The 288,358-nt window shown below is 35.3% G+C and overlaps 25 protein-coding genes and 2 non-coding genes across 40 annotated transcripts in view; 14 read left to right on the top strand and 13 right to left on the bottom strand.

Moving 5' to 3' along the window:
• LOC106143591 (uncharacterized) overlaps positions 1-16,111 on the bottom strand; it is a 38,390-nt gene extending 22,279 nt beyond the window's left edge. The window contains exons 1-2 of the mRNA XM_060946569.1: positions 16,058-16,111; positions 11,684-11,813 (exon numbers count right to left, since the gene is read on the bottom strand). Coding sequence (XP_060802552.1) covers positions 11,684-11,813; positions 16,058-16,111 — 184 coding nt within the window. The remainder of the gene's footprint in view (positions 1-11,683; positions 11,814-16,057) is intronic.
• Positions 16,112-23,653: 7,542 nt separating this feature from the next.
• Positions 23,654-24,466, top strand: LOC132904348 (trypsin Tyr p 3.0101-like). Its single transcript, XM_060954401.1, has 2 exons — positions 23,654-23,892; positions 24,361-24,466. Exons 1-2 carry the CDS (start codon positions 23,654-23,656, stop codon positions 24,464-24,466), a joined length of 345 nt encoding a protein of 114 aa, XP_060810384.1.
• Positions 23,654-27,139, top strand: LOC106143590 (trypsin-5-like). Its single transcript, XM_013345718.2, has 6 exons — positions 23,654-23,892; positions 24,361-24,451; positions 24,647-24,751; positions 25,753-25,881; positions 26,678-26,823; positions 26,986-27,139. The coding sequence occupies exons 1-6, from the start codon at positions 23,654-23,656 to the stop codon at positions 27,137-27,139; spliced, it is 864 nt and encodes a 287-aa protein (XP_013201172.2).
• Positions 27,140-36,186: 9,047 nt separating this feature from the next.
• On the bottom strand, positions 36,187-40,649 carry LOC106143589 (plasma kallikrein). Its single transcript, XM_060954397.1, has 8 exons — positions 40,439-40,649; positions 40,004-40,233; positions 39,205-39,380; positions 38,766-38,884; positions 37,788-37,988; positions 37,311-37,540; positions 36,828-37,000; positions 36,187-36,334 (listed from the first exon to the last, which is right to left on the bottom strand). Exons 1-8 carry the CDS (start codon positions 40,647-40,649, stop codon positions 36,187-36,189), a joined length of 1,488 nt encoding a protein of 495 aa, XP_060810380.1.
• An 8,557-nt stretch (positions 40,650-49,206) lies between these two features.
• LOC106129051 (monocarboxylate transporter 12) lies at positions 49,207-78,730 on the top strand. Its single transcript, XM_013327488.2, has 7 exons — positions 49,207-49,363; positions 53,958-54,534; positions 74,340-74,459; positions 75,363-75,587; positions 76,008-76,796; positions 76,886-77,086; positions 77,313-78,730. Exons 2-7 carry the CDS (start codon positions 54,387-54,389, stop codon positions 77,465-77,467), a joined length of 1,638 nt encoding a protein of 545 aa, XP_013182942.2. The 5' UTR covers positions 49,207-49,363; positions 53,958-54,386; the 3' UTR covers positions 77,468-78,730.
• Positions 78,731-80,104: 1,374 nt separating this feature from the next.
• LOC106143588 (uncharacterized) lies at positions 80,105-83,461 on the bottom strand. Its single transcript, XM_060954389.1, has 7 exons — positions 83,290-83,461; positions 82,790-82,955; positions 82,244-82,374; positions 81,759-81,978; positions 81,281-81,365; positions 80,693-80,854; positions 80,105-80,332 (listed from the first exon to the last, which is right to left on the bottom strand). Exons 1-7 carry the CDS (start codon positions 83,411-83,413, stop codon positions 80,153-80,155), a joined length of 1,068 nt encoding a protein of 355 aa, XP_060810372.1. The 5' UTR covers positions 83,414-83,461; the 3' UTR covers positions 80,105-80,152.
• An 844-nt stretch (positions 83,462-84,305) lies between these two features.
• LOC106129017 (visual pigment-like receptor peropsin) lies at positions 84,306-86,858 on the bottom strand. Its single transcript, XM_013327443.2, has 7 exons — positions 86,426-86,858; positions 86,003-86,165; positions 85,685-85,812; positions 85,385-85,607; positions 85,225-85,309; positions 84,828-84,974; positions 84,306-84,476 (listed from the first exon to the last, which is right to left on the bottom strand). The coding sequence occupies exons 1-7, from the start codon at positions 86,544-86,546 to the stop codon at positions 84,345-84,347; spliced, it is 999 nt and encodes a 332-aa protein (XP_013182897.2). The 5' UTR covers positions 86,547-86,858; the 3' UTR covers positions 84,306-84,344.
• A 1,110-nt stretch (positions 86,859-87,968) lies between these two features.
• On the top strand, positions 87,969-100,341 carry LOC106129016 (SET domain-containing protein SmydA-8). Of its 2 annotated transcripts, none has more exons than XM_013327441.2 (3): positions 87,969-89,495; positions 98,556-98,719; positions 100,090-100,341. In XM_013327441.2, the coding sequence occupies exons 1-3, from the start codon at positions 88,322-88,324 to the stop codon at positions 100,243-100,245; spliced, it is 1,494 nt and encodes a 497-aa protein (XP_013182895.2). In that variant the 5' UTR covers positions 87,969-88,321; the 3' UTR covers positions 100,246-100,341. The 2 variants fall into 2 exon arrangements, with proteins under 2 accessions (XP_013182895.2, XP_013182896.2); XM_013327442.2 differs by lacking the exon at positions 87,969-89,495 and adding an exon at positions 90,937-93,552.
• A 2,568-nt stretch (positions 100,342-102,909) lies between these two features.
• On the top strand, positions 102,910-104,791 carry LOC106129038 (probable alpha-aspartyl dipeptidase). The gene is made up of 3 exons (XM_013327473.2): positions 102,910-103,085; positions 103,176-103,739; positions 104,575-104,791. The coding sequence occupies exons 1-3, from the start codon at positions 102,985-102,987 to the stop codon at positions 104,630-104,632; spliced, it is 723 nt and encodes a 240-aa protein (XP_013182927.2). The 5' UTR covers positions 102,910-102,984; the 3' UTR covers positions 104,633-104,791.
• Positions 103,374-116,647, bottom strand: LOC106129037 (zinc finger CCCH domain-containing protein 13). Its single transcript, XM_013327472.2, has 9 exons — positions 115,987-116,647; positions 113,349-114,565; positions 113,099-113,259; positions 112,066-112,156; positions 111,495-111,712; positions 106,405-106,500; positions 106,106-106,223; positions 105,537-105,871; positions 103,374-105,437 (listed from the first exon to the last, which is right to left on the bottom strand). Exons 1-9 carry the CDS (start codon positions 116,550-116,552, stop codon positions 105,222-105,224), a joined length of 3,018 nt encoding a protein of 1,005 aa, XP_013182926.2. The 5' UTR covers positions 116,553-116,647; the 3' UTR covers positions 103,374-105,221.
• A 198-nt stretch (positions 116,648-116,845) lies between these two features.
• Positions 116,846-120,292, top strand: LOC106129046 (pre-mRNA-splicing factor syf1 homolog). The gene is made up of 2 exons (XM_013327481.2): positions 116,846-117,129; positions 117,765-120,292. Exons 1-2 carry the CDS (start codon positions 117,091-117,093, stop codon positions 120,255-120,257), a joined length of 2,532 nt encoding a protein of 843 aa, XP_013182935.2. The 5' UTR covers positions 116,846-117,090; the 3' UTR covers positions 120,258-120,292.
• A 202-nt stretch (positions 120,293-120,494) lies between these two features.
• LOC106129047 (F-box only protein 42) lies at positions 120,495-123,086 on the bottom strand. Its single transcript, XM_013327482.2, has 3 exons — positions 122,734-123,086; positions 121,414-122,630; positions 120,495-121,047 (listed from the first exon to the last, which is right to left on the bottom strand). The coding sequence occupies exons 1-3, from the start codon at positions 122,891-122,893 to the stop codon at positions 120,562-120,564; spliced, it is 1,863 nt and encodes a 620-aa protein (XP_013182936.1). The 5' UTR covers positions 122,894-123,086; the 3' UTR covers positions 120,495-120,561.
• Positions 123,087-123,402: 316 nt separating this feature from the next.
• On the top strand, positions 123,403-170,309 carry LOC106128997 (mitoguardin). Of its 2 annotated transcripts, none has more exons than XM_013327414.2 (10): positions 123,403-123,755; positions 123,838-123,994; positions 124,746-124,883; positions 165,654-165,820; positions 166,285-166,467; positions 166,768-166,877; positions 167,401-167,536; positions 167,883-167,987; positions 168,443-168,571; positions 169,411-170,309. In XM_013327414.2, the coding sequence occupies exons 1-10, from the start codon at positions 123,657-123,659 to the stop codon at positions 169,723-169,725; spliced, it is 1,539 nt and encodes a 512-aa protein (XP_013182868.2). In that variant the 5' UTR covers positions 123,403-123,656; the 3' UTR covers positions 169,726-170,309. The 2 variants fall into 2 exon arrangements, with proteins under 2 accessions (XP_013182868.2, XP_013182867.2); XM_013327413.2 differs by having other exon boundaries at positions 167,401-167,569.
• Positions 126,494-126,565, top strand: Trnap-ugg (transfer RNA proline (anticodon UGG)). Its single transcript has one exon. It is a non-coding gene; the product is annotated as a tRNA-Pro (tRNA).
• On the top strand, positions 127,663-127,734 carry Trnap-agg (transfer RNA proline (anticodon AGG)). Its single transcript has one exon. It is a non-coding gene; the product is annotated as a tRNA-Pro (tRNA).
• Positions 133,489-161,311, bottom strand: LOC106128998 (protein unzipped). Its single transcript, XM_013327415.2, has 4 exons — positions 161,106-161,311; positions 145,288-145,333; positions 136,468-136,677; positions 133,489-136,354 (listed from the first exon to the last, which is right to left on the bottom strand). Exons 3-4 carry the CDS (start codon positions 136,667-136,669, stop codon positions 135,195-135,197), a joined length of 1,362 nt encoding a protein of 453 aa, XP_013182869.1. The 5' UTR covers positions 136,670-136,677; positions 145,288-145,333; positions 161,106-161,311; the 3' UTR covers positions 133,489-135,194.
• On the top strand, positions 163,701-165,315 carry LOC106129000 (uncharacterized). The gene is made up of 4 exons (XM_013327416.2): positions 163,701-163,942; positions 164,047-164,244; positions 164,361-164,673; positions 164,853-165,315. Exons 2-4 carry the CDS (start codon positions 164,047-164,049, stop codon positions 165,143-165,145), a joined length of 804 nt encoding a protein of 267 aa, XP_013182870.2. The 5' UTR covers positions 163,701-163,942; the 3' UTR covers positions 165,146-165,315.
• Positions 170,310-170,415: 106 nt separating the features above from the next.
• Positions 170,416-182,392, bottom strand: LOC106129006 (eukaryotic translation initiation factor 4E-binding protein Mextli). Of its 4 annotated transcripts, none has more exons than XM_060944529.1 (13): positions 182,312-182,392; positions 181,725-181,849; positions 181,210-181,363; positions 179,998-180,151; positions 179,604-179,805; positions 179,163-179,234; positions 178,533-178,593; positions 178,006-178,141; positions 176,982-177,116; positions 176,112-176,289; positions 174,384-174,449; positions 173,144-173,262; positions 170,416-171,841 (listed from the first exon to the last, which is right to left on the bottom strand). In XM_060944529.1, exons 2-13 carry the CDS (start codon positions 181,843-181,845, stop codon positions 171,737-171,739), a joined length of 1,503 nt encoding a protein of 500 aa, XP_060800512.1. In that variant the 5' UTR covers positions 181,846-181,849; positions 182,312-182,392; the 3' UTR covers positions 170,416-171,736. The 4 variants fall into 4 exon arrangements, with proteins under 4 accessions (XP_060800512.1, XP_060800508.1, XP_060800515.1 ...); XM_060944525.1 differs by lacking the exon at positions 182,312-182,392 and adding an exon at positions 182,026-182,245; XM_060944532.1 differs by lacking the exons at positions 179,163-179,234; positions 182,312-182,392 and adding an exon at positions 182,026-182,246.
• A 1,557-nt stretch (positions 182,393-183,949) lies between these two features.
• LOC106143684 (piezo-type mechanosensitive ion channel component) lies at positions 183,950-233,801 on the top strand. Of its 8 annotated transcripts, XM_060946359.1 has the most exons (54): positions 183,950-184,114; positions 184,440-184,511; positions 196,757-196,855; positions 198,154-198,365; positions 199,021-199,144; positions 199,465-199,711; positions 200,061-200,226; positions 200,539-200,687; positions 202,242-202,330; positions 204,286-204,370; positions 204,511-204,742; positions 204,985-205,183; positions 206,405-206,604; positions 206,761-206,909; positions 207,177-207,317; positions 207,413-207,479; positions 207,683-207,957; positions 208,220-208,445; positions 208,739-208,918; positions 209,101-209,270; positions 209,512-209,638; positions 209,838-210,065; positions 210,335-210,573; positions 210,832-211,017; positions 211,373-211,562; positions 212,069-212,220; positions 212,612-212,775; positions 213,841-213,898; positions 214,265-214,299; positions 215,247-215,365; positions 216,321-216,449; positions 217,724-217,847; positions 218,207-218,364; positions 218,829-218,914; positions 219,550-219,747; positions 220,641-220,785; positions 221,135-221,251; positions 221,507-221,673; positions 222,008-222,172; positions 223,526-223,702; positions 223,948-224,034; positions 224,206-224,353; positions 224,677-224,891; positions 225,205-225,363; positions 225,473-225,599; positions 225,708-225,854; positions 226,387-226,487; positions 226,610-226,791; positions 227,305-227,485; positions 231,415-231,512; positions 231,840-231,940; positions 232,358-232,461; positions 232,782-232,923; positions 233,056-233,801. In XM_060946359.1, the coding sequence occupies exons 2-54, from the start codon at positions 184,448-184,450 to the stop codon at positions 233,197-233,199; spliced, it is 7,974 nt and encodes a 2,657-aa protein (XP_060802342.1). In that variant the 5' UTR covers positions 183,950-184,114; positions 184,440-184,447; the 3' UTR covers positions 233,200-233,801. The 8 variants fall into 8 exon arrangements, with proteins under 8 accessions (XP_060802342.1, XP_060802318.1, XP_060802314.1 ...); XM_060946335.1 differs by lacking the exons at positions 183,950-184,114; positions 184,440-184,511; positions 196,757-196,855; ... (2 more) ...; positions 200,539-200,687; positions 213,841-213,898 and adding an exon at positions 201,288-201,347 and having other exon boundaries at positions 199,470-199,711; positions 202,222-202,330; positions 214,261-214,299; XM_060946331.1 differs by lacking the exons at positions 183,950-184,114; positions 184,440-184,511; positions 196,757-196,855; ... (2 more) ...; positions 200,539-200,687; positions 214,265-214,299 and adding an exon at positions 201,288-201,347 and having other exon boundaries at positions 199,470-199,711; positions 202,222-202,330; positions 213,841-213,888.
• An 881-nt stretch (positions 233,802-234,682) lies between these two features.
• Positions 234,683-238,450, bottom strand: LOC106143685 (DNA-directed RNA polymerase II subunit RPB2). Its single transcript, XM_013345822.2, has one exon. It carries the CDS (start codon positions 238,293-238,295, stop codon positions 234,765-234,767), a length of 3,531 nt encoding a protein of 1,176 aa, XP_013201276.1. The 5' UTR covers positions 238,296-238,450; the 3' UTR covers positions 234,683-234,764.
• A 2,336-nt stretch (positions 238,451-240,786) lies between these two features.
• LOC106129061 (LIM domain-containing protein jub) lies at positions 240,787-246,400 on the top strand. The gene is made up of 6 exons (XM_013327501.2): positions 240,787-242,476; positions 242,686-242,855; positions 243,115-243,177; positions 243,343-243,508; positions 243,948-244,088; positions 244,694-246,400. Exons 1-6 carry the CDS (start codon positions 240,976-240,978, stop codon positions 244,801-244,803), a joined length of 2,151 nt encoding a protein of 716 aa, XP_013182955.1. The 5' UTR covers positions 240,787-240,975; the 3' UTR covers positions 244,804-246,400.
• Positions 246,401-247,744: 1,344 nt separating this feature from the next.
• LOC106143645 (uncharacterized protein C18orf19 homolog A) lies at positions 247,745-249,302 on the bottom strand. The gene is made up of 3 exons (XM_013345776.2): positions 248,771-249,302; positions 248,539-248,684; positions 247,745-248,107 (listed from the first exon to the last, which is right to left on the bottom strand). The coding sequence occupies exons 1-3, from the start codon at positions 249,166-249,168 to the stop codon at positions 247,869-247,871; spliced, it is 783 nt and encodes a 260-aa protein (XP_013201230.1). The 5' UTR covers positions 249,169-249,302; the 3' UTR covers positions 247,745-247,868.
• A 2,663-nt stretch (positions 249,303-251,965) lies between these two features.
• Positions 251,966-253,951, bottom strand: LOC106143586 (uncharacterized). The gene has a single exon (XM_013345715.2). The coding sequence runs from the start codon at positions 253,949-253,951 to the stop codon at positions 251,966-251,968; it is 1,986 nt and encodes a 661-aa protein (XP_013201169.2).
• A 3,376-nt stretch (positions 253,952-257,327) lies between these two features.
• LOC106143672 (uncharacterized) lies at positions 257,328-264,035 on the top strand. Its single transcript, XM_013345806.2, has 9 exons — positions 257,328-257,354; positions 258,068-258,205; positions 258,726-258,905; positions 259,186-259,293; positions 259,610-259,763; positions 260,110-260,364; positions 260,840-261,002; positions 261,493-261,666; positions 262,500-264,035. The coding sequence occupies exons 1-9, from the start codon at positions 257,328-257,330 to the stop codon at positions 262,525-262,527; spliced, it is 1,227 nt and encodes a 408-aa protein (XP_013201260.2). The 3' UTR covers positions 262,528-264,035.
• A 68-nt stretch (positions 264,036-264,103) lies between these two features.
• Positions 264,104-271,252, bottom strand: LOC106143629 (GATOR complex protein WDR59). 2 transcript variants are annotated; one of them, XM_013345758.2, is made up of 12 exons: positions 270,838-271,252; positions 270,468-270,675; positions 269,799-270,392; positions 269,376-269,449; positions 268,730-269,068; positions 267,381-267,752; positions 266,800-266,953; positions 266,383-266,566; positions 265,918-266,038; positions 265,449-265,703; positions 265,014-265,237; positions 264,104-264,755 (listed from the first exon to the last, which is right to left on the bottom strand). In XM_013345758.2, the coding sequence occupies exons 1-12, from the start codon at positions 271,084-271,086 to the stop codon at positions 264,665-264,667; spliced, it is 2,865 nt and encodes a 954-aa protein (XP_013201212.2). In that variant the 5' UTR covers positions 271,087-271,252; the 3' UTR covers positions 264,104-264,664. The 2 variants fall into 2 exon arrangements, with proteins under 2 accessions (XP_013201212.2, XP_013201213.2); XM_013345759.2 differs by having other exon boundaries at positions 269,811-270,392.
• Positions 271,253-271,405: 153 nt separating this feature from the next.
• LOC106143655 (metallophosphoesterase 1) lies at positions 271,406-275,937 on the top strand. The gene is made up of 8 exons (XM_013345788.2): positions 271,406-271,657; positions 271,740-271,932; positions 272,088-272,229; positions 273,587-273,753; positions 273,886-273,968; positions 274,102-274,389; positions 274,627-274,778; positions 275,825-275,937. The coding sequence occupies exons 1-8, from the start codon at positions 271,532-271,534 to the stop codon at positions 275,841-275,843; spliced, it is 1,170 nt and encodes a 389-aa protein (XP_013201242.2). The 5' UTR covers positions 271,406-271,531; the 3' UTR covers positions 275,844-275,937.
• Positions 275,938-278,826: 2,889 nt separating this feature from the next.
• Positions 278,827-281,264, bottom strand: LOC106143647 (uncharacterized). The gene is made up of 3 exons (XM_013345778.2): positions 281,051-281,264; positions 279,852-280,324; positions 278,827-279,646 (listed from the first exon to the last, which is right to left on the bottom strand). Exons 2-3 carry the CDS (start codon positions 280,131-280,133, stop codon positions 279,461-279,463), a joined length of 468 nt encoding a protein of 155 aa, XP_013201232.2. The 5' UTR covers positions 280,134-280,324; positions 281,051-281,264; the 3' UTR covers positions 278,827-279,460.
• Between the last annotated feature and the right edge of the window lie 7,094 nt (positions 281,265-288,358).

Below are 288,358 nucleotides of genomic sequence, written 5' to 3'. Positions count from 1 at the left end.
ACCCAGCGGTAAAAGCTGTGCGGTGATATGTCAGTTAATCAATCATTTAGTGTCCCCTTTAACTTTTACAGTTAAGCACCCAATTAACATATGAGAAACAAAATAATTGTATTAATATGAATATAAGTTACGTCACCACCTGGCATGTGCCATAATTCTGACATAATCGTTTCTAGTGTTACGATTTATAAAATGCATTTTCATTTCCTGTTTTCCATACAAGGTCATAACCTTGACTTTTCTGCTTTAATGCCAACTAGAGTCGAGTGCCAAAATGCAAATCATGAAACTAATGGATAGGAGTCTTGTAAATCAATAAGAGTCAGTTTTTGTCAAAGATGTGCTGTTCGGTTCCCCGCACTTTAGGATAGGAGCATGCTATCCTTTTCTATTTTCTTTTAATTTAAAAAGCGACATAGGAAATCACATTGAAGGGTTTGGTAGCTTCGTGTTTAAACCTCCTAATCCAATGTAGGATCGGGGTCTAAGGATGTAATCGGGATTAACGCCAAAAGATTTTTTTTTGTCAAAGATATTGTTCTATAAAGGTCACATTAGGAACGACACTTGGCCTACTTTTAAATGTATCGCACACAACCATCCTCTTGGCCTATTTTGGAAACACAAAGCTGGTACAAGCTGTTGTTTTCAATTGCAAACACATTAAGTACTTTGAAGTATCCTCTACATCTCTTCATAACAACTTTGATTTAATTACTCATGTTTTTGTTGTTTTTTATCAAATATAAAATACAATATCTATAAATATCTACGTGAATATGTAGTGTTCCAGCTTTAATTATTGGTGTTGTTGAGAAATGAAGTAAATAACCATATTTTCCTATTATTGGTATTTGTAGCTTTTAAATACTTTCTAATTAAATCACTTAAGTTCCGATGAGGTTGACAGAAAATTATGGTTTATGTTTCTTAATGACTTGACTTTTCCATTGCCCTATAGCATGAATTTAAGCTATGACAATTCCCAAAGCCAGCCGGAGATCAGGTGGGATTCCCCCACTACCAAGCGTATTAGCATTAATTTACATAAACGGATCCAATTCTAAGTCCGTCCAGATTTAAATAATGAATGGTTGCTATTCCAAGTTTGTGGCGAGTTCAGAAGTTTATACAAAGGACCATTGGGGATACCATTTATTAACATCCGACTTGCTATACGAACGCTATTTACGCGAAGATTAATAGATTATGACCCCAATCAGCCACAGTAAGCAATTATACTAAACAAATAAGATTGTGTACAGATAACCCGACCTGTTAATCAAATCGCTAGAATAGGGAAACAGGGAAATTGAGTTATGTCAGATTATACACTGCATTTTCCATTTGGTGGCCACGTAACTAACGGTTTATAGTGTAGTAACTACACTATAAACCGTTAGTCTGCCATGGCATGGCAGACTACTTGGGGAACAGATGTCTGGCCATGCCGCTACCGCCCAGGTAGAACGGGCAGGTCAAAAAGATCATGGCTGGACGTCGCAAAAGATGATATGCGAGCCATTGAACTGATATCCGAGGACGCCGAGAACCGGACCAAGTAACCGGAACCACTTCTATGTAGGGTACAACTGGGAACACGCTGCGATTAGAGAGAGTAACTAATGGTTAATACTGAAATTGACTTAGTGACTTCCGAGTTAATATAGCATGTAGAAGTTACGATTCGCGAACAATATTAGCAATATGAAATACATTACCTTGTATGTGCCATGTTGATCTGGTTTTCTACTTATAAGGATCACCCCAGATCGTATTTCAAATAATGTAGGATGCAACTAAATGAAAACAGTAACATGTGAAAGGTCAAAATAAGCTGGTAAGCAAATAATTCAACAGTACGGTGAATTAAACTACTGCTTATAATATTATAACGTTGTTTATTTGTTACATTATTGGAATAAACCGAATAATAACAATATATTTAAAAAGGAATATCATTTTGTTAGTCAGTTTTGCCGTGGTTTACATTCTGTCAGATATTCTCATAAAATAATACTCCAAATGAAACGGAAACATAACTTGTTCCGCTCCTAATTATATTTGATTGTTTGCACGAGTGGCAACAATATTGTGAAGGAAGAGGCTTAATTGAAACAAACGAACTCGATTCATCAAGTTACTTGTTACGAACTTAAGAAGATTGGCAGCTAATAAGCTGTATTATTCCATTCTGTCCGAACTTAGGAAATAATGAATCCTCAGGAGAAATTACCTGTACATGGAATTAGATCATGTTGTGTGTTTTCCGACAGAGTTAAACAAGAATACAACATTGGGATGTTGTAAAGAAAGCAATTAATAGTTAAGGATTACTTGCCTTATTCTAAATTTATATCATTAAATATTAAATTTCATTACAAACTTGAAAAGAACGAATTCATCCATCCAATAAATGATAAAAAATTAAATTTTTGGAGCACAAGATATTAATATATTTGAGTCTTTACAGCCTCCTAAAGAGACTGACTGAAAAAAATAAGTAACTAACTTCAGGTCAGGAAATTTAAAGGCAATAATTTATACTGATACATTATGCTATTCGTTAGCATGCCTTAAACTTGCAGAGTAAAAGCTGATGAAGAAAAAATATGATTAATGATGAAGAAATATAGGGTACATTGCGCAGCGTGACTGAGTATTTTGAGACGTAAGTAATATATCTTCGCTTTTTGTTCACCACATCTGAACTTGGTTAGTAGCTTTTATAAAAATACTTATAAAAGCTACTAACTAAACTCAGATGTGGTATATAATATAGCCTTATACTATAATATAGCTTATTGTTAAGCATATTGAACAATAATATATTATTAACACTTATTGCCTTTTTATTAGCCTATGAAATTATTTATACATAAATGTACAGAAACTTCTTCTAATTATCACTATAATATACATACATACATACATAAAATCACGCCTCTTTCCCGGAGGGGTAGGCAGAGACTACCTCTTTCCACTTGCCACGATCTCTGCATACTTCTTTCGCTTCGTCCACATTCATAACTCTCTTCATACAAGCTCGGCGGTTTCGGGTACTTTTGATAATAATATAATATAATATAATCAGAATAAATCTCAATTAATTAAAAATATAAAAAATTGGGTAGTCAATCTAATCACCAAGCGATTATTTTTGTTAATAAATCCTTTAAACTCAAACAGTCATTCCCGATTGTCTTAGAAATTGTTTCAGTTCGACGGGTTCAAACAATTTCGTATTGAAATCAAACGAGCAGCTCATATTTATTTTGAATGCGATTAGAATTGGAAATGTACAAAGAAAATGTAACTTATAACTTCCATCTGAATGAATTAGATAAAGTTATAATTTATTTCGCAAGATAGGTAGCGATAAAGTACCAATATTTCAAGAGTAATACAGAATTTTAATATTAATGTAATATTGTAATTTAAAAATTATCTCTTGAGGAAAAATAAAGGAAGTTAGAAAGAAGACAACCGGATTTCACAAGTTTTTCTATAAGAACGTGGTCATCATCAATATTATGCCACAAACTTAAAGTAGAAAATAATTTTTTTTTTATTTACGTCGTTTCATTAATATTTTTCATTAAATAAAATAAATACTTATAACTAGGTATAAATTTTCCATTTTAGTAAGCTACCTGTCACAATCTCAATTCCATCATTCCATGACCATGTCTCTCAAATATTTTCGAGACTACTAGCTCTGTCTATCCCCTAAAGACGAGATATATATATGTATGTATTTATCATTTTCACAAATGCCATCTAAAGCATTAATAGGCTCTCGAGAAGTTGTCTTACTGTTCTTATCTTTCACATACATATGTATGTATCTATGTGTGGCGTTGCTGAGTCAGCAGTAACTCCTACTCAAATATGACCTAAGCCACAAATCACTTGCCACCGCACGTGGCGTTTGGCAATTAGCGTGTATATCATACTTTATATTATAAATGAGAAATTTTGGGAATGTGTATGTGTGTTATGTTGTAACTTTTACGAAAAACATACAGAAGCTAGAAGTACGCTTGCTCCTCCCGCGAAAACAAAAATTCCCATTTATTTCAGAAAATCCTCTCTTTTTGTGCACTAGCCTATGTACACACAAACTTGCACGGCAAATTACAATCTCTAGATACAGCGGTTTGGGGTGTGCGTTGATATGTTTAGTATTCTGCACTTTTATTATCTTATAACTCATACGTCTCTGTTATTTTAACAGTCCATCAACAATACACGTGTTCGGGAAAGTAAAACATTTATGGTCATATTGGAAAAGAGTGTAAGGCACGTCCGTGTAGAGTTAAAGTATTAGGTATAATATCGCATAAAGTTTATGGAAAGGGTTATACTCGTATATTACTTTGCCTATAAAAAGCCTTTACTTATTATAAATACTCAAGAATACTATCTTAACTGTACCAATGAGAAAAACATTTGAACATTAAATGAAAGTCTATATTAATTCAGTTTTGTTTGACGTTGCTTCAAGCATTCCACCCACTAATAATACTCTTCAATTCATAATTCTACAGAGACTAAATTTTTCAACTTGCCACGATACCTGCATACTTATTTCGCTTCATCATTCACAACTCTCTCCGTGCAAGGTTCTCGACAGTTCTGATATATATCAATCAATATGCAGCTAAAACAACTAAACAGATCTTACAAAAATCTGGCACACAGACGAGATTTGGCGCGCATATGCATGCGCATATTTTTGGAAATCCCCAAAGGAGTAACTCCCGGAACAAAACCTTTATACCTTCAAATACCTAACAAATCTTTTCTGTAAAAATAAAAATATTTGAATACCATTTTCATGTATTTGTTATTGGACATGGCAACCCTTTACCCTCTCGATAACCTTTCATAACACGTCCGAATTAGAAAAACGCAAAAATCGTCAAGGGCCAAAATCTGCGAGATCCACGATATTCGGTGATATATGGTTGGGTCAGCTGTCCCTCTTCGATATGTAATGATACCACATCGAACCTTAAAAAATACCCTCTAGTTTTATTCGGTTTGGCAAATATTACACGAACTAGGTATCATAATGATATTCGACAGTCGCTCAAAGAGTTTAGGTCGACGCTCTACCATTGATTTTTTCATGGAATTATTCATTTAACTTTACATTTATATTTATTAACAAAAGAAGATACTGACTAATACGATAATGTTCCTTAAACTAAGTTAAACTAAGACTGGCTGACTGATATATCAACGCACAGCCCGCCGCTGGGTCTAGTTGAATTAGATAGGTTTCTTATGTGGTCTATCAGTGTACTAAGAGAGGATGCTTTGAAATTAGCGGGATTTTATGTTTCACAAAGACGGAGCCGCGGATCTACATAACCTATAATAAAGAATAGGACCACTCCATCTCTTTCCCATGGATGTCGTAAAAGCCGACTAAGGGGTAGGCTTATAAAACTTGGGATTCTTCTTTTAGGCGATGGGCTAGCAACCTGTCACTATTTGAATCTCAATTCTATCTTAAAGCCAAATAGCTGAACGTGGCCTATCCGTCTTTACAAGACTGTAGGCTCTGTCTACCCCGAAAGGGATATAGACGTGATTATATGTATGTATGTATGTATATAATGTTTAAATGTGCCGCATTGGGCGAGTCATATGATGCCAGATTTAATTGGCATTCAGGTCAGGATGGAAAATAACATTTTCGAATTGGCCTGGTTTTTGATAAATCTTTATTAGGGGAAATTTAGTTTCTGCCTACCCCTCCAAGAAACATATTTGAGTTAGTATCCAATAAAATTAGCCTCAATCTTATTTAGGAGCTAACTCAATATGTGCAATTTCTCGGAAAAATACTCAACATTTGTAATAACATTCTATAAACTTTTAATTTGGATAACATTTATATAGTTGATTAAAATTCCTAAATACACTTTGGACATCAAAGTGAGACCTTTGGTCAGCAATGAACCGTTATAACACGTTAATGTAGTTAAGAGACCGAAATAGGGCCCTTGAGAATTTGCTAAATAATAATATAGCATTTCTAGTCTAGACGTTTCTATACATATTATATTATGCCTATATTTATAAGAGTCTAATTTATATAGAGAGAGCTAGGTGTGACGTCTAAGTTAAAAGGTACTTTTTTTCCTACTTAAAATTTGTGTGTGCGTATTTATAATAATATGCCTAATATTATTATAAAGAGCCACGGTGTTTAGTTTATTTAAAAATAAATTATTGCCCGTTGCTGTGTTTCATAAAAGTACCTAACTCAAGTTTTAATCCAAGAAAATTAATTGAATCTCAAACCAAATTCACAGTGAAATCAACTTTGAAGCTTCAAGTCCTTGCTTTATAAAAGGTTTCCGTAACCAAAAGAATTCAGCATAACTTTGAGGAACCTCGCAGTCAAGTTGATTTTAAAAGTTAATATTCCAAGTTCGAGTGGCAATTTACACAAGAATTCCATCTGAGGCTGAACTGTTAAGTAGATGCCTGAATAATGTAAGCAGAATGCCTTCCCAAAGAGTTTTTAAGAAGGAATTTTTTTTACGGGAAATATCACATAGATTGAGCTACCAAAGTAATTCAAGATTTGTGATAAGAAACTAAGAATAATATAAATTGGTAAAATTGTTATAACAATATACATATATACAAAAAGTTAGTTTTTCATTATGATCTGACCGGGGATCGAACCCGGATCTTTTGGTTCAGAGACGAGAATCTGACAACTGCGCCAAACAGGCTGTCAAAGAAGATATCGATTGCATTATTATGCATTCCGCTACTTCATTAATCTTATTTGATGCGCTCCTCTCTCGACTTTCATTAGCAATGCAGTAAAGAATAATAAAAATAGCTATCTTTTGATTGAAAACTAATTAGGTTCTTGATGGGTTTTCTATTTTATTTCAAATCAAAATCAAATCAAAAATTATTTATTGTCTTGTACACTGTAAGTACTTATGGCAGTTCATGCTATGAACTAAGGAGAGAACTTAGAGAACGAGCGGCGCACCGAGTTGGAGCATGTGCTTACAATGCACCCATTTAAAGGATTCCTAAACTTATGTTTCGCTTATTTACTTAAATGTTGATGTCCAGCTTATATATAATTTAATTTGGAAAAATTCAAAATACCTACATACGATTCGAAGACTCGAGATAAGAGAAGAGAAGACTGAAAGGTTACCACGTTCAGCTGTCTAGCTTAATGAAATGATAGAATGGATATAATAATTGGGGTGGAAAACAAAAAACAAATTTAAACACTTAAATTTTCGAATACAATAACAAACAATCATTCATTCGCTACGTTCATTATTAGCATAACATGGCCAAGCTAGTAAGAGATAAGACAAGTTTATTACTTTCATATCATGAATTAAGTATCTGCCCGTCATTTGTGTTCTACGTTGGTACATAATATTGAAATTTTAAATAACAGAAGCCAAAAATACAACACGGAAATGAAACAAGCCCATTTATAATTCTCCCGTTTCGTATTGAGACAGGCCGGTATTGCGAGCTGGCATTATATTATTTTCAGTGAAACATGTTCGAACTACCCCTGCAGTGAAATTACAAAAACCGTGACTTGTTAGTATCCGCGTACAGTGGGCAACATATAAAAGTATGCCGACTTCGATACGCTGCGTAGGAAGTTTACTTTTCTCTATGGCCTGCTGTACACTTCCTTCGTGTTTTTCCCTCGCAATGCTGTATTTTATGATAATTGAGTTGACGCGAGCCGGGGTTATTGTTTCAATGCGGAATTTTGCTAGAAACCTCATTCTTTTTGTTTTACTCAGTATAACGTACACTCAAAGGATTTCGTATATAAATGAAATAAATTTGTAAAGTCCTTTCTGTTTCTAAAAGATTTACTTTTAATGCCCTAACATAATTACTGAAATTCAAATCATTGTAGATTAGCTTTATACTAGCTTAAAATGATTGCATAACTTTCATGTTGGTCACATAAAGAAAACAAACCATTCCAAGCCGGTTTTTGAAGTTAATCAGCAGAAGCTTCTTTTAGATGTTAGCCAGAAACTTATCTCTAAATTTCAATTTGATCATTCCGCTAAACTAGGCATTCAAATCTATCTATTAAGAGATAAAGAATGTGTCAAAAAATATTGTTAATTTAATCTACTCATGTAAAGGTAAATAATATTGAAAATACTAAAAATATTTTGATCCACGTCAAATTTATAACATAGAAATATATTACCAAAAATGTAACTCGCCCAAACATTTTCAATAAAGCAAAATTTTTTGATGAAAATTCCACCAGTGTCGGATTCTTCCGGCTTTCCCTACTAATTTAAGTTTTCATTATCAGGAGAGTAGCGTTTTGTATTACAAAGGGATTGTTAGACAATTTTGGACGAAATATACTTAGTTCGAGTCCAAACACTCAGAACATTTGCTTTGAGAATCAAATTATAATGACTTACCTTAATTAAGTTGTATCATTTTTATTCATTTATTCATATAATAACGTCTATATCCCTTGCAAGATAGACAGAGCCAGTAGTTTTCAAAGACTGATAGGCCACGTTCAGCTGTTAGGCTTAGACAAGTTATTGCCTAAAAGTATAATCCCAACTCTATAAGCATATCCCTTAGTCGCTTTTTACGACACCCATTAGAACGATGGAGTGATCCTATTCTTTTTTATATTGGTAATAATATAATAAAATAAATTTTATTTTATTTATTTAAAAATCGACAAATAAAAGGAAATATCAAGTAGGCACCACATACTCGTTATACCACATACGCAATTTTACTGCACATTATTGACTGAAGACTGATTGATTGACTGACTGAAGAACTGTTGACATACAAACATGATCAAGAGCTTCAGTAATCCAGTTCTCGTTGTAATTTCAATAACTTATATTCATTTTGTGAATATCGGCGTCAGACCGAAGAGGGTCAAAGGTTATCGATACAGGAATCAGGAGCGGCCGATACCAAGGGTCCGTCGTTATGGTTGAGGGCCAAATGGACCCTTTTCCTGTACTTATGGCCCTATAATGACTGATGGGCCGCTTATATCGCCGTATCGCCTTATTGCGCCGTGCCCTGCACATTTTAATAACGGTGAAATTTTTATTTAATAATTGTACCTATTTTGGATTAAATAATATTTTCATAATTGATTGTTTATACTTCAAAATATTTTCTTTTGTTAAAGTAAAAAAAACGGGAGGTAAAAGTCAATTTCCTTAACAACATCATTTAGCATTGAATGAATATACATACCTTGCGGGGTAGACAGATCCAACAGTACCGAAAAGACTAAAACGTGTATGGCTCAACTGTATGGCTCAATGATGAAATTAAGATTGATAGCCTATCGCCTACAAGAGGAATCCCAAGTTTATTAGCCTTTCCCTTAGTCGCCTTTCAGGACATATAGATATAGAAACTCTGTTACCTTATTTACAAAAGATTATCAGTGGTATTTCAACAAACTTATAAGTTAACCCTCTTAAAGTGTTATAAGAGGGAGGTAACGGCACTGTGGCTTCATTTAACTCGCATCGGGTCACTTTGAATAATTTGTTCTAATACAGTTTTACGTAAAGTTTTGTTTAGATACGTAATTTTACTACTAGAAGTTCGTTTGATCATCAATTGGGAATGTAAATAATCAAGGTTAATCGCATATCACAATCACATACATATGTATATAAAAAAACCATTTGCTTCCAAATGTCTATATACAAAACACAGTGTTATCAGGAGACATTTTACTTGTGATAGCGCTATCTTCGGCGCGGGCCGGGAGTGCCATCTACGGTAATGGAGGTTGCCCGGGTTGCTGTCGATTAGACCTAACGGCCCCGGGGAATATTGAAATGTGCCCATGCCTCAGATGGTAGAATGAATGGATATGTCATTGCAGATTGTTTAAAACTACCACAAGAGTTTAAAGAAAGGATAAAAATATTCTGTAGATTGTGTCGAAAGATATAATGTTTTGTAAATTATTTTTGCTTAAAGGCCTCTCCGTTCTAATAGGTCTAGTCTTCAGTTTAATATTATTTTATAGATATTGCTCTTTTAAGTTTTACCTATGACATCCGCCCTGATTCTTCTTGTCGACTTAAAATAGTAACTTAGATTATTAATGATTATTAATGTCGCCTGAAACGACTAAGGGTAGGGCTTATAAACTTGGGATTATTTTTTTGGGCGATTGGCTAGCAACCTGACACTATTTGAATCTCGATTTCATCATAGAGCCATATAGTTGAACGCGGCCTATCAGCCTTTTTGAGTCTGTACGATCTGTCTACCCCTCAAGAGATATAGACGTGATTACACGTTTGTATGTATGCTTAAGAAAATTTTGGAATGTTTATTCCAGTCGGTATCACGGGTATATCTATTTTTATAAGTATCACGAGAAATTTAATATCTAGTATGCTTTTCCAACGCACGGTAAAAACATTCAATTAATCGAATAAGGCTGAAACTTTGCACGCAAATAGCTGTTCTGAGTTTGCTTTAACTCCAACGTGAAGAAAACCTTGCCGAACAATATGTATATTAGTGCAAAACCTCAAGAAACGAAAAAACCTTCTTATGTTCTGAAAGCCACTTAACAATTTTACGTTGAAGTGATAAATTTTTATATCGACGGCTTTCCATTTCCATTTTCATAGGGCAAAAAGTGATGACATTTTGTCCAAATATTATCATACTTACACCTCTAAAATCTCTTCATATCCGTCCACTCCCACAAACTTCTGATGCGCCCTCCCCTTAATTTTTCGCTACACTGGTCTCACTCGTTTGGGAAATTGGCGGAAAATAAAACGGAAAAATAACAATTCTTCAGTTTCTGCACATGTATTATTTTTGTTTACTTCTGTATTTATAATATTTAAAGGGTATTATTCAAATAAACATAATCTTGTTACTTCGATGCAAACCGTATTCCTTTCGAAGATTACTTCTTCAACAATAGCGCGGAATGCTGAGAGACATCTTCAAAGCGTCTTTCAATATAAAGCGCTATTTCTATGAGTTTCGCTTTAATATAAATTCCAGCCAGTGCCGTTATTAAATTTACTATAATGTTGTTAGTAATTTACCTCTTTGGCAATGAATTTGGTTTAACCAAAAATTACCTTGAATAGAAACATTATCAGAAGCTTCTTTAGATAACTTAGTTGAAAAAGCCATTTAAACTTCCTGTAATCTCAGTCCAAGCGGTGTAACAGAATTGTTTATAATGATAAATAACTTTTAAGCAAAAAGTACTGCTTAAGATACTCCTGTAATTTCCAACGATGAAAAGCCTTATCTTGTAACTTTGCAGTTAATATTTAAAACAAGTTCAAACTTTGAAACATTTGTGTCAGACAAACAACTGAATAACCACTTTATGGTTTTATTTTGACTAGTTTACCCTTACGATTTATCTTAAAAGAAAAAGCACAATGGATCGAAATTGTGTCGATATTTGAGCGTAACCGAATATTTCTACACCATGTAAAAAGAAACGCTGGAAGAAATAAGATGCACCAAACGGCAGAGATTTAAAATTTGGTTTTTGACTGGGAATCCGTCCTATAGGCAGCACCCATGCCCATGAGTTGCTTATGTTCACCTTCTAACGCTGCTGAGCTAAGGTACTCTTACTCACCAGTGACGAGGTTTGCATGGTGGAACTGGCAAACAGCGTCGGCCTCGTACCAGGAGATGCGGTCCCTGAAGTAGCGGTAGAAGACCGGGAACCCTTCCTCAGGCAGCACCCATGTGTTGCTTATGTTCACCTGCCAATTTATTTTTATTAATTCTTAGACTTTATAAAAAAAATATAACCTACGAGGCGTATACGTAAAGATACACTTAAAAACACATGTTTTTCATATTTTATGTTGTTTGTCATAGAATAGTATTCTTAATAGTTACTTCCACCAACCACAGGTACAATAAGGAACATATCCCAGATTTTTTAATGAAAGTGGGAATCGTATTCGACATTCGATTTTCAGCAAAGAGAACTACTTTATTCTTAAACTGATTTTATAATTAAAACGCGCCTACGTACGGATTTTTTTGTATAAAGCTATCACATAAAACTCGCAATGATTTTGAGAACAATTAAAAAAAAAAGTTATGGTCACAACCCATGACCGACAGTTGGTGATTGCCATTAACCAATATTTAAATCTTCTATAGTCTTATTTATTCCGAATTATATGGATTTAACGTTTTATTTGAATTCTAAACATCTCTGATCTAAACAATTAATCCATACAAAACAAAGTTCCTTTGAAGTTGGCTTGTCTTTGTTTATCATTAGCAAGAAACGTCAGAAGTCTCGCGGAACTCTTCACAAAGACTTTAAGAAGTCGGAGAGACCCTTCACAATTCCTATCTGAAATTGCATGCATAAATTGGAAGACTTAAAAAACAATATCTTTCAACTCTGAATCTTGAAACTTATATAATTTTTTCGAATGGATTATGGGACCAGCGGATGTAAATCAACGAGTCCAATAAAAAGTTTGAACAAAATAAACGAAAAATGGGATACTTCACACAAAAAAGCAGAAATGTATAATTTTATACATTATATCGATAGTATCGAAAGATTTATATCACATCACACATGAAGTTTTCGGTCGTAAAGGCCTGACTGTATATTGTGTCATAAAAGTTTAGTATAAATCATAGATTTGATGCCATTTCTAAGTGTTTCTTTGCAAGTTCACAAACAATAATATTTATAGAAAAATCCCTCAGCCAAATCCTTATTCGTATAAAAAGAAATTAATAAAAAGTGAAAACTGGCACTCGGGTCCGATTTTCCCGTTTGAAGGGTTAAAACTAATTTCCTCTAGCCAGACGGCACCTCTCTTTTCCTGTTTGATTGAGATTTTCGATCTGTTAGGGTTCAAACATATTCACATTCTACTGCTATAGGTATGACAACACACGAACCTCTCCTCCGAAAAATTAAAAAAAAACAAATATATTATTGAAAAAATGCTCATACTACGAACAGAATATGCTCGACAATGTATAAAAAGCTATGAAATAATTTCAAAAACATATAGTCTACAGTCTAGACACTTATAAAGTTTTATTTTCTTTTATAATGACTTATTGCGATATTTACCCATGTTACCTTCATTTTGTATATCCATACTTTTCACCTATTTCAATTTCAATAACACTAAGTATATCATATAATTTATTGTACCTCGAGAGAGAAAATTGAGTTTTCTTTCAAGCTTCGATGTTTTTCACGTTACGTCTGTATAATTTTATTGAGAGGCTTCCAAGAACTCATGTTTATGTCTCGAAAGCGAATTATATTCTGGGGAGAAATTAAATCATTTTAAGTTCTTCCAATTCAATCACGTCCAATTTTTTTTACAGACGTCTCAGGTGACGGAAATATTCAAGATTCTATTCTATTTTATTTCTTTAGATGAGGGTGAGTAGTTACTTTTCTTTTATAAGTGCATGTTAAATTATAACGAAAACATGACTTTAAATAGAATTTAACATTTAAATCTACGAATTATCTGAATGTATAAACCTATTGGAAAAAATCTCACAATACATTTTTTTATCCCTCCCTAAGGTGAATCGTTAAGATTAAGGACAACCCTTCCAAAAACAATGGCTCTTTATCTAAGGCCCCATCACGACACAAAATAAACAATGAAATCAATCTGGACTCTCAAGGGATGCAATCTTAATTACTCTGACTTATTATGCTTAACTTTTGATTTATTTACATTTTAAGTGTTTCCGAGCGTTAATTACTGATAATTTGTGTTTTATTATATAGAATTTTACAATGTCGTATGGTTCCAGGCAGTGCCGTGTGGTTCCCGGCACCAGTAGAAAAAAGAATAGGACCACTCAGTCTCTTTTTCATGGAAGTCGTAAAAGGCGACTAAGGGTTAGGCTTATAAATAAAACAGCTGGCCTATCAAACTTTCAATACTGTTGGCTCTGTCTACCCCGCAAGGGATATAAACGAGATTATATGTATGTAATTTAACAATCGTTGTGATATATTTGTAATTTTAATCAAATATATGGTACCAATGACAGACTACGTTTGGAACTATGTGAGGAATATTTTAATTATGGTTAAACTTGAAAGTAAAGTTTATATTATAAAGGAACGTTCAAATATATGTACTATATGGTTTATATGGAGAAATTATGCTCATAATATTGCCAATATCTGTGTATTAATACAACGATAACATTAACTTCGTACGTGATCCAGTGGTTAATGCGTTTGCTTAATGACCCGTAGGTCGTAGAGTCATGCCCTGCGGGAACCATACTCCTTTATATTGTAATTTCCAACGACTTTGTACACCAAGAGGATCCTGATGAGACGTAACGATTCCCACAGCCTCGTGTTAGGTAAAATTAATTCAATTAGCCAAACGACTCGAAAAGGACTAAATGAGCGTGGATCTTGTTTCTAGAAAAATAGCCTTTGCATGTGTGTTGTGCCGTGTAGTTTAGGCATTTGAGTATCCACTCCATTTTTTTCAAGGATGATGTTAAACCCGAGTAAAGTAATAAGCACTTTCGGCTAGGAGACAACAACAATGGCATTAGCCTGATTAGGGGAACCTACCTAACCTGTTAGTTGGTCACGACTGGCACACGAGAGTACACGTACCCATTCGCAACATCGTGATCTTAGACGGAACCCTTGCCTATCCTCAAAGAGATGATCGCTTACCATAATATAATGACTTTCCTGTGTCAATTATTGGACAGCATTAAATTTCGTAACGACCGTGTAGGGTGAGATTTCAAACTTTCTAGAATGATTCTGTACCTGTCGTTGATTTTTTAAAATACAGTTTGTTTTCAATTGAATATCTTTTTTTGACTCATGGTCAAATATATGTCTACTTTTATGTATGAGATTAGTTATTTCTTCAAATTAGTATTCAGCCGAAGTCCCGGCGGGCTCGCAAAGTAGCAGGCTGTCCCAGAGACTTAATTAACAAGTACAAGTCTCGTCTGTTACCGCCGATTGTGTTCTCTAAGTACCTATTCTTTCCAGTTAATTAACTCAGGATTTAGAGAACAAAGTATTTTGACGTGTGTTATTTTTACTTGCTAATCTTATCAGGTGCCCGGCATTAGTTCAAAGATTCAATAAATTAGAAATAGTACAGTCAACAGCGTAAATAAATAATTACGATTTATTTATAATTTTTCACCAACTAAAAGGAATGTTTACATAACAAGCAACTTCTCAAAAAATAACACCAAGAGCTATTATTTTCTCAAATTTCATTATTATGTCGTTATATTGTTTAAATGTTAAATTTCATTGTTGAATGTTCGGATCTCATTTAATATAAAATGAAAACAAATTTTAACTTTAATAACTTATTTACAATCGAACAAATACAAGTATTAAGTTTACATTTTTTTAAGAAAAATATAAATATTGTATAGTATACAGGTACAGATTTTTAATACTCTAGGAAAAAAGAGATTTTTTGTTTAGATATTTCAAGTAACTACCTACTCATGTTTCTGCAATATTATGATTAATATTTGAAATGTTGGTGAATACAAATTCTAATATTTGCATAATATGCAAATTAATGAAAAGACTAATGGTAAAGGTATTATAGCGAATTGATATATACTGCAAATTCTTTTTAAACTTAAAATCTAATCACCTCGATAGTAACATGTCTTTCCCAAAAAGTATTGAGCATTTGCATATCTAATAAATTCGTAGAACACGGAAACAGTTATGACAAAACGAACTTTTTTTACATACCACTTTTTAGACAATCTTTATATTTGGTTACCCAAATGAATATAAATACAGTTAATTCAAATACTTTATAGATCATTTCAACAGAAACTACGACTACAATTCTGTGTCTAAGACGTTAAGGACATAAATGCTGCATGCGACACTCTAAGCCACTAACTTTCTAAGTAAGTCAGCTTAACATCACGACAAAGACTTAAGCAGTTGCAAACTAAAAGTCATTCTTACCGCTCGTCCTTGGGCCGAGGCGAACAGTGCGAAAAGCACGAATGTATGCCACATTACGATATCGTAGCGTGGCCGTCGTAGCGCGTAGCAGTCGTAGCGCGCACCAATTGTAGCGGCCGCGCTTGTCTGCTACGATAGCGTGACTGCCGCGCGACGTCGCGTGCCGCCCGCCATCGCCTCCGACCCCGAAGCTTGGACCTCCGCGCTTTTATGTAAACAAAGTATTTGACAATAACATGGAAATTACGATCGACCTTTTTGTCTCAATTTATTTATTGGAGGTCAAGGCTAATTTATGACCTCACTCAGTAAACCTTTTAATTTTCTTTTGTAAATTAGTTTTAAATTACTTTATCGCGTTTCAATTTTGTAAAGTGATTCTTTGAACTAGACAAAATTCACTGAAAGGACTATATCTATATCTATCTTTATATCTTATTAACAGCCCCTTATTGTAAACAATTGATAGAATTTCGTAAGGGTCGTTCTCTACTCCGAAATAGTCGAAACCGAAACTTCAAAAGTAGCCAGAACACTCTTGGTTGAGTTACGAAACCTAAACTAGTTTTAATGGGGATCTGTGGCCGTAACTGTGGAAACAGAAGGAAATTTTAATGCAATTCCAATTAATGACTACTTTGTATAGGCCAATAAATTCTTCATAAGTTGGAACTCGGGTTCACAGGAATAGCTGAAGAACACTGATAGACTCTTTGACCCATATTATTAGAGAGAGCTATTATGCCGCGCGCGCCGTCATAAATTATTTCGGAATCGAAATTGGTTAAAATTATCGCAATTTGATTTTGAGTTTTAACGTCGTCGTCTACATATATGTTAAAGATTGATTATTTCCTAAAAACTTTGATTTCGCATCATATTCATTAGGTACTTTCAGTCTTTTCAAGACTGTTGGCTTTGCCTACCCTACTTGACTATACCTGGTGAGCCCAGCAACGCGAGAGTTTTTTATATATTGATGAAGATGATTTACATAAAATTATTTACTATACGGCGTTCAGTAAACTCTCTGCTTACGAAAAAATTACTTTAATTGAAACTTAATTTCAAGAAATTTTTAATGTAAAAAACAAAATTCTGGGATCTGCCATGTTAGATAAGGCAAAAAGAATAGGCTACTTGTTTTCATGTCAGCTACATTCAACAGTCTTTCATAACAAACACGTTTCTAGTATGGACACTGAACCGTCCAGTCTAGAAAAGTTATGTTGCAAACGAAAATAAAAAATGGAACAAATTTCATTGGCTTTTATTTCCAATTCATTTTATTCCAAAAGCAAAACCGTAAAGAACGTAGGTGAAAATCCGTAATACGGACAAAGCTACATCCGTGGCGTGGCGTCACACGTCGGTGTCCGCTGATTAAAGGCTGGCGGATCAAAGAGACAAAAATACGACCAACTCAAACTCAGTAGTAACATGTCGTTTGATCAACATATATAGCCAAGCTTATATGCAAATTTAATTAGAATCCTTTAAACTTTCTGGATCTATTTCGATTTTAATTAAGTTCAGAGCTTTAGAGAGAGAGTTGTATATATAAATGATGATACATATTATTTTGTAGATTTTACCATTTCTAAAATATTTTTTTCGTGATTCTATAAATTTCTAGCTTATTGAAGCATTCAAGTCTTATAACTTACCTTACTTATAAGGGTCTGTATATATGCTACGTAAGGGATAAAGACGTGATCTGTGAGTATGTAATATTTAAAACAAGAATACGATGCTAACTCTACTTACATAGTAGATATTACTTTTATACGTGTTTATAATATGCATTAGTCTTATTTCTAGGCAAAGTTCAAATGTTGTATGATTTCATAAAACTTTGGGGGTGTCGGGAGCACTAAGAGGATTTTCGCAGAATTTTCACGGGAACTGGAAACAGGTGAAACAAGCGAACTTGCGGTAGAAAAGCTAGAATACTACAATGAATTATGTAAGTGTATCCTTTTTTTAAGTTTCCAGCTTTGTTATACACCCACTTGAGTTGTATGTTAACCCTTGAGCTACTTAGATAATCTTTTTAGCATCAAGTCTGCCCACTGTATTTTACAAATTGTTTTTGTACATACTAGAAACATATATCGGTCATCATAAAGTCTTCTGTGTCGAAGATTGAAAGGCCACGTTTAGCTGGAGGACAAGATCATGAAAGTATCTTTTTCAGCATATATTCGCTCACTGCTGGGATATGCCCCTCCAATATCTTTCCACCTAGGTCTCTAAAAGTTTATTCTGTCCCAGATTATCCCGGCATGGTTTTTCATGTCGTCGGACCAGCAAGTTAATGGCCTGCCAGAATTCCAGCTCTTGGTCGCCATTCCAGGACGGATTTGCTTCATTGACCGTCTCCACGTCTGCACACATGGCATGAAATTACATTTGTACATAATATAAATATTTTTTTTTGTTATAAATGATATCATTTACTTGATAAGCTACCGAGGTAGGAATTCAAGTCAAATGGCGCTCGAAATCCATGCTTAGCACGTTTCCGCCGATATTCTGTTTACCACGCAATATTATCTCTGTACTAAATTACAATTGGTTGAACAATGGGTTGAATACCAAATTGTGCGTTTAACTGTTAACAAATATCTGTATACTATATAGAAGTTCGCTCGATAGAATTTTGTATACGAGTTAGAAGCCTAAGGGCTTCGCTTTTGTAAGAATACGAAACAACTTACAGATAAGTGTATACTGGTAATTTATACTTAAACGTCTACGAAGTTTCAAAGTAGTTTTTGTACACGTATAATTGTACTTTTTATGTTCTGTTTATTTTGTTCTCTTCGTAACACATTATGAAGTACATCTACATGGCATTTCGAACATTTTGTAATGTAATTTTTGTATACCTGAGTAAATTATTTAGACATATTGCTAAAAATCTTCCGTTATCATTCTTTAGTAGAATGTTTTTTTTTTTAATATATAAAAATGTTATACTTAAGCTGCACAACATATTGGCGCGTGCGGTATGCTATCACGGCGACGACAAGAAATTTGTTCATGTCCGACCAGTTGACACCGTCGTTATACAGCGGTCAACTTGAAATCTAGAACCTTCTGCAGATGACATACCAACTTCTACAACATCTGATATTAACTTAAATATTTATTCAGAAGTAAATAAATATAACGAATGATAGATATAAGATGAATACCATAGTCGCAGAGAGAGAGAGTCCTATCCTAAAATGCCCAAAACTGCACGGCATTTATTTATTACAATAGCTTTTTGTAAAATAATTTTATAAATAATAATACAATTCTACTTTTACGTTTATATGGCATCACAGGAGCAAATTCTGCGGAACCGACTCTTCTACTAAATTAAACATAAAATAGCGTTCTCTGAGAACATAAAAAAATATGTGTACAAATATCGAGAAATAACACATTCGGCGAGTTCAATTTACATGAGATTTTCTTTTTATATTTTTTTCTCACCAGACAATAAACGGTGACCAAATTAATATAAAAAAATCTCAAGTCTCTTCGATATTCCTGTTAATTATATCAGTGCCACTCACAGGAAAATCGCATTGACCAAACCATGGTTTATTGCAACCAGATGTTGCACCCGGATACACAAAGTAGACGTTTTGAGATTTCTCAATAAATTTTGGAAATATTTCTCAATAAACCTTGCAAAATCTATGAAGCACTTTCAACTGCAGAACGCTAGCTATACCCACGCAAAAACAGCTGGCCTTTTTAATTATCACATGCATATCAACAGAACTAAATATGGTTATTTTGAAAACATGGGAGTTCGGTATACATGATTCGGTATGACCTACTCGAAACTATACACGTACATATATAACCGAAAAAACTAATCCTCCTGGCAACGGGAAAGAAGTGCCACTCTAAAATGGCTCAAAGCAAATATTATTCGAGGTTCCACTACCGATGTAATGTTTAATATTCACCACGCCGCCCGTGAAAAAAGGAAGGGTCTCGTTACAGAGATTTGCTGACAAGTGTAACACGCTGAATGATGGAGATAATACAGAAAAGACCGACGTAGGTAAGGGCAGATCTTGAAATGAATTGGTGTTTTTTTTTAAACTAAGTATATAAAACCTCTAAATGTGTATGTAAGTAGATTTAATCCTTTTGGTAAGGTTCCTTTCCTAAATGAAGGAGAGGAAAAAAAGATAGCAGGATAGCAGACAGCAACTGGACCTCCAAAACTCAAAACAGTGATAACTGGTTTTAGAAGGGATTCCCGGCACCAATATAAAAAGGAATAGGACAACTGCATCTCTTTCCCGTGGATATCGTAAAAGACGACTAAGGGATAGACTGATTAACTTGGGATTCTTCTTTTAGGCGACAGGCTAGCAACCTGTCACTATTTCAATCTCAATTTTATATCATTAAGCCAAACAGCTGTATTTTAAGACTGTCTGCTCTGTCTACCCCGCAAGCGATATAGACGTGATTATATGTATGTATGTTAGAAAAAATTAAGAATTAATTTTTATAAAAATTGTATCTTAAACTCATGCGTAGGTCTTCAAAGTTCGATGTCCGCTAAGATATAGTGTCATATATGATACCTTTTAGGCCGTAAAATAGCATTTTCTTTTTGCCTTAACGATAATAATTAATGGCTTATAAATTGGGATGGGTGATATCAGCAAAAAACATTATGCTCTATTGCAAATTAAGAAACACAACGAAAATAAGTAGAAATATTTTTATACACTTTTTTGTGAATCTAACCACCCAGCGCGTGTTAAATAATCTTAAGAAATATCTATCTATAAAACCTTAGTAATAATTTGGTATCTAAGAAATAAGTTCAGCAATAAATTCTGTTATTCCAACACATTTTTTCAGCTTCCCACCGGCCGCTACTAACCACAGAGCCATGTCATTGACAAAGTGATGAAAGATGGCCACCTCTCCATTCTCTGAGATATAATAAAAGTTAAAAAATGTGAGGAAATTTATGTCTTGCACAACGGCTCGGGGTCGTTGATAAAAAATGAATTCTCTCCAGACTAGTGATTAAGGGACCAAAATTAACGATCCCTCAAAACTTTGTGAGGAACCTCAATTTTTTAATCTTTGTTTTAAAAATTATAGGACGAAATAATGAGCATGCTTAGTAATGAAATTTAATATCGAAATAATGTGAACAAAGGTAAATGATATTAATAATGAAAGCTATTTCTTCAGAACCACAATTCAAATCCTTTGATCACAACCTACCTAATTACACCTTAGTCTTGTCGTCAATAAATATAAGATGTTGTTAAGAAATGTAAGTTACATCTATAGCCGAGACCTAATATTCCAGCGACGTAGTTACTAAAAATACGAGCTTTTTGTACCTTAATATTTTTCGTCCGTGACTCTTGAATTCTTAGAGTCTATCCTCGAAAAACTCTCTCATTTTTCCATGTGTTTGGTGGCATCCTACATAGCAGTGCTTCGGGGCCTGGGGTTTACCTACCAACTGACTGCTGGTGGCTAGTTGGCGAATAAAGTTTTACTATAGAATTACACATTTGAATTAGTTTTTTAGCTATAAATCTTGATGCTTTTATAACTGTGAGGTCAATAACTAGAGGTTCACTATCAGAAAATTCATCTTAACATAGTGCCTATAGCAATACTCCGGCGGGCGCGTGACAAGTGGAGCCCAATACGTGACACGCGTTCCGTTCCACGCTGATGCGCTTCAGATTAGTTCAGTTCTTTGTCATCAGCAATAGGGGTCGTAAGTAGTTGCGTTGTATGAGATGTTTTTATTTTCCTTTACTGTAGAAAAAATATCCCTTGAATTGAGTTGAAATAACTTTGACCTGATTATGATCCAATTGAGTTACCTTCATTTGCTTTTAATTAAATACCTATGTACTATTTCAAACCAATCGAAACTTTATGAAGAAACAATCCAATATCAACAATAATTATATTCAATAATTAAAATCTTTATATTGTCCATTATTAATATGATTTTTTTGGGTACAAATAATAAATTAAGTTTGACTCACTCTAGAACACAGCCATTAGCGGACTCAAGGTCATCTACAGCAGTACTAAACCAGAATAAAATAATGTCAACTATCTATAACCCAAAATCTAAAACGGGCTTCAATAACGAGATTTCGTAAACTATAAATTTTGGGGACGTCCCTGTCCGCACATGAGATTAATGCTAGACTAGTAATATATATGCAAAGTATACCTACGTGCAACAGGACTGTAGTCGATCGATCGAATTGCAGTGGAAATAGACGTTTGTAGAGTAAATACGCAAATGAACTCACTAATAAATTAAATAGTTTCAGAATATCATGTACATTTTCATCCCTTATGGAATATAAAGCCAACAGTCTCAATAAGACTGAAAGGCTACGTTCAGCTGTATTGCTTGGGATGATATTGGAATTGAGATTCAAATGTTTTTACTAACATATAAATATTATTGTTTTTTTTTTCCTTGATATTATGTTCATTTCTAGAAACCCTTCTTTTGAAGAATTCGTCATAAACTTTCTTATCTTACTAGGTATTTTAATATTGCTGGCCTACGGCAGACATATAACATTATTAAATGGCGCCATAAAAATATTATTAACAATATATTTCGTAAATCTTTTTAGTTTAGTACCTACTTGCAATTTAACCAGTTTGTTTTTATTAAATTAATGCTTTTAATTTTTTTTCTCTATTTCACCTATCAATCCTTTTTTCTGCATTTGCAAATTTTTCTTACTGTATCAATTTGTTTATTATATTTTTCCGTAAAGTAAGATATTAAATTACTTTAATACCTTTCTTCGAAAAATAACAAATATTTTCAGCAGGTCAACCCTGAGAGATTGTTAAAAAAATAGGCTAATTTGATTTGAAGGATGTTCCGCACTAGCAAAACAACTAAATTCGTCGCATTCTTTCTCTGCTTTAAAATGCAGGATCAATACAAAGCGGGTTCTGTTTCAAACAAAATGTTAATGATTCTCAACAGCGACGACTAGTGGAGTGCAATTCGAATTGTACTAACAAATACGTTTTATCGTTTGACGGACTGTTTATCGTACTTGACTTTATTATTCTCCGCAATCGCCACTAACAAGCGACGCTCTTGTGTTTTCTGATGCGACAGAATTAACCTTTTTATCAAAAATTCATATTGAAAACATTACCGTAGGAGGTTTTATGATGCGTTTTTTATTTTTGTGGTTAACGTGTTTGTAGTTTTATGAATTCGAACGTGTTTCGCAATTCGTGTCAATAACTCGTATGTTACTCTTACTTCTACTAGTGAAAACTTTAAACATACGTCTTCAGAAAATCAAAGAAGTGTTTCCTTCAATGTAAAACTGCTGCATTTTGAAATACAACTTCAGTCAATAGGCAAACTTTCAATGGGACCATATTGAGACCTCATGCCATTGTATAATGAAACTTTAGTGAGATTTTAATACCTCTTATTTCTATGAAAACATTACATGCCAATAATTTCTGCAGCATGGTATGTAAAAGTGTTATTTTATTTAAATTTTCAGTTTGCTTCTACTCCTTCGCATTACATCGATGACTTCCTACAAATATCTTCCTCAATCCAAAGAATTATACTCTTACATGGGCCCACGAAATAAGTACGCGGTGAAGATATCCGATGTTCCTCATCAAGTTCTGGTGATCTACGACAGCGTGTATTGTTCTGGAAGCCTCATATTCAGCAGGATAGTTCTGACCGTAGCCAGCTGCTTCCGGAAAAGAAGCACGAAAGTAACCGTAAAAGTTGGCGCGAATACTATCACTAGTATGGGGTAAAGTATTGGAAACTAAGACACATATATTATACATAGACACATATATACATACATATAAACGCGTCTGTATCCCTTGCGGATAGACAGAGCCAACAGTCTCGAAAAGATTAAAAGGCCCCGTTCAGCTGTTTGGCGGAAGTGATGAAATCTGGATTCAAATACAAAAGGAATCCCCAGTTTATTAGCCTTTCTCTTAGAGTTGCCTTTTACGACATAAATGGAAAAGATATCAAGTGGTCTTTTTCAAATATCAGGAACCACACGGATAAGATACTGATTTCAGTTGTCATTAAAAAATACTAGTGATCTTTTACATTTAAACAATTATTTTCAATGATGATGTGATTTTTTTATTAATATCTTTAGTAGATTTCCTTACAAACACTCTTTTGTTAGTACACATAAATATTAACGCATTAATTTAAGAGTACAATCTTATTAATAATATTTTTTTTAATTTTCCAGGCAAGTTATCCCAGTCCTTGAAAAAAAATTTCATGAATATTATAACCATGAAGTGCCTCTTAACAACGACATTGCCTTATTATTTTTGGAGGTTAAATTGCAATAATATTATATCTAGGTAGTTCTTAATTAATGCCGAGTCTAAACAACAGGAATCCGTTATTAGTTATGTCCTTTTATTGTCAGTGTCCAATACAGACTTGAAAAAAAATTAGCCACAACATCCGGCATCAGGTGAGTATTCATATTCCAAAAAATCAAATAAATTAATTTCAACGATTTCCAGCGGAATGTTAATTTTGGACCAAATACTAAAAAGGTAGTTATAGTTGAACCAGAAGTTGCCATTCGTGTTGGCACTTCCTTGGATGTGACTGGATGGGCTGGGAACGTAAGTTAACTAATAACCTTAAATAATATATCCTATCCTACTAATATTATAAATGCGAAAGTTTGTGATGTCAGTATGGATGTTTGTTACTCTTTCATGCAAAAACTACTGAACCGATTACGATGAAATTTGGTATGTAGGTAGCTAAAGACCCAGAATAACATATAGGCTACTTTTTATTCCAGACTTCCCGCGGGATTGATAGGGTTTTCATGCGGACGAAGTCGCGGGCGGCCTCTACTTTAAAATAGTTATGACTGCGATATTTTTTACCTTTGAAATTTTTTCTAGATGGCCTAAGTTTTAATAAGAGTGACATCTCTCAAACATCAAACAAGCCATAACATGAATATAAACGAACAAAACCTTGCTTATTAACAAGCAGATATTTTCAGCGTCTTAAAACCTTAACTAGGAAGTTAGTACGGCAGCTCTTCAGTAGATGGCGCTAAACAAATACAGATTGGAGATGTTTCGGTCTGGAATAGAAAGCAATTCAGTTTCCACAGAAACCTTAATTTATTTATAATTATACATACATATGATCACGTCTATATCCCTAGCGGGGTAGACAGAGCCACCAGTCTTGAAAAGACTGATAGGCCACGCTCAGCTGTTTGGCTTAGTGATAGAATTGAGATTCAAATAGTGACAGGTTGCTAGCCCATCGCCTAAAAGAGGAATCCCAAGTTTATTAGCCTATCCCTTAGTCGCCTTTTACGACATCCGTGGGAAAGAGATGGAGTGGTCCTATTCTTTTTTGTAATGGTGCCGGGAACCACACGGCACAATAATTATAAGTACTTCGTATATTATCAATATATAAACTACACATGTTTATGCTGTACCCAGAGTTGTTTCAGAGCTAAATCTCCCGATATCAACTACTTTATAATATCATATTTCAAAGATTTCATTTTTTTTTTATTTCCTTACATACATGGCTCTAGTTGAATATAAACCATGACAACCTGTTTATTCTGAACTTATCGACTTGACAGAATCTATCTAGTATGAAGAACATACACCGTATATTGGTATCCGAAATGAAAGTAACTAGTGATGAAGTATGCCATCAAAAGTACGGAGATTTGAAAACTGAATCAAAATACTGTGCCAAATATCAACCGGTAAGTGAAATTTGTATAGTAAGTTTGTAATAAATTTTACTACATCTATTATTTGTGTGACTCTTGGGAATTTACACCTTTGTGAAGAATTATTCGAAAATTGGCACAGACCAGTATAAAAAGATATATCATATATAAGCTTATTTACCATCTATTTAGTAAAAACAATATAATTAAATATAATCACGTCTTTAGGCAGACCTAAATAACTATTAATACTAATAAGAGCATGGGTGGTCGAATCGGTAAAGTGCGCGGTTAAAACGCGTGTTGCGCATAAAGGCACCGGTTCGAATCCCTTCGCATCTATGTACCAATGACTATTTTCGGAGTTATGTACATTAGTTTGATTACTAACCGCTGCTCTTACGTTGAGGGTAAAGGTCAGACGGGAATCGCTTCGTGTAAAATCCAGACTTGCCCAATCCAGAATTGATTATCAAAGGCCAACCCCTGGCTCCTCTCCGGAATGGTTACGATGAACCATGAAGAAGAAGATGTCTTTATACCTTACGAGGTAGACAGAGCCAACAAATTTCGAAAAGACTAGAAGGCCACATCCTAGTCATAGCTTGATAGCCCATCGCCTAAAAGACTCCCAAGTTTGTGAGCCTTTTCCTTGATTGACTTTTACAATCTATAGGGAAAAAAATGCAGCTTTGTTATTTCGGCAATGGAAGCTAGATGGATGAGCGCTTAATCCCGCGGTAATTTTTACATCATTAATGGGAAGGAGTAGTCCTATTCCAAAGTACAGGGTAGCACACGGCTAGTCAACACCCAGATTTTCTTTCAGGAATATCGCCTTAGCGATAATGGTGGTTCTGCATTATATAAAGACAATGGCATTGATGTGTTGGTGGGTATTTTATCATACGGAGCCACCAGCAACGAGGAAGCGGAGTGCATAGCTTTGTTCACCAACATCTCATACTTTCACAGGTATTTTCTAAGCTAAAGAATTAACTTATAAGAGATAGACTATGAGAGAGCGACTGCCGTGTGGACCATTTCCTGTGTCTACCTCGTTAGGGACAAAAGACGACATTGTCGGTGAAGATGATTATATAAATACGAATAAATACACAGATTTATTTTTTACAGGTGGATAATTTTCAACAGCCAAAAACTCTTGAACAAACACTGTATTGATGAACCACTAAGCGATTATGCCTCGTATGAGTCCAACGGAACTTCTGAAACGTATGAGCTTGAGGTTGAGCGTCACCTTGAACCAGAGCATCGGCAATATATCTAACAAAACGTAGAATCTTAATAAATATATAAATAAACATAAATAATGCTCAATAACTGTAAGAAAGATAAACCCTCTGCCTGCCCCTCTGGTATGTAACTCTTGTATTGAAACTTATTATCTAAGGTTTGGTTAATTATTAGAGTAAATTTATATTCCATTGCATGGCTAGGGGCGAGCCTAGTCTCGAGCGTGCCACTTCCGCCATGGGGTTGGGCGACCCCCAGGTAATGGCTAGCCTTACCCTGGCATGCGGGGCTCTGCTGGGGCGGACAAAATTTTTCCCTAGCGTCTCGTGGGAATCGCATGGATGCAAATTTTTTTTTTTTTTTGAAAGAGCACCTAGATGGCGGCGATGGTGTCCGCACCCCATCACGTCTCGTTCCCGGCGGGAGCGGTATGCGGTCTGCTGAAAGCCGCTTTGCGACGATGAATGTAAGAGGAGGAATGAAGGATAAGATTGAGGAAGTATGCCAGATGATGGATGAAAGACGTTGGATGTGTTGTGCGTGAATGAAACGAAGCGGAAAGGATGCGACGCGACGCAGCACGGCCCTTACACGGCGTATTGGTCTGGAATTTCCAGTACCAGCCGAGGCTGTCAAGGGGTCGGTCTAATTCTTTCTGCACGAATGGCTGAGTGCGTGAATGAGTATGAGTGTGTCAGCCCTCGTCTTCTATGGATTAGGCTGAAAGTTGGAATCACTCGGATCTTCGGATCTCGGACTCGGATCTTTTTTTGGCCTCTGGCAACACTGGAGCTCACTTGTCATTTTTATAGCTCCGCAATAAATTTAATGAAATAAATGTTTAAAAGCACTAAAACTTACTATAATTTAAATGTTAAATAAGAAAATATAATAATAAATGTGTTATAGTGTTTTTTTGTTAAGAAATATATAGTTTTGTATGGGTAATTTGTGGTGAAAGTTGTAGTCAAGAAGTTGCCGGTTTATAACGTAAACAAAGGTTAGTTCGTCTGTTTTTGTAGTTAATCCTATCGTTTATCGTAGTGTACACCATCAGGTATACTTTATAGACTCTTCTGTTGCCACACATCCAGACGGTAGCCATAATTAATAATTAATATTTATTAAGTAGGTAGATCTTGAAAGGTTAGGTAAGTTGGTTTATAAACTTAACAAGCACTTTTAAATCAAAAACTATATTCGTCCTGTTCCCTGTATTGTACATAAGTCCCATATTTGTTAAATATGTCTACCTCAAGCCGTGCTGTAACTGTTCGCCAAGTTGAACTCAAGCTGAAGACAGCACTTCTCAACCTCAAAACGGAGAGAGAAGAAAAGGAAAGATTACTTTTGGAAAGGGAACAGAACGAACAGGAATTTCAATGTTTACTTGATCGTAACACAAAATTAAATTTAAGTTTAACAGAAAGTAAATTACAATGTGATGACTTAGTTGAGCAGTTAAACCAGCTTAAGTTAGAGTTAGGATATTTCCAGCAATGTAGTGATTCTTATGAAGATGTCCTTAGACATAATATTAAATTAGAAAAAGAGCTAGGAGAGGCACGAAGACGAATAGAGCTTTATGAACAATCACGGCAGTCCTTAGAGGTCAATAATATGTTTGACCAGATTATTTCAGTTACCTCCGCTCCTCTCTTAGACTCAGTAATTGATCTCACAAGTGAGACCTCACTATGTGAAATTAATAAACAATCTACAGCTATTCGGTTAAGTCACAACAAATGCAGAAAAATCAGAAAATTAAATAAAATTATTAAAAAGAATAAAATCCAAATGAACATTAATAAGAAAAAGTCCCATATAATAAAATCTGGGATCAAAATATATACAAATATGTGTTCTTGTTTGGAATTAACTGAAAGTAAATTGCTGGAAAGTCAGGAGTTATATAGTGTTGACACCAAGACCTTAACGGAACAAATCTCACAGCTTGAGGAAAATGTATCCAATCTTTTGGAAAAAAATACTGAATCTCTCAGACAAATCTCCGATCATGTCATGGCTACAGAATCATTAATTAAAGATGCTAATTACATTGAGGAAATGATTAAATCCGCAGGAGACTTATGTACCTGTGGAATATTTAACGGGTCAAGTATCAGTAGTACCGTAGTTCCCTCCCCATGTCTTGGGGGCTTGTCTGATAGTATGCCGGAGAGTGTCGGTGTTGATATGTGTAGCCCCCAGAACACAGTCATTTTTTCAGACAGCATAGGACGCAACATGGGTAAACTGTTTAGTGAGAATTTATCAAATATAATAAATTATTGTCTACCCAATTCCAACTACTCACAAATTATTAATTGTATAAAAAACACACAATTGAGCAACACATCTACAATTGTTATAATGGTTGGAAACAGTTTAAATATTAGTAAACAAGACCTTATTCAGGGTCTAGGAACTCTGAATAATTTAAATGTAGGTAAAATAATTTTTTGTGCTTTTCCCTATATAAGTTGTCAGACGCCAAAGAAGAATAAATTTATTCATTTGATGAACAATATTGTTCATAATATGTCATGTCGTCATGACAAGTTTGTATTTTTTGATACAAATTTGTTTATAAAAAATTGTTTTTTGACTAAAGATAATATTTATCTTTCTCGACTTTATAAAAAAAGAATTGCTACTTTGATAGCAAATAACATAAAAGAATGGACGAGTTTACATTGTGGTAAACTACATTGTTTACAAAATCTGACAAAATCTACAGAATCATTAAATTTTTGTAATGATGATTCTGTGGACGCTACATGTGGTTTAAACTAAACCACAGGACAAAAGGAAGGACAAATGAATTAAAAATTGTACACCAAAATATACAGGGCCTTCCTGGCAAAGAACTTATTATTGATCTATTTAATGAAAAAATGGATGTTAATATGGTGTGTTTGACTGAGCATTGGATCTTGGAGGGTGAGCTGATGCCCAGTCTTAACAATTTTAATGCGGTGAGCTGCTTCAGGAGAGGGTCTGCAATCAGAGGCGGTTCTGTAATATATGTTAAAAATGGTCATCGCTGTAAGGAGCGCCATGACATAGTCAGACTTTCTCTTGAGCGCTGTGTTGAGGTATCTTGTGCCGAGCTTGAGGAACACATTGTTATTTGTATTTATAGTCCACCCAACAGTAGTATTATGGATTTCCTGAATGTAATGGAGGAAGTTCTAATAGTAGCTACAAAAAGTAATAAGAAAGTAATTGTTTGCGGTGATTTTAACATTGACATATTAGTTAGCTCCACAGTGACAATACAGTTTCTTAACCTATTTAAATGTTTTAACTTAGATAATGCCTTCTTGGAACCAACCCGCTTCACTGCCACATCTGCTAAATGTATTGATAATGTTTTTAGTGAACAAAAACCAAATAATAAAAATGTATTTAGTAAATTACCCTCTGATCACTGCGGTCAATTAGTTACCTTTTCCACTAAACGTAGTACACGTGATGGATTAATTATGTGCAGACCTATCACAGCCCATAAAATCAATAAATTTACAAGTTCTTTAGAGAATAAAATTTGCGCAGTAACTTACACGGGCAGCGATCCTAATGGTCATTATAATAAGTTATTTACTACCATTTCAGACGCGTACTCTAAAACATTTATACAAAAGAAACGGAAATGTAATAATAACTTTAAATTCAATGAATGGGCTACTGTTGGCATCTACAAAAGTAGAAAGACTTTGTACGATTTATATGCCCAAAAACAGTATCGATTTGAAAGCGGCTTCGTAGACCATGTTAGGAATTATTCAAAAATTTTCAAAAAAGTATGTCTACATGCAAAATCTTTGTTCATTAAAAACAAAATAAGTAATGCTCCTAACAAAACAAAGGAAACCTGGAGTGTTATAAACAAGGAAACTGGTAGAAGTAATTTTAAAGAAAATATTAATGAAATTATATTTAATGATAGGAAAATTACCTCTACAACAGAAATAGTAAATTTATTTGAACATTTTTTTACAAATATACCGTTGGAATTAACTTCTAATATTGACTCATGCCCTAATGAAGCTGAAATACTACTTAAAAATAATGTCAGCATTTGCAGTTCCAAATTTAAATTCTTAAATATTGACCCTACTGACATTATTAATACCTTTAAAGAACTTAATCTGAAAAAGTCTGAGGATTATTGGGGTATGTCGGCTGTTGTGATATGTCATATTATAAATATTATAGCTGGGGACTTAGCTTATATATTCAATAATTGTGTTGACCAAGGGATATTTCCAAATTTAATGAAGTATAGTAAACTAATTCCATTATTCAAGAAAGGTGAAAAATCAGATCCTGGTAATTATAGACCAATCTCAATTTTACCAATTTTGAGCAAGGTGTTCGAGAGAATCATGCTTAATCAAATGCAGCGTTACTTTAAGTCTAATAAATTATTTCATAGTCAGCAATACGGCTTTACTGAGGGGAAATGTACAACAGATGCAGGTGTGGCTCTTGTCACTCATATTCTCAATGCATGGGAAGACTCACAGGATGCCATCGGAGTGTTTTGCGATCTGACCAAAGCATTTGATTGCGTAGATCATAGAACTCTTCTGCTCAAGCTCGCTCATTACGGGTTCGATACTGCTGCCGTTGAACTAATTAAATCATATCTTAGTGATAGATTACAGACGGTAGATTTAAATAACACAAAATCGAAAGGAGCGACGGTAAAAATTGGGGTGCCGCAAGGTTCCATTTTGGGACCTTTTCTCTTTCTGATATATATCAACGACCTGCCTTGCATGATTGAGAAACAGACTGGCATCGTGTTGTTTGCAGATGATACGTCACTAATTTTTAAAATGAACCGCCGTAGCGAAATCTGTGATGATGTGAATAGCACTTTAGCCGCCATCTCTAACTGGTTTACAATCAACAACTTACTGTTAAATGCAAATAAGACCCAATGCATTAAGTTTACACTTCCCAATGTGCGGCAGGCAAATGTGGATATTAGTATAAGTAGTAAAAGATTAGATTTTGTTGATAGTACTACTTTCTTAGGAATAACATTAGATTCAAATTTGAAATGGCATGCTCACATTTTAAAACTTTCTAAAAGGCTTAGTTCTGCAGCATACGCTATTCGTCGTATTAGGCATTTGACGGATGTGGCAACTGCTAAGCTAGTATATTTTAGTTATTTTCATAGTTTAATGTCATATGGTCTACTGCTTTGGGGATCAGCAGCAGACATACAAACTATTTTTATTTTACAAAAAAGGGCAATTCGATATATCTACGGTCTTAAACAAAGAGATTCCCTTAGAGATTTTTTCAAAAACCTAAATATTTTAACTTTGCCCTCCCAATACATATTCGATAACATCATGCATGTTAGGAAAAACTTAGACTCTTTCAAAAAAGTAGGTGAATGTACTAGTAGATCACTGCGGAACAATTACAAGTTGTCGATCCCAGCACATCGGCTGGCTAAGGTAGGGAAATCTTTTCTGATTAATTGTATAAGATTTTATAATAAATTACCAAAAAGTGTTCTTGAAATGAATGATAGAAAATTCAAACAGTATATTAAAGTTGAGCTTTGTAGGAAAGCCTATTACAGCACCGATGATTATATTAATGATAAACATGTGTGGCCCGAGCTGGACATAATGGCCTCTTAAATGCTTGTGTATTTTTGACATGATCTTGACATAATTTGTACAGTATGTACATATTTTATTTTATATTTATTTTATTTGACGAAATATTCGTATTGACATAATCAGTTCTGCATTCATACATGTTTTTTAATGTAGACAATGTGCATTCGTCCACGATTTAGATTTAAGAGATCTATATTTGTAAATTGACGTCCTATGAAAATGCTGCAGTGTAGTTTGTTCCGCCGCTTCTTCTACACATGCGCTTTGGAAGCGGTAGTAGTTATAATTAGATTTAAGTTATGTGACGTCAATAAGTGATACCTTGTATCCAATTTTGAAAATAAATCTATTCTATTCTATTCTATTCTATTCTTCGTTCTAGGTGTTTATGCACCTTGGGATGTGGGTTCGAGGGGTACAACATCAGCAAAAAGCGAAAACGAGGAGTTCTGGAATAGTGTAAGAGAAGTATTGAAAGTTACCAAGCCAAATGAGAAGATTATTATGTTAGGTGATTTTAATGGATGGGTGGGTGTAAAGCGTGATGGATATGAAAAGGTGCTTGGTGCGTTTGGTGACGAAAAGGTGAATGATAATGGAAGAAGTGTATTAGAAATTTGTCTAGAGTGGGATCTTTTTGTGTCGAACTCAATGTTTCAACATAAAGAGATCCACACCTACACAAGAGTGGAAGGTATTTTAAAAAGTATGATAGACTTTGTGATTGTAGATGAAAGATTGAAGAACAAAGTGCTGGATACCCGTGCATATCGCGGTGCTGGCATTGACTCGGACCATTTACTGGTGATATCCCGGATAAGGGGTATCTTCAATCGCTGGCGGCACAGGGTAAGGGAGCAAACCAGCGCTTTGGAAAGAGTAAAAGTAGAAAATTTGCAAGATATGGATGTAGGTAAGAAGTATATTAATAGACTGAAGGATGAATTTGAAGATTTAGAGGAAATGAGCGATATTGAAGATGGATGGAAGGAATTTAAAGAAAGAATTGTGAAAGTAGCTGTTGAAGTGTGTGGTGTAAGTAGAAGAAGGAAAGGAAAAAATCACAAAAATGCGTGGATGAGTAAAGATGTGCAAGAACTTGTGCGATTAAAGAAGAAAGCATGGCTGGATTTGTTAGCAGCAAAAGCTAACTTAAGAATGCAAGAGGTTATAGATGAAGATGTGAATGAAGCACGTAAGGAATATAAGAAAATGAAAGATTTGGTTAAGAAAGCTGTGATTAGAAAGAAAGAAGAGTATAAAGAGGATTTTGATAAAAGGCTATCAGAAGACTTTCAGTCAAATCTGAAAGTATTCTGGAAATCCGTAAGGTCAGCCCGAGGAAATACTATAACCAGAGAGCTGACTAGGATCAGATGCCAGGATGGTAGCGTTGTGAAAGGAGAAGAATGTGTACTAAAGATATGGAAGGACTATTTTGAAAGTTTATTTGAAAAAAAGGAAGGAAATAAGAAAGATTTCTGCTATAGCGAAGAAAAAGAGAATGAGATGGAAGGCGAAATTGAAATGTTCGAAATTGTGGAAGCACTTAAGAGTATGAAAGCGGGAAAGGCTGCTGGGTGTGATAGAGTGTCGGTCGAGATGCTTAAAGCAGGAAAAGGCGTAGTAGCTAGTCAGTTGTACTGCCTTTTCAATTTGTGTTGGAGAAGCGGCCGAGTACCAAAAGATTGGTGTAAGGCTGTTATCGTGCCACTTTACAAAGGAAAAGGGTCACAGCTGGACTGCAAAAATTATCGTGGTATAAGCCTGCTTAGCGTCGTCGGCAAATTGTATGCTAAGATTGATTGATTGATTAATAGAGTCAGGAATGAAACTGATGACAAAATATGGGATGCTCAAGCGGGATTTCGAAAGGGAATGGGATGTACTGATCAGGTCTTTTCCTTGCGGTGCATAGCCGAAAAGTTTTTGGCCAAGAGTCAAAAAGTCTATTGCACATTCGTAGATCTGGAAAAGGCCTATGACAGAGTTGAGAGGAATGAATTGTGGTCAGCACTTTCTATGCATGGGGTGAGCAGTCTCTTAATACGAGCACTGAAATCCTTATATGAGGATTCGAGTGCTTGTGTCAGGATAAACGGAGCGCACACTGAGTGGTTTAAGATTGAGAAAGGCGTTAGGCAAGGATGTGTTGCGTCACCGTGGCTGTTCAACCTATTTATGGATAGCTGTCTGACAGATTTGAAAGAGTCTAAAAGTGGATTAAGGATGAATGAGTTACTCGTCAAATGTCTGCTCTATGCCGACGATCAGGTTATACTGGCGTCATCAGCGGAGGAGTTACAGGAGATGGTAAACTGTATGCATGAAGCTTTAAAAGAGAAAGGAATGAAAGTGAACGTAAGTAAAACTAAAACACTGGTTTTTGAAATGGAGAAAGAAATGACAGCATGTAATATTTTGATTGGAGGAGAAAAAGTGGAGCAAGTGAAAGAGTTTGTATATCTAGGATCAAAGTTTACATCAGATGGCAAGTATGATAGTGATATTGAAAGGAGAGTGAACGCGGGGAACATGGTGAATGGAGCTTTGCATGCCTTTATGAGCAGTCAGAAACTATCCAAAAAGGCTCGACTGGCTGTGCACAGGGGCGTGTTGGTCCCGACATTAATGTATGGGAGTGAAAGTTGGGTATGGCAAAAGAAGCATGAAAGCAGAATAAATGCAGTGGAAATGAGAGCGTTAAGGAGTATGATGGGTGTGAAATTGAGTGACAGGATAAGGAACAGCGTGATAAGGGAATGTTGTGATGTGAAAGAAGATGTAGTTACAGGAATAGAAAAGGGTATGTTAAGATGGTTCGGTCATGTGGAGAGGATGAATGAAAGCAGGTTGACTAAGCAGATATACAAGGAGAGTGTGGAGGGAAAGGTCGGAGTGGGAAGACCTAGACGAACGTATCTTGATCAAATTAAGGACGTCCTGGTAAAGGGTCAGGTCAAAAGTACCCGAAACCGCCGAGCTTGTATGAAGAGAGTTATGAATGTGGACGAAGCGAAAGAAGTATGCAGAGATCGTGGCAAGTGGAAAGAGGTAGTCTCTGCCTACCCCTCCGGGAAAGAGGCGTGATTTTATGTATGTATGTATGTATATAATGACATGAACAGGCGACTTAGGGACTAATCACATTTATTTAGTACAGCTTTAACCATAGTTTAATATTGTTTAGGTTCCCCTTAAAAGTTCGAGGTCAAACGTCAGTCGCTTCATGTAAAAACCTGGCTAACCTGATCCAGGATCCAGGTCAAAGGGCACACCACGGGGTCCTCCAGAGAGGTGATCATTTAATCAGAACTAACATAAAAATGATGAAGAATAAACTATAATTATTTATATTACGTTTTAATATAATATCTACTCGTATTCTACTTTTCTTACTCCACAGAGCGCATGCCCTTCAGTTATTCTAACTGGTACTGGTGCAGCTCTTCCGTACAAATGTGTTAACTTTTTTTTTGATCCAGTTTCTGAGATACCACATGTTTGCAAACATAGTTGGTTTATTGATTTGTGAGCACCCGCCGTTGCCATGGGAGGTAATGCCCACTAACATCCTGTAAAAAGATTAAATTAACTTTGAGAGTTAATATGAGTGTATATTGTATTGTAGATGCGAGTACTTTTATTCTTAATAGTAAAAATCATGGGCATGCGTTATATATTGTCAAATATATAATTAATTTTATATCGTCACAAAACTCAATTATATTATTAAGCCAGCGAGTTAAATATGTCGGCTCTTAAATGTATGAATACTACCAACTTATATATACATAATCGTAAGTACGCCACGGTACCCAAAATCAACGATACTTTTTGCCTAAAGCAGCAAAACCGAACCCACATTAAGAGTTTGGTTCACTCGAAAATTGTAACATTATAAATATTACTTACTTACATACATATGTGCCTTTGACACATAGTTCTCCCTTACCTTACTATTATCCTTACATTCACTCATATTTATAATTAGGGCTCTCTCTAGAGCCAACAGTCTCGAAAATACTGTAAGGCCACGTTCAGCTGGAAAAATTGGAAATAAATTACCCTTTCCAGATGACACCGCCTCCAGAGTCTCCCTTGCAAGCGTCGCTTTCTCCAGAGCCATATAAACAAAACATGTCTGGCGTTAACTTAATCGCATTCAGTTTCTCGCATTTGGCGCGGTCAATGAAGTGTAATGTAGTCATAAGTAGCTCGGGTGACACTTTACCATGGTACTGAAAGATTTTGTGTGTTTTAATAACCAACTCTTGTGGGTATCAAACCTTGTCATAATTCATTCAGTCAAGCCCTTCATGTCAATGCGATCAAGCAAGTCGAGACTAAAGTATTAACAGTTAGATGTTGTTAGCGTAAGGTAAATAATTGTTCAGTTTACGAAGCTGCTTTAATTGATCATCTGAACGCTTTGTCAAAACAAAACTACCTATATACCTAAGAAATTAAGCTGAAATTTTTCTAAACTTTAATGTCGTGGGAATCACGGGAGCGAAGCCTCAATTAGAGGAATTTAAATAAAATACATACCGATGTGCGACCCCAACCAGAAACATGAAATCCTCCTTCATGAGGCTTCATCCACTGATCGTCCTGCGCTAAAATAACCCTCTGAACGGTATCTCCGAACCTAAACTTTTCGTCCACAAACAAAATGGCCAAGTCACAGGAAAACTGGGCTGAGATGTTATAATTCTCATGCACGACTGCCTTAGTGACTGCCACCCACTGTCCTTCAAAATCCGCCAAAGATTGGGAGCCTGACAAAAGAATATAAAACAATAGATCCAGTTTCAATTCCTTGATTTCCTATCACTGGATCCAAGAAACAGTATTATTAACGTCAAAAAAATAACTAACTGCATATTTTTATTTATCTTATGACTACTGGACAATAAATTATCGCATATCACAAGGTCAAACGAAGAAATAAGAAGATTAAATAGAACCGTCCTTATGCCTCAGATTTTGATTGGCCATCAAATCACCACATCACTTTGCACTTACCAACTACTACAGCCATAAACGAAACATCGTCGTTGTGATCCAAACAGTGGGCAGAAGTCAAAACACTCCAACTGCTAAAGATAACTCCAGCGCACATAGCTTCATCATTATAGAATCTGGCCGAATGAGGATATCTTTTTAAATCTGCCGGTTTACCTCCTACGACTTTTGGGTGTTTTTTATCAACATCATCGTCTAATACTGTGAAATAAATTGTATTTTCTATGAAATTTACTATTAAACAAAATTTTAAAAAATGTTTCATAATCCCACTGATCCTAAGCGTATATCGACAATACCTAATGTGATTAGACGACGTTGCCTTTAGTCGTAATGAGCGATAACAAATTATGTACTTGCAATCAACTAGCTCTAAAATATATTGCTTTATGATGCTTTGAAAATACTGAAACCATTATTAGGTCCTAGGTGTTGAGCGTCAACTCGGCTTACGAGAATTTCGTTAAATGATACTACTTAATAAACATAAGATGTCAAAATTATAACATCTCATTTTGGTCAGAGTTTTTAATTAATATCATGAAAACGAACTACATAAAAACTTAAATCTGATTATATAATTAACAAAAAATAACCATAACATCATCATGTGATTTGAAAATGAAAATATTTTATGTAATATAAATTTTATTATTCGGAAACTAAGTAGAAAAAAGTATGAAATAAATTATATACAGTGACTTAGTTATGCTTTAAGGATACATCAAATAATGTAATTCGTTCTGGAACCGTTCCTGCCTTATTAGTTAATGCTAATCCTGGATGTTTAAATCAAATTTGATTTTATTGGGCGAAGCTATTATTTTTCAGACAACATATAATTTGGTATTACCATAAAAAAGAAATTATAAACAATTCTCCAAAATTTAAGGTCTCCAAACGATCACAGCTTCTGCAGGGTTTTTAAATAGACACGATTTTTATGATGATTTGTAGAATTAATATGGTGGAATCGACAGAATTTTTTGTGCAATGACATTGTAGCATTTTCTATCCAGGGCAAGAAGTAGAACACGTTCGCGTACATGCCTGGTACATTAATACTCTTCCCATGTGATGTGATCCCAACAATTTGGCTGAAATTAGATAAAACTTTAAAAAAGACCAGTAGGGCTACCCAATATCAAATATAAAATATAGTCAAATATATAATCAAATATTAATATCAAATATAGTATCGGTGGAGATATGCAAAATTGACAAAAAAAGGTTTAAACCTATCGTGGATATGTACCAATGAATCTGTTAGAGTTATGCTTTTATTCATTTCATTACATAGCCTAATTGCTAATGGATACTCTTACAGAAAGGAAAATATCCTCAAGAAATCTCCCTATTCAACTGTATGTGTAGCGATGGAAATTCTAATCTCTAATCGTATTTGCTAAAAGCATACTCATTCCAAAGAACACCGCCTCCGGAGTCGCCTCGCATCGTGTCTCTCTTTCCGTCTCCAAACAAACAGAACACGTCAGGAGATAACACCGACTGGCTCATAGCCGAGCAATTTTTCGGAGAGATGAACCTTAGTTCAGTCTCCCTCATGGTCTGGTAATTACTTTCACCATCATTCTGTGGTAAAACAAAAATCATATATCAGTTAACTTTGTTTCGCCTCCGCTGGGTATAGTGGTTCCAGGTAGAGAAGGCAAACTGGCAGATCAGGTTGACGTACACTGATTGGCTCATAGCCTAACAGTTCTCCGGAAATATGAACCTATTTTATTGAGACTATAAAGTTAAAGAGTCAGATAAGAAATAACATCCTCTAATAAAAAAATACAATTTTTATGAAAAAGTATGTAATTTGAAAACAAAATTATTGTTACTAAAGTAAATTTAATCTTATCTATATCTAAAACTTCTTTAAAATTATTTTTTGTTTGTTTGTTTGTAAACTCTTTATTGCACATAAAAATAAATATAACAAAATCAGAACAGTCATTGAATATAAAAGAATATGTACAATGGCGGACTTATCCCAATCGGGATTTCTTCCAGTCAACCAAAATAAAAAGGAAAATCAAAGTCAAAGAGGCAGCGCAGTTAAAAGCATTGAGGATGCGTTACAATAATCAATAAATTACAAACTAATATTATTATATTATTATTTGGGCTTGTTTTGTTTTTTCTATATCATCGACAGTTCATCAGGCTTGAGAATAAAAATCATATCTAAGATAAAAATAATGTACCTCAGTATCACCCCAACCAGCTACTATAAAATTTGTTTCATTTTCAGACATCCAATTATTATGATGAACCAATATAGCTTTTTGGACTCTTGCACCATATTTGAACTGATCATGAATTATTATAACCGCAATATCATTTGCAAAAGTATCTCCAACACCGTATTGTTCGTGTATCATAAAATGCCAAACGTCATGAAATACTGCTGAAAAACTATAAGTGCTTTCGGAATCTGAAAAAGATATTTTCATCCAAATTCGAAATGTAGCAATTACTATTTGGTTCTATTTTGGGAAGATACAGAGATGAAATGAGAGTTATAAACAATACACCGTGTTTATATCAATTCATTATATTGCTTTATTCATATCTTTTTGCTTTTATTATTTTTCACAACCCTTTATTGCGTATTTACAGTTCAAAAGTGTTCTACTTACTTGATATTACTTGCATTTCATTGATTTCTTCGCTAGAATCGAAGCAATGTGCAGCAGTGAGTACATGTTTTGTCGCAATTATTATGCCTCCACACAAGCTTAAGGAATTCAAAAACTTTACGTTAAAAGGGTATTGAGCTAAATTAGTTCTTTTACCACCTGCTACTAGATTAAAAATGACTATATCATCATCAGTCTTATTTTTATACATTTCTCCCATATCCTTTAAATGTAGATACGCAGTATTGAATTTAGTAATTATGAACATAACTAAAAGAATAATCATTTGGCCGAGGCAATAATTCTCTGATTGATTTGGAACTGCTATTGGTCATGCAATTATGACTGGTAGTACTTAGATAACAGAAGTATTGAAATACAAGTAGATTCAAATAGTTTAAACGCTAGAATTGAACACTACTGTGACAAACACAAAGTTATGATAAACTTTATTAAGATTAATGTTTTGTGGTCGTAAAATTATTGAATCACTTTTTTTTTGTCGTTACCTTTTCCCACTTTTTATGTGGGGTCGGCACAGTATGTTAGTTTTTTTTTCCAATTACTTCTGTCAATTGCCATCTCACTGGTTACTTACTCCCTTTTTCCTCTACCTATCTGAAATAAATTAAGCTATAAGCTATTACTGTAGTCTTCTCTCATAAAACATTTTAAAAATGGGATAAAGAGAAAAAATATAATGACTTTCGATAAAACTTAACAGAAAATTCATAACAATAAAAAAAATAAGGAAATATAATACTGCAATCACAACTTGTAAGTGACCTGTTAATTCAAACGGCGTTCTCGGTTGAATCGACAACGTCGAGTTAAGCCGTCTCATTTACTCTTACAGATTTCTTCATGCGAGGGTGAAAAGGTAAATTTGGGAATGTTCTTAGAGTACACTTTTGAATGAGCTGAAACCCGCTTTCACGAATTCAGTCACCCACTGCCGGCCGATGGAAGCGCCGCGCGTGGCCGCCCCACGCAACTAAACATAACCTTATTGCTTTACACCTCCCTTATCAAATTAACCCCTTTCTTACCCCCTTGTTCTATATTTTAACATAATAATTCAATATCCATTCATTACGAAATTATACAAAATTATGGCGTGAAATTTTTGAATTCAAATGACCAAAACAAAGGTGTCTATTGATTTGTTGGTGGATGTTCAAAAGCGATCAAGAATTGTGTTGACTAAATGAATTTTAATGACATCAAGTCGGGGTAAGTTGCAGATAATCAATCATTTGTAATTGTTATGGGAAACACTAATGATTATGGAGCATACGGCGCCTATACATACAGGTATACTTACTTCTGACATAATATTATACTTCTGATGGGTACCAATAAAAGCAGCCTCTTTTCATGAAATCATATTTCATATGAATGCTGAACTATACCTTATCATTCGGTGAAAACTAAATGTAATAATGAAATAAAGTGATAATTACGATCATCTATCTATAGAAAACAAAATATCCAACTTTTATATCATAAGTCAACGAGATAAAAATAATTCTCAAACAAAAGAAAGAAAATATAAATAAATAAACTTTTTGGAAATTGTGTCAAAAAATATTCAGTAGTTTTAATTTGGTATGGAATGAAGCCGCAAAATAAATATAAACAGCCAATGTTAAAGACGTTGCCGCTTTTTAAATTTAGCTGCGCCTTGGCCGAGTAGCAATCTCGAAATATGTAGGAAGACGTACAGATTAGCCGCCAAAATAGATCTACATTCTACTAGTGCACAAAGAAGTTATAATGAAAACTTCATGAAATATGTAATGTTTCCTCAATACTTATTGATTTCAGAGCTTCGTCATCAAAACCCAAACAACTTGTCGCGTAATGTGCCAAAAAGACTTTCCAAATAGTAACATATATTTATCCACGCCTCTTTTACGGAGTGAAAGGCAAAGGCAAAAATAATAACGAGAGAAAATTGCAATAAGTCTCAAAGACTATTTTTATTTACATAGGAATAATAAATCAGAAAGTAAATGATATATATAGGATAATGCGTGTTATTTTTAATTAGAGTCAAAATAAAGGACATTATGACAAACAATGTGTATTATTCAGAAGAGGAAGAACCTCGGAAGGGATTATGAACGCAACGCGAGTGCATTACATCTACCTATACTACATGACCGCGAAGCGTGGCTAAATTTCAGTCCGCATCGTTAAACTATCATACATATTTACAATTGTATACAGTTAGGTTTATATGAAATACATAATAAAATATACGCAAAGTTAGTAACTTTAGGATGCATAATCCCATGGGAATCCCTCTTAGTGATTCTTTACGATTCCTAAAGATCATTATACATATGAATATGGTTCGGCTGTATGTTGTAATTTTCCGCCGCCTCAGTATTTTGATTTATCTACTTTAGACTTGGACGAACATAATTTAATTTGCCCAGAGTTGACTTTAGATGCAGAAAAATACGAGTAAAAAGACTAGTAATGCAGTTGAAATCGATGATGGAAGACTCAATTTATAATCACCTTGTATAGGCAAGTTTTGTATTTAAATAATAAATTATTTGTTTAAAGTTATAAAAGCTTCAAATAAACAGGTGCATTATCACCTTATTACATTGATAATAACAATGCATTTTAAAACATCATTATTGAAATTTAGAGTCATCTTGTTAAATTACCTAATAACAACTATTTCAAAACATCAATGTTAAGCTATTTTAACACGTACTACGTAAGTGTACTGTTATTACTTAGACTTACATCAAAATATCCATTAATGTTCAACAATATGCAGTCGAATCTCAGCTGAAACAGTCTAGACGTAATTTATTTCCGTAGAAAGCAGACTGGGCATCTCCCCCGACATTCAAAGGATAGTTACCTATGTACCTAACATGAAGGGGGAGAAAGGAGAAATCTTATGAATGTTGAAATAGCGTGCTGCGTAATATAATGGGAATTTTTATATGTTTGTGTATTTTTTGGCAATAAAAACCTTTATTTTATCCGTCCTGATAGTAGGTAAGTGTTTTGGAAACGAATTCTCATTTCAAGTAAGTAAATTCAATGTGCAATATCGGTACAAGAGATTTAAAATAGAACATTTAAAATTAAAGCATTATGAATGTTTAAAATTTCATGATGAAATTCACCAAAAAGTTTTTATAATCATTAACTAATAATTAAAAGAAACACGAAACGTATTTCCCCTGTGCAGCCGACACGCGTCTGCACTGCGTCATACAAACAGCTTTGCGCCTTTGTGTCGGCCCTCGAGGACAACAAATATTAATGCATCACTTGTACAGCTTCCTTTCTTTGTAAGCAGATGCTCTACACGATGTACTGTTAACCTTTCTTAATTGGAAAACGTATACGGTGTGCTTTGTTTGAAACATCTCATTAGAAAAGTTTTTTCCTGGATCTGTTGTTGGTGACAACAATTTATTACACGTTTTTTACACTCCCTAAAATTGTTTGAATTTTGGTTTCCAATTACTAACATTTTAGGTGACCAAACTTCGACGTTACTTGCAGTGTTAAAGAAGAAAATGTGACTAGCCATCCCCTTATAATCCTATTTCATGCCAAGCCACCTCTTTATTTGTCAGGGATGAACACAATCTTTTTGAATTAAGAATATCTAGTATTGTTAAGATGTGCGTTGTTATTATCAGTGCTATGTAAAGCACCATATCATTGATTCATAACAGGCATATTAAAAAAGTTACCTAACAATATCTCTTTTTTGAGAAACAATCACATAAAATAAGGAATACTTAAATGTACGTACGAGTAATGTAACTATTCTGTTGGTGGTAACGACGTAAGTAATTTGTTTCTATTAGAGGGAACGCAAGAAATCGTTGTTTATGGAACTGTCCCTTGGTATATTACGAGTACAATCCTGTAACAAGAGTATTATTTCAAAGACCACACAAAAGGCAGTAAAACATCAAGTTGTTTTGTTCGTATTTATTCAAGTTGTTTATTTATTTATTTATGTATACATAAGCAATATTTCGTGAATTTCACAGTTCGGCGATACTTTTACAGTTTTATGACAATTTTGTTCACGAAGCGATAATTTAAACAGTCCGTAAATAATTTACAAGCGGAGCCGTGGTTGGTAACCCTGTAAAATAAAGAGGTAAGGGAACCCGTATAAATGAAGATGCGATGTTTAATACGCTCAATTGGCTGAAAATTGGTCCGATGAATATCAGGCTTTCTCTGCTTTATTGCCGGGCCGATTCAATTGCTTTATTTGAACACAAGTCAAGCAACCGTGATTCTTAAGGCAGCCTTATACTGATTATTCACTAATAAAAATATTATTATTTTCAATAATGTAGCAAGGTGTATAGATGTTGAAAAGTAATGTAGAGACAAAATAACAACATTAGGAAAATAAATTATAGTAGCGAATCGACGTTTTAATAGTCGGTCAGTAATACTCATTTACCCAAGTACTGGTAAACGTATCATAAAATATTCACCTAGAACTATGCTGTTGTTCTTTTATACAAAAATAAGGTTCTTAATCACTATTATCATAAATTTCTTTGTCGCTAAGTTTTCTATTTGTTATATTTACCTTCCTTAAATCCGCCGGTATAATAAGATATTTTAATATCATTCTGGTGTTCAGATCAATGACTGCTGCTCATACTATGTACAATACCATCCAAAGTCCACAAATCGAGACGCGCATGAATCAGAGAGCAGATTGCTATGCTGGTATTGATAAAAGTTAATTGCATACTCTTTGTTAAACAAAATATTTGTATTCTACTTATCTCGACGTCATCCTCAGCACGTTATAATCTTTTTAAAACTCTTCTTCTCTTTGATCTTCTTTAATTTATTTATTTCATCACCCTCCGAATTAAGTCTCGAATGCGTCCTATTTATTTAAGTCCCTTTGCGATACTTATTTGGCGATACTCTATATTTTTTCATTATAAATCTAATAATACCTTTATATCTAAATAGAATAAAAGTGAGCTGTACCAAACTAATTAATATAAGTACCGTTAAAGATAACCAAAGTCGAACAGTCAACACAAATAGATAATTAATGCCTGCTTAAATATAAATTGTATAAATCTAAATTTACGAGCAAAAAAATCAAAAGTCCGACCTTGAGTGCTCTCGAAATATTGGAAAAACTTTTCACAAACACCGACCGACCGAGTTTAATCTGGAATGGCACCAAATGCACTCATAAAAGAAATTGAAGATGTTTCGGTACAACGACATTTCTGCTGATAAAGAACGGAAAGAAAATCTAAAAGTCAATATTATTTTATTGACAAATATTTCGTTTCTTATAGTTAAAATTTGCCGATCGACGAATATTGAAACAAAATATCCTTTCAAAACAGAACTTTCTGTAACTACTCCACACCTAATTCTACCTCACACAATGTTAAGGTTGCCTGGAATAGATTGCATAATGCGATAAAGCCTCCTATTGTTGCATTATCTTGGCTTAAGTATAAGGTATAATTTTTGTATAATCTTTTGCTGGATATTGGAAAGTAGAAAAGAATACCCTTTTTTATTCTATTTTTAAATATCAAAAGAATTAAAGGAATAATAAGCAAATAATATAAGAAGCAAAGGAAGTATGCAGGGATCGTGGCAAGTGGAAAGAGGTAGTCTCTGCCTACCCCTCCGGGAAAGAGGCGTGAGTTTATGTATGTATGTATGTATGTTTAAATATCCTGCAAAAGTTCAATTACACTAAAATGTTTTATTCACGTACACGTTCATGCCTTGTCTAATAAGTAAAGCAGATTAGTTTACAAAACTCTTGACAGCCTCGATCACTGTGTACCAGTCGACCTAGGCTCCGACAGTAATCGACCGGACTGGCGGAATGGGGGCACTCTTCACATCGTATTTACATGTGAATCATACACACATATCATGTCTTCATGGGAAAGACAGAGGATGGTCACCAGAGTCAAACGCCAGTTGTTGTTAAGCTGAGTTACTTAATAGTGAAATTGAGATGTATTAAGTGGACAAGGTGCTTTAAATAAGAATCCCAAGTTTTTAAACATTTCTCAAGACTATTACAATCAGCGTAAAAAGAGAAGCACACTTAATTTTATTTTGACATAGCAAAAAGGCCGAAAAGAAATATTATACAAATTTCATATGGTTCTTAAGCTTTAGTGGACTTAACAGTATATGCGTAGCCTTATATGTAAAGTATCCTTAACCACTACCAAAACGTTGGTGATAACCGTGATTAAACGAATCGAATTATATTTCAGGAAATGGGTAATTTGATACATGATCATTAGACGATTTTTTTCTTGTCATGTGAATTTAATAGTAAATTAAGATTTCGTAAGTTTACAAATCTATATAAGGCACCTAGGAAACTAGCAACATTATAGCACAAACACGTATTCGTACAACCTACTTAAATGCGCATACACGTTGTGTGCATTCCCTGCAAAGTGACTTTGAATCAGCTGTACAACAGGTGTTAACGATTTTTTATGGTAGAAACACAAGCAACGTTTTATTTCGGAATTTCTCAGCTTTATTTTGTTCATTTTATTTTACAACCTTGTTTGTTTCACACAAAAGAAAAAACATAGCCGATCATCTAACCAATAATTCTATTATTGTAAAACCAAACATTTAAGTACTTTTAATTGCGGCATGGAAACAAAACTTATCTTGTAATTATACATTATTTGAGCAAAACGTTTCTGAAACTTGACATGTACAGTGCCGCTCTCTCTCAGTGAAGTGTCTACACGTCAAATCATATCACAATGTAATTAATTATAGTGTCCGACCGAAGGTCTATTTTTGGCCGAAGCCGAAGCCGAAGCCGATTAATCGGCTATCGCCACAACCTTCGGCCGAAGCCGAAGCCGAAGGTTTATATTCTCTCAGCACTCAGTAATTAATTTTGTTCAATATTGTCTACAAGCTACAATTAATATTAAAATCATTTCAAAACCTCAATATTGAAGGTTTATATATTGACTGTCTCATATAGAAGTTGATGATATATCATAGAGGTGGTTGGTTTAGAGATAAACTAGCTGTTGCCCGCGACTTCGTCCGCGTAAATTTCGAGTTGAATTTTAATCATACAGTCAGATACAGACAGACAAAAAATGTAAAAAAAAAGTTCTCTATCCGTTTCAGTCAAAATATTAAATGTACAGAAAAAATATTTTTACCGTTTTATTATTATATGTAGTATTTTGATTTTCAGTTTTTTTACATAAAATACTCAAACAATACAAAAAAAAATATATTTTTAATAATAAAAAATATCTTGTAATTGTTGGGATTCGAACTTGGACCGCCAACTTCACAGTCTCACGGGCTAACCACTGGACCATGGAAGCCGTTGCGTTGGTGTCGAAATTAAAGTAGACTACATACATATGGTCACGTCTTTATCCCTTGCGGGGTAGACAGAGCCAACAGACTTGAAAAGACTGAATGGCCACGTTCAGCTATTTGATTTAATGATAGAATTGAGATTCAAAAAGTGATAGGTTGCTCGCCCATCGCCTAAAAAAGAATCCCAAGTTTGTAAGCCCATCCCTTAGTCGCCTTTCACTTATATTTATATGTTATAGGTATAATGCCGTCGTATAATGATAAATGACTTTGAATTTTTAATTTCGTAACTTATTTGCAGGCATACTGATGCCTTGAGTTCATTCAAATGTCGATAACTTTTTTTTTTGTGAACCGATTTTGATGAAACAAACTTTAAATGTTATTCTGAGTTAAAACAAAGCAATTGGTGAAAGTTTGAAGTAAATCGGTTTAGTACTTTCGGAGATAATCGTGATCATACATACAGACAGACAGACAAGAAATTAAAAAAAAATATTTTTGCTTTCTATTATTCATTCTAAGTGTCTCTCTATCCATTTCAGTCGAAAATACTAAATGTACAGACAAAATATTTTTACTGTTTTATTATATGTACCTACTGGTAAAAAATAATGATTTGATTTCTTACAAAAACACTCGTTTAAATACACGTACGGACTTGTTTTGATGCATGCAATCAGCAATGTGATATTTTGGCAGTGACTCCCCGCCGCCTCATGACTTTCGTAACAGTTCGTTCAATCTCGACGGTCGCTCGGACCTTCGGCGAAACCTTCGGCTTCGGCCGGATTTTGGGCCGAAGCCGAATGTTTCGCCGAAGGTGGATTTTTTGGCCGAAGGTGGCCGAAGCCGAAGCCGAAGCCGAAGCTTCGGTCGGACACTATTAATGTATAATAGTTTCAGTTGGAACATTAGGTATGCCTTAATGAATTAAATAATAGAAACTTGATTTTCTTGTTTCCATGCTTAATTAACTGTATATTTTATCCACTAATGACTAATAAATTATTACATGCATTACCTAGCTACTAACTGGTATTGTATCGTTTCTTAGTTCGTAAAATACAACAATACATTTGTAACGATTGTCTTGTCCTTCCACTTGCGATCAATAGGACAAAAAAGCTGGTTTTTAACATGAATCCCATCATTCATTTTTAGATGTTCATTATCAGCACTGATTTTGATATAAGTAATTAAGCAGATAGATTTAATACGACTTATTAACCTCTATACATGTAACCAATGGCCTGAAAAACTCTCAAAAGTTTGTTTTAACAAAATTTCATCATCCTGATACATGTGCCGTGTCAAGTTTATCATTAAAATGATGATTTTGTTTAGTTTCTGGATGTTCGTATCGGCAGTGTTTCCGATATCAGTTATTCTGGTAGTCAGTGACGGGGCAACAACGCGCGCGACCGGTCGCCCTTGCTCTCTTGCCATTTTTTCGCCATTTTCTTTATTTACGAATACGCGTTTAGTGATAATTTTAATGGACTATTTCTAGAAAATAAAAATATCTATAAGGTAATACTATAATTTTACTTGTTTTTCGCTATTATCTCGTTTCCTTTAGTTTGCGAATTTTTGTTTTGTTTGTGAAAACATATCTATGGTTGGATATTTTTGAACTTTTTATCCTTTATTATTTAAAATACCGTTTAAATACATATAATACTTAATTAAAATACAAATTAAAAACTAGTGAAAAAGTGGTTATAAAACTTGTTTACTTTTGAAATATGTTGACCGTTTTCAAGCCAGTGACACTGAAAGTTATTTTTGGCGCGAGATCTTTGACATGCATTTTTGTAAACAAAGGCGCATTATTTACGATCACCCCGATGGATCACCATTGTGTACAATATATTTTTATGATATCTTAAGGATAGTTAAGTATATACTGGCCATGTTCTTTTATATCATAAGAACAACATACATCTTCTATTATTTCAATCAATATTTTCATATTAATAAAGCAAACTTTTTAAAATATTAAAACAGATTAGCGTCATCTAAAACTCTGGATATCTTTGTCCAACCGCTCTATGAATTAACAGTATTTCGGATTTTTTTACTCGTGCAGGTCAAATGCATGCAAATGAATGACCATTATTAGTCGTTTTCATCAATTACCAGCTCAAGAAAATATTGCACCTACTCATTTTTTCACAGAGCGCACCGTCTTCTCAACAACACATTTTTTCCGAGTGTATATTGGTATTTAAGTATTTTAGTCACTTACGGTATAAGGATAAAATTTAATCGAATCTGTGGGTTGGTGCTGCCCATCAATTTATTATCTACTAGCGACAATTATTATCTATTATCTACTAGTGCAATTTATTATCTATTATCTACTAGTGCAAAATTATAAATGTTATTATTCATAAAAACCTTCCTCTTGAATCACTCTACCTGTTACAAAAAACCGCATCAAAATCCGTTGCGTAATTTTAAAGATTTAAGCATACAGACAAAAAAACTAAAATAGCGACTTTGTTTTATACTATGTAGTGATATGGATTAAAAAAACCTTGTGTATGCAAAAAACGTGTTTGCAACAAAATTGGGTAGACATCATGGAAAATAAATTCCTTATGTAATTGTATACATTGTCGTCATAATTGGATACAATGAGGGCATTGTGACTGACGCTGCATTGTTCTCTTGTTTCTTTACATTTGACACGCAAAAATCGTAGTGTAATTTTAGAAGTTTCAATTTATTATACAGAGAATCGAATATCTTCTCTCTCTAAAGCAAAATTTGAGCTTTATCTTCCATCCTATAAATGAACATTTGCAAAGAGAAGAAATTGTTGAGCTACTTGAGTTATTTTCAACCATATTTAATTACCTATATACAATGGTACAGCTAGAAGAGAAACGCGAGAAATCAGGGCGATAAACAATATAGGTATTTATAGTTATTACGTTTAATTCCATGCAAGTCTAGAAAAAACAAACTAAAAATAAAACCATTCGCGCTGATAAACTCTCTGACACCAAACACTCCAGAAACAATAATGCCGACTCCACACTGTCACTGATACTCGGATACGATAATACTAAACAAATACGTTCGGTTTCCATTATACCACGTGACATTTTTTTACCCGACAACGCCAAAAGAGAATTTTGTTATTATAATTTGTTTATGTACAGAAAGAGTCCATGTTTTTTAATGTTTTTTTTTTTTATTATTCAATTTTACCAGTAGTAAACAGCTTTGCAATGTTAATCCATCAATTATATTAAGAATGTCATAAATTATATTTTTCATTTTCAGTTTACATAATTTTAACTAAAAGATGCCAAACATTTTTTATTTGTACCAAAACATAACCACTGAGCCACACTGCTTTTGTCTCAAAAACCGTCGAAAATTATATTATCTAAATGACCTGAGTCTTAGATGTTCCTCTACTTCAAATTATGCTTTGATTGAGCTTAGTAGGGCACTTTTCGTGATTGTGCGTATGCGCACCAGATTGATACGTTGTCCAAAAATTGGTTTTTCAACAATGCCCCTATATTTCTGCCGGTCACTTTATGAACAGACAGAATACAGAATTTTGATGGACTCAATAATTCATTTTATTTTTTTATTAATATATACAAGTTATACTCACTGCAATAGAACCAAATGTAAATTAACGAAAATAGTTACAATTTATACCTTTTGGAATGTTAATGGGATATTACTTAAATGTGTAATGAGTTAGCATCTCATTACAGTCGACCGCATATCTTACCAATGTAGTTGTATTGTATCGGGTCGTAAATGAGGGCAATGCACACTAAATTCTTTTTAATAGAGCGCAGATAGTGTGTGTACTTCATAGTGTGAATCATAATCAAAGTCCAAAGCTCGTTTATTTATTGTGGAAATAATGGTACCTAGTTTACTTAAACCTATGATAGAAATCAAAAATTAAAACCTTCGCCGACACTAAGTAATGGTAAAGAGATTTTATAGTTTTGGTCGTAATGAATAAAACATTTAAGACTTGAAAAATGACCACGGGAGTGTAGCCCCGGTATACTTATTTCGCATTATACTTCATAGAAATCTAAATAATCTAGTCCTAACTATATTACTCGTATTTCGATTACTGTGGCAACAGACTTCTCCATTATTGAAGATGGTATAGGTACTTACACTTTTTACCAAATTTCTGTCATAATGCAATGATAGCGATAACATTCACTTGACTCATGTTTATCTGAAAACAAGATGTAGGAAAATCAGTTATTATATGAGGTAAGGGATTTTTTTTATTTTTACATCGTGTCAATGCTGCCAGTATTATGGGAACCTTTGGAACAGATGTGAGGTCGGGAGAAGGCTAAATGTGTAATATTTCCTTTTTTTTACTTTATTGTCAATTAAGCCATATAGCTGAAAGGACTGTGATCAAACAGAAGCAATGTGCTAATTTCCACTACGTCTAATTTCTTTTTTTTTAAACTTAGCGCATCTAAAATACATAATAAAATCTACAAGTAGAACCAAAATGCTTAGTTAAAACCGTTATCATTTTTATTTTATTCACATTATGGCCACATCAAAATCAACTAATAGCTTTCGCCGTCAAATGTTTTACAACTTCACGATTTTAATACACAATAAAATAAAAGTGATAGATTACTTATTAAGAGGAAATGCGCAATAATGCACATCTGCGATCGAAAAGTACTTAAGTATATAAAGAACAATCTCGCAATGACTAAAAAACCACGTTCAGCTATATAGCTTAATGGTGGAATTTAGATTCAAATAGGGACAGGACAGCTAGCCCATCGTCTAAAAGGAGAATTCCAAGTTTATCAGCCTGTCCCTTAATCGCCTTATTCGACATCCATGAGAAAGAGAAGGAGTCGTGGTTAGAATAGACTATTAATGAATCTCCAACTGTTATAGTAAGCTTCTATACAACGGATTTCTGCCGGCTTTACTGATCTCTCTCATTTTCTCTTCACTTCATGATTATGGATGCCTTTTTTTCTACTGAAAATTTACATAACAACTTTTCATAAATTCATTGTCTGATATTTTTCTCTATTTTCTTTCTTGACCGCTACCAACCTTATGAAATGGAAATGACATATCTTGTCATCGTTGAGATAAAATCACCTCTGAAAATCACCGACAGTATTGTACATCTGGAGAAGAGATAAAGGATATTTTTTGTTACATGGTAATACAGCTGGTTTCATTATTATTAGCATCATATCTGAAGATATTGATAACCCAAAAATCATACTGGTCCTTATCAATAAATCACTTGTCCCTATATGTAAGGCTTATCAAAGTTATTGACACGTTCCCATATCGATCGATCATTCTATTCCACTTGCCTGATAGTGCTTCATGAATATTGGGGAACGAATACATGCGGTATTTCCGATCACATAGACTTGTTACTTGGCCGTCGTTGCCAAGTGATTTTAAGCTTGAAGATTATGTTCTCGTAGGTTACAGCTTAAGATATATTTTAAGTTTAGCAGTCAGTAACCTGAATGTGCAGCAAAGGATTGAAATATTCAATTGATTTAAGTTTTACGCTATTTAATTTTTTTTTTTATTATTTTTTTTTGTGTTTTTCTACCCTATATATTATAATGTATGTTAATTTTTATACGATTTGAGGAGAGACTACACTTTTATAAGCGCCATAATTATGTTGTAACTGTAAAACTGCCATAAATTTACCGACGAGAAATAATGAAACCTACTGCGAGTTTTATTGACAAACAAAGTAACACAATAAAATCTAAATAGAAATCAAAAGTACATGATGTTTCCAACCTATTATTTCCAGGCACACATTTTATATCTATGCTAAGAGTTAAATTTTATCACTGAGGCTTGATATGTCTTTACTTTTTGTATTAAGACTGGCTTTGGGTTTGTAGTTTATAATGAGTTCATGCCTCCCAAAGTTCTCCTTGAAAATCACTAGCATTAACCTCTGAAGCACGCGCGTTCCTATTATATAGCGTATAAATTCTCTCCCTCTATAATTACCTATTTTTCTTTTCGGATTATACGTCATTGTATCTAACAAAGCAACGTTTTCTTCAGTAGTGCTTTAATTCTAATTTGTTTGTTTCAGAACTGAATTCTGGGGCACAAAAATGTCTGCAATCAACTTCAAAGCCGTGATCGCGAGAGCAAAAGTGGTGTTAAACCGCAGATAGGTGTAAAAATAATGGTCAACCATAATACATAGAAACTCACGGTTATTCATCATTTTACAAATAGCCGTTCTTATAACCCTTGTAACGTTACTTTGCTCTTCCGCTTGTCCTTCCATAGCAATACCAATAGTGCAATTATAATTGATATATTTACAAATAGATAAGCTGCAATAACGTCGTATAAGCAAGTATCGACAATATTAAACAGGAATTTGTACAAAGTAGTGCTGAGCTAATTAGTTGAATAAGATAATATAGCAAACGCTTTTGAAGCCATATCAAGTTTTGAGCTGCCTTACAAGTGACAAATTTATAACTTAGTGCCAAAAGAGAAAGTACCGAAGATGTCTCACGGAGTGGTGGCGAAAAATTCGAAGAACGGGAATGGTGCGCAGGCGCAGGCTTCCCCGCGCTCAGAGAGCCCGGCTCCACCACCCGACGGCGGCTGGGGGTGGATTGTCGCCTTCGCCTCCTTTATGGTACACATTATAAGTAAGTACTTTACACAAATATTGGTCTTTCATCATCACCCTTCTACCCGCTCGCGAGTTTGCATTGCTCTCATTTCATATAGGGAAAGTCCAATGCCGAGTTTCGTCCCACTTGAGAGTGGTTTTGCCGAAAAGGCCATTTGTACCGGTTGCGTCCTCCTTGGTAAGAAGACGCTTGGTCCACCGAGCAATTCAGGTTATCACACAAGCGACTCCCGCCTAACCACCGGGCCCTGTTAACAATAAAATCTTATCTAGTCTGGACATGCAATGTGTAAAACCTTTTTTCTTTTAGGCACTTCAAACTTTTTTTAGTTAATACATAACTAACGATAAAAATAACAACCGCTGTTAGAAGATAACTAAATAAGTTTATTATAATGTTTTTATTTTTTTATATTAATATTATAAAAATGTAATTTAAGAAATAAAAATAAAGAGACAATAACAGAATTATGGCCTATTAACAACCAAATCTTATCTTTGGTTATGCAATTCTTCTCCTAAGTTCTTCACATTTGTTTATTTTTTAATACATACCTTACTATTTTTAAACTTGTTATTAATATAATATTTAATATTTTTATTAATAACCTAAACTTAGAAATCTCAAAGTTAGTAGTTAATTTCACTTCTGTTTATTTACGTAATAACTTTTGAACTAAGTTCGGTAGCAATGGTAATCTAAATATTAGCTCGGCGCGAAACATAATCTTCAAAGTTCAAACAATAACTCGATAACAAATATTTAAATATCTTCAGATTCTGTAAATTTAACATTACTTATCTTTTTGAACTTAAGCGTTATCAGATACACGTCAGCTGTTTGTTAAAGTACAGTCTTATACTTCTTACCAAATTTCCTTCTCTTACGTATCAAAACTAGATGATTTTACATGTAAAAAATATTCGGACACATTCAGCATGTTTTTGTATAATATAAAATCAAGGAATTTGTGATGTGATGTGATCAAGTTTATTTGAAACAAAGAGTTTTCAAAAAACTTGATTCAGAGCACGAATCGTTTGAAATCAAAAATTAACCAATACGATTATAGTTAAACTTCAAACTTAATAAAATGAGAAAGTTCTCATCAAAGGAAATCAAGGGTGGCCTAGTTTGATATCTGATAACGCACCCTTTGGCACAAATTCAAATCTTATTCTAAAGGCCATCGAATTACAATGAACATAATTATTTAAGTTACAATATTAGTAGATATTTTGGTATTCATGCTATACGTACCATTGTTAATAGTAAAATAAAAGTTTAAAAGCAGGTATATCGGTATAATAGCCCAATACCGCGCTGAGTTTATAAAATTCAAGATAGCATTCACACAATAGCCAGCATAGCATAAATCGTTATTAGTAGTTACTTGATGAGTAGTTAATAAAAAAAAAGAAACAAAACTTCTAACAATCTTTGAAATATAAAAATAGTCTGTAAAGATGGCATCTAAATCCAATCTATACTAATATTAAAAAGCTGAAGAGTTTGTTTGTTTGAACGCGCTAATCTCAGGAACTACTGCTTCGAATTGAAAAATTATTTTTGTGTTGAATATACCATTTATAGAGGAAGGCTTTAGGCTATATTACATCACGCTGCAACTATTGGAGCGAAGAAATAAAGGAACATGTGAAAAAAAAGGTAAGTAAGTTATTCATCCTTGAGGGCTTCAATGATGCCCAAAATAACTATTTCATGCGGACGAAGTCGCGGGCACAGCTAGTTTAGATATGATCGAAAATGAGGTAATTTTAATTATGTTATCATACTGACTTTATCTTTGTATGACATGTCACATTACAAATATTACGTGATTTAAATAGTAGATACACAGTCGTTATCAATTGCTTGACACGTTATGAATATGGACATTAATGTGTATATTATCTAAGTAATCACGAGATAGAAGAACATTCTTCACAATTTTAGTTTCTGTTATTTCCAGCTTTACTAATTTATCCACCTTTTTAATGGTCAAAGTTTGACCGCTCAGGAGCAGGATCAGAGCTTTCCTAATGGTTTATTTTCGTCTTCGGATTTTATTGAATTTTTAATTGGTTTAAACTGTTGTCTATAGATTAAAATTATGCATTTGAGAAAAGAATTTCCCTTAATATTTCTTATAAATGTCATATTATAGATGTGTTTCTAGTGTGACCGATCATAGTCTGATAATGTCATATTTATCTTGTTGCTTTAACTTTTTCTTCCAAACCCGATGCTATGCTTCTGTGGGAATATCCAAATCCTTTTCTTACATTCATTATATTTATTTCATGCCATATTTTAAATAACTCTGTCAGTGGTTTCGGCTGCGCCTTGATATGTAAGTCAGTCACGTTAACCTTTTATACGTATGTAGATTCAGATTTATATTGTGAAGGAAAGTCACATCTCCAAGAATCGGTAATCAGATATTTGGCAAATAGAGCTTAAAGCTCTATAAAAGGCATATTTACCGACGTGAATCTCTACAGTGACTGCGCAAACTGTGCTTGCCAACATTACAGAATGGGAGCGCCTGCCAGCCAAAGCCACCCTTACTATAGAAGCTCTGATACGATATTTTTTACAATATCATCTTGGATGTTTCATAGCGATATATTCTTTATTTTATTGCAATATGTTCATTTTTTATAAGAGTATCTTGTAAGTTTCAAAGAAGAAAACTTGTTTTATGTAAAGTTGAAAAAAGTAATCCTAAATATCGAATACTTAAGAGATACCTTGTGAACAGTCTAATGGACAGACAATGTAATCTCCTTTACACGGTGCAGCAAAATCAACAAAGCTATCGCATTATTTGATTACCAAACGACTCCTTGTATTTACAAATTTCGCGAGTTATTTACCACGTCTCGTAGACTTCAGATAACTATCTTATTTGTATAGTCTACAAATAACTACAATGTTAATAATAATGCTTCATGGTCTTCTTCGTCCCGGTCTTACATCGAGCCCGGAGTGCGCTTTTTGACCATGATCGTGAATGGGTGAGTCAGGTATTTTACACGAAGCGACTCCCGTCTGACCTTCTCAACCTTGCCAGGGGAACGTAACCCATATTGGATCATTTTTACATATCCAGTTGTCTGAATGTGCAGATTTGCTAACGTTTATTTTTCTCACCGTAAAAGCTTCGGTTAATATCTACTGGAACCAATGTACATAACTCTTAAAAGAGTCATAATAATGCTTTACGGTATCTGGTTGAAAATAACTGGTTATGGGCAGAATTTAATGATATTTTTACGTACGATGTGTCACTCTCTTCATGTCATGTCATGATGAGGGTCTATCTCAAATCTCTGCAGGGGACAAATAAATGGTACCGGTTCACTGATCCAAGAATAGATAATTTCTTAACATAAGAACTTACGAAAATACTATTTGAAATATGAAATTATATTCTCCCTTGGGATTGTTTTTAAGGCGTTAGCTACCAACCTGTCACTATTTGAATCTCAATTTATCATACGCCATACGTACAGCCGAACCTGGCCTTTCAGTATTTTAGAGACTGATGGCTCCGTCTACCCCATGGGAATTAAGACGTAATTATATAGGTAATTATATTCTGCTGATGTTATTTTACATGTAAAATCGAATTTAAATATACAAAACACATAAACTTCTAACATATTTTTAAGGTTTACAACGGTAACTATAATAGTAAAATAATATAAATAAATGTAAGCGCCATTGATATATGAAAAAAGTAAATGATTCAGTCGTTTGAAGTTTTTAAAAAGTTGTGTTGTGTACGAATATGTATCTTATCATGTAGGCAATACCACGTTTTTACTTACGAGGTAGACAGAGCCGATGGTCACAAGATACGAAGGTCACGTTTAGCTACTACTTTATTCATTGAACGTTATTATGTTCACTTATGTCTCTCTTACTAGCAGAGAAGATAACTGGATTAGTAGAAAGAGTGAGATGACAAGACATATTGCTTTTCAACATTCGTGAATAAGGGGGCTGGATAGCCTAATGATCGCAAGAAAATAAATGATTAAAAAAATGTTTAAATCCATACTTAGGTTTAAAAAAAAACCCCAAAGTGAAAACATTTAAAACATGATATGACCTTTAAACCGAGACACAAAAATCTTCCACCCGTGGAAGTCTAGAGATAAGGAATCTTGGGGAAGAAATATTGTTATCATTTGTCGAGACTGTGACATGTTGAATGTTGTGGATTGCGCCATTCTGTTTGTTGTTATAATCTTTATATTTCACTCAACTATGATGTGAATGTGTTTTATGATTATTTTTATTTTTGTCAATTATTTTAATAATTATTTTAAAGCCACGCTGAAAGTGACCTTTCAATCTTTTTGAGTTGTTGGCTATGTTTACCCCGCAATACGTAATTATATGTATATATGTCTCATGGGAACGTCGGGATGATAAGTACTTATTATATTATTCCAATTTATATTATATATATTTGACCGCCTCTGTGGCGTAGCGATAGTATGCTTGTCTGTGACACCGGAGGTCCCGAGTTCGAATCCCGGTCAGGGCACAATGAGAAAAGCACTTTTTCTGATTGGCCCGGTTTTTTGGATGTTTATCTTTATAAGTATTTATTATAAAATATAATATGATTGAGTTAGTATCTCGTAACACAAGTCTCAAACTTTCTTCGAGGCTAACTCAATCTGTGTAATTTGACCCGTATATATTTATTTTATTTATATTTATATTCTACCCGTGGACATAAATAAGTTAATTAATTAAAAATCCGTAAATTTATCAAAATCCGTCTAGTTGACTTTGCGTGAAAGACAACCAAATTTACACCACACATGATTTAACTTTCGTTATTTTAATATCTTATCCCGTCGATGTTGTACGAGTAAGTGGCGATTAGATCTGACGGCGAGAAACAAACATAGTACATAATATTGTACTTTTCTTCTTGTGCAATTAAAGGCTTTCGTTTGATTGACTTTTAAAATCTATACAATCAACGCTAGAAACTTGTCATTATGTGTTGGATCTGTACACCGTAAGGGATGAAAGAGAATGAGAAAGATAGAAGAAGAAAGAGATGGATAACATCTTTTTATTTGCAAAGTGCCGCGTGGATCCCGGCAGTGCCATGTGGTTCCCGGCACCATTACAAAAAAAAAATAGGACCACTCCATCTCGTTCCCATAGATGTCGTAAAAGGCGACAAAGGGATAGTCTTATAAACTTGGTATTCTTCTTTTAGGCGATGGGCTAGCAACCTGTCACTATTTGAATCTCAATTCTATCATCAAGCCAAAAAGCTGAACGTGGCTTATCGGCCTTTTCAAGACTGTTGGCTCTGTCTACCCCAATAAGGGATATAGACGTGACTATATGTATGTATGTATTTGCAAAGTAATTCATCCTAAAACGTTTACGTATTTGGATTTAGCACGAGTCATCGCGCTTACTAACAGTCCTGCCTAATGATATCTCGTTTATTCTTACCAAAACTGCCTTGCGGTCCGTTCTTTATTTAGAAGTGCTAGTTTTTAAACATCACTGTGGACTATTTACAACGTAAAATATTTTTTAATCGAATAAGATATTACTTCTTTGTATTCACTGAATAATTTACATCTGTATATAAAATAATAATATTTTTACACATCTACATCATAATATAAATAATATACTATAGGTATGGAATAACTGCATGACTATAAATCGTGTGTGCATGCAACCTCTGTCATTCGATTTGTACTCAATTAATTTATTTGACACTGCATTAGGGCCTTAAATTATTGAAGTAACAGTCGAAGACCTTCGCAACGGTATCAGCTTGTGCCAGCCGTAATCACATTAAAATTTGTAAAATGTGTAGGTATACAGTTACAGTCAGCACAACAGTCATCTTGCCAAATACTGTAAGAGGTGTACTACTACCGTTGTATTTTTGGCGTAAATAAATAAATACAAATAAATAAATAAAAAATAAATTAATGATAATAGGGAACTTTCTGAAGCTCAGTGACTTCATGAAATAATAATAACAGAGAAAAAAACTCATTTTTCTCTTTTGAAAGAAAATCCGATGCCTAAGTTCTATATTTAGTAATAGAGGGAAAGTTTCTGATAAATGAATGAAACTTTCACCGTTCGTGTGACGTCATATTCCGAGATTTACCTTGACATTGACATAGATATTATATTTCTCTTTAAAATATACTCTGTTAAGCCGCCAATGAATAAAGTTACACTGAAATTGACATACCTACGCTATCTTCTTCCTTGTCGTTACCTTTTCCCACTTTCTACGTGGGTTCGGCACATTAGGTATGTTAGATTTTTTCCAATTACTTCCGTCAATCTCACTGTTCACTCCTTTTCTACTCATACTATCCTTTACGCCGCAGCTTATTACCGTATATACCTATAAACTATAGATACACCTACGCCTAACAATGATATTTGTATAAAAAAGATAAAGTTAAAAGGGACGAATGATTTGAGTCAAACAAAGCAATTTTTTTGTCAAAGATCGTCAATTTTATTCTTCGACGAAATACCGATCGTGACGATTCTCATTACAGAACCAGCACAGAATTAATGATATCTGACGAATCCGCCGTACTGCTGGTAGTATTACCATATTCTCATTACCGTGGTACGAGTCATCTGCGTGACTTCAATAACCTGATACGGTTATCATTTGATGAGGAATGAACCGGATCATGAAACAAATAGGGTCGTTCACGATAACATTAGACGATGACATATAGACGTATTGTATTTTTATTCAATGTTTTTGTATATTTAGAAGAATTATTTGCAGATTAATTGTAAATACAATTAAGGACGTCCTGGTAAAGGGTCAGGTCAAAATTACCCGAAACCGCAGAGTTTGCATGAAGACAGTTATGGATGTGGATGAAGAGAAGGAAGTATGCAGAGATCGTGGCAAGTGGAAAGAGGTAGTCTCTGCCTACCCCTCCGGGAAAGAGGCGTGATTTCATGTATGTATGTATGATTGTAAATATAAAGTTAATTAAAAAGCTTATAAAATAACGATGACACAATATATACCAATAAATGGTTATAAAAGGTAATTAAAAAAATGAATTAAACGAATCTAATGGATAATCTTAAAATATAAATATTTTATATCAATTCATACATACATATAATCACGTCATTATTCCTTAAACATGCAAGGTTGTAAACAGAGCCAACAGCAAAGAAGAATCCCAATTTTATTAGTCTATTCATTAGTCTCTTTTTACGACATCCATTGGAAAGAGATGGAAAGGTTTTATTCTAAAGTGCCGGGGACCACACGGTACTTATTACATCATTTTAAAAGCATCGATATAGTCTATCGTCATCGATGTTTTAAAAGTTATATTTTTTGAAATCAATGATAATGGCCCATCAACCCACAGCATGATAGCACGTGTCTCTTTTTCTGATTGGCACATTCTGACCTGACCCAGGTTAGGTCATTGTCATTACTTTGCTAACCTCTGTGATGCAATTGTATTATGCTTGCCTCTGAGTCACAAGGTCTTGTTTATTGTCACAGAAATAAACTTAAATCAAGTACTAATGTGGCACAGACGCCACCGAGTGAACGTTATGTAAGTTGCCGTACTTTTTTCACAAGCACGCAGGGTGTTCTTTATCGCAAAAAGGTTGCATAAAGATGAGAGGAAGGTAGGGTCTTAAATTACTTTCCGTTGCCTACACACATACTTACAAATTAATATAATTAAGAGACTGTTTTTGAGAAAAAGAAATACGTTGATAGAAATTGAACTATCTGAACCATTGACTGTTAAGGACCTAGTTAAGAGAAGGTATATTAAAAAAAATATGCTCAACCAATTTTACCCAAAACAAACTGTCCTTGTTCCTTGTTTTATTGATTTATTCTTTATAATACATAGTAGTTACTTACATTATGACCTTTTGACATTTTATAGGTACGACATTAATTTAAAATAGATACTTCAATTTTATTGAATGGTCCATCTCTGAGAGATTTTTAAAAATTAGGTTAGGTATATTCGCTTCCGATATTTATTTCTGTGGATAGGTGTGACCGCAGCATGTTTGACCCAAATACAGCTTGCGGTAAAAAATATTTTTTGGTCGTTGATAAATTGGTTTTAACTGATGGCCTTTTTTAGCTGGTATTATATACTAACTCATAAAGCTACAGATTCGGCAGATGTTTTATAGCACACATGTACATCTTTGAGCAGTTCTTTGACTTCAGTTTTCAATTAAATCAACTATTAGGTACGGACAAAAAATAAATCAGCGGCTAGTTCAGTTCTGTCTAATTCATTATTACAAAAATTCATCGCGATTAAAATGTTATTTAAAAAATAGCACATAATAAATAGCAGTGTCATTAAGTGTAAACTAAATTAACACGGCGATGGCAAGCGTAAATAAACTATCGTGCATTTCGCTGGATGGCTGCCAGCACAGGAGTGTAAGGGATATACGTTATGTATGGACGCTTATCTTTAATGCTTCTATGACATTAAATATAGACTGTTTTGATAAAGTTAAATAGACTCTGCGCTAAACCAGCACCTTCATAGATACATATGTATTCAGCCTACAGGTTCGGCGGTCTTTGGTCTTTAAATTAAGGCAACCATTCGGCGATGGCATGGTTACGCGAGGCGTAACGTGAATCGTCAGTTCCTCCTTGAACAGGGGGTGAATTATGCAGAACTAAAAGGGGATTTTGAAGGGAGTTAAGAAACGGGTGCGCTGTTTGAGAGCAAGCGCGAGAGCAGCGCAGACTGATTGCTCACGCATATACCTACATATAAGGTTGGTAGAGCCATTGGTGGTAACCAATGGCTCTACCAACCAACACTACCGTGTGATGGGATAGATCAAGTTTACACGGTGTAATGGTAAGGAGGTAACAATTCTCACAAGTCGAACTAGCCTATAAAACTAAACAACCCATAGTAAATGTAATCCCGTCGTAAATTGATCAGCTGATCGACACAATTGTACGGAGAATAAAAACTTTGTTTTTATTTCGCCCGATTTTCGTTGAGGAAGGTTGTGCAGATTGGTTTATTCTTTATATTACACTCTGTATTAAATTAACTTTACTTACCCGCTTTCTTAAATTCCTATCTTCTTTAAGGGTTATGCATAGGTAATTAAGAGGATAAGTGTATGTGAAATATACTTCCAAGACAAACGAATTGGCTGTAAAACGAACGTATTGCTAGCTATTTCTGATTCAATTAAGTATGGTCATAATAAATTTCCCTCCTTGAGATTTATTCATGACATGTTTAGATGGCTTTGGAATTGTTTTGCGACTGTTTGTGCCACGCCACCGTCGAAGCGTGATATAAACTTAGCCCGTGACTTTGTCCCCGTGAACTTATCTTAGTTCGTTTTAAAAAAATACTCTTTTTCGAATAAAATAGTAAGTACCATACAAAACCATGCCGTTTGGTTCCAGGCACCATAAGAAAAAATAATAGGAGCACTCCATCTCTTGTGATGTCGTAAAAGGCGGCTAAGAGTCAGGCTTATATGCTTGGGATTCCTCTTTTAGGCGATGGGATAGCAACCTGTCACTATTTGAATAAAATATAGAACTAGAATAGGTATATCAAACAGGTAACATAATCAGGTGTCAATTACTTACAACGAATGTTATATTAGCAATAGCAACTCATCTAGCCAAGCGAAGCGGATCTACTTATTGCTTCATTAAACCTTTCGCCAACCGTTCCGTGCCATGAAACTGTTACACGGATCATTTCATATCATTTTACACCTATTACACAGTCACTGGCTAACAAATTAGGGTTACAATCAAAAACGATTTTTTTTTCGAAAACAGATTTTGCGCGATACATGTTCGTCAGTTATTGAAATTAAGAATTATGAAGCGTTCGGGCAAGGGATTTTACAATTTTCGAGGTGTGTACTTATCATTAATATTAAATTACATAAAATTAAAATCTTTTGATCAAAGGAATTTTCCAACAGCTTCCCTAAATGATAGCTGATGAGTATCTATATCAAGAAGGGAAAATTATGAATTTACTTGAAATAGAAAAAGTTCTCATTCTGAAAGGGACACATCAAAAAATCTAATTTTTGTTATTAGCCCCGACATTTAAAATGTAAAACGCGCTATTGTGATGTCTGGTCACGATTTGCTTAAACTATCTTGTGTCTTTTAACTTTAAACAACCTTCTTTAGGAACTTAGGAATTTGCGGCTTCAACAACTTATTATCTGGTCTTCTAGACCTCACTAGCCTTATTGTCACCACTAATAAAAAAGTTATACTTTGAATATGCTTCGAAACTAAGTTGACCCAGAAACTAAGAACAGTTTTTATTCTTTTCCATTTTAATGATAGTGATAAAACCGCGCGACGCTCGTAGACGCCTTTTATACATTTTTATTGCACAAATAAAACTAGCTTGACGTATTAAAGAGTAAATTATTATTGAATTTATTATCAAGTTTAAACTCAAGCTTAATGTGACTATTCCCTTAGAATCCCTTAACAACATACACGGTAAAAGGGATGGAGTAGTCTTATTCTAACATGTCAGGAACTACACAATATTAACACCATACCATGATAGTGTTCCATCAAGAAGTACCTCTAATTATTGATTTGTATTTTTCTGAGAATCCTTTCTCACAATGTCTTTTTAAAAAAATGCCTTTCACAGGGACACCTGAGGGAATATAAGCGCATTAGCCCCGAAAGAAATCACAGAGGAAACTTACTGCGACGTAAAGACCCGAAAATATGACAAGTTATAAAACCCTTAGGGATTTTGCTAAGGAAAATGTTTGTATATTTTATGAAGGATTGATCGCCCTTCCGCTCTGACACTACGACGCAATTCTCGATTGATTCAATATTTTCTCGGTGTAAAATAAAAAAAAATGGTACAACTACTTCGATCTACGGGATATTCCATCTAGTTAGAAAAACCAAGTGAGTTTAGTGTAAAAAGTTTGTCGTATTAGAGAAATATTGTACGTAGTGAGTACGTATAAAGATTTTGCTTATTTTTTTTTAACATGTATTACATTTGCCGAACTTTGTCGAACTTTGATTTTTCCTTTTCGTTCTGAAGATTTTTTTTCGGCCGACGCTAGCAAGAGAAATGAAATAAAAACATAGGATGTATAAAATCTGAGTATTGTGTTTATCTGTATGCGCCAAGTGAGACATTGACCAAAGGACCTTGAAGCTATCCATAATATAAATAAGTAACAATTATGACAAACAATGCGCCAATAGTCTGCTTCAGTTAAGTATAATTAATTCAATACTTTATAACCTTGTATTTATTCTCATCTTCCCTGTCTTACTAAACTATCTACAATGTTTTTTATTTTTTAATTTAAATTTCAGAGTGTCTATTAGAAAAAATGTTTTTAGATGTTAATTTCTTTAAAACTCCAATAATGCCTTAAATTCTACTCTAATGTCTGTTTCATTTACTGCAAGATGATATTTGACTCGGAGTGTATCGAAAACGCAATCTAAAGAGTTTTAATGTGATTTAGGTTAGAATGCAACAATATCAACAAAATTTCATATGACTGTAAATATTAAGTAGAAGTGCGATATTACGTCGGGTTATCTCGCAGAATGTTTACCGGTCTTTCAAACTGAATAATTGCTTACTCAAGAGTAGTTCCCGTGTCAGGAATTGACACAGTTTCCTAGGAATGATTGAAGCTGCGTTTGCGTGACGGGGAAACGTTTGCCAAGGAAATTATACTATTTGTGAGACTCTTTACATGACTGGCGGATGCGAGATGACATGATTTTAGGTTTCAGTCTTGTGTATTTAACCTCTCAGTATTCTTGAACTTGATACTTTCTTTATTTGCCTAACGTGAATAATTATTTCCAAGCGCGAAGCACAGCATTAGTATACTTGTTTATGTCGGTTTTTTTAATAGGTTTAATCTAGGTAAATGCTTTTTATGTACACTTATTTTGAAATTTGGATTGGATCAAATCATTCCTTAAATTTTAATCTATATCGCATACGTCACATTTTCTACCTTATCAAATCTCATAAAACGAGTAATAACATCGATTCAGATTTCATCAATGGTTTTCCAACTAATAAGCCCAAGGCTTCCATGGGAATTTCCTGAAAAGAGTAGGCTATGTTCTAACCTAACGTCAGCTACTTTACCTATGCACAATGTCATTAAAATCACTCCAACGGTTTAGCCGTGAAAGTGTACAAGCTAGACAGACTTTTCTATTTATACTTATAATATTGGCATGGTTCGTCTATTTCTAAGCGTTACGTTTTTTAAGTGTTAAACCTTTTTCACTTCAAAATCTTATTTACACCCACGAGTGGACAAAATCGAATAAAGTCAATACGCAATATCAATCGAGCTGTTTACACCGAGTCTGGAATCGGCAGATGATATCCAAAGAAATTACTACGAAAATAACACATCAATCATCTTATTTACCTCTACCAAATCATCGAAAATTATTAACTGCTTACCTGTCGCTCGCGACTTTGTCCGTTTTAAATATCTGTAAATTTCGTAAGAGAGTACAAATACACACACCTTACGGTTTATAATAAGTCGAATTAGTTTATAAGAAACATTTAAAAAACATAAGTCATATTGAGAATCCCTCTTTTTTTCAAGTCTGGGTAAAACTCTAACTATGTATCTCTCCCGAAAAAATTGCATGATCATATTCTGCTCTAGGCAACAGCTATCTAAAATTACAAAATCAATGCCTATTGATACTTATCTTTTAGTCATACGGTCAGTTTCAAAACAATCACATTACTAAGTCATGATAAATAGATACGCGTGTGTTTGATAGTATCTTCTGATACAGAACTACTATATCTGATTAGTATATGATATGTATCTATTGCGAACTGTTTCCTCGATTTATCTTATTTACTGATTGATGGACCTTATCATTGCCGTGATTTAAGATGTGTTCATGTTAATACTTTTTCCGCGTTCTGTTCTCTTCTGTCTCTGAATCACATTTTTTTCCGTTATTACGGTAGCTAAGCGTGGCCTTTGAATCATAAGACTGTATGTATGTTTATGTGCAACAATTATAAAAGGTATTTCTGAAACCAGTCATTTCAATCGCTTTTGAAAGTACTGGTAACTATGATCTTGGTCATAACTCAATGATGTTTCAGTCCATACATTTTTGCCATAAATATTTATCATCATAATACAAAATCTAAAGCAAAAATCGATCACTATGTGTTTATATAACAGCTGAAGGGTTGCCGAGGGCCCGTGGTCACGTGGTCACGTGGCTGTCTCACGTTTCCCCATATTCTGGTTTAGGTAGGTACGCTTTCATATAACCTCTATTATGAAAAAGTATTTTGGCAATATAGTTATTTTACATTTAGTTTGATTAAGAAAAAATGCATACTTTTATAAATATAAATATAAATATAAATATATAAATATATACGGGACAAATTACACTGATTGAGTTAGCCTCGAAGTAAGTTCGAAACTTGTGTTACGAGATACTAACTCAACGATACTATATTTTATAATAAATACTTATATAGATAAACATCCATGACCCAGGCCAATCAGAAAAAGTTCTTTTCTCATCATGCCCTGGCCGAGATTCGAACCCGGGACCTCTGTTGTCACAGACAAGCGTACTACCGCTGAGCCACAGAGGCCGTTGATGATTTATATTAAACTTTTTGTACATTTATAAAACTCAGAACGTTTTTAAGTGTAAAAAAATTTAACTAATTAACAATTTAAAATATGTATGTATGTTTCTAATGTTGACATTGATACAATAAACAAAAGCGTAAACTGAAAATTTATGCAAAACCAAATGGGCGTAGTTCCATACTACGCCGTACACATAACAATTTTAATAAAAACGTTCAATTTTCATAAATCCCGTAGGAACGGTGTCCTAGGCAAACTAGGAAGTTTAAATGTATTAAAAAATTGCAGCAAAAAAATTATAGCCCATGTAAAACATCCTGTAAAATAAACAAGTCTTGCTACTCAGTTCTTCTATCGTAAAAAGTTGGAAGATCCATATAATACTTAGTCGGTTGATTTACTTAGAAATTAATTTTTAATTTTGGAAATATTCACGCGGTTAGAAATAAAACAAAAAACAAAACTCCCTACAAAGGTACAAGATAAAGTTGACGCTTTATTACGTAAAAACAAACGACGTGGACGAAGCTAGTATTCCTACAAAGCTCGCTCCTCATAGATAGGTTACCACGTCAACATTAATGAGAGACACGTGCCTACTTTTGCGGCCAAGGGCGGTTACAGGGTTCGGTCGAGTTGAACCCTTGCGTGACAAATGATTTCGCGGCCGTCCCAAAATAAAATATACCGATTAGAATCGGATGTAGCGAAATTATGTTGCTTAATTTGGATTTCCAATTTTTTCGGGATTTTTTTAAATCAAAATATTGATAAAGTACCTATGTAAATCAATCTTGAAAAATGTAAAATTTTATCCCGCACTATTTGCGCCCCGGAACTTCGCTTTCATGAGAATTTCGGAATAGATATAGAGTACTATTTAGTTATGCCAGATTATATTCTACCTGTGTAGCATATTTTAAAATCCTTTCAAAAGATGTTGTGTGAAGAGTACCTAACAAACATGCATCCACACATTCTCACTAGAATTAAAGCCGTGTGGTACCCGACGCATTACAATAGAAACACTCCATATTCACACTCCCGTCGATGTCATAAAAGGCGACTAAGGGAAAGGCTTATAAACTTAGGATTCTTCTTGTAGGTGATGGCTTGCTACCGGTTACTATTTGAGTCTGAATTCCATTATTCTTAACTTTTTATCTGGTGCACTAAATTATGTTTAGGTAATTGCTAATATATTCAACTTATATTTTTAAATTAATTCATTACCTATTTTAACCTTGCTAGAAAAATAAACATTGGCTGTGTATTTCAGCGTTGCCTGACTAACATTCTGAACCGAACTGACTGACTAATAATGTAAATAAACTTCGCCGTGCTAAACACATGTTGCAAATTGACGATGGGAACTAATTTACTGGTAACAACTTAATGATTCGGAGAAGCATTTACTTGAATAATCATTTAATAAAAATAATTAAATACACGGCAACACGGCGATTCCACTTGCTAAGATCCCTGCATACTCCTTTCGCTTCATCCATCCACATTTATAATCTATATATCTATATATATCTCGACGGTTAGGTGTGCTCTAATCCGAATTTTCACCAGGACGTCCCGGATTTCCCGTGGGTATCGTAATAGGCGACTAGGGAAATAAGCACATATTTAGTTCTAGATGCTGGTTTCCCGGGGGTATTTTCGTAGCATTATTGTACATGTAGTAACTCAGACAAAATAATATTAATACAGGACTGATAATCGATAGTAATTATAATTACTTAAAAATAAATATTGATAGAAATATTAATTCAGATTGAGTAAGCCAAAGAGTAATTTTGAGGCTTTAACTTTTATGGGGATATTTCGAAAATGATCATTCAACAAAAAAATCATTTTAGATAATTGATTAGGGTCTTGTATAATATCGCAATCAATCAATCAAACTGTCTACAGAATTGATTACAGAGGATCGAAGGTTTCGCTTTATTGAACTGCGTTAGCGAAAGACCGGAGGATACTGGGTTCAGCAGTTCTCAATTTCAATTACATGCTCGTTCAAATTATTCTAGTGTATCCATACTCCATGTTGATCCGATTTAAATATACATACCTACTATTAAATGTGCTACTTGCATTTAAATTTAAGGATTTATACAAGAATCGATATTACTTATATAAATTTCACCCTCATATAAGTGGTTTAACAGATTTCGTCGTCAAGCTGAGGCGAGTGAAGCTTTGGACTCGCAAATTTCTACGTCAAAATAAATCAACAAAACTCGATTTAAAATCCCGAAACGGAAATGTAATTCTTACTGAGTAGGGACGGGGGCACAAAAGCGTATTTTATACGTGGTAAAAAGCTTTCAGTAACAGCAATAAAAGTGTTCAAAGATTATCTTCAAATAATTTATTCAAATAAATATCTCTTTCTTGTACCATGGCAACAAATGAGCCAAGTTAAGTTCCTCCAATGTTCCTCCGTGAATTTACAATTGCCTCACTTTTCACACTATCCGCAGCACGGCTTCCACAAGAACACTAGCGCATCCTAATAAAAACCGAAACAGCGATAGTTCTTCGCGTGATAAAAAAAGGTCCCGCGTGTACCTTGCTACGGGGGCTGGTGGTGGCCGTGAATGAACCTAGGGCTCCTGAATTACATCACGTTCTCTATCAAAAAATCGTTTCTAGATACTTACAAAGCCAGATTTAAAAGTAATATGATAAACAATTCAACTGAAATAAGGCAGTTATGACACGTGAATTAAGCGAAAGAGATATGCAGGGATCGTGGCAAGTGGAAAGATATAGTCTCTGCCTACCTCTTCTGGAAAGAGGCATGACGTATGTATACTATGCCTTAACTTAGGTATCTTATAAAAAAGATGGAACACAAAATGAGAGTAATCTCTAAGGACATATAATTCGGAAAACTGATCAATGTATTGATGATATCTAAGTCTTTGGCGAAGTATTTCTCGGTTCGGACAAGTCCAAGTAATCCTCAGCCTCCAGGGGATTACATTCAGTATGAAGCAGGTAGATTTATTGGATTTCTAACTTTTGTAAATCCAGATTATCCCAAAAACTTTTACAATCATAAGTTTAATGAAAGTTATTCTATCGTCCTGTTTAAGCTTAGTTTGGCGAACCCATTTTTTGATCCATAAATATATTGTAAACATAGTGTTAAACATTATTTACTAATGCTATTTTTAGTATATATTCCTTGCACTGGAATAACAATCCAAATTTTTATCTTTTACTTACTCAGGTAAAAAAGGAACAGAAGATCTTGATATCATTACAACGCAAATGGGTTTAAAATTGAGTTTAATAAAAAATTAAAAGCGTTTCTTTGTTGTTATAAAAATGCTCTGAGTGTTTTTGAGGCCAAGTTTAAGCAACCTTTGAAACATTATCTATGTATAAAACTAGAAATAAACACCTTTTTTTTAATTGATTGAAAGAATCGGGTCGCTTTTTGCATACGAGCTAGTGCATATTTTATTAAATCTGTGTGAGTCATAGATTAATTAATGATTAAAATTAATTAATCAATAAAATTAATGGTCTGTGGACCCTTCAGGCAGATCAAACTTTATAAGACACCCCATCTTTTTCTCAGATTTTTTGTTTTACGCGTACGTATTAATACAATAAGAATGCCAAAATGTGGTTTCATTACGAATGAAAATATTTACTCAGGTAACTATCTAATTTGTTACGGCAACATTGTAGCTATTTGGTATGAAACCAATATAGACATGTTAATCCTAGAGGCGACATGCTATTCTCATAGCCAGTGCATATTTTAATCCGACCACGTGTCCAGCGCTTTCTATATTTATCCGAATAGTTTACGAATACAGTGTTTGTGACTATGCGTGAATGTCACACGTGCTACTTTGTTAGGAAAATGTGCATACTCCAACTTATTATTCCTTGCGACTCCTCAGTCCAATAAAAGTCTTTTATTTCCCTCTTTCTCTGCTTAAGACTCCATATTTCACCTAACAAGTAGTAAAATCATTTGGACATTTTTACTATCAGCCTGACATCAACCCGGAATTCGGGTGACATCAATCTGCTAAAAATATACAAGTATGTAATAGTAGTACTTTAGTTACCTTTTTCACAACTTCAAACCTAGAATGTGTCATAAATTGCCTTTATTGTATTTTGCGGGAACCCACACGGCCCAACAAGATCTCTGTATCACATATTAATGTCTAAAACTGTCGGCAAAATCTGTGGTAACATTTTCGCATGAATATGTAACATACTTCGGAGATAATCCCTTCTCTTCAACGTGAAAATGCGTATATAGGTTTCTGAGATTAACTCGAACAAACATAACTCTGCAGGGGACTGTTTATTAATTAATTAACGTGTACCTAACTGTGTTAAACATAAATTTTGTTATAGTTTAATTATACAAAATATAATACCGCCTTGTTTGTTACTATATTTTGTTTTTATTATGTATAATAGTCCTGACATTTATTCCAACTGAATCCATTCTAATGAAGTACGGCTTATCACTACGATCCTGAAGTGGATAGTTCAGATAGATGTATGTGGCAATTTGTCCACTGGGTTTTTCATAACCATGAGAACATTGGCTCAGGTCATATCTGGGGCACCTCTCTTATACCATACAAAGCACATGTTTTTCTTGAACCCACCGAACATACGCCTGAAAAAATATACGAGTTAAAACTCTTATGGCATCAGTTTTATTTTGCAGACGGAAAAGGTATAGTGAGATTTTTGCTGTTTCCATATTTTTGGACCTTATCAGGTAAGCCACAGCTACCTTCAGATGTGTATAAAGCCAACATAAAAATAAAAAGGGACACTAACAATTTTGTCGAGGCTAATACATGTTACATTAACGCTTAAAAACCACTAAAGATTTGCATATATTTTAAAAAGCTCTAAACAAAAAAGACCAAAAGAGGACGAATATATTTCATTAGCCGTAATCAACCCAAGAAGTAAAATTCCTTCGTGATTTCCTTACGAGCTAACGAGCGATTAACGAACGTTAACTAATGCTTGTGATCAATCTGTAAATCTGGAAAGATTTACATGGACTTAAAATATTATAAAATTGATGTAACTGCTGATAATGGCTTAAAATGGCGTTAAATCTTCCGATAAAAAGGGCGCAAAATCGGATGTGTATTCACGGAATTCATAAAATATGAGTCTGTATTATAGAATTCTGTTTTAAAAATCATAATTATATAAAAAATGATTTTTAAATGCTACAAAATTACGTTTATTTATTTTTCATATTGAAAAGAATTGTTATTGACTCAGGTCAGGCCGGAACATTGTTTGAAATCAGGTCATATCGTGTACAAAGAAAAATCTACATTGAACAGTAATGCGAAACTTAAACATTACTTCAGCTAAACAGAATTCATCGTTCTTTCTTCATCGCTCTTGCAATCCTTTTAGATATCAATTCTTAACCGACTTCAAAAAAGGAGGATTTGTATGTCACTATAAGCTATACATATAGCAGATACCTACATAAATACATATTATTTTGTTACATTACTTTGTATCTCATATGAGTAAAAAACATATAAAAATGTAAATGACCCACAATTTTTAATGAATCTTTACTACGCTGTTATAGAAACAATACCGGTGTTCTTTGTTGAATGGCAAAGGAAACATCTTTGATGCCGGTGGTCTATTGTCGGCCATCCCTTTGTTCCTACCACATAACACACCTATCCCCGCATATTGATGCTGTCACCTGAATCTAGAACGAGCGCCTATCAACGTAACCTAGTTCCAATAAGTGGAAGGACCTACAAAGAATTTTAACCCCAATAAAACAAAATCGAGTACCCGCCTCTGTATTACGTTCGGAAATATTATTCATATAAATTATTTTCAAAGCCGACTTTGAATATAATCGTCAGGTACTCATATATAGAATGTTTCAAATATCCGAACCACTATTTTTATCTGTTTGTATTATATTTTTTAGGATTTAAATATGATTTTTCACTAATAAAACTAGTCAAGGAATACGAACTTTAGCAAGAATGTTGCAAACAATTCAACGTTTTTCTCGTTCTTTTCAGCCGATGGCATGACCTATTCGTTTGGTATATTCTACAAGGAGTTCCTAACCTACTTTGGGGAAGGAAACGGCAAGACCGCTTGGATCGTGTCCGTCCTAATCGGGATGTCGCTCTGTTCAGGTAATTATATGTGTTAATTTTCTAATAAAGTAATCATCCATTTTTATTACAAAGTAAGAAACATAGTCACTTTAAGCTCTGTGCTTTTGTATTCATATAGTATCTTTTAAATGACTTAATGTAATGTTGCGGGTTCTATGATTCAAGAGGAAAATATATCAGATTAAAAGTGTTTATTCAAGTTTCAAAATATTTCTTCCTTCACTCCTGGATATCCATTCTCCGTCTGTCACAAAATTATATTGACAACAAACTTTTTAGCTAATTTAAACATTAGAAAAGTATAATGAAAGAAGTTTGCAAAACAAGAATAAATTATGTGAGTATTCGAAATGTTTCTGTTATTTCCTTCTTTTTATTCTAATTCAGAATATTAAATTATTTGTATTCATCTAAAATCTACAAAATGTCGAGAACGATTTATAGGAAAAGGAAATCCTTGATAAGTGGATTTGTTCGATCTATTTGAGAATTTTCCAATATTTGCTGAACAGATGATTTTATTTTTGGAGAAGGTACAAATTGAAAACAAATCGAATACACGCTCTAATTTCACTTTGGAATTTTTCTTACTTATTTTCCTTACTATACAAACAATAAATACATACACATTAGTCACGTCTACATCCCTTAAGGGGTAGATAGAGCCAACAATCCCAATGAGACCGAAAGGCCACGTTCAGCTAAATGGCTTCATGATGGAATTGAGACTCAAATAGTGACAGGTTGCTAGCCCTATAGCCTATAAGAGGAATCTTAAGTTTATAAGCTTAAGAGAATCTCAAGTTTAGTTGACTTTAATATAAAAAATTAAGTTATATGATCTATTCTTTTGATTGAGCAAACTATAACTTCTTTATTTCCATTGATAGTTTTACTGATATCCCTTTTCAAATTTTTCAGGGCCCATATCAAGTTCCTTCGTTAATCGGTGGGGCTGTCGTGCTGTGACAATTTCTGGAGCAGTTCTAGCATCAGCGTTTGTGGTGGTCTCTGCTTACGCTAATGACGTCTTGACCCTCATCATCACCATCGGTTTTTTCACTGGTTTTGGTTTTGGCCTGATGTACCTGCCTGCCATTGTCAGCGTTACTGTTTGGTTCGAAAAAAAAAGAAGTCTTGCTACTGGTAAGTTGACTATTATAATGACAGAAAAGTGGCAATAATACTCTACGTTTTAAGATTAATTTGAATTCATAACCGCAATCATAAAAATTATTATATTATTAGGTAAGTTAATATGAAAGTATAAGTAATGAAATGAAAATTTATTAGGTATGATTTTTCTCATTTATCATCATCGTACTCTTGGCGTTAGTCTCGCGGTGACATCCTTACCTCTCCGTAGAGAAGCTCAAGTTTTGACCACGTTCCTGGATTGGGTAAGATTGGTATATACATTAGCGTATACACAATTTGAATCGTGTTACAGATTTACATTACTTAGTGTATTTTTCTTGTTTATTCCCTGTGTCTATTATAAGACAATAATTTGTTAGCTGGTTCGGTTTTATTTAAATGATAAAAAAATCCAAATTATTTTTTCAGGCATTGCAGTATGTGGATCTGGCCTCGGAACATTTTTGTTTCCCCCTATTACGGAAGCACTTATTGAAGCTTATGGATGGCGGGGAGCAATGGCCATCATCGGGATCTTCATTCTCAACTGTGTTCCTCTGGGCTTGCTGTTTCGACCTGTTCCTCAACGAAGTCAAACATCCGTATCTGAGCCTATGCTTCCAAAATCAAACAATATTCCACTGATAAGATCCCAAAGTACAGAAAATGTTAAAAGAACCAACGCGAACGGTCACAGTGAAGAAACCGACACAGCAAGACTAACACTTTCTCAACCAGCACTTAACAAACCACAGGAACATAGACGCTCAAGACACGGTAGCGGTATCATGGAGAGACCTGATGTATTATATCAAGGGAGCATGAGCAGTTTATCAAAACACAGAGCATCATCACCAGAAAGAATACAAGCTCGCCCAGATCTTAACCCAGAAACGAAAAACAATACATGCGAATGGTTGCCATGTTCCGAAGAGTTCAAAAAAGCACTTTCTACAATGCTCGATTTCTCTTTGCTCGTAGATCCTATTTTCATTTTATTTGCACTATCGAATTTCTTGACCAGCATTGGTTTCTATATTCCATTCGTTTACATCGTACCCATGAGTGAGAAATTAGGTGTTACAAATTCTGCTTATTTAATTTCAATTATGGGGGCTGCAAACTTGTTTGGAAGAATTTTCCTAGGATTTATTAGTGACAAACCTTGGGTTAACCGATTGACAGCGTACAATGTGTGCCTCATCATTGCTGGCATTAGTGAGTAATACCTTTTATGTAATCTTAGTTCAATTTATATGTACTCATAATAAATTGAACCAACTAAAATGGATGTGTAATTATTTCAGGTACTGGAATAACGATGGTGTGCTGGGAGTTTTGGGGTTTTGCAATTTACTCGACAATATTTGGATTTACGATTGGTGCATACGTCGGTCTCACATCTGTGGTGCTAGTTGATTTACTGGGGTTGGATAAACTCACGAATGCTTTCGGCCTTTTACTACTTTTCCAAGGCATAGCGTCACTTGTTGGATCACCTCTTGCAGGTATTTTCAAATGAAAATAACACATATAAAACAGAAAGCTTACTGACTGATCTATCAACGCACTCCCCAATCTGCTGGACCGATAGAGTTGAAATTTGGCATACTAAATGATGTAGACATCCGCAAAGAAAGGATTTCCGAAATTCGCGCAAGAATGGAAAGCGAATGCCGAGGGCGTACTCTTCTTTCAAGTATATTTAATTTTCATTTCACTTCTCTATTTCAGGTTGGCTTTTCGACACGACGCAGTCCTACGCGCCAGGGTTCTACCTGGCTGGAGGCACGATAGGAATAAGCGGACTTATCCTTTTCCTTGTGCCCTGCTTGGAGCGGCGGAACAACATCAGATGGGCTGAAGATACAGCCATGGAACAAATTTAGCAGAAACAGTTCCGAGGGACTAATGAGTACCCGGTTATTATACTCAACAGTCCCTCCACATCACCTTGTCCTTCTTCCGATTCGGACACGTTTAGCAACAGGGTAAAAAATATTACAATAATAGATGAGGATACTTTTTATATCAATGAAAATAATAAATACGATCTTGTAAATAATCAAAAGCAGTGTGAATGGGAACGCTATGATGAAATCCATCAAACTCATTCCAGAGAAAGTGAGGTTGCATATAGTTACAATTTCTAGTGATAAATGGTGCAATTGGCTAGTTTAACGGAAAGTACCGATGGTCCTACTTTGTCTTCAGTACCGAAAATTTATTCTAATTAAACTATTAAGTATATAAGACATATTTATCTATATAATTTATAAGGGAAAGTCTCCTGCAATAAACTCATATAGTTTATTTGAGAAGACTTTCCGTGATAGTTTTGTAAAAATGCATGTCCCTCTAATCACCTTTACAGAAAATAGTAAATTATCTATTAGAGGGCTATGCGTTTCGATTTTAAACTATCAATACATATTTTAAAGCACTGTCGCATTAAATGACATTGTTCTGGGTTATTTCTGTACAAATGAATTACTACACACAGAAAAGGTGATAATTATTTTAAATGCTCTATGTTAAATATATTGTGTGATCCATGAATGCCGCACTTATCTAGTTTTGTATCACATAGTTTTTATCAGGTGCCATAACATGTATATTACGACTGTAACACATAATTGTGTATAAAACTTATAAGTATGTTGATTTTGTGAGTGAGTGTGTGTTTATTAATGGTGTGTCAAGTGTGTCTATTAATGGCCTTAATGTGGACCAAACAAAAGATAGCGTTTGTGGTCCAAACGACTATCTAAAGCATAATCTAATGCAATTGTGATTTATTAGGAAATACATCGATTATTTTAATTTCATAATAATTATCTACTTTATTTTTGCAGTTAATTAGATGAAAAATATCTTCCACGTTGTGTTCAGTAGTGATATATTTATCGTCTGATTGTTTTGCCGGGATTATGTTAGAACTACGATGTAAATACTTGGACTGATGTACATAGGTAAACATTGTACAATATCATTATACACGGACTGTGCTGAATCGCTAACTAATATCTTCGTACAAATCTTTGTCTCTTTTATTATATTGTTGAATTCTTGCGCATCTAATGCGATCTGTACAATGATGTTATTACGCATAAGTAAGTATACCTAAATTAAACATATTGGAATTGAATAAAGATTTCGTGTTTTTATTATTAAAAGATAGCTTAATTATAGGGGAAGTAGCTTGTCTAGCCTTAAACTCGATAAATTATCAAGATAAAAATCTCATTTTCTATTCAAAAAAAATCACAAGTATAATATAAACATAGTATAAAATAAAACAAAAAGAAATATTTTTATTATTTATTTCGACTGCAAGCGACATCAATCTACGCGAATTATTATCAAAACTTAGACGTAATTTATGACGGCATGAAAACAAGATTAGTCGTTCGTTATAGTGTCGTCATTTTAATTAAGTTCAAATCACACTACAACCTTTCTATTAACTATTTATCTTATCAAAAATACTACTCGTATATAGGCCTTTGGTAGTGTGATCTAAACCAACCTTATTCTAACCTTAAACGAAGTGTTATGACATTATTTTAATTAGGTTCAAACCACACTACATACATTCTTACATTTAACACTTTTCATTATCAAAAATATTTGACCTTTCGCCAAGCTGTCTGGTCCTTTGGTAGTGTGACCTCAACCTACCTTAACCTAATCGTATACGTCACTACAATTTGTACAGCAGTATGAACCTCCATAACCTATAGTCCCGCGCTAGTGGGTGGATCTACAGCAAAAAGGATTACCAGTAGATCCACAAGATAACGTGGAACCATGGTTAAAGCACTTTTGATAAAATCATATGACGGCACAATAAGAAGTTCATCAAATCTTGATGGGATTTTTATCATGCCTCAATCTTGTAAGTAAAAAGGGCCTGGCCCAAATGATGTTTAAGAGCGTTTACCCCTTTAAACAGTAGTTTTACTTGAAAAATACTGTTTATGAGCTACAAGTAGGTGAACGCTAAAAAACCGGCCAAGTGTGAGTTTGACTCGCGCACGAAGTGTTCCTTTTACTTCTTCTCTTCTTCTTATTTCTCTTTTAAAGAGAACATTATCACGTTTGTTACTTAATATATATTTTTTTATTCACGTTTTTATCTCTTTATACCTTGAGTTTTAAAAACCCAACAACGCCATCTAGCGTAATTCGATAGAACTACAATGCGGACAATTCATATTACGTTTCTCCTAATAAATTCAGAAATTAATAAAATTGTACTGTCGATAGATAAAATAAGTTTGTTTTATAGGAGCCCCTTTATTATATATTCAAGTAAATATTCTGTAGACATTTTAAGACGAAGAAACACGTTTATTGTGTGGACACGACGCTTAATTTTGTTTTTAGTGTTTGTTGTTATACCGGCAACGGAAATACATTATAAAAAACAGCCTTCTAGCTATCGCTGTTTATGAGATACATCCTGGTGACAGACAGACGGTCAGACAAACAGAGTAGGCTTAGTAATAGGGTTCCGATTTTATGTTTTAGGTACAGAACCCTAAAAAACACTTGAACTTCTTAAATAACAGTTACTGCTTTTTCTTTCCCCTTTCCTTCTCGATTTCATTCATTCTTTGTTTTTCTTCTTTTTCGGCTTCTTTATCAGCGAGTTCTGCTGCCGTTTTAGCAGATGACCGTAAATTTATCATGTTATGGCGAACATTTTCATCCACATACATAAGCGTCAAGACCATGACTGCTGGTGATATCTGTAATTTAAAGATTAATTAATTAACCTAAATATACCTTTAGTAGTAAAGATTCTTTACTTCTTTTCTTGCTAAGTTTAGCTTTTAGACGTTGCATCGTCATTTATCAATGATCCCTCTTATGTTGTCCCATGAGAATTATCCACGAGGAATAAGAACACCATTCTGATCCGAGTTCGCTAGTAGGTCATTTGGTATTTTTTTTTTGTTCCATCCCTACGTTTACCTGTACCATTATCAAGTACCAGTGATACGCAAATCAAACTAGATGAAGTATTTTAGTCTTAACTATGGCCACTACATCTATTATACCTAAGTTTGACGAGCGTGACGTAAGTAATCTGCATATTAATATCTTACCCAATAAAGCCACATCGCCAATGAAATTGGTGTTCCAAAGCCTACCATAGAGTCTATGATTTCGGATTTCTCATAGAACAGCTGGCCAAATACAACGTAGCCTCTTATCAAAGCCAGTGGCGCCCAAAATATCAAGGTGGCTACCGTTATTGACATTATGTTCTGAAATAAAGACAGAAACCGTTATTTAAAACTAAATTATATTGTGTAATTGCTGTGGGGTTTCTGCCAACTTTAGAATAGGACCACTCCATATCTTTACATAATGTCGTAAAAAGCGACTTAAGGAGTAACTAATAAACTTGAGATTTTCCTTGTAAACGATGGGTTAGCCACTTGTCACTTGTACTGTAGCCACTATAGCCTTTTAGTCTTTTCAAGACTGTTCTCTAGCGGGGTAGACCGCCAGGACGATAGACTAATTGATTACATAAGTTCTCTGAGTATTTAGCTCAACATTGTAAGTTGGGGCAAAAATCTATAAATAATCAACATTATACTTTAATCTACATTTTATTGCTTATTGTGAACTGCAATATGGAAAATTTTCATATGTGTGTAATTGGCTGACTCAATTTTTGAACTCACCCTAGTAAAAGTCAATCGTTTGCCAGCTTCTTTGTCAGTGCACACGTTCTTATCCAGGTAGTAAGCTCGGGCCAACATTCCCATCCTGTACAAATAATAATAGAAATTCTTATATAGATAGTATTACAAAATAGAACAAGGTAGAAACGTGAAGAAATTAGCTTATTTAGAACATTTATAATTTAACATAACAAAAGAGAACCTGAACAGATAAAGTGCAGCAATTACTCTAAATCCATACTAAAAAAACTAGATAATTTGCAAAAGTGAAGCTATCTCCACTCCTATGTATGTGTCTTTAAATGTATAACTTCATAAACTAACATAAATGTCAAAATGACTTTTTGTATGACCGTCTTTCGCGTCAAACCCACTGAAAAGATCTCCAAGAAATTAGTCATAGGATACTTTTCACACAGGTGAAGCGGCGAGCAGAAGCTAGTAGGTAATAAATAAATCTTAATCAAAATAAACTTACATCAGAACAGCTGGCTTGATACTCCTCATGAAGAATAAAATCAACACGATATAACGTTGGTGGTCTGTCGGCAGCATCATCTCATAGGTACAAGTGGTGCACGAGAAGTCGTAGTCGACGGTGCCGCCAAAGCCGAGCATGGGAATGTAGGTGTAGCCGATGGCAAACATTATGGTACTGACGATGTATAAGGTGGGAAACCGTGGGTCCAATGGCCAGCCTTAAAAAATGTTGGAAGTTTCAGGTTTGGTGGTTATTAACCATTAAGTCCATTGCTAGTGACGAGAGGTGAGTTTAGATTGTACATAAGTAACAGAAAATGTTTTAAACACGTTTTTACAACACAGCGACGCAAATTGAACGTTTTTACGGCCACACACATACGTATGAAAAACCTTTTCTGCGACTCATGACTAAAAAATTTTTAACTTTAATTAAGTCGAGCTTCACCCTTCATCTTACTTCTATTTTTATATTTGAGTTACCGTAAGCTGCGTAGCGGGCCATCACGTATCTTGCGACGCAGACGTGGGTTAAAGCCTCGATCTCCAAAACAGAGAAGAAACAATCGTGATATCCGAACATGACGCAGGACAACATGTTTGACTTAAACAAACTGAAACATAAAAAAAACAACAAGTTGTTTTTCAAAACAATAAAACTTCAGATTTGATAAAAAGACGACATTTGTCACATTTTTATCTCTTACAGAGTAGACAGAGCGCAGAGGCTTGAAAAGATCGTAAAGCCTCGAAAGGTCACGTACAGCTTATTAAGATTCAGGTGGTGACAGATTGCTAAGCCTATCTAGTTAAGTTTTTAAGCCTACTAGCCGCCCGGCACAACTTCTTCTGTTGTTTATGTTCATAGGCTATTACACCCGCATATTGTGTACCTTTCTAATGGTGAAAGATTGTCATGATCTGTTCAATATTTCCGAAGTTTATTAAGTCAAATATTTAGACTTTTCAACACACAAAGTTACGAAATTTACTTCGGTATAATATTAATATTGATAAGTTTAATGTTACCTATCCAAATACCGGAATGAAGGTAGTCCAGCTATTCCATCTGCCACTTTTCGCAAGCACGAGGTGACGGTGAATAGAGCCAGGTTGCGGTAGTTCTCGTCCTTCCACAGTATCGTTAGCATCAAGGCCAAGTTCAACCAAAGAGTAAGAACTTGCGAAAATACGCCTGTAATGTTTGCATATGAGAAAGTACATATAATAGGTACATACAAGTGATATAAGGGTGAATACATTAAATCGCGCCTTTTTCCCCGGAGTGATGGCAAAATCATTGATAATCTTCCAATCATACAAGTGCCACAGAATTCAACACTATAACTGCCATAAAGTTTTAGAAAATTTTCTAACACATAAATAAAAGCAGTCCTCCTGTCCCTACGCGCAACAAGTGCTACAAGCAAAAATGTAAGATAAAGATAAAGTTAATTATTAATCATCATCTTTGATTACTAATCATTATATTTATTTCAAAAAATATATTTATAATTGGACAATCTTACCTGTAAATAAAAGTCCATGTTGATATGAATTTCTTTCGTCGTCGTTAAATGTGTCAATCCAAACGCAATTCCCAATGGGGAGAGGCTCGGGTCCCAAAAAGGCCTGAAAAATCAGGCTCGCCATGATGACAAAAGTCAAATGACGAGACTGTTCGCAAGAACGGAGCCTTGGGGAATAAATAAACGGAGGTCCCGGCTGCAGCTGCACGCGCCTGCGTACACGGCACCCGACAGGATGCACTCGTCCTAGTTACTCATTTCTGTCCACTTTAAAACATCTCAGATTGCACATTGAAAAGACTTGGACAATTCGGTCTCGCTCTAATAAGTTCTTTTGTTCTAAACGTTTTGTTAAAACCAGACTTAAAACAAAAGTGACAAATGTAACATAGATGCTATGAACTATGTTCCAAAGTTATAACATAGGAACAAACTTTAGAAATTCTATATAGCGATGGCGATCAATAAGGTCTGAGCTGATTTCCGGGCTAGGGCCCAGCACTGTCGGCGTACACTCACACAGTTCAACGTGTTTGTTGTATGCATCTCCCTGGTGATGCACTATATCGAAGTACATATATTTCAATTTGCAGTAACGATCGCTGATACAGATACTGCTGCGCAGTTGTCAATTGAAATTTCTGTTGCTAAGAAGCTTCGCTTAAACATTGCAAGGTTAAAAGATGAATAAAACAGAACATGATATATTTTTTCAATTAATTAGTTGGTAATAGTTTAGGTACTCACGTTAAGTTGCTGTAAATAACTAATATCATAACATCTAAATAATTTCAGCAGTCTTTCCGCTCGCTCGCTAAACAAACGCTTTTAAAGTAAAAAAACTTGATGAAATGCAAATGAAAAGTTTAATTTTTTTTTTTTGGAAACATTAATACATGAAATCTATGAATTTTTTTCAATTTCATTTCATTGTAAATCACCATAAATTTATCCAACCTTTGGCCCGATAGGATCTTCGAGATTCTCCTTCATCTTGCCATTCGTGAGGTCTTTGAACCTCAGTATGGTAATCCATTCAAACCTTTCCACTTGAACTAAGCTCTATTAAACCGCTTCGCTCTCTCGGGAGGAAGAAGGGCGTAATGTTTCCGCATTCGGCCAAGCAGTGCCGCGCGGAGCCTTTCGTCGGAGACTAGGTAACAAAGAACTGGAATGCTTGTTGCGGCCTGAAAAAGGTACAATATTGTTAAATCATTTACACAGGTTTTAAACATAATCGTGTATTGTTTTACATAAACGTTTGTATGTTTATTCTTCCATGCAACATTTTAAATAGAATTTATTCAACTTTAAACCTTGTTCATATCCAAGCTCAATTTTCACTATTTTAAATGCGATGCGAATATCTGTTTGTTAAGCTTTTATGACTAAATTAAATAAGTTAAGTGAGAAAGGTTAAACGAGAAAAGAAAGAGAGAAAAAATATTTATGAAAATTCTCGTGGAAGCAAGAATAATGCTTTAATAAGAACTATCATGTTCTTGATAAAATTAAAATTTAATTATAATAAAATTTACCTCAGAAGCTATGGATGCAATCAAAGCGAGGACTGGAGGAACATGAGGTCGATATCCATAAATCAACAGAGGCACCCACTGCCAGCCAATTAAGACCGCTGAAGGAATCCAAAACGCCAAAGTAGCCACGGCTAATGCATGAACACTCTGTAGAATGCGAATAATGAAATGGTGATTCTGTATGTAAACTTCAATTACAACGGGATCGGAGTATACTGTACCTAAACAATATTGAATTTTTGGCACTATTTTAAATGATTTTTGAGACTGAAAGACTTCAAAGTTTACTTCAGTAAGACCTATGGAATCATTAAGACAGAATATAACATAGCATAATGTTATTAGTTTCTTTTTTATATTACCAGGCTAAAATAAATGTTGGGAAAACAAACGTTACCCTTGTAAGTCGTTTCTGCTCTCTTTGTATCTCATTTCGATAAAAGATTTGTTCTAATCGGACTGCTTTTCCCATGTAATAAAATCTGTAAATTAAAACAAATCTTACATATTTAGACATAAATTGTTTATAACACAAAATAATAATAAATGAGTCTTACATTGCTACAACTGGCAGAACTCCACATATAAGGACGTAAGGGATGCAGAAACCTATTTGTTTCAATCCTGAAGCCAAAGATGGCCATAGGAGTGAGCAAATTGTTCCAGTGGAGTCACAAGAGTATACACCGTATCCAAAAAGAGGAGGTGTAGCAAATACTAATGAAATTACCCAACACACTCCAGCCAAAATCCAATAAATCCGTAAGTAAAGGGATTTCTCTGAAACAATGAAAATACTATCTTATACATATTAAGATATGCATAACACAAAAGTTACATTTCTATCAAGCGCTTACCATGTCTGTAAAACTTTGCTTGAATATATCTTTCCAAAACTAAGGTCAGGATTGCAAACATTTGAAAGACACCAAAAAATTGATTTAGAAAAGCGAAGAGCTGACAGCACGCTGTTCCAAATAACCATCTTAAACAAAAAAGAATTAACATTGACTACAAATTACGCGTTATTCAACTATATCTATGTATACGTTACGTTAACTCTACTATACTATAATTTATACCACCAAAAATTTTCTACTGCAAGATAAATTATACAACATTATGACTTTTCCGCAAAAATCAATACTCATAATATTACTTTAGGTCATAAATACCTTTTTGCTATAGCAGATGCTCCCGAAAATGGGAACCCCAGTAGATTCCTACCAAGTGATGCGGAGCAAAGATTGAGAACCAATATGTGACTCTTGAAAAAGATCAGGTGACTGTGGACGAATGTGGCAAAAAGCCAGCTGTTTAGCAGCACCCCAAATACTCCTGTCAACATAACAACATATTATAGCAATATCTCGAAGGTTGCTTTTTCGAAATTAAACAAGTTTTTCAGAATGACTTTTTAAGTAAGCACTTCAGCATCATTAATTAATGTTCACGACACTATTTGAGCTTCATGATCTTCATATGAAATAGAAAGGAAAACCAACAATTGTCACTTATTCTTATGTAATTCACAAACACCGACCTCCAAATCTCTTTATACACCTAGATTTTCGTAATAACGAAACAGAATGACTAACCAAATAAAATGAGGCAGACGCCCAACAGAATTTTGTAGGAGCTATCGAAATAATACCAGGGACAATCATCTTCCAGATAATCGTACAAACTTTGCATGGTCACAGTCCAATCATTGATCATTGATGCACCGAATTTGCTACCGGAATTTTCGCATTTAGCTGAGCAGTGGCGTCCACGTTAGTCAAGATATCGTGAAGACTGGACAGGTTGTCGACCAGGCTAGGATTTTACAAAAGAATGGTTTCAAGTTACGGGTTAAATCCTCTTTGTCTGAAGCATTGGGGGCGTGAATTGTACTTAATAGTGAATTGAGAAGAGGATTTTACCTAGTTAAAGCCCTGTTTTCAATGCAAGTGGACGCTGGACACCGTAATATAACGGTTGTGGGTGCAACTGGAAATACGCAAAAATGAGTTCGAGAGAAAGCCCACTTTCTAATCCTACTTCCTGCTGGTTCCGATCTCACAAAATATAGCATTCTAATTTGTATGCTCAATTGTTTCATTTATTTTTGGCTATAGCAGAACCAGGACTTTCCTAGTTCCGCTAACACAAAAAGATAAGACTACATACAGCAGTTCTTTTACGGTCGTGTCGGTCCGAAAAGCCTTTCTGTTTTCTATGTAGAAGAAATTATTGTATGATAAAAGGCAATTATGTAATGCACCAATAAATATTTACGTAGATACTTAATACTGTATAGAACCTAACAGATTTTTTTTATAAAGAAAGGTATCTGTTTGATCGATCTTGTCTTTGAAACGAACTAAAAAAAATAAATTTTATTTTCATGTGATCATTACATGAAAATAACATTTATTCTACGTTGCAGAATATAGTTTATTTATTATTAAAAATGAGCGCAGAATCCGACTCAAACCTATACCTAATCAATCTATTATTCCATAAACACTGAGAACAAAAACATACAAACTTGAAAAGTCTCGAAATGCCACATGAAGCTAGTTTGGCGGATGATGGAGGTAAAATATCAGGTAGTAAAAGGTTGCTTGTCAATCGCCTTATAGAAAAATACTAAGTCTTTAAGGCTTTCTCTTGATTGACTTTTACAATCTGCGTGTTAAGAGAATTAACAGCAAAAAGGTTAAATTTATTTTATCAGTAAAAACTTACATAATAGAGAATATTGGTTAAATTGTGTATGTCAAAAATAACAAATTGTAGTTTAAAAATAAAATACTCTGCTGTGGCGTGGGCGCATTCTAAATTCGTTATGGAAACAAATGAGAAAATGAGTTGAAGCTTGTGGATAGAATTAACATTGAAATAAATTTATTACCAGATATTTCGATGTTACTTTTTCTCTAAATTGAAAACAATGAAATATTTTGAGATAACACACGTAATATGCATACCTTCACGTAGACGTACGCCTCTGTTCATTAATAGGGAAACGGCGGGAATGTCCTTATATTTTTTTAAACTAAACCAAGAATAGATTGGCTACTTATATATAAATACTCTCAGTTCAGAGTTTTATTAATAAACGATCTTCCATCTTATATAACGTAGTTTTAATTTTCCCAGATGTCACTACTTGTCTTTCACACCGCGCGTGGCAGGTAACGTTCAAAGTGCTGCTAATAAATCTTCAGCAATACGGAATCCGCTTGACGATGAGCAGGCCTAATCTAAAATATTAGTTTGGCAACGCCCGGGAAAAATACGTCAGGTACGCTCCACAATTACCTCACACGGCCGGCGCACGTCGATCGGGCATAGTATTTTCTGTAGGAAATAAAGCCCACTAAATTGGTTATGCGTTTAATAAATCAACCGAACGCCGCCTAGTCAGTGTTATCAAACCCGCTGATTTGTATTATATTCGCATCGAGTGCGCAGTGCAGTGCCGTCACCGGGCGAGTCACGGCAGGATGTTGTCGTTGGAGCAATTGACACTAATGGTGAAAGAGCACCTTGGACTTTACGACCATTCGGACGGCATTCAACACATCAGCAAATGGACAATAGCAGACTCTCCTTTGGGTGGGCGAGGCTTGTTTGCCACTGAAGACCTCATGTCAGGGGAAGTACTTTTTGTGGATCATCCTCTTATCAGGGGTCCTCGAGCCGGAACTACGATGCAGGCGGGATGCTCAGTGTGTAACAAGTTGGAAACAGATACATTTTTCAAATGTACAAATTGTGCATTACTGTTGTGTTCAAAAGAGTGTCAAGATACGAATATTCATTACAACGATTGTGCAATTATTTCCCATTGGTCTACTAAAGCACCCATTGATGAAGTCGACCATTCGCTTCTGTTGCGCGCGTTAACAGCAATAAGATCATTGCTACTGAATGAAGACCAGAAACTGCTTTTGGCATCACTACAAGCTCATACACAAGAAATACATGGATCGGAAATTAAAGCACTCAAGGGTTTCTTTGATATTCTAGAAGAAGAAGAAGAATTAATGGTTCACGCGTCACGAGCTCTTGATGCTAACGCGTTCGAAATAGTTCCCCCTTATGGCAAAAAGGAGGCCAGCACACGTGGGTTGTATCCTGTCTCGTCGTTGATGAATCACTGCTGCGTGTCTAACACTAGACACACATTTAACCGGGATGGTCAAATGACAGTTAAAGTAGTAAAACCAATACGCGCTGGGAGCGAAATATTTACATGTTACACCGGTTTCCTATGGGGAACTGCAGCTCGCCGAGCACATCTTTATAAAACAAAACATTTTTGGTGCAAGTGTAATCGTTGTGCAGACCCCACCGAGCGTGGCACTCTTTTAGCTGCCCTAAAGTGTTTTGTGACTGAATGTTCAGGGTCCTTGCTGCCGCTAGACCCACTGAAGGCAAGCTCGGCCTGGCGATGTCTGGAATGCGGTTTACGAGTGCCATTTCAAAACATTAGTGCAGTGCAAAGTGCTCTAGGAAGCTTAATGGGCACATTAGACTTCGAAAATGTAGATGAATTAGAATTCTTTTTGAGTCATCGCATCATTAAATTTATTCCTAAAACCAATCAAATCATCTTGGATCTACAATGCCGGTTAATTTGGGAATTAGGAGAGACTGAAGGATTACGTTGGCATGGTAAGAAATGAGAAATTCCAGCGAAATATTCATACCTACATTATATTAACATTTTAGATACAACATTTTTCAATATTTATATGAGTAATGAAACTTCTAGCTTGCTGGCTCTAATATATTCACCAACCGCGATATTTACCTTGTACATGATGAGCTCAGAAACTGCTGTAAGAATTTAATTTGATCGCACCTTTTGTTTGTTAATGTGTATCGTATCTGTGTTCTATTCAAAAATGCCGACTTACAATACAATAAAATCTTTACTGATACATTATCTGCCTGTAAGTCAAAGATATTTTTATCATGATTTACATCTGAATTAATCTTGAAAGACTTCTCAATCGTATCATATGTGACTTATCGAATTATTCTTATAAGAAACCTTTGTTATGAAATTAATCTAAAATCATACATGTCATTATTACATAACAAAACGCTATAAGTAAAACATTCATATTCTTCTTTTGCATTCAAATCACGACAGGGCTGTTTCCTAATAATTTGGATAGCAGTCTTAATTAACATAAAGTCTTCGATAAAAGCAATTGATAACGACTACTTTTAAAAAATAAATATGAATAAGTATATAATGATCGCAAAGTAACAGAAAAATAGGTACAATTATTCTTTATCCTATCAATGGTCTCATTGATCGTCTCATCTTGCGCGGCAGGAAATATAACATAGCAACCCCTAGTATATGACCCTCTCTACTCTCGTAAGTACTTTAAACTTCCTCACAACTCGATGTCAGCATAAAGACAGCAACGCTTAATTATAATTTCTCGCTTAATATTAATATTATGCTTACCAAAAGGTTTAAAAAAAAGTATGTTGAAAGACTCAGATTTCTTTTTGTCATTCGTTTTTGTACCTTAATACCTAATTGAATAAAATATATCTAAAGCTGTTCTTTCACTGACACTATCGACACGCTATTAGCTGCTTAACTTCTTTAAAAAAAAGGCGTATGGGTAACATAATTTAAGTTTTTGGTCAAATTACATTTGTTGTAAATGAATAAACGTGGAAATAAGTATTAGCCAATTTCTGTAACTTCCTTCATAGGACGATAAAGAGCACTTCTATTCAACTCATTGAGAAAACACACGATCAGTCAATGACCCACTATCGGGGTGAATGCATTCGATGTCGTGGGTCGTAGCATTTATGGTGTTACCGAAATAGAGTTTGGGTAGTTGACAATTGGCAGGTTTGTTGACATACCATTCTTTGGGTGCAAATTTTTCGAACGTGCTCAAAGATCAATGACGAAAATAATTTATTGGTAGCGCTACGATAACTCAAATTAACCGCAGTATTTAAATTACTCACACCTTTATAAGCTTTTCCCTTGATTGACCTTTACATTCTAGCACTGATATCCACTACAATTTTTTTTTTTTGACAAATCAGAGGCACGTCAACATTGTTGAAAGACAAACCAAACCGTCCAAGTCATTGACAGCCCATCAATGAGTTTATAGTCTTTATTTTTATAACTTTAAAGTCTATGTTGAACCAAAACGTGGCTTTCAGTCTTAAGAGACTGTTGGTTCTGTCTACCCCGTAAGGGATAAAAAAAAGTGATAATATGTATGTTGAGAGAAAAAGTTTATTATATAAGTATATTTATATACATTATATTAAAATTATCAACATAATTTTAAACATTAATTTTTTAACAACGTGGTGCCACCTATTTGTGAGCAATCTCATTTTATCATCCGGCCACCCGCGTATATTCTGTTGTTTTATTTGTGTTTTACGAGTACAAAGGAATCCACGGGACCTAATTATTACATTGTGCATTTATTACCTACGTTCTAAGGCCCTAATAACTCAAAATATGACAACTATTTTACACGTATTAGTTTATCTGACACGGTTCACGGTTTACCGTGTCAGATAAACTAATGCGTCTAAAACATACATCATTTATATACAAATAATCACGTCTTTATCCCTTCCGGGGTAGACAGAGCCAACAGTTTTGAAAAGCCTGATTGGCCACGTTCAGCTGTTTGGCCGAATGATAGAATTCCCATCGCCTAGTAGAAGAATCCCAAGTTTATAAGCCTTTCCCTTAGTCCCTTAGTCGTCCTATTCTTATTTCTATCTATATTTGAAAAAAATGGTGATGAATAGAATAGAATACATTTATTTTCAAAATTGGATACAAGGTATCACTTATTGACGTCACATCACTTAAATCTAATTATAACTACTACCGCTTCTAAAGCGCATATGTAGAAGAAGCGGCGGAACAAACTTCACTGCAGCAGTTTCACCAGACGTCAATTTACAATATATAGACTGAAGGAAAATCATACAACAAATGATTTACCTAGTTTAGATGTAATATCATATTTCAAATTACAATAGGCTAAGAAATATCATTAATAAATAAAGAAATGTGGGAAACCGACTAAATCTAAGAATTTGATTCAAATTTTATTGGAGCTTTTTCAATTTGGTTGAGTTCAATATCCACAAAAGCATTTATTCTGAACTTATTTACGTTACTCAAAAATAGTGAGATTTTTAAACACGGGTAGGTACGGGTACCTTGAAAGAAGTAAGCTGAAGAGTCGCACACTCTAACCACTAAAAAACCGTCGCCTTACTATCATATCAACATACAAGACGTATATTGTGAATAACGGTTTTACAAATGAAATCTAAATGAACGTATCTACAGATGAAAATTCGATAGTAAACTTCACATAAATCGTTAAACGAAAATGTTACGTCAGTTTGGACACGTAAGCCGTATTCATAAACAAGATGAATATGAGTATTCCAGAGGCTATTTTGATTTCGGGTCATGTGTATCGATGGACGACTTCAGTCAGCCGCAGCGCGATTCCAGTCCTACAGGCCAGAACGATCATAGGAAAACAGTTAATATCTGGAACCATCATAAACATGGACACATTCAATTGTCAAGACAAGTCAGAAGAGACAACGACGCGAAATTGGGTCATCAAATCATCAGCACTTGGGGGGCGTGGATTATTTGCCAGCAAACCAATTAAAAGTGGATCTCTTATATTCTCAAATAAACCTCTGGCTGTCGGACCTCGGGCAGATTCCTCTGAAAAAGAGTTTTGCACAGTCTGTTATGACACAAGTGCTTCTTGCTATCCCTGTGAAAAATGTGCATTGTCAGTTTGTTCCGAAGATTGTGTAAATTCCCAACAGCATGTCAAGGATTGCGTGTTTATTTGTCAGAATTGGAAGCGAAAATGTAATAGTGCCGATACCAAAGTGCAGGCTGAAATGCTTATTTATTTACGCCTACTACTTCTGGACGAAGAACAAAAGCAGTTTTTGTCTGTATTGCAAAAGAATAAAATTAACCTCAATTCAAAAATTATGGAGACTTCCTGTTCCTTGTTTATAACTCCCGAGAAACACATAAAAATGATTAAAGCAATCGACTCTATTTTGAAAATGAACTCATTTAGAATATCCTGGAATCTAAAGGAAAATAAGACGCCTCTGCGAGGAATATACCCAATATCATCGTTTCTCAATCACAGTTGTATACCGAACACGAAGAATGTGTTCAATCGTGATTACACAATGCGCGTGTATGCGAGCAAAGACCTTGAAATCGGAGAAGAGATCTTGACCTGCTACACTAGCATTTTGTGGTGCACACCTGCAAGACGTTGTCAGCTGTTCAAAACTAAGCAATTTTGGTGTCAATGTGAGCGCTGTAAAGACCCTGCTGAAATGGGTACAAGACTATCAGCATTGAAATGTTTCAACAGAGAATGCGTTGGAGTTCTGTTACCGCTGACGCCTACAGATCCTATATCTCCTTGGTGTTGTGATAATTGTAACAATATAACCTCCCCTCAACAAATTGCTAGTGTGCAAAGTATGTTGGGAAGTTTGGTAGGCACTTTAGATCTAGATGACCAGTTTCGTCTCGATACGATGATTTTGAAAAGGATCTCAAGATTCATACCATACTCGAATCATATTTTTGTTGATTTGAGGTTAAGATTGAATTTGAGAATCGGATTTATTGGAACGCACCTGAATGGTATTATTTATCTCCATTGTCGCTACGGAATTAACTCTTTTTTAATTTTGCTGGCTTTAGGTATTTAATTTAACAACTTTCACATAATAAAATAAGTTTCATTTTACATCCATCATATGATTGTATCATTAGTTAACTTACAAATACTTGAATCATAAAAAAGTGTAATCACGTAAAATCTGAATGTCAACTAATACCAGATTTTTATAAAAGACATGAAATAGCAAATGTAAAATAAAGAAAAAAAAAATACAACAAGAACTTAGACTAAATTAAAATTTTGTACAAGGTGACTACAAGGCAAATAAGTAAACCTTCATGTAGGTGGTACAATATAAATAGAACATGCTTTACGACGAACACTTCCTGAGTTTCCCTACTCCTTTCTTAAAACCAAATAAATATTTACTATCATGTGTGTCTAGCAGTAAACAATTCCATAGTCTGACTTTATGTCTGGTTATTGTTAATAATTATCCAAATCTATCAAGTTCTAGACAAATTGCACACATTTATATATTTCGCTGATAAAGACAACTTATTAAGGGTGTAAAACCTTGAGAACAAAAAAAATAATTTTAAACCAAGAAAAAAAATTCTTGGTTCAAAATTTTTGTTACGTCGTACTTAGTCACTTTTCGTAGAAGAGCCTCTCATCTAGTAGCTGTCGTAGCGTCCTCTTGACGCCGTTACCGTCTTCTCGTAGCAGTTGCATTCATCGATTATCTTTTATTTCGGTGACAGATGTTTAATTTTTTAAACTCAGCGTTTTAGAGAAATGACTATAAATTTAAAAGTAATTCAACCATTTTTAATATAAAATGTGTTCGCCTTCGACCGCACCACAAGTCTAACAAGGTAATGAGCTAATGTCATAAATCACCCACATACTAAATTGGTGTTGTGTTTCTGGAACAAATTGCGGTTTCCAGCATGTCAAGGTTTGTAAAGATGAATTATATTTTTAAACATACCTACATCACGCCTGTTCCCGAAGAGTTTCCAATCTACCGATTTGCTCTCGTAATTTCTTACTTAATCATGAAAGTGACTATGTTTTTCTGATTATTGAAACATACCTAAGTACGTGATAATCAAAACAATGTACTAATGATCGTATTACAAAATACGATATCCGTTTCCATTATACATTCTACTTCACATATAATCATTATACAATCTACTACGTACAATCTACTTTCGCGTTGCATTATAGGTACTATCTATATATATAAAACTCTTCCGTTACTGAGTGACTGACTGACAGACAACGCACAGTCGAAACTACTGGTCGTAGACAGCTGAAATTTGGAATGTAGGTTCCTTGGGATATGTAGGGGAGCACTAAGAAAGGATTTTTGGAAATTCAACCCCCAAGGGGGGGAAAAGGGGTAAAAACGTTTCTATGAAAAATCTTATTCCTTGGGTTTATAAACTTGAAACTTGGCATGAACACGTACATAGGCAAGTAAATATGTTTGACATTATAAGTTTTTTCAAACTACCCTCCAATCGTGATTTAGGGGGTGCGATTGGGTGACTGATTTATTAACGCACAGCCGAAACCGCTCGGTATAGGAGTCTGAGATTTTGAACAGAGGTTCCTTTAGTAACATAAGTGAGCACTAAGAAGGGATTTTTGAAATGTCAACCCCCAAGTGGGGGAAACGGTATAAACTGAGCCGGGGCTGCGGGAAAGTTCTAACGAGATACCGTGGCAACTGAAGGAACGAGGTGGGTTTTAGTCAGTAAAAGTCTGACACTCCCTTCCGTTCCACCCAGAGCGGGAGAGGTCATTTGATGATTTCCCATCCTTAAAAAAAAAAGACTTTGTATGACAACTTTCAGTCGTCTCTTTAACATACATAATAACATACATAATTATGTATTGTACATACATGCATAACATTAATAACATCACGCCTTTAAATCCCTATTTTGTGTTAACACTACCCATACAAACAGCTAAAAGGAAACAAGTGAAGAGACGAAATTTGTCCGCATCCATTTTCACCTAAATTCTTAACGTTAATGAGATTTACTTTTTATTATCAGGTCAACCTAATAGCCTCACATGTACGTATTACTTCGTAAGAATTTTCTTTCAACTCCTAACCGTTGAGGAGTTGTACCTTCCATCATCAGCTCATTCACATGGGATGATGACTATCAGACGCAAATACTTAAACAGAAGGAAATCCTGTAAGGCCTCTTCGTCCTATAAATCCTGTTTTTTTTTTTCTTTTGAGACGATGATTTTGTCTCGCTTTACTTTTTCTATATAGATTTGTATGTATACTAATATTATAAAGAGGAAAAATCTATTTTTTTATATGTTTGTTTGTTTACACATGTAATCGATAAACTCCGAAACTACTGAATCGATTTCAAACATTCACCATTAGAAAGCTACATCATCCCTGAGTAACACAGGCTATATTTAATTCCAGTTGTAACAAGATTTCAGCATGTGGAAGAAAAAGCCCTGTCGAGATCATTAAAAAACGCTATATATAACCGAATTACACGTGGGCGAAGCCGCGGGCGGAAAGCTAGTTTATAAATAATTTATAAATATTTTAACATTCATCACCCTCACAATAGCTTGTGAGGGTGATGAATGTAAAAATATTTAATTGTTGTTGCAATCTATGTATATATAAATATTAAGTACTGACTGACTGATAGCCTACACCGCTGGGTCAAGAGACTTGAAATTTGGTTTTATAGGTTACTTATGCAGTCTAGCGGTGCGCTAAGAGAGGATTCCCGGAGATTCGCGCGGAAACGGGAATTAACGGTATTTTTCTGGCGTCCTCTAGTTGGATCATCTATCACTCGGTGGGTTGTTCACAAATATGCTATTGTGTCATATTTTCTCTTTCATCTATAGAGCAGTGAGCCCCTCCTCATCAAGTTATTACTTTAGTTTTCTAGTTAGATCTACAGCATCACATACGAATCTACAGATTTTCTTCAATTTCATGTTTTTCTCCTAATTAATATCTCATTAGCCAAAGAAGTCACTAAAAATGAACCCCAACGTCACGAAAAACGTTGGTAGGTACATTTTTAAAGGGAAACTTAAAGTTTTCTTAAAACTTTGTTTAAGCTAATATACCGACTTTTTCACACAATTAAGTTGCTAACACTGCTTCACAGATATTTAATTATCAATTTTCGTTAATGGATTGTTTTCATACGCGGATTTCTACCTAGTGAGAAAGATCTTAGCTCATCTAAGTATTCATAGATATTTAGAGTTAATTTAAGTTTATGAGTATCATTGAGTTGATATCCGACGACACGGATCTCGAACATGCTTTGGGCTGACTGAATCTAAGTAAAATTTTTAACAAAATGGATACGCGCAATACCGCATTTATTTGACACGGTTATGCACATTTGGAACGAGATAGCACTTACCAAGGTAAAACCGCCCATGTGTGCAACGACCATTTATTTGTATTTTGTAAACATTTTATTTTATGTTGATATTTATAATATTTATAATGATAATCTCAGGAATCAGCAGACAATCTATCTTTGTTTTAAATTAACTACTCAATGTTGGTAGGAGATTGCTTTTTTTTTTCATAGTAAGTACCTATAAAGTATCTCATACTTCGCATAAGTGAATATACCTACACTTAACATGACCTTTCTTGACGACGAGAAAATAATAACAAATAATATCTTATGATCGCTTAAATCGTCATTGGAGATTGTCCAGTCCTGTCGTTGTAACTCCATATTATTACGCCGTTGCAATAACTGCGTCAAACCATAAACTTGGTGATGCATAAAACAATGCGACGAGTATTAAATTATGCAGTTAGTATTGCAACGATCGTTCAGAATAGCGTGGCCCGGCCTGCGACGAGTAACTACGCAATAGAATAAAATCGGGGACGTTTACAACGAGTGGGTCAGTTAGTCGATTGAACGCCGATTGATATGGGCGCCGCCGCGAGGAACGCTCGGCCGCACGTAGTGACAAGGTGGATCTGTCTACCGGTGCCGTTAGTATTGCAACATTTGAAAACTAATCGATTGAAAAAACACATTTCATCGATTAAATTAACAGCTACCAGTGTTTATTGACGAGATGTAAAGAGTAACAACACCAAATTAACAAATGAATCGGTTAACAAAGTGCCCTCAACTTTTGATTAGAATGTGTGTGATCGACTTGGCTTCTTGCCGTCGAAGATCGATGAAGGTCTGCGTTATCTGTGGTGCCAACTTTTTTAAAACAAGAGCCAAACCTTAAGTAAAGTTTGGCTATCGAACGGAAATCAATCATAATTGAAAGTGTAAATGCAATTAGTAATTTACAATTTTTATAATTGCACAATAATAAAACTTACATACAACATACCTAAAGTAAACTTATGTGTATACAACATGTACCGTTTTTATTTAATATTATTTATTTATTTTAACTTTATAAACGTAATGTAACAGGTGGACTTAATGTCAAAAGGCATTCTCTGCCAGTCGAACCTTACATAAAAACAAACTACCGATTGATCATTACAAAATAATTAAAAATAAACTAAAACTAGATATATACAATTAAACCTATTATAAAAAAAGAAAATTTAATATTTAATCTGAAAAATGAGGTGCTCTTGTGGCATGGTGCCAAGAACTCCGGCTGCATAACTTAAATTGATTTAACGTAAACAAGCTAATTTGCATAGTCATTCAGTAATGCCGTTTACACAAAAGCTTTTATTCCGTGAACTGCTATTTAACTTGAGGGGATAATGCCTAGACCTACCAATTGTGATAATTTTATGCTCCTCTTGAGAAAACTTAATATTGAGAAGATGACGACATAAACACTTAGTTCAGCGCTGCGTCCTTTATTTGCAACAAATATTTCAGACTAGCTCATATAATGAATACCAACAATGCAGAGAGCAAATTAAAGGAGCTGATCACTTCAAAAGTTTTGTGCTTCGTTTAACTAGCGTAAATAATTACTACATTTTCAGAGCTGTCGGAGTCCCGGCTGGCATTGAAAGAGAGCCTGTGCCGAGGCACGCTGCGCACGGTGGCGGCCCTGGGCGCGGGCGACGCGCACCTCCGCGGCCTGCTGCTGTACCATCTGCACGCCGCGTTAGCAGAACGCGCCAGACGCTCGCCAGACCTGTATGAGGTAAAATTATATTCCTGTGCCGTGTGGTTCCCGGTAACAATACAAAAAATAATAGGACCACTCCATCTCTTTCCCATGGATGTCGTAAAAAGCGACTAAGGGATAGACTCACAAACTTGGGATTCTTTTTTAGGCGATGGGCTAACAACCTGTCATTATTTGAATCTCATTTCTATCATTAAGCCAAATAGTTGAACGTGGCCATTCAGTCTTTTCAAGACTGTTGACTCTGTCTACCCCGCAAGGGATATAGATGTGACCATATGTATGTATGTATATTCCTCAGCGATCCCAACACCACCCATGCGTATTATACTTAGACGGAGTGCGCTGCTATTGCTTTTGCTTTCTCTAACATCGCACCCTGAAAATCGTTGTGTTTGCTTTCTCTAACACTAGTGTGAAGTAGCTATCATACCCAGCTGTTGTAATTTTCCAAATAACGTTGTCTTCACATTTACTCAAAAGATGATATACCTATGTCGAATTGCCGACCATAGAATCTTTTAATATCCAACCAACACCACACACAGTGATATTCGCCATAATAAGAATTTATAAAATTTCCGAAAGATCAAAGCCCCTTGCAAAAGGTAGTTAATCGCATAAAAGTTAACACGAAAACTTCCGCTTTTGGATTTTTCCATCCAATTTGATTTTTCGCCAAGATCTGAAAAACACGATGAATGCGTAAATGTTAATACGCCATATGCCCTAAAATAATCCGAAAAGATATAAATATGTCTTATTCCGCTACGACAACAGTAATAATCGTTAGTTATATACGGTACGTTGTTTTTAAAGCTCTGTAAAAACATTAAACTACTTACTCATTTTGAATCTAGGCATTGACCTGTTTTTGTTTGGATGGCCAGATTTTATGAAATTTCCTCGTAAATTATAATACTATTGAATGAGTGATTTACGTAAGCCAGGAAATATATCATTGAACAGACATAGATAGGTACTTCATACTTTTTTTAGTTATAAAATATTTAAATAAATCATTTACATATTTTAAAACTTATACTAAGTATCTTTACCGGAAATAAATTATTTGGCACACAAGCCGCCGAATATTTTCACTTTTGCGTTGACTTACTTATCATAACACTAAAAAATAATAATAAAAATTTAGACCTAAACAAAACGCAGATGTGTCAAAAAATAAACTTTTATGCTGGGCACTTTGTTACTTTGTACTTGCAGGTTGTTTACTCCCGTGAGAATTTCCAGATATGAAAGCAGCGGCAGTGTTAATCCCTGCATGGAATTCAATAAGATGTTTTGTCTGTGTAAAATTCATGAAAATTGCTCCAAATGCGATACAAATAAAAATAAGTCATTAAACATTATCTTTCTATTTTCAGGATCTGAAATCGGAAATCGAGAGTACAATAAAGCAAGCGTATATGATCCTCCAGGACGACATCTCCGCTCCGCCAGATCTCGAACTGCGCTACCAGTACCTCGGCCCCGGCTGTGACAAACCCCATGAGGAAAGATTCTTCATCCTCGCCTCTTAGTCATAAGGAATAATTTTATTTTTTCTAATGAGAATATTATTTTAGGAAAGCTTTTGATCTGAATTTATAAGAATTTTATTATATATTGTTATATTATGTTGTTGTATTTATTTTGACTGAATTTAAATGTCTGTAGAACTGTCTTCGAAACGCACAGGTCCTGTAACTTCAGACCACTTAACCCATTAAATTACCTCCGTTGTCTCTTTGATGACGATGCCCACACTAAGGTAGGGTCGATTGAACACTTTACACTTGACTATGTAAAGAGATAACGAAGCATTGGTAATAAAATTATTGGCACACGTGATCAGACTGGGATAATATAGGATACCGCATTGAGTTCTTATAACGACGGTCTATCAATTTCAAGAACAAACCTGTTCAAGGAGTGCAGAATCATAACTAATAGGTAAGTATGTGGCGACATCTCTACGCCAATCGTTATATCTACACCCCTTCTACAGGTACCTATTCAATCAATACAAGGTTCCAATGGTAGATTGTTAGCCAATGCTATTCGCATCAAATAAATTTATTTTGTACAATTAAGCTCTGAGTACGTTTGCAAGTAACCAGACCGACCTGCTTAAATCTTTACTTGCAAAACGATTGAGGAGACCCTCGCCCACCCACAAAGTACCTCTTGTTTAGCATTTATCACAGATTTTAAAAAATTTGGTAGTAATAATTGTGAAATTAAACCACTATTGCTGCCAGGTGGCTGCCAGCCAGCCTGCTGGACACGGCTGACTGGACCATGGAACTACCCCTTCTTTTAAAAAAGTAACTGTCACTCAATGTCAAAATTTACACTAGACATTTAACATTGTTATCAACTTAACCCAATGAAATAATATTCTATGGAGGTGCCCTAATTGTTCAACTTGACTCAGAAATAAAAACTGATATATCTGTCTCTTTCTCACAACAGTGGTTTAACGGGAGAAAAAACGTTTACACTCTTTTATCAGCACCCTCTTCATTGGCTTCGATGTGTTTGTGCTGGAGCACCGCCATCTTAAGTAGCCCGCTTAGCTTACTCGTGAAAGTTATCACCGTGAGGATTTTACGTTTTTCCGAGGAAATCCCGTGTTTTTCTACTGTTTACCAATTTGTGCTTATATTAATCGTTAATAAACAACAAATGAAGTGTTCAATAACATATTGTGGCTTATGCCAAAGCAAAAATAGGCCGAATTTAACCTTTCACCGGTAAGTGGTTAATATTTGGTTAAATTATGGTCTATCATACAGTGTATTTAATGAAATGTGTTTAAAAACCTTATTACTTTTAATCTTCTTTGTTGTGAGCTTTAAAAAATTGTAATATTCTCAATATTTCATTCACATCGAAAACATAAACACGTGTGCTAGTGTTGAACATCATCGAACATAGAATCTTATCGATAAACTAGCTGTGCCCGCGACTTCGTCCGCCAACCTATTTATGGATAGTTTGACAGATTTGAAAGAGTCTGAAATTGGATTAAGGATGAATGAGTTACTCGTCAAATGTCTGCTCTATGCCGACGATCAGGTTATATTGGCGTCATCAGCGGAAGAATTACAGGAGATGGTAAACTGTATGCGTGAAGCTTTAAAAGAGAAAGGAATGAAAGTGAACGTAAGTAAAACTAAAACACTGGTTTTTGAAATGGAGAAAGAAATGACAGCATGTAATATTTTGATTGGAGGAGAAAAAGTTGAGCAAGTGAAAGAGTTTGTATATCTAGGATCAAAGTTTACATCAGATGGCAAGTGTGATAGTGATATTGAAAGGAGAGTGAACGCGGGGAACATGGTGAATGGAGCTTTGCATGCCTTTATGAGCAGTCAGAAACTATCCAAAAAGGCTCGACTGGCCACAGCCAGTATAGGGGCGTGTTGGTCCCGACATTAATGTATGGGAGTGAAAGTTGGGTATAGCAAAAGAAGCACGAAAACAGAACAAATGCAGTGGAAAAGAGAGCGTTAAGGAGTATGATGGGTGTGAAATTGAGTGACCGGATAAGGAACATCGTGATAAGGAAATGTTGTGATGTGAAAGAAGATGTAGTTACAGGAATAGAAAAGGGTATGTTGAGATGGTTCGGTCATGTGGAGAGGATGAATGAAAGCGGGATGACTAAGCAGATATACAAGGAGAGTGTGGAGGGAAAGGTCGGAGTGGGAAGACCTAAACGAACGTATCTTTATCAAATTAAGGACGTCCTGGTAAAGGGTCAGGTCAAAAGTACCCGAAACCGCTGAACTTACATGAAGAGAGTTATGAATGTGGATGAAGCGAAAGAAGTACGCAGAGATCGTGGCAAGTGGAAAGAGGTAGTCTCTGCCTACCCCTCCGGAAAAGAGGCGTGATTTTATTTATGTATGTAATTATATTTGATTTCCAAACACTTTATCAGAATGACATAGGTAATAGATACAATATTGTTGGACCTTAGATTATAGCCAAGATAGTAAGGATTCCCGATGTCATTTTTTTTTTTAATAAATTTAATTCGGATATAAATATCTTAACTCACTCGTCCATCGATAAAATATTATCGACTAAATGAACATCTCTAGTCCGCCATGTTTGTATCCGGGTTTGTTTATTTAGGTATGCAGGAAAAGTACATGCATAGGGCACTTCCATAGGATTGTTCTTCTGAGACTTAACCATATACTTTATCAGTTTATTTTCCATAATTTTATCTAAATGCGAAGTGCTTTTTGTCTCTTGGTTCAATTAGAATGCCTTCTCTCCGCCAAGCTTTATTACTTTCTTCCTCTAACTGTCATGGCTATTCAATGCTAGAATTTGCAAAACATGAAATATGTTCATTTCTTGAAAGGTAAGTAATAACACTTTTTTTTATAGTCTTGAAAATTTTATATGGAATCTTCAGATATTAATAAACTATTTAAATGTTCTTCTGTTTCAGAAACAATGTAACAGAATTGATCTTTATACCATATGCTCAAAATGACTTTCATGGGTACACAGCCAAAATAAAAGAAGTAATTGATCCATGGGGCTTTAACGTCACAGGTATTCATTCTTATCCTGATCCAGCAAATGCTGTCAATTCTGCTAAAGCTATATTCATGGGAGGAGGCAACACGTTTTTGCTGCTAAAAAGACTGTATGAACATAATTTAGTGGAACTCATTAGAAATAGAGTTAATGAAGGTAACTTGGCTTACATGGGCAGCAGTGCTGGTACAAACGTAGCAACAAAAAGCATACACACAACTAATGACATGCCTATAATTTATCCACCATCATTTGACGCAATAGGAATAGTTCCTTTTAACATAAACCCGCATTACATAGATAAAGTTGAAAGTGAAAAACATAAGGGAGAAACAAGAGATCAGAGGATTTATGAATACATGGAAATGGATCATTGCTCTCCAGTTCTTGGTTTGAGAGAAGGTTCAATGCTTTTGGTCAATGGGGAATCATTGACTTTAAAAGGAGTGGCTGGTGCTACATTGTTTTTGAAGTAAGTAACATAAAATCCCTTTGGTTATTATTTGTTACTAGAAAGCTAGTCCCTTTAAAAATGTATCAATGTAATTTAAGGTCTTTAACCTCTCAGATGCTAAGCGCCCGTACTACCGAGACGCTAGAACTGCGGCGGATTTGAACGAAAAAAGAAGCGCGCGACTTGTTTCAGAATTTGATGAAAATATAGGAATATTTGCTTTGAAGTTAATAAAATACTTTTGTACAGTCAAAGCTAGATATGTATTGAATATTATAACACCATATTATAGCAAATAAATTAATTTCATTTTACTTTATTAGACCTTTAGTTACAACATTCAACAAAAACACTTGCGCGATCTATAGTTGTCTTTATTTCCACATTATAACCACATAAAATTAGTTTTTAGGTATTATATTATCAAGATAAACTTCATATTTATCTTATTTTTAATATATAACACAGTTTTTGCAATTAAATCATATTATTTCTTTAAAAAATCCAATATTTTTCCAAATAAATCTCTCAAGGTCACGCACTTTTGAAACAGGGGTCTGTTTTGAACTGATTTTCAACAATTTTTATTTTAAATAAACAGATTAATTTCTGTTGTCTGTGGTTGCTGAGTATGTTTGAGATGTAAATTAAACAATTTTAAACCATAACTATATGTATTTTAAGCTTAAAATCGAGTTTTAATTTGTTCGGACCGTTGGCGCACATGTGCGCCACAGCAGCTGAGAGGTTAAAATGTACAAAAACATTTGATCACACCTAACATTATTTTTCTTGTTAACATATTTGTTATTCTGTTACTGATATAATAATAATTCACAAATCATTGTTGCAGGGGCCAAAAGAAGACTGATTACCCTGTAGGAGCTGATTTATCTTACTTATTGAACTAATATTAAGACAAATGATTGAAAAAAATTCTATTTTATTGAGTAAATTTTTATATTTTATTGTGTAAGAGATGCTATATTATATTTTTAGACATATAATGTGCAGATAATTGTGCAGAATCAAATATTCCAAATACATGTAAATTATTTTCATCTATATTTTATTTAGAAAACAATTTGATTATGGGAAAATGTATCTACACACTGCAAGTAGGTATACATTATTGTTAATCACATGAATAACTTGAACAAACACATATATTATTAAAAAAATATTTAACATTGCTAATTCTATTAAAGTTATTTCGGTCCAAGGTGGCACTAAATCAGGGAGCACATTAGTCAATTTTGAAACCACATCACTGCTATATATTCATATCAATGTTTATAAACAGGGAATAGGGTCTGGTCTAATTACATGTTGACAAGGAAGTCTTATCTTCAAATGTAAGAGTTAATAAAGAAGAGATAAGGCATGTGCATTGTCAACATTCATAAATCAGTGAGTAGGTCACATTTCAAGAATGACCATGTCCACATTGTTATTTATTGCACATTATCGATCCAGTGTACCCTGGATTTAATATCTTCGTCAGCCATTGGCTGGGGCTTGCATTAGTAGTGCTCGTGCAGCGTGGAACAAAGAAGGTTGTGGCGCCACACGGGATTGCCCCGTGCGTTCCGCCGGCGGCAGGTTACAGAGATACCGTCGGAGCGCTAAATCGCGTCTAGCGCTCAAACCGCGCGTAATTTCACAGCCAGAGCCGAATAGCAGTGCACGTTGCCTCTTCCTCTTTTGAATGGCGACCTAGTAAATTAAAAAAAAATATCGATAAAGAATTTGCATACATTGATTGATTAATAAAGGTGTTTACTAAAAAAAATTTATTAAATATTCTCAACATACCTGTATAGCAGCCACTGGATGCAATGAATTGACATCAGGTGGTGGTTCTGCTTTCTTTTCTTCCTTCTGTTCTCCATTTTCAATCGGTTTTCCTTCAGCATTTTCTTTTGAATTTGTTTCTCCAGATTTTGCTTCAGCAAGAGTGTCGGCATTCTTATGTAATATTTTCTCTACAACATCTTTGCCAGCCATATCAAGTGACAAGCCGAGCCTTGATAGAACTCTTTCCGGCTTCCACCGATCTCTTGCGCCGCCTGTCGGCACCGTGTGTTCCCGCCTATGCACATCAGCTACCAGACTTGCCCAATCGACACCTAAAGCGTCGCCTAGACCAGCTAAAAAAAATAATTTTGTTAAAAGAACGATCTTTTAAATAATAAAAAAATGAACATATTCAAAATGGAATATGCTAATGGATAAAAAAAGTTTTGCAAAAAGGGCGCAAAGTATCTAATTTAATACATGTTACAAACATCACAAAACACTTCTTATATAAAACAAACATTAAGAGCACATGGTTTAGCTTCTTATACAATACTAATAAATTCAATAATGAAGTACTTATGTACCTCGAGTTCGCTCTTCTTCCAGTTCTCCATCAGAAATTTCTTCAAAATCTAGGTTTGTAACATCTTCCTCATCTTTGACTTCCTGCAGTTCCTTATCCTCGCCAGCGCCACTTGTATCCTATAAAGAAACATAAATTTTTAGAAAACTTACATTTCTCAAGAGACTTCCCAGTCTAAGCTATCCTTGACATAAAAACACATCTAACCATTATTTTAAAAAAATGCAAAAATTGGCTAAATCTGTTCAGTGCATTCAGGTCTATCTCAATTTCTCATCATTAAATTAAACTTGTATTCACCTGAGTAGATTCTTTTTCAGAACCTTCTACTTTGGAAGTACTTTCATCCGCTGGCGGCGCTGTTTGGCTATCTTCGTCATTATTGTGATCGCCCATCTAAAAGAAATATATATAATTTATTTAATAGACCCCAAAATTAATAGATAACAAAAATATGTCGTTAATTTATTTATTTATTTATTTATTTTATTTTATAACACACTAGCAGCTTATTAAGCTGATGCGTGTGTATCCAAAACTTTGGAGATTTTATCTAATCTATTCTTAAAACTGTTGACCGAAGGTGCAGTGACAACACTCTCATTGAGCCGGTTCCAGTCTCGAACTACACGATTTGATATAAAATTTTCCTTGGGTTTCCTCTTTGCTGAAGTGCGATATAATTTCAAAGAATGACCCCTTAATCTATTGCTTCCCGCGAGTTTGAACAGATATTGCAGATTAGGTACATCATAATGTCCTGATAATATTTTATAGGTCTCGATCAGGCGGCCTCTCTGTCTGCGACGCTCCAAGGTTGTGAGATTCAGTTCCTTTAACCTCTGTTCATATGGTTTGTTTCTCAATAACTTTACTAGTTTTGTTGCTCTTCGTTGAACCTTTTCTATTAGGTTAATATCTTTTTTGAAGTAGGGATCCCAGATAATGTATGCAAACTCCAACAACGGTCTTATATATGCTTTATAAAGTTTCACAAATGTTCTCGGTGTTAGACTCATGAAGGATTTTCGAATTAAGTATAGCATAGAATTTGCTTTTTTCACTATGTTAATAATATGCGTTTCCCATTTCAAATCAGATGTTATTGTGACGCCGAGATCCTTTTGTGATTCTACCTGTTTCAGTTGCCGATTACCAACATAGTAAGTGTTACGAGGGTTCCTTTTCCCTATATGTAGCACAGTACATTTATCTGTATTAAGGGATAATAGCCAGTCTGTAGTCCAATCAAAAATATCTTGAAGTCCCTTTTGAATATCCTGGAACTGGGTGGTAGGGTTGCCGAACAATTTAGTGTCATCAGCAAACAAGGAAAATTCAAGTTGCAACACTTGCTTTAAGTCAGTCAGGTACAAAATGAAGAGCAAGGGTCCCAGAACAGATCCTTGCGGTACCCCGCTTAGCACTACTCTTGGGCTAGACAGAATATCTCCTACTCTAACACAAAAAGTTCTTCCTGTAAGAAAATTGCTAATCCAAGCCAATAGTCTCCCTCGTATACCTAGGTGTTCCAATTTGTGTATGAGTCTCTTGAGGGGTACACGGTCAAAGGCCTTTTCATAGTCAAGATATATCACATCTGTTGGTTGTCCATTATTATGGTTATCTATCCATTGGTTCACACATAATAGTAGGTTAGTAACAATTGATCGCCTAGGTACAAATCCATGTTGCTCATCTATAATGATATGCTCGTTACATAAGAACTCTCTAAGTTTTTGAGCTATAATCTTTTCCATTGCCCGGCATAAAATGCTAGTGAGACTAATAGGTCTGAAGTTAGCAGGGGCTAATTTGTCGCCCTTCTTATAGATAGGCACAACTGTTGCTACTTTCCAGTCGGCTGGTAGTTGGCCAATTTCCATGGAGTTATTCATTAAATCTGCTATTGTTTCGGCAAGGTTTGATGAGCATCGTTTAAGCAGTATAGAGGGAATGTTATCTGGGCCAGGAGATGTATTATCATCAAATGTCTTAGGAGCGACAGATACAGATTCAGCAGTGAATTCCACGTTTTCAATACAATTATCGACTCTTGGGATCAAAATATCAGGCATAGGTCCATCAGGCTCTCGTATGTAACTGTTTTCAAATTGATCTGCAAATAACTCGGCAATTTCTTGTGGATCATCAACTACTTCCTGAGATGTCCCTCTGAGGACGTTGGGTACACTGACTTTAGAATTTAGTTGCTTTCTGATGTATCCATAGAAAGCCTTGGGACCACTATCAATAATATTGGTTTCAAAATAAGTTCTTCTAGTTTTTGATAATTTAATGATTTTATGATTCGTATCTCTGTACTCACGATATGCGGAATCAGTTTTACAAATTTTGTAGATATTCCATAACTCTTTTTTCTTTCGCGTTAGTTCTAAAATTTCTTTATTTATCCAAGGTTTTTGACTTTTTCTGGTTCTATTACATTTTAACTTTACATATCTTTCAGTTGATCTTTTAACATTATCTTTAAAGGAAATCCACATATCATTTAAATTTTCGTATCTCGTTACTGGATTTTGACGCAGATAGTCGTTAATTTTATCATAGTCAGCATTGCGATAGTCAAGGGAGAAATTCATAGGGGTGGTCTTTTTGTTGGGGGTAATAACCTGTATGTATGACAAAAGCACTAAGTGGTCACTTTTTCCAATGGGTGGTAAATACCGTATATTACTTATTAGGTTATCATCATTGCACAGTATGAGATCCAATAATGACTCTTGGGTTCTTCGTGTTCTGGTAATTTGTGTTACAAGTTGGGTCAGATTACTATTAGAGTACATTGTTACGAAGCTTTCGTGCAATTTATCCAGTGTATCACTAATTACAAGAGGCCATTTCAGCTTAGGCAAATTGAAATCACCAACCACAAGTACACTCCTTTCAGAGGCTGCCTTTTCAATAGTGTTAAATAAAATTTCGTCCGTACTTTTGCATGTACCTGATGGTGGGCGATACACACAAGCCATAAGTAGGTCTAGGCATCCGTACTGTATGTCCAGCCATAGGGCCTCCACTAATGGATTATGATATAATGGGTTCACTTTTGCCTTAACAGGAATTTTGTTAAATTCACATGCGATGTAAATTGCGACACCTCCACCTTCTCTATTGTTCCTGTCTTGCCGAAATAGTATGAAACCAGGTATACTAATTAAACTATCACTAATTTTTGGCTGCAAATGCGTTTCTGCTATCAAAATAAATACTGGTTTGTATTTGTTGACTTCAATAAGGAATAAATCGAATTTTGCCATTATGGATGCCAGGTTTGTGTATAATACGCATAGTTCTGAAATATTTTGATATACTAGTTTTTTGCATTTGGCACTATCTTGGGTACCTTATTTATATATTTAATAGTCAAGTTGGGCTCACCTTTTTCTGTACGGGCAGCCAACTCTTCGCGCAATTTTTTAAGTTGGTCTCTTTGGTATGGAGTTAAATCAGCCTTGACCTTAATAGTGGTAGGTAGCTTACCTTTATTCTTTAAAATACTTATAACAATGCGTTTATTGTGAAGTACCACTTTTAGAGGACGAGGGTTCCCAGTATTATTAGGTGCTGGCTTACCCAGACGAAAGATGGTGACCACTTCAGGGTTAGTAATCGGCAACGAGGCTAGCGCTTTGGAAACTTCATTTTTATCGTGACATTTCCGGTCATCTGGCAAGCTTGCCTCAGATTCCGGTATTCCAAACACAATGAGATTGCGACTACGGCTATTTCTATCCTCCATTTCATTGATAACAGAGTCCAAATTAACTATGTTGTTTTGATTTGCCTGCAAGTCTAGGACCTGTTGCTGGAGAATTGTCACTTGTCTGCGTAAATCTGGGACTTGTCTAAGACCTTCTTCACAATCATCACACAAATAGGACAATTTAGGAGACTGGAGACCAATTACACGCATCTCTGTTGCAGATAATCCACTGCATTTTGTACATATTACTCTTTTGCACCCTTTGCAACTAATTTTCGGTGATTTATCATCAACTTTGGAATTACACTTGAAGCACTGAGCCATTTTAATTTTGTACACAAATAGTATTATTAGTAGTAGTAGTTTTTTTTTTCTAATAAGGGCAACACTGGTTGTCTTTAACTACACTTCCGGTTGTCAATTGACAGCAAGTGACGGCACAAAATGTTAAATTTCGTGAGGGTAGATCGAACAAAAGTTCACAATAATCTTAATTGAGAATGTTAATTGAGATTTTCGATTCACTGTTCCACACATAAAGCACCACGAATTCACAGAATTATATGTTCAGTATGTCTCAGCAATGTTTATCAGCGAAAAACAATAAAATCAGCAGTTGTCGAACACTTAATTTCTTGATATCTATTTTTATTGACGGAGCTAAGAAATACGATGTTGCTTAAGTGACAACCCGACCGAAATTAATGTGATGGCTACTAGATTAAGCCGCAACAGTGGGCATAAAAAGTAATATAATGTACAAAAGAGCCACTCTGGCAACATTGCATGAAAAACTTGATGACCTATGGATAAAGCAAAACAAGTAGGAATGCATGGATCAGGCAAGTTGGAAAACGATTTTTTCCTCAGTAAAGGCGTGATAATATTCATGTCTCTAGGATGTATAGTGGAAATTTAGGAATATACTATGTTTATATGTACACTACAGGAGAAAGAACGAAAACTGAAGAGGAGAGAAATAATCGAATATTAATCTGATGTTTTCCTCTAACAACATGTCAAGACCATCGTTACTATGGCATAGCTAGCTTTGCCTTATTATTATTTATGTTGGTACATGTAAAATGTGAACGGGCCCATGGGGGCTCGGTCATTTGGGACGCTTTTATGGGGCTGAAGTCAACATAAAGAGGCCTTTTGGTACCTTTTATACTAAAGTGAGATGGCTGCAGCTATGGAAATCTGTCCCTTGATGAACCATTGGGATACACCAATGGAAAGCCCTCCACAGCTGCCAAACTATTGCCAGGGAGGGATTTATTTGGTCTGGGTCATGCGGATGGGATGCTAGTTAATTGGATTACTGGGCTATGGAGTGAGACACGGACATCTGCCTCGAAAATCTCTCACGTAATTTTGATTAGGCAGATGGTGACTCGCTACTCATTGGCTATACAACAGCCCATGGGTACCCTAAATAAGCCACCATGCGGCGGCCTGTGCGGTTCAACGGGCACGAGGTATGACTCCGTTTCTCCGCTATTACGCCATTACGTGCAATACACTCTCATCCTAGAGCATAGAATCTGCTCTTGCGACTCCGCTCTGGCCGGCCAGCCCAGGCAAGCCAGAGTTATGTTATGTTATTATATTAAAATATAATAACAAAAATAAAGTAGGTTGCCTACATGTCTATACTTACGTCATCTCTTTCAAGTATATCATCAGGATCATCACTGATTTCGCTGAGATCATCAGGTATGGGTTTGTCTTCCACATCGGTATCAGTTCTGGCGGGGGCAGCGGCTGTCTGCGCTGGCGGCGGCGTGTGTTTCACCGCGGCTTCAGGCGGTTCATTTCTAGCCATTCGCCTTTTACCGTCACCCCTGCCCATGTCCATTCTCATTCTGTTATAGTCATCTGTCAAAAGAGATGATGCGGTGAATAAATTAAAATGCGCGTTAAATTAAATTAAATTCATCTACAATTAAATATGATTGTGTTTGTATTATTAAATACACGCACAAACTAATTTAGATTTTAAAAAACATAGGACCACTCCATCTCGCTCCCATGGATGACGTAAAAGGCGACCACGAGGGATATAGACGTGATTATATCTATTTAGGTTTCTCAAATTAGCTTTTCCCGAAATTTAGTACGTACAGCTGAAACTATTAGGTAAATGAACAGAGAAGGCAATCTCCCCCGATATAATTTCCCCCTTGATATAAATAAATTAAAAAGTGTATATGAGTACACACAGTACTCACCATGTCCACGGCCCCGATGAGACCCAGGCCCTGGGTGGCCGCGATGATGCCAACCTTCCATTTCAGGGTCTTTGTCACCCCACTCGTTCATCTGGAAATTTATTTGTTATGCAGAAACAATTGTTATTCACCCTTTGAACGCCGAAATCAAAACTGACAAATGTACAGAGCCCACCACGTAAGTTGAACCAAATTGTACTCTATAGATGCTACACAGAAGATGTTTTCATATGAAACCGCCGAAGCAACCGGCGTATAAGTTAATCCCAAAAATAACAATTTTCCATATGAAAACATCTTCTGTTTATTTATAATTTTGGCCATTTAAAGAACTTCAATAATAGGGTTGGGAAACTAATATTGTTACAAAATGTCAGGAAAGTTTTGAACCGACCTCTAAATCCAAATAGGTATCCATGGCGGCCAAAGGGTTAACGAAAACATTAAAACAATACAAATAGATAAAGAACATACCAAAATGAGGATAAGGACAGCCAAGGAAAAGGTGGGAGAGAATGAAACAGGGATCTTTGTAGTTTCTTTTACGGTAATCGATTGGTTCATACTGGTACAATGCTTGATAGTACAAACTCACCTAGAGCAGAATTTCAAAAGCAATCAATAAATATGAGATCATCTTGTATACGATCATGTTGTGTATGTATATTAGTCTTAGTTGTGTGTGTGATAGTTGCAATAATGAAAATGGGGCTTTGTTGTATGAAAAAAATCAACATACGTACATATAATCGCTTACGAGGTAGGCAGAGCCAACAGCCTCAAAAAACTGAAAAACCATGTTCAGCTGTATGGCGTAACCGATAGTCGATAGTAGTAGATTGAGATTGAAAAAGTAATATGCTGCTAGCCCATTGCCTAAAGGAAGAATCCCGAGATACACTAGCCATCCCCCTGAATGACTTTTACAATCTGCAAGCGAAAATAAGCAGCTGGCACACGCTATCTTTTTCTTTCCTACTATACAGATAAGGAAGCAAAAAGCAGTGTCAAATAATTGCTTGAAATAAATTACCTGTTCATGCATGGGCCAATGTCTGTCTCTACCCCAGTCCCCAGCAGCGCGGTAGTCTTCATTATCCCAGTCTTTGTGTGGATGCATGTACCCACGCTCCCGATCGATAGAAGCAGATCGATCCCAAGAACGATCCCGTCTAGGATGGCGTTCATCATAACCTTAAATTTAATAAACATTTAATTTTTGTTTTTAAAAAAAGGCATTGTAGTTTAAGTCTTTTAAATTAAAAATTGTATATGAATCTCACCCATGTCAACACCTCTATGATCACCAATGTGTTCTCCATACATCCTGTCTTCATCCTCGGGATAACCTCTAGGTGGGCCTGCCATGTCATAGCCAGCATCATAGTGCCTTTCTCTACCATAACCTGGTGACCTATCATCTTCTCTAGGAATATTATCATATCTGTCATCACCTCTTTCATAATGATCTATGTTATGGTCATTGTCATACTGACGATCTATACCCATTTCATAATCACCTTGATCCCTGTCCAAACTATCCATTCTATCTCTCTTAGTAGAACGCTCTTTTTCCGCCCTTTCCTGTTTGCGCCCACCCCTCTCAGACTGTGTATCTTGCCTATCTTTAGAAGTTGTTGAATTTTTGTCAGTTTCGAGATTTCTGTTGGAGATAGCAGCAAGGGCCGCCAAACGCTCTTCAGGTCTAGGCAGCAATCTTTCCATAGGTTTATTTGGCTTTTCTAAACCTTTGTCAGATCCACCCCTGTTACCTAAACCTCGATCACGTCCCCTTCGCTTACTATCATCTCTCTTGTTGTCCTTATTCCTGTCCCTTCTATCTTTTCTATCGTGCCTTTCTTTATCATCATGCTTATCCTTTCTTCTCTCTATAGATCTGTCTTTATGGTCTCTCCCTCTGTCACGGTCCCTGCTTGCTGAACGTTTTCTATGTCTCTCAGTACTGCCATCTCTCCTGACTGGTTTTTTAGGTGAAACTGGGCGGCTTCTTTCAGAACTCTCTTTCTTTTTCTGATCTTTACGTGGTGATCTGGACCGTGCTTTTCTTGGTGACCTACTTCGACCTCTGGTACGTTCCCTTTCTTTATCACGGTCCTTATCTCTTTCTTTCTCCTTATTGCGATCCTTATCCCTATCTCTAGTAGAATGCGGAGATGCACTTTTTCTCCTTAGTGGAGACTTTCCATGTTTAGTCCCAATTTTAGAGAGACTCTTTGAGGTTATTGGAGGAGTTCCTCCTGATTTCTTGCCTGGTGACAGAGACTTCTTACCAATAGGTGCTTTAGTAGCAGGTTTCTTCTTAACAATGTCATGTTTCTTCAAAAGTCTGTCTTCCTTTTTCACTGGAGTTTTCTTAGTAACACTCTTGTCCCTTTTCAGCTGATCACTTTTAACAAACTTCTTTTTGGATGGCTCTCCATCTGAAGATGAACTGGAGTTTCTCTTTAACTTGCTTTTTTTAATTTTTCTCCTTGCATCCCTGTTAAGAAATTTTTTGTGAGTATGGTGGTAAAAAATATGGACTAATAAATAAAATTCAGTAAAGAAGGAAGGTTCATAAAGATACATTGTATAGTTAACTGTTTACTACAAAATGGACCCTCTATGATACTGCATAAAATACACACCAAAATAGTCTTATTGAACAACACAAATAAATCATGCCAGTAGAATCTAAAATCAGAGAAAATAGGTTCTTGGTACTTTAGCGTATTTCATCATTTCCCCAGAGATATATGCACATTCATCCAGTGTTAGCTCAAGCAAAGATTATCAAGGGAAAAAATTTGGTACAATTATAATAGGCCTCCACTCTTCAATCAAGTATAAAAAATAGATACACATTCCCCAACATCCCCAATCAAAAAAGTATCCCCAATCAAAAAAATGTCCCCATTAAATGACTGCCTACTCCACATATTGAGTTGCCTCTTCATTCAGTAGCATTGGTTCTCTGTGAGAGTAAACATGCCATGGTGCTCAGAGAATAATTGTATTTTTTTACATAAGTTCGTTTGTTTTTATTTTAATATACATGAAATTTCTTAATTTGGCAATTATTAATTATAGAAATTTAATTCACAAGTGTTGTAAAACTTAATAGTTTTTAAAATTATTTTAATGGCTAATGCCATTAAAATAATTTTAAAATTTACAAATGCAACTCCACATATCTCCTTCTATGTAGTAGAATGTGATGAAAATTTAAACTTTAATGTTTTAATCTTATCATACATAAATAAGGTTTAAATTTGATTAAATAACTCACTAATAAGGACTTTTTTTATTAAATTTGAGGTGATATACAAATGTCTAAGTAGATATTGCAGTTTGACACTATTCTGTGTCAGTTTTATACAGAACTTTTATACTTGATCAAAATGTCCACTGGAACAAGTATGATTTTGTTGAATTTAAGTATAAGCTGACAACTATTAGTTAAAAATTTTAAGGCGGATTTATATTTGTCTGACGTGTCGTGTCGTGACGCGTCAGAACGGTATCGGTTCTATACATTTACACAAACCATCACAACACATCACGCATTACTAGTATGAACGTTACCATACTAAATGTATAGAACCGAAACCGTTCTGACGCGTCACGACACGACACGTCAGACAAATATAAATCCGCCTTTATAAATGAAATAAATCCAGTGTCAATACACTGAATTTATTTCATTCATAAAATTTTAGAATTTTTTTTTTTAAAAGGAATATGCCATAGCCAATGCTATGGCATATTCCTATAAATTTGAAGGTGATGCCATGACATGTACCTAAAATAATGATGCAAAAAAGCATTAAAACGATTATGTCCTTATAAATGATGGGACTGAATATGAACCAAAAGCTGGGCCATGTAATCAGGTCATCCATACAGAAATAAACACCATACCTTCCTGAAGATGAGGAAGATGAGCTGCCATCAGATGATGATGAAGAAACGCTGGAAGAACTGGAACTCCTAGATGATGACGTACTTGACACGGGTTTCTTCTTATCTTTTCGCATGTCCTTTCCAGAGTCCATTTTTAACTGCAACTCTAATTCTCGCTGCAATTGTTGCCTACGCTTCTCGAGAACGTCTGTATCCGCATACTCTAAGTCATTTTGGTCCCAGTTGTCAATTTCGCCATCGGGGCTACGTCCTGACTTTACAACCACGGTCGAATGCAGTCTACTTTTGCCGTCATCCTTAAGCAAACGTTTTTGCTCAGTGTCCTTATTATTATTAGCAGCACGCTGCTTCGACGGACTTATTAATGTGTGCGTGGACGCAAATTTACAACTTTTACCGTAAACGCAACTCCCGTGCTGAGCCCACTGCCTGCAATGTTCAGTTGTTTTTTTTGCACTAGAATTTTTCTTGGTTCCGAGACGTTCAAAAACACTAGGTCTATTAGATAGATCTTTCGTTTTAGGAAGCTCAACAGTTATTTTTCTTTTTCCCTGCTTTGACATTATAAATGAAATGCATTTGTCTCACTTTTAAATTAAAATCGATTGAAAATATACATTTTCACCGGCATCATGTCCGCCATTGTTTATATATTTATTGAACGAATGAATGAATGATAAAAATCACCAATCTCAACCATTGAGTGAATGACCATAAACTTTGAAATCCTTTAGGTGTTCCAAAATACCGCTGGTTGGATATCCGATATCTTTGAAAAGGCTACGTATCGTATCGTAGTCGACGTTAGTCGACTATCTACATATTTAATTATATATACCTATTACTAATGTCGTAGGTCTGTTGATCGTATGTTCATAACTGTAAAAAAATACTGTCAGTAACCTCGTAGGTAGGGGTAGCGGGTTTGATTTAAAGTTGACAGTCTATCAAATGAGTTAAAAAAAAAGTTTCTTTGCTTCGCGTGTGCCGTGTCGTCCGTCAAAGAAATTGTGTACCTACCACTGTATTTATGTACTGTTTGTTGGTTTTTTATATATATTATTTCAACTGTAAGCAACCATCTAACTCAAATCAATAAAGATGCCGCTCTTGGACGGAAAAGAAATTGACATCTTTTTCGTAAGTGTGCTCATATGTTATTTAATTCATGATTTTGTACCGAAAACCGAGGTTATTCATCTTTTGAACATCAGTGATATTACAGCTAAAATAATAATAATTTTTATCAATACTATTACCCGCGCCTTCATCTATCTACTCCTAAATTTCTCAACCAAAAATAATCAAAATTTAAGTTTGCTTTTTTTAACCAAATATCAAAACAGCTTCATCCAGGCGAACATAACAAACGCACTTACCAGGCTCCACCTGTGTTTTCGATTACGTTTTTTACGGATTTAACCTATATTACTGTTAAGTTTCTACCAAACCCGTTCAGTAGAGTACATCCATCGTCCTGCCAGTGTAAAAGAAAGAAATTTCGTTGTTTCCCCTTCAGAAAATCTTTCTAAGTGCACCCTAGACCCCTAGAATATAAAGGACCTATTTTCATGCCAAATTTCAATCTCAAGACAGTCGCAGTTGTTGGCTTTGCCTACCCTGCAAGGAATATGGATGTGACTATATGTATATTGAAGACCCAGCAGTTTGGATTGTGTTTTAATATGTCAATCAATCAGACCTATTTTTTTTTTATTTAGATTTATATTGATTCCTTTTTTAATAATATCTAATAAAATGGGTATTTGTTCCAGAGTGAAGAAGATTTACCATATGAAGAAGAAATATTGAGGAACCCATTTTCTGTTAAACATTGGCTTCGGTATATAGAGCATAAGAAAGGAGCCCCTAAAAATGAAATTAATATGATATATGAGAGAGCACTAAAAGAGTTGCCAGGATCATTCAAGTTGTGGTATAATTATCTGAAGCTCAGAAGAAGCCAAATTCGTGGCAGGTGTATAACTGATCCTTGTTATGAAGATGTGAACAATTGCTTTGAGAGATCTCTTGTATTTATGCACAAAATGCCAAGGTTATGGATGGATTACTGCACTTTTTTGACTGACCAATGCAAAATAACAGTAACAAGAAAAGCATTTGACAGTGCTTTGCGAGCATTACCCATTACTCAACACCATAGAATATGGCCAATATATCTGAATTTTTTAAAGAAACATGATATTCCTGAAACTGCTGTTAGAGTATTTAGAAGATATTTGAAATTATGTCCTGAAGACACTGAAGAATATATTGATTATTTAATATCAATCAACAAATTAGATGAAGCCGCCCTGAAGTTGGCCCAAATTGTTAATAATGAAAATTTTCAGTCTAAACATGGAAAATCAAATCATCAGTTATGGAATGAGTTATGTGAATTAATATCAAAAAATCCAGATAAAATTCATTCTTTGAATGTAGATGCTATTATTAGGGGTGGTCTCAGAAGATACACCGATCAGCTAGGTCATCTTTGGAACTCTCTGGCAGACTATTATGTGAGAAGTGGGCTTTTTGAAAGGGCAAGGGATATTTATGAGGAAGCCATACAAACTGTTACTACTGTTAGGGATTTCACACAGGTATTTGATGCATATGCACAGTTTGAAGAGCTAAGCTTAAGCAAAAAAATGGAAGAAGTTGCTAAAAAGCCCAATCCTTCTGAAGATGATGACATTGACTTAGAATTAAGACTTGCAAGATTTGAATATCTCATGGAAAGACGACTTTTACTTCTCAATTCAGTATTACTGAGACAGAACCCACACAATGTTGCTGAATGGCACAAGAGAGTTAAACTGTATGAAGGCAAACCTCATGAAATAATTGATACTTATACTGAAGCTGTGCAAACAGTAGATCCTAAACTTGCTGTTGGAAAACTTTACACTTTGTGGGTAGGTTTTGCCAAATTTTATGAGAAAAATGAGCAAATAGAAGATGCAAGAGTTATTTTTGAGAAAGCAACTCAAGTCATGTATGCCAAAGTTGATGACTTGGCTTCTGTTTGGTGTGAATGGGCTGAAATGGAAATAAGACACGAAAACTATGAAGAAGCACTTAAATTAATGCAAAAAGCAACTGTTTTGCCAAGCCGAAAAGTTGCTTACCATGATGATACGGAAACAGTACAAATGCGGCTTCACAAATCTCTGAAAGTGTGGTCAATGTATGCAGATTTAGAAGAAAGTTTTGGCACATATAAATCTTGCAAAGCTGTCTATGATCACATTATTGATTTAAAGATAGCAACTCCTCAAATTATAATTAACTATGGATTATTTTTAGAAGAAAATAATTACTTTGAAGAAGCTTTTAGAGCTTATGAGAAAGGAATAGCTCTATTTAAGTGGCCAAATGTGTATGATATATGGAATACCTATCTGACTAAATTTTTAAAGAGATATGGAGGCTCAAAACTTGAAAGAGCAAGAGACTTATTTGAACAATGTCTTGAACATTGTCCACCTGAATTTGCAAAATCAATTTTCCTATTATATGCTAAATTGGAAGAAGATCATGGATTAGCAAGGCATGCCATGTCAGTTTATGAGCGTGCTACAATTGCAGTTCTTCCTGAGCAAATGTTTGAGATGTTTAATATCTATATCAAAAAAGCTGCCGAAATTTATGGGGTTCCTAAAACTCGCCAAATTTATGAAAAAGCAATCGAAACATTACCTGAAGAAAAAGCTAGAGAAATGTGTGTAAGATTCTCTGAAATGGAGACCAAACTAGGTGAAATTGACCGAGCTCGCGCCATCTATGCCCACTGTAGTCAAATGTGTGATCCAAGAATAACTGCAGATTTTTGGAATACTTGGAAAGAGTTTGAAGTAAGACATGGTAATGAAGACACAATGCGTGAAATGCTTAGAATAAAGAGAAGTGTCCAAGCTACTTATAATACTCAAGTAAATATGATGTCAGCTCAAATGTTGAGTTCTGCAGCTCAAGCTGCTGGTACAGTTTCAGACCTTGCTCCAGGTATGAAAGATGGAATGAGAATGTTGGAAGCAAAAGCTGCTGAAATGGCTGTTCAAAATAAGGGCAATATTATGTTTGTTAGAGGTGAAACACAAGGTCTCAAAGAAAGTTCTGAAAAAGTTGTTAATCCTGATGAGATAGATATTGATGATGAGAATTCGGAGAATAGTGATGAAGATGATGGGGAGGTAGCACCAGTTCAGAAAAAAGAAATACCAGCTGCTGTGTTTGGTGGCTTAGTTCCAGAGACAAAATAAAGTCTTTATCATATTTTAAATAATAAATCAACTTTTTATTTTATTAGTTACTTACACTCCCTATACGTAAGCCTTTCTTATTTACAACAGAAATCACAGAAAACATTTTTTTAATGTTTTATACAATAGGTACATTGAATCCAGTTATATATTAAGAAATTTTACTGTTTTTAACTTTATAACATGATTTTTGCATTAGATGCAATAAGTATTGAAACTATTGATGTTTTGAAAGAACACAACAAGGCAAAAATATGTACACAAAAAATAACAAAATAAATGAACATTTCTAAGATTAAAACATTTATATAACATCCCTTGGAGGTGTGATAAAAAATATAGAATTTGAATACATGTTTTGTTGATCCTGTCTGTAATTGAAGAGAGTAATGTCATTTCGCACTCCACCAAACATTATCAGTTCTCCATTTCCTTTTACTAGTGAATACATTACTATTTCCTCCGGGGCCCCACTCATTTCGCCAAGCCGTGGACATAGCCATGTAACATAATTGTATGAATTTTCATCTATAACACTAGAAATATCCATAACATGCATAGTGAGAGTGTTCCTTTTAATTTTCTTGGCTGCTGGTTGTCTTTCATTGTTTTGTTGAGGATTTGCTTGAGGAGGTTCTGGGTCCCTTCTATTCTCTAGATGAGCAATTTGTCTTTGATTAATGAGATCATTTTCAGGCGGTGTAATATTTGACGAGGAGTCACATGCAAATGCAGCCATTCTGTATTTATTAGCTTCCTGAAGCTGTCGAACTATTTTGATTCCTCTATTCTGTAAAATAATTAAAATAGTTCATTAAACAAAAATTACATTCTAACAGTATTAAATCAATACATACAAATTATCATGTATTTATCCCTTAGGGGGTAGACAGAGCCAACAATCTCGAAAAACATTTTATAAATGCAAATGTCTGCCTGTTTTCTGTGTACAGATACACACTAACAAAATTTTATATGGATATTATAGTTAATTGTAAGTCAAATAAAGTCAAAAGTATTTTCTTTTTTTAAAGCTAAATCTTTACACAATAAATCACACAAACACCAAGCCTCAGTAAATTGAGACATGTGCTATGATTGGTTAGTATTAGTTTAAGATAGGAAAAATTGTTCAGTTACATTAGAAACTAATTACCTTATTTTTGTTTCTTCCCATAGCTGGATCCTTAGGTGAATTTTTACCTAAATCTATTCCATCCACTTGTTTATTTTCTGAGTTAGTGCCTGCAGGGTTTTTACTAGGACTAATATTTTCATTTGTGGGTATTGGATTTGGACATCTTGCCTGTTCATTACTAGGACCTGGAACAGGCTCATTTGGGGCATTATCTTGTGCTTGCCGTACAGAAGCTTGTCTTGGCAGCACACCTCGCCTGCCATTTATATTTTGGTCTCTATCTAATGGTCTTTGTAAACTCTGTTCCACTCTCACTGCCACAGGAGCCCCTTCAGGTCGGCTTAGAGCTGATAATCTAACAGCAGATGTGACTAGAGGTTTAGCGCAATTCCAGCCATTTCTGCTGCGGCTTAAGCTGACAACTTTGTCTCCAACACGGCATGCAGGATTACACCATATATTTGAAGAAGCCCACTCTTTATTTTTCACTGCAAGTTCCTTCCAAGTCCATGTTGGTCCTTTCATTGTCAACATCCAACAGTCACTATATACAAATCGATTTTGTAATGTTTGTACACCACCTATTATTAATAATCTGTCTGAATCTAGACGGATAAGTGATTGAGCATATCGAGGTGATGGCCTTGGTTTTGTTGTTGGCTGTTTTCGCCAAGTTAATGAAGGCATATCTAAAACCCAGACATCATTAGAACACTGTATTTCATGATTCTGAGCAGAAGCCACAACGAGGCCACCAAACACAACCATTTCATCCCCTTTCATACAAGCAGAGTGACCTGCCATTGGTGGAGGTTTATTGTCTGTATTAATAAGTATCCATCTATTTGTATTAATGCAGTAAAAGTGAATTTCATTAAACATATACACACTTTGGTAGTATTGAGATGGTGATGGATATGTCCATCCACCAAATACTATTAAATAGTCTTTATAGTGAACCATAGTAGTGTATGCTTTAGGTACTGGATATGTTCCTGTTGCCAGAGGCCGTATCCACTGACGCCGAGATAAATCAAATCGCCAGAGATCATTAAATGCAGTAGCATTTGTAGTGCAACCACCAAATATATACATATTGTTTTCTAATACACAAGCAGCATGAGAAAATCTTTTGGTTATAGTAGGCACCATATCAGTAGGCCCAATATTTTTCCATAATATATTGAACTCTGCTACAGCTTTGTTTAACTTCATTGAAGTTTTACGCAAGACATCTGAAATGAAATATTGTAAACATTACTAAGATGTATTTTTGTAAATATAAAATTCGAAGTGATCAGGACATGCAATCACAATTGGAAATAATTATTCACATACTTTGGGCGCAATTATACCATCGCCTGCACACGGTCATGCAATTTTGAAGGTCCATGTAAGGAGGTAAAAATCCCAATATGAACTCCAATACTTCATCAGGGAGATCTTCAACACTGTTCCGCAATGTTTCTTGAAACAACGGCTGAGGTGCTATTTCCATTTTTGTAGAATTTGTGCCCTGCTTTTTGTAAGAATCCGATTATAGTCTATATTGTTTATCTCAGTTTAAGTAATCCGAAATTATCCATTTCATTATGCTAATGAGGAAATTAATATTGCTTTTAAAGTAGGATTGTATGGCTACACAAAATAAGAATGACAATTTGACATTTTCCATACGACTTGTCCGGTCTGCTCTGTGCCGAGCCGAGCTAGCTGTATTCAATGACATATGTCAGTATTAGTTTTCAGCCGTGACCGTGACAGATATCAAAGGCTTTTGATAAGTCTTTACCGAGGGAAAATTTAAAATAATGTGGCAAATAAATATAAAATAATTATGTTACATTGGTTACATACACACAGTATTTACGTAACCACGAAACATTTTTTGGACTTACATATGAACCATTATATTTTTTCAAGAGCAAGCAAGCATACCACAGCAGTAGATTTTCAAAAATATATTTTTTTAAACCTTAGGCAATTATTGACATCTTCAATTTTGTCTATAGTTTAGTGCGGATCATTTGACCCGCGAAGTTTCAAGTACCTATATATTTGTTGGTGCCCTAATATTTTTGCATTTACGAACTGTTTTTATTTGAGAAAACTATATAATGAAACAAGTTTGATGTAGAGACTTTCCGTTTAACAATATTTGTGTCACAATAAAAATTTGTGACCAACTGACAGATAACCTAACAAGGAGAATTACATCAATAGTGTAAATATTGTTTGTATCTGGATTTTTCTAAGTGAACATGCATCTGTTAATTCAAGCAAGCCCTTTGATAGATAAGTTGAAGCACTGGCGACAAGTTATAAGCTTCAATGAAGTTCAATTAACAACCTCCCAAAAGGTAAGTTTGTTTATCCTATTTATACATGTACATTATTTCCTATTCCTATTTATTATGTACCTAAATATTTATATTTTTTCAGGTAGTACTATGGAGTATTGGAGTGGTGGGTACCAGTGCTGTAGTTGTCGGAGTCCTGTCTAGATACTTAGCCAGACGCAGAGCAAAACCAATGTTAAATCCCCGTATCCAAAGAGCTATCAATAAGAGAATTTCACGAATGAGAAGTCCTAATGGAGGTAACTCAAGTTCACTACTTTTTAAATATATTCAAGTCCTTAAAGCAGTTCTTAGTGTGATAAAAGAAGTAGGGAATTTCAATATTACTTTCCTCACATTTTTATGAGTAAATAAAGTGAATGCTGAAAAGCCTTATTTAGCAATAATTGATATAATTTCTATGACAGTTTTATATACAAGTGGCCTTACTAGTTTTTAATCAAAAACTCTGTGAATGAATGTGATAAATGCATTGTAGAATACTGAATTACATTTAATTTTCTGTTACAACTGACTTGGTGGTGAAATTTTTAAAATTGAGTTTCAAATGCAGGTCCTCTACTCTGTTTACAACATTTTTATAGTATTTAGTACAATCTCTTAAAAATTGGTTTGTAAATATAGAATGAGAATGATTTAAAACAAGTTACATGAAGCAGATAAACAAGATATGTAAATGGAAATGATGGACATTCTGGTGAGATGTCAGGCCAAAAGAACATGGCATGCATGAAAAGATTGATGAACATGCACGAAGCCAATTATTATGCCAGGATAGACTTCTAAAATATAATATTTCTTACTTATGTATTATTATAGTGTACAGTGAAGAGTTATGCCAAAAGTCAGAAGGCAGACCATGGGGCCCGAAGCATTGCAATAGAGAAAAAGAGTTATTCATTAATTGTGGCAAGTGGACAGATGTAGTCTCTGTGTACCACTCCAGGTAAGAGGTGATGTTATATTTATGTATGTTTTTATCAATTGCAGGCATGGGTTCAGTGGCAAGTAGTGGGGGTCGAAGTAGTCCCCTTGGATTTAGCGAGAGGCTGTCATTGGCTTCGGAATCTATCGGTTCTGGAGCTGGGGATGCTGCGCCACTATCACCACAGCAGCTTGGGGTCATGGGTAAGCTTATTTTTTTTAATTTAATATAGTTTTTTACCGCCATCTTGTGTCCAATAATGTTTTGATGTTATCTTAAAAGTGACCACCTAGGTGTGTATTTATTTTATTAACTGTGGATATTGCAAAAGTAGCCCCAAATCACTGTATACGATGATTTTTTTTATATGGAATAAATATATACATTTTCCTAAAAATTGTAAATGGTAAGTTCTATCCAATTTTTTACAGCGCCATCTATTGTCGAGTAGCGAGAACATAATAAGTGTAATGCTTTTGTTGTGGATTTTAATTTAAGCATTTTATCACAGATAGTATCATACTTAATCTCGTTCACAAATTTTCTTTTTACACCACTACAGTAAAAATTGGTTTGCAAATTGTTGTAAGAAAATTAAACTTTATTAGAATTCATATTGAAAATTTTACTTTTGCACAGAGAGCGCTAAAATTTCAGCTTTCTGAATTGTATGGAATTTGGAACTTTACTCAATAATGAGCCACCCGTCACTTAGATTTGAATGAAGTTCAGAATTTTAATCATTCAGTCTACCTATATCATCATAGGATAACAGTTACTTTTTAGGAAGGTAATTGAATTAGTGTACATACCTACTTCTAAACAATGGAAAGAAAAGAACAGATAGTATTTATAAATACAAAACACTATTGCTTGATTGTATCACCCGCCACATTAAACTCGTACAACCTTGCGATATGATGCCCAAACTGTCCATCCTAACAATTCGCGAATAAAGCATATTAAAAATAATAAGAGCCTAACTCGTTGTCATTGAATAAATATGTAGGTGGGTACTTGATTTGACCATCCTTGCGCTGCTCCAGCGCTGACGTCAGCAGGCTGCTCTTGTGTCTTGTCCCGGCTTCTAACTGCTTCACCTTGACCCACTATAAATGTTTATTTATTATCTGCAGTCTACTTCCAGCGTAGTAATGTTCTAATGCGATGCCAACAATACACGTGCCACTAATCTGCAAAAACCTTTGGCCTTTAGGCGCTTGCTAAAACTTACAAACAGGTCATGATTGTATAATGATGTGTAAAAGGTTACAAGTTACTTGTTTCTAGAGGATAAATTCAATTTTCATCAAAGATTTGTAACTCAATACTGGGTATGATATTATATAAAATAGAGTTAGTATGGAATATTGATGAATATAGTATTACCTAACTACAGTGTAAATTAAACAAAAGGAGTCATGCATGGATCGTTCGTGGCTAGTGGAATCATATTCTCTCTGTTTTGCGTGCATACATAGCATCACATCTTTATCCCTTACGGAGTAGACAGCCAACATTCTCAAAGAGGCACGTCTCTATGACTCGCCCATCGTTTAAAAGAAAAATCCCAAGTTCATAAACCTTTCCCTTGATTAACTTTTATAATTTGCGCGGGAAAAAGAAGCGGCTGGTAGCAACTGCTGCAGCTTGCACTTGATTAAATTTAACTTAACCTTACTATAAAAACGTGTCAACGTAATCTATTATAATGTCTGTATTGTTGTGTAAGTTATTTGTAAAATTTACTGATGTCGGCGTCGCGACGCTGTGCGAGGCTCGCGCGATTGCTAAATTCGACAGAAGGTATTGTGGCTCGTTGGTCTAGGGGTATGATTCTCGCTTTGGGTGCGAGAGGTCCCGGGTTCAAATCCCGGACGAGCCCAGTCTTTTTGCTCTTTAGAAGCAGTTATAATAATCATTATCTCTACATTTGTATTTTACATGTACAGTGTATTATATATTTGCGAAATATGTTTTCCCACTTTGGATTACAAGTTTTACCGTAGAGTATTGCAAAACGTTTAACGGTTCTTCCGCTAACACCATTTCGTAGGTACCAAAGGGCAGGCTTAAAACAATCGAAGCTGAGGCTTTCCCGGGCCCCCACGGGATTATTTAGGCTTCCAGGCACGTACGTACTAACGCACCGACCCACTGACACGGCGTAGGCACCACGGGATAACAACTCGATTATAAAGCAAGACGTGATAAGGTCGGCCTTTATTGTATGTTTGTCGCTATTGCATAATCTTTCGTAGCTATGTTCAATTAAATAGGTAGTTGTCGTAATATGGATGATGCTACTGTGCATATGGGAATTGTGAGGCTATCCATACGTACTTAAAGGGGATTTCAGAGCAAGAGTACCTATATTTTGTAACGAATAAACATTTTAGTGGCTAGACTTCATTTTGTGGGAATTCTCTCGAGGGCGAAGCACTGTGCAAAGGCAAGTTTTTTTAGATTTATAAAAGCCTATAGGTATGATAAAGTTACACAACGGTACCTACGCCCATTCATACTCTTTGCATCCTCACCACTCTGGAGAGGGGTCCGGGGTATGCCTTTGACCAAAGATACGCCTACAATTAATGTGACTGGATGAACATTATTTATGCAATTTCTATAATTCTTCTATTATGAATAATTTATTTATTTATTTATTTAAACTTTATTGCAAAAAAACAAAAAATGTACAAAAGGCGGACTTAATGCCGTTTGGCATTCTCTACCAGTCAACCAGTTGACTAATAGGTATTTTTTGTTCCTAATAATCTCTCAATAGAACAGAACGTAAAAACTTTTTTGCGAAAAAAAATATTTTGTTTCGCTAGTGTATCACACGACACAAATTTTATGAAAACTACGTCATGTAATTTTTGGTTTTGCTATTGCTCACTAGATGGCGGTAACATTGCAACGTCGACACCACGCGACTACATAAGATTCAGTATTGAAATTTCGGCACACTTGTCAGCCGGCTCGTTGGTCTAGGGGTATGATTTTCGCTTAGGGTGCGAGAGGTCCCGGGTTCAAATCCCGGACGAGCCCAAAACTTTTTTTATACAATACTCTCATAATTAATTTTTTAACGTTTTGAAATAAAATTTTATCATTTTATAAAAAAATCAGAGTTTAGATGACTACGGAAATTTTTGCTCCACTTTGCTTTTACACTCTTGGATTATGGGGTAGTATTAGGGGGTCAATTCCGGTGAATATGGTGATGTATCCCCATCCTATACGGGTTAGACAGATATATCAATCACAAGATTTCTTGATGGAAATTCCATAATTAATAGAAAGCTGTCATATAACTGTTGCTGCTAGCCTATATAGCCTAAGAGTACATGAGCCTTTCCATCTGCACTGGAAGAGAAGGTGCTGGTGCACACTGTATTATTTTTATAAGCTTAAATTTTTTAATTCGGTTTTTACTACGCTTCTTTTATACCTACCACCTCGGAAAACATAGGAAGCTTCGAAAAATTTAAGGAAATGGAAGATTGTATTTTTCACTCCTAATTTTCGTTTAAAAAATTAAATCTTTTTTCAAAGGCACAGATTATATCGCTTTGTGTTCATAGATAAAGGGAGAACAAGTGTAAAATGAATAAGATAAAGAGATATCACATTAAGTAGGTATGTAATATGAGGAAAGGTAAACGAACGGGTTCATCGCCAAGTTATTGAAATTCTTAATGTTATTGACCGCTCCAAATGCTTTAATCAATTTTTTAAGGTGTTTAGATCCGTCAATCTACACTCAAATCCCTTTACATCTCATCTTCCTTTGTCCCCGCCGTCTACGCGCTAACTCTGCGTTTGCACCACTTCTCAAACAACCAACCCCCTACGACGGGTCCCTGGGGTACACTTCGCATATCCCTGTCGCTTCGTCTCGTTCTTACACGTGGAGAATAATTACAGTGCCTTCAACCTTTGAGCATGTTCCCTGAAATATGTTCACAAAGGGACTTGAATACGCCGCGAGTGAAAAGCAATACCCACTATTTGTGTAGCGCTTCCTTTTCTTAAACGCTTTTTATTGTTTCACATAAGTTTTTAAGGCGCCGTGTTGAAATGAGAATACTTAAGGTTATTTCGGTTTTTAAACGAAATTATTTGGCTTTACTTAATATGTTGTTAATTTTCAGTATTTTTGTGAATAATCATTTCATTACTCTCTAAAAAAATGTGTTTTGTTACATACTGAAAATGAACAAGAATATCAAGTTGTATTAAAATAAAACTAGCCTTCGTTAGGATGGCAATTTTCGAAATTCCATAGGTGTACCGGCAAGACGTAAATCGTTTAGTGGTGTCGTCTATGCCATATTAATTTCTCCTATCAATTTTCGTGGTCATAACCACTTTAACGCAATCTTTTTATGTTGGTTCATTAAGAGTTACCTACAGAAGCACGAGCACAGTGCTCATGAAACCGAATTGTTGAACCCTTTGCCTGATTTATGTGCCATTATACTCGTTACTTGTACTTGCTTTTCCGTTGAGCTAACTTTTATATTACGCGCCGATCGTTGCCGCCATCTGCTTTCAAATAAATAACCTTAAGGAAAAGGAATTTCTTCTCCTATAGCTTTAGACTCGCCAAATTGAACAAGCACGAGTCCACAAACCGATGGAGTTGAGAAGTAAGGTCAACAAAACCATGCCTTATTTACTTAAGACGGAACACTAGTCACGTGAGTATATGTTAAATAAATGTTACGTTGACCGTCTTACATTTACATCGAGGGTGTTAATAGTTATATTTTTAGAATGGAATAAAACAGGCGTTTTTAGTTTAAAGATTCAACAAAAACAATTCATATTGTCAATGTTAGATGAGTCTTGTATACTTGGCCTAGTTATTCTTACAACGACATAATTTACAAGCGGGATGGCCCACTGCTTTGGATTCGGCCTTTAAAGGCTATTTCTTGTTTTTATGGCCGCATACCGAGGCTCTCACTCCTCAGACATCTAAAGCGATGGAACGGTCGGTTTTTATGTGTCTCGTTTGTACAGTCAACAGAATACTTATCCAAATAATTGCAGTACCACCTAATTGCTTGTCACTGTACTACAGTCCTAATAAATCCATCAACAATATTAAGCATCATCGAACATGGAAAGTTATTTATTTCTTGGTAATTGGATTATTTCACTTTATCTATGCTATTTTATTCTTCATTCAAAAATTAGCGTTTCATGGGGATTCTCAATGGGAATTATAATTTGTTTTTGGCTCAAAGTCAAAGTTATCGAAATTTCCAAATAAATATTCATTCAGGGCGGGCCGCTAGTCAGTAATATACGGCAGAGCGCTGTCAAGGATAAAAGTTCAAAGAAAGATTTCTTACATAGTAAAAACATGCAAATATGCATGTTAGAAAAATTTACATGTAATGAGTCTAGTTTGTTGTCTGTACATGGCAAAAGGCAGTGCGCACCCCATGGCAATGAAATGTCAATGTTACCGTGAACTTTTACAGTGATACTGTACACCTTTTTGGAATAAAATAGAAATGAGTAGGTAAACGTAAGTAAGTCAGATTATGCATATAGAGTCCGGACCGGATTAGTTGGGCAAAATAAAATGAAATATCAATTCATGGTCAATATAATTCACAGTTAAATTAGTGCTATTATTCAATGTAACTACCTATATGTACATACCATGATTGAATTTAGTATTCTTAAATTTCAGACTATTGGTATGTGTACCTCGGTGGGGATAAAGACGTTATATGTATGTGTGAGTTATAGCTCATTCTCCATTGTCTCGATACTCGTATTTTTTATATTTATTATTGCATATATTAGGCATTTGTCTTTCATCTTACCTGATGGTACGTGACGATGAAAACGGAGATGTTACATGCCTATCAAAGGAATACCCATTTACTCTACTTGGAAAGTTCTTGTCTGGGAATATACACTATATTTTGGTAGGCAATTATATAATTTATATATTATATAATTGAAATAATATCCATATTATTTTGGATTAACTTCGACGTCATGTGGTTTTAATTCAGACTAATTCCATGATCCAACCAAACATATTTAATCCGGTTAGATAATAATATTGTACAGATTGTACTTCTTTGAAATTAACATAATTTGTTATGCGGATTCATGGTAACAAGGTTGAGGCTAAATTATTATGTCATTTTATAAATTCTTCCTCTTGCCTTTGAAATGTATGTTACTCGTAAAAAACACTCAATACTGCTTTTGTGGAGATAAAAAAATGCATAGAAAATGTTCAATATGCAGATAAACCTACGAGTATGTAAGGACTTTTTTTTGTAAATAAGGCTTCATGTATCTTTTTTATTGGCTATACCTACTTACATAAGCTCAATATAAGACAAACTTGTGTCAGGCTCACACAAACGCTGAAATACTCGTAAGCTACGGCTGTATCTAACTGTAAAAGTTAACATGAGGGTGTTCAATCTCAGAAAATACCAACTCTTACAGTAGGGAGATTACTTTGGAATAGCTTCTTTAGATTTCCTATTTTAATAATACGAAGAAAATTATAAGTCTGTTTTATAACATAATTATCAATTTACCTGTCGGGCTAGGTAATAGATAAATTAATTTAAAGACATCAACGCGTTATCAATTTTCCTAAGATTCCAAAACGAAAAATCATCATACCCGTTTGCGCAGGAATTTCCGGAAATCCTCTTAAAGCGCATCCCTAGACAACATAAAGAACCTACACGCGAAACAAGTGTCAAGACCCAGCGGTTTGAGCTTTTGTTATGTCAGTCAGTCATTTAACTTTCTTTCTGTTATATATTGGCGGTGTAAGGGCGCAACCAGTTGTCTATTCAGCAGCTGGCTAATCATTACCTCCACGATAACGATACAGCCAGTCCAGTACTCTCATCTAGCTTGCTTAATAAACTTAAATATGTGTTTTAATATAGAGTGTAAGTTCATGCACGCGGCGGGATCTTCATCCCCATATAAGGATCCAACTTGCCAACAAATCTCTCCCAGCACTCTTCGGTTATGCGTTAATGCGTCAGTCAGCATTTTCTTTTATATACGATTTCTCGAGGTTTAAGAAAGAAGAGTCTGCCATCATTCTTATATAAATTATTTTTAAGCCCGCAATAATTATGGGTAATGGAATTTAATGAGGTGCCGGACAGATTCCCAGCCACACCATGGACCGACTTTGATTAATGATCGCGTTGACAAACACCCACGCTGAAATATTACGTCAACCGACAAGAGGCATAAGTCGCGTAGCTTAGTTTGTGTTTACATTATGTTACTTATATATACGTTACAAACATCACTCGGAATATAACTTGAACCAAAATGGCGGTAGTCTGCGTAGCACCAAAGTTGCCTTGCTTAAAGCCTTCAACACTTCGAACACGATTTCTGTTTACATTCCGGGCATTTTATATACTTAAGTAGGAAAAAAGATAAACACTATGTTCTGTAGTTAGACACCCATGTATGCAAATGAATATTTACAGTGAATTATCAACACATCATTATTATGCAAATTATGTGTGTTTACTGTCCAATAAGTACATGCGTGGGACGTGATGTTTTTAAAGTTATGGCAAGTAATAAATCGATGTCATTGTGTTCTTCCTGATTTGCTAGTCCTACAGTATACGCTACTATGACCATGCATCTAACCAGTATCCAAGTAAAAATTTAAATAGGTAAATTATTATTATTGATTTTTTTTCTAGCAAAGTTAAACCAGTTACGTGCAAGCCACAAATAGGCAGTTTCTACCCTGTAATTTTCTAAATTGTACGCGTTATCTTGAATATTTGCGTACCTTGTGAAAAATGCATATAGGTTTTTTTACAATAATATATCACAAAAATTTTTTACCGACATACTTACATTACATACATATAATCCCGTCTATATCCCTTTCGGGGTAGACAAAGCCAAGAGTCTTGAAAGACTGAAAGGCCACGTTCCGCTGTACTATGGCTTAATGATGGAATTGAGATACAAAATGTGCCAAGTTAGCCCATCGCCTAAAAGAAGAATCCCAAGCTTATAAGTCTTATCAGTTAATTTATTCGCCTTATAAGATATCCCTGGGAAAGAGATGGAGTGGTCCTATTCAAAAGTGTCGGGAACCACGTACGTACGTACGTTTAGTTGTATCTATGTTGAAACGTACATTTCATATACACTATTATTTTATTAGGAGGTCATTTATTATTATTTGGAGGCTGTCAAGGCTAAATAGGACAAAAAATCGCTAGTATGTCGTAGTGTTAGTTCCAGCGTAAGGGACTCATCCCATAATAGAAGTATATCGTCGACTGACTATCGACTAATTAATATATATGTTATATAATATGTACATATTTACAGGAAAAATTCTAAAATAATCATTCCAATGTAAGGAATACAATCTCTTAGGATTCACAGCCGGGGTTCATTTGTGATGAGCTAAAAGAGCATTTTATTTACCCTCTGTTACTATTGTATCGCCTCCCTCTATCAAATTGCAGACACATTAGGCTTCGTTTACAAAGTATAGCAGACCATACGGCGCCCTTTTCCCCTTCATGAAACCCGGTCTTGTCAGGGTCTACATTCGATCTCTCCATCCTATTTTTTTTCTGTATTTTCTTAAAAGAATTGTACTGGTATTCCTTTTTTTTTCTATTTAAATTTAGGTTTTATATTACTTTAATGGTAACATTTGGGTATGACTTTCCCACTCCTGAATCTTGTCCATATCGGTTACCGGTCTCCTTTCTAGGGAATATAAAAATACAACAAATACAATGAGGATCTCAATTACACTTTAATGTATTTAAACAAATAAAACGTACCACATCACAAATATGCTTTTTGAAATAATATGAATGTTTTATATAGATGCATTGATTTAACAGCCATTAGACCGCAGACACAACAATGGAATATACCTTAATGAAATATGAAAAGTTTTACTAGCTAAGAGGGGAGAACAAAGCAAATCCCTAAAATATTTCCATGCCTATGAGATTTTAATTTACAATACTCTTTTAAGCCAAAACAATTGTTGATGGACCAAGTGAAAATAATTTTCATGATTTTACTTACTAAACTGATTAATGGTACGCTAGGTGGGACATTGATGTTACAAATAAACAACTTTTAATGAAACTACACTAATTGAACTAAAGTATCTGAAAGATATTGAAACATCTTAGAAAACACAATTTTCTATATGGATATATATATAATGTCAAAAATTTTACTTGACACACATAAGGCGAACACTTACAATCGATAACTACCCATACAAAAATATTATCCGTTTTCTTTACACATTGACAAAACCGCTAAGCACAACGACACAGTTAACCGCTCATTTCTAAGATAATTGATTTATATCATGATAATTTATTGATACTGTACGGAGGGATGGTAATTGTTAATGTAGAAGATCAGTTGTAGACTTAAAGTTTAAATATTCCTACAACTTTGGCAATAAATGAGTCTAACAATTTATTTTACAGAATGTAAGATACATGAACAATTCGTGCGTTTATTGTGTTGGATTTTCGGCGTTCGTTTTGTCCTTATAGAGGGACTATTCCCCCAGTTTAAAAAAAAATCAAACTTACTTTGTACTTACCTACTTGTTTATGCAAATGTATGTGTATGGCTAGCTAGTGGCGAGTCAATAAGGCAAACCTTTAATAGTTTTACATAGGAATAAAGCAATAAATTAGATGTGTATAAATACATGAAGTTTTAAAATTATAATATCTCATAATTCTGGATTTTAAACTCTTTTAACTTACAACTAAAAATAACAAAAATACCTAGTATAATCCCTAGGTCCTATAACAGCATTTCTTTTACATTTCGTGTTATACTGACAACTAAAAATTGTACAGGATTTATTGAGACCGTAAATGGGGGTAACTCATACATAAGTATTTAAAATTAAAATTATATTAATAATACTAGTGCTCGAAAAATAAATTGTAGTTTCATTTTAACATTCATCATAGGGCAGATATTAAAACTTCTCTTATTGTTTGAAAAACTTTTACTATTTGTTAGGTATACTATGTTGCGATCATAAGAATATTGAGTAGTTCTCAAATTGTCATTGGTAACAGCATCGCTTTTCAATCAATTGTTATAGTCTACCTACGATGTTACAAACCTCCAAAGTAATAGTAACGATAAGGTTGCATGTCGCTCTGCGACTTATATTCATACCGTAACTATATACACATTTTATTTACAGTTATGTGATAAAGTTTTGCTTCTCGTTCTATACATTGGAATGAATCACATAACGGGAATGTTGAGAAACAAATATATCCTATATACAAAAAAACCGGGACCGGAGAAGTGAACATGTTTTTACAAACTACTACCGGTCTCTAAACAACAGCATTGAAGCTTAGATTATAAGATATCAACGATCAAGCAACTATATTATATCTTTAAGATCAGTTTATTTACAGAGGAACAAACTTACAGTTTATTTATAGGATAAGCGAAAACAGTGGAATTATAAGAGCAACGGAAGCTACTCTCATATTGGCGTCATTTGGTTTACTACTACCCAACCCTCCTACCACGGCGCTGTTTACTTCTTTGACTGGAGGGGCTTTCACCATATTCCCATCATTTAACATGTTATGTTCATCAAACTGTTCTGGTTTCTTTAAAGGATTGGCGATATCATTTTCTTCATCAATTGCTGGGGGTATTGGGGGTGGTGTCGTAGTTGTAGTAGTTGTTGTTGTAGTAGTGGTTGTAGTCGTCGTAGTCGTAGGGACAAGACTATTATTCGAGATAAAATAAACTTCGCCGTATATTGCCTCTACTTCCAATGTATTTTCAATTCGTTCACCTCTCATTTGCCTCACTCGTGAATCGTTTTCATAGTAAGTCGTTAATTGACCAGTATATTGGACATCACGTTCTGTGCGGTTCCCTCTTAAAGTAACGTTACAAGCAGTTCCAGGTTCTAACCATTTTTCTAATTTAAATAATTTAGTGACATTTTCCGTGAAGGGATTAGCCCATTCGATTTTCTGGGATTGACCACCATCAGCCATTATAATGGTAGTATTCAATCCAATTGCAATACCATGGCCGTGTCCCCAAGACAGCTTATAACTGTAGTCATATTCGATTTCTGTAGCACGCGTAGCTGCGACATCGCCATCATTGGTCAAAACACGCTCTGCTATAATTTCTGGATTCGATTGGCGTATATGTTGAGTTTTTAAATCTAACACCACATTTTCTAATTTGTAGCTTACAGGTTCAACTTCAACTAAAATTTCTCCAACAATTATAGGATTCAAGTCTGTCATCTCTTCATCGAATGTCAGTAGCATCCCAATATCACCTTCAAAAGATATTCTTCCAATATTATAAGTAATGTCACCTTCAGATGGTGCTCGGCCAATAAAAACAGAATCTACAGCAGAGTCCACCACCACGCCGCCCCGAGGCTTCGGAGTAAATTTTTTCCATGACCGCCATTGAATCAGAGACGCATTTTCTATGTTTTCAAGAACCTCAAATATTTCATAACTTTTTTTCCCTGAAACTGCACATGAATTGTAGTCTGGTCTTAGTTGTCCCAGAAGCATATCTCCTTCATGGCGTGCTCTGCATAAATATATTGGACCTGAAAATAATTGTACATTATAATATCAAATTTGTTTGACTCATACATTACATATGATTATTTCTATTGAGATGTTTTTCTTATAAGTCCTAAAATACCTGATTGTAAATTACCTTTTGAAGAATGAGCTCCCGCAATGTGGGTATCCTTAAATTCTTTATTTATGTTGGTCCATTTGAGTGTGCTGGAGGTGACAACTTGTTTAAGCCTATCATTGTAAAGCCCGACTCCTGCTTCAGCTAATGCAATGGATGCCAATGACGCCGTTAATAAGACCACCCACCACCCACTCTCACAATTACTATATTTTTTCATCTTGTAATCTGCAACAAAGAAAATTAGAATTAAATCACACAAACCAATAAGTTTTTACATTCAATAACAATCAGATCACCCGTTGTTGTTCTAGGAGCCTAACAAAGTTTTAAGTAAATGATGTAATGGAGAGCACATGAACTAATAATATAAGTGAAAATGAATTTAATGTCATCTTTTTGGTTATTCTTACGAGGAATAAGCAGAAAAATCGCGAAGAGGTGATGGCAGAATTTATCAATTTATTTCTTGTTTCGCATTTCTGGAGAGAGCAATTTTTTGTTGTGCAACCCTGCAAGTGATAAATTTTATGCGTATCTTGAATACGGCTACATGCCCCCGTTTCCTATTCTTATTAATATTACCTACCTAGATCATTCAATATCAGTTTTTTCAAAATCCTTATCTTTTCTTATTTCAGGTAAGTTGACTGGTGATATTTTACTTAATCAGTACATGGTAAGACTTAATTTATTTAAGATAAATATATTGCATTTAAAACTTGTTGCAAACAATAAAACAGGTGCCTGCATAACATAACAGTCAAGACAGAAATTATAGTTGGAACAACGATCGATAGATGAAATACAATGTGTATCTATCTATCGTATTTCATCTATCATTCTAAATTATTTTTCCCCAATAGTATTTTCCAGCTCACTACGTTCCAGGCGGTTATATTTATTTGCTACAGCCTTCATTAATTTAATTAAAGTAGACGAGTTTGACGGCCTCTGTGGCTCAGCGGTAGTACGCTTGTCTGTGACACCGGAGGTCCCGGGTTCGAATTCCGGTCAAGGCATGATGAGAAAAGAACTTTTTCTGATTGTCCTGGGTCTTGGATGTTTATCTATATAAGTATTTATTATAAAATATAGTATCGTTGAGTTAGTATCTCGTAACACAAGTTTCGAACTTACTTCGAGGCTAACTCAATCAGTGTAATTTGTCCCGTATATATTTATTTTAAATATTTAATCATATATCGGTAAAACCTTCGCATGTTCCAATATTCTTCTAAATGTGGTCTGACTAATGTATGTAGCGATTATTCGTAAACAACTTATACATATATGGTAGTCCCTTAGATTGGCTCTGGTTGTAAGATACTCGTATGTAGTATGAAATATTACCATCCGAAATATATTGCGCATGTAAATTTTAATCGCACCGTAACTGTACAGTGATTGCATTTGATATCATAAATATAAAGTTTGTATTCTATGATACGCCACATGTTACCGTTATTTTTACGAGACTACAGTCATAGATAAGATGAATAATAATAATTCATAGTTACAATTATTGCCGCAACCGAGTAACATAATTCAATTCATAAGTTCAATTAGGGTTTGACACGGGTTATTATTTGCTTAGGGAATATAAATCTGGATAGATTTATTTTTTATTTCTTCATTTAACTTTAAAAATAATAATAAAATCATCACTGGTTTAACAAATACATTATAATTGTAAAGTAAATTATGTAACAATTTCTTTATATGGAACATACAATTAGGTCATTTTACAAAAAGCATCTTAGGTCAAAGAAGATAAGATATTAGTAAAACGCCTTTATCAATGAGGTTTATAACGACATCAGTATCATATTAAAGTTCAATTATTTTTATGTTCATATTATTTTTTTACTCTCGGATCCAGATGTTATTAGGTCTAATTCTCCATAGGTACATCTACTTTAAAAGTAGGTATTTCATGCTTTTCTCTACTAGTTATTTTCACTTTTTAAAGTAGGTGTTTAAAAAAAAAGTGTTATTGAAAGTGCTTTAACTTGTTGATTGAAACTGACAATATGCCCTTGGTTCAATTATTCTATATGTAGGGCAAGCTATTGTACAAAAGCATGTACCATGTCGACCAAAACGATTGTGGTCGCTGAAAGACTCGGATGAACAACACGTAACACAATCGATTAACTGATTTCTCTTCATGTATTACCATTGTAGTTTACTGCACCGGTACTATTTGACATATAGGATTTCAATATTATATTTTAATCTGTATTCCTTTGCAATCCACGTATTTGAATCTAGCGCAAGCATCTCCCTCTACTATATCATTCTTTGGTTTCGTCCGATCAGTAAATATTATAAAAATTGTCCGAAACCGAAAAAATGTTTTTTAAATTGATTTTATGACTCAAGTCTCTACATTAACTCAGCGGTAGGCTTTAATGAGTCGATTTAAACGCTCCATAGATTTCCCGATTCAACCCCATTCAGTCTACTCGTCTAGCACTCAATGTTACGAGGGGAGACGCTTCAAACAATACGTGGAAATCTCTTGTTGGAATTTCCTCGCTTGTTCCTCCCAACAAATCAACCCTAGTCTATTTGTCGTAGAGATGATAAAGTGTTTTTGATTTTTGTTCATAAGTACATGGAATATGTTTTTTTTTAATTGATATTGGTCTTCTTTATGCGTTTTTGTTTATGAATATAAGACAGTAAAACATTAAATTTACAGCACCTAAATATGAATAATGATTAAGATAATGAATAAGACAGATTAAACAATCAATTAATTGATTACCTATCAAGATTGTTTACCTTTATTTCAGTATCTTAAAAAATGGACATTGTGGTATTTTATTATGAGATTTAGTTTAATGGAAATGACATGCTAAACCACCTTGTTTATTGACCCATCATGTCTTCTTTTTACTGATGGGACGTTCAATTATAGGTAGATATGAATACTAATGAAAATGCCCTTGTATGAGTAATTATTTATTGTCACGGGCACTATTTCTGTCGTAATTAGGAATAAATATAGCATCATAAACGAACAAAGTAAGATATTCAACATTTTATGTACCTATTGGCAACAACAATAATATTGTGGGCAGCAGTAAAACTTTATGGCGTTGTATGTGGTCTTGACTAGTGGCTACTGTGACGAGGTCATGTGTGATGATATTCAACTTGTACCAGACAAAAGTGGTAAATGTAATACAAACATTTTCTGGAATTTCGGCAATGCGTATTTGACAAATTCCATTGACATTTTGACACATCTCCCAGGTGATTTGCCATTAGATGATTACAGGGAACAAAACATGTGGAATCCAATCTTGTTAAATTTGATTTGCCATAAGGTGATTTCTGGACAAAAAAAAGTGATATCACCTAGGTGGGTATCAAAGTGGAATAAACCATAGCGTAAGTAATTTCGTTAAAGATCATTTATAATGTAAAATATGAGAGGATATGCTATGGTAAAATTACCTAAGTAAGATTTTCGTAATCAAGATTGTGACGACCACTTCGTCAGCCCGCATCCTTAAATGAAATCACACAAGCAACCACTTTTGTATAATTGTCATCAATTTGTCATTGGAAACACAATTTATCTTGTGAAATACTTTGGTTATAACATCATACCATACTTTCACAGCGCCTAATTTAGTTTTCGGCGTTTGTCCCGTGAGAACGTGTTGATACATAATCGGTCTGTTATACCGATGGTGATGATCACCAATTTATCAAATTGGTAACTATTCTTAGTTACAATGAATTTGTGCCGTCATTAACTGAATTATATGCATCGTTGAAAAGATCTAACAATACGTGGAAAATTTCTTGTTGAAATTTCAAAATCAAGCGTATTTCTATGGTTATATTTTTGCTTAAAATGTTTATTATATTAAAATAAATATAATTAATCTTTGTATGCGCTACACACATTTCATAACTACAGTTTTTATAAGGCAAATATCGTAGTTAAATATCGTAGCAGCAAAGCTCCCCCGGACAATTGCTTTGGCTATAATCGCATTACCTTCATGATGCAATCAATAAGTAGAGCGGATTACTGTCTGTCGTTCGTATTAGAAGCGTGTCACAAAGTATCCTTTATGTAAGTACATGGCATATATTTAATAAATATTACCTTGTATTGACACATTTTTATTTTGTTAGTATATTATATGTATGTATGAGCTTTGTACGTATTATTAACGCATTTATTATTGCGTAGTTCGAAACAATCTCGTCAATAGAGATAAAATTTGTGCGCGTGTTAATTGTAAGCAGAATGAAATTCCATGAACCGTTAATAATGTACCGCAATATCGGTTTTCTTGAGCAGGTGAAGGGGCAGATCGCAAGAAAAGGCATGCTATATGTTTCCTGCGCAAACATCCAGTCCATATGATGAAACATAATAATAAACAGGAAAAAAATTCGACGATTGTCTTAACAAAGCTGAATTTCTGACGCAATCTAGAAACAAAAGTCTAGCATCTATTTTTATACGGTAATCCTATAAATACGACATGCTATACGTCCGCTCTAAATACTATAAATGCGCGTTATTAGTTGTTGTACTTCTGTGTTTGCAAAACAGCGCTAAGCTTTTAACCCAGTTGTAGGCTACTGCTTGCAAAGCAAATATTCCATTTACGAGTATGTCAGCTCGAGTCTCGGGTTCAAGTCGGACTCGGACACCTTAAACTTATTAATTTAAATGTACTGTAACACTTGAAAAGACGTAATGCTTCCATAAATTCTAAACTTGATAAACATAAATTGCAGGTTATTTTATCGTTTGGATCATCCAGTTGGAACCATTTACTCATCCGCTGCACCGCAACCGTTAAACCATGATGTGTCTGCTCACAATTATTACACTTGACCCCGCTAAACCTCGCGTTTTGCCGCAATCTCCTCAGCTGATCAACTTAACCAGTTTCATTTATTTAAACGTTGCTTGGACGGGTACCACCTGTCGCTGAGGAGGAGAAAATTCAAGCCCAGCGACTACGAACCTCAGTCACGTTTGTCATTTCATGTTCCATCATTCCTTATCTCCAGTATCGATAACTCACGACAATTTTTAACCGTTATTGACACACTTTCTTTTGTTATTATGTTCTGTTCCGTATTGTCATTCTACAAAACTGTAGCACGGGCGAAGTTCAGCAACGTTTCCAATTTACGTAGAATATATTTGTATTTTTTTCACCATAATAACACCAGCGTCAATGCAACTAGTCAACCGGGTGTAACTGAAGTCTTCCTATCTCGAGCGTGAAATGGGCGGTATCCTTTGGGAGGCAATTATTGTAGTAATGGCTTCGTTATCAAACGCCCGCGCCGCTCATCTTGATAGCTAATCAAACTAGCTAGCTTCACGGCTTTCTCTCGTCTAATACGAGCTCATTGTGTTCTGGAGGAGTACATAATATAAATAATTTATAAACTGCTTTTTGTTTTGAATATTATTAATTCTTAGTTTGCCTAATCCGCCTTGCCTACCTTGTTCCAATTGATCATAATTTCACTGGTTTCATTCAGATTAGCTTCATTTCATTTAAATTTAGTTTCTCATCTAATTATCAACTACATTTTTGTGTGGTGTCCAAACGAAATATTTTCCAGCGAATTCAAAGGGCATTCGATGGCTTGTGATATATACGCTTTTCAGTTTCGCATTGAATATTCATGAATGTTGTTCCGGCTTTGTCTGGCGAGGTGGTTGGTGACGCGCGGAGTCGCGGGCCGGCGAGCGCGCGGCGACGCGTGAACCAGCTGATAGCGTGGGAATAACCTCATGCATGAAGACCACGCCGTCAGATATCGGCGCCTGTTGTAACCGCAAAGCTTGTGCACTATGGCGCCAAACCTTATCAATATTCGTAACCTGTTGTTCAACATTGAAATCCCCTGTACATTTAAACATATTGTTGTGTTGTTCAAATATATTTTCATTATTGTTCTCATTTGTACAGTAAAATCCATTCCCAATGCGACTTCGATCAATTCTTATTGGCATGTTTATTGTTATATTTATCACGTATTCTACCACCTCTAATCATATCGATTGTTCCCATTGTTGTATGTTGTTTGGTTTAGTTGTCAACAAAGCCGCTAGCAATATCATGTCAGTCTCACAATACAATGTCGGAGTAGTTCTCATAGCCCCTCAAAACTCTTTAGAACAATAGGATGCGGGCCTATGTTGAGGATTGTTACTTGATGTTGACTCCAGCACTCGTACCAGTCCGTTGACAATACAATTAAGTAATCATTGTTCAATGAGCACCAATTCAAGCGAATTAGACATTGTTTACAGCCGTCATTATTTTCTTAATGTTTTAATGTACTTACTTCCAAACAGATTAAGAGGAAACCGTAAATAAAAAGGGACAAATCATTGCGTTTGGTAATTTAATTAAATTGAAAGCAGGCCCTACGGCTATCTGACCTCTACTTTCATTAATTTCCCCTTATCTCTGCAGCGGCAAGACATAGAAAGGAATTATCTTTGTGTAGTACATTTTATATAGTCAATAAACAGACAAGGCTTTTTAGTTTATAATGGATATCGTTAGTAGGTATCAAGATGATCATTTAATGAGTGCTTAACAGATACTTCATAGTATTCCACCGAGTATATTGGTCACGCAATGTATACTCATGTCCTACATATTGGCGCTTGTGTTTCCATTAACGTAATTGAGGTCGTTGAAGGTATCTTGGTATGGATGAATTGCATTTTTGTTTTTACAAGCCGCATAACAAATATGTATCGTAACAGTAAACTTCCCGTCAACTAATTTATGAATAGTTCCGTGTGGCTGGCTGTGTTAATCGCATTCATCAACAAGCCGTATTCGTGCACCGTGACATTATGGAAAGTGTCGTGGTCAAATCAGGATAAAATACGCAAGTCCAAATAGCCGCTTTTATTTCCCGTTTGTAATTTTTTTCAAAATAGTTCGAAGGTCATTGTGAAAGATGGAATTTTAGGATGTCATCATCTGCCAATTAATTGCTATTTGCGCTGTGCATAATCATAAATAAGCTCAATTTATTCTCATTGAAAGTTAAGCTATAAATCAAACAGCTAGGGTCTAATTAACACAATCCCGAGTTCAATAGATATCATCGCACCTGGCGGCGCATGGACGGATCAGCATTCAACTTATAACTAGCAATTAAAATGTTCAACCGCTCAATGAGGATGCGATGCGATATCATTCATCTTTAGTTACACAATTACCATTTTCTTCTATATTCCTACTTTCTATTGGTATAATTGTAATTATTGAATCTTAATCTTAATCGTTCCTAACTGCCAAGGTCTATTTTCAATGAAATTTGCCGTTTTATATCCGGGTAAACAGTTTAGATTTCTATGCAAATACTTACATAATTTTTTTCATTATGAAATTCCTACGGGATCAGAGCCCCGGAAATATATTTTCGGAACAGCAGAGCAGGAGGTACTAAATTTGTAAAATATCTAAAGGAATATAAGTATTTCTTCTGTTTCATAGTTTTATTACGACCTATTCAGGATTATGTCTCGATACCAATTCAGAGACAAATATTGACGGTATGGATATTGTCTCAGAAACACAAACATTCGTCATCGGCAAAGAAGACGAAACTAAACAAAGAAAAATATGTGAGTTCCAGACTAAATAAACACTTGACGAGTGACAAGTTTATTTTAACACCTTTCTTTACAACTTTAAATGAAGCCGTTTTAGACATAAACGTAGTTGCCGTCATTTCACATAGACATCAATCATTAGCATATTTTGGTTCGTCTAACATCTTATTACATTTTTCTTTGTTCTTTTATATTTTAAAAAACTTACATTAGAATTTCTATTTTTTTTTATAGTAATACCCATTATGATTGTATATAATGATAAATTCTCATCATTAATCTATGCTTCATAATAATTTTGGAAAGGCAACCTTACTAAGCATAACATAAGTTGATTTATGCGATAAAATAAACGCGGATTTCGGAAATTTATTAAAAGATAAAAATATTGGGTAAAGAGCAGGTTTTAGCATCTTGTAGAATTTTGAAACATTTTAAATGTCTGGCTGGCTATGACTATGACCATCTACTCAAACTGCTTCCTATGATTGAAATTAGGAAACGCCATTTGTTTCGCAATAGACAGATAAAATCCTGCGCACAATCTAGCTAGTTGAAGCACGAACGTCCTGCATTTATATTCGCGATCCGGAGCGTTATGTAATGAAGTGCAAAAGGCGGATGCTGCTGTGGATGATGACAATCAGCGCCTCCCCACGATTCGTGACAACAAGCCGACAACGATCCGCAAGGTCGCTACTGATTGTCTGTAATAGCACTTATCACATTCCTGCCCCAATTTTGATGCACTTGGTACTGTTTATCAAACTATGATGCTTTCATCTCGGATGGAATCTATACTTTTTGTATCGAATTTATTCGTAATATTTTTCTATATAGGTAACTTCCTAAATATAGCTTATCAATTCATTGGCTTCACAATGGAAATAATCGTAACTATAACAGCGATAAGTTTACATATGACTTGTAATTGTACTTTTATGACTTTGTAATGTAATTGCAATTATAACTACTGCGTAATTTGAATGAATAGACTTCACTTGTTGGTATGACAGGACAATTGTTAGGTCCATCCTGACTTCTAACTGGATGATAGCGGGCACACACTCTAGAACGTGCCTGTTGTGAAATCATTCTATATTTAGGATGTTGACGACACCACCAAATCATTTATATTGTGTTGAAAATCTTATTTAAAAGCAGTGGTATTTGTTTCAATAGGGTTAAGTATTTACCTGATGCTTGACGCTATAAATGTCCAGGTTGGCTGATGTATGAAATCTGAAACGAAAAACGACCGTTAGTAGACTTTTTAAACATTTTGACAAGAGCAAAGCTACTCTTTAACATAATGGCCATGGCGATAATATCTTGTTCTTAATTTTAGACGAAAGAGATGATTGCTTTAATTGAATGTTACTCAACAAGTCGTGTGATATTCGAACGAGAAATTAAGAAGTTACAGTTTCAATTGAGGCAAAAATTTGACTTGAATGTGTTAAATAGTAAAATAACTAATTGGAAAACGGTTATACGACAAGTATTTCTTCGTAAAAAATTGTTATTTATGTGAAGTACGCAATGCAGCTGCCTTATAAAGTTTATTTTCTATAATTGTTGTCTAAGTTGTGCAACGGATGTAAGATATCAAGTTAAGGCAGCTGCAGTAGGATTAGTCACAAAAACTATTTGCGGCTTGGCTGAGACGTTCGTTTGCACATTATTTTGCAGTTTTGATTTCTATGTCCAAACCAAAATTAATTTACTACATTCTTTCATGATCTTTTGGTCACTCATTTTTTCATTGCGCATACCTTGTATCACAGTGACTGAATATAAAAATGTGCATTTACAATATTCAGTCACTGTGATACAAGGTATGCGCAATGCATTAATGCAGTCGTTAACGTTATGCAGTGGTGGGCCGGCCTTCGCCACGGCAACGGTCCCATTGTCTGCGACTGTTACAATGAACACTTGGAAACCAGATATATCTTCAACTTATGTCGTCTTCACTTTACTAATTGTACATTTACATGAAACTTCCTATTTAGAGCTTACATCCGATTATTTTCTGTGTATCTGTGGTATAGCAAAAGGCAGAATCGCTGACATTTTAATCAAACCAATAGGTCTATGTGTACGTAACGGTATGACATGTTTTAGGCTGTAAAAGAAAACAAGTTATATTTAAAAAAAAATGATTGTACTATAAAACTTGTTTAAATAAATAAACTATGGAATGCTTACTACATTGCAATGCACAAGACTTCAGAAGACACTTTTCTATACGTAAAGATAGCATCCTATACGATTTGTGGTTTGCAATCCCATCTCAATGAAATTGCTCAGTTAACCACAAGTGTGCAGAGGGAGTTTCCAATAAAGTCGGGGGTCCGATGGATGGGCAATTGCATTTTGACAGGGGTCAAACGGCTGACGGAAATAGGTTATATTTTGAACTCTAAACGCACACGTAATAATATCGGCTTCCGAGACTTCAAGGCTTGAAGTTAATCTTCTTTATCAACTATATATGATAGATGCCAGGTTTTTTAATTTTACTCCTTAGGTAAACACTTCGATTGATTATTGATTTCCGATACAGTGTAATTTGTTGGAGCTTAGATGTATTTGCTTTCCTACTCGATAGCGTGCTTCTTTCAGTAGGTATACTGTTTACTTAGTTCTTATAATACTATTGAAACTGCAAAGATGAGGAAGATTAAGTTACTAAAGGATTAAGTTACTTTCATCGTAGAAGGTATTCATATAGAAAAATTTTGCAAGTAGTGCCTGTAATCTAAGGGTTGACCCTTCTAAACAATATGTCGTATATATGTCGTTTAGCTCGCGATAAGGCCCTTGAAGCCGCCCTCCCAATCCTAAATTGTCTGGCAAAATCGTGGCCCTTTGTAATGAAGTTATTATTACGGGCCGCTGATTTCATGAGGATCTCGAACAAAAACATAACATATTATATCTGGACGTTTTTATAGCTGTATAGGTAATTTCTTCAATCTGCATTACGTCAGTTATTTTTTAATATGTTCTTTAAAATTTTCTTTATAACTAAAAATAATTTATTTCTTAATTACGAAATAAAAAAAAATTGCAAATTACCCATTTCGAAAGAAAAGAGTGTTTTTTTATCCTAAATACCGGAAAACACGGCTGTTTCCACTTGGCAGCCAGGGTGGGGGTGTAAACGGAAAACGACGTAGTTTCCTCGGTTGCCATGACGACGCCCCGCACGTGGCCATGCTTTCACAATTCCAAATTAGCAAGCTGAGGCACGCGATCTTCATTTATAGGATTATATTCAACAATCCGACTACGGATGTTTTCATCCTGTATAATTGTGAAATTGGTGTGCAATTTAATGTATTTTCATCTGTTCATAAATATATGTGTAGTACTTGTAAACTAGAGTGAATTAAATCTAAATTGATAATCACACCACACCTCCCCTAGTTGTATACAAATCGGCCGAGATATTTCATAACTGTGCTTTACGCGTCTCTTATGGCACAAGGGAGTGCAGCCCTAGTCTAATTGCATTTTATTTATTCAAGACTTTAGTACCCTCAGACGGATGCCGAACAAGCCCAGGGGGACTACCCTTGTTGCTCATTAGTTCGTCACTCAAGACTGACTGTATTTAATAACGAAATTAAGATATACTTACATTCAAAACTAAACTATTCACAGCGTTTTAGAAATGAATAACTGATCTGAATAAATAATGATTTCCTGTATAAGGTAACCCCGCGGCATGCGAGTTCCGGGTATAATGAGAAATCACGGTTATAATCTTGTAAAGTGGTTAAAATAGTAAATGTTTATCACATCAACAGAAATAGTGATTAAAATCTTCTTAAAATTTCCAATGCAAATCTGAAGTCAGAAGTAAATTCAGAATTTGTGCTGATGTCATCTCTTCAGTAATAAAAGGGGACCCTCTTACCTAATGCAATCGATACCGGTACCCCCATTACATATTTATTGGTATGGGGTCCAGGGGACTGATGAAATATGGTTACCTATTTTTTTCTGCGCTACAATTTTATAAGTACTAAAAATCATTAGTTTACCAGTACTCATATTAGTTAGTCACAACAAATTTGAATATTGGAATTCATTCTAATACCAGCAAGTGATATAACAAAAAGTTATCTCACATACATATGACCGGTTATGTAAATTTATACAACCTTGTGTATTCTATGAATTTTAATTATCACGATGGCAGTCCCTCACTCTCGTTCACGACTCAATTTCGCGATTGTTGCCATCTGCTCAATTTCATCTAATGGGCCGTCACTTTACGAGTAAACTTAGTGCTTACATTTGTCGATGTAATGCACGCACAGGAGCAAGTTACCCAGTCCCTGTTAACTTTGCATTTATATGGGACCGGAGACCTGGCAGGAGGCAGCTTCCGAACTGCGCATTAATTACTGCCGACTTCGCCAACTTTGAACAAACTGTCGAGCAATAAACATTCTGCAATATCTCACTAATTAAGTTCCCCTACCCTGCCCTAAGTTACTTCTGAAGTAGGCTAATAAACTTGTAGGATATAATGTTTCTGGATAACATTATTTTGAATAAGTGTTAATAAGTGTTGTTTTTTTTTATAAATACATATTTTACCTTTATGAATAAAATAAAACTTAATAAGATATCCTTAAAATAGATAGAAGTTAAAATGAAGTAGTTAATAAATATAGAATCTGACAAACACGTGTAAATAAACAAAAAAGTTCACATCGCCGTGGCACAAGAGAATTTTATTTGCAGCCACGAATAACAATCAATGGCGAAGTTCTTGTTTTTCCCTGTAAAAGTTTTTTTGCTTCGCAAACAGACTGTGGAATGGTTTCCCGTTTGCATGTGAAATCAAATGTTATTAGTAGACCTGTGTGGGGATTAAGCTACGCGGAGAGCAAACTAGTAGGTACTCTTCACATTCATGGGAGCAATGAGTCATCTCGGATGCAACATAAATACATTTTGTAAGTTTAAATACTTATTCCGCTTAGTCAAAGGCCAAAAGCTGCCTTACGTACTAACAACTTGTGACGTCACCGTTGTACTCTACAATCATTTGATGACTAAGTAATTTTACTATCATTTCAATGAGGTCTGATTCATGTGAGTCATATTGTATTTTTAAATGAATGATTAAGCCTTCATCTTCTAAGGGCATAGACTGCTTATTGTTTATTGACTACCTAATAAAGACTTGATTTATAAGAAAATAATTCTCACGATATAATAACTCATGCAAAAATGCCGGCGTAAGTGCAGTATCTGAGATAACGGCGCCAAGTCGAAGACAGGTCGACGAACGCGGACGTAACGTTGAGTCATCAAAGCTTCAGTCACCGTTGCAGCACCTACAACACAACATGCGCACGAACTTGAAATTTTTGAACGCAGTGAACGAGGCGCAAATTAAGTTGCTTACTATTTCGTCACGTAGACACGTAGTAAAGATAAAATTCATTGCCAACGTGTGTCTCGCACGCGATGGTCCCATTAGTATGGCTTTGGCTGGCTGCCCAAGCCAAACTGTGGGTACCAAAATAATATAAAAAATGTCATCACTATTTTTTTTCAAATTTTGACGATATTGTGCATTTTCATCTTAGCTATTCTTCACTTATTACCTTGGTTGATTTACATACATAATTCTTTAATGACGCCTTTAATAACCTCAATCTTTTGCGTATCAAAACCTTTATGAAATGAAGAATGACCTTCAACTAAACATAAATTGAAAAGATTTTATTTAAATTACCCCCTTTATTGCTAAATGGCGCGATAAAACAGAAGGGAGCGTTGAATATTCATTTGAACGCTATAACCTACGGATTTAAGAGCTAGGCGTATACCATAGAAGTGAGAGTCATTAACACCGTTGTAAGCGTATGAAATAGTCCGACCTGAGGGCCCGATAATTACCGGAATGTTGGCCTCGAATAGCGCAGTAGTAAATAAAACATAATGAGCGTAATATAGATGCTCACGTGTGGTAAAATCCACACTCTTCACGACTTTAATTTTCATCATTATTACTGAATAAATGTAACTGGTTGAAGTAAAGATTTAAACAAGAACTTTAAGAAAAAAAATATTTCTTTACGCTCCACGATTCGCAATTCCATTTGGATTTTCATGTTCTGTGGTATAATTTCCGAGAACAATGACGAATGACATGATCAAGGTTACAACGCCGAGTAACAATCCGTTTAGCCCTACTGAGTAGTAGTAGACGTTACATGATTGTAATTACTTAGATTAAGTAACGTACGTGTTAGTACATCTTCGCAAACTCGTAATTTTAATTTTGCAAATGAATTAATTACATTAGGTCATAACGCTAGCATTACTAGTTCACTGCTTATGAAATGTATATCGTAATCGTCACGGGACATAGTTTGGTAAAAAAAAATATGTTTTTGATACCTACTTTATTTACTTCACTTGTAAAAAAATTGAATTTTTCGACATGGATTACTGATAAAAATAAAAAAAACCATTCCTATACCATTATCAAAAAGTCTAAAATTATGAAATGGTATCACAAAATAGCGTCGCTTCAACTTTCTACTGACAAGTTGTGTAAGTACGTAGAACTAGCGATTTGATCTTCAGACACCTGTCTTCCTCATTTTAAATCATAATATCCGTTAAGTATAGCTTGTAGAGAGGTTGGAGAAATCTTTTATGAGATACCTTATATCTATTATGTGTTTACATTGCAGTGACTTGAGATACCAATCTCTGAGATATGTAACAAGAGATCAATGATTGGTGAACCATGCACTAACGGGATTAATTCTACAAGTGCATTGGTTATTCGATATACAGAAATAAAATATCTTATTCAAACGTAATAAATATTCTTCTCATACATATTCTGATCAAATGTATCATATAATTTAAATTATAAGAATGCTAATATGTTAACGAAGAACGCAGTGTGCCTTGACTTGATGTTATAATAATCATTATTATTACCAGGCATAATAATAAAATTGAAGAGTTTATTAACGTCGTTCACGAAACTCGCTTGTTCCCTATTAGATTTTCTTCATTATCAGTGTGAATTACATTTACGTTTATTACAAATATAATAATTTCACATTACCTAACAAAACCTTCTTATGGCAATCAAAGTTTAAGCGTTGTGTCTCAAAAGATACTCAGTCATCACCTCAGACGCTGTAAAAAGATTGTTTTCTTTGTCTGGAAATATTTTTAGGAAATGTTTATGGCTGCTGAAGTGCTCTTCTCTGAAGTTACGGTACGTGCGGTGCTGTGGCGTCAAGTACAATCTAAGTGCTTGTTCAACATGTCTACTGTTGTGGAGACGACACAATTGCAATAGTAGCGCTTGCTTTGCTATGTTTCAAAGAAAGAAATTCTTTCAATTTTTCTTCGTGAGATAGAATATGTACTACTAAATACAGAATTTTCAGATAAAAACCCATTTCATTAGGCTATTTCAATTCTTAAATGTTTATAGCCATAGTAAACACCTGTCTCTCGTAACGCGGTCTTATTTGTTTGGAACTAATCTCGGATTGTTTACATTCCGCTAAAAGTTTTTAAGCATCGCTTTGACAAGTTTTTAGATTACATAAGAACTTTGGATTGTGAATTTGATAATTTAGTGCTACTGATCGATTAAAGTTTGTTGACTTTATTTACATAAATATCTATGCGTCGTCCCTGAGAATCGTGAGATAAGGCTTCCAAGCAAGTTTAAATATAAATTTATAGCCTCCGTTTATCAACGCAACATAGCAAGAACTTGCCGTGCTAAAGATATAATTTACTCTGTCTCTTCATATTAACGTCAATGTCGAGTTGTGCTTATTCTACATCCTTCATTTACTAGAATTTCTATTTATTTTTCCCTCCTCACTAGTCTTATCGGAGCGATTAATTATATGAATTCTATTTTGTCATTAGCATCAGTAAGAATGACAGAAGTAAGATTTTCTTGCATTTTATTCAACTACCGACGGAGCAGCTCCTGACTTTTTGGCAATTAGTGTGTCACTCATAGCAATCGGAATAATATAGGAGTAATATTATTCCAACTTCTATGGTGTCACAGGTATATTTAGGAATCCTATATGTTGACATGGTTGAATAAAATTTGACAGATAACGAAGATCTTTTAACAGAAATTAACGGATTTTTTATAATCTGTCCATTTCTAATAATGATTGTGTCTTTCATTCCACTAAACAGCGCTTTTTAATTCATTTATGTCGCGTGCGTTAAGGTTCAGATGTTCATTTGTGGCTGATATTTTAACCCCTGGAGGCTAGTGATGTAGCAAGTAACGGAAGAACTCGGTTCACTGTTCACAATTAGTACCTTGTACCGTTACTGGCGCATTGTCCGCTTCAATACACCGCCAGTTATACTCCTTTGTGCATTTGTAATGTTAAGGTTCGCAGGTTGTTTGTTTTGCATTCGGCGTTGCACCAGGGTATTGCGTATTGTTCCAGCAACTTGAGCATAACATATTGTTTTACAATAACAATCTTTATTATTATGATTCATTCACATTGAATCGAAGCATAAGATTCCTACAGAACATACAATATGCGTGTGCCAAATTCGATCATAGGTGTCATGATGTTTTTACTTATTTTTGGACATATTTTCACATCAGATTTCATCCATCATCTAGTTGCTGTGCATAATGAACAATAAGGGTGTTTTATATGGCAGTGTTTAATTTTGGGCGTGTTTCAATAAATTCATAATAAATGTCTTTGGCTCTAGGGTAGGGGCCAAAACTTTGTTATAAACTTTCTACGGCTACTTCATTAATGAACAATTAAAACAGTTCAATAGCTAGCAGCAATAGCCGTTAGCTGCCAATAACGGTTCGCTCGTCCTCAAAAAGGGACGTGTGTACTATCGGAAGTATATCAAACTCATTTGTAACTGCTTCCTGGTTGTTATAAAAAAATCTTTGCATATAAAATAAATTTAAATGAAAATCCTCATTTGAATTGGCACAACCTTGGGATAATGCGCACCGAAACCCTTCTTTGATCGACCTGCGCCGAACTTTGTTCATCCAGTTATAAATATATAGTAACATCTGGAGCGAAGATAGGAACAGGCGAGGTAAATTCAAGGACTTGGTCCCTTTGGCCGGGCAAACAAGGTCTTATGAACTTGTTCAGTTCATTTTGTGGAAAAATAAAAAATATCTAAGTTTAAAAATATTTTCTAATTACGGACATTCTGAACTTCATCAGCAACTTTTTAGTAAACGATATGTTCATATTTGTTGTTTGGAAATAAGTAGTATGAGCAAGTATTTTGCTACAAAACTAATTAGTTCTGATTTACAAACAGCTGTGGCATAACATCGCTAAATTCATATGCCACAATTTAAAAACACAATTGGCAAAATGATAGTGAACTTCTAACAGCGAATTCCTAATGTAAAACATATTTATTTATAAGTGCGTCTATTTGTAACCTACCAGAATTACCGAGGAAATGGGATTATTTCAAACGGATATTAAATTATAGCCGGTGTATACCGGAATTCACGGTGCGGGCACTATTGTTGATAGACTTTTACGATATGCCTTATCAATCACTATTAAAGTAATATTAACAGCCTCAGCAGCGTAAGAAAACACTTGAAAAAAAAAAAATTTTTGTTCCCACTTGTTAAAGTTGCTTATCATGGTAAAGACAAGCCTATAAAGCAATCATAATGCGTTTAAATACACAAATGTAAGCACGTGGTTGCGCACGCGCCGGCTTCGCGCCGGAAGCTCCTGATGGGCAATATCTACTTGCATGACATTGTCTCTGCCCTGTCCATGTAACACCTGCCACGTTCGATCATGCATAGAATTTAAATGAGATTGGAAGTACTTCCGAATTAATTCCGTGTTCATTGATGTACAGAAAATGAAGGATTAATTGTATTTAAATTATGTAAGTGTGCGTTTTAATGCGATGCATTTTATACAAATTCATGGAGCAAATAATATGATGGCTAAATCTACAACCGTAATTGTGACCTTGTATGCTTTTCTCATTAGAGCGCGGAACACCGTGAGTACTATATTCTAATAAGAAACGACCACGGAGAAGAGACCGCGCGCGTGTTCATTTAATTTCCTCTCGCTGACCGCGATAACCGCTTGTTGGTCCAATGTAAGTAATTAATTTTACTGAGCTTCGTTAATGCAGACAGGACAGCTTAATAACACCTCTTTTCATCTATTTTATTGATGTACGGTAGATATATCATAGTTATAAACTAGACACTTACATATATAAAAGATTGAAGTTGCTAAAAGTAATGTTTTAACTCAAACAACTGAACCAAAAGATTAGTAAGTAGATAAGCTGTCCATGAAACAAAAGGGCGATCTTTAAAAACCTGTATAAATACTCCTCTGTAAAAAAATGTTCTTAGCCTATCAAAATATCTAAAGCATAATGCTAGTTCCAACACTGTTCTATGCTGCTGTAATTGTAAATTTCCACAAAGCAATTTCCCTCGGCCTTTACTAATACTTATTAATCCAGCTCCTGTTTCCCTTTGCCTTTGTAGGCTCGAATAAACATTACTGATTTGTTAATATGTATTACAAGTTATTTTGCAAATCGCAAAAACTGAAGCTGTAATCAAAAAGTGGCAGCAAATTGAGTAAAATCTTTAGAATCGATTGTTGTTCGTTCGTTCGTTGGCCATGAACCCTAACATGAACCACATTTCACGCCAACACTCCCAAGTCTTAGAATTCCACCACTGCGAGCATTATTCTCGCTTCGAACAACTTCTATTATTGTGACGAAGACACTTTTTCCTTATAATTTGAAGGAGAGCGCATACATAGTATTACCACAATTCATGAGATAGAAAACTAGTATATATATCGTGTGGTGACAGCAAGATATCACTGTAGTCTGGCGCCTAGAGAAAAAGTTGTGCACTTGGAGAATTGAGATCGCATTGCGTTTCACGTTGCATCACATACACAGACGTCAAAGCATCTCAACTGCTTTTTGCACAGGAGAAATGTCTCGTTCAGCTTTCCTATTTCGATTGTTAATATATTCCTGGCGTTGATGTTTGTAAACAACTACTATACATGTTGTTAGTGATTTTTAACAACATGTATAGTAGACTTCGTCTTGAGTGACCGATTTTGGCGCCAATGTAACTTCTTCTATCGGATACAACAAGAATTCGTAATATGAAAATAAAAACAGCAGCTGCATCTCGTTCCCCTCTCCTAATCATTGTTCGGCCAAAGGGTCGACCGAGACGGGGAGCAATGGCCGGACCAGAAAAAAAAACTTAATAAGGGAACGCATCCAGGTACCCACGCACGAACAACCTTTGTATTTCACTGTTATCCTCTGATCTATAGAATTAACGCTCTTCAAATTTACTTAGGTAAATATGTAACTGTTACCGTTGCTGTTATTTTTTTCTATTTCCAGACACGATAAATGAAAAATCAAAGTGCAAGATTTTTACAATTAAAGTGTACAACGAAACAAATTGTTATAAATAATTCCTTCAATATGATGGTAGGTAAATGCGAGTAGACTATGTCCATTTAACAATTCGTAAATGCATCCAATGTTTGTGCATTGCCCACGGGCCCAGTTATGTATGGCTCGCGGTCTCCGGCGTATCTGTTAATTGAAATTCATCAATTCATGCATATCTCGTGGTCGCGGTCGAAGCAATGTTCAATCGATCGAATTAAATTCATCGTGCACATTGCTATGCCAAGAGTCCTCTTATATGAATTTGTCAGGGTTGTGATATAATAATTTTATGTCTACACCAAACTATGAATAAATTTCACTGGACATTTAATTCTAACTTTGTGAAATATAATAGCAATTGTGTAAATTATTATGTGTCTAAACATGAATTAGCCCAGCACAATACTTCATAAAAAATTGACATTTGTGCATATTATTATATAATTTTATTTCGCTTTACTTTTATCGCATTCTGGGCAGATCCTAACAACGGAATACATTTTCATGTGTTCTGTTATATTGTTTTACACAATTCATATGTGTTACAATTGTCAATTTCGTATAAAATAAATGTTCTTTACCATTTGCTAACTGAATATCTAAAACTACTACAATATGTGTGAATGCTCTGATATTGTGAACCATCTGTTTGCTACTCGTAAGAGCTTTGGTCATAGTTGTCAGCTTCCTCCCTAAGTTTACGGTAGCTCCCCTTATTGTCCGTCAGACAGCCATCGGTAGTGCATTAAGCTATTAGTAAACAGTTAGTATATTTTGCACGTGTTGGTAAAATGTTGGGTCGCTTGGTCACAATATTCACGATTAAATAATAGTAAACATAGAGTAACCTCGTACTGAACTTACTTACCATTACTGTAGTAATGGTATATCAACCTACGCTGTTGCCTATTATGGATCATTACATACAGTTATATAAATTTTATGACATCATATCTATCGGATTAAATCTCTATTATAAGATGAAGATATCGTTTGTTCACACAAAATCATTATTTTATTCAAATTTAATAAATACAATATTATCTTCATCATAAAATTGTGTATTACTACGGGATTATTTAGACTAACATACATACATATGGTCACGTCTATATCCCTTGCGGGGTAGACAGAGCCAACAGTCTTGAAAAGACTGAATGGCCATGTTCAGCTATTTGGCTTAATGATAGAATGGAGATTCAAATAGTGACAGGTTGCTAGCCCATCGCCAAAAAAGAATCCCAAGTTTTTACGCATATCCCTTAGTCGCCTTTTATGACATCCATGGGAAAGAGATGGAGTGGTCCTATTCTTTTTTGTATTGGTGCCACACGGCACTTTTTTAGACACACGATATTTAGACTAATGTTGTAGTAAATTCAGCTATAATACTCGTACCATTGATTAGATCATTATATCACAACATGTTATATTTAAAGCATTCTATGAGGTTAATGTCACACATGTATCTGTGTTTGGTGTTCACCCAAGCCCGAGGGCCATTAACATTTCGCCAAGATCACGGCCAAACGGTCGCTGATTCGTATATTTAATAAGAGTTAATGCTTACTTGTTGCCTGACTGTCACCGTTTTTTACGTCGGCAAGTAACCGCGGGAGCCGCTGATGATGTCATCGTCTTATCTCGGCGTGGTCGTGCTACTTGCAATACAACATACATTACAACGTTTTATCCATTAAGATATATATAGACCTACTATTTCGACATACTATGTAGTATATATGTAGTCTTTCGCATTCAATTATGATTTGCCCTACACTACACATGCCATTTGAATGAGAGATGTTTTATAATTTGCTGTCTTACCAGGAAATATTATTACTTTAAACAGGTTTCTGCCAGTTGAACTAGCATAGGTACACCATTCGGATAAGTTAATAGCCAGAAAATTAGATCTTACCAGAGCTTTCTTAGAATAGACCTCAATCTTTAAGATCAAGATTAAATGGGTGTAATTTACGCAATCAGCGTCTTGCGTAGTGAATAAAGGGTGAACTGCGTGCTTAGCTGCACCTATTTATTCAAGTTACCCGGCATCGCAAAATACCTGCACTAGTTGGTACCTCTCGAATACGTAATATCATTTAGTGAATGTATTTGCAGCAGACTTGTAAGTTTTGCCCGCGAGGGTGGCGTCGCCGTCGCGCGGGCGCGTATCGATCGTGCCGCCAACCGCGCGGCCTGCATACGAATACAAGAATCGCCCTTCGTTCAGTCCCTTACCAACCACTTCTACCAGACTTGGTTCTAAGCCCTTAGTGTGTGACCTCGCTGATTGTTATGTCGACATTAATTACCTTAATTTGAATATCATAATGTCTGCTTCATTACATTTTTGATAGCAGATTTCTACAAAAGCGTTTAAATTGAAGCACGAAAGATGCAGCAGTTTTGTCCCAATATTATGATATAAAAAAAATCAAAGCAAGATTAAATTGCAAAAAGTTTTTCCTACATTTTTCCGCCCCCAAGGGATGCAACCTCGTTCCGAAAAGATTGGAAGTACCTACGACGTATTTACCTAGATCTCACAATGAGGTCATAGGCTGCGCTATGACATAAGCCATGGAATTACTTCTCCCTAAACTTTGTAACACTCCCATAAAACGAACCCATGTGAACCCTCCTTGGACAGCAATAAAAATTTAACAAGGTTTTCATGGCAAATCGTTGGTCGGGGTATTTCTATACTCAAAAATGGCGACTAAAATAATTATAGTGCTAAGGTTCTTTACTGTTACAATTCTTTGTTTCTTTTACGGTTTATAAAAGTCTTGTCTTATCTTTTTTACTAACTACAACCAAAATCGTTGTTGCTACGAGTATCAGTAGGTAAATGCTAGTACACTTGTCAAAAACTATTGTAGAACGTCTCTTATCAACTAAACAAATTTTTTTTAATAGTTGTTAATCTCCCTACTCCTTAAATAATTAACATTTACTTATAAAATATTTTTATTACTATATTTTTGTGAGAATTACGAATTTTTTCAAAAATATTCATATCAGTGTTTCATTTTCTTTTTATGCGACATAATTTTCCGTGTAAAAGCTATTTAAAAGATTACGCGGGGGTGGTGTCAGCCTCAAAAATTGACGCAATTTTCCAGCCGACAACGCGCCTACTTATTGCTTCGAGAGACATCTCCGCGCTCTAAGTAGGCCACCTTGGGGTGTTATCGTGGATTCAAATGCATATAAATTTTATAACAGGGGTCGGAAATCAGTAATTAAAATTATTAATCTCGACCAAATTCACGTATTATTAATTCCATACATTACACTTAACGAAAATTCCGTCAACTCCTAATTTAAGTTTAATCTTTTGAAATTTCGAAACCCTAAATTTCTCATCCAATTAATTATAATATGTAGGTGCCTTTTACTTGAAATATTCTCACTGCATTCTAAAACACTTGTAAGTCATAATCTAAGCCCGGATCGCTTAATTAGAATAACTTCAAGACGTAGTACTTAAGCCGACTTTAGTGAAACAATAATGATAAGTCAGTGAACTCTTGAGTGGTTTTGCTATATCCAACATCGATGCTGGATATTGGATATTGGACAAACGGAAATGAACAACTAGCGGAGACGAGAGGCAATTCAGCAAATGTACTCCCGGGACCCTACTGTCTGATTAACCTTCCTCTTACGTTAAACATAATTATAAGTAACGTGTATATAGCATAGGAATGTATTTTTTGATGACGTTGATATTTAAGCAATCAATGATATTATACTAACTCAATGATACGAGTAGCATAACAATCATTGTTTATTTGTAACTAAATTGACATGATGCAAGCAGTATATTGGTGGAACCTTAATTGTTGCTGGCGCCGGTCGCTTTCAGTGCAAATTGAGCTTGAACTTAAGTAATAAAGATGCTATTTTATTTGAAAGCCTTGCAAATGAGTTAAAACACTTGTCCATGAATGGACAAAGCCCCTATGAGGCCGGCGTAACAGGAGATCGATACAATGACGCCCATCAGTCGGTGGCGGTGGTAACCAACAGGAATTCAACAAACGCATGGTTACTTACTGCAGAGTATTATTTATTTAAAAGGAGACAAAACTGACCTTTGTTTTTATTTAAAATTGCTAAACCACAAGTCTTTTGAATCATTTTCAGATTTAATTTAAAGGATCAACAGAAATAATAATTAAAATTTTCATGATTATGCCAAATATTCCATAAATTTTCGAGTTTTCGTTACAGTATAGAGCTCAGAAGGAAAGCTCTTAGTTTTAATACTGTATCAATTGTTACGGCAATCGTGAATGCCTTTGACGATATTCAAAGGTTCCAAAATAGTATCAGCGGCGTCATTGGCGCTCGTCTACTTGTATGAATGCAAGGATACAATGAACATTTTGCAACTTTTGGAGATTATCTGTGATACAATAGTCGCATGGCACACGTGGCATCCGCAGCTGCCGTCTGCAGCATGTATAGGAAACCACAGCGATCACTCACTGTTTATGCTTTTAAGCAGATGTTTTCACGGAATGTTGCGCATTGAATTTTAATGCAATTGTAGTCAAATGTAAACAGTAAAATTATTTCGAGAACGGCTATTTTCAACGGCTGCAATTTTTGTTTTATCGGTATTATGTATTTGATTGCGCAACAGCATAAAGATTGATTTGATTGTTTTACATTCCTTCATTGAAATATTATGATATTGTAAATAGAAAATACCATCCATAGCAGGGTTACTTTTTTAGATGAGAAGTGTTTTGTACTTGTGTTTTTCATGATTGGTGCCATTGTATACTAAAAGTGACTTGTCATAAATAATGAAGATCCTAGCCCTAGGCTTCGAACGATTGCATAAGTTGCCGGTGAAACGAGCGGAGAACCGGTTCGAAAGAAACGTGTTAGGAGGTCCTCTCCTAATGTTCGAAATGTATCAGTGCTCCTCAGATTTAAGATGCTCCGACATATCGGAAAAATACCATTTTTTTTCTGATTACGAGGATATGCTATTATTATACAGTACTATTCAATTAAATGTTTTTTTTTGCGCTACAATGATTGCGATAAAATTCCTTCATAATCAGAATCTTCCGAGATCGTAGTAGGAATTTCTTGCCTAGTTATTCCAAACACACAGTTTAAGTTTTATATAAATACATGGTAAAAAGCCACAAGTTGTTCTTAAAAACAAAGAACAACATAATAAATGTAACAGTGTGATCAATGTTGTATGGACGTGGTATGGACGCTTCACTCAGTGGCAAAGGTCAAAGCCAGATATACAAGATGTTCTTGTTATTAGATAGGTGTTCATATTTCCTTAGTAAACTAATTCACTAATTTATATGCCTACCTAGGTAGTTAATATCTTACGGTCACTTCAGGATGTTTCAGCATTTTTATTAACATAAATCAGAGAAAACGCTTAATATATTGTGTTATTAATTTTATTGGATATTGTCTCAGGTGTTCTTACCTGAAGCTCAACGTTCGCAGTAGTCACAGATTTGAAAGAAAATTCCTAGGATCACAAATGCCGATGTTTTTCTAAAACTTCACATACACTGAACTGTTTTGTAGAATCACTATCGGGATCCAAATGAGAGGTACACTCGATGAGACGCTTCGGGTAGATTGCGACGTAGTTGAAACGAGATGACAAGGTACCGCCGCAGTGCGGTGTCTCCGTAGGACTGGCGGAGTGGCGTGTCGGCACGGCGCGTGGTGTCGGCGGCGGGCGATGCCGGGTGTCGGTGCATGTCTTTCTTGCGTACGCTTCGACGGATGGGGTCCGGACATCGCGGAATCACCACCGAATAGACATTTTTGACCGTGACTTCAAATTCTTAATTGTTAAGCAACTGCTTTTGACTAAATGCCTATGATTTTTTCCAACCTATGCCAAAACAACACTGTATAGTATAATTTGTTTATTTGCAATGTCTAAACGAGACTTTCATCACTAAACTTAGAAAGCCATAAGTAACACTTATTTGAAAAAATAGAAAAGGTCGCGGACCATAAAAAACAAATTTCACACGAGTGAAGCCGCGGAAACGATACGACTAGTTTTGAATAAATAAGCGCCTACTAAAAATTCTTATGGCGCCGGGCATTACAAAACTAATTATGGTGTTGGGCAAACTCACGGCTATTAAATTGGTTTGTAATAGATTCTAATAGCAGTTGCCATAAAATGTGCAAAGTAACTTAACCTAATTGAAGCAAGTTGCTGTTGCAGGTGTTTTAAATAGCAGAACGCTGCATTTTACACCTAGGTTGCTTGTTCAGTAGTACTACCACAGCCAGGCTTTGCCACAACACCTTTGAAGAACCTTTAGACTTGATAAGACGTTAGGTACCCAAAACCGGTTCGCAAGCTACAAATTCACAGTCGCGATTCGAGCGTTCGTGACCGCGGAAAATCTACGAACAAAAAACTAAAACAGGTTGAACTAAATACTGCTTTAAATTTACACAGATAAGTGACAGTTCTGTAAATCCGCTTAAAATTAACTTTAAGAACCGAAATGTAGGCAACAACAAAAAGCTATTTAGCGATAAAAGCTTTTGTCAGCGCGACAAAAATAGGAGTGGTCCAAACAGTGTATTAAGGTTATACAGTGGTGTCGTTGTTTATTGAAATTTGGACTTGTTAAATGTTAAGTACTTCGGCAGATAAGGTTCAACTGTACTTCTATTCATAAGGTATGACAATATATTTTTTCTCAATATAGGTACTTACATTGAGTAGATACCTATATGCTCATTTGGCCTTTTGGCCATTTCGGATGGTTATGGTGATGATTAAGGTTCTTATCTAACGTACCTAAATCAACTCTTGGAACTCGGAAGGTTTATTTATGTATTTTACAGAAAATATATAATTCTTCGTCAAATTGCATAAATTGAGAAGTCATTTTTCGGAGCAAATCAAGGGAATGTGGTTTGGTCACTTAAATACATAGGTATTCATTACTAGAATACCTACTGCAAATTCGTTCGAGGGGCGGATTTTTTTTTTATATACCAGTTTCTAAGTTGGGCCATCCTAACACATCTGAGAAAACCGCATTCAAATCGGAACAATAGTTTTCGCGTTTTGCAAGTACAAACATACAGACAGAAATTCGTACAATCACGTTTTGGCATCTGCTGGTCATACCTAGATCCCTCCCTCCCTAGAACTCATATCGATTTTTGGCCTATATTTTTCAAGTACAGACATCGGTGTGTTACTATTTTATTATATGTATGGATTGTAGTGGAAAAACAAAATTTCGTTAATATTTTAATCCTTTCCAAAGACAGCGAGAATCGCGTGCACTGAGTTAAAGTTATAACGACAGATTAGGTACCCGACAGAATGATAGTGAATTCCCGGTTAATTAATTAACTGGACGTTGTAAGCTGACACTCTAGAGTGGAGGGTGCCGCTTGTATAGGGTAAAAATGGGGGTATTGTATGATGCACTGTATGGTTAATACAATATACACATTTATTTACTAGCGGTTTGCCCGCGACTTCGTACTGCAAAAAATAACACTGTGCGTTGCGGGTCAAACCCAGGCACTAGGCACATACACATTTTTTAAGTCATAGCTTTCATCTCTGTGGAGAGGAGGTCGGGGGCGTCAAATCCGAAAAGATAAAGAAATAGGGGTACGTTAGTGCCATCTAGTTTAGGAGATGTAGGTTATTTAACTCTTATATAGTGTAAAGTACCTATCTTGTGTCGTACATACATGCTAACGTTACAAAGAGCTTCGTTTATATTTGCTACTCCCTGGCAGATGGCGTTGTATTTAATTTTTTTTATTACTAAACTAATACAATGAAACACAAATAGGTAATAATCTTGTCATTTCTTTTCATTCTCAATCTTAACATCTCATTAATTAATACACGATATTTTTATCACAGACTTTTGATGTTTTTAAATTACTGATTTATACATACATTTCGCAAAAGCATTTATTTCTTTGTACAGTGATCACTTTTATTTTGGCCAAGTTTTCCTACTGTCATCTGTCAATGTCGAAAGTTACAAACGTCTAAACTAAGATAATGAAAAATTGAATGAAATTTTAAAACTCATTCTGTAAGAATTTGTAAATAAATATACGTCTAAATTTAATTCTTATTAAATGTACTTAAATAAATCGTTTTACTGTATTTTATTACCAGAACCAGAAGCAAGTACATACACTTACCGAAAGCTGGAGTTTGCTTGTTAAATAGTGTTTTGATTTTAATTTTCTAGTCAACATTTTAACTGTTCAACAGGAGAAAAGAAAGAAGTATTTCTTAACGTAAGTTTAATGATTATAATATACAAATTACAAGAATATGTGCATCGTAGCGTTAAGTTGTATGTGAGAGGTACCTATTACATTTTTTAATTATTCTATTTCAGATGGCTCCTCCTCGGCGTATTCTAAGAGAACAACTAAAAATTCTACTTGATTTTCTACATGAAAACAGAGACCTATGCACTCGACACTTAGCTTCACCTATAAAATTTGATGAAACCAGACAAAAATGGAAAACTGTGGCAAAGAAGCTAAATAGTGTTCCTAATGGCAGTTTCAAAACTGCCCATTTTTGGAGAAGGGTATTAACCTACTGAATTTAAAAAGAAAAATAAAACAACAATTACTTACTTATGAGTATTATTTACTTACGAGTAGCATTATCTTCTTTTATTTTATGTTTTGTTTTCATTTTCAGTACTGGATTGAGTGGAGCAATAAGGTGAAGACAAAAGCAGCTCAAAGAGTGATGATGAAGTCAGGTGAAGAATCTAAAAGAATATTGCCACTAGACAAATTGGAAATCAGAGCTCTGGAACTCAGTGGAAAGGGATTCATTGTAGCCATGTTGAAATCCAAAAATGAGAAGTTCCCAGTTAAAGATACTATACTGCCTGCAGAGGTGGACACAGCTTCAGATTTACAGCCCATGAATAAGATTAAACAGGAAACTTCACAAGAAGCATCTTCTTCTGAAGTCCAACAATCATCTAGAACTTCAAGATTATCAGGTAAATTTTCTTTACAACATATACTAACTTCCATAGTCTTACAGACCTGTTTACCCCATTTTAAAAGTTTAAAATTAAATTAACATTTACATTCACTTCCACAATTTTGTTGCTATTTTATATTGGCGAAACATCTGCAATTCTGCTTCTTATTTCAATTTCTCTTTACAATTTTCCAGCAGATAATGCAAAATCATCATCTCTGCCTCCACCAAAATGGGCTCTTGAGCTTGAAGAGCGAAGGATAGCAGCTGAAGAGCGAGTGGCTGCATCCCTAGAAAAAATGGCATCTCTGTTCAAGGCACAAGATAAGAGACAAAGTATTCTAGAGGAACGGATGGCAAATGCATTAACAGCTATGGCGGGTACACTGCAGGATCTAAACTGTGGCATACAAGAGGCTGTTCAACATTTGCAGCAAACTCACCCAGTGCAAATGAATGATCGAAATATGAAGGATGTATTACTATAGGAATGTATTTTGTATATAAATTGATATATCTTTAGAAGTGATCAATGTTTGAATTACTGTGTATAAGAGAAAACAACAGAATATTGTGTGTATTGCTCATTACATGAAAGAAGTAATATGAAATAAAGATACCTACTAGAATAATAAATAGTTTTTATTTCCATAGATTGAATGCATGAATTATAATAATAGGTATTGTCAGATCTTGTACTAGTCCCAATCTCAAAGGTTGCAAACGGTAATACGGCGCCATTCTTGTCGAGCCGCACCCTTTCGGGTACCTACACTTTTGAATGGGATGATTTGGCCTGTCCGTCTTATCGCGGATCTGCTTCGCGCTTTGGTGACTTTTCCCTGCAATGTCTGACAATCTATGGAGTCATTGTCGTGCCGTGAAAGACTGACTGCCTAAGAATGTTAGGATGCATGCTTGCACTATAAATGACAAGCGCTGTGTGATGTCGAATCTAACGCTGAAAATGGCTTACATAATATAATTTGGTTTCAGGTATGGAGGCGCTAGAAACGAGTATAAATTACTGGGAGGACGCGCTGGCCGCGTTCTCGCTAGGCGCGCGCGGCGGCGTGTCGGGCACGCTGGCGCTCACGTCACCAGAAGAAGCGGAATTTTGTCGCGAGATACAGGACTTGCTGCAGAATGCCTATTTATTACAGGTAGGTACTTGTCTTTTTTAGCCATCCCATTATGGATTCTTTTGGACTGAATGGTAGGCAATATTCTCAAACATACTAATTTATTTAAAATAAATACAGATTAGTTGTAAATTTTCCATCAGTTTTCTATCACCCAGGTGACCAAAGTGGAATAATCCAAGAAAAATACTTCAAGAAGCTGCAAAGGAAATTTTTATAAAGCGAAAATTAATGAAACCTACTGCCAAATTGTGACATTCCTGTACCTACTACAGATTAGAATATTAATAATCGGATCTAATCATCATTGGACGATTTTCGGATAAAACGCTCTTGACATGTAGGTACTTACCTCACTACTTAACCTTTGCTGAAATACCTAACTGATATTGGATCATGCCGGTTCATATCGTACCTACGTAAAAGTAGTTTCTATAACTTATATGTTCAAAATCTCATGAAGGTCACCTTTATTTTTTTCATAGGAGCGTTGCGAGCTACTCTTCCTCGACCAGCGGTCAGTGCTGTTCCGTTCAGAAAGCGGCGGTGCGGAGGCGGCCCCCAAGCCGGGGCGGCGCTCGCGGCTGCTCTCCACACACACCGGCTCTTCACACACGCGGAGGGAACACCACTCCAGCGCAGAGTCTTTCGCCTCCGCTGAAGACCAGGTCTGATATCTTTCTTGCGCTTAGTCTCCGCTGAAGATCAGGTCTCTATCGCTCTCTCCTTCCTCTTTGCGTTAATCCCGGTTACGTCCTCTCCTCTCGGGAGAAGATGTTTTTCGAGATTGACTAAATAAATGGACAAAAGTCTCTGAAGTATTTTGTGTGTTCCACAACTTAACTGTAGGAAAACATTTTCATATCAAGTATATTATACGACTTTATTAAGTATTTTCTATAGTGTATGCAACTAAGTCATATTAATTACCAAACTAAAGCTAATAGACGTTTTTTAACATTTTACAGGTAGCAGACTTAAGAGAATTTGATGACTTCACAGAAATACTTCCAGAATTAGATAATTTGGAATTGTATCAAATGGCCGTCAAACAGCTAGAATCAGGGATACCTTGTAGGTGAGAATTTACCTTATTATTGCATATGCATAATTTAAGGTTGTGGCATCTAAAATGTCTGTGTGCTTCTTCTTCTTTCGAGTCGTAAATGGTTAATTATTTGGCTTACTAATTCGGTGCTGCCTAAAAGAAGCAAGGGCAATCGCACTACCTTTTAATCTCTTTTGATCTTTTTATGAGCAAAATGCTGGATAATTAGGAAAGAAAAGAGAAGACATATCCCAGTAAAATAGAGACATCATCTGTACAGCCCGCAGGCAGACATGACATTAGAGGACTAAGACTCGGCCAGGTTTTCCTGGTCATACCCCACATCATATCGAAGAACATCACCAGATCTTTTACTATATTGCCCATGGAAGGTTTCCGCCCGGAGTTAGTATCTCGGCATGCATGTAAACATTCACAGATTCTAATATGGATGTGGGCTTCAGTTTCCAACAGCATGGGTCTATGCTGTCATCAACTAAACATGATTATCGACCCGACCTTACGCACTTATATGTCATGACATGTATTACAGAACTCTCCGCACGGACGTAGTACAATGCACTTCTGACAGCGAATTCCTGTGCAAATTGCATTGCTTGCGGCTCGCGTTCACGGCGGTGTTCAAAGACGCCGCCGTGTGGGCCTGGTTCGTAGACGCTGGAAGACAGGTGCTCACAGACCTTCTACTGTTTGCTGACAAGGTAACGTAATTATCATGCTTGTTTCTTTTTCTTAATTCTCGTTGAGCAACCTGTAGTTATATCCAATTATCAAATTTTGTTACTGTCAGCTATATAAATGCCTCGAAGTAAGTTCAAAACTTTTATAACAAGCTGATTAAACTAGGTTTGCATGAGCACGTTGACCGGGTGGCGCGCAAAATATACAGTACGTACAAAACAAGACTTATCCTAGTGTGCATGTCACGCATTTCCATATGACTGAGTCCTCTTCCATGAAATTTTCTTGTATGAAGAGACCATACAAAATCAATACTTTCACAATCTTTTACAGGAACCAAAGGAATTCTTAGTTGCATATGAAGAAATGGTGTCGTGGGCGACAGATATCGCTAATTGGCCTACAATTGAAAAAGAGCTTTACAGTAAAGGAGTCAAGGTGCGTTTTTCTTTCGAATGAATTATTGAGTGTGAAACTAGTTCTCTCTAGATAAACATAACCCTCTGTTAAACATAATATAACATAAACTAAATGGGTGATAGAAACTGATATTTTAAGTAGTAAAATAGTAGTCAATTATACATTATCCTGTGAATTATATGTAGGTAGTTACATATAGGATATCTGCATAAAATTAAACCTGGAATTCCCTACAAGCTTGCGTGCCCTGATACGTAACGCTTAGGATTTCCAAGACAACCTTAGACCCCCATCTTGCTTACCATCAGGCAGGTTAAGGTCAAACACACTCAAATTAATCAAACCTAGTAAACAATGATTTTAATGTTAACCGTTCTTAATACCGTCACGTATCGGTAACCGTAATATAACGGTGCCAACGTTCTTCGCCCGGTGTGTACCCGGCTGTATGCACTGTGCGCGTGTGTGCGCAGGCGCTGACGTTCTACGACGTGGTGCTGGACTACATCCTGCTGGACGCCTTCGAGGACCTCGCGGCGCCGCCCTCGTCCGTGCTGGCCGTCGTGCGCAACCGCTGGCTCTCCGACGGCTTCAAGGAGAGCGTGAGTTCCTCGCCGTTATAATGTTCACACAAAATGCTATCACTATCCCATGGAAGTCGTAAAAGAGTAAGGGAAAGGCTGATAAAATTGGTTTTGTTTTAGGCGATGGGCTAGTTACCATCTCTGGCTGGCTCTGACTGACTACTCCTTTAGGGATATAGACGTGATGTGAAAGCAATATCACGTGAAAAATTGGTCTCACTATTCGACCCAGAATAGTGCCGAAGCAAACTGAATGAAAATAAAATAATGACCTTATTTGTTTTGTCTCCATATAACTCCCTTTTAATAGAAGTGCAATAGCAGACATTTCGGTTCGCAGGTTCACACAGCGCGCTCTGGTTGGCAAAATAACACATAAAAGTGGTACTATACAGTAACTAGCTTTCGCCCTTACTACCTTACGATATATAACTATTATACAATATGGGTTCCCCTATTTCACTCACACACAGTTTCGTGTAAAAAAACTGTCTTATATTATTCAAGATTATGGTCAAAAGAATAGATCCACTTGAAATTGTGTGCACATCTCTGGCTATTATAAATATATCATAATATATTTCCAACGGAAAGAAAAATACAACTCTATATTTAATGTTTAAGTATTTTCCTTTTATAAGTAGGTAAGTATATTGACAATCAGAATGGCGGGCGTGCCAAATAAACTTTATCTGTACCAACATTCATAAATAGCTGTGCCTACACTGTATCAAAACCTAAGTTTTATAACTAAAATACATACTAATTTTCTAAATTACTTTTTAACACTATCCAAGATTTGTTAAATATGTACGAGTTTTTACGCATGTTTGAAAAAATATTATTTTTGTCAACAGGCTCTCACAACAGCTGTCTGGTCCGTCATAAAAGCTAAAAGAAGATATCTTCAATATCCCGACGGATTCATGGCACACTTCTACTCAATATCGGAGCACCTTCTTCCCGTGCTAGTGTGGGGCTTCCTCGGTCCCCGGGAGCGACTTCGCGACGTGTGCCAAACATTCCAATCGGAAATAGTGGGCTTCATCACAGACCTCTTTAGTTTCCAAAAGTGCCGTTATACTAATGTCGAGGATCTCTCCGTAGATATAATGCAACATGCGAAATCGAGAGCTGCCAATATAACAGATAAATTAGCAGAAAGAAATTAACATTCTATAAATTAAGCTAAAGTGTACTTGTCTTTGTCTCAAATCAAGTTGCAAGATTTTTTCTGGATGTATGGTCGACGTCAAAAGTAGTTCAACAGGAGCATGTTTGAATTAGTTCGACGTACCTTCTCTGATCTTATCCCTCAATGCATCTGATCGGCTGTGTCTTAAAGCTTATATCGTCGCCTGTAGGTACTAAGGGCTCACATTCCTGAAGAGCGCATTTCGATTATTTGGATCCAAACCAAATAATATAGTTTGTTATGCAATAATATGCGTATGAATATTATAGTATTATATATTTTCGCCAAATGCAATAGTAACTATGCAACATGTGTACAAGCCTTAGAACAAGTAACGTTTTAACGCTGTAATGTTTAGCTGATATTATGATTCATGTAGCAAATATACGTACGTAAAAATCAAATGATCTAATTTTACAGCATTTTTGTACATTACACTAGCTCTTATGCAATTGCATTCCATTTTGATCCAATGATTACAAGAATGTATTTTTTTAATATTGCCGTTATATCCCCCCATTCGAATACAATCAAGTTATTTATATTAACAAAATTGTTGTACAGCCTAATTATGTATTTATTTTGTAAATAAATCGAAATATTATTTTACAACTCTTTTATTTTTATTAAGATGAGAAAAATTTTAAGGTGATAAATAAAAGTCCTCTTTATTAGAAAATTTAGTGTATCATCAATTTTCACAGTAGTCTTATTTAAATTGACACAAAAACAAAAATAGTAAACATAAAATTTATTTAAGATTCAACAATAATACTTTCCGAATAATAAGCACCGAATGGTGAAATTTAGTAATACAGATGTATATGCACTGGTTCACAAAGTTCCCTTTTTTCTAAATTCTTAATGTTTGTTTATGGTGTATAGTGTCTGGAGTAATAATGGGTTGGCATACTTTTACTTATGGAACTCCCGTGATTTGGGCGACCAAAAATCCTGAATAAAAATCGTATAAAAAGAAAATGTTGCTCTTTAAAAAGAAAGGACCAGTCTTTCACGTCAGTATATTCTGTTAATTAACTGTTTATAAACTACTTACGAAATCAAAGATAAAAGGAAGCCTGGGAATCACAACTCCTATAGGTTAGTTTTACATATTTTATATAAATATAATACAGTTTATAACAATTATTTGGTTTAGTGCACAGCATGTTTAACTATTAAAAGCTTTAATCAATTAACAGAGAAGAATCTTTAACAATTATATAATTTTATTGGGGACGCCCCATTTCATGACTATAAACTACTGATTTACAGGCTTCCCTAAATAAAAAGCTTAAGATAATAATATGAGAATCGACATCTACTCGTCAGGACTAGACACTAAAATCTGAAAATGAGTATACAAACACACAAAGAAATGCATGCATTCTTCTTATAATAAATGGAATCACTCTTGACACCCGAAACTAGAGTCGTCAATATATGTATATGTACAACAAATGGAAGAAAACATGGAAGCATAATTTGCACTTAATTTGTTGTAATTCATTTTCAAATTATATTGTAACCGCTGTTACTATTTTTATAGCCACTGCGTCGAGATCATTGTATTCCAGACTATTAACGTGTGCTTTAAATGTGTAACCATAAATCCCCAGTTTTAATTTAATAATATTTCTATAAATAACCATTCGTTCACAAAATGAGTTACTCTAAACCCATCACTACAAAAATAAATATTTTGGTGCTCTTAATACTTTTTTAAAGTAGAGTGAAAGTCGTGCGATATAAGCACAGCGGACGGCAAATAACGTGGTTGTACATCAAGACTTGAATCGTCTCACGGTTTCCTTTACGTACAAAGTCATCGGAGGCGTCCGCAGCTGCCTAACAAGCTGCTAGTAAAAGTCGCAGGTTCGCTCGTTGCGTGCAATAGTGACGGTACTAGTGACCCTACCTCAGAGAATAGGTTCGAGTAGCAATCGATATACGAGCGAACGTGCGTGTGTAGTATGGTATAGTGTGGTTTACTCGGGCTCGGGAGAGTCCGGGGCGTCGTCGGCGGCCACGGTGGTTCCGGCGGCAGCGCGAACCTTCTTCAAGTAGGACACGCTGTCGAACTCCAAGCAGCTCTGTCGACGATCAATATGCACTCTTAATGCATCAATTCATCTAAAACGCTAGTAATGCTGTTTTAGTAAGTGTGCTGTTAGTCACCAACCGTGTCCAAGCGAAGAATATTAGTGCGAGGTAAGGTGAGTAGAAGAGTGAAAGGCGAAGGCATTTTGAGTTTTTTATATTTTAAAATCAGAATTGACAATGATAAGGTGAAACAACACTGTTAATTTTACATCTACTCAAACAAAAACAACAATATAACAAAACAATAACATATTCGAATGTCAATATAAAATGTATGAGTATCCGTTTAGGATACACCCTAACTCTTTCTACCTGTAGCGAACCCCTCTCGAATAACCATTCTGTCCGAGCAGCGTGAACAAAGAAACATTAAAAATTTATATTATTTGCATAACCATAATAAAAACGTCATAAACATAGAATTCTAAACTGTAAATATAGCTGCGTAAAAGATTTAATCAATAATCAACATCACATATATATCATACTTAAAAAAATATTCACGAGATCAACATTGAAAAATATATGTATTAACTAGGAACTGTATATTTAGATATTCGAGTTACCGAATAATTTACGATCGTCAACAGATCTATTTGAATTTATATCGACTAATAGTAATAATACTGGAATATTTAACCAACTAAGCATTCACTGTCATCAAAAACTTGGGTCAATTACAGAATATAATTGTTTTAGCTCCAATGTTCTCACGAAGAATTATTAACTATGAGTATCAAAAACAGTAAATCAGTCTTATAATATGAGATCAGAATCAAAAATACCGGTGGATCACAAAAGTAATTGGAAGAGAGTGAGAGAGTATTAGTGGAGAAACTAGTGACCACAACGACCAGCGCGATTTTGAAGTCATATTTACAATGACAACATAAATACACTAAACAGAATCACCAGGAAACGGGTTAGTAAAGATGCAAGCGTTAACTTCGGCGAATCTCTCGAGCGTTGTGCTTTTCGAAAGTAGAACTCGATTCTATCAAAGAACCGGTTCAACTTGTCGTCGCGCGCTCGGGAGGTTCGCCGAGGAGGTGGCGGTGGCGGTGATGGCGCCGGCGGAGGCGGAGGCGGAGGAGGGAGGCGGGAGAGGCCTAGGCGCCGGGGTCGGGGCGGCCGCGCGCCGGCTGCGGAACAAAGCGGAGGGTGAGCGCCTCGCCCCGCCGCGCCGCTCAGTAGAAGTTGCGGCAGAGCAGCGCCGCCAGGTAGTTGGGGTGCTGCAGCGGCGGCCAGCGGCACGGCGCGGGCGGGGCGCGGCGCCGCGGCGCGGACGTTACCTTGCGCGCCAGCTCCGGCGGGAAGCCCGCCAGCCCGGCCGGCGGCAGCTTGCTCAGCGGCGAGTCCGCGTACTGCACCAGCGTCTCGTACGTGTACGTCTGCCGCGCGCCGCTACCACCTGCGGACCGGTACTCTTACTGCAATCGCTATGACGTTTATTAAATAAAAGAATCCGAAATCTCATATTTCATATATTCGTCAATAGAAGTTAGGAAATTTCTATCGACAAATCGTTCTGTCCACCAAATATAATATCGGTCGGTAGCCATACAACTATTGGAAAATTGTTTCAGACTCCCAGGTACCAAATTGAGAAATTATTTACATGTTACTTATAGCTTCAAATTAGATGCTAGTGGAGAAGCAGCAGCGCGTACATACAAACAAACAAACTAAAGTATATTTGTTGATGTTTACCACAACAGAACCTCTAAGCGGAACGTTTTCTAAAATATGAATGGGTAAACATAAAATTTGCATAAAGCTGAAAATCTTTGTAGAGCAACGTAAGCTACACAAAAATCCATGCAAGCAAATGCTGCTCTACATTTAAAATACGTGCACTAATAAAATATAGTTACTAAGATTAGTAACATAACACAAATAACTGCTATGTGGCAGGTATTTCATCCTTATTTTGTGCAAGCGACAAATCAGCTCAAACCAAAATTTTAGTTCATATAATATCTGACTGACATCTGCATTTAATGTTTGAATGAAAATAAATATATAAACAACTAACGTAAAGTATACATGACGTGATTATATTTTGTGTTAGGAATACTAGCTAAACGAAAACAAATACAATATTCAACGGACGGAGCAATGAACTTTATAAAACTACTGAATAAATGATGATTTGTTACAATATGATTATCACAAAATATACGAATGTATTTTGGACATAAATCGCAAATTCCGTCAATGATTCTCACAACAGCTACATTATATGAAAGCGACAGTTAGTCATATATAAATATTAAACACATACATTTAACAAAGACACAGTTCATTCTATTGGCGAATGTTTCGACGATGAATGTCCCGCGGCTGAACGCTCGAGGATGAAAAATTATGTCGTCGAAACGTTCGTAGGTCATACGCTCATTACAGAACAGTTTCAGCCGTACACTAGGCCGCGAACACTGTTTCCCACTGGATCATTCAACTTGCTATCGGACTGATATGTGTTGTTGTTGTTGTTAAAAGTAAGAGATGTGACAACAAGAGTGATCTTACCTTGGTTCTTGTCGGTGCTGGTGGCGCGCGAGAACCGCGGGCGGCGCGGCGTGGCGTCCCCGTCCGCTGCCACACACACGCACACGTTACGCCACCCCACACCACGGCCGACATCCAAACATACAGAAGCAACTCCTAACACTAGCCTCACTTTTTTTCATTCATTCATATAATCACGCCTATATCCCAAATTTATAACCTTATCCCTTAATCGCCTTTTATGACATCCAGGGGAAAGAGATGAAGTGATCCATTTTTTTTTTCTATTGGTGCCGGGAACCAAACGGACTTTTTTAATGCTATATGCCATAATTCAAACAGATATCACGTCTTTGTCTATTACGGGGTAGACAAAGACAATCGTCACATGCCAGGAAGGCTACGTTTAGCTGAATTGTTTTATGGTTACATTGAGATTCAGAAATGGTGATAGTTAGCTAGTGTCTCACCTAAAAGAATCCCATGTTTACAAATCACAAGCTTTTCACAAGAGCCTTACCGTATAAATCTTTTAGGCCACTTATTCTGAACAAAAATTTTGTAGATTAAAAAAAAATCTATACGAGCTGTCGCGTGCTGTCTAGCACAACACCGAATTATAGCTAAATTTCTCAATTCAAAATGAAATCAAATGTATAAAATAATATTTAGTTGCTTCTGAATGGTTAGATTAGCTCTAAATGGATATTTATAATGTCTCATGGCAGTATGTTTTTATTTAATAATGGGTGGTGTTACATTTCATGAGTATGCACCATGTTAAAATTTGGAAAAATGCTGCCACGTCCGTGGTTTGAAGTGGTCACAGTAATCCCAAGAAACAATATGAAATAAATAAATAAATATAAATTATATTAAATACCAGATGAACTTTCGACTCTAGTGATTTGGTAACACAAATGGCTCATTACTGATAATGTTTATGGATATGACGAAAACTGTATATTCGTAATTGATAAATACTTTACCATGCTTCAGTCAGTCGTTTTGATTGTGTTGAAAATAAACAAAATTTTGTAATAAATACTGCACACTTTAGTAGCATTGTTTGTATCTTCATGCTCAGATTTGCCTAACTATCTTATCAGCTACTACATGCCGTTAAAAGAAATCACTTTTTTTTTGTTACAGTAATGTAATAACATTCTGTTGTACCCGCAACCATCACGCGAACTCTTGCTAAAGCTCTCAGGGACTTACTTGGTTTACATGCATTTTCAAAAAGCGTAAAATTGATATGAAAATCCATACTTCTATAGTAATATTAAAAAGAGGAAAGATTTTTATGTAAGTTGTTTTCAATAAAAAAAATACGAGACCAATTTTGTTGATAGGTATTTGGCACTGAGCCAATAAAAGCTTCAGTAGTAAACATAGGCTTTGTCGAATTTCCCACGGGAGCAAAGCCCTACGCTAAAGCTAGTAACTTTATTAACAGGTATTTATTAACAAAATAATTAACCTATTCCATTTCATAATCTCGCAGCATACGAGTAGGTACGCCGCGTTCACTTTTCTGCCAAATAAACGTATAAAACCTACGCCAAGTGTTTAGTTTAGAATCTCATTGGTCCGGCTCGGAAGACGTTTCACAATGCGACAAAGGAAATCAAAACTCATAACAATAAATCCGATACATTCCGTATGGCGGTCCGAAAAGTTTATGTGACGTAAATATGAACTTTAATCTACTATGTTACAAGTTTGAATTTCCTCCAGCGCACTCACCAGCGTCGGCGGGCGCGTGGAACACGTCGTCGTCGGCGCCGTTGAGCGCGGCGTCGTCCTGCAGCAGCAGCGCGGCGCCGGGCCGCACCGACAGCGTGAAGAAGTCGCCCGAGCCCGCGCCCAGCGCCTCCAGGGCGCCGGCGCTCTCGAAGTACTCGTCCAGCACTAGCTTCGCCGTCTGTTTACAGGAACGCGTCCGTAAAGCGTCGGCTCAGATTGAGACCTCCTTGAGGAATTTGGTCTTATGACCACCATCCGTGTGAAAACAAAATATCTATATATATCCCATACATACATATAGTCACGTCTATTTACCTTAAGGGGAAGGACAGAGCCAGCATTATTGAAAGACTGATAAGCCACGTTAAGCGATAGTGACAGGTTGCTAGCCCGTCGCCTAAAAGAAGAAACAAAAGTTGATAAGCCTATCCCTTAGTCGCCTTTTACGACATTCATGGGAAAGAGATGAGTGGTCATATTCTTTTTTTATTGGCACCGGGAACCACAGTGCACATATATATATCCCAACTTAGGTATATTACAAATGCAAAAGTAAGTTTGTTTGCTTGTTAGCACGTCACGGGTTATTTAATGAATAAATCTTTTTGAAATATTTACGTACATAATTAAGAGTTTGGAGAATGGCATAGGGTAACTTTCTTCCCGATAAAAACTAAAGTTGGAAAGGTGCGAAAACCCTAGATTGTAGGTATGTATGTGGCGCTAAATTTGTCGCTATTTGTAGGTGGCGATTAATTCGTATTTTATAAGCTCCCAGGTTAGTGGGATAACTGCAACTACGGTCCATCCGCTACGATCGGATTTCGTCTGTTAATAAACATGCGCTGCCTATATATAACATCTACTTACCTTTACAAGATCCAGATTATTGCCAGTGATCTTGATGGAATGTTGTCCAAAAGTCACAGTGTACTTGTACTCTCCAAGCGCAGCGTCATTCGTAGAGAAGCTATGAAGAAGAGCTCTATTGCTGTGTGGGGATTTCTGTGAAGAAACAAATACAAAATTGCATAAATTTCAAGCTTTATAGTTTCACATGTGGTCCACCCTTGATTCCTCACATATTCGGTTTAATTGTAATACTTCTTTGCGCTTTTCTAGGAGAGGGAAAATTTCCTGAAATTTCCCCTACCCAAAGGTGATTTATTTAAAAATAAAAAAGTAAGTCCTGGCATAGGCAGTATTAGCGTTGAAAATTCCGAAAGAAACAAATTGTTTTTTTTTCGGTGAAAGAAACGTTTTTTCGTTTTTTACCGTTTTATTGGTTTGTTACATTGAAATATATCAGAATAAAACCTTGGGGAAAAAACGGTTTTATTGAGATTTTCGTAGTTTGTTTCGAAAAATAAAAAAAAACGATTGGAAAACTATATATATATTCTATGTATAATTACCAATTTTTAAAACAATGATGCATATTGTAAGGTAATCAATACTTTTCCTATCGTATTTTTCCGTTTTATTAATAAAAAACATGAAATATTTCATTCTTATCTTTCTTGAAACTTTCGTAAAAAACTTGTATAAATACGAGGGAATTTGAAAAAAACCGGAAAATTTCCCGCTTTTTTCAACCCTAGGCAGTATAGGCACAAAAGCGAGAGTGTACTTGTCGTGTATTGTATAGTCATTTTTATTTATATTTATATTTGTAAATTGACGTCCGATGAAAATGCTGCAGTGTAGTTTGTTCCGCCGCTTCTTCTACACATGCGCTTTGGAAGCGGTAGTAGTTATAATTAGACTTAAGTGATGCGACGTCAATAAGTGACACCTTGTATCCAATTTGGAAAATAAATCTATTCTATTCGGGTCGTATAATCGCAAGGTTTGTAGTGACATGGTTAAGTGGAGGAATGCGAGTGTGGCGGACCTCCCTGTGGCGCGGCTCGTCGTCGTCGGGGCCGGAGTCCAGCGAGGCGCGGGAGGCGCGCAGGCCGGGCTCGGCGTCCAGCCGCACGGGCGACGCGTTGCGGCGGATCGTGTCGCCGATCAGGTGCTTCGCGTGGCTGGGAAACGGGCTCGGGTTATTCATTGCTAGCGCGTTTAGTTCGATTTATACACAGATTGAGCTTGAAAAAGAAAGTTCTAATTTGTGTTATGATATATATTTTATTATAAATTGGGTGAGGTTTCACCACTATATTGAATACAACGAATACGGTTAAATGTTATGATATATATTTTATTATAAATTGGGTGAGGTTTCACCACTATATTAAATTCAACGAATAGGCGATACAGTCTTGGTTAGTCTCCAAAAAAATTTAAATTCTAAATCTTCTTTTACTTGATACTGATAAATTGATGTGAAAAAGAAAACAAGTTATATGTATATATACCTCTTTCCATTATCAGTTGTATATTTTGTAACTACTTATTTATGAAATATTTACTTACTTTACATTCTCTTCGTTAGGTCCAGTAATTTGGACAAGCCTCTCCTTAGCCCCAGGACTCACTGAAATGTATAAATGTAATTAACAAAACAAAATGTTTTAAATTCTAGACAATATTTTAGTAGGTAAATTAGTAAAATCATGAAGCTCAAAGCTAAATGCAGTTAAATGTGTGTTATGTCGATATTTCATTGTGAAAGTTACAGCCATTCCCATCACTCCATTTTATTAGTAGCAGTCAATCGAAAGTTATAGATGAATTTCATTGTATATTATCAAAAATGTGTGCATTTTATCTCGCTCTATCCATAATTAACATAAACAGCATTAAAAACAAATGTTTTGAAGTTGTTTGCTGGAAATAAAATAAACTGTTAGTACAGTACATTTCCACGTCACAGGATAACTTTTTTGTATACAATATACTCACGATGCTCCCTTGATTATGCATACTTTTTTACAGACAATGCTTTACAAACTTATATTAATAATAGAATGAGTATATTTAGAAACATGTCACAATTTTAAGAATGTGTGATTATTATAAATAGGACAGTAAAGATTAGTAGTAATGAGAAGAGACCGCCACACCATGCGTAAGCGCCACTTAGCCGGCACCGTGCGTTCGTACCTCGCTGAAACGATATTATCGTGTCACTTAGCTCCTCGATCATGTGCACCCGTCTGCCCTTGATACCCATCACTGCAACACCACAACATTACTTCAGACTCGCCGCCATACGCTGTACTCAATGACCTATCCCTCGGGCTCATTCCACATCATACCATCATATCAATTTATACCATAATCTAACATGGTAACATTTTGACAAATCTTTACTTTAACCTAATGGTAGACCTCGAAGCGTACTTCACATTTATATGTGAGTAATAAACTATTAAAATTTACAGTTATCTCTTCTTATCAACATGCATCTTTATAAACAACCATTTTAAATCGTAAGACAAAGAACAGATAAGCACACTATTTACTTTATCATGCTCCCTCGGTAAATCTTATTCAGGCATGCGAATACAAAAGGACCCGTAACAGACAGTGAAGAGGATTTACCTTTTCCGGAATCGGCGTTTCTGATAACGACTTCGTCCTTGGAGTAGTTCTTGCCGGGGATCTTGGTGGGCTTGGGGAACTTGCCCGAGGGCTTGATGAGTTCCCCGGGGGCGAGCAGAGTGGGCGGCTCGGCGGGCGCAGCCAGCGGCGGGGACGCCGCGCCGCCCGTGCCCGACCCCTCCATCGTCGGCACCAGCAGCGGCTAAGGACACATGCTCACTTTAATTATAATAAAGAATCTTTATTGAACCCAAATATATACCATTAAGATTAAAAGAACAATTTTTATGAAAATTAGATTGAATACCTGTTTGATGTTTATTACTAAATGTAAAAAACTCTTATTTGAGGGCAAATTCCTTTAGATAACTAAAACGCTAGACCACATGTTTACCTCTGCATGTGTGCCACGGTGCCTGTAATATTGACTCATGTAATCGGAGCCTTGCCAAAGTTTGGCGCGCAGTTCGATTAACTCAAGAAGATGAAGACGTGTCTTTTTGTCCAAGCGCTCATCTTGAGAACCATTGCGGAACACAACGAAATATCTGAAATTAATAACTAAATTTATGGGTTTTTTCTTTTTATATTTTGCACTCTGCAAAATTGTTTTTGCCTTCAAGGTAAAAAATTTCCTACATTAAACCTATATGTATATTTTTTATCAAATTTTGTACTTTAACCCCTTGACGCCCGCCTTAACGAGGTTTGGTTGCACTTGCGTACGCCTCGCACCATAGTGCCAATACACGGTGACGGCGATGGGTTAATAGTAACTATGGTTTTGCACGGTATTTTTATGATTGACAATAAACTAAAATATTTCTTTGTATACTTAGTTCTTACTAAATAAAAAAATCCTTTGAAATTAATGAATCCAAGTAGGTATCTAACCTAACTCTTAACAATAAAAGTAACTTATTTTGACAAAATCATAATGAAAATTATTTAAACAAAAAACTTCTTTTAACTTTTTCTAAATCTTTCAAACAATTATTATTAATCGTTTACCCATCTACTAAATAAGAAATAAAAAGGAATCTACAAAATGGAATAAAAGTTAACTTAATATTAAGAACACTGTGATATCTTGAAGGAAGTATGTATTTTGGGTACTTTAAAAAATTGCAAATAGAAACATCTAACAACTTTTTAAATCCCAATTCCATTTAAGCCAATACAGCTGAACATGGCCTTTCAATCTTTTAGAGACTGCGTTGGCTCTGTCTTCTCTGTAAGGTACCTATATACAACTTGATTATTATTATTTATGTTTGTATGGAAAACATTTTGCTTATCGCTCAAGTTAGGTATTAGTATACAGCAGAGGGAGGTAGGCAGACACCACACACAGACACAGACGCAGTGGGGGATGGTTTTATAATATGAAGTGATAATGAGGAAAGCTTATCATTTTTTTTTAATGCAATAGTCTTTGTGTATACTTCAAGGGCCTAGGATTGCCTTCTCATGTTGATTAGTAAGTTTACAGTCAATCTCATAACTTATATGATCTTAAATAATACATATATAAAATTACACCTCTTACTGGAAGGATAAACAGCAACTAAATCTTTTCTATAATAGTTTAATAGTGATAACAAACCTGTCCAGAAAGTCTTTGTAAAGAGATTCGAGCTGAGCGCCATAAAGCTTCAGGTTAGAATACATAGTGGCCACATTGCTTTGCAGCGCACGGTCAAAATTCCCCTGCATCATTTGATAAGCCACCGCTTCAGTCAATACTATCAGGTCATCAACTGCAAAAAACAAACATGACTCACTACTAATATGAACCTGAGATGTATGCTAAATAGCATTCTATGTATTCAGTTTGCACTCATATCATTACCATTTATGAATACCATTCTGATGTCAATGTTTTAACTTATTGGAAACTATTAACATCATACCTTGGTTTCCATTAAATTATAATATATTAAATTATATCATTAAATTAACTTATATTTCTACTGATGATTTCCCAGCAAAACATTCAATTGGGATGTTTTGAATTAACTCTTATAAGACACAAATCATACTTATGAATTGGTGTAGATCTTCAATAGGTGCAATATTAAAAAACTATTAAAATTTTTATACATCCTATAAGATTCTTACCGGAATTTATTTTGACGTCCAACACGGAGTTGCGGTTGTGTGCGGAACTGGTAGTTGATTTCAGAGGTCTAGGTACCTCCAGTTTTTTTACCGTGCGGGTCATTTTCGTTAGGGTCGACATGGTGCTGTTCGAATGAAATATATAACGAATTTAATTAAGTATAACCGTAAATTATTCGTATACAAATGCATTGTGCGGAACACTGTGTGGTAGATGCACATTTGTTTTTGGATATGAGTAACCTTCTTATAATTATTGCTGGTAGAACATAAAAACAAAGAGAACGATCGGGAAACTCACTCATCCATGGCGATTGTGCGTCAATGCAGCGAATGCACACTAGAACCACTAATAAAACAAATCGTGTGAAAAGTGAAAGTGATGACAATGATCCTAGCGAATAAATTCGGAACAAATCCAATACGTGTTCATTACTCGTAATATTGTTTCTCGTGTAATAAAAACGGATTAGCTGAAAAAATTTTGACTTATAACAGATAAAATATTTTGCGAGATGAAAACATTTGGACAAAACAAATGAAAACCGTAGAACACAATAAAATGAGAAATAAACAAGAAAACTCACCTGGCTACGCCATTAATTCGCAATAAAAATAAAATTTTGACAGTGCGTGTTGTGCAGCGAATCGAGTCAATCGAGCAAGTCGGTTCTGTTTGGTCGAGATCGAGTCCATTTGTAAACACAAAGATGAAATGAAAGTTTGATTATCATAAAAATACATTAATGAAAATTAAACTTGCAGTCATAAATTCAGCAAAAAGTACATACATACTTAAGTATAAAATGATATTTTTATGTCTGTTAGTTTTTAGGGCGTTAATTGTTATTACTAATTATAGTAAAGGCTCGAATCGTATTCTTTGTTTTCAAAAATTGTATGGTCTATCACAACACCACTGTGTAGTATTTTTCTTTTCTTTCTATTTTATTGATAAAGTAGGTCTTTATGATATCGTTTCTTCCTTATCAGTCAAAACTTTATTGTATGAAACAAAAAAATACCGATTCTATTGGTATCGACATTCCTTTTTCTATTTTCGTCCATTCCGCCTGCCGCGCCGCCCTATCACGAAATCAGTAATGCCAGATTGTGAAATTTCCCCAAGTTTTGGAGAATATTAAAAAAAATGTTTATATTTTGACGTCAAAAGAGCAACAAATACGCAAGCATTCGAATTCACGGCTTACTGTAATAACATTATCATGATATAAGGAGTTTACTATTAAGGGTTAATTATTACTAATTATAATAAAAAAGAGAAAAAAAGAACTCATTACTAGAGGAGTTTACTTGCTTACTACTTTGTGTCAATGTCTCCTACTTTTAGCTCATTATCGAGTCAAAGTATATCGATGATACAACCTGTTTCAAATTCTGCTCTTCTGTCATCTCCGATTGTCAGTTTCAGTTTATCATTTTTTTAGGAGTGATTTATGAACATTATGAAATCCGTTCGCGGCCATCTAGGGCGCTACTCTACTAGCTACTCTGTACATTATCATCTGTTTTTTTGACAGTCCAATATCATTTCAATACAGACCACTAAGTTTTATTTAAACACCATCGGAGGATCCCTTACAGAATAAATTGACGGCAAAATTTCTAAATTTCATAAAATTATAGTGAGTATCACTCTTAAAATTATGTAGTTTTATTACAGCTGCCTGTCACCTACCTTTTCATTCTTTCTTTCTTTTCTATATTATGTCTTCCCCGGACTTTCGGTGATTCTACCAATGTCATGGTTTAAAGAGACAAGAAGTTTCAAAATTGATCGATGGACGGTTACGTAAACGATCTGAAAGGAAAAGGTTAATAAATGTACAAATACAAAAAGACATACACACACAACAAATAGGTATTGTTAGTAAAAGAGAAAAAAGTTAATAATTTAAGTTTGAGTTGAAGAATAATAATGCGTAGTGTACGGTGTGAATGTTTTGTAGACTTTTTCTGCAAAACAAGGGCACATAAGTAGAGATTTTTTGTCACCTTCTCTTCGATATTATTTGTCTGCTGTACCACGTGACATTTATGACTTGTTACGATCTCCATGACTTGTCTTTCATCTCCATGATGTTCATGATACGGTCAGATTTTTCCGAGGATAAGATATATCTGGGGATATTTAGTTGAGACAATTAGTTGGCAACACTAGACTGAATTGTCATATTTGTATACTGACTGAAGTGTCATTTCAGGTGTGAGATAGGTCGGTTGTGTTTTTGTTTATAAATTATAATAACAATTATAAATTAGGTATAATAATGTAACATAAATCGAATGAAAGCACTTGTAATATGATTATAAGTTTGAAGTGGTATTGTGCCAATGAAGATACATAACTTATGATTTAGGTTAAACAGGTGAGAAAGAAACAAAATTAAATTCAATCTTACTGTAGTAAATATTTTAAAATCAAAGTTCTTCAATAATGTGCGTGAAAGAAATCAATAAATAAGCTATAATTGTATTAAGATTTGCAAATAGTATATTATTATTATTTGACACTGTAATAGATAAGAAAACACTTTATTTAGTGAAGCATTACAAAAGCATAAGATAACAACCACTTAAAAACAAGTTCCTTTTTGAGCTTATATGCTATTTCAAATTGTTACTAAATAAATATATAAAGTTACCTTGGCTTACCAGGAATAATAATAATAATACAAACCCTTTTTGTTTCAGATACCAAAATGACTTCATATTATTGTACCATGTTAATGGTCCGCTTCATGCTGCCAGCAGGCCTTCTACTCAGTAAGTTAATTAAATTAGTTGCATACATAAAATCATGTCTATATTCTGTATAGGAAGGCAGAAACTTTTAATATTCTTGTATTAAAATATATTTTACAAGTAAAACCTCATGTGCTTCCAGTAAAATATATATATATATTCAATGAATCTTATATAAAAAAAAATATTTTGAATCTTATTTATTTTATTATTGCGTTTAAACATAAAAGTTTTGTAAGATATTAATAATACCATTTCAATTATCTCAGTTGATAGACATATTATATTAATAAAAATTTGAAATTTTTTTATTGATTGAAAATTGGTTTTTTGTGAGATTAATTCCATGTATAAAGTTATTTACACATGGAATTAATCTCATTAACATTGCCTGGGCCAATAATCACAAATCAGACATACAGGTAAGTAAACAAAAACTGTACAATTAAAGAATCTATTTTTTATACAATTTAATCATGACTTTATCACCTTACCAGCTGAAATAGGTATAATGGAAGGTAGTTAGGTAAGTTAGGTACGTGTAACGGCGTACGGGGAGGGCGACATTTTTGTGATTTCTGTGATGCAATCAACCGGAGCCGGCCGGCGACTCCGCGTCGGCGGAGTGCCACAAGGAAGGCTCGTTTGCAGGTCACGCCGCGCTGCCTAATAATATTATTTATTTTATTCCTGCCACTTCTGCATCAACACTTCCAAAATAAAACTTACGTCATCGTCGCGCCGATCAAGGCGGTACTAAGAACTTTTTGTAACGCCCGTGTTAATAGCCATTGCGTGTTCAGCTTACAATAGATATTGGATTGAGATAATTTTAAAGAATTTCCGGAATGCTTTAAAAAGCTTTTAAAGGATAACAGTGTCCTTAAAATCTTTCATAGGTCTACTTGCTCAAAACAAATTAGATCGCAAAAGTTCCTAAACGTTCTTAGGAGTACCTACGTACTTACAAAAAAAACTTTTTTAACAAGTAGGCTTACTACTTGTGTAGAGAGATAGAGAGAGTTCGTAATTATAATTAAAATTGGTTTGATTTTTAAAGAAGAAAAAGGTTTGACTGGTAAAATAACTTTGGATAGATGATCAAATATGGAATAGCATGATTGAATGGAATACCGATCCAAAATCATAGACATAAAAAAATAGGTATCTAGTAGCGTGGAGTCGTGTGCTGCCCACGCACAGTCGCAATGCAGGGAAGAAGTAATGTATCCTCCTGTTGGGCGCGCCGGTTGATAGTGGGTGCGTCAGCGTGATTCGTACTATGACCCGTTGACCGACTTGCCATGGCCTTGCCCACGGCCCTTTCGTTGCCTCCAAATTTGCATGCCATTTAAACACGCGATCTGGATCTAGATTACGCACGTATAAGTACATCGGGTTGTTATTTTTGACAAATCCCAATAATGTCGAGAAGGACGTCATTCATACACTTTCTTTTACTGATTTATCGCATCACCCGTACATACATCTCAGTTTGGTTCCAAGGATTGATTGACAGAGAATGCTTAATGGTCAAAGCGCCTTGTGGCATTAAGTCCACCTGTTGTACATTTTACGTGCATGAAGTTAAAATCAATAAATAAATATAAACGATATGTAACTTCATACAAACTTTTTAATAGGGTGAGTTTGAATAGGAACGTTAGAAGCCTCGGACCTAGCTAGACGAACGTACCTTGATCAAATCGGGAACGTTCTGGCAAAATGAGCTTGCTTGTAGAGATTAATAATTTTTTATGTGGATGAAGGGAACTACTTTACTTCTTTCGCTTTACCTACCGGAGGGATCGTGCGTGGCAAATGAATTAATGTAAAATGTAGTATTTATTCATTTGCCTTCCCCTGCATGAAATTTGATGGTAAAAATGATTATCGAAAGACTTTTAAGTGAAAAATAAATTCTCACGGAACTTCCACTTATCAGAATGTTTGCTGTGAAGGTAGGTACTTATAACCGATCCATCTTTTGTCACACATTACGTTACGTAACTTGAATGTAAGGGCAAACATATTTGTTTGTCTGTTTCTAAATTCTTTATTGCACCTATAAAGAAAGAAAACATGAAAGTTAAGGATTGTTAATAAAAGCACTAGAATTTTGAAGAAGTACTCATAAACCAAAGCACTACATTGGAATCGGGGGAGGATAAGGAGTGACAATGTTTGTTGCCTATTGGTGTCTCCAAATTATTTTAATTATTGTAATAATAGTGTCAATCAATTCAATGGATTCATTAATATTTTTGATGTTATCTCCAAATAAAAATTCTGAATTCCATATAAAAATTCTGAATTGAAATCGTTCTTTAAAATCTCAATATAAAAATCGAATAACATTAAGAGACCTTTACTTCAAAATAATTTTATCAATTATTAAATTCATCTGTTTCTCAAAATGAGAAATGCCCATATACAACGCAAAGGACACCTGTCCTGACCCCGTTTTTGCCATGGCTCATAAATCCGACAATTTGGAACACCGCCCATCCCTCTGTTTACACCAGTTAGCGAGTTATATACTGATTCCTACCTGCCATAAAAGCCTTCCATAAAGTGTGAGGTTATCATTGCGATAAACAGAATACACTTACTAATTAGGTCGTTTAAAAGCACAAATCCGCAGATATGTATTCAAAAATAGCCCTGCTCAGGGTTCCGTAAGCAAATATGATTAGTCTCGTCATATCCGTGTGGCTGTACTGCCGCAACTTAGCTTTGTTTGATATCTCCACAATCTTCTTCCTCCTGCCTTAAGTCCCGGTTGCATTCTCACTTTTCTGGAGGCCGCGATATGCCTTTGACTATGGATCCTAGATTTTTAGGGCGATTCAGGCTTTTACACGATCCGACTCCCATCTGACTTCCGCAACCTTTGCAGCTAAACCTAACCCATATTGGTTCCATGGTTACACATCCAGTTGCCTGAATGTGCAGGTTTCCTCACAATGTTTTCCCTCGCCGTAAGAGCATCGGTTAGTATTCAAACTAATGTACATAACTTTGAAAATAGTCATAGGTTTGATTTGAACCTGTGCCTTTCTGCGCATTACGCATTTTAACCGGGCACCTTACCGATTCGATCACCGACGCTGTATGATTCTTCACTATCACTACATAGTATAAAACAAAGTCGCTATTTTAGTCTGTTTGTCTGTTAAAATCTTTAAAATTACGCAACGGATTTTGATGCGGTTTTTTGTACCAGGTAAAGTGATTCAAGAGGAAGGTTTTTATGTATAATAACATCTATTAAATAATGGAGAAATACTGTTATTTTCAGGGTTTCTAATGTGGTGTCGTAAATTCTTACATTTTTTGCCGCTTACATTGCGTACGCAGGTTTAACCTTACAGGATTTATAAAAATAATGTACTAAGTATTATTTATTGTATAATACATTATACATTTTTCCGAATTTTGCACCCGTGCGAAGGGTCGCTAGTAATATGATATTTGATTCCTCCATAATGTCATTTCTCAATTTTAAGAACAGTTAAGTAAAAAATTGCAAAAGATTTTTGAGCAGCCCTAGAACATAAGCCAAATAGCTATAACTATTTTCGATTTATTGCTTCTTATTATCTACGATACGGTACCCTAAAATGTTTGCTTCAAATTAGCTTAAATGTTACATAAAACCAGTATATCTTGATTTCGGCGGTTCAAGGTTAGTTTTTTTGATTACTTGGTTATTATCTGACTGACGTGTCCTATCTTACAACCCTGAATATACCTACGTTAAATTAATTTAAAAACTTTCAACATTCAAGCAGTAATCTAATCTAGGTTAAAATCTTTAGTTTTCATTATATTTATTTGATAAGGGCATCTCCAGATCGCTCAGATCCGAAGTAGCGTGTATAGAATGCATAAGTTGAATAATTTCCTTTTAAGCAGTATAGTACAGAATACTTCAAACGAGGTGAAAGAGTACCAGTATATTGCAGACTGGCGTGAGACCCTGATGTTTGCCCAGCTAATGGACCACACCCGGCCCACAAGCGCCATTAATTAAACTGGCCGCCGTGTCCACTCTGCCACTGAATGCCGTGGTTATCCATACCATACCTACTTTTTTTTTGTAAGTAATTGAGTTTGGCAGCATTTGGGAGGTGGTCCACCCACTCAGAAGTCTTTTGCGGCTCTGGTATTCTTTATTTATGTAGTTTTCAAGTCGCTCCGTGGAACGTGTAACTAAATAAAGAATACCAACGTTCCACGGAGCGACTTGAAAACTACTTAGGTGTTATTGTTATTTTTAACTTACACCCTCTAAACTACATACATCACTTTTGAATTGGTTAATTCAATACCGACATTTCTCATAGCCAAGTTAGAGATGAAATACTATTATTATTTTACTATCAGGTACCCACTTATATTTTAACGGCCTCTGTGGCGCAGCCGTAGTGCGCTTGTCTGTGTCACCTGAGGTCCCGGGTTCGAATCCCGGCCAGGGCATGATGAGAAACGAACTTTCTCTGATTGGCTTGAGTTTTGGATGTTTATCTATATAAGTGTTTTTTTTAAAATATAGTATCGTTGAGTTAGTATCTCGTAACACAAGTTTCGAACTTACTTCGAGGCTAACTCATCTGTGTAATTTGTCCCGTATATAGATATTTATTTATATTAAAAGAGAAACTAAATGAGGTTTACCTACCAATCTTAGGTGAATTTCACAATTGTTTTAAACAAATTTCGGTAACATAGTACATGGCATACGATGCTTAACACAACTGAAAATTGTGGTTAAGAATCTGTAGTGTCTAACCTTAGTACCCGAAGCCCCTTCCTTACCCACCATTGACCCGTTGACCTCTGTCATTTGCCCGATAATGGCGATATGGTCCAATGTAGTCGTGGTATGTTATGGCTTGTTACCTTCATGAGGTAAAGCAGTGTCACTTGACCTCGAAGTAATGAAGTGAGTCCTATAAAATAAAAAGTCTAGCGTCTTGAATTAGAGCTTTTCTTATTTACCTATAGGCAATACATTTGTTAAGATAGTTTTGACTGAATTCGTTTGAATATTACATGATGAATAATTCGCACGTGTGAATAACGTTTTGAGCGGAGTCATTCACAGACGTCTGTTTCCTGTTCTTTGTAAGTACTTCAAACTGCATAATTGGTTTAAATAGTTACCTTGAATTTCATCTTTGCGTAAAATACTCACAGAATTACATTTTTTATCAGTTCACTCATTCTGTGAGTTTTAAAAATAACACTTTCACGCAGAAACTAACGAATATGGAGGAAAGAAAGTTTACAGAGACTAATAATGTACGAGGGTGAATCCTAAAGTTCGTGGCCTAACCAAGAAAACATTTTTTTTTAAAGAGAAATATTTTTCGACACTATCACCGTTTAGTTGATTCAAATGCAACTGCAAATGCACTTCCTTCATCTCTCCTGCAATTTATTAATACCTTCGAAAAAAAAATGATTTGTCAAAATACTCGTCCACCGCAGCCTCGTCATTATAAAATTTTGATCCTTCCAAGTGTTTTTTTTTTAATTCGGAAAGAGGTGATAGTCCGACGGAGCCAAATCCGGCGAATAAGGAGGGTGTGGCAGCAGTTCGAAACCACAGTTGTGAATTTCAGCCATTGATTCTGCTGAGGTGTGAACGCGGGCATTGTCCTGGTGAAACAATTTTTTTTTACTGATCATTCCCGATCGTTTTTCCTTTATTTTTTCTTTTAATTGTCTCAGCAGGTTACTGTAATATTTAGAATTAATTGTTTCACCCTTTGATAAATAATCTACCAATATAACCCCCCTTGCATCCCAAAAAACAGATGCCATAACTTTGTTGGTTGACAACACTGCCTTTGCCTTCTTGGAAGTCGGTGAATATAAAATTTTACGGAGTTATTTTGTACTCGTCCATAACTTATATCAGCAATATTATTAATAGTTAATCTTCGGTCTCCTAATATAAGATCACAAATTTTATCCACGTTTTCCTGGGTCGTGGAAGTTGATGGCAGACCACTTCTGGGTTCGTCTTCCAGACTCCCGTCCGCGTTTTAATTCAGCTACCCACTTTTTTACACACGAATATGACGGAGCAGATTCTTCTAATGTGTTAACCATATCTTCATGGATTTCTTTTGGCGTTAACCCCTTCTTATACAGGTACTTCATATCTTCACATCATCCCAATCACAGCACGCAGTTAAATTTTTTCCATAGTAAGAAAACTTCACGACTTGCTTTGAAAAAAATATTTAACAAAGACAAAGAGATGTATCCAATTGCAAATTTGCACGCTTACTACTAAATATACAAGCTACAAAATGAGGGTAGTAAAAAATTATAGACATTTATTTACTTGGTGAGGCCACGAACTTTTGGATTCACCCTCGTAATATAAAATAATAAGCCTGCCGCAGACTAGAATTAAATTATCTATTGCAGATAAGAATTAAAAACTTATAGCTTTACCTTTTTCGGATAAGTTTTATATCAAGCCAAGATTTCCTATTGTTTTTATGTAAACTGTTTACTAATCGTACACCGATGAGGATATTGTGAACACTCCCAGAGTCCCAGATGTTCGCGATGTAATCGCACATCACACGCACGCCATGCCATCGTTGCCGTCTCCCGCTGAGTATCTATGTAGGTACTATGGCCAACTGCTTAATTACACATAAATATACCACTTAGTTCTATTAAAAATATATATCTATTCCACGAAACAATAGTCAACCTGCAAGAGGCGGTATTTTCTTTTTAATTAAATTGAAAAGACTCGTGACATTCGCATAAATCTGCCTCTAATCACATGACTTTCATTATTTCACTAATGCTGTTGTTTTAATTTTGGCTTTATCCGATTTAGTACTAATTACTTTGTTTTGTCCGACTTAGGTCGAATTATAAAGGTGGCGTGTACTATTTTTTTTATTTTGATACCTATATAATGAAATACTTTGAAATACTATTACTTGTACTAAGTATCTACCTAAAGAAGTAAAATTTAAGTATTCCGATATTTCTTTTACAATATTTATTCAGTAGGAAATCTACAAGCTTTCGCAGTTTGTTTTGCAAGCGTTGATGTCGATATCAGTGATGATGTCATTTTGAGGGTTATCGTTTTTATTATGGTTTTATTTTAAGCTTCTAGTTGAACTGAGTAATTTTTATAATTCATATTAGACATATAATAAACGTTCTTAAAAATGAAAAATATGAAGCAATTCTTTAGTAAACGTATAAAGATGAGCATTAGTAGCTGGCTTGACCATCTGCTGACTCAATTTTGGGTCGTTGAACCAACTAGAGTTGGTAAAATATCGTTTAGTCTCTTTGTAACAGAATTGAAACAATCACTAAAACCTCTATTTCGTATATTTAGTATATAATATAATCACATTTTCATTTATCTATTGGATTGAAAGCACATGTTCGTAATACGTAGAATACCATTATACTACTCTGTCAAGAAAGTAGCGGGAAAAGATCAATAATACACAAACTGTTTGTTATTCATCCAAATTTATTTTATCACCTTCAAAATATGCTCCTTTAGAAACGATACACTTACGCCAACGAATAATCCAATCATCAAAACATTTTTTAAACGCTGTTTCCGGAATTGAGGTCAGTTCTCGCCGCGAATTCTCTTTTATGTCTTCTACCGATTGAAAACGGGTGCCACGAAGTGGTAATTTGAGTTTAGGAAAAAGAAAAAAGTCGGCTGGAGCCATATCTGGTGAATATGGTGGTTGCTCGATGGTATTTGTTGAGTGTTTGGTTAAAAATTCGTTCACAATGATGGCCTTGTGCGAAGGTGCATTATCATGGTGCAAAATCCAAGAATTTTCTTTCCACAAATCTGGCCTTTTTCGTCGGATTTGCTCTCTTAAACGCCGCATAACACTCAAATAAAATTCCTTATTTACCGTTTGACCTTCCGGCAAGAATTCCGAGTGCACAACACCGCGATAGTCAAAGAAAACAGTCAACATGACTTTGACTTTTGAACGACTTTGGCGTGGTTTTTTCGGTTTCGGTTCAGTTGGAAGGCGCCACTCCGAAGCTTGTTGACTAGTTTGCATGTCAAACTCGTAAACCCACGTCTCGTCACCAGTAACAATGCGTTTCATGAATGTTGGGTCGGAATTGACTCGTTCTAGCATGTCCTCAGCGACTCTCATGCGATTGAGTTTTTGAAAAAAATTCAGGTCTTTTGGGACTAGCCGAGCGGCAACATGTTTCATACCCAAATTATTAGTTAAAATGGTACGGATCGACTCGTGAGATACAGAAAGTTCGGTGGCTATCTCTCTCAAAGTTGAATGAGGATTTTCAGTCACTATTTCCTTCACTTTTGCGATGTTAACTTCAGTTGCAGACGTTGATGCCCTACCAGAGCGAGGCAAATATTCCATCACATCTCGACCGCTTTTGAACGCTTTGTACCACTCATAAGTACGAGTTTTTGATAAAGTCGATTCACCGTAAGCCTTCTGTAACATTTTCAGTGACTCCGAACACGATATTCCATTGGCAATGCAAAATTTAAGACAAACTCTTTGTTCGATGTTTTTATCCATTATGAAATTAGCAATACACACTAGATATGATATAACTAAAAATAGCACTGTATTTAATGTAAACAACAGATGCAACTCAAACTCCGCGCCAAAATGGAAAACAGTTGTGCCAATCTAACAACAACAAAAAAAACAAAAATTTGAATTTGGAACCATAAATAAATAATCCATTCCCGATACTTTTCTGACTGAATGTATTATACATCCAGTCCATAAAACCCTGCTCCAGAAATTGATGTAGTTAGCCTTGATACCAACCCACTAATCGCCTAGGTAAGACAAATTGTTAATTTAATTATCAATTATTTTTAGCTTTTTTACGGCTTTTTTATTTTTTAACTTCAAACTGTGGGACAATACATAGCTTCTACGACTCTAGAGAGACCTGGAGTGATCCCATTCTACTCTTGTCTACGGAAAAACACACGGTGTAAAAATTGGAAATATAAGGGGTCAATCAATATTGGGATCTTGCTTATCTTTAAATGCAAAAGTTATTTGATAGGTTGGCTAATAAAGCACACCGCGCGAGTAGCATCGCGCCTTATCAGTCGACGAGTCACAAGGTCACATTACTCAGTTCGACTGCTTATACTGACTTCTGTCAATCGCAACCTACATTATAAATTATCTTAACAAATCACATTACATTGTATTGACTTTTGCCTCTTCTTTGACACCGGCGACGGCGGCGCCATTGTATAATAATTGTCGATAAGAGGTTTTTTCGTTTTAATATGTACCTGCTTTGTATATTTGCATCAGTAAAGGTACCTTACTCTTATTATAACTATGCTGAACGTAGGTATTTCTTAAATAAGGTGTCCTTTTTTGGTGACACAAGTAAACAATTTTTTTTTCCAAAAATATAAGAATATTTAATAATACTGAGTGATATAATATTGTAAAAATAAATAGGTTTTACCAATTTCTGTGTACATTATAGTTACTTGTAATGCTGCAGTATTAGAATGTATGTTTACTATTTTTAGCTTTTTTTGTGTTGTTATACTTGAAATAAAAAGATTTAACTTTGTATTACCAAAGTAACGCTACTTTGGGCGTCAGATTTAAGAAGTTTGGAGATCATCCCAATCGTAAAATCGTCATATCAAAGACGTAGGTACCTTCTCAAATCCAAAAGGATCGTTTCACTATCAACGTACTCACAGCACACTAAAGGTAAACGAATTCTCATGTTTATGTTTACCTTATTGTTCAAACGCATTAGTATAGTAGTTGAGACACTACTGACCTTCTCATCCACTTGTAGCATATATTTATTGTTGAATATTTGATTTGTGAATTACCTTGTGATTTATTTCGTTATAAACAAATGAGTTGCTGTATTTTTTTTATCTTAAACCTGAATAAGTAAATTCTTGTAACGATAATACTACGTTTAAAAATGCTAACAGTCAAAAATCAGAGAAATGTTTAAATTGTCAAAATTTTAATAGGTTTCTATACAATAATATAAGGAGGAATAATAGAGCTCGTTTAAAAAAAAAGACTTATTTCAAGATATAGGCAAGACTATTTTAGTAAGTTTAAAAATTTATTGGCTTTCTTAATGGTTCTGCCACCTACGCGCAAGAGTTCATTATATTTAGAAGATCTGGTACTTTTAGTATAAAAAAAGTAATACTTTCCGAATTTTCTTGTCGTCGAAAATTTTACAAAAGTAACAATCGATGATTTCTTTTTATAGAACTGCATACTTTTATGTAATGAATAATACATATCATATATAACTATGACATTACCGATAGCAATCATAATTATAAGGATTAAGGGTATTATGGATGAAGTTATAATGGCTTTTGCTATTTAATTACCATAGAATGACAATCATCTAAGTATAAAACAATGCATGCTATTGTTACTGTACATGCAACCTTAACTAATGAGAATATTTCAGTGATACAAACAGTGCCATAGTAGCTCTGACGTCACGTCGTGTATCATACTCTATGGGTTACTTTACTTTTGCCGTATTAACACATCTGATGTGACTCACTGCCTTTATGTCTAGACTCTGTCTGAAATTTTACTATTTATGTACTCCTGAAGGTTTTGTCTGTCTCTGTGTCTATCATCAGAATCGGCATAGAAATTTTTGAGTTTATCCGTTAAAACGAAAGTACAAATCTTTTCTCATTAGTTCCTACGCAAGTATTAATAGTTTGTATGAATGAATGGTAATTATTAAGTATTCGTAATAAGAATCGATTCTTGTCGAATCTTTGGGGAAAAATTCGCAATAATTTATTTGGCCAGGGTATATTATTGATATATTTATTAACTAGCTGTTCACTGACAATTTCCATTCTCTGTTTTAACCCTTTTTTCGCAATAAAAAGAACTTCCTCTGGGTCAACTCTATCTCTGTACCAAAAATCAAAATGGTTTCATTAGTTCAGGCATTATAGCGTAAAACTTTGACAGACTTGAGTTACATTCGCATTTATATTATTACTAGGGATAAATTGCCGTCTTTAATAGAGCCTTTTCCAGACCCTTAATTAATATATACGCGATATCTCAAGAAGATAATGCGTGAAGAGGTAACAAACAAACTTACTTTCGCATTAAGTTATAATATAAGTTGGGATGATGTTTCTCATAATATTACATATTTCATTGGAACGGTTTTTATGTCCTGGATATTTTTAAATATCAAAGCGATTACCGTATTATGACAGAAAAGTATTTTGAAGAATTGTCCCAACATCAAAATAAATTTTACGAGTGTGGCAGGTAGGAGACGCGGGGCGAAATGGGGCGCGGTATAAAACGAAGTGGAACAAAATCTAAATGTTACTGTGGCATTTGGGTTGGCCAATGCAGACTTTCTTTATTTAATACTTTTTTGTGAGAGAAGAGAATCGAGTAAGCAAAAAGAAAAAACAAATAGATGATATCAGTGTTAAAAATTTCTCATGAAGCTTTAGAGCCGATGTGATATGCTGAATGTCTTTGCTATGGATGAAGTAGATTAAGTATTATTTTTGCTTGGAGATTAACTACTAGTGCAATCCGAGACCACAAACGGAAAAAATGGGTCAAATTTTACAAATATCTAGACCGGTTTGGGCTGTGCTTTGATATGTCAGTCAATCAGTAGGTAATCTTTTATAGATATACGAAATTCTAACTTAAAAAGACAAATAGAACAAATAAAGTTTACACTACCTACAATAGTGCAAAAATTTGCTACCTGTCCAGTACTATTTTTTTCAGTAGCATGTTGAAACTCAATTTTCTGTTAGAATACTACAGAATATATGGATAGGGTTCACAACGGCCCCCTTCATTGGTGGACGTCAGTGATTTATTATGTCTGTGGCTTTCCTTCAATGTGTTTTTTTAAAATAGATATTAGTACCTATATATTGATCAATAACTTCTTTATACAACCACTAGCCTAGCGATTATTGATTTTCATGCAAACTTTCACCCCCCATTTTAATATTATAAGGGCTGATATATAAAAAATCCTATGATATATATAAACGCGGATTATTTACCACATGCATACCAAATTTCATTAGAATCGGTCCAGCAGTTTAGCTGTGAAAGCGGAACACAGACAGACTTTCACATTAATTATATATGTAGGGAATATGACAACAAAACCGAATTATATACTATTAATTGTTTTCATTACAGGCATAGGACTGCGACCATACGGACTGTCCCTGATATACCTGCTGCTGTATCTGTTAACGCCGCTTATAAAAGTTTCTCCAAGTTGCAACCAAGGCAAAGGTAAGACGGTGCTAACCCGAAAATTCCTAATATTTTTTATTTAATTTTTATATGTGGGCAAAAAATTTTTTTTTACATTTTAGGAGGGTGTTGTATTTAAGAACAGTGTAGGACGCCTACATACATAATCCATTTCTATATCATTTATACACTCGCACAACATAATACAGTTCAAATTTGACCATATCGTAAGATAATAAATAACGCTGAGCTATCATTCCTAGCTAATGTATTAAAATGTTTGCTGACAAGACTAATGCAAAATGCTGTAAGTGATCCAGGTGTAATCGAAGTTAGTATTTAAGTAAACATTTGTTTGTAAAAAAAGTTTTATTTAGTTTCGAAGGGTCTTTAAAATAGTATATTTAAGTGGTCCAATACGCGCCTATGTATAATATCCGGCGCTATAATCTATTTTGAGCGAATTAATGTGAATGCTATGTTGCACCGCACCAGGCAAAAATATCTCGTGTTTGCACAGCAATAGTGTGAGAGCTATTGAGGCCGCGCACAGAGCACCAAAGGGCGGCGCTAACGATCTTCGCTGCTCTGTGTGGCCGTCGAATGTAAAGCTTATCACGGTTCGCTTGCTTATGTGTGTGATTGGAGTATGTAGGTTAGTAAAATATACACAGTTTGCTCGTTTTTATTGCAATTATTAAAGAAGTTTGTTTTCGGCATTACAAAATTATTTTTTTCAAATGTAAATACTTCATTCTGCTACATCCATACATAAATAAATCTTGAACTTGTTTCATTTACAAACTATATTGTACACACGTGTAAAATCTTTATTATTAAGTATTTTGTTTAGTATTTATAGAATTGGACCACCCCATCTCTTTCTCGTGGATGTCGTAAATGGCGATTCAGGGATAGGCTTATAAACTTGGAACTCTTCGTATACGCGATGGGCTAGCAACCTCTCACTATTTGAATCTCAATTCTATCATTAAGCCTAAGCTGAACGGAGCCTATCAGTCTTTCAATAATGCTGGCTCTGTCTACCCCGCAAGGATATGGACGTGATTATATGAATGAATGATTAAGTATTTCGAAACTTGTATTTACTTTTTGCAACTGCATTAGTTGAGATGCGAACGTATAGATTCACGTGTGGAATGCATTTACATCCAGAAGTGCAAGAGTTCTGACTGGCTCAGTTTTTACCAGACTTTAACAACTTACTTGTCGCCTTATAAAATAAAATACATTAAGGTTTACAGAAATAATATGAAAAAAAGGATTTCTCCATTAACCTAAATTGATAACATCCTCATATATCACTTCTTTTACAGGTTTCTGCGGGCGTATTCTTCTGTTAAACGTGCTGGTTTCTATCCCGCTGTTGCTAGTCCACGTAGGATGGCACACGGCGCTTGCAGTGTTCTCTCCCTATGGGTCCTTGGTGGAAACCTACCCGCTCGTCCAGCGCATCGGACACAACCTCGGTCTTGTCAGCTACGACGTTATAGACCCGCTGATGGCCGTACATTATCTTGCACCAGAGGTACGTTTTCTTTCATGACTATTTATACTATCAATAAGCCAAACAGCTCAACGTGGCCTGAAGTCTTTTTAAGTCTGTTGGCTCTGTATACCCCGCAATGGATATAAACGTGATTATATATATATGTATGTTATTTAAAACGACCTCTGTGGCGCAGCGGTAGTGCGCTTGTCTGTGTCACCGGAGGTCCCGGGTTAGAATCTCGGCCAGGGCATGATGAGAAACGAACTTTTTCTAATTGGCCTGGGTCTTGGATGTTTATCTATATAAGTATTTATTATAAAATAAAGTATCGTTGAGTTAGTATCTCGTAACACAAGTCTCGAACTTACTTCGAGGCTAACTCAATCTGTGTAATTTGTCCCGTATATATTTATTTATGTACTATTTTTACTTATCGGTTAACTTAGGGGTCGCTTTAAACAGTAGTTAAGTAAAGTTGTATGTGAGAAGAGCAACTTTTCAAAGAAATAACTGAAGCAAAAACAATAAAGAACATTAATAGGTATTTACGAACTAACGACGAAAAATAGGTCTTTAAGCTTCTATGAGTACTTTTTTATTTATTTTTAATACACTAAAGAGGAACAGATTTTACATAAATTGTAAACCTGATAAAATGTACTACTATCTATATTCATATATTTCTTTTCAGTTAATAATGACCCTGACTTCTGTGCTGGTGTATGTAGTGGTGCGAAAACTAACACAGGAAAGCTCAGGGGAGCCGGAGAAGAAAGAGTCGAAGCATCAGCAATATCCTACTCTAACTAGTGCTGGTGAGTACTGTTGTACAACATATTCCCTTCATCATAATTATCAAGGTCATTTGTTTTGTAAACAATTTGATCTAAAGAAATAATCCTGAAAAATATGAAATATTCTGTCCTATATTTAATATAACCGGTGGCGAGCATATTTAAAAAAAAAAGTTATTTAGAAAAGTTATTTAAAATAGTGTACTTAACCAGCCTACACTAAACTCTTAGCTTGTGTTGTGGGTTCAATAGATGCATATCTACAAAAATAAAAGAAAAAACAATACGCTGCTTATGCTTTTAGATTGTCTCTAGTAGTTTAACCAACCCATTTGTTCCAGGGAAATACCTGTGTCTCTTCCTAATAATGTTCTCCGGTATAATGCGTCCCAGTGTCACCTCCGGTATATATTTCCTGGTATTCATGGGCGCGGCGACAGCGTGGGCGTTAGGGCAGCCACTAACGCGAGGGTTCGCGGTCGTCGGAAGATGTTTGATGGCCATCATGGCTGTTCATGTACTGGTGTTACTGGTCTATCAGTGCAATTGGCTTATAGAGTTTTATCCGCCGGATATGAATATGGCTAGGTAAGTATTTGTATTTGAAACTATTTCTGACCCTGTCACAATTTGAATATTTAATCTTAATTCCATCATTAGCCATTCCGCTGAAGGTGATCGATTCTATTCTTCGATCCTACTGTCTGCGATGATGGTGTGGCCGAATAGCTCCTTAGTTAAATGCCCCGTGACAATTTCTTTTATTAAATATACAAAAAGAAGCTCTACTAGTGTTGTAATATTTACAATCCCTAATATGGTATAATCCAAACCTACCAAAAAATATTTCAGGCAATTATTTTTTTTATTTAAAGAAATAAAATGTCTTCATCTAAATAGGTCGAAACTGACTTTATGATTATATGATTTATTTCAGATATTTTGGATTAACCCAACTGGTTGTCATCAACGATACAGATCCGCACAATTTTTCGTACGTAGTGTCAGAAGACCAAAAGTGGGCGACACTTGCAAGCCCCTTCGTGATATTGTTCACATATTTTGTGCTCGGGATTGAAACCCGGGAACTCCTCAAACCAAAGGTAGGAATAAAATGTTATAGCATTGTGGTTAAAAAATTGACTTGTTTCTCTTGACTAACCCGATATTTGCAAAATGCTTGTTAAACTAAGTTTCGATTGGGAGTTTGCTTTTTTTATACTGAGTACTGCCTTTAGCTATGCCAATAAAATGAAATTTATTCATTTTTTAAAATATAAATGAAGAGTCTAGCGAGCGCAAATATCTTTAGAGTCTTAATGATTCCGAGGTCGAACTTATAAGTATTTAGTCACCAAACTAACATGCAGTTTCTGAACATGTTTATCTCCTATGCTATCAAACGGGGATGTTAGCCGAAAAGAAAACTCGCGCTGACGGGTTTAGAGGCGGGCAAGCAGAATGGGTCTGTGTACCGTGGAGTCTCCCTCCAAGGCAGCACTTACCGTCAGAACCGCGAAAAATGGATGAAAGCCACTAAGAAGATAAGAGTAAGCCGCCACACGCACCTTCGATGTACATACAAAACGTGTAGTTCTTTTTTCAAACCTTTTTTGTTAGTATTTGACGTTCGCTGTTTTGATTCCTGTGGTAGGCTCATTATTTAAAAAAAAAATAGATTTGGCCGTAGTTTTGGAGGCAATGCAGGAAAAAAGCATTTATTAGTTAAAATTAGTTTTAGTATAGTTTTAGAAAATTATTACGCACCTCGTTTGTAATTTCTAGAATTATTCTAAGGTGTATTTATCAACATATTTGTGACTTACTTGTGACTTGACAGTTTTAACTGCATGTTTGTACATAATTTGATTCCTGACTCTTTTATCATCATCAGAGGTTGGATAATCGAGTGCAAATCACTAGCTATTTTGTGGTAACAATAAGAACTTAACAGTTTATTTTAAGATGCTATTTAGATTATGATTCACAATCGTCTTGTAGAATAAATACCTAAACTTATATTTTTACTTTAGGCAAACATGTGTTCAAATATCCAATATCTGACATGCACTTCTTTTACTTTATAATAATTTCAAAGATTTATGCATAATAAATTAAAATTTTTATTTTTTTATGTTTGCAACCTGCTTTCATTCTTTTGTAGGTTGCATTTAAGTACATAAATTCAAAAGCACTCAGCGGGAACGCCGATGAGACCACTCCTGTAGGTATTTCATTGTTTTTTATAGCTTGGCAAATGGTGACGGGATTTCTTTGACACTAATTTTATAATTGCGTTAAAAAAATAATGCTTTGCTTCTCTGTTAAACACATGGACGTTCAATCGCACATAACAGTGTCCCATAATCATCCAATAGGGATTTAATTTTATTTATGACTATCTACAAACCCCCTTTTTGATGATTAGTTTGTCATAATAAACAATGGAAAACTTTATCGCTATTAATTAAACTCTTACGCTAAGTTTTCATTGTCATATCATTCCCACAATATGACTGAAAATACCGAGCAAGGGAGATGGCACTGCTGCTCTATGTTCTGCACTGATTATATACCTATGTTTTTTTAATAAGTGTTGTTTAAATTCTCTAAATGTTGTGCACTATGATTTGTTACTCGCTAAGTCTTTGTGTATTTGTTTTCTAATCGATGTTACATGTTTTTTCGTATTCAGGTAGTATTGTATTAAGTAAGCTGATTAACCAATTCAAAGCAAATGTGAAAAATATACTTGCGAAGTACTATTTTAGCTGGACTTAAATTTGTGTTGTAATAGATCACAAGAGTTAAAGCTATTACATTTCATTAATATTCTAATGGTTTAGTTCTTCATCCTAATGTTAATCCTGGTTACCTCTTCACGTCTGGAGAGGAACCCGGGGGGCGCCTTAAGGTTATCTGATTCAAATATAATTTGGTATATAAATAGATGCCTTCCATTTTATTGGAACCGGAAGAAGAGAAGGGGAGAACTTATTATTAAAGTTCATGAATAGCCCCCAAATTTACTTATTTTGATTTATCCTGATCCCTGAAAAATTGTAAAGCCTTCTAATGTTACTATTATGGTGATTTAGCTGATGAACCGCACCCAAAGCAGTCCCGGCAAGCGTTGGTCCAGCGTGAGGATGTCCCAGCGGCCTCTGCGCCAGGACTCCACCGGCTCCGTGGTCGTCATGGGCGAAGGTAAAAATTCTTGGATCTTCTTTCTTCAAAAATCTTAGGGAATCTGCTGACATTAACTTAATTAAAAATATTTATCTTGCCCTTGTTCAATCCCTCTTAACCTATTGTATACCTGTTTGGGGTGGAGCTGCTGTAACACACCTATTAGAGTTAGAGAGAGCTCAAAGAGCTGTTATTAAGGTTATGTTACGCAAACCCAGAAGATACCCTACAGATACACTGTACAAAGAATCTCAAATGCTTACGGTAAGACAATTATTTATTCTTCAGTCAGTTCTCCGCCATCACAAAACAATTGTACCCTCCCAAATAAATCAACATAGAAGAAGAATACGAACCAATGTGCCTTCATTCAAATCTGCATTCGCCCAACGGCAAGCTTCATTCACTGGTCCCTTCTTATACAGACACTTCAATAATTTAAATAAAATTCTCAATATGAATAGAAAAAGTCTAAAAACGTCATTGAAAAATAACTTGATAGCATTGGACTACCTTGAAACGGAAAACATACTTAAGATTACAAGTTAATTTAGATAGTGCAAATTTCAATTTTTGAATACTCACTGTTTTATTATTATGTATATTATATATTTTTATAGTTCTGTATGGTTTAATTTTTATTTATTTTTATATATTTTTTTTTCTTCTCTTTGTCAATTTTGCAAAGACAAATAATAATAACGGTAGTAAATTGAGTTACTACTTCTTAAAAGAAAAATTGAAAATGTTTGTTAAAACTAACAGCTTATAACTTGTACCATACGCCAGAAGTCACTTGCGCTGCGCACTTTGTGTATGCGATGTCTGGTACTTACTGATGAACAAATGTGCTGCTACCCTCCAAGCTTTGTAATAAATGATAATCATAATTACTGTATTAAGATCAGAAATAATGTTACCTAGTTATTAAGACCATTATATGGGGTGGAGGGTTGGCAACCTGAGATACAGGATTTATCCTAGTTCAGGTGTCAACCCACCATATTCATTTTGTAACCTACCTTTTATATTTATTTACCTAACTCTGTTTATGGTGAAATAAAGATATATTATTATTATTATTATGTTTCTCCTCTTAGATTTCACGGGTCTATACACCCCGGATTTTTGAGAGGCTTGCGTGGGGATATAAATCCAACACGTAGAGGCCCTTTGGAGAAGTTGATGTTATGTTGTTCTCCTGCCAAAACCCGTTCCCGGGCATATCAATAGATGATATGTCCATGAACAGATCTCGGCAGGAGGTGAAGCTATTACAAAATAAGGGAAAAGGATTATGGTTTATGGAGTTGACGTTTGGATGGATTTTAACTGGGCTATTGCTGGAGAAGTTCAGACACCTGCCATAATCATGAATACGTGACTATTATGTGGCAGGTGGTGACTCGCCACTCACTAAATGGGCCCCTCAAATCAGTCACCATGATTAGCAACAAAGGGGCAACATCGGCGTGGGTGGCTAAGGATGTCGAGAGGTGAGACTGCGAGGCGTGAAATCATGGTGATCCAGTCAGGCACCCCCGGCGTTATGACATTTTACACTTCCATCCTTCGAGCGTATAGCTCTCGCGACTCCACTCTGACCGGCCGGTTAAGGCAAGCCAGAGGTAGGGGTCCTGTCCCTCATCGGTTTCCACTCCGACCTTGGCGAAGGAAGATCGGAGGCGAGGAACAGGGGCCTCCCCTGGGAGCACTCAGGTCCGTGGGGTCGCTACTCCCCAACAGCTCGCCACAAGCTGCCCTGCGGCGACTGATTGCACTGGGAAGGTGACCCAGGGGGCGATGGGGTCGTCACGTTATTATTATTCTACCTCTTGGTGATAATTCCGGTAACATAATATCAGTTTCTTTTTTCTGTATAATGTTTCAACTCGAAAATATAAATAACAGTTTAGGAGTTTAACCTTGACAATCGTAATGACTGGAGGTACTTATAAAATGTAATATTTCAGAATCTACGATGGTTGAAATGGACGAGCCAACTTTACTGGATGACATCATATCAGCTATTATCGACTTTTTTCAAGTTCTAGTCAGGTAATGATGTATAACTTTAATTAATTTACAAAATATAGGATTTAAAAGTTTTTATAACGACTGCAACCTTTGCCAACTCTTTTGCTCCCATGGAACTTTTCATAAAAAAGTAAACAATGAAAACATTATTTTCTTTTTAGATCGTCGTACATAGCGACTACGATCACAATGATGGCGTGGAGCATAATGTTCCACTCGTGGCTGACCTTCGTCTTCCTCATGTGGGCCAACATTGTTTGGTTGCGCCAGAATCAACGCTCCTTCATGCTCAAGACCAGTCCCGTACTCGTATTTTACGCGATGGCGTTGCTGATCTTGCAGTACATTTACGGCATGGATCTAACGGAAGCAGAGCTGCCTAGTAATATAACGGTGGGTATTTTATGGATACATTGTTTAACACAATTAATTCAAGACTAGAAATATTAACTTTAAGGTATTTAAAAAGAAACAGAGTATCATTTTAAACGTATTTGGGTACCTTATTTCTGATTTTAAATACACATTTGGTATGAAGCTTCTAACTAGCACATTCGAAGCGAATAATTCCTCCAAACGAAGGGTGTAGCCTGGACAAACGACAAGAGTATGATGATTCTTTTCAAACTTTTTAGGAGGTGAACCTCCGTCAAATAGGTGTGGCTCGAGCCGACGGCGAGCCCTGCGTGCCCTTGCTGATAAAGGCGCTATTCACGTGCATGTTCTGGGTGACACTCCGGCAAAGGGTGCAGGAAATACGTTCAAGGCGGCAATCAACCGTCATCTCTGATATGGCCGCGCCCTTTCAACTCACCGTGTCTACTGCGGCTAGTGGTAATTGTAGCCTATATCTTCTTTCTATCGCTTTATAATCATTAAATATACGATAGCCTCCATTAAAATTTGTACTATTTCTGTAAAATCTCCCTGCGGTTTAATTTTTATTGACTGAGAAACAGACGGAGGAATCATTTTCTCATTCCTAGAAATATATATATTGATTATGTATGTAACGAGTGCATCATAACTCCGAATCCCACCTCAATTTGTTTTAAATTATACAAACATGGTTTTTTTTTAACGTGGCCCACAGATTATGCAGCATTTATTAAAGAACATATTCAAATTATTTCAGACATAATATGAATCATTTAAGTACTAAATATATCTAACGGGTTTGAATGCAGTACATCTATCCTTCTCTTTTTTTTGGCCATGGTGGTGTCATCATTTATATGCTGCTAATATGCAAACTTCCAGTGATAAGTAATAGCAGGAGTAGTAAATACGTGATTCATTCGAAACGATAGTCTGATTTCTCTTCGTTTATTTTTTAGAAAAATATTACGGAGAGTTAGTATCCGCTGTTCCACGAAAAGTTTTGCTATTGTTGTGTGTTAAAATGTGTTCGTTAATATCTAGATTGTACGACTATGTATTAGATCGCGTTCAAAATAATTACCTCATTAACGTGTTGTACCGAATGACTGCTGCAGGTCTGGCTAATGGTAAATATATAAGTGCTGAATTTTGTGATCGTTCTCAAATTAGTTTTTTTTTTTACTATGCACAAAATAAAAAAATACAGTCTGATAACTTAAACATCAGACCCCTTCTTTTTAAATAATTATGTGCAATCTAAATTATGACATTTTTATTATTTTATATCTGCATTTTACAATAGAAAAATATAAGTTAAATATCAGTCTACTTGAATTATATTATATTAAACTTCAATTTAATTATTTAAACAACAATGTCTACATCGAAATTATTTCTCATCGATTTACAATATAAGTGCACTATTTTTGGTTCTATAACATCCTTTATTTTTAATTTCATGCAAGAGATCATTTTCTTTATTTTAAGCCAGTCTTTTACACGTTTATAAAAAAGGTTGGTAAGTATATTTTTTGTTATAAAGTATGTACTACTATCTGTTCTATTTTATATTAAAAACAGTGTACCAAATACTGGCCACCTGCATTATTTTTAAAACGTTTGAAATTAGAATAGCACCAAATCGCTAATGCTTCTTTCATTTCTCTTTACCAGTAGTGGAAGCACAACGCGAAGACGAGCACCACTCCCGTCTTCTACGAGTACTGGGCACGACCTTACGTCGTCTTTGCGCCCGTTACTGGATCTACGTGGTCGTGATAATGCTGTTTGTTATTGGCATCACTGGCGATCGCATGACGATTTTCAGAATAATCTATATGCTACTGTTCTTAGTGTTTATGCTCATGTTCCAGGTAAACAGGTTTCTTTTATCAGTTTAAATTTCATCTGTCATTATATTAATTGTAATTTCTTTTCGATAGTTATAACATTGCAGTTTCACTTAACATAGCTTTTTAACCTACCCTTTGTATCATTATAAACTATATATAGGTATTTTCATCTTCCAGATAAGCTGGTATTACTGGCGAAAACTGATGTACCTGTTTTGGATAATACTCATCATATATTCTATGTTAAATTTAATATTGATATACGTTTATCAATTCGACAACTTCTCTACAATCATAGAGAACTACCTGTTGATAAACAAGACATTGTAAGTATTTCTGATTACATTTTTCAACAAAAACAGTGAGCCTACAATTTACCACAAATTATTGAAATTCATCAGTAATGACCCTATATTTAATACCTCATCTTAGGTTGGTCTTATAAGTCATCTAAGGTTGAACTAATATGACGATTTCGGCAGTTGCTATAGTCGCCTGTCGTACGTACCTTACTCCGATTAACAAAAATGAGAGATTTACACTTAAAATGTTATTATATTTATAACTACATTAATTAATTAACCCATTTTCAGACAACACGATTTGGGATTGGACACATACGACCCGGCAGATCTGTTTGTAAAGTTACTGACACCAACTCTATTTCTCATCATCACTATCATGCAGGTCCATTATTTCCACAAAGATTTCATGGTGCTGTCGGGTCCAAGCACGTAAGTAATCTTTTAAAAATGAATAAAGACATTCGACATTTAAATCCTTGCCCTTGTTAATGTTATAAGTTTTTAAACTTTTCTTTTTCTTACAGAACCAAAGATGTAGAATCTAATCGACAAAGTCCGGGTGCCGGTGGGTCTACTATAAAAGATGATGATGTAAGTAAAAAACTAAATTCTGTCTATATTCTTAACTGATATTAATCCCATTTCTATAAAACAGAAAAAAAATTAGGTATATGTTGAGGAGTTGGATTATTTAAACTCTTATTTTATGATTCAAGCTAAAGGCTAAAACAGAAAAAAATATTAGGTATATATTGAGGAGTTTGATTATTTAAACTCATATTTTATGATTCAAGCTTCCACCTCTACCTTTGGAAGAAGAAGGTCGGTTGAATAGAGATGCCAGCATCAGATGGAGTAAAGATGCTGATGTTAGAGTTTTGACTGTGAGCGACGAAGCGCCGCAAGTTAGAAATATTGAAGATCCGAATGTCACAACACAAAATGCCAATACCAGAACACCTCAAGATGCTAAAGCTAGAAACGTGAACGATTCTGATACCAGAAGATCGGACACAGAAGCAGATCACTCTTTGGGAATGTCGTCAAAAATACAGAAATCCATTATGCGGTAAGTACTCATCCGCTTATCTATTTTGCTGCAAGTATATATTCCAATATTATATAAGACCAAATATCCAATATTATATATAATATTGGATATTTGGTCGATTGAAATGGTTTGTTGATTGAAAATGGGGGAACAGCAAACCGCACCTATAAATAATTTATAGGTGCGGTTTGCTGTACCTCCATTTTTCTACCCCTCTATTTATTTTAACTAATTTGACTTTAACCAATTTAAATATATTTTCTATTATTTTCATATGAAGAAACTCGCGCACGTCACGCACTTCACGAACGTCACGCACGTCTCACATATCGCAAGGGTCTGGGGACTCCTGGCAAGGAACCGCTTTGTTCATACAGTGGCTCAAGGAGAAGGGCCGTGGCATCAGGTCGAAGTTCAACGCGGTGTATGACAAAATGCTGCTGTATTTGCATTTGCATTTGATTAAGATTATCTTCATAGCACTTATGCTACTCTGTGTTTGTAATGTGAGTATGAACTTAAATTAATTTTTGTGAGAACAATCACATTGCAGTATTTAAAAGATCGAGAAACCTTTAACTTGGTTCTACAACACACGTTAACATAATATACACACAAATTTAAAATAATATAAAATTTATGATTAATATGATGATATTCTTGACTTTGTGGCCCACTGAATAGCTGAATTATAATAAAAAAGCAACAACTCAGCGGTAATATTTTTTTCACCGACACAAATGCGGAGGATTCTGAATTCCGACATTTATATGATTGTTTATATCTGATTCTCTCGCAGGTATGCGCAATGCACGTGCCTATAATGATAATTATCTCCCCGGCATTATGGCTGGGTGCCAACAAGCAGAGATTATGCTTGCTCTTCTTGTCCACTCTAATCAGCATATACCTCATGGCGCAGATGGTTTATCAGATCAACTATATACAACATTCCTTCTTCGACGTCAACTGTACATCTGTGAGTACCAATCTTTAAACCACATGACTTTAATTTTATTGTTTTGAGGCCTGAGTTTTTCATGTTATAATTATAAAGAAAATTTCTTCGTTGGGTTAGTATAACATTAATAATAAGAAAAGAAGATCGAGGTTAACTAAATCTGAGTGTTTTTCTCAATATATATCCTTTTTTTGTCATAGACCGACGAGAATGATACACTTATTTCAACGATGTACAACAACGCCCACTGGGTCGGCTTCCATAAGACGAGTCGTGCTAAACCACTGGTAGTACTAGTCAAAGGGTACATCGGAATAATATGCGTGTTCACCTTCTACTCACTGCTCACATACCGAAATCAAACTAAGAGGTGTGTACCTCGCTTTATTTTATTCCTTCTGTTTTTCTTTTGTTTTTAAGCTAAAGCATTGCACTTCTGTTACTTTTCTACCCTTTATTTATAAGAAGAAATATCAGAAACATTTGATTTTATAAAACTAATGTTAAGCGTATAGTGAAAGCATATTCCTTTTATATAAATATAGATTATATTCTATAATAGTTTCTTACTAAATAATTTAATTTTACTCAAGAGTTTACTTCTTTTTTAGTGAAAGTGGATCGTCAAAAGTACAGGAAATAATATTTCCGGAAATAACTCGCAAAGAGGCAGATAAAGACATGATGCATTGTTTTAAATATTTTATCAACTACGGATTTTATAAATTCGGCGTAGAGGTAATTTTATTTAAAATATTACTATATTAATAATAGCTATTACATCGTAATTTTTTTAAGAATTCCAAAAATCTATTATTAATTGCATATTTAGTGCACTTAGGGTATCCTTTTCATAAAGGTATCCAATATACATTATTATTTTCTTGAGCAGGTGACATGAACACAGCGTTTTATTCATTTAAACTTTAACTTTTAGATAACTTTAATGTGCCTCATCGGCGTAATCGGATCTCGTATGGATGTGTACGCCGTCTTCTATTCGTTCTGGCTCCTAGTGCTCGTGTCTATGAAGAGGTCGCAGCAAGCGCGCATTTGGCCGGCATTCTGTTTGTTTGTCGGCGTGTTGGTTCCCGTGCAATATGCGTTGTGTGTCGGCTTTTTGCCGCAGTTCTGTCTTGATTATCCATGGAGTGGCAGTGATTCGGTAAGTATATATTTCAAATAGAAAAAGTTCTTACTGAGAAAAGTTCTATTCGGTCAGTGTTATTACACCGAGTCAATATAAATTGAACGCGATATCATTAGCGTACCCCAAGCCCAGAGTATTGTGGCGGCGCAACTGGGAACACAAAGATGTTTGCGAGAGAGAGAATGAAGCGTATTGCAAAGATCTTTGACGGCCTCCAACACCAAATTAAAGCGACAATTGTTATTACTACATATTTGATAATTTCTCTTTTTTTTAAATTTCAGCAAATGAAACATATCAGGACATGGCTTTTCCTTCCGTACCCCAAAGAACCTCCGCACGCACTGAAACTGGTGTTCGACTACTTCCTATTGCTGTTCGCCACACGACAGCGTCAAGTGTTTATAACGGAACGGAAATATGGCGAGAATTACGCGGGAGGCTCAAATAGTGAAGATATAGGACAAGACTGGGAGACGGCGCAATTTGTCAACCCCGTTCCTGACTTCCTCGGATATGTGGGGTAAATAAGTCTTGTTCATTTGAAGGATTTAGGTTGAATGAAAGTAAACTAGTGGATAAACAAAAGAGGAATAAAATAAAATATACCTATTGGTGCAAAGTATGGTAAGTGATTGAGAAACCTGACCCTCTTGTTTCTCAATTTTTCCATGGTCATGTTTCCTACCGTTGTAATGTACATTCTTGTTAGTTTAACTGTAACAGCTGTAAACTTTCACCGAATTTATTTAACTTTTATTTTAAAATTTATATTTTTTAGGTCTTGGCTGGATGTAGCCAAACGTATGGTGTTCTTAGGAATGCTGTGGGTGACCCTCGCTATCATGTTTATGACGGGAACAAATAGAGTCAATTTGTTCTCTATGGGCTATCTTATTGGCTCATTTATCTTCCTATGGCAAGGCACCGACTTCTATTTGAGGCCGAAGGAAATCATTTTATTATGGTGAGTGTCGTTAAGCCTATTCATTAGTACACATGTTTTGCTAACGTTAATAATTAATTTACATTGATAAAAGGTTTGAGACACAATGCGGATCAACGTGGCTCGATGCGATGAAGATCTCGCAGCTCAGTAATCTTTAGTAATTGTTCAGCGTAGCTGCGACTCAGAATGACGAAGTGAACTAAAAAATGTGCTTGCCAAATTTACCATTTTCAGTGACGCCACGTCGTTTCGCCTCGGGAAGTGTTGACAAATGCAATAACAAAAGCCCTTTTGCTTAATATGAAAACATTTGTGTTGTTAAAATTAAGTCCTATATGTTTGTCTGCATATCGAGAATTCATATACTCGGCAGGTGGTCTTGGCTCCTCCGCTACAACGTGTCAGTTGTAGTAGTAAAGTCGCTGCTCCAAATCCCGGGCTGCATGTTCAGCAGCGTGCTGCAGGAGCACGCGTGCTGGCTGGTGCAGCTTCTCGGCATCGGCTGCGTGGACAAGTTCGCCGGCGGGAACATAGCTCACTTCATCCGCATGCAGTACTACAAGGTATTGTCTTTATCCTCAAGGATTTTGTTGTCCTAATAACACATGACCTTTTTCACGATTTTTTTCATTGATTCGAGTCGTCACAGCTTTTTTACCTCGTGAATCTGAACTTGTAAATGATGGTAGTGAGTGCTTATTGTTCCTATAACGATCTGTAACATTAGAAGTGACACGCTTATTTTAATCTCTGATAAAATCTTTGCCGTCTTTGTTCGGATCTCGGGAGATCTATTTCTTCGTATGCGAATATAATTTTCATGAAATATTGGGTTTATAATGGGTTGAAATCTACATATTATATCGTCTTAATTTAAAATACCGGAGGTTTATTCTATAGAATAACTTAGTGGATGGTTTTTTCACATTGTGCATAGTCACTATTATACCTATCCTCCCCAACAGCCATCCATTTTACGAGTTATGTCTTCCGACCACAATAATTTCGGCAGGCTAATTCGCTGAGCTATGTCGGTGACTTTTACCTCGTTTTGCGTATTACATTGCAGGACGCAACATGTTCCGTGCCCCAAGAGGACATTGGGCTCGCGTGGGACGGCGTGTGTTTCGCGTTCCTCATATTGCAGCGGCGGCTGTTCAACAGCTACTACTTCTACAGGGTCATCGACGAGAGTAAAGCCACCACTGTCTTGGCTTCCAGGTACTATTTATTTAACCATTTGTAAAGTCGCCTGTATAGAAATATGACCCCCTCTTCATAGAGTTCCCATGTGAATGCGAAACCCGATGCGGGGGCATCAAGTTTCTCACTGTAATACCTGCATATTTCATATTTTTCTGTGAAAACAATTTGTGAAACCAGCGAGTTTTCTGACTCAAAATAAATCAATGAAATTACAGATATTCACTTCTAGCCCCATTAGGATTTCTCATCCGAGGAGTCATGTCAGAAGTTTGTATAGTGTAGTGTGTAGGAGTAAAAAGTGGTAAAGATTTTAAGTTAAAATAATTGCCGAAATCATTGCAGTTGTATGGAGTCTCCGAGGTGTGATAATTGTATAATCTGGGAATGTAATATTTTTTATTTCAAGAGGAGCCGAGTTGATCGAGGAATTGAGACAAAAACAGATGCGTGTACAAGAGGATCAGGAAGTTAAAATACTGGAGAAGATCAAAGTCAAAATGGAAAGGATAAAGGCCAATCAGAAAAAGATACAGGGTGCTTTAAATAAGGACCAAAGGCATCATGATGCAGGTATTGAAATTGTCAATGTTATTATATTTCCTGAGCGAATTAATTTTTTTTGTGTAAGACAATGAATGGCTAGATGAAGTGATTCTGAGAACTTAATTTAAGGATCATTATTGTTAATTTTATTTCATTTGAATATTATTTATCTTTGTTATATAAAGTAACATTAATCTTTATCAAATAAAAAAATGATACTTTCACCATGAGAACACAGAACGAGACTTGATGAATTACCAAAACTTGTTCTCATATGTTGGATATTTCAATGCTACCAAACAAAGAAGAGGACGAAGAAACTCAGCAATCGGAGCGGGTGCCGCTAGTGCGCGGGGACTCGGACGCCTCCCGAGGGTTCCACACTCCCGACAGTCCCAGCGTGGCCTCTCCTCGCGGCTTCCACACTCCCATCTCCGAAGCCTCCGCCCCGCCTTCCCCCTCCCACACCCCTCCCCCGGACCCTGTTCCTGTTCTACCACCGCCTAGTTCCCAAGGCGGTCCGCCATCCCCTTCCTCGGCTCTGATGACAGTATCACTGGATGCTTACTTAGAACCGAGACGGATATCGTTCGGCTCACCTCCGTCATCAGAGTTACTGCCCCGAGCACAGAGCCCTGAGGAATCATACCCGGTGTTCTCCCCGCCGCCGATCCGTCGCCGCCACACACTGGCCAGCCCCAGCGTGCTGCAGCGCTCTGTGTTGTCTCACTCCAGTCGCGCAGAGCCGAACTCGCATCATACATGTAACTACGGGTGTCGATACATAGTTTTAGCTGTCAATTTTCATCATTTATGTAATCGTGACAAGTGGCACAAACCTAAGTTCCGTTTTTATTTAATTTACAAAAACTGAGCGATGCGAAATCAATCAATTACAGGTTTTCTTTCTTCGTTCAGTAACCGTATTGGTTGATTTCTGCATGTCCTTTGGAATGATGATCTACCCATGTGTCACGATTAAATCTAAACAAAAACTTGAAACAGAATGAACATACACTAAATGTAACACAGTGTAAATATTGTAAAGCATATTGTGATGATATTTTTTGATTTATGTTTTTTATCCGTTAGGAAGTGAATCAAGCCCGGGTAGGCGAGTGTTAACGAAGAGACACGAAGGTACAGACCTGTGATTTGGTTGGTGTGGGAGGTGTATGTCTATTACCATGTCCTCACCATTAATACTTAAGCTGGTCGATCCAAAGCGTTTATTTTTTCTGTGTTTTTGACAGACATGATTCACGAACCGTCATTTAAAAAAGTACATACTTTCAAAGAACGTCGCTAGTTCTATCTGTATCTAAATAACTATTGTTTAGGCATAGACTTAACTTGTGACGTAACTGGATCAACGTATGCGACCAAATACATTTCGCGCTTCAATAACTTTCTTATAACCTGCGTTGGGTGGACGTTGTGTATTTTTAAACTGCATAATTTCTCAATGCTTTCCTTTCTGTCTGTGGTGTTGAGCTCTGTATTTCTTTATAGGCAGACCGCGATATAGGCAGCCGACCAGCCATCAAAAGGGTAACGTTTAAAAACGTCCTATCGACCATTATAACCAAATGCGATACTAACTTTATGCTTCGGTTGTGGTATTCTAGGCAAGTTGTATGAGACAAAATACGATTTTGAGGCGCGGTTGCGAATGTGTTGAAATTTTATACAATTGCTCGGTGTTTAACGCGTCGTAACCGTACCTATATAGTATTTTGGCGGAGTCTGTCTTGTTAGTCCTTTGTAAAATATGTAAAAAGATGTAAATAAATCAAAAGACAGAAATGCGCCTCTACACTGCTTGTAATTGTTGCATGAGCATACTTGATCTTGTGTTTTGATTGTTGCATGCGAATGGCTTGCACGATGCTGTGAGTAAAGGTGCAGCCAGATTGGGCGGTACCTAGAACGCAACGGTTTTTTTCGGGAAAAAGTCCGCAGTTTAGCTACACCTTTAGTGGTTTGTTTGTGGCTTTATAGAATTGTTATGGGTTGTTTTTTTTTTTCGTTTTATGCAAATTTTGACACCGATATTGTATGTGAACAAACAAACAAGTCAAGGGTTTACAACACACGTTTGCAATCAATTACTGTCGAATTAATTGGTCTATTAAATTGAAAACTATGTGGGATTATTTATATATTTTTTAAAAGATATATGAGAATTTTTTAACACATTTTTATTATTTATTATGTACATAACTATTATTTAATAACAATACTTTGAAAAAATAATTGGTGCTCATCAATTAGGTACATACTTTGTATATTCTCACGCTTTTATTGTCAAAATAAGTAATGGCGTAAGAATAAAGAATCGAAAAAAATATATTTAAAAGATCAAAATATATTGAAGAGATGGCAGTACTGTTTACCGTATTCGATTTGAAACTTTTGTTTTAATCATTATGATTCTTTATGATTACGTCAAATTAATTTCAACGAGATGTTCTTCTAACATTATGTTTTCCATACAGCGGTACGATCCGGGGACTACTACATGTTCGACGAATTCGATGACACTGAAGTTCCTATGAAGCCAGATGAAGAGTCGAGCGAAGATGAAGATGCGCCAAAACAAATGGGCATTGGCAAGGTACGCCCACAAATAATTTGGGAATCAGTTCAGCGATTTTGAGTCAGCATTAAGACCAGCACACGCACACTCATGCTTGTAAGTAAAGTAATTTTGAACGCGCCCAAACGATATCATAAAGCGAAATATAAAAATTCATGCACTCGACGCTCCTACAAATGAATCATGTATTTAAGAATGCTTTTTCAGCAGTATTTATAGAAGTATGCTGTTTCGTGCGGCGCTGCTCTTAGTTCTGGTTCCATAAATAATTTTAAATTTTTAATTACTACATTAGATTTTTTTATCTAGTTGTCGTACTAGACAGATTTTGTATAAGATTTTTTATTATTGAATGGGTTCATGTCATTGTGGTCTTGGAAAGCATGGGTCGTAAATGAGAGCTCTTGCAACGAAAATAGTCGAATTTTGGTTCGATATCCAAATTCTTATTCGATTTGATAAATGTTTTAGTTTATATTTTTGGCGGCCGTAATATGATGTAAAGTTGCAAAAGTTATTTTATTTGGGCTAAATATTTTGGGTATTGGCATGTAAGGAGGTGTATGAATTAGCCCTGTGTCCGTCTGGGTGTACTCCCGCATGTTCCGCCCCCTCTAATTCTAGATGATGTGAACATGTTATAGTCAGTATATCGGTTTATAATAGAGATTTTAAACGACGCTTTCGTGGACGTACAACGCCTCAGCGCAGCTTTCGGTGACTAACCTAATGTCCAGTGATAACTATTGCACAGCCAATGCTATAGATACACACGTTGCTTCTCCTACCTTTTACAAGCTTGATATTATTTTCATACGAAATCAGATTTGACATTTATGCGTTTTCGTATTTTCACGTTAAACGTGCACTTTATCAGGTTTTGACCAATAAAAGACGCGGCTAGCGTATCAGATAGTAGTGTTAGGGCAAGCAACGTGTTTAAGGCGTCGCAATGACCATGTTGGATGGTTAGCTGCTGTCGACGGTGATCAAGACGGACATAAAGCACGCAGTGTCGATGCGGCGGGCGTCCGCGCCGGCCGTGCGCTCCGCCAGGCAACACTCGCTCACCAGTTACCCGTCCTCTTATCCGGTCCAAGAGGTAATGTACCGATGTTGTTGATTGCATACGCGACTTAAAAGCCTAGCTAGCATCATAAACATTGACTTGGAATATGAATATCTTCCCCATCTCTAAAATATTTGAGGATTTCCGGGTTAGGAAAGCTAAGACAAATTTTTAGTTTATTTTGTAGTTCATTTCGGCTCTATTAACATTTGTGGATTGACCCAACAAACCCACATCAATCATGTGACAGACAGTGAAACGACAAGAGGACGAAGATATGTAAATAGTTATCAGATCAGGAAGCCAATATGTATATTGAGCTGTTAAAATAGAGCGAAGAGAGTGATGATTATGATGCAAATGGCATTACTAAGTAGTTGAGAGACTCATTATCGAGTACGAACGGTTATCAATATATCGTAGAGAATGATACGAATGGTATCACTGCTCGTCCTACTCTATACATTGAAGTGAGAGACGCTCTGATTTATTGGTTTTGATACCAGATTGAAACAAAAATAATCACAATGTATTTATGGTCAAAAGCTTTATAATATAGTTAATATTTTAATATTAAATTATAAAGCTTTTGACCAAAAATACAATTTATGAATATGCAATCAACAATATCGTCTTATTATACAGACAGAAGTCATCGTATCTGAGGTACCATTATATACATAAATATTTTTAATCTTTTCTGGAGCATTACGCGATTATGCATCTTTAGTCGTACTTGCATATCCTTCCATATATTTAAGTTTATGTTGCGCTGCATGATAGGCTTATTATTAATATTTTTGTTTGGTGTTCACTTTTCCTACTACTAACCGTAATTTTAGTACCATTTCTTTTTTTAACTAATATTGATTCTATTGATAATATTTAATTTCATATTTTTTAACTATATTATTTTTTTGGTAAGTAATTTGAAATATCCAATTATATTAATGAACGAGATTTTCTTGTCTATGGTTTTTTGGTCCTCAATTTTAGGCCAAATGTTCGGTGGTTGCGATTGTAAATACACGGTTATACAGTTACATTTTTCTGTATATTTTCCTTGTATGTCTTGAGTTTCGGAATTTCCGAAATCTTATCCATAGCACGTGCCATCTAATCTGCGTGCCAAATGTCAGTAAATCCTTTCTTAAAATAGCTTCGCCTATGCATAAAATGTATAAATCGTATCAGAATAAACAGCTCTAATTGGCTAAATTCTATTTAGTTTAGACTGAACAGAATGGTCAGTGAACAAACAGCCTTATTTAAATGCATACGTATTGAAGAAATGCACTTACATACAGGCTCAAAGTCACCGCGTCCGAACTTTGGAAGACGAAGAGTCTCCCGACGATGATGACAATCTGCCCACGGAGAGGGACCGCGATGACCAGGGCTCAGACATCGAGGAGTTTGCAGAGGAACCAGGTGACTTTATTTCTTACACGTCATTACCCCTGGTGAAAAGACCGAAGTCACTTATTATCATAATCCAGGAGTGCATGTAGTACCTACTCATTTGTAGTTTACCTTAACGTCAGGGCGAAATCCGATTGCAGTAAATCAAGATATACGTCAGGGTAATAACATCCAGTGCATGTGCAGGTTTTTATAAATATAACTAAAGTACTCAAGTCCGCCCTTAGCTCGCGTAGATTACCTTGATACACCAAATTGCAAATTTCATATCATATAGACTCAGCGGTTTGGCCTGTGCGTTGATATGACAGTCAAACTACCAGTGTCCTTTTTTAAAATTTTTGATTTACTACTTTCATTATTTACAGAATTCGAGACATGGTTCGACAAGTTGAAGCGATACGCAAAAATGGCGTGGATGATCATTTCTAGCTTTTTGATATCTGTGACCCGTTACCTGATGAGGTATTCTCGGGACTACAGATACGTATCCAGGACTCTTTCTCTGGAGAAGAAACTGCTGAAGGTAAATTAAAGAGTTCATTATTGAACGAAGTTTCCCCGGGGCTTTGCTTTCTTAAGAATATCCTGCTTACAAAAATGCCAACTTTAAAAAAAAAAGTCATGCATAATTCATTTCGCGTTTGTCCCGGTTGTATTCACAAGTTGGTGAGGAATCGTTGGGAGATGGACTTGTAAGACTATGAATATCTGAAAAGAAAGACGGAAGGTTTTTGCTCTGGGGAGACGAGAACAGCTATAAAAAAGAACACACATACATACTATAATCACGTCTTTATTCCACAACTATTTGGAAAGGCCACGTTCAGCTGAACGACTTAATGACATAATTGAGGTTGCGAGAAAAGTGACAGGTTAATAGTCCCTCGTCTTAAAGAAGAATCCCAAGTTTATAAGCTTGTCCATTGATTGGCTTTCGCAAAAGTAAATATATTAAAGTAATAATTAAATTTAAAAAATATTTAACAGGAGAAAGAGGGCTTCGGAATGGGAATAAGAGAAGGTTCACAAATGATATGGGAACCATTGCCAGAAACAATTGCCTATCAAGCGCAGTAAGTACCATTAATTTATAACTTAGTTGTTTTTCAAGAGGAATTGCATGGTCTAGTATAGTTTTTATTGGAATTGGTATACTATCACTGGTTGAAACATATAGTGAAATAACTTATGCTTCAGTACTGCCTGCTTGCATGTTGTAGGTACTAAGTTAATATGGATTTGAAATGCATTGGAAATTTTGTTTAATTTATTTAGATATTGAAACAAGATTTTAAGAACTAGAGTAGTTGTGTTAACATATAGTTATTAGCCCTAATAATGTAGTAGTGCTGATTAATAAATGCATATTAGAGTGTAGTTTCTAGTAGTGTTTTATTTGTGCATGCTGCATAGTATTAATATGGATAATGATAACAATACTCTGATGGTACCAACAGAAGACATGGGGTTTGTATTATTATTATTTTTTTAGATCAATGATTTAAATATCAAATATGATAAATAGGCTTTGTTTTACGTAGTTTTACCAACTGATAACTTTGCTTAAGTAGTGAATCGTTAGACTGTAATCATTTAGCCATTTCATATCATGAATATTATAAGCCGTTATATATCATTATATCATCCGTGGCAAACCTCAGTCATTTATAGCTCGGTGGTGGCCATAATTGGGGGTGGGTTTTTCCAGCCGTAAGTTAAGCGATATAAGCGTTCCCGAGATTCGAATCTTGGCGCCGAGCATGGAACGAGGACTGGACGCCTCGCCGCCGCCACATCACAGAGACCTTCACGAACTGACGTCCGGCTCCGAAACGACCCGACGCGATGAAATGGACGACGATACATCGGAACACGAAAGCGCGTTTAGCCTCCAATCTAGCGGAAGGTTATAGAATGAAAATAAAGATTTGCACTGTTTTCAAAAGTAACGCTGTTCATTATAAATATCTGTTAATAACATGGGTTTTAACGTGGACGTCCTATATTTGGACCACGGCTGCTGAAAAGCTGTAGAAAAATGATAATAAAAGATACGTGTGCGTTAAAACTTGTGACATTACCAGTATTTAACATATTTGAAAGCGATTTAAGAAAGGCGCGTTTTTTTTTAAGTTTTATTCAATGATTTCAATAATATTATATTTTTGAATAAGAAGCTGTGCAAGTTTTTTCTGTTATCGTCGTATGCGATGGGCTTCGCTGTGTATTTATGGAATATTTCGTATTTATATTCACTCATATTGGTCTTGTTATCGCATGTTTTCGCAGCTTCGATTTGTCGCTTAATTTTGAAATGGTGTGGTAAGTATTATTAATCGTTGTTTTGTTATTCGAAGGCGATGCTATATTATTTATTAAATTATATTAAAATATTAAAATCATTATATATAAATGAAGTACTAAGCGATATTTTTACATAATATACATAATTTGTCTACTTTATTGATTGATATACATATTTCTGTAAATAACTATGACCTATTCAAAAACACTTCTCTGTTAAAGACTCTATGCAGAGAGAATTAATGTAAAACAAAGCGATGAACTATTTACTTACCGCGATATTGTCTCAATCCTTAATATTTTACATTCATTCTCGCAAAATACTTATACCTACGCTGCACGTTGAGTCTTGACCAAAAACCTTTTCACGAACTTTCTACAAATGGGTATTTACTCTTGCTATCATACTCTCAAAGCACAAGCAATGTATAACACTTACACTCCATATTAAACTCTTTTATTAACATAACACTGACTTTGCATGTCGGTTTGCAGTAAAGACGTGACTACACTGGAAGAACAAGACGATTCGATGTTCAAGCAGGGACAATCTCCATTCGTATACCTTATTTACGCGTTGTGGTATACCGTACTCGCGCATACCGACATCGTGTGTTATATGATGGTTTTTATTAACCAGGTAATGTAAACTTACAATTTTTAAGGTTTTTTTTTTGGAAGTAGATTAATGTATGTGTTTAAACAATATCAATTGAGAAAGCTGAAGTGACGTCTGGTGAAAAGTATTAAGATATTAAGGAGACTGTGCTGGCGAAGCCTTCATAAGCTTAAGCTATTTTATAAACAGTCCTTAACGAACATAAACAAATCCGTAGTTATCTAATTTACCTATATTTTGACTGGTTTTTCAACATATAAGACATGCTTTATCTAATTCGCTTTTTCATATATTTTTGTAAATGTGTTGCGGTTATCAGAAGGAAGAGACTAAAGGACGTGATTAAAGAAACGTTTTTTTTCTCTTTCAGATTCAATCTGCAACTATTTTGTCCATTCCATTACCACTAATGGTGTTTATGTGGGGGACGCTCACTATACCGCGACCTACAAAGACTTTCTGGGTCACTCTTATTGCTTACACTGAGGTAGCATACTCTCTTGCTATTTTTTATCTACTTATCTTTCGAATTAAACAAAAGAAATATTTATAATCATCCTCATGTTTATCTTAGTTACCGTAACAGTTTCTAAAATTTGATTATTACTTTATACACAATTCGACTCCCGTCTGACTTCCGCATTTTCGCATGGTAACCAGTTTTATGACTCCATGGAAAAGAAAAGCGTTAGTCATACGTTACCACACGACATAATTTCAATTCAATATCTCACTTCAACAGGTAATTGTGCTCATAAAGAGCATGTTCCAATTTGAGATCCTGCCGTGGAACCAGAAGGTGATTCCGAACAACATGCCGTTCACAGCGCCGCGGATTATCGGCATCGAGCGACAGTTCAACTACGCGCTCTATGATCTTCTGCTTCTTCTGATTATATTTTTGCACAGGCAAGTAACATAAATAGATAACAACATAAAAAAAAATGCTTTTTAATACATATAATAAAGGTTCCACCGTGTCGCGCTAGGCAAAGATGAGATAAAGTTTGCAGCATTAGCCTATTGCGTGTGGTTTATTTTTGTTCAAAGAACCTGCCGCTTTAGCTATTTCTCCATATATCAAAACTTCCGAATCTAAGTTTTTTTTTTTTTTTTATCAAAATGGTACGGTGCTATGAACATCGCGATAGTGCAAGGGAAAAGAGATCGTACCATCACTTAATGGGGATACTGATCTGTATTCTGTGGCTTTCCCTACCTAACATTACATAATGTCACACAGGTTCATGCTGAAATCGCTTGGTTTATGGAAAGAGTCTACGCCCGAAATTGAACTCCGAGGAGACATGGTATACAATCTGACAGAGGATGACACAAATAAGGTGGTCCAAGGGCGAGGGTACGAGGTCGGGAGGAAATACTTACAGCTACATAACAAGACTGGCCCGTGAGTAATACGTACTACTGTAAATCTAATTTTATTAAAAAAAAATATGAATCGAATTGAAAATAAAAGTAGGTGTTGTGTATTATACTGTGGTATGGGCATCAGACAGTCGTCACCGGCTCGTGGACCGGCTGTACCACGTGCAGGCGGCGATCGCGGCCGTCATGCGGGAGCTCGCCACGAGGAGGTCCGACCCCCGTGTCGCTTCGCTCGTCTGCAGAAAGTTGCAAGAGAAAAGAGAAAGTCGAAGAAGTGCACGGTATATTACAAGTTGACAGAACGTATTTTGAATTTAGAATTGAAGTTTGTAGGGCTACCTTGATCTACTTTGTATAAAATGAAAATTATTTTGAATTGCAGTTGTAGGGTAGATTCCTTGCTCCACTATGTGTGTGTGTCTACACAATGCGTATCTTATAACGTAGGTACATTTGTTAGAAAGTATTTTCAAGTTTGAATTACAGTTGCAGTCTACAATATAACAGTTGATAGAAAGTAATTAAAATTGTATCGTATTTATAGTAATTCGTTTTTATCGTTGTTCCTCTACCAACGTGGAAGATTCAAGGGTGGGTGCAAAGGATTTTAAATGTTATTGCATTATGCTATTCGGGATGGGAATGGTCGGGATGGTAATTACTATATATAGATACATATATTTAGGGCAGCTCATAACTCAACAAGGGCCTATGCAAAAAGAAGTTATAAGACGAATTACTAATGGTTGGAAGAGGTACTGGGGGCTAAAAGAAGTCATGAAGGATAAAAAAACTGCATATAAACATGAAGAGCAAAGTGTTAAATAGATGTATATTACCCGTTCTCAAGTATGACTGCTAATCGTGTACGCTAACTCTAGATTCGACCAGCAAGTTGGCAACCTGCAAATACTCAATGGAAAGAAGTATGTTTAACGTGAAGAAATCCGACAGAATAAAAAACAAAGTGATCAGAAACAGAACAACCCAACAACCGTTGACATTACTGTAAAAAAAAGAAGACTTATAGCGAGATGGGCAGAAAACATGATGAGGGGTCAAGATAAATGGAGTAAAAGAGTGAGTGTATGGTACCCTGGAGAGGGCAAGCGAATGAAAGGCAGACCTCAAAAAAGATAATATGATGACATCAATCAAGTAGCAGGAACGACGTGGAATAGAGTAGCTCAAGAACGAGCAGAATAGAAAAGGTTGGAAGAAGCCTTTACCGATTGGCAGACGGATCTACAGAGTGTGCAGAAACAAGAAACATTAAACTAGGATTATTTTAGGTTTAACTTTCCCTTAAAATTTAAAATTATTATTATAAAATTCAAATGAACAACTGATATAATAATAAACGTATGTTGTTTAGGACTAATGCGGAAACAGAAGAGGATTCCAGGATACTAAGCGGGTCGGGAGAAGAATTGTCAGGACAATTTCCGATACGACAACGTTCCTTAGAAGAGAAAGAGAGGAGAGAAGAGGAAGAAAAGAGGAGAGAAGAAGATGCCGGACCTTCAAAACCACCGGATGACGATCATTACAAGTACTCACGAAAATTATAATGCTTAAGTATTTATATTTAATCTCGTCAAAAATAGTCCGAGACAAATATTTGGTAGTTTTCTCATGTTTACAGGCGGTTAATTATTTTTAACTTCTCATTTATATTAACACGTTTATCAATTCAGATTCATATTAATGATTCGGGGACTAAAGATGGAAATAAGCCTTCATACTTTTCTGTGGTAGACCAGAAATAATAATAAATTAAACTGTTTTTTTTTTCAGAGTGAACGATGACCAAGAACCTATAATATCTGTCACGACTGTTTTAGAAAATACCTGTGATCACTACCCTCAAGTAATAATGCTATCGTAAGTACTATTTATTAGTTTAGTTTATGCGGCATAATAGTTTATATCAACTTTAGGTGACTCATAAACAAAACAACAATGTTACCATAATTATAAAATTGTAATATTAGTTTGTAATAAATACTTAGAATATCACCAAAATAGATACATAGTATGAATGTAACATTACAGCATCCTGCGGTACATGCGGCCAACGAAGCTATTCTTCAAGCGCATGTTGGCTCGCGGCGCACGCGTCACCGCAGACGTGTACGCGTACATGTTCCTCTGCGACTTCTTCAACTTTCTAGTTGTCATTTTCGGGTTTGCGGCCTTTGGGGTATGCTCTATTTTTTTACTATTTGTTTTTTCATTGTTGCGTTAATTTGTGACTTTCCAATTCCTATATTGTGGTCAGAGCCGGATTCCGGGCTGCTTTACTGAGAAGACGCGACTGCGACTCAATTCTCATTTTTTTCTTTACACTAGACATGGCAACTTTATTGGCAAAAGTTTATAATTCTGTACATATTTCCTAAAAAAATATTATTAAACCAATGCCTACGGCATCATTAATCATAATTGATACGATATTTTTTCATCGACTTTGTTGTTCATTTATAATCATAACAATCACTTTATACGTAAAATTTAAAATTTTAGACTCATCAAGGCGATGGTGGCGTGCAAGCATACTTGGAAGAGAACAAAGTGCCCATTCCATTCCTAGTGATGTTGATATTACAATTCGCGTTGATCGTCATCGATAGAGCGCTGTATTTGCGGAAATTCATGTTGGGAAAGATCCTCTTCCAGTACGCGCTTATAGTGGGCGTTCATATTTGGATGTTCTTCGTGCTTCCATTTATCACCGAAAGGTAATGATTATTATATAAAAAGAAATGCGTAGAGGACTGAAAGTACCTAATCTCGCTTTTATTTAACTCACAAGGAGCACATTTTGTGTCCAGAGAATCGGCCTTAGATTCTAACGCCCCGGGTTTTTATCGTCATTGGAAATCTGTTTTTCAATCAAAATATTCTTACTTTTTTACTTTTGATGTTTTAATGGGTCGTTATTGTCGAATCGGTTTCAAATATCACCTTTCATTTTTAAAGCTTTTAACGATCAGGTAAGATACTGCATTAAAGAGTACACCGTCAAACTGATTCTGACAAATTGTTATCCAGGACATTCAACGCACTATGGCCGCCGCCGATTTGGTACATGATGAAATGCATCTACCTTCTACTGTCGGCGTATCAGATCCGCTGCGGATATCCGCGCCGCATCATCGGCAACTTCCTCTGCAAGTCATACCGCTTCCTCAACATGATCTTCTTCAGAGGGTAAGTCTAAAGTATGAAAATAGTTTAGACCATCCTAAATAATATCTATTACAAATGCGAAAGTAAGTTTCTTTATTTGTTACCTCTTCACGCGTTTGTGTACTTCTAGTTTCATGGCGGTGCCGTTTGTGTTCGAGCTTCGTACTCTAATGGACTGGATTTGGACAGACACTTCAATGACTCTAATGGATTGGCTCAAGATGGAGGACATATTTGCAAGCGTCTTTCTGCTTAAAGTAAGTGCATTTCAAAAGAAAATACTAAGTTTTTAATATGAACTACATATCATAATGTAATATTTTTTTAATATGTACTATAATATTTATGAAATCTTTTGTGGCCAGTGTTCCCGCTATGTGGAGGACGAGTTCCCTCAACCGCGTGGAATAAAGAAGTCGAGCACGACGAAGTATTTGCTGGGCGGCGGTGTATTGGCATTCGTCATCGCCATTATTTGGTTCCCGCTTGTATTCTTCGCAGTGGGTAATACGGTGAGTTTTAAAATTAATAAACATTAAGATATTTTTTTGGAGAGGATGAATGAAAGCAGGTTGACTAAGCAGATATACAAGGAGAGTGTGGAGGGAAAGGTCGGAGTGGGAAGACCTAGACGAACGTATCTTGATCAAATTAAGGACGTCCTGGTAAAGGGTCAGGTCAAAAGTACCCGAAACCGCCGAGCTTGTATGAAGAGAGTTATGAATGTGGACGAAGCGAAAGAAGTATGCAGAGATCGTGGCAAGTGGAAAGAGGTAGTCTCTGCCTACCCCTCCGGGAAAGAGGCGTGATTTTATGTATGTATGTATGTATGTATATTTTTTTGATTCTTAAACAGGTAGAATAACCGGTTAAAATTACTGTAGCATTTATCTGTGCATATTTATATACTGGCAAGATGTATTAATTGTATTTTTAACTGACTGTATTCATTATCAGAAATCATCCATCATTTCTTCGAATCCGGAACCATCCTGAACAGGCATACAATATCAAAACCTATTTTTTTTTCTTTGTTTCGTATAGGTCGGTAAACCGAATCCGCCCACAGATGTGACTGTCAAGATCCGCATCGGCCCGTATCTCCCTGTATATCAAATGTCTGCGCAATCTCATAATATCGATGTGTAAGTATAATTTTTATTGGGATTGGGATAACATTATCGATTATCGTACCAGGACCAGCTGAGGCTATCAAAAGCCATTCGTTGGCTTTTACATTTGTCGTCAATTTTTACATGATTTATAGGTACACAGAGCAAGATTACGCGCAACTGAACAACCTTTACGGCCGCGATCGCACCGCTTTGACTTTCCTCTCCAACTACATGTACAACGACGTGGCCGTCATTTCCATCAACCCCAACTCCACCATGACCTGGGATATATCGCCGCCAGAGCTGGACCGCCTGGAGAAGGAGGCCATGTCTAGTGAGTGACACATATATGTTATAAGTCTATTATCCTCCAAAATAAATAAGTAAAAATAAATGTGCTTTTACATTACATTGGGTTAAGATGTGTGAATAGGAAAAATATTTATTTTATTATGCAAAAAAGAACAACGGATCACGAAAACTCGTACAATAAAAATTGCTTGTTTTGATGTAGTCAAAACAAGCAATTTTTATTGTACGAGTACCCTATAGTCTTTAGAAGGTTTTGCGTTACATATCTACCAATAACCCTGTATAATATGGCCGTCATCTCCTCACTCGAACTGTACCGCCTCGAGAAGAAGGAATGGAAGATTCAAAGTTTTAATTTTGTATTTCATCGGTATTATTAATTATTTATATGTAATAATTAATAATACCGATGTAAACGCAATCACATATAATCTTTTATCAAAGTTTTAATTTTGTATTTCATCGGTATTATTAATTATTTATATGTAATAATTAATAATACCGATGTAAACGCAATCACATATAATCTTTGCAGACGAAACCTTGGTGGTGAAGTTTACATACGTGATAACTCATCCCACGAACGCGGTGCCAAACCCGCCCACTATAGAAGACTTTCGCGAAGTTCCACTGACGGCTTTTGTGGACAACAAGCGAAACCCCGAGAGAGAAATACTCCTGCAACTGCTCAAGGGCGAAGCACCACCCAATGCTTGGTGAGTTAATTTTGAAATCTTGTTTAATGTCAGGTGTTTTAATATAAGAAAGCTTTTTCCGGGAGGCTAATATATATTTTTTTCCTTTAAGTGAGGATTTGTAAACGACAATTAGCTCGGTTTTCTGGTTTTAAGAGCAACAACAAAGCATTTGTGTATGAGTGGTTCTTTCGTTTCGTCCTAATCGCCTTTCCAGGTCAAAAGTCGTTAGGAATATTGTAATCAACCGTATTTTTTTTATTGAATAAAGTAGGACGTACTTTAATCTTAAATATCCATCATCTATATCAGGTTTAAACCCCATAACAAAAAAAATTTTAGAACAGAAACATGTATTTTTTTCATTCCTCTCCTTGTTCAAATGGACCCTCAGAACGTTGTGACACACTTTTGTTGACTTTCCTAGGAGAAAAGTACATATTTTTTTTTCTTTTATACTAATGTATTCACTGACTATTATAAACCTGCAATACAGTATTTTTTTATAAGTGTTTAATATAGAAAGAATCGACTTCAAAGTTTTGTCAACCCAAAAACTACATTGCCTTCCACAAAAATATAACATTAAAATTTTTATGCACGTACAATACTATCTATTTCTTGCCAAACAAAAGACGCTCCCGCGCACCTCCGTCCGTCGATACAAGTCGTCAGGAGAGGATGGACGCTGCCTAGACAAAATATTTTAACGATTTAATTTCTGAAAACAGCGTTTGTCACGAGTAAGTAAACATTACCTTCCATAGTTTTTGTATGTAAGTGTAGACGTAATAAAATAATTTCAACTTTAGGTAATTAGCATACTGTAGGGTCTAGTTATCAATTAATTATGAATATCTAGCCTTTATTAATTTATGAGTAAATTCAGGAAATCTGCTCAAACTTCATTTCTTTCCGTATAATTCCCTTCCGTTCCCTCCATTTTTTTAAAGGAGGGCAATGAATCACTTTGGATTGTAATGATTTTTTTTTTAAATATAAAATTAATATGTACCTACCTATGTCTCTTTGTTAATTTTTTTCTATTATTTTGATTATATCGAATTATAACTTGTGTAAATATTGTACTATTGAACTAACCTAAAATTAAATCTGTACATTTTGTAACCTACCTAAGTACTTATTAGTAAATAATAATTCCCCGCTACTTTTTTCTTTCTGTCTGCCTTTCTGTCTGTTCGCAATAAACTGAAAAACTACTGAACGAACGGAATAAGTAGGTACCTTATTAATAAAGAAGGTTTCGTGAAATATTCGGTTATTTTGCTTAGTTTTGTTTTTTAGATACATCTGCAATAATGTCGAAGCCGAAGAAACAGGAAACTAAAGAAGAAAAATTTGCTAAAGACAGATTGCGAAAGAAGGTAAAATACGCAGAAATCAAGGCGGATCCTGAAAAATACAAATTAGAGAAGGGGAAACAAAAGAGGAAATACCTTGTAAAAAAAAGAAAAGAAACAAGTCCTAAGTATAACAGAGATGACGGCACGACAAAAGAGAAATCTCCAAAAAATATTTAAATAAGCTGAAAGAGCAGAAAAATTTCAAAGAATTTTAATAGACAACTCTCCACCCAGTAGTGAAACTGAGGAAATTATAAACATTCAGATCCTACAATACGCGACCCTCTTGTGTTACAAGAAGAATCCACATCAAGCCAAAGTACATCGAAGTCACATTTAGTGCATCAAAAAACTAGTATTTCAAGCGCAATGAGAAAATTGCGATACAGATCTAAAAAAGCAATAACAATCTTACAGAATGATATTGACAAACTAAAAAAAATGAGAAAGCGATTTTAAGAAGACATTAATTTATGGAGCGGAAGTTACAAAAAGATAAGATTCAAGATAGCATAGAAAAGAAAGTAGATGAAGTCATAAAAAAGGTACAAGAAGTGAAAAAGAAGTTTTGTTTAATGAAACAGTTTGTCGAGGAGGATCAGAAAAACACAAAAGCCTTCCGAAAAAAGAGGAAAGAGGAGCTTTTGCTGGAGATATAATTGATAATTCGAGGTTCAAAAAGTATGGGATATTGTCAAATATTACTTTAGCTATGAGAAAGAAATTAACTGAAAAAAAAATCGAGATAATAAAACTGCGAAACTAAAACAGTGTTGAAAATTTTCTACAAGACGATGTAAACAGTAAAATGGCGCCAGGAAAAAACGAATTTATTAAAAAAAGGAGCATTAAAAAAACAAAAAATATATTTAACCGATAATATGAAAAATTTACATGCGAAGTTTTGTAAGAAATGGGGCCATATACATTACTCAGTATTCTGCAAATATAGACCATTCTCGATAATTCAACCTTCATCAAAAAGAGACACGTGCCAATGCAAGCTGCACTCTAACATTGAACTTATTATTACATTTTTAAAGGAAGCTAATATAATCACAGAAAATTCTTCATTTGAGGTTTTGAACAATTTATGTTGTAGTGTGTACGAAAGACATTGTTTAGAGAGAAAGTGCAAAATCTGCAAAAATAGAGTCACGACGTACCAGGAATTTGACAATCGGAAAACTATTATTTATCATGAATGGATTTTTGAGAAGCAAGACTACGTAGGAAAAGATGAAAAAAAAACAAGAGAGTTACATTAAAAAAGAAAAAGGAAGATTTACCACGTAACGTCATTATGAAGTTCGAAACTCTACTGGTAGTTTTTTGAAGAAACAATAGTGTTTTGAATATAACAATGCAATATTCCGCTATTAAGAATCTGCAATGTGATTTATCTCCTAGTGAAGTCATATGCCATATAGACTTCAGCGAAAATTATTTATTAAAATATAATGAAGAAATACAAAGTTTTCATTTCGGTGGAAGCCGCCAACAAATCTCTTTGCATACAGGAGTTTTATATTTTTATGATCAGGAAACCAAAGTAGTCATTCATAATTCTTTTTGCACAATAAGCGAAAATATAAAGCACGATGCTTCTGCTATATGGGCACACTTACAACCAGTTTTGAACATGGCCCAAGAGTTAGTCCCAATTTTATCGGTAAAATTTTAAATAGAGTGCAAAGTTCTCTACAGTATAAAATATTTTTTTAAGGAAAGGTCAGGGCAAGTCTAAAAAATTTGGATGGCCGCTAATTAGCGATGATGAATCAAACAAAATGATGAATGAATGATGAATTAGCGATGATGAATACCCGAATCACAAATTTTGCAACGTTTGAATGAGCTGGAAGAATTTAGAAGAGGGCAAGTTATGTATAAAAATTTACTAAATATTAATTTTAAATAAGTAAAAATGACTGATTGTAACTTTGATTAGACTGATTACTAATTTAATTCTTGAGAGTTCCTACTTATTGTTTATAATGTTAACTTATCCGTTACATTTTATAACATTTTTAATGTATGGGAATGAAAGTTGGGTATGGCAAAAGAAGCACGAAAGCAGAATAAATGCAGTGGAAATGAGAGCGTTAAGGAGTATGATGGGTGGAAATTGAGTGAACGGAGGAACAGCGTGATAAGGGAATGTTGCGATGTGAAAGAAGATGTAGTTACAGGAATAGAAAAGGGTATGTTAAGATGGTTTGGTCATGAGGAGAGAGAGAGATCATTCTGATTATTCATTACTTTCCATACGAAATCATTACACTCCCGTCATATTTAATTTTATTTCATTACTTTCCAAATTCAAGCATTACCTTCCGTACTTATTTCATTACCTTCCGTGGGTTCATTACATTCCAGCTATTTTCTTGACAATGAAAGCTTTTTCATGAAGGCCTTTACTGATAATCTATACTTGAAAGGTACCCGAATGATTATATGTAACTGTTTTTAAAAATCGATTAAAAAAAAAATATTATTCAAAATCGTTGAGATTTGAACGAAACGGAAGAATCACTCGTATCGTTTTAACCTCTCACATTTTACAAAAAAATATTTTTTTGACAGGTTAACAGTGCCACAATTGTTCCCTAAATTCGTAAAAGTATTCAATAAAGGCACAGCTAAACCAACGTTCCAGCTCATAGCATCCGATACAGAAGAAGGTAAGTGGTATAACTTTTATTTTCTTTTCTTTTTTGACGACTTGTGATATTAATTAATGGAGAACTTAAATGTAAATGTTATAAAATTTACTATCAAAGAGGAAGCAGAGCTTTCCACATAAAGATCCATGGTCGCACCAATAATATCAGTGCGACTGGTTACAATCATAAGAATACAGGCCAGTGGACAGTCCGCTACAGCGATTATGATTTAAAAAAACTACTTACTACTAGCACTTTTTTATACTTTTGTATGTGGTTGTATATTATTATTACTAACTTAGCTATGAAATACTTACTTAATATTTTTTTAAATTAATTGTACAGAGTCAGATGCCAGAATGTACAGGGACGTGAAACTGAGATTGGAGAGAGACGCCGACAAGAGGATGATGTACTGGCGCGTGCACGAATCTTGCGCGCCCCGGGTACGTTACATTTCACGTTTTTATTCAGTTTAGTTTACTGTTTATTAATCCATGTATAATAAATGACACAGGCATATTAACAAAACAAAAGAGAAAAGGCTTCATTATCGCACTAAAATTTCTTCCAGTGACGATGAAATACCATACATAGTAGGTACCTATATGTTAGCTGATTCTCTTTCTACGAAGATTGAAAAAGTCATCAAGGGGAAGGCTTAAAAACTCTTTAATTCCCTTTTTTTAGGCGAAAGCCTGTCACTTTAATAAGCCACGCAACACGTGGCTTTCGAGACTCTTGACTGTTAGCCTTATCTACAACGAAAAAAAAAACGTATCTTTTTAAAACAGTAACAATTTATCAGTTTATAGTAAATTTTTCATCAATGTCTTCTAAATTGTACCTCGATTTGGTAACAGGAGAAGCTGCGGTCGATCCCCAGGAACAATTGCGACATGCTGGTCATGTTCACATTCAACGACAAGCTGTTCCCGGAGACGCTCGACTTTATCTCCGGAAGCGGGTAGGTTGACATTTTCTGATAGGATGAGACCCGCTGGACGAATTTGTTTGTTCCCAATTTTTTTCCCATTAAAGCTTAGCAAAAGAATCAATTTCATAAATAGTTGTTTGCATGCTGGTCTAGTAGTAAAAACAAAACCACGTAGTGTGTGCCAGGTAAAAGTCAATCAAGGAAAAGGTTAATATGTAGGTATGGTACATCTTTGCTGCAGGAAAAACTATATATCTTCGCGTTTGTGTACTTCCTAATATTCGATTCGGTGGTCGATGGCAAATAAATATATTATGGATATTTTATTCTTATTTTTTCTGTTCTTGTAGTATCATTGGATTGTACACAACGTTCGTGTTCTTGGCTTCACGTATACTGCGAGGTTTCTTCTCTGGAATCTACACTAAGATCATGTTCGACGACTTACCGAACGTCGACAGAGTTCTACAGCTGTGCCTGGATATTTACTTGGTCAGTTTTTATTTTATCACAACAGTAATGTATCCTCACTATCATTCATCGCAGTTGTATGCTTTCTAGTAAGGAGTTCATGAGTCATACACAACTTTCTGACTAATCTACTCACTGAGTTTACATTTCTAGGTACGTGAAGCCCTCGAGTTGGCATTAGAAGAAGACTTGTTCGCAAAACTGGTGTTCCTCTACCGATCTCCAGAGACCATGATAAAATGGAGTCGACCGAAAGAAGAGCCAGAAGAACAGCGAGCGCTTCCGCCCTCACATTGAACCCTTAATTAATTTGTAAAGAAGCGGTAACAGTCTCAACATTGAAAAATCCGTAAATAAAACAGCTGTGCTGAAACAAAACGCCAATAGGTGCATTTATTGCAAAAAGACTTGTAAAGGCAAACAGGGCATTTCAGTTTTTATTCATTCAAGAGATAAATGTATTGCACAATTATGAAGTAATTGGCTAGTAGGTCACAGCTAATTGACTTCGAATATAACACGTCAAGCACTAAGTTTAGTTTTTGGATGTGATGGTGGCTGAAAAGTGAAACAACTTTGACTCTGCGTTACTTGCTTGTATTCACTACTTGTTCAGTCTTTGTTCTTTACAAAATATAAGTAAATTCTTAAGTATAGCTAATGGCTCGTGCAGTCTTTATGACCTACTATATAAATGAAAGTCAATTTAGGAGTAAATTATCTTGATACAGCCTTCATTTATGTTTTAGGTGATATTTTTAAACGGGCATTATTACTTAATTTTGAGAATGAATTAAAACTAGAAAGTTGTATAGAAAACGGTAAATATCTCTAAGAATAAACGCAATATGTCTATTTTATCAGATATTCAATAAAATTTAAACTATACTTATTTAATGGGACGCACAATTTATTACCATTTGTAACTTTTTGAGTTCGAAATGCTTTTAGAACATAACCATTTACCGACCGATCGAACCGCCCAATATCAACAAGACTTATGGACAGGTGTCTTATATTTTTCTATTTATGTACCACTGGCTTTTTTACAATTCGTACGTTCTGAATGTAGACTCAATGAAGAAGTATATATAGCTCTCTGCGTCAACGTTAATTAAGACTTTGCTTATCCTTTAAATTCCAGTTCATTAATTTATTGTTTTTTTTTTAATATTTATATTTGTTGTTGCATGAGTTTTCTGTTGTTGCATATGAACATAATAAATATGTACCATATGTTTGATTGGAAGTGGCAGAATGAAAATGTTCATTTAAGACTACCTTCATACCAATATTTCGTATTCTTCGAGTTATAGTCAAGAATTGGTCACAACATAATGTAGCACATTTGTGCATCAGCAAGCATTCGATAAATCTCAAGTTGACATAAATCGTTTTTTCATCCGCCACTGTTCCAAACGTAATCTCAATTTTCTATTATGTTGATAGTGTAAGAAGTTTAGATCTTATTAGAACATATAGAACTAGTCTTTGTTATTTGATATCAATAGTTTACTTGTTGTATTTATTTCTTCGATTATATTGATGCTTGTGTTACAATCGAGCTGTTGTTTTGTAAATACGTAATGTAATCTTGAATAAAATCAAGCACTTCCATTTCTTACAATGAACTTTATATCTATACCTCAGACTTTTTGCATTTGTAATAAGTACAATAATTGTATGAAGAAGTATGAATGATTGTACACTTTTATATCGTGATTGTTGAATAAGCTGCATTTAAATGTATCATATTTGTGATAATAAAAAAATACCAAAATATTCTAGAAATTTTTATTCAATAAAACATTTTTTCAAATACATGGTATGTCAGTAATGCTTACGTAATTAGTATCTTAATTTCAATTTATTACCATCAATCTTGGTGCAATATTCATTGACATTAGTTCTTGGAAAAGTAGCTTCGCCGCATATGGTAAACGAATTTGCGAAATCTGAGTTTTATTCTTGCAGCCTTTACACTCAAATGTATTGTTCCTCAGATTGGCTATGGCAATCAAACCGCAGAAGTTACAAACATGGATACGATAGGGATCTGATACTTCGAAAAGGCGCTCGCGTAGGAATTGTGCTGCTCCATGAGCTATTTGACAATCCCGTTCCATTTCACCAAAACGCAACCCACCATCTCGAGCTCTTCCCTCCATGGGTTGTCTAACTAAAATTTGGACCGGTCCTCTAGCCCTGGAATGAATTTTGTCATCTACCATATGTTTAAGACGTTGGTAATATGTTGGACCCAAAAATACTTGGGCGTTGATCTTTCGTCCTGTATGTCCATTATACATTACTTCATTTCCACGAAGATGATAACCATATTCTTGCAACAGTGACGAAATTTTTTGCACATTTACAGCATCATTGAAGGGAGTTGCATCACCAATCTCTCCTTTGTTGGATGACACTTTACCTTGAATACATTCAATTAAATGCCCAATAGTCATACGAGATGGGATAGCATGAGGATTAATTATAATATCAGGAGTAAGGCCTTCACAGGTAAATGGCATGTCTTCTTGACGATATTGTATTCCACATGTTCCTTTTTGCCCATGACGAGATGCAAATTTATCACCTATCTGTGGAATACGTACGGAACGTACACGGATTTTACAAAATTTGTACCCTTCACTATTTAGTGTCAACATCACCTGATCTACAATACCAGTTTCACTGTTACGTAAAAATGTAGATGCATCACGTTTTGTGAAACGCTTTGTAGTTCCTTCCAATTCATCATCATTTTCAGGTAGAGTGATTGTCTTGCCAATAACAACATCATCACCCGACACACGAATTCCTGGGGCAATAATACCATCATCATCCAGTTTATCATATAAAGCATTTCTCATTCCCTGACATGTCTGTCTGGTAGGCTTTTCAAATTGCTCCTCTTGATCCCCTATTCTTTTAGATTCTGAGTCTTTATAGGATCTATAGAACACAGATCTAAAGAATCCTCTTTCTACAGCAGATGCATTTAAAATGACACTGTCTTCTTGATTATATCCTGTGTAACACAATATAGCTACAATTGAGTTAATACCAGCTGGGAGTTCTCTAAACCGCAAATATTCCATTGAGCGTGTTGTTACCAGTGGTTTGTGTGGATAATAAAGTACATGAGCAAGAGTATCCATACGAACATGAAAGTTGGTTATGTACACACCCATAGCTTGTTTACCCATAGCACTTTGATATGTATTCCTTGGACTTTGATTGTGATCAGGGAATGGAATAATGGATGCACAAACTCCTAATATCATAGCAGGGTGTATCTCACAATGAGTATATGTGTTGCAGTAAGCATATTCTTTAATTTGGGCCAAATCTTCAGAACTCATAGCTATCATGACGGTTTCTTCTTCCAATGTATCAATATATTCTACTACCCCACTAGCCACAAGATTTTGCCATCCATAATTATTATAATCTCTTTCTTTTAGATTGTCAATGTGTTTTTTCTTCAATAACAATGTTCCGTTTTCCACTATCAATAAAGGTCGGCAAATTCTACCAGCATCTGTATAAATTCTAATTTCCCTGTCTCTTATATCACGAATCATACTGACTTCAGACACAATAATGTCCATTTGACGCCTCAGCTTTCTCAGGGTGGCCATTAATTGTTCCGGGTCCCTGTGAATACCCACCCAACAGCCATTAACAAATATTTTTGTTGCATCAGCGATGGCTGATGGTGCAATTTCTTCCAAATTTTCCATGGACCACTCTTCCAAAAACTCCAGAATAGGAGATGGTTGACTGCCTACAGAAATGTAAGCCATCAAAGCTAAGTTTTTAACAAGTCCTACAGCAGCACCTTCAGGAGTTTCAGCAGGACAGATCATACCCCATAATGTATTGTGCAACTGGCGAGGTTTAGCTAATTTACCATCTCGCCCAATAGGAGAGTTGACACGACGTAAATGTGATAATGTGGAGGCAAACGTCAATCTGTTCAACACCTGTGATACTCCAGCTCTAGCTTGATGAGCTTTTTTCTGATCTCCCCAATTGCCTGTAGCTAGAGAATAACGAAGGCCATCAGTAATTATTCTTGTTTTGATAGCAAGTTCAAGGTTGAAATCCTTCCCTCTGTCAATAAACTTCTGGGCAAACATTCTTACTTCTTTCAATAAATTTTTAAACAGCCCTCTAAACAAGAAAGCTAACAATGGACCAGCCAAATCAAGTCTCTTATTGCCATAATGATCTCTGTCATCCAACTCACGACGACCCAAGGCAGCTAATAACAATCTATGGACCATATAGCCCAAGAAATATGTCTTTTTGGTTTCACAAAAATCTGACACTCCAACATGTGGCAACATTTCTTTCTGTAGAATTTCTCTGGCATACTTTATGCGTTTATCTTTTGTAACACCAGGGCGGGCACCTCTTGAACCTATGAAATTAAGTGCAACATTTTGCTCTTGGAAAACAAAGGCTTCATCTAAGGATGGTTTTACCATTTCCATCATTTCAGGATCATCAAAATCATATATGATGTGTTCTAAAATATCTCTATCAGCAACAAACCCAAGTGCCCTAAATACAATCATAATAGGGATTTCTTGTTTGATGTATGGTACGATAGCAATTATGCGTTGCCCAATAGCAGATTTTTTTATACTTTGTCCACCTCTGGCCATCATATTGACCCACAGAGTAGATGTGGGCCTTGAACTATGTTCCAAACAAGACCTTATTTCAGTTTTGTATGCATATTTTCCATCTTTCATACTAAATACATACACAGTATTTGTAGCCATCTTTTCTTGAGCAATCAGTACCTTCTCTGATCCATTAATTATGAAGTAACCACCAGGATCAAGTGGGCACTCATTCAACTCTGTCAAATCTCTGTCAGTAAGATGGCTCAATAGGCAATATGTTGATCGAAGCATGATGGGTATTTTACCTATAAATGTCTTTTGATGTTGGGTTTCAATTGGATCTTCATTTTCCTTGACAATTGTTTTCGTGATGTCAACATACAAAGGGGCTGAATAAGTGAGATTACGAAGTCGAGCTTCATTAGGCATCATAGGGGATGGTGCACCATCTTTCTCCCAGTGAGTAGGCTTGGAAAGATAAATTTGATCAAATTTCAACAAGTACCTTGGAGGAGTCTCTATTTCACCTGATGAATGTTGTGCTTCAGCTTGCAGTTCTATAGGTGGTGAATCTTCTACAATGCGTTGAACTGACATTTGGATAAACTCATCAAAACTATCTAATTGTTGTCGTACTAGACCCTTTTCATCAAAGTAAGCGTTGATAACTATCCAGCAGGCTTCTTGCCAAAGTTCTGTAGAAATTTCTTCAACATCTTCTTCCTCATATTGATCATCTTCGGTATCATACATCTTTGCGGGGTGTTATGGCGAACTCGATAAGGTACGTAGGTAGTTATTTAGTAGTAATCACAAAATTTGTACATACAAACAAGCAGGATAAAAGCTTTCGTGACGAAATGGTGATGGCGGACCGTGCGGAGGTGAACAACCAAGCCAAGTGACGGTGAGTGACGATCCGATAGTGTTGCCAGTTGGTCGTGTCAGAAATCACCTAAAATATATAAAAAACTAACCTTTTTTGTAAAAAAAATAACCTTTAATATGATTTTACTGGAAAGGTATCATAAGTTGATAGAATAGAATATAATATTTGTTATATTGATTTACAGAAACCTAGATCAGTATTTGAGCACTTGTCCGCATTTTTTGATTTGTTTATATTGATCATCTATACTAATATTATAAAGCTTTAGAGGTTGTATGATTGAAAACGCAAATCTCAGAACTACAAGTTCGAATTGAAAATTCTTTTTGCGTTGAATAGACCATTTATCGAAGTAGGCTTTAGGCTATATAACACCACGCTGCAACTATAAGGAGCATGGTAATAATGGAATATAAAAAAACGGGGAAATTTATTCATCCTTGAGGGCTTCAATGATGCCCAAAATAACTATTCCACGTGGACGAAATTGCGGGCACAGCTAGTATATAATAACATTTATACATTAAGACGATGACAGCAGCGAAACTAGCGTAGCGTATATACATACGGTCACGTCTATATCCCTTATGGTGTGTGCGCCACCTGTCATTTTATTATTTTACTCCTCTATCAAATCAAATTGAAAAAATCTAAGACAATAGTTTACTAGTAAATAACATGCAGTATATTAGGTATTGCTTGTTATTAGTACATACATACATATGGTCACGTTTATATCCCTTGCGGGTTAGACAGAGCCAACAGTCTTTAAAAGACTGAACGGCCACATTCAGCTATTTGGCTTAATGATAGAATTGAGATTCAAATAGTGACAGGTTGCTAGACCATCGCCTAATCCCATGTTTGTAAGCCTATCCCTTAGTCGCCTTTTACGCCATCCATGGGAAAGAGAATGGAGTGGTCCTATTCTTTTTTATATTGGTGCCGGGAAACACACGGCACTGTATTGGTGCCGGTGCTTGTTATTAATATCTTGTCTATATATTATTAGTATTAGTACACTAGAGGCCGCCCGCGACTTCGTCCGCATGGAAACCCTATCAATCCCGCGGGAACTCTGGGATAAAAAGTAGCCTATGTGTTATTCTGGGTCTTCAGCTACCTACATACCAAATTTCATGGTAATCGGTTCAGTAGTTTTTGCGTGAAAGAGTAACAAACATCCATACAAACTTTCGCCTTTATAATAGTAGTAGGACTAGAGGCCGCCCGCGACTTCGTCCGCATGGAAACCCTATCAATCCCGCGGGAACTCTGGGATAAAAAGTAGCCTATGTGTTATTCTGGGTCTTCAGCTACCTACATACCAAATTTCATGGTAATCGGTTCAGTAGTTTTTGCGTGAAAGAGTAACAAACATCCATACATCCATACAAACTTTCGCCTTTATAATAGTAGTAGGATTAGAAAAACTCATTAAGTAAGAGTTTTTTAGTTTAATAGACTTTCGATCTGATCCAGTCGGATCAATTCGCATCAAGCGAAAGCGAGTGAGCGAGGTACTAGTAGTGTAAGTGTGAAAGAGGAAAAGTACAATGTGTTGTTCCAATGCTAACGAAGCTTACCAACATGAAAAGAATTGCATTTATTAAAAAAAAATTGAAAGTTAATTTTACAAATCCGGAAAAATCACCTGAAAGTACCCTTTTCATTAGTGTAACCTAAAAGTAACCAATGCAATTCAAAAATCACCTTTAAGGTTACAAATGTAACCTTCTGGCAAGACTAATCCGATGGCGTTGATTTGATTGATCATCATGTCATTTTTGACATTGAGTGAATTTTTAACTTCACTAGTGTTGAGAAATAGTGACTATGGCTAATGCTTTGGTGCACATTAATGGGCCATTTTCACGAGGCAATTATTCAAGACTTTCCAGGTCCAGGCAATCGAGTTTTCAAACCATTGATGAAGCCATTCCATTGAATCAAAACGGTTTCAAATTTACTGGAGCCAATACTTACACAACTCACAAAGCGGATTGACACGTGTGAGTGATAATATTAAAACTTTTTTTTATAAGAACTAAAGAAAAAGTGGCAGAAAAATTAATTGATGTAAAGATGGTCTTTAAATAAACAACAAAATAACAGGTATTTATTATTAATCATGCATAGGGAACCGCGGCTCTGATGATGTTGAGATGGAGGTTGTATTTATGCTCCAATCTGTACAATCTTTGCTTGCGTGATTTTCACTCTTCGCAGCTATTGGCTGACCATAACACATTCTTCGCTATGATTGACAGATGGCGTGGGACGTTCTTGATGTCACCACATGCCCTAAGTAGGTATATCATCGTACATCACTATAAATAAGATTATTATCACTTTCATGCAACTGTAATCACATCACTATTTTGTCTATGGTTTTCTTTCGGAGCTAAGCAAAGCAATTTGCGAGCAATGTTTTGTTTGAAGATTTAATTTTAACTTTACGGAAAGAAAAAATGATTTATTCATTGGTGTGATTAATATTTATACCTTTCTTGCAAATAAGTGCTGCCCCTTTTCTAACTAAACATGGATTCTTCAAGAAGGAATAACTCCGAGGAACAACGATGCATACTTGGTTTACAAGATTTGAAATTATCAAACAAAGATGAGAATGGAACTGAGCAGGCGCACGGAACAACCAATACAAGTTCTCTGAACAAAGCCAGGCCTGTCGGAGCAATAGAAAGTTTTGTTTTAGATAATACACAGAATAATCGTCCGGATTATAGCTTTTACGAAAGGTCAAATGTTATCGCTGCTTCTAAATTTGCTACTCCTAAACGTGTAGAGACTATTGCATCTCTAACCAAACGTGACATAAACACTGCGGCGTTGCCTGCCAGTCCTACGCGCTCGATCGATTCGATATCTCAAAGGTCACTTAGCTATCAAACTGAAGATTTGTACGAGATTCCGGCTAACCCTACCTCTCAGTATCAGCCTCCAGTTTATGAAAACATTGACTATTACAACGAACAGCGCCCCGCCTCAGGACCATTTTATCATCAGCTTTATCAGCAAGGCTCCCCTGCTGTTGCCGACGGATATTACGACACACGTTACAGCAAAGCTCAGCCCCAAGTACCAGTAACTTCCAAAGTGAAGTTAAATCCAGCAGTTTATGAAAATATGCACTGTAGTGACAATAGTGACAAAAAAATTGAATATAAATTGGCTCAAAGTCATGATCAACGTTATATACAACAGGGTTCAACTCCTGGGCCACAAGTTCCAATTAGTAATGTAAGTAGAAGTGTGCAACAAGTTGTAAGTGATAAGAGCAAAATAGATAAGGCTCCACCCCCGCCCCCCTACACAACGACGCAAGATAACCCAAGCAGTGATTACACTATAATGAAATCTGCTCCTCCCAAATACACAGATGTCAGTGCTCTTCTAAAAAGTAATGCCAGTATTAATTTTGATGATAAGGTTGTAACTATTCCTTCAACAGCAATATATGCTTCTATAGCCCCAAGTGCTCAGAGACCAAAAGCTAACATTGCCACAGAGATACAAACAGTAACAGCTAGTCCAAAGTTTTTTCATCCTAAACCTAGTTTTGCCAACAACATTGGGAAGGAAAAATCTACTGTAAGCAATGGTGTTGCATACAATTCTAAATTGGCCACCGGCAGCAGGTTGCACATTGTGGATGACAAAAATGGTTCAGACTATGTATGTATGACAGGGGGCGCTGCACCGTCAGCATTGGCTGCAGCTAATAGAGATAATGTGTCAATAGCATCTGATCCATCAATTGGTTCAAGAAATTTGGTATCTGCTATGACATCATTGGGTTCTCCTACACAGTCTCCATCTCCAGCACCTAGTCCCACTCCAAGTTCAGTGTCACAATTATCTGGAGGCTCCAGGGGATCAGGGGGGCGTGGAAAAAGTTTACTGCCCTACAGCATCACACCTCCTAGGCCTCCAGGGCCCAGTGAAGCTCAGAGAAAGATTGAGGAGCTCACAAGACAACTTGAAGAGGAAATGGAAAAAAAGGATGAAGAGGGAGAATTTTTTGGTGAGCAAAGTATTTTTTAGTTTTATGGTAGATATGTATTATGTATTATATTTGTTTTATTGGTGTTGTTATCTAGAAGAACAACTGGCAAGTTGAAAGATAGTCTCTGCCCACCCCTCCAGAAAAAAAGCATAATTTTATGTATGTCTCTAAACTAAGTCTTCTATACTTAGTGCATGTATTTATACATGTAATTCACATTCACACAGGTATTTGCCATACTTGTGGCGTGGGAGTGACGGGTGCTGAGCAGGCTTGCCAAGCCATGGACAACCTGTACCACACCAACTGCTTCATCTGCTGCTCCTGTGGTCGAGCCTTGCGGGGGAAAGCCTTCTACAATGTCCATGGAAAAGTTTACTGTGAGGAGGATTATTTGGTAAGCAAATGCTCGTTATTTAAATTTGGTTGATATCCAATACAATTCTTGTGAATAAGTTTAATATAATTACTGAAAAGTAGTTACATACTCAATTCAAATCATATTTAATAATCAAAGATCTCTTTCTCATGTTTGCATGTTCCCAGTTGCCCCCTCACTGATATGTTTCACTGCTATGATCTTCTTTTGCTCTCTCCAACTTTGACAATATATTGTACATACATAGTCTTTAATAACGAAATGTTGTTCTTTACAGTATTCAGGATTCCAACAAACAGCTGAAAAATGTGCAATTTGTGGACATCTTATTATGGAAATGGTGAGACAACTTTTTCTTATCTTATTTATTTCCAATTAACATATTATATTTTCTACTAGGATCTAATTAAGAACTAAGTTTTCTCTAAAATTCTAAATAAGTAAAGAGAAAAATTAAAAACTGTCATGCAAACATTTTAATAATAATTTTGTCTAACTTTTACAGATATTGCAAGCTATGGGTAAATCATATCACCCAGGGTGTTTTCGGTGCTGTGTTTGCAATGAATGTCTGGATGGAGTGCCCTTTACAGTGGACATGGATAACAAAATTTATTGTGTCAATGACTACCACCGTATGTTTGCCCCTAAGTGTGCCAGTTGTGGGAAAGGTAAGGTTTTATGAGACTTAAATATTCAAATATACCCACTAATTCTTCCAAAATTAATTATACTTTACACATTTATTTTAAACAGATGTAGTGAAAGAAAATAATCAATTCAAAAGTTGTCTATGTCCAGCTTTTTTTTGTTGGTATTTAGACTTTTTCATAGATTCATCTTTTAAACATCTCTTCCCATGCAGATTGTAAAATACAATCAAAGGAAAGGTTCATACTTGGAATTCTTTTGGGCATTGGACTAGCATCTAATGACTATCTGCATGCCAATTTCATCATAAAGTCATTCAGCTAAACATGAACCTTTGACGTCAATAAGTGATACCTTGTATACAATTTTGAAAATAATTCTATTCTATTTTTTCAATATTGTTATATTTGCCTACCTCAATAGGGATAAAACATGGTATAGTTGCTGTCTCTTTTCCAGGCATCACCCCTGTAGAAGGCACGGATGAGACAGTGAGAGTGGTGTCTATGGATAGAGATTTCCATGTAGACTGCTACATGTGTTGTGTTTGCGGAATGCAGCTCACTGACGAACCTGATAAACGATGCTATCCTTTGGCAGGTAAGAAACATTTTATCCTTTTTCTGTTACTTTCATTTTACAAAGCGGGGAACAATTCTGGGGTCAGTATTGGCATATTAAATTATTGCCACGTTTATATGCTGTTTGAAGCAAATGGTTTAGTCAGAATTGTTAATAATTGTTTAAGGGACGGAAGGATATTAATAATAGATAACATTAAACCGCGTGGGAGTTAGGAAAAATATAACCTTGACAAAAAAATGAAACATATAACCTTGGCAAACAAAAAAAAACAACCAATCCATTTTTTTGTTCTTGTCTAGCCCTTGGCTTGCAAAGGTCATACAACAGTTGATTATTCGCGAATAATGAAAAGTAATATCTTATCGTCTTTCTCTTTTCTTTCGAGATTACCTAGAGAGAATGCAAGACTTATTGACTTTCAATGTAGTTAGTAACTTTATCAAAAAAACTCTCGAGGTTTTTGTACTACCCTGCTAAGAATGGTTAGGAACAGACTTACATATATACAATCATGTTTATATCCCTTGCGGGGAAGACAGAGTCAACAGTCATGAAGACATTATAGATGTACTTCTATAATTTCTTTATAGAAGTACTCTACTAATGATGATACTCGTTAGGTCGGCTGATGTGCCGGTCGTGTCACCTGGCGACCATCGGCGCGGCCTCGGGCCCGGGGCAGCCGCCGTCGCCGCACCTGTCGCCCGCCTCCTACCAGTACATGGGGTGAGCTCGCACTACGCTATTGTATTGGCAGCTTCGAGTGACAAGCTCAAAATGGGACTATTTTATCCTACTTCCTATAATTATTATTATAAATTCAAAAAATTGTGAGGATAGATTGTTACACTTTCACACAAAATGTACTGAACATAATGATCTATTTATCCTGAAATTGCCACAACAGCTAAAGTCTGGGGCACAGACAAATAACAATTGGACCATTATCAAAATTTTAAAATTACTTATGAATTTCAAACAGAGTCACAATGACATACAAATAGTACAACCCTTTATACCCAACGGGAATATATGTATTCACAATAAAATGGTCACATGATTTAAAAAAAATTGTGAACATGTATCTTAATTCTGTATATTGAATTTTATTTTGCTTCAAGTCAAAAACCCCAACTATTGGATGTGAAATGCGAATTTCTGAAATGTTTTTTTCATTTAACTTATGATTGTTTGAAATTTTGATCCTTATACTGAGTACTTGTACTTTAAAGCTTGGGAACCGTGAACAATGTGATGGTGGTTTTGTATCACTATCTAGAAAATTAAATGTTCAAGAACTACAATTAATTACTGTAGGAGTGAGTAGTATATTTAACAATCTCTCTTTCATAGAATACTCTTGATAGCATTCTTCTATATCTTTGATAATAAATAGGCTCTAAAGTATGCATAATGACTGCACGGTCATAATAGAAGTAGTCATATGTATTGTCTTAAAACTATGTTAGTTAATTCAGGCTTGCAAAATTTACACTATTGTCGTATAATAATTGAACAAACTACAATTATTTCTCAGACAAATTGTTATCTAAGTTGGAACAAATTCGGTAAATGTTGTACACATTTAACATCAAGCATTTTTTTATATTTAAAAAATAGTGTAGGTTTATTGAAGTTTATTGCTGAGGCCAGCTTTGTTATGTAATGAAATTTTGTGATATTCATTAGATTTATTGTAATTCTGAACAAATTATAATTGTACTGGAATTGAATTAAATAGTTTTTACTGAAGATATTAATGTGTGCATTTATGGATTTTTTAAAGTAAAATGCGTAAACCCTTTTAAAGTTGTAAATTTTGTGTATGGTTGGTTATCTCACAAGCGGCGGTGCGAGCTTGTCAAAAATAAATTACGCAAGATCCGATTGATCGTCATATGTATGCTCAGCAACCCCATATGTGATATTGTTGCTAGGTACAGTTATTTAATTTTTAATGGTACAAAACATGAAATTGTCTTAATTTGTGCGTAGTTTTATAAGAGAAATAAGATCTAATTAAAGAATTAATTTGTAGCTTTTATATGCATTTACTATTTAATTAAACACTGCATATGGCAGCACACCAGTGCGATGGTTTTTACAAGATTTATTTATTTTGTAGTCACAAATTTGTTAATTAGAATGGTGGAACATGCAACATTCCAGATGTGCTGTCCTGTTGTGTACTTAACATAAGATTAGTTTTTTTTATATGTAAATTTTGATGCAGATAATGTGATTAGTTTTAATTCAGCATAAAACTAAATACTTTTGTAAGATGCCTACTTTTATAATTATTTTTATTATTTTATAAAGAAAACAAATAAACGAAGTATTCTAAATAATGCATTTTTATTTATTATATATTTTTAATTTATCTGCAGAAGAGGGAGTAAAACTTAAAGTTTGGATCCAAATTATGTTAGCTTGGGGATTTTCAAGGCAAGAGTGAATAGGGATTATTCGAGGGCGTTCACCACCTTAAACGTCTGCTTGCATACCACCAGGCTGATTGAGGTCAAACCCGCTCAAATTATTATATATATACATATAGGTATATATATATATCTTTAGCAGTTGATACATATGTGCAAAGTTCAGTAGTAGACCAGGTTATCACTGATGATAGTCAAGACGAGTCATTCACGAGTTATACAAACAATTTATATTCAACAAGCCAAAAGTCAAACCCCCTCTTGGCTAGGCGAAAATCATTCTCGTGATTACGTACGTCATCTTTGTCGTTACCTTTTTCCACTTTTTACGTGGGGTCGGCACAGTATGTTAGTTTTTTCCAATTATTTCTGTCACTTGCCATCTCACTCCTATTCTGGTAACCATCCTTTACGCTGTCCATCCATCTCTTTTTCGGTCTTCCCCTTTTTCTTAAACCATTTCCATATTTAAGGCCCTTTTCGTAACATGACCTTCCTCTCTTCTCATGGTTTGTTCGTACCAACCCAGCTTATTACCATTCATCTTTTCATTCATTGGGGCTACTTTCATACTTTCTCTTATATACTCGTTACGTATTATATTTATCCATTTTTGTCACACTCCACATCATTCAATTTAAAATTTTTATCTCACCTGCATGCAGTTTCCTTTCATCCGTCGCTTCCGTTGCCCAACACTGCTCCATATATGTAGAATGACAGGTCTGATTACGTACGTCGTATAGTTATGTAATGAGTGATGTGGTGAAAGACGATTCTACTTGTGGAAATGTATGCTCTACTTAAATGTTTTGTACTACTATGGTAGAAAAAGTTGATTTAAATATCTCCAGACTGTTACCTTCAAAGCACACTTCAGTGTCAATCGTTATAATGATGATACTTACTAACCGTGCTAACTTATGCCGTGTGATCCTGGCAGTAAAATAAAAAAGAATAAGGCCACTCCATCTATTTCCCATGGTTGTCGTAAAACGCCTCTAAGGGGAAAGGCTAGAACTTGGGATTTTTCTTATTGGCGACCGGCTAGCAACTTGTCCAATTCAATCTTAAAACGAACAGCTGAACATGGCCTATCAGTCTGTTGGCTGTCTGCTTCGTAAAGGATATAGGCGAGATTATATGTATGTATGGAATCCAGTAGGAATAACGCATTGAAGTACATATGAAGAAGATAATTTGACAAATAAAATTATTTTATAACAGTAGAAATTCGTATATATATTTTAATTCATGTCACAGTTTTCCAGTTCTGAAGTACATACTTAGAAATTAATAAAATAAATTCACTTGGTTAGACCACATTATGATATAACAAAAATATTGCATGAAAAATTTACATTTTTTTAACTTTGTTTTTTAAACTTCGCATTTCTGATTTATACCTCCTCATCTCATCCATAACTTGTGTGCGTTTTTCTGACATTTGGCTTTTATAGTGTTCTTTGCTTTCTTTGAATCTATCCTGAAGACTATCCTTCTGTTCTTGAAGCATTTCCTTGATGCGCTCAGTAGAAGGAACTGGTTTTATCCAACCAATTGCAGTTAATTTCTTAATGGCAACAGTTGTCCCGCCTGAAGAAAATTAATTATGTATGAATTACATAATTCATTTTTGGTCTGAAATTTTACCTACATAATCTTTGAGATCTCTTTAAAATTATGTAGGTAAAATTTCAGACCACACAAGATTATCAGGAAAAATATGTAACAGAATGTTTATCATGATTTATATTCAGACCATCTGCGAAATTCAAAGGGCCTCATGTCATGTATTGTGTTTGCCATTTGTTGTGTTATGTTACAAGAATGTAAATCAGTCATACTTAACCATTGACACAGATTATAGGACTGATAACTACATAGATTCAACCACTTCCGCAGTTAATGGGTTTAACCACAAACACTCACATGTTTATCCCTAAGGGGGAAGGTAAAGCCAGCAGCCTTATGCCACATTCAGATGTTTGGCTAAATGATGAAAATAAGAATCAAATGTTAATTACCAACAGTTACAGCATATCGTAGTGGTGTAGCAATCTTGTAGAGAGCAAAAGCAAGTGCAAAATATCCAGCACTGGAGTCTTTTAGTGGTGCCATCAATGTCTCACTTATCCCCATCCACTCTAATATTGCAAGGACATCTACTCCGCTAAAACAAATACATGTCAAATAGAAGATTTTTCTCAATTATTATTCTGAAGTCTATTTCTCTGGATTACATCATTTAGATCTTACCTTCTAACTGCATAGTAGAATCCACCAAACCAAATAGCTGATGTGGTCATATGCACCGGTAATAAAACATACCAATAATCTCTATACATTTGCTTGAAGCGTTGAAAAAGATTAGGTTTCGGGAATTCATCTTGTTTCTTGATTTTCTTAGTTTCTTCTGTCGGTTCCTTATTGTCATTCTTTAAGTTTTCAGAAGAATACTGTCTAACCTGTACCAATACTGGATGAATCGACCTTGTGCAGAATACAGATTTAAGATTATTTATCTGACTATTTTGATAGCAAATTCCACTGGTAAGAACATTTATAGGACTATTCTTTCGAAGGGAATATTTCGCCGGTTGGGTTACGATTTGAAAAAAATGTTTTCTATAGTATGGTCTAAGAAAAAAAGCCATGACTTTAAACTGTATAAATTCTAACAATCTACCTATCTATTATTCATTTTTTGTCAATAAAATTTTATAACTATTTTTTTTGTTGGAATGACAAGTTTATTTGTGTGGTTTTATTTTGACTTTCATGGCGGTAAATGTCAGTGTCACTGTCAATGTCAACAGGTTGATATTTTTTTCGTGATGAAGGCAAATAAAGAATTATAGCAAAGTATAAAACATATTTATTTGCCATTGGCAAACACCCTTGTTAAAACACTTTGACTACCTATGTATGTACATAGGTACATAGTCTAGGTATATTCTTTCATACTGGTCTAGTAGTAAAGTAAAAGCGTTATGGTTTGTGTTCCAGTAGTCTCATGTTAAAATCAATCAAGGGAAAAGCTTATAACCTTTGGATTCCACATTAGGTGGCGGCATAATTGTATAACTTGTCACTATCTTTGTATCTCAATTCTGTCATTCATAATCGTAGATAATAAGATTATTTCTAGACTAGACGTTATTTGAGAGTTAGTGTTAGACCGGTGTAGGTGCCTACCTGAATCAAATGTGATGAACTGACAGTGTGGTACAGGTTGAAATTCCACCGCGGCCAAGGCCACACGGCTTAGGGCTAGGAGATACTGGGGCCTGAACCTCATACACACTATGTAATCAAGATTAGGTGGCACAGCTATCTCCTGTATAATGTTTAAATCTCAATCGATGTTCTTACGGTAGGAAACATCGTGAAGAAACGCAGTAAAATAAGGTAACAAGTTCTCCCAAAGCAAAGGTTGCGTAGGCAAACGAGAGTCGCTTCGTGTAAAAACCTAATTTGTGTAGTAGTGATGAGCCTACCCTGAGCTTCTCGAGCAGAGTGTATATAATTAATTCACATAAAACGAAAAGATAACTAAGGCATCTATAACCACATCTGAAATCTGCTTAACACAATGGTCGATTGTTAAATAATGTTATTAGCAGTAAATCCGTCTATTGTAAATTGTATAGTGCCGTGTGGTTTCCGGCACCGATAGAAAAAAGAATACGATTTCTCCAGCCCTTTCCCATGGATGTCGTAAAAGGCGACTAAGGGATTGGCTTATAAACTTGGGATTCTTCTTTTAGGCGATGGGCTAGCAACCCGTCACTATTTTAATCTCATTTCTGAACGGGAACTTTCAGCTTTTTTAAGACTGTTGGCTCTGTCTAGCCCGCGAGGGGTATAGACGTGATGATATGTATAAAGATTTTATTTTGTGAAGTATATAAATAAATGAGTTTGGTAGACTCCCAACATCGAAGAATTTATATGTGCATATTTCTCAATCTTAGAATAACACAACGCGCTACGAACGCATTTTTGCTTCTGAACTTTCACTGAAGATAAATGAAACAATATTGTTTTTGTAAGTCATTTAATTCATATTTTTTATCAAAATTTTTGTGTTTACATAACACAAAAAATCACCGTCCTCTAACGAAATGATATTTTGTAAGCAGACTGATCTTCATCGTTTAAAAAATATTTCATCTAAGTACCTACTTTACAACAACATAAAATATCGCCGAAAAAATTATAATTCTATTGACTAGGTTCGCCAGTTACATTAGAACATGTCATGCTTACCTACTCTTGGTAATGATAGAACACATAAGCTTACAGTAAATAATATACTATTTTAAAAAGGTAACATACCCTATGTAGTTACTAGGTAGGTACGTATATTATGAACTCAATGTCGTAGGTAGGCAATTGTTTTTCTAGGCTGTATTATATATTTTTAATAATACCTAAATAAGCTTCATTTGGTAGATGCTAAACTAAACTAATTATAAATTAAATACAAATACTGCATATATTTTTATAGTACATTTGTATGTTTAGGCCGGGATATTTTTGAGCAAAAAAATTCCATACTAGCTCCTGTATTTAATGATATTCTCTATATAAACTTCACATTTATTTACGTTATAATATTATAACATTACAGTATAACAATACAAGATATGTATCTAATTATTAATAATTAAAATTTTCTTTTAAATATCACAGTTTCATTGCTTCAACCTACATCTACTTAGCTACTATAAAAGTTCAAAGAAATTATGACAAAATATTTGGCAATTGTATTGCACTACGTCCATGGACAAGTGCAATACCTGGCATATTTGTCGTTTTCATGAATCATACGTAAAAATCCCCAGTACTTTTAAAACAACAGTCGTTTAAGAATAACAGCGGTCGTTTAATGTTTTTGAATAAATATGTAAACAAATTGGTTAAAAAGTAAACATCCAGTTACATAAATAGGATTAATTTTTTTTTTAATAAAAGAAATTTTAATTTTATACTCTTTTCGAATTACGAATCTACGATCCTGTGCTACGAAGCTTTCGTAGTCACGCCGTAGCGCCGCGCTGCGGTAACTATTAACCTACGTCTAAGCTTTCCCTTTTTTTTTATTTACCTCAATAGATTTATATAAGATTAATATGTTGACGGCATCAATTAATTAATTAAAGTTTGATAATCTTATTACGGGTAAGTTTTGAACTGGGGATTCTTTGTATAATCTAAATATAAAAAAAGCGTAGAAAAATAATTAATAAAACCCTACTATAGTACACACCCTCATTTACACGATATGGAATATTAACGAAGCTTTTTTAATACACTAGCTACTAAGCTAGCACTAGCTAGGCTCTGGTTTCGTATAGATATGTATGTATTAAGAAAACACAGACAACGGACTAATTTACAATAATTTCTAGTTGAACATTCTACCTAACTACTGCCGCTATATTATCATTATTTACAGTAACAATATAATTTGAGTAAATAATTATGTACACAATGGCTTTGATCTCCGTAGAGATTAAGTCGACTGACACCGCCAGCAACTACCCATTTTTCAGCTTCGCGACGAAGAGTTGCTTCGAACAGTCCGTCTCCCGGGGTCGTCCTTATCAGCAGTACTATCTCTCTCCATCCTTCCTCGTCCTGTTGGGTCCTCCCTACTATCTCAGAAGCATCTAAAATATCAGCGAGAATAAGACGAGCGCATTGCAGGTAATCTGCTGTCATAGAGTTTATCTTCCTCACAAGATTCACAGCAGCTTCTTGAACTTCAGGGCTGTCAGTTGTCAGCTTCACAGTATAATTATGACAAGTACACCAATGGTCATCAACATCCGCCATTTTGCAGGTCCTGTTACTGGGCAAGGGTAAAAACAAACTTATGCTTCTGTCGTTGGCGTAAGCAGTTCTACTTCTCGATTTAATATTATCATCTCTTAAACCGTCAAGATATAATAAATCCGATAGAGTTGCATGTATGTCGAATGGAGTTGAGAGACGTCGACTATTGGTTTTTAGATTATTGTACGCAAGACTATAGTTCTGTTGAAACGATGGTGGTACTAATATGTGGACGAAGGGCAAGCGTTCCTCCAAACGGCCTTGCTTAGTATTCCGAATCTCACCCCATCTCATTCCGTGATCACTTAACAATATCAACACTGTTTCATCCAGATATTTAGTTTTGTCAAGATGATGTAATAATGCTTCGTAATTCTTATCCATCAACATTGGATAATTCAGGAAGTCATGGCTAAATGTTACTTCCCAGAAAAATCCAAACAGTCTTGAAGATTTCAATGTTGTTGTTAATAATTGAATGTAGTCTAAAAGAACTTCGTAGAAAAGTTTATTGCCCATACAAACAAACGAATTATAATCTTTTGTATTTCCGACACGAAGTTCAGCTTCACGAATAAACGTCCGTATGTAATAATCCGTAGGAGTGCTTAAAAACCCGAATCTGCCGTAGTTAAATGTTCCTAACTGTCCACTATCTTCGCCGAGAGCGGTCAAGTAACCAGCTTCTTTGTACCATTCCCAAATGAAAGGACAATTATCAAATCTGGATTTCAAATTCGGCCAACACGTTTTTTTCAGCTCCGTTTCTCTCAATCCAAGTAACATAGGTGCTAAATTGGGAAAGGTATTATCACCCACTTTGTTGTATCCTAACAATTCTATGGCACCTTTTTTCCTTAGATATTCAAAGGTCCTGGGCATAGTCCTCTGAAAATTTAACCTAGAAATTGCATCGATACCCATAACTATTACGTTCAAAGTGTTATTTATTTTCCGGGGTGTATCAATATTCAAGTAATCTTTTTGTGAGGAAATTTTTTTTAATGGCGCAAATAGAAAAAATTGATCGTAGACAGTTTTGACTCCATTACCACACGTCACCCTAACAAATTCGTGCATAACTTCGATGTACGAGAAGAAGTAAACACACGGGTTGTATCGTACTCTGTCATCAGCGTTTTTGGCGGTCACGTCAGTTATTGCCAAGGGCCGATAAAATGATCTGTAGCAACACGAAAAGTTTGATTCATTGCTTATATCGTAATGTTGCATGTTGTCCATTTCTATCCATATATGAGTGTCGTTATTACTAAGAAGATAGTTTTTCGATCTTGGACAAATAACTTCAGGTGGTCGTTTTATAAAATCTTTTATACTCTTATGGTAAGGATCAAGTCTAGGGATGGTACAGCCTATGGTTTTTATTGTAAAGGAGTCGCTAGGGTCGTCGGTGTTACGTTGCTGCGTACCGTGTGTCGACGGGGATAACTCGTTGTTGAAGAAAAAGAGGGTATTGCTGCTGATGCAGAATATAAAGAAGCTGCCTCCGCAGACCGTGGCCAGGAGGAACAGGTACCTGATACGGACCGGTACAGAGCGAGCTCTTCTCGCAGCGTTTTTGACCAGAGGACCCATGCTGCAAAATAAATAAATGATAGGGAACATAATATATACTCAAATCCTCCACTTCTATTGTCTATTGTATTGACTTCAATGACGAAGTTATATCAATACTTTAATAAATAAATGGGCACATCATGTATGATGACAGACTGAGCTGAGATAAACATTAAGTTCGAGACGAACTTATTAATACTTCGTACAAAGATTTATGTATCTTCGTAGTTCACAGCTTTAAGCTCAATTTTATTTCATAGAACCCAAAATAAACAATTTAAAGTTTTTCCGAAATAACATGAATTCTATAAATTTTTACTAATATAGGGAATTAATAAAATAACAACAAATCAAAAGCTTTAGTAAATTCAAATCGAACAAATACTGACTTAACTTCGGGTGCATGCAGATCACGTAATTCTCACTTACCTATAATAATATCGTAGATATTTTGGAAATAAGCCTTTGAATATGAAAGGCAGTAGCAGCAATAATTAAACCTCATACTTCACACTTTTGTAATTCCGAAATAATATAAGCACAGAGGTCATTGAACACGTGATATTTACTGATATGTTACGATAATGCGATATGAATTTTGTTCCCTAAGCTGTCAGGGATTCTCCGGGACGGGTGTTGGACCCGCTGAGCGAACATTATTTGAGTGAATAGTATTGTACCTATGTCTAAGCGCTGGCTGTCTTTATCATCAATGTACTGCAAACAGAGATAGCATGATTTTATTCAACCCCAATGTGGCAGTAGAGTTGAAAATAGGAGAATACTTTCGGATGCTGCGCGCATGCGTATTTCCGAACCGATTCTAGACAGCCCCCTCCCCATTCAAAGAATTTTTTTGTAGTCTACTTTGATATATCTATCCCATGTTATTAAAATAATCAATCTAATCAACCAGGGGTCAACCAACTACTGGATGTGAAACGACAGTTGCACTGCTGTAATAACCTAATTTTTCCATTCTTTAATCTTGGTCAAGGCAGACCGTGGTCTCTTTTCAGAAGGCGACGCGAAGGCGGGAACAAATTCGCAGAAATGGTAAAAAAAACAATTGAATTTAAAACCATTAACTAAATAGACCATACCATACTCAGTATCCATAAAGGAATATTTTCCATCCATATCATTAATATTTCCCAATAAATGTAAACGTACAATGAGTTTAGCTCATAATTTTATTAAAGGTAGTTCAATAGGATAGTATGTAATTACCTACCTTAAGATTGATTAATAGACCCTGTTATTCTAAGAGGATTCAACTTCAACGAGATTTCCTACTGCTACGAGTCTCATACACTTCGTAAGTTTGGATGATGAAGGATGTTGCATATCGAAGAAAGGCAACGAGAGCTCACAAATTTTTTTGAATGCTTTTTCAGTAGCTGTACTTACTAAATTAGGTATAAAACTGTAGGTTATATTCAAACCGCATTCTAAATACTTATTGAAAATGGAACTGCTTACAGGCTAACAACCTGACGTTAGTCCATAGTACATAAACGTGTCAACCCCGTAAAGAAGTAATTATAAAGGTAAGTATGTGAAAATATTAGATTTAACATTTACGGATACCCGCTGAGGATTAGGAGAATATGTAGACTATGTTCTTCTTCCTGGTTTTAACCCTGGCTTCTACCCACCCACCCAAGTAATATAATCATTAAAAATATTCCTTTTTCGATTTTTTACCACTTAGTTAAAACTTTAAAAGTATTTTGAAAGAAGTAAGGAAATATATTATCAGGGCATAAAAACAAAATACTGTTTTTGGGATGGCGGATAGATAAAAAAAACTACATATTCAATTTATTAACCTCACCGCACAGGTTTAACTTGAAAAATAACCTTATTTATCAAGTCAACTCACAAAAATGTTCATGAAGGTGTTGTGTGAATATATAAGTAGATACCAAAGTAATTATGGATACTAAAATATTTTCAAGTCGTTAACTAACCTTTAATTAGTCGCCAATTAAATACTGTCACACAATATCGCGATATAGCGATCAGATCGTTGTAGTTCGAGCAAAGAAGTCAAATGGCGGTCGGGCGTATCACGGCTTCGTTCGTTTGTTATCAAACACACTGATGTTTTGAACCGCTAATTGCTACTTTATGGCTTTGTTACCCAAACCAAACCAGTTAACAGTCTGCCTTTTCAAATAAAAAGGGTTTCGCCTCTACCACGTTTAGTTCACATCGTACCTATAAGATTTTTATTTACCGATAAACTGCAAGTTGCATGCACGTATATATTCAATTGCATGACCAACAATCACTTGAAACAACTAGGTACCTATACCTAATTATTGAAGTTTATATTTTATACATTTCGGGTATCAAAATTTTCTATCTAACCATTTACGAGTTCCCCTGGGTTAAAAAAGACATATGAATGTGGCAGATAATGTTTCTGCTTGGATTCCAGATTTTTTAATCTAAGAGAAAGCAGGTTACTAGAACACTTAAACGGGGTTGAAAATGGTCTGCATCTTGTGTAAATAAAAAAAAGAGGTAAAAAAGGGAGATTTTTCCCTTAAAATCAAAAGTATTGATAGATTTTGCTCAAATTTGCCATGTATACTTACTATTAAAATGACGAAGGTATCCAATGATAAGAAATTAAGTAACTATTGGAAAGTTTCACTTAGTGTAGTCAATCCCGGGAAAAAATATATATCATTTTTAAAATAGAGAAACGCTTAAAATATTCATAGAAGTAGAAAAGATTTTCTCTAGTTTTATTTGCGTGTCGTGCACTGTGAAATCTTGATGCATGTAACACGAACCATGACCACTAATGCACATTAAGCATTTCAAATTGCATTGAAATTGTGCCAAGAAAGCAGAGCAAAACCAATAGAGTTTATTTAAATATGTATTATATAATTATTGATTTATAGTCTTAACCTACTCAATATAATCATACATTTATTTTCATTATGTATTATAAATAAAGAAAATATAGAGAAAATAAATGTATTTAATTAAAACTGGAGCTATTATTTTGATAAAATTTGGCAGTAAGATAAGCCTTCACAGGGATGACATAGGTAAGTATAGGCTTTAAATATGTACCTAGATCTAGGAAAAAGTCTTTTCCAGTACTCGTGTTTTGGATAATGCATTGCCGGGGTTGAAATAAAAAGAATACCGCAATTTTTAGATAAAAATATTGAATTTTAACATCCCTAATTGTTTGGTCTAATATAATTAAAATTTATGAAAACCAGTGAAGGGGAGTGAGCGTACGGTCTTACGCATGCGTAGTACCGGTCACGGCGGCGCCTCCTTTTGGCTCTCAAAACGAACGCTATATTTTTATAACAATCTATTCAAACAGTTTTATTGTTTAATTGCCGTATAAAAGCTATGAATGAGGACCACGTCGTTTTCCCTCGAGGTAAGTGCGTTACATATCTTTAAGTTTAAGGTTAGGTATACGCGGTGAAGGATTAAAGAAAATCGATAATTAAATAACAAGAGGTCTAACCTACAAACGCTTCGTTATTTATTCATTTTTTACACACTTACTACATTATATTTATATTTATTATTATACTTATTGAAAAGAGCTCTATTTTCCATTATTTTAATTACCTTATCTCCATATTTGGGAAATCCGTTTATTTTCCCGGATGTAAGGGTGCATTTGTAATTTTTTATACCATAATCTTAAGAGCATTAACAAAAACGTGAATTAATCATAGTGAGTGATGCTAGAAGTCAATGCGTAGATAAATATACAAAATTATGTTATACCTATGTCATGTCAAGGGGTGTATCAATACTCGTAACACGGTCCCTACATATTATTTATACATACAAACAAAACATATCTAACTATTATAATACCGTAATCTTATACACAGGCGATAAAATTATGTTTTAAAATTATAATACAAAGTGCGATTCAAGGCTTGTCATAAGATAGAGCCTTGAAAAATTTATAAAAATTACGCATATTCTATAATATTGTTTGATATAAGTTTCCCTGGTAGGTATTTTTCTTAATAACGAACTAAGTCTTACTTACCGTTTTTGCTTTAAAGTTTGGTCTAAGAACATCCATATTAACTAATGATTCTAAACACATAGTTGAAATGTTTGTTCCAGGTCATAGCCCTTCTGTTTTTGACTCTGATCCCATGGCCGGGGCCCTCAGTCTTCAAAATCACGTGCTCACGTGACAACTCCAAAATCGTAAGGAAGGTCATACAAAACAAATGGTTTCCAGTTTTAGAAAGATTTCAGGTAAGCAATGGTGTTCTTACAACCAGTAATTTATGTAGATCGACACTGCATCAAAGCTCGCTCTATATTTTGAATAAAGCTCAAGCTTCGAACTATAGCGGTGGAGACTGCATCTGGGAACACGCCAAGTTCACGTAGAAATCAGATTGAAGCGTTTACAATAGCGAAGAAAATTGGTTTCAAGCTATTTAACACTTATGTAAAACAAGGGAAATATATGATGCTATTGGTATTATGTATTTTTCTTTTTTTTGAGACCTCAACATTTTATATAATATTTTCATCGAGTTAAAAATTCTATTATAAATGATATTTTAGATATCCCAACTAAATTGAAGCGTTATCAACTTTGTCGTTGTTTTGGCAATACACATTTTTATCACGTGTGAGAGATATATCTAAAGTCGGTAATGAAAGCCCCCTTTTCTAACTTAGAAGATTATTCAATAAACGAGTGAACAATGTTAGAGTTGAATTTTTTGTGGGAACATAGCTACCATTATCTTCATATCGATTCCAGGTAAAACTTCCCTTGGAGTGTCCGTTCCACCCAGCCCGAGACATCTTCGCGCCGCAACACGCCGCCAAGCTGCAGCACCGGCCTTCCCAGTGGACGTGCGCCTTCTGCGGCAAGTCCTTCTACGAGGAACGACACCTCGACACGCACTTCGACCAGCGACACAAGAACCAGATTAATAAGGTCAGTCCGGGGCGAAACAATTCTATCTAAATTTGGACATCTTGAGTAAATCCGATATTGTCAAGTAGATTGCCCAGGTGTTCGTACAAATGTTTTCTCATAATTGGACCCGGAGAGCTCTTTAGATTTGGACCTGAGTGAATCACGCTTTAAAAACCTTAACTGTTCAACCGACGCTCTGCTTAAAGAAAGAAACTATTATGATAATTTTTACGCAATGTTTTAAACTTTGTATTGAGAATTTTCATAAATATAAAATGTATATGTGTCATAATTACAGGCGGAGGATGCAGTATGTCTGGCGGACTACTGCGATATCATGCGATGCCAGGTGTTGGTGGCGCACGGGCTGCTCAGCGGCGGAGTCGGGCCCAGCACGGACGTCGAGGTGGTCTTTCCATAAAATTAGCTTCGTTCGCTCGGTTATAAAATAGTTTTTGACATCCATAGTATACCTGAGAATATCATCCGCTTCGACCTTATCTTCTTTATAATCGTTAATCCGGTTAAATCCTAATCTGATATCTGACCCATATTGGATCATATTTCATCAAGATGTCTGGATAAGAACATCGGTTAGCAATCAAACTAATGTACATAACTTAACAGTCAATGGTCAAAGCCTACACCACCCTGTGCGTCACGCTGTTTGCCTTTTATGTATTAACTTTTATAGGATTTGGGTCTTTGGGTAATGTTTGTAGGTGTGGCAGGACGTGGAGGCGGCGCGCAAGGCGCTGGCGCCGGCGTCTCCTCGCAGCATCGCGCGCGTGTCACGGAGACGCGCACGCGCCGCCCGCGTTCCGTCCCCTGCGCCTGATTGCCCCACTACGGAGCCTCCAGACACGGAAGATAATGGTAACGTTCACTGCTGAACCTATGTTAATTACTTCCACAAGGCTCTGTTGAGGAGAACTGCATCCAATACGTGGTCTCCACTCGAAATCTTTTTGGCCCATCAACATTCCATAACGATGTATAATGCAAATGCTTTTTGCAAATAAGAATTTTCTGAACTTTCTGAACAGAGCATGATTAATTCTATGTCTGTAATATCATCAGGAAATCTTTTATTTACCTATTTGATACAATAAACCTTACTTCGACATGAAGACGATCGCCTTATCTTGATTCCTCAGATTATCAAAAACAGTCTCAATTTAAATTATCGATTCAGCTAATATTGATATTTGCATTCATTCAGAAACAGCCGAAAAGCGAACAGAAGACAGCGAAGGGGACGCGAATCAAACTGCCGAGTTATGTGACGCTGACACAGTCGAGTCAGCACTGCCTGATGACAGTCGCAGGCGGCGGCTGGCGGACCTGCAAGCGGAGAGGGCGGCCTGCGACCCGACGAAGCTCCAAGGCCTCAAAGTGCGATGTGAAAGGATCGTACAGGAGTGCATCGCCACTTTGTTACTGCAGCTCAGCATGCATCAATTCACTGAACTTGAAGGTTTGATATTTTTTTATGATAATATATGAAATGTATCAAAAGTTACAATTTTCTATATACTAACAAAACTTTTGCAATTATTAATGTGTAAACAATTTCGGTTATATCTTCTATGAACACCAATACGCTAAAAGTAACTTTATTCGAATATTCTTAACTTTTGTTTTGTATAAAGAAAATACATGATACGAGTATGGATTGGCACTGCGCCATTCTACACCGGACGGGTCGCTATAGTCGTAGTGCAGCCGATCGTAGCTTATCTCGTAGAATGTCGTAGCAAAAGGAGCTTCGTAGCATGGTCCGATCATGCGCGTCGTAGCCAGATCGTAGCTTGTAGTAGACCGTCATAGTCGTAGGCATCGTAACGTATAGATTTATCATTCATATTATAACACAATTGAAGGATTGCTACAGAAAAAGAAAAACTTTTCTTGTTTTTTTGCTGGTTTTTATGTTTACAATATTTGAACAGAGGAAATGCAGCGCGCCGTGTGTTGGTACCTGAGCTGCGACCGCTACTGGGAGGACACGGCGCCGACCGCGCGCGTGTTCCCGTGGCCACTTCTACTGGCGCTCGCTACCGGTCTGGCTCTAGCTCTATGCATGTGCTATTACATTATATGGATCGTCTTCGAGTAAGTTTACATATGTAATTATATATCTTTAAGGTTTGAAGAACATTGAACATCATTATGTATAAAGGGGAGTCCCCGCAACTGCCTGATGTTGATGGTTTAGACCTGCCTGCCCCTGACTGAACTGTAATAAAATAAATTCGTGTCTACTCCGGAAACGGATCCTACCGCTGCAATTTTTTTTATCAAAAATTTACATTTACATTTACATTTAAGAATAAATAATGCTAATTTAAGAATACATATATAATTAATTATAAAATTAACGCAAGAAAATAAATCAACATTTTTTATTGACGCCATGTCATGAACAATAAAATACTCTACAGTAGTCTTATCGAATTATTATCTTATATATCGAAAGTATTATCGTCAAATGACGAAATTTTTAGGTTCTCTTTGGTGCTTAGGCAGGTTCTTGCGTTCAAAACATATGATAAGAAAACTAATTTCAGGCTCCCAACTCAATCTTAATGTTTTGTATACTCAGTTCAGAAGAGGGTAGCGTGGCGGGCAGCGCATCAGTCTCCATGACCACGCACTCCTCGCCGACGCGCGCCGAGCGGCTGGCCGCGGAGGACGCGCTGCTGGACGACCCCGACCACGACGACCACTACATCTACGTCACCTACCCGCCTGAACTCAAGCGCCGCTTGCTCGAGAGGTACGCTACTAACAAACTCACGCTCATTATTCTCTCCCCTTTTATAAGGCAGACTCGCGTCGATTGATATTAGCGAACTAAAGAAAGCTAAATTATTTTATTCAATTTAGATTCAGAGTATTGGTCCAAAAGGGACATTATTTCTTTCTTTAGTTAAAAGATTCGTTCTCTAATGTTGTTATCACAAGAATACCTAATTTAATTGATTGATCTAGACTATACCGACCAAAAAATACATATATCGGTTATTATATAGGTAGGTTTATTAGATTATCTTGTGGCAATGAAATTAGTAAGCTACTCAATTTGATTACAAAAAAGTAAGTTAATAATAATAAAAGTATTCAGGCCTCTTAAGCACAGACTGTTGCTACTTGGACTTGGATTAGATTTAATACACACTTGAATTGTCATCTAATTTTGATTCGCATCTTTTTATGGCTAAGAGTAATAAGAATCGGTTTTTCATAAATACTTACAATTGTACTTTACATTGTTTTCAGTATTTTCAAATCCTTAAATATTTTCTTATTCCTCTAGAAGGTAGATAGTTTCTATTCTAGATTTGATGTTTTCACCATCCCTTTTTTTCATGCACTGGATTCAGTAGATACTCTTTGTTGTGTTCTCACCTTTTTTAAGAATGTAAAGTTAAATGATAGTCTGACCACTGGTGATCATCATAGATGCATATTTTTCGCTATATTTATCATCTTTTATACAGGTGGTAAGCTAAAGCGCGGATATACTTTGATGACGGTTTTATACGACCCTATTTTTTTAAATATGTTACGATTATCGACAAATTTAATGATTGTTGTTTGTTGTTTTAGCTGCTACAATAGAACGACTCGACTATGAGATGCTCGGCGTCCATGTCGAATCTTCGCGCATGCCTTTTGTACCGGTTCCCTAGAACTACTGTAGTGTTAGCTAAAACTGTCTGATGTAGCCAAATCCACTGTTGAACTGTAACTTACACCAACAGATATTTCGTCCTGAGATAACGATGCGAGACTGAGTGTAAGATACGGTAAACAAAATAAAAGAGTCGATATTTTACTGTTTGATGTATGGTTTTTAAATAACATTTACACACAGATATAGAATTACTATATGTGCGTTGGATTAATACATTTTTGTACGTGCTAATTCTGTTTCGAAAGTTCGTTAATGGGTAACATCAAGAAATTTATTTGTAAATTACAATAAAAATAAAATATCGACTGTTAACCGCGTTACGAAGAAATGGATCCCCCAATACTTCTGTAGTCGACAAGTCTAATTAGTGTTATTGTTTTACTGTGAAGTAGGTATGTTTAAATAGAGTAGTTTGCTTTTAAACAATTGGTGCCTAATTTCCTCTAGTCATACTGAAAATTTTTGTTATTTAGGTAGGAACATTCCTATGAGAAATATTTGTACATAGCCTTCTTGCAATTTGTTTAGTTATAATTAAGTATAATGGATAAGAGTAAATTTACAGGAAGCAATCCATTATAAAAATCGTATAAAAAATGTCCTCATGTCCTAAATCAAACCAATCTTTCTAACAGAGGATCTACTGTAAACCAGAATTTATAACTTAGTCTCATATTGATGTAAGGATTTGCAATATTTTTTATACTTTAGATCGAAATCAAGACTCGAGAGGCTTTGTTCTCATTCAGACATTATGCTTAATGTTTACACGTACTGATTTTAAAGTAAAGTTTCTTTTACTAATTCAATGCCTAGATTTTATTTTAAACATTTTAGGAAGGACCAATCACCTATCAATATTAAATTTGTATTTTTATCTTAAATAATTTTCATTTCATCACGTTCTTGGTAAAACTGATAAATATGCCTAAATTGACTTTTAGCAACGTTGTTGTAACCAGGATTAAGCGCATTGATGATATTGTATGGCTTTGTCTATTTTTTTTTGGATAAGCTTATACACATTGTCATTAGCAAGCAAGTAATTCATCTCTCATTCACTATTCATTCACCGTTATTTCTTGTGCCTAGTAATAAAAATTTATGAAAAGTTAGGCCCGTTATATACACTTGTACCGATTCCGTTTTTAAATGTTAGGATATTGAACGCAGCAATTTAAAACCTGCCGCCGACAAATTAATGTAGCAGGTTTAAATGCGTGAACCATTTAAATCACTACATGTAAATGTTTCCGAAAAGGTATTACGCATGTATGCAGCGGGCCTTAATCTACTTGTAAATGCTTAAACGAGACTGAGGTTAAAGCATTTTAAAGACAACATAAATCGAAATAATTTAAAGTCCCATATTATTTCGATTTCTGTTAATACCAATCTAGCGATATCTTCAGCTGTAAATCTCACGAAATCTATGATACTCACTAGCACGTTCCCTTTTGTTTGTTAATTTGTACGTAATTTAAGGAGTTTGTTAAATAAATCATAAGTATTTGAAAATTGTGTACTTATTTATTAATGCAAATGTACAAATAATAACAGTCTTTACATTTATGAACACTTTAAAATTAAGTCTCCAGATAGTGATTAAATATATATTAATAGATCTTATAACTTAATTAATTATATTAAAAATAACAAATAATTATAAATCATTTAAATATATCGGCACCCGTATAATGAAGTTATCTATATCATAATATCCATTCGTATATATAATTTAAGTGAGTGTAAGCAGAAATAGTACTAATGATACGATACAAAATGGAAGACATTGTTCAAATCAAATAGATTAAAACGTACATTTATCAATTATAAGAAGCTGAGGTAAATTACTACACTGTGGTTATATGTTTGAAGATTTAAGTTACAAACTATGCAAGAAATGGTATGTAATAAAATGAGAAATATTTTTTCTCACCATTTTTTTTCTAACTAGGTCTTACCTGACAACAACGAACGGATATTGAGATATAGAATGTCTATGAAATCATAAACTCTGTGTTGACTCCACAAGAGTCCATATTAAGCACAATATATAAGTTGGTTCACAACAATGTCACACGTACTTGGATCCCTTCCACACGTTGTTGCCTTCGATGCTGCACTTGCAGCCACAGCCCGTGGGGCACGTGTCTCGTGTCGTGAACCTGAATACAAAATATAAACAATTGATAAATAGGATCCCACCAATTTAAAATGTAAAAGTCTGTCTATAGGCTTTAGATGGTGTTTGCGTTTAAGGAGTAAGTATCATATTAGCCATTAGAAGTGACGAAACGTGCAATAGACAGCAATAACCAGCATTTATGAACACGCACGTTCGTAGGCATTGGCCATAGGGTATTTAACTTACGTTGGCCGGGTGTAAAGGCAGGTTTAGAAGCATCGTATGTGAGTATACATACCAGTGTATCATGTGGCTGGCGTGGCCCGCATGGCCGCAGGCGGCGCACGCGGCGGCCAGCCCGCGCACGCCGAGCGCGCACACGGCGCAGCGCAGCGCCAGCTCGCCGCACGCCGCGCACACGGCGCCGCCGCACGCGCGCCCGCAGCGCGCGCACTCCGCGCACAGCGTCGGGCCCGACCACGCGGCCGCGCCGGACGACTTGCACTGCACTAGTTTTAACACCTACGGACGGACGTTGTTTTAAATTAAATTTATGCATGTTTTGCCTGATGGTAAGCAACACCAGGTTCAGATAGTACACGTAAGATTAATTAACGCTTATTCACTCTAGCCATTGTCTCTGAATACTTAAAAAGTGTCGGGAAATAAGAAGAGAGAACTTGAATTAGTAAATTTCACTGACATACATATTTCAACCAATATCTTTACTCACCTCAGTCTTTTTATATATTAACTGCCATCTAAACAAAATATCAGCATAGACTCTCTTGAAGCAATGATACAAATGAACAGTCGCTTCGTCCAGCACGCAAGCGGTCGTTCTTTCTGATTTAGAAATGGTGGAGTCTGTATAAAAGTTCTCCGCTTCGGAACAGGAATTGCTTCGTAATACAATGGGGAGCGTCCAGCCGTCGGCGCTGATCTCGCTGTATTGGTTTACAGTGCTGTAGGGTGAGGTGCCGTTACCCTGCAATCAATCAGTTCTTTTTAAATTGTCTGTTATCAAAATAATCAAATATGATTTTAAATTTCTTGGAAAGTATTCAAAAATCATTTAAAGTACCTACACTCTGAACGTCAAATTACAGATCACATAAACTCTCGATGCGAGTCATTCGGTGTGGCTGGGTTAAATAAGAAAAAGCTGTAGAGAAAACAACACTGATAGTGCAGATACTTACACAACTAGAAGTGCTGATTGTAGACTGCGAACTTGAATTACTAGCGTCGTTGAATACAGAAAAGGCACATGCCAACATAGCTGCCATTTGCAGATCTGAACTTTTGGCGTAGTGGGTAATTCTGAAAATAATGCAAATGCATTTATTTATAGTATTAATACCCATAAATATAAATTTGCCGCATCAGGCGACAAGTACGCAAGGAGAAAGAGAATATTATTTGCCGCATAATGCCTTTTAAGGGACGAAACCTCGAAGACTCAAGAGATAGATTGAAACTTCTCTTCACCTCCGTAATTCTGTTAACGAGGAATTTAATACCGATGTGGAGCGCCGCCTGCAGAGGAACCTGACTGGCTCATGGTTCTGCTTTATATGAGAGGGTTATTAACCCTCTATAGTTTTGGTTTGCATGAACAGGGGTCATGTTCTCTGCATGCGACTATACATAGACAAAATACTTACAATGACTGCAGCAGGTTGCAGCACAGCGGATGGCCCACCCAGCCCATGGTTTCCTCGCTGGAGGCCAAGTGGTCCACCACTCTCGATCGCAGCGACCGGGCCACCAGTGCGGTCAGCTCCCATGCTTGAGATAACTCGCACTCCTCTTCCTCCATTGCTATTTTGGCGTTCTTCTCGCACATAACTGACAGAAGAGAAAAATAAGCCATTTACACATTTTTCGTATGCCAAATATTTTCTATCTGGTGCTATATGGTAGATGTCAATAAACACTGCTTCGCCTTTTTTATGACGGGAAAAGGGACAGCGATAGTTTATCGCGCGATAAAAACGGCGTCACGCGTGCCATACTACGCGGCTGGGTAAATGTTTGTGAGCATAACATGTCGGTAAATCAAGATTACATCAAAAACTTACCCACGGGATCTTCTGCGTCGATGACATACTTTTCAGCGAGGGAGCGTCTCAGTGGGAACAGATCAGCGGCGGAGTACAGCAGCACGCGCGGCGCGCCGCAGCCGGAGATGCTGCCGCGACTGCGCATGCTACCGGCGCGGCGACCTTGCGCTTTCTGATCACAATTATAGTAATAAATAATAAAATATTTGTATGCCAGGTTTAGAGAAAAAAAAGGAACATAAAAAACATTAAGTACATTTATTCATTTATTTATTTTTTACTCAAATAATTTGTATAATGGAATGGGTGAACTTACCACTAAATGCATAATAATAAAACCGTTAACATTAAGAGAATGCAAGTGAGCATAGACGTAAATTACATGCACAAAAATACAAATATTTTCATAAACAAAATATCCTACATATATAAGTAGCATAGATGTACTATGTACTAAACATAATAATTAGTCTTGAAATTCATATAATGAGCCAAATAAGAATTTTCACGCTTTTTCGAACACGGATTTAGTTTTTCTCGGTACATATTTCATTACAACATAACACTAATTACATATGAAAAAAAAACACAGTACTCACCCATCTGTCCTGGAAGTAGAAGGTTGTTATCGAATTGGAAGCATGTCTATGATGCAACTGCGGAAAGCCAGATGCATTTGTCGGCGAAGGAGTCGTGGTGGCATGAGGCGAAACAGAGCTATATCCAGTGCCGAAGATCGTCGGCGCTAATGATAACGAAGACATTGAGCGAGGCGTCCCAGTCTCGTGTTTTAAAGATAACCGTCTAGCGTTTGGCGGTCGGTTGAATACGACTAGTGTGCTCACTCCGCACCATTTAGCTCCACATGTGCGCGGGAATGGGATGCATGCATCTCCCGCGTTTTCGCTTTCCGATTGACTTCTTTGGCTAGATTTCATAGAGTCCGTGTCGTCACTTGACTTAACAGGGATCTGATGAATAAAAAAAAATCTAGTAAAGTTCAGATTGAAACTACCAACTTATAATATAATACAATAGGCTATTTGACTGTATTAAAAATATGCATTTCTTTTATGTCATCAGTCTTAATATTATTTTTTTGGAGCGATTTGTAATAACATGAGATAAAAATATTGCATTATTTAAACAAAATGCGTCTCAGAAAATTAGGTTTTTATATGCAGCTGTCACGTGACTAAAAACGAACGTAATTGGCTATTTCTATTATGACGTCAATTATCCATAAACAGACTGTGGATCGTACCGTTCCTTAGTGTTCGCTATTATTTTTCAAGATTTTATAAGTGTTTGATCGCTCAGGATTACTCAGATAACATAGGGATTTAATAATGGAAACCAATTCCGCGAAAGCTGACAGTCAAAACCTACCAAAAGTGGACGCAATAATGGTTGGAAGAAGAAATCTGGATTGTCTTCTTCAAAGACAATCCAGATTTCTATGCTGCCGAACTGAGGAATGTGAAAACATCAATGTAAGTATATCTTGGTAACCACTGATCTTAGATCATGATCTGAAACCACTTCTTGCGAATATTCAAATCCATCGGCATAGAAAAAAAACACTTTCGTAGGAGATTTTATTGTTGTATTAGTGCACTGAGGCACTGCACAACATTTATAGGAACTCATTTTAATAATTTTCACACATATGACGTGGCACAAGTTAAATAAAACAAGAGAAAATCAAAACTTTTAGAAACACCAACAAGCTTTGTATGATATGCCATGCATGCCATGGCCGCCATATTGCTAAAAGTCGCGTTTTGGCGGCATACTTGAATATTTCATTTTCTTTTTCGATTTTTTAATCAAAAAGCTGTAATAAAGGCAGAAAAGTATTTTTGTAGGACTCCTTATAAACAAATAAATACCCTAAGATAGTTTTTAGAACTTTGTCAAATAGCCTATATTTGGTCTATATACTTGCCTCATCAATAGATGTTGCCAGTGTCTTCAAGCAATGCAACAAACATCTATGTCCCTCTTTCTTCTTTTTGTAAGCAGTTTTATTAAGGGCCTGAAGAATTTTTATAGTGGTTGCGCTATCAACATTTGTGCCTGTGAGCCAAGAGAATTTCGGTATGGTTTGTTCAGTAACATTTCTTGGGAAAACCACTTGCAGATTAGCTGTGTACCCATTGCGTTCAGAGTGTATCTGACAAGTCCGAGTGTCGATGTTCATGTGTGTCACTTCAATGTTGGCCATTTCACGAATTGATTCAAATTCTTCATCTATTGATGTGGGGGATTTGTGAGAAAGCTTGTTCTGAAAGTTATAATTATTTAATCAAAGTTACTAGAATTGAAAAATTATCAAAAAGTTGACTACAACATTTTCTTAATTAGGTATGAACTAAACATAAATTCAAGTTGCCACAGCAAGGTCATTGTCTTCATCAAAGCATGAGGACATTTTATAATTCCCTTTTTTTCAACAACTACTAGTACTATCTTACAGTAATATGTTTGTAAACATTGTGAAGTGGTTTATAGTTTAGACTAATGTCAACAAGTAATATTACAGTAAGTAATTATTAATCCATAAAATGTTGTTTATGCAGTTTGAAGCTCACCATTTGAATGTCTTGACCTTTGTTATCCAGCGAGACATCATTCATTGAACCAATTATAGATGAATAGCTTGTTGCTGAAAACATTATGATAGAGTTAAATAAGACACATATCTAGATTTTTTCAGGTCATGGGTTAATGGTTTTACAAAACACATTTCTAATTTACCTACGTTTACGGCTTTGGAAATGAAATAGAAACCTATATACATACATAAATAAATATAAAAATTCAGAATTATTTAGCTTGTAGGTATATAATCACATATTTATGTTTTACATTGTAGACAGAGCCAAGTTTCAAAAAGACTTGAAGACCACGATCAGTGTGTGGTTTGAGTGATTCAGATATTGAAAGGTACCTTTTTGACTGGTAAATACTTTAAACAAATGATAAAAATGAAATTTTGTTATGAGGAAACATACATTTTAACTTACAGTCACTATTGTTTCCATCATCATTGTCATCATCATCTGGCAGGTAATGATTACACATCTTCAGTAGTGATGGATGCATGGTCCATAGCCGTAATGTCTGGTCTCGGCCCCATGTGACTAATTGGTAATTAGATGGTGAAGTGTTAGGTCTCCACACCATGGTCTGTACAGTATCTGTGTGACCAACTAATCTTTGTGTCAAGGAGCCTCCCACCCATATACCAATCACTCCCGCTTGCTCAGCCCTTGGCAAGCCGCCCCAGCCTACACCAATAGTTAATAAACCGCTACCAAAAGGAGTATAAATAGCTCTCCATACAGGGAAATTTGTCATTATAATATTTTCTGGACGTCTTCCATTGTTTATATCAAAGTATTTAATGCTTCCATCATGACTAGAAGTAACTAGTTGGTACTCATGGTGGGGACTCCAATCAACTCCATGTATCTTACAAAGGTGTGCCGATATGTAGTGGATGGGTGATGTGTTTTTACGGTAGTCCCAAATTTTGATATCACCATCATGTGCAGTGGCTACAACATGAGTAGCCACTTTATTCCACTGCACTTGTGATGCACCAGCTAAAAATGGAATATTAAGTTAAAAAAATTAAACAGAGCAGTTTTTAATTTATGATTAACATGTCCTGTACTTACCAACTGCAGATAGGGATACAACCGGTTTTCTAGAATCTCTTAAATCCCACAAATGAGTAAAGGTATCGATGGAGCAGGTAGCTATCAAATTATGGTCCTGTCTATGGAAGTGGGTGTCACTGACAACACGTGTGTGCCCACGAAGGGAGCATATACAGGTCAAGTCATTTCCAGCACGCCACTCGTAAACATCAACTCTCTGGTTGCTCTATAAATATAGGAAACTAATATAAGAAACAATGCTATGTGCAGTGATAAGCTATAAGTTATCATTTGTTTACAGTAAGATTAATACTGGACTTAATAATATACTATTGAATACATTGTGGAATATAAATCAAGTAAATAATATATAATAACGTTAACACACCGCAATGGCACAGAGCTTTTGTCCATGATATGTCTGGCACCATTCTGCCCCAGCAGCGTCATACTTGCTATGCCGCGGATACTTTTTTACTATGTCCCCACCGTCATCTTCTAAGCTGATTTGTTTGATGGCCAACCATCTCCTGCCTGCTAATAGCACATTGTTTCCTGAGAAATCCACGGACATCGCTGTAGCTTGAAGTTCGCGATACTCCCATTTCATCAATTCAGAACTCCAATGGACAGACATTTTTAGTTTTTCTAATACGAGTGGTAATCGATGATTATATTAATATCTTTAAATTAATAATATTACACTTAAGATAACTAATTATTACACTTTCGATTTTTGGACCGAAAAACAATTCGACCAAAAACATTGGTCAAAACATGCTTGTATTACTATACTAGGTACTTACTTTTTATTTAGATGGTTGGCATTTTGATTTGACATTGATTTAAATGACGGTGACAAATATCAGCTGTTATTTAGTTTTTTTCTACACAATGAAAACGTGAGTGAGTTTGCTTTATTTTTGTCTGTGTCAATGCCAATGTCAAATCAAAAGTTAAAAAATATAAACAAAATAAGGAAGGAGATTTGCCGTAAAATTTTAATTCTATAATATTTTTAATAATGTAGACCGCTTGGACTGAATGCAATATGATTTGAAAAATAAGTACATTTCTGTAACATGGCTTTTCTATTCCGCCGCTGGCGCCATAAGTTGTTTTTCAATGTTATAGTTAGATTTGTAGTAGGGCTATTATTCATCTATTTTTATTGTGAATATCTTATATATTACGTGACCCAAGTACAGGTAGGTGGTCAAACTATATTATCATAATATAATGCCGTAGTTTTAAACTTACAACATATTGATTCTCATGTTAAAATTGCAGTGTGAATGGCCTGCACTTAAAAAAGAGTATGCACAGGATGTAACTCCTGTTTATGCTATGGTGTTGGCTGATACGCATTTATTAGGGTCTCGGAACGGCCACTGGTTTGATAAATGGAGAAGAGAGTGGCAGATGCATAGAGCTTTCCAAACAGCTATGACTTTACATGGGCCTGAAGCTGTGTTTGTGTTAGGTTGGTATATAATCTCAGTATTCAAAAACTACTACACAGCTATTTGAACATATGTATTTTTTAGCAATTTATATAAAAATACAATTTCATAGATATTTAAAGGGTTTCATGTTTATTGTCACATTTTTTTAACAGTGATTTTCTTTTTGTTTCAGGTGATCTTTTTGACGAAGGGAAATGGTGTCCTGAAAAGGAATTTAATGAGTATGTGGACAGATTCCACAAACTTTTCAGAGTACCTGAAGGTACAGCTATGTACACAGTTGTGGGCAACCATGATATTGGATTCCATTATAGGTGAGGGAAATATTTTAATACTTTTAGGCCAAAGACATTCTTGAAGTACCTTGTGTTTCCTGTAGATCATGGATACAATTTTTTTTTAATTGAGTTTGGGAAGAATGGGGTAAATGCTCATCTAATACAATAATTTATTATTTTTGGTTCTATGGTATCAAGTAAGCAGCTTGAAAGAAAAATTAGAGCTTACGGACCACACAAAGGTGACATGTTTCGTAGGTAATTTATAAAATGGGGCAACAAATACTTTGTTTCATCATATAAAGAACTTCAATTTGTAATATAAGTACAGTCGAATTTAGATAACTCAATGGAAAGGCTAAAAATTTCGAGATTACGAGTTTTCGATTTATCAAGAATTTCAATATTGAAGAGATTTTGAATTTCGAGTTATAGAGTATAAATATGTACTATTTACTCCTCACAGAGAAATAATATTTTGTTTGAGTTACAAAGTCTTAATAATTCAAGATATTGCAGATTTAGGGGTTCAGCAGAAGGGAATGGCAGTTTTTTCCGACTTACTTAGGATTATGACTTAATGAGGTTTGAGTTATAGAGATTCTACTGTACCTAGATATAGTATGTAAATCTTTTCCATTTAAAATGTAATTTCTTACATGTCTTATATTTCTTTTGTAATAGAGTGACAACCACATTGTATGATACACAATAATTATTTATTATAACATATATTTTGTAACATAGTTTTTTTTTTATAACCACAGTGGTTATATGATTTAAATAGACCATCTTCCTGTAAAGTCTTAATTTTATATATGTATATTACTATTGGCTCCATACAATACATTATTCTATAATTAATAGGGTTAGAAGTAACATTAGCCCAAAAAGCTTATAGTACTTTATTGAAGCAATAAAAGTTTTGAATCCTATCAAATTATTGTAGCAGTATTGTATGTTAATGTCAAGTTGTTCATGCGTAATCCAATTGGGAGACCACATATTCGAAGGTACAAAACACCTTCTACTATGGCATTATTTTAGTGAGATATTTACAATAATAGAGATTTGAGTTGAATTATAAAGTATTTACGCATAACATGAGCAGTGGCTCACTTGGGGCTCTGCTCTGAAAGCTCTTAAAAATTATTTGAGCTTGCATGAAGGAAATGATAAATATCAATGAAGTAAAAGAAGCACGCAGGGATTGTGGCATGTAGAAAGATTAATTAATGCCTACCCTTTCACGAAAGAGGTGTGATTTTATGTATTTATGTAAATTTATTTAAAGCTAGCTGAATTACAATATATTTTTCTCTTTATGATATAAAATTTCTCTAAATAAATATTTGAGTCGAATTGAAGAAAAGCTAACTATATATTTTTAAAGGATAACCCCGCACCTGGCGTACCGCTTCGAGAGCAAGTTATCTGCGCCTCCGGTCCGCCTTGTTACCATCAAAGACAATCATTTTGTCCTTATCAACTCTATGGCGATGGAGGGAGACGGCTGCTCACTCTGCTCACGGGCGATTAATGAAATAGAAAGAATAGAAGGTAAAATAATAAAGGATTATTAGTAGTTTGAAGCATGTATTGAGCAACAATTTCTTCTTTGTTATCTTTCAACTTTATTAAGAAAATGCAATCTTTGTGTATATGGTAATTTATGTTTCTCATTTCTTTTAGATATTTTAAAATGTAGCAGTGGTTCAACTCTTTGTAAAGGCAATGTTGTATTGAAAAAATACAGTAGACCAATCATTATGCAGGTAAGTTTGTTTTTAATTAAGTCTAGTTTGTAGAGGCGTAAAGAAAGTTACATTATCGATTATTTATTTAACGATATTTTAAGTAAAGGAAGTGCAAATTCCGTACATTTTAGTAACTTCAATTTGTTTTTAGCATTATCCATTATATCGTGAGTCTGATAGCATTTGTACTGAGCCCGACGCGGCGCCTCTACCAGACCGGAATTCCTTATTCGAAGAGCGCTGGGACTGCCTCTCGAGGGAATCCACAGAATACCTCGTCGAGAGGCTTCGCCCTCGCTCGGCGTTCGGAGGTCACACTCATCACAGCTGTGTGGTTCGCCATAGCTTCGTACCTACGGCCGATCATAAGATAGAGTTCACTGAATACACAGTGCCTTCGTTTTCTTGGAGAAACAGACTGGACCCGAAGTATTATTTGGTACGTCTAATTTTAAAGGCTAAATTTTATTAGTCTGTTTAAATGTTATGCATTTCAACTACTCGTATATTCCCAATTTTTAAACGTAAAGGCTATCTTGGCTTCAAATGGTTTAGTACTTAGAACAAAATTTGGCATCTACGATGACTGCACCCGTACCCGTGATAATTTTGAAATTATCTTTTAGTTCATTTTTATATTTCTCAAGAACACACTGTTGTAACTATCGTTTTTCAGTTAACTATAACACCCGAAGAAGTGAGGGTGTCGAAATGCGGGTTGCCCCGGGAGTGCACGCTGCAGGCTACAGCTGTCGTCATGCTGTTGGCGCTTCTGATCTACTTGAGGGTCTACTACAATAGAACGAAGAACTATAACCAGAAACATTTGTACGTTTGCCTTTTATCGTTCCTTATTAATGTGATTCGTTCATGAGTCAGTTCATTTACGAAATACTTGAAGTTCATTACCAGATTTATACATATTACAGTTTATTATATTGGATATATACATAATACAGTTACTATTACGAAAAATGATCAAACGTTTTACACACATATCACGTCTTTTTATCCCACAAGGGGTAGATAAAAGTCAATCACCAGACTCAAAGTAAAATTTCATACAAATTTGATTGAAAAATAAAAGTTTAACAATAATAACACTTAATCGAATAGCAGCGTGTTTATGTCCCAGGCGCGCGGCCCTTGACGGGACGATAAGTCCGCGTAATATTATGTAAATTTAAAGGTGCATTTGAGAATTATTACTTCAAAAAATTTTTTAGAGTCTGAACATTTGGCATTGCAACTACGGAACCCTACAACGCGCGTTTCCCGACACGCACCTATAAAATAAGAGAAGAGCTATCAAGATTTCCATCAAAATTATTTTCTATCTTGGATTTAAGATTAAAACCTGGGTTAAAATCTAGTAACCTTGACTTTTAATGGTAACTATAACGTCATTGCATTTGTAATGATAAACGTAATTTCAATGACCGAAGAACTCCGCTTCGAAAACAGAGAAATCTACGGACTTTGGACGTCTAGACAGTCGCCACTAACTTTTGCGTACTATTGCAATAACAATGAACTAACCTCAACGACCCACCTGTTAGATTTTAAATGATACGGTAAATAATGTCAAATCGTAAATATTTGGTGCAAATAACTATAAAGTAAAAAAAAACACGTCAATGTATTAGTTAATGTAGTCTGCCGCTATGTCAGATTTCGTTAGGTACTTTTTTACCTTTTTCCCTGTACAAATACACAAATACAAAGTGTGTGAAAAAAGTCATCGTGAAATATGTTGTAAATTTTACGATTTTCAGTATCCTTTTCATTATCTTTTGTTCCTTCACAATAACAACTCCAGTCAAATTGTTATTTAACGTAATGTTAACATTATCTTTTCTATGTTTATTTTCTAGATTCGGAAAGAAGGTCTGATAACGTCGAAAGAAGTACAACACATAGCAACTACCTCGTGGACCGCGGTGTTTTGATAATACTCGGTTGTTTAATATTAAAAAATAGTGATAACATAAGTTTTGTAAATAATTAAAAAAGTATAAAACTGTAAATGTATTTTATTTGATTAAGTGTAGGTTAGCAATAGGAGCGAGCAAATTTTTGATTTCTGTTTCTTACGTTTTTTATAGTATGTACCCGAGGAAGGCAGTTGTGCTGTAAGGGCAATGTCGATGTAGCGCAAGTTAACTTAAGCGCAACGCAAATTATGGTATCTACACTAATAGGAAGTGCGTAACTGCTAGTCCTGGATGGTATAATCTCAGCTAATATGTACAAAAATAATCTAAATTCAAAGTTATCTAAAAAGAAACCTTTATTCTAAAAAAAAACAATACTTTTGGCTAATTTGGATGGCGATTCATAAATCTGAGAATTGCAAATATTTACGACAATTTTTATAATACCTAGTTACCCTTTGCTTCAAAACTTTATTAAAATTAATGATAATGAATTTGATATCACAAAATTTATGATTATCGATAGTTCCCCTTCGGGCAAAGTCTTGACACAAATTACATATTTGTATAATATTCAGTGATCAGTAATTGGACCATGAGAGAATATTGCGCGATTAAGGGCCATATCACACGTTAATTAGAAAAAAATATTAAGAAAAACATCATGGAAATAAATTAACTTCGCTATTTATTTTTTAAATTTAAAATTGAAATGTATTAATTTGAGTTTTCAAAAACCCATTTCCATATCTATGATTTTTGCGGATGATTTTTTTTTACGGGACAAATTACACGATTGAGTTAGCCTCGAAGTAAGTTCGAGACTTGTGTTACGAGGTACTAAATCAACGATACTACATTTTTATAATAAATACTTATATAGATAAACATCCAAGACCCAGCCCAATCAGAAAAAGTTCTTTTCTCATCATGCCCTGGGATTCGAACCCGGGCCCTCCGGTGTCACAAACAAGCGTATTACTGCTGGGCCACAGAGGCCGTCAAGAAATAAACCGATATTTTTCAAAAATGCATCAAATTTTGAAAAATATCGGTTGTACCGGTTTCTTGAGTCTGCTCAGTCGTATAAATAATTATTTATTAATTTACTATGACAAAATAGTTTCGGTGTTTCGTGTGTTGAATGAGATTCTATAGCGTACCCCAAGACGACGGGGAAAGTTAGATAATTGACGGCGATGTAAGTATGGACAATGATTAAAGAAAAGTAATTAATATTTTATAATAACTACGTATGGAATGCAATAAATGCTTGAGTAAGTATTGATTATAAAAAGGAGCTAAAATAAAAAGGCTGTTTTTTTGCGGGGAAAGCATTTTCCATACGTGGGACTCGATGACTGGCTAAAAAATTTATTACTTTATTTATATTTTGAAACTCTTTTCCCTATCTGCCACAGCCCTTACCAGCACAAGCGATAATGCACCATTCTGCCTCGAACCAGTTACTGTCCATATCACTAGTTGTTGACCGACCTGAGCTCTGTGCCCATCGCGAGCTCGCCTCGGGAATGTTGACGCAAGTGATTAGCAGATAATTTATCGAGGAAAAAATTGCAGATTTGAGATTTCAAGTTACAGGGTGGTATATTACTAAATTTGTAAGGTTTTGTTTTATTATTATCGTCTTTGCTTTGGACCCGATGGAATTCCCGGGGATGATACCTAGGTCTGCCGCGATAACCGTTATAGGTCTTTAAAAATATAGGGAAAGATTATATAAAACTTATTTTGCAAACTTCATAGATTATACTTTCCTTGCGTACAAAATTACCTAAAATGCTTATAACGTCATTTATAAATCTTAAATTCAGACACGGAGTGTTTTCTTCCCATTGACTAAGTATTATTGTTATAGTTTTTCCATTGTATATTTATTTTTATTTATGTGCAGAACCTATATGTACACCATGTAAATAATAAGGTAACCAAGATAAGCTGCAATTATTAACCTATTAAACTTTGATTATAGGTCTTTGCCAATTTCAATAAGCAAGGTTACAAGCATTAAGAGAATCATCAAATATAATTTCTTTACAGTTTTTGCTCCGATTTTAATTTTTTCAGTTTTGATAATTTCATATCAAAATTGAATTGGACATATAAATCAACTAGCTTTTACCTGCAGCTTCGCCCGTGCAATTTAGCGCCACCAACAAAAGTATATACCTAGGTTTTCGCTAGTTACAAGGGAATTTTTTTAACCTGGATGAAAGGTACCCTAAGTTACTCTTTGTGCACCACAATATATGTCTACGAAATTTCATTTGAATCGGTTGAGTGGTTTAACTATGAAGACGTTAAACGAACAAACTCACTGTCGCATATTTTTTGCGTAGGTACTAGCTGCGACATTCCCCAGGGCTTCGCCCTCGTGGGAATTACCCTATGTGTTCAGGGTATTCCAGGTTTATTCTAGCTGTTTACTAAATTTCGTCAGGTAGATTTCGCGTGTAAGAGTAATTAACACTTTTCAATTTTCGCATTTTAAATCTTATTATAGTAACTAGGAAGGACATATACCTATAACTAGTGTACTCCGGCGTTAGCATCCGTTCCGGCGGAAATTTTGGAAAATCATTTTTGTGCAGTGAGTGCACTCTTCACAGCATAATAAATGTATTTAGAAATAACACAATAAATCTAAATTTCAAATCTCTAGACACCAATGATTTGGGTTGAGGGTTAAAGTCAGTCAGTGTTCTCTTAAAAATATTTATAAGGATAGATTAAACGTTAAGTATTGGTTAAATCTAGAAAGAATATAACGTCATTATAATATATAATAACGAAGGTCCTTAATCGGTTTTATATGTGTTGGTTTAACTGTGTCTATGTGATAACAATAAGGTTTAAATTCAGGCCAATAATGTTTGAATTTGGTATTTGAATGCGATCAATAAAAGAAGTAAAGTTCGAACTCATTATTGTAATAATTTTATTTTAAAATTTATATAAAAATAGGAACTTTGATACTCATACGAATTCAATATGAGAAAGTTAACAATTTTGATTTAATTTAAAAATATGAAGTCAATGTAAGTATTTTATGAATTACATATTTAAACTAACTTCTACAAGTTGAACTTATTAATACTGGATATATAATAAATAAATGCATACTATATGTAGAGATTGACTTAATGCAGGCGAAATTCACAATACACACACAGTACTCAAGTAAGTAATGTATTCAATCAATACAATTCTAAAAGTTTTCTATGTTACTAGCTAGTTAATATTAAGTAAGTACTTTGGATAGGCAATCATTCATTAATTTTTACAGAGAATTCCATATCAAAGCTCATGACATTTAACAGAAAGGTTAACAATCTGGTTGCTACTTGTATGATAAGGCAAAAAATGAAATTATTACACGAAAGCAATAAAGTATTTGCACGAGCTGAATAGCGTGATATTGTGCCCTGAATTCAGATTTATAATAATTTAAAATATCACATCACATCTTGAAGTTCCCTGTGCTTAAAAATAATTTGTTTTTTATAGAAACGAAATCCAATTTATTCAGAACAATGTTCGCCGATTTCTTGTATTTTAATCTGGTATGTCACTAAGCCGCATGCCCCCAGGTCTCCTGTACATTCTCTCGTGCATGGGAAGTTCCCCGACGAGGAACCGGTCCAGGGTGCGGGAAGTGTTCCGCGAATGTCCAGAACTCCTGAAAGCAGTGCTGGCGTCCTGGCCCGCGTACTCCAGCATCACATCTGCGCCACCAGGGTGCTGAAACAATGAAATAAAAACTGTTAAGTAACAAGTATATACACTCACTTTATTGGTTTTATACCTTACTTGCTATTCATTATTTATTAGAAATGATTTTATGTTAAAGTAAAATTTTGAATATTATACACATGAAAAGTATTTTACATATATACATTTTTATTTGGCTAACTTGAAAAGGTAAAATATTAATTAATTTACCAACCTCTTCAAGGAAGGAAGTGATGTCGTAGACGCGGTCGTATATAACGACCCAGCAGTCTTGAGCTGTGTCATGGTGGCTGACTTCCGCCAGGGTTATGGTGCGGTCTTTGGCTTCAGGCGAGCCCGGCTCTATGGGCTCGGACCAAGGGCTAGGTTTTTTCTCAACGGTCCAAGGGTTAACGAAGCGCAGTGCTGCCATCGTGAGCGCCAGAAGGTCCAGGTTCTCTTCCTGTTTGGACACAGCAGGAAGGTTGATGTCGCACGGAGCTTGTACAGTAGTCATTGTGATAAATCTTCGTAACTGTCTTCAATAATCTTCGTAACTCCCTTTAAAATTTTTCGTAAATCTCTTCAATAATCTTCAAAATTCTTTGAAACTCTCTTCAAAAATCTCGGTGACTCTCTTTTAGTTAATGCGTCGATCTCTTCGACTGTGCGACACTTAAATGGTCGAAGGTGTCTCTGCTTGTAAGTCTGCAAAAGAATTACGAAACCTTATTAGTGTTTGCAATTTCATTTCACTTATCAGGGATGTGCCTCGTTTTGAATTCAATGTGCGGAACTATATTTTGTTTCTCCATAAAATAAATTTGTGCCATAAGATTGAACCAAAGATTTTATATGGCATTGATCAGGAATCAGCTCAAAAAAATGATTATTACTAGTACCATTAAAAGAAATCTGAGGATTAGTGAAAGCCCTATGAAGTTCACTGAAGTGTGAAGTCCCAGTAAAGTGATACTAGGAACTGGCATCGGTTTACTTGTCTGAGCCGGTACATAACTTCTAAAGGTTTATAAATGCGTGCAAATACATTTGTTGCACTCATATAAAATCAAATCCCTCTGGGCCACTAGTGTGACCCCTGATAATAGATATTCGTTAAATTTTTTATCAAAGTTTTTGCGAGAACAATAATTGGCGCGGATGATATCAGAATCAGTTGACGTACGTAAATGAATTATACATTTGTGATAAGTATTCAGTGACCCCAGTTTGCAATTGTCAGGACCAAATTATTAAGGTTTAATCATGTGCCAGATAAAAAGCTTACGATAACAAATCGAATAATTATTAATTTTAAATATAAGTATATCAGAAGTTTATAATTTATTACTTTTTAACCTGCGTGTAATTAATAACAAATAACATTATATAAACATCGTAAATGCGATTTGCGAGAAAAACAATAATATTTACCTCTTAATCGATGCAATCGATTCTAGGTCCTGGGTTATCTTTGTTGGTGTTCGAAACGGGGAGAATGACTATCACAGAAATTGTCACTGTGCCACCACTGCCTGTTGTTTTCAGTAATCACTATTTTAAGGTAATGCATGAGAGCGTAGATCATTGCCACGAACTATTAACGTCTTGTCATTTATTAATGCGAATTGTGAATGAGTAAAGTTGGCGGGCGGCCTTGCTTATATAGATCGGGCGGCACGCGCGATTTTCTGATGTAACGATTTGTTATCTTGCGCGGGCGCACGCGGGTCGGGCGGCCGCGCCTGTTTCAGTCGGCACGAGCCGTTGATGGGAACCTGTAGAAAGCAAAAGAAAACTTAACATATTAGTATCCTTATGTTTCTCTGTTCTATTCCCAAAAAGGGTAAAATGAAATAGAGCACATTAGAGCCACAAGGTTTTGGTTTAGGCTATAATTTATAAGATAGTATTTACTCTCTTTACATTTACCGACCCCAAGTAATGGGATAAATACTAGACAAAGAAGAGAAGGGGATTCACTCTTCATATTTACTTTCATTTCTAAATTTTCTTTATGTCGATTAATAAAGGAGGTAAATTAATTATAGGAAAAATCATCATCAACAATTATCGCGTGATTCGGTAGCTACTCGTATAAGAAATATAATTTAATTCAAAGTTGAGCCGATCAAAGTTCTTTTGCTATCAATGAAATTAAAAGAAATGTTTTTTGTGCATTTAAGTCGAAGAAGGATAGACCTAGAGCTTTTTTAGAAACAGGCGACCTTCTACTTGTCTTTATCAGAATCGGAAAGAAGGTCTTTGGCCTAACTTCGAAAAAGATGAGCATGCCTTGTGCGGTGGGCTTCATCTTTGTCCGTCGTCTACCTCACCAGGTATAAAAATTTGATGTATGTATTTATTTACTTAAATAAATAAAATTAAAATCGTTCGTGGCCATTGACTTTCAATTTATAAACATTAAAAATTAATAGTTTTGATATAATAATTTTGTGTTTAAAATATCAATTAATATGTAATGAATGATAAATAATAAATAGCCGCTCGCCTGCAACCTGCGTTACCTATGACATATAGGTAAGTAGGTTTTATAAAAAGGAAAATAAGGAAATTAACTGTAACGTGTTCTGTATTTTTCAGACCAGTATTCTGATCAGGATAGGCTATTTGACTGTATTAAAAATATACATTTCTTTTATGTCATCAGTCTTAATATTATTTTTTTGGAGCGATTTGTAATAACGCGAGATAAAAATATTGCATTATTTTAACAAAATCCGTCTCAGAAAATTAGGTTTTTTTATGCAGCTATCACGTGACTAAAAACGAACGTGATTGGCTATTTCTATTATGACGTCAATTATCCATAAACAGACTGTGGATCGTACCGTTCCTTAGTGTTCGCTATTATTTTTCAAGATTTTATAAGTGTTTGATCGCTCAGGATTACTCAGTTAACATAGGTATTTAATAATAGAAACCAATTCCGCGAAAGCTGACAGTCGAAACCTACCAAAAGTGGACGCAATAATGGTTGGCGTCTTCTTCAAAGACAATCCAGATTTCTATGCTGCCGAACTGAAGAATGTGAAAACATCAAAGTAAGTATATTTTGGTAACCACAGATCTTAGATCATGATCTGAAACCACTTCTTGCGAATATTGAAATCCATCGGCATAGAAAAAAACAGTTTCGTAGGAAATTTTATTGTTGTATTAGTGCATTGAGGCACTGCACAACATTTATAGGAACTCATTTTAATAATTTTCACACATATGACGTGGCACAAGTTAAATAAAACAAGGGAAAATCAAAACTTTTCGAAACACCAACATGCTTTGTATGATATTTACACGAAATTTACGTCACTGCATACCATGGCCGCCATATTGCTAAAAGTTGCGTTTTGGCGGCATATTTGAATATTTCATTTTCTTTTTCGATTTTTTAATAAAATAGCTGTAATAAAGGCAGAAAAGTATTTTTGTAGGGCTCCTTATAAACAAATAAATACCCTAAGATAGTTTTTAGAACTTTGTCAAATAGCCTATTCATAGTGCAATAATATGTTTTCTTTTATGTTATGCTCATATTTACGATTAAATTGTTTCCATACATATCGTAGATAAAGTTTTTTTTAAGATTATTTAAATTCTGCATGAATGTTAATTATTTAATACTACTTTTCAGCCATAGTTGACGATGATAAAGAAACTGTTTGAAACTTAGGGCCTTTTACAACGTGTTTTTTTTTTGTTAACTGTACACACTTATCGTCAAAACAATAAAGCCCAGCCTCCTATAACTTTGACGTAGATATTCGGTAATTAAACTCACAAATCATACGAGGCCGACAACGTAGTTGTTTAAGAAAACATATTTTTCCGATACATTTATTTACGTCATTAAATCAATACAATAACAAATTTTATACGATTTTTCCAGAATGCCAAGCGCATTGCATTACATATAAAATAAGATAGGTATGTTTGCCACACTCGAATCTAAATAATAAAATAGTTTTTTCATAAATAAAAAAGGTAATTAAATTTATTTTCCTATTTCAAAGGCGAGCGGGTATAATTTTGATTACCTACCTACGCTTTTTAGTGACGTGAGTATGATGTAATTACACAAGCGTCTTACAGTTAAAGACGCACACCAGGTATACGAAATATGACATTTGCACTTATAATATGACATTTGCGAATCTAAAATTTATATTACTAATACGTATATGATCAATTTTTTTGAAATCTTGGGGCTCAACTAAATAAATAAATATATACGGGACAAATTACACACATTGAGGTAGCCTCGAAATAAGTTCGAAACTTGTGTTACGAGATACTAACTCAACGATACTATATTTTTTAATAAATACTTAGATAGATAAACATTCAAGACCCAGACCAATCAGAGAAAGTTCGTTTCTCTTCATGCCGTGACCGGGATTCGAACCCGAGACCTCCGGTGTCACAGACAAGCGTATTACCGCTGCGCCACAGAGGCCGTCGTCGTTCGAACTATGGAGTTCGTCGTTTTTATATATAGAGGTTTGATCTGGGAAACTGAAATATAATCATTTTGCAAGTTCTAGGATCGGAATATGAATTATCCTTTATCAATATAGTATAATGTTTTTTAATAGATAGAGTGATTAATATGTACAAATGCTAACCGTGCGAAGCCGGGGCGGGTCGTTAGTTACTTATAAGTAATATATCAAAGTAAGCTTCCTTCCTTCAAATATGATTATCAAAAATTGAAATATTTTATTTTTTCACTCAATAAAAATGTTTTGCTACATTTTTATTGAGTGTGCATAAAACAATTCTGTTGTCATTACGTAGTACCACAGTACTGACGTCAGTTTGTTTGACCGACATTCCATTATTATGGAGTTGATATCACAGCCTCACTTGATAACATGTTTACTTTTTGTTTTCACACTGATCGGATCGATCTTAGTCATCTATTATAACGTTTATCAAGTCATGTTTTTATACAGACCGATAATATCCTGTTTTATCAAAACTCTTTAGTTTATCTTGCCTAACGTAAGGTTTCCATTTTCGTTACATTCATTCATTCATATAGTCACGTCTATATTCCTTGCAGGGGAGATAGAGCCAACAGTCTCGATAAGACTGAAAGGCTTCATGCTGGAATTGAGATTCAAATAGTGTCACTATTGGAATAGTTAATCACCTACAAGAGGAATCCTAATTTTATATGCCTATCCCTTAGTATCCTTTAACGACATCCTTGGGAAATATATGGAGAGGTTCTATTTGCCAAGTTTGCTATTTTAAAGTGCCAGAAATCACAGCTTAATTCTCTGAAATTATTTAGAAATCAAGCAAATATTAGATTTCTGATTGACTATCTTAATAATATGGCTTGCTAATAAAACATACTCATGTACAAGTTTTTGCTGATGAACGAGTTGTATCAGTAGTTGAAACTGGTTTGGACACTTGTTGAGGAGACGAGACGTTGCCATATGTAATAACTAGATAGGCTTGGTTTCGACGAGGGCAGGTCAGAAGATGATAAGATGTACGTGATCGTTAAACATATCGAGACAAAATAACACGATGTTGATGCATAGCGATAAGAGTGTGCTTCGTTATACTTGTTTATGTTAAAAAGCTAGATATCCACCGGAGTTGCACGTAGAAAACCTTTCCGTAAAGAATCAAATCCCTTCATTTTAGGAGTGGGTAGGAGATGGTACCGCGACAGAAACATCTAGTCGTAACGTTAAAAGGTGTTTTAAAGAGAACTTTAAGCAAAACAGCTTATGATGCAATGGGGGAAAATAGAGAGATCGTCAGTATAAGTAAATAATATTAAAATATATTTATGCACTAGGTGAAACAATTCCATTATTGTAACTAATTTGTAAGCTTATGATCATAGATTATTAAGGAAAACTCGTTAATGAAGAATATTTGTGACTTATTTGTGCACTATGAATAAAAATCGATTGTACCTAATTCTGAAAAACTTTCGCCAAAAAGTGTCTAGTTGTTCTTGCTATGCTAAAAAAAAATTTTTCATGTACCGCTATACATTGAACGCATGAAAGCATTTTTAAAGTAGGTATTTATAAACTTACTTTCACCGTATAAAAAGAAAAATATTAGTTGAGTTCCATGAAGCCAAGTGTTTGTTTTACTCTTTTATTTAAATATTGATTCACCAATTACTGTGCAGCTCTTTCAATAAATAATGCAAGTTACATCAGTACAAAAGAAATTCAAGGAAACATCGACGTCTTAGTAAAAACTTATCTATACTTGCAAATTATGCAGAAGACAATAAAATTACAAAATATGTCATTAAAGAAACATCTTTCAGATAAATGACAATATCGTTTCTTATAATAATTATCTCTTGCTATAATTGTTGGTAAATGGTCTTGTTGAGATGAATGACCATTAACGAAGCGAAATATCTGTCGTTTGTTATCCAGGGTCAGGACGGCAGCATCTGGTCAGGCCGTGTAGTTACGTGACACGTGCGGCTACTGGAACAATGTAACGGAACAGTGTAATTGTTAATTATTTGTAACATTTGTATAAGTTCCTTGATGATAAGGATGAAAACACATTAATCTATAATAATAAAACCTACAGTGGTTTTATCATGATCTTATATGATTTAGATTCCCTAGGAAAGGTTGCGAAGGCCAGATAGAATTAATTAGTTTCGTTTAGAAATCTGAATCCACGATCATGGTCCAAAGGTGCACCACTGGCACAGGGAAGTGAGGATTTAACCAGAATTAACGCCAGGAGGTAGAAGGTCTTGTCAAGATGAATGACCATTAATAAAGCGAAATATCTGTCGCTTTTTATCCACAGTCAGGACAGCGGCATCTGGTCAAGCCGTGAAGTTACGTTAGTTCTTACTGTTTTTTGACTATTAATAAGTTAAAAAGTTTCTTTTTACCTCTGAAATCACGAATACAATTTTCAAGAGTCACTGTTGAATTTTTATATGGAACCCCTTTTTCATGACCATAGAATACCTATAAGTACTGTAAACGATTCGCACTCCCAAATAATTATGCGGTATTTCTTATTAAAAACGAATTTTAAATTTTAGTTTTAAGTATTTTAGTAATAATAAGCCATAATATCGTAAGATCAGGTATTCAGTAAGCGAATGTGATACCGATTTTAAAATAGTTACCTAAGTAATTCAAAGTTTACTAAGTTCAAGGCTTTGCCTATTCTTTCGCTGAACTATTGCATAAAAAATATCAGTTATTTTAATATAGATGTACTAACATAGTTTGTAAGACACTCTGTTACTAACATTATATAGGTTTTTAAACCTGAAATAAATGATTTTTATTTTATTTTATTTTTATTTATTATAACATTCTTTATCTCACAGAAAAAGGTGATAAGGTGTAATTTAATAACCCACCAGTTGAAATTTATAACAACTTTATCCCTAAAACAGAAGACTGAGCTGAGATTCAATACTGGTTTTTTAACTAAGTAATAGAAAAATCCCAAGTTTTTATGCTATTCCCTTGACATTAACTGCCGGAAAGAGAAGCGGCTGGCATGCACCAATTACATATAATTAATTGGTTTTTCAAACAGTTTTATAAATAAATTTGCGTGTCAATATTTCAAGTAAGCGGAAATCTGCAAAACACATTGATAAATATACATATTATTTCCTCTCATGTTAGTACATAGGTAGCCCTAAGAATCTATAAATGTTTGCTGAGAAACTTTGATTGAAGTATTCATAATAAAGATCAGTAATAAATAATGCAGATTTTCTGCGAACATATATTTTAATAAAGAAGTTTTCCTTATGAAAATTTCCTGTTTTGTAGTAGGAAATTTTATTATGTATCTATGTTTATAATGTTAGAGAACGTCACTTGTTTTATCTTGCCGTTTCATTTTCGTCGATTTAGTGTAGATCAGTTTCAATAACAGATTTTGCCAATATCACTCTATCTTTTCAGATCTCTTGACCTCCGTTTTTTACGGTTCTGCGCATTTACCTCTTACTGAAATTCATTTCCTTTTCATTCTGACGCTGTAGGAATAAAACCAGTTCCTTTTTTGGACTAATTTGTTATCTAAACGTTTTTTAAATTGGATCGCTTTTATGTTACACTGAATAGAAAAATGAAATGGTTTGTTTGTAAACTGTTTGCTGCGTAGGATTAAGGAATTAGTAAAACTATGGAATATTTTTCATGAAAATTTACAGTTTCCGCCCTTCAGAGTTGAAAATAACTCTTTTTAGTCGGAAATTAAAAATTGGTTTACAGTCAGACATTACAGACAGTGTTCCTTATTTACAGGTTCGATAAGAACCTTCAAAACGTCTTTATCTGTGTTTTATCAACCACTATCTCATCGAAATCTAAGGTGCTGAGCACGTCCGTAAGTTCGGGTTACACAAAGCCAGGTCGTCGTCGTCTGCGCTCTGTGGGGTGACGCAAACTCCTGCATTTTATCGTGTGCCGGCACGTGCAACGATGAAGAAGGCGGCTTGCCCCCTGCGATAGCTTCGGCGCTCCGCTTCCATTCATACGATATATGATACAGTGTTAGTATTTGTTGCGTCAGACGGCCAGAGGGATTCCTATAGTAAGCAGTTAATTGATATGTTTTTATGTACCGTTATGGTTATTAGATGATGTTATGATGCTATGTTTTTACTAATATTGTTATTTGATTTGTTATACTTACTTAGTTGACACGGGGTTTTATTTTTGTTTTTGTCATTAT

The sequence above is a fragment of the Amyelois transitella genome, chromosome 2 (assembly GCF_032362555.1).
Source record: "Amyelois transitella isolate CPQ chromosome 2, ilAmyTran1.1, whole genome shotgun sequence".
NCBI classification, from domain to species: Eukaryota; Metazoa; Arthropoda; class Insecta; order Lepidoptera; family Pyralidae; genus Amyelois; species Amyelois transitella.
The sequence above is the reverse complement of the archived record's forward strand: the minus strand, read 5'-3'. Positions and strand labels throughout refer to the sequence as shown.

Excerpts from the sequence above, each read along its gene's own strand:
- LOC106129038 (XM_013327473.2), top strand. The coding sequence starts at position 102,985 with ATGCCTTCTCTCCGCCAAGCTTTATTACTTTCTTCCTCTAACTGTCAT. Across the intron at positions 103,086-103,175 it reads ATATGTTCATTTCTTGAAAG|AAACAATGTAACAGAATTGA; the intron begins GTAAGTAATAAC and ends CTTCTGTTTCAG. Across the intron at positions 103,740-104,574 it reads GGTGCTACATTGTTTTTGAA|GGGCCAAAAGAAGACTGATT; the intron begins GTAAGTAACATA and ends TCATTGTTGCAG.
- LOC106143684 (XM_060946359.1), top strand. The coding sequence starts at position 184,448 with ATGACTTCATATTATTGTACCATGTTAATGGTCCGCTTCATGCTGCCA. Across the intron at positions 211,018-211,372 it reads AAGGAAATCATTTTATTATG|GTGGTCTTGGCTCCTCCGCT; the intron begins GTGAGTGTCGTT and ends TATACTCGGCAG. Across the intron at positions 212,221-212,611 it reads ACCACTGTCTTGGCTTCCAG|AGGAGCCGAGTTGATCGAGG; the intron begins GTACTATTTATT and ends TTTTATTTCAAG.
- LOC106129016 (XM_013327442.2), top strand. The coding sequence starts at position 92,283 with ATGAATATGAGTATTCCAGAGGCTATTTTGATTTCGGGTCATGTGTAT. Across the intron at positions 93,553-98,555 it reads TATTGGAACGCACCTGAATG|AGCTGTCGGAGTCCCGGCTG; the intron begins GTATTATTTATC and ends CTACATTTTCAG. Across the intron at positions 98,720-100,089 it reads GCTCGCCAGACCTGTATGAG|GATCTGAAATCGGAAATCGA; the intron begins GTAAAATTATAT and ends TTCTATTTTCAG.
- LOC106128997 (XM_013327413.2), top strand. The coding sequence starts at position 123,657 with ATGCATCTGTTAATTCAAGCAAGCCCTTTGATAGATAAGTTGAAGCAC. Across the intron at positions 165,821-166,284 it reads AGAATGCCTATTTATTACAG|GAGCGTTGCGAGCTACTCTT; the intron begins GTAGGTACTTGT and ends TTTTTTTCATAG. Across the intron at positions 166,878-167,400 it reads GAATCAGGGATACCTTGTAG|AACTCTCCGCACGGACGTAG; the intron begins GTGAGAATTTAC and ends CATGTATTACAG.
- LOC106143589 (XM_060954397.1), bottom strand. The coding sequence starts at position 40,649 with ATGTATAAAAATAAGACTGATGATGATATAGTCATTTTTAATCTAGTA. Across the intron at positions 40,234-40,438 it reads TGAAATGCAAGTAATATCAA|ATTCCGAAAGCACTTATAGT; the intron begins GTAAGTAGAACA and ends TATCTTTTTCAG. Across the intron at positions 36,335-36,827 it reads GGCGGTGTCATCTGGAAAGG|GATGTTAGTGGGCATTACCT; the intron begins GTAATTTATTTC and ends ATCTTTTTACAG.
- LOC106129047 (XM_013327482.2), bottom strand. The coding sequence starts at position 122,893 with ATGGAAATAGCACCTCAGCCGTTGTTTCAAGAAACATTGCGGAACAGT. Across the intron at positions 122,631-122,733 it reads ATGGTATAATTGCGCCCAAA|ATGTCTTGCGTAAAACTTCA; the intron begins GTATGTGAATAA and ends ATTTCATTTCAG. Across the intron at positions 121,048-121,413 it reads TGGGAAGAAACAAAAATAAG|AATAGAGGAATCAAAATAGT; the intron begins GTAATTAGTTTC and ends ATTATTTTACAG.
- LOC106129046 (XM_013327481.2), top strand. The coding sequence starts at position 117,091 with ATGCCGCTCTTGGACGGAAAAGAAATTGACATCTTTTTC. Across the intron at positions 117,130-117,764 it reads AAGAAATTGACATCTTTTTC|AGTGAAGAAGATTTACCATA; the intron begins GTAAGTGTGCTC and ends TATTTGTTCCAG.
- LOC106143588 (XM_060954389.1), bottom strand. The coding sequence starts at position 83,413 with ATGGCGAGCCTGATTTTTCAGGCCTTTTTGGGACCCGAGCCTCTCCCC. Across the intron at positions 82,956-83,289 it reads ACATGGACTTTTATTTACAG|GCGTATTTTCGCAAGTTCTT; the intron begins GTAAGATTGTCC and ends CAAACATTACAG. Across the intron at positions 80,855-81,280 it reads AACGATTGACTTTTACTAGG|AACATAATGTCAATAACGGT; the intron begins GTGAGTTCAAAA and ends TCTTTATTTCAG.
- LOC106129017 (XM_013327443.2), bottom strand. The coding sequence starts at position 86,546 with ATGATCAATGATTGGACTGTGACCATGCAAAGTTTGTACGATTATCTG. Across the intron at positions 85,608-85,684 it reads AGCAAAGTTTTACAGACATG|AGAAATCCCTTTACTTACGG; the intron begins GTAAGCGCTTGA and ends TCATTGTTTCAG. Across the intron at positions 84,477-84,827 it reads TTGCATCCATAGCTTCTGAG|GCCGCAACAAGCATTCCAGT; the intron begins GTAAATTTTATT and ends TACCTTTTTCAG.
- LOC106143672 (XM_013345806.2), top strand. The coding sequence starts at position 257,328 with ATGAGGACCACGTCGTTTTCCCTCGAG. Across the intron at positions 258,206-258,725 it reads CAGTTTTAGAAAGATTTCAG|GTAAAACTTCCCTTGGAGTG; the intron begins GTAAGCAATGGT and ends TATCGATTCCAG. Across the intron at positions 261,003-261,492 it reads ATTATATGGATCGTCTTCGA|TTCAGAAGAGGGTAGCGTGG; the intron begins GTAAGTTTACAT and ends TTGTATACTCAG.
- LOC106143685 (XM_013345822.2), bottom strand. The coding sequence starts at position 238,295 with ATGTATGATACCGAAGATGATCAATATGAGGAAGAAGATGTTGAAGAA.
- LOC106143629 (XM_013345758.2), bottom strand. The coding sequence starts at position 271,086 with ATGTCTGTCCATTGGAGTTCTGAATTGATGAAATGGGAGTATCGCGAA. Across the intron at positions 270,393-270,467 it reads TGTATCCCTATCTGCAGTTG|CTGGTGCATCACAAGTGCAG; the intron begins GTAAGTACAGGA and ends TTCCATTTTTAG. Across the intron at positions 264,756-265,013 it reads GCCAGCCACATGATACACTG|GTTCACGACACGAGACACGT; the intron begins GTATGTATACTC and ends TTTTGTATTCAG.
- LOC106143655 (XM_013345788.2), top strand. The coding sequence starts at position 271,532 with ATGGCTTTTCTATTCCGCCGCTGGCGCCATAAGTTGTTTTTCAATGTT. Across the intron at positions 271,933-272,087 it reads TGAAGCTGTGTTTGTGTTAG|GTGATCTTTTTGACGAAGGG; the intron begins GTTGGTATATAA and ends TTTTTGTTTCAG. Across the intron at positions 273,969-274,101 it reads GTAGACCAATCATTATGCAG|CATTATCCATTATATCGTGA; the intron begins GTAAGTTTGTTT and ends ATTTGTTTTTAG.
- LOC106129006 (XM_060944525.1), bottom strand. Across the intron at positions 176,290-176,981 it reads ATAATCTGGATCTTGTAAAG|ACGGCGAAGCTAGTGCTGGA; the intron begins GTAAGTAGATGT and ends TCCTGTAAACAG. Across the intron at positions 173,263-174,383 it reads CAGCACCGACAAGAACCAAG|GTGGTAGCGGCGCGCGGCAG; the intron begins GTAAGATCACTC and ends ACCGGTCCGCAG.
- LOC106129051 (XM_013327488.2), top strand. The coding sequence starts at position 54,387 with ATGTCTCACGGAGTGGTGGCGAAAAATTCGAAGAACGGGAATGGTGCG. Across the intron at positions 54,535-74,339 it reads CTTTATGGTACACATTATAA|CCGATGGCATGACCTATTCG; the intron begins GTAAGTACTTTA and ends CGTTCTTTTCAG. Across the intron at positions 74,460-75,362 it reads CGGGATGTCGCTCTGTTCAG|GGCCCATATCAAGTTCCTTC; the intron begins GTAATTATATGT and ends CAAATTTTTCAG.
- LOC106143645 (XM_013345776.2), bottom strand. The coding sequence starts at position 249,168 with ATGGCTTTTTTTCTTAGACCATACTATAGAAAACATTTTTTTCAAATC. Across the intron at positions 248,685-248,770 it reads TTCTACTATGCAGTTAGAAG|CGGAGTAGATGTCCTTGCAA; the intron begins GTAAGATCTAAA and ends TATTTGTTTTAG. Across the intron at positions 248,108-248,538 it reads ACGATATGCTGTAACTGTTG|GCGGGACAACTGTTGCCATT; the intron begins GTAATTAACATT and ends AATTTTCTTCAG.
- LOC132904348 (XM_060954401.1), top strand. The coding sequence starts at position 23,654 with ATGACTTCCTACAAATATCTTCCTCAATCCAAAGAATTATACTCTTAC. Across the intron at positions 23,893-24,360 it reads AATACTATCACTAGTATGGG|GCAAGTTATCCCAGTCCTTG; the intron begins GTAAAGTATTGG and ends TTAATTTTCCAG.
- LOC106143590 (XM_013345718.2), top strand. The coding sequence starts at position 23,654 with ATGACTTCCTACAAATATCTTCCTCAATCCAAAGAATTATACTCTTAC. Across the intron at positions 23,893-24,360 it reads AATACTATCACTAGTATGGG|GCAAGTTATCCCAGTCCTTG; the intron begins GTAAAGTATTGG and ends TTAATTTTCCAG. Across the intron at positions 24,452-24,646 it reads TTGCCTTATTATTTTTGGAG|CGGAATGTTAATTTTGGACC; the intron begins GTTAAATTGCAA and ends AACGATTTCCAG.
- LOC106128998 (XM_013327415.2), bottom strand. The coding sequence starts at position 136,669 with ATGAAAAAATATAGTAATTGTGAGAGTGGGTGGTGGGTGGTCTTATTA. Across the intron at positions 136,355-136,467 it reads GGGAGCTCATTCTTCAAAAG|GTCCAATATATTTATGCAGA; the intron begins GTAATTTACAAT and ends AATTATTTTCAG.
- LOC106129000 (XM_013327416.2), top strand. The coding sequence starts at position 164,047 with ATGGCTCCTCCTCGGCGTATTCTAAGAGAACAACTAAAAATTCTACTT. Across the intron at positions 164,245-164,360 it reads CTGCCCATTTTTGGAGAAGG|TACTGGATTGAGTGGAGCAA; the intron begins GTATTAACCTAC and ends TTTCATTTTCAG. Across the intron at positions 164,674-164,852 it reads TAGAACTTCAAGATTATCAG|CAGATAATGCAAAATCATCA; the intron begins GTAAATTTTCTT and ends ACAATTTTCCAG.
- LOC106143647 (XM_013345778.2), bottom strand. The coding sequence starts at position 280,133 with ATGACTACTGTACAAGCTCCGTGCGACATCAACCTTCCTGCTGTGTCC. Across the intron at positions 279,647-279,851 it reads TCACTTCCTTCCTTGAAGAG|CACCCTGGTGGCGCAGATGT; the intron begins GTTGGTAAATTA and ends TCATTGTTTCAG.
- LOC106143586 (XM_013345715.2), bottom strand. The coding sequence starts at position 253,951 with ATGGGTCCTCTGGTCAAAAACGCTGCGAGAAGAGCTCGCTCTGTACCG.
- LOC106129037 (XM_013327472.2), bottom strand. The coding sequence starts at position 116,552 with ATGTCAAAGCAGGGAAAAAGAAAAATAACTGTTGAGCTTCCTAAAACG. Across the intron at positions 112,157-113,098 it reads ATTGGCCCATGCATGAACAG|ATGAACGAGTGGGGTGACAA; the intron begins GTAATTTATTTC and ends ATAAATTTCCAG. Across the intron at positions 105,438-105,536 it reads ATCCAGTGGCTGCTATACAG|GTCGCCATTCAAAAGAGGAA; the intron begins GTATGTTGAGAA and ends TTAATTTACTAG.
- LOC106129061 (XM_013327501.2), top strand. The coding sequence starts at position 240,976 with ATGGATTCTTCAAGAAGGAATAACTCCGAGGAACAACGATGCATACTT. Across the intron at positions 243,178-243,342 it reads GACATCTTATTATGGAAATG|ATATTGCAAGCTATGGGTAA; the intron begins GTGAGACAACTT and ends TAACTTTTACAG. Across the intron at positions 243,509-243,947 it reads GTGTGCCAGTTGTGGGAAAG|GCATCACCCCTGTAGAAGGC; the intron begins GTAAGGTTTTAT and ends TCTCTTTTCCAG.